We start from the raw sequence: 275,747 nt of genomic DNA on the forward strand, positions 1-275,747 counted from the left end.
GCGACTTTGCCACCAGCAGAAGGTCGTCTAGGTAAGGGAACACCCGAATGCCCTGCTGGTGTAAGATTGAGGCCATTACTGCCATAATCTTGGTAAAGATTCTTGGGGCCGTGGCCAGTCCAAAAGGCAGAGCCCTGAACTGAAAGTGCCTGTGTAGGATGGCGAACCTCAGGTACTTTTGGTGCGCTGGGAGGATGGGGACATGCAGGTACGCATCTCGAATGTCCAGGGACACCATGTAATCCCCAGCCTCCAGCGCCAGGATAATGGACCTCAACGTTTCCATTCTGAACTTGGACACTTTGACTGACTTGTTTAGCGCCTTTAGGTTCAGAATGGGCCTGAATGTCCTGTTTGGTTTTGGGACAAGAAAGAGGGTTGAATAAAACCCTTGTCCTCTCTGGTGTTGAGGTACGGGGACAATGACCTGAGACCTTAATAGGGACTGCAAGATCCTCTGCAGATGGTCTGCTTTTACCGGGTCGTGTGGGAGACCGGTGCAGAAAAATTTTTTGGGGGGAGTTCTTTCGAAAGAAATGGAGTAGCCCCGAGACACCACTTCCCTCACCCAGGCATCCTTTGTGGTGGACAGCCACCGGCTCGAGAAGAGTAGCAGTCTGCCCCCCACCTGGGGCTCTCCCGGTGGGAGGGCTGCTCTGTCATGCGGAAGGCTTGTCAGGCTTGTTTGGGGCCTGTCTGGCAGCCCAGGCCTGCTTAGGTTTAGCCTTTGCGGGCTTACGGGCGGGGGAAGGCTTGGTAAAGGGTTGACCTCTGGCCTTGCCCTGGGGGCGAAAGGACCGAAAGGCAGGCCTAGACTTCTGAGGGAGGGCCGTTGGGAGGCATGCAGTCTTGGCAGCTGCCAGGGAGGCTACTATCTTATTAAGTTCTTCTCCGAAGAGAGTTTCGCCCTTAAAGGGTAGTAACTCCAGGGTCTTTTTGGACTCTAAGTCCACTTTCCAAGGCCGGAGCCAGATGATGCGGCGTGCTAGCACAGAACTAGCTGATGCCTTGGCTGCTAGTGTGCCAGCATCCGACATGGCGTCCATTATAAAGTAAGCAGCTTGCTTGATATGGAGGATACACAGTTTAGCATCTTCAGATGCATCTTGCGCAAGCTCCTCCTCCAAGGTCTGAACCCACGGAAGAATGGCTTTGGCCGCCCAAGTGGCTGCTATTGTGGGCCTTTGAACTGCGCCAGAGTATGAGAAGGTGGCCTTAAGAGCCTGTTCTAGGCGCCTGTCGGTCTGGTCCCCTAAATTGGAACCAGATGAGACGGGTAGAACCGAGGGCTTTACCAGTCTTGCAACATGTGGGTCCACCGAGGGTGGTATTTCCCACGGCTTGCAATCCTCTGGAGGGAGGGGGTATTTGTTTAAAACCCTCCGCGGAATGCTGGTCTTTTTGCCTAGCTCCTGCCACTGATTTGTCCTGATTTCCGTTAGGTAATCGGAATGAGGGAACTGGGCCTTAAGAACCTTTTGCTTTTTAAAAACATCCTTAGACTTGGCGACAGGCTCCGGCTCAGGGTCATACAATAGGACCTCCCTGATAGCATGTATTAAGGCTGCCACATCAGGAGTCTCTGCCTGAGCAGCAGGAGTATCCATGTCATCCTGATCATCCTGTAAATTGAGGAGATCATCTGCATTATCAGCATCCTCATCTCCCCCATCGCCCCCATCATCAGTATCGGTGTCATCCCGTGCATCTGCTAGCAAGGGAGTCAAAAGGGAGCTACTGGGCTGTACTGCCTGGGGCAGCAGCTTTTGCATAGCAGCCGTAGTCTGCTGCAGGGTCTGCACCGTGGTCGATAGGGCATCCACCCAGGGAGGAGGGGGCTGGACTACGGGGGGGGGCAACAGTGGCAGGCAAGCGATCCACCAAAGTACCCAGTAAATGTTGGAACGCTGCCCATGGGGGTTGTTGTACTGTGGCAGTGGACTGCGCAGGGGACATGCAGTTGACACACAGGCCATCCCGAACAACATCCATATCAGACAGGCCTGCAGCACAGCCCTTGCAGGACAAGAGTACAGGAGATTCTGTCTGCTGACGCCCTCTTTTAGACATGGTGTACAAACACACTGACAAGGAGAGCTGACAGTGCACAATAGGATAAATCCCTTAAGGAAACCCTAGAGCAATATCAATGAGAGCTGTGACCAATGAGGTATTCCTCAACAACAGAAGTGAAAGGACAGATCACTGGACAGAAGTAGAGAGAAAAATTTTCTAGCACAAGTCACACTCACTCTAGTCAGAAATAGACTACTTCACCCTGTGTCAACCGCTTGACTCTATGGAGAAAAGTGGGAATAAGGGTGGCTGTGAAAGAGGCTACTGAACCTGTAGGCGGTTTCACAGGGGAGAATGGTGCCCGCTCTCTGGAGGTGCTGAGGAGAAATGGCGCCTGACCGAGAGAGGGGGGCGGGCACCGTATAGGCGGCCAATGGAACGGCAGATCTCTTAGAGAAATGGCGCCAAGGCCGGGGGAGGAGGCTACAGGCCCGACGCCGCCTCCCCTTGCTGGACTTCCTCCACCGGGATGTAAGCCTTGATGGGGACCCCCCCCCCAGCCTGCGCTAGTCCCCGGTGGTCTAGTGGGGTCACGGGCCGCGGCCTGCACCCACGCCAGCTGCCGCGAGCGTCTCCCCCGCCAGCGCGGCATGAAAGCGATTTGTGCTCCAAGTGGAGCCTTACCTGTCCCTCTTGTTCCAGCCACGCTGTCCGGGGGAGAACGCTGGCGGTGCTAGGCGTCGCGTCCTCCCCCCTCGCCGAGGTCCTTCCTTGACGCGCTGTCATCAGAAGGAGCCGGCGCCGGGAGGGTGATGTAGCCGCTCGCTCCGCCGTCAGTGATTGACGGCGGTGAGCAGCCTCAGCCGCAAAGCGGCTTTTTGCCGCTTAGGCGGCAAATTCAAAATAAAAGTAAAAAATAAAAAATAAAAATGAAAAACAAAAGCTTAGTGGGGTTGTCTCAGAAAGGCAACCCCCGCTGATATAAGGTGCGACTGCTTCCTGCAGGCACCAACTAAAAACTGGCTAGATGAGCCTGGAGGCGGGGCTGTAGGGGAGAGGGCCCGGGCATCCTGGGAAATCTTTAAAAGCTGCGCTGATTGGTGCCTCGGACCCCCTGGATCCACCTACAACCCGATGTCCCCTGTGGGACCCATGGACCCTGAAAAGGAAATTATAGTGAATACATATATATTAGAGTGAGATATATAGTGAGATAGAAAGTGGAGAAATAGATAGTGGATTAATACAGTGGCGTAAGTTCGTCACAGTTGCCCGGGGCAAGATATATATCGGTGCCCTCCCTTACACACACACATACACACAACCTTATATAATATGTGTCTGTTCTGAAATATATATGTTTTACACACAGAGAGAGAACACATATATATATTTCAGAACTCTACAGAAGCGATATTGATGGCTTTCAATTGACTGATTTAAATTGGCAGGGGAGGAGAGGTGCCCCCTTGGGAGCAGGAGCCCGGCGGCAGATGACTCCATTGCCTCCCAGAGTTCTGCCCCTGGATTAATAGATAGATAGATAGATAGATAGATAGATAGATAGATAGATAGATAGCGGATAAATAAATAGATAGTGGATGATTAGATAGATAGATAGTGGGAAAATAGATAGTGGATGAATAGATAACTAGATAGATAGATATTATTATTATTATTATTATAATTTTATTTATAAGGCACCACAAGTGTTTCGCAGCGCCGTACAAAGGAACAATACAGGGAGACAAAACTTGGCATAACATTGAATAAATAACAAAAATACAGTACAAATAAAGAGTGCCACAGATCAATACACATTACAGCTTAAAAGTAAGTAGTGAGGACTCAATCAACATACAACTAGAGGCCAATGATGGAGATGAGTATGCAGACGAAGATGGTCACTGAGTGTTGGAGTATAGGAGAGCTGTGAGTGAAATGTGAAGATAAGTGGGCTTTGACAACAGGAGGGAAGAGGGCCCTGCTCAGAGGAGCTTACAATCTAGTAGGAAGGGGAGACAGACAGATTACAAGAGGTGCAAGCGAGTGGGTGGTGGTTAGATAGCAGGATGTAAACAGGAGAGGGGTCGGAGAACCAGCTGGTTTATGCAGTGGAAGGGTACGCTTTGATGAATAGGTGAGTTTTCAGTGCCCGTTTGAAACTTTGCAAGGTCGGGGAGAGTCTAATGGAGCGAGGGAGTGCGTTCCACTGAAGGGGTGCAGCATGGACAAAGTCCTGTACTCTAGCATGGGAAGCAGTGATCAGGGTGGAGGAGAGACGACAGTCGTCAGCCGACCGTAGAGGGCGGGAGGGTGTATGAATGGAGATGAGTTTAGAGATATATGGAGTAATGGAATTTGAGATGGCCCTGTATGTGAGTGTGAGGTGTTTGAAGAGGATTCTGTAGGGGAATGGAAGCCATTGCAGATTTTGTTGAAGGGGAGTGGCAGAATTAGAGCGGCGGGAGAGGAGGATAAGCCTGGCTGCAGCATTGAGGACAGATTGGAGAGGAGCCAGTTGGGATTGAGCGAGGCCGGTGAGGAGAGCATTACAGTAGTCAAGCCGTGAGATGACCAATGCGTGGATGATCAGTTTAGTTGCACTCTGTGAGAGAAAGGGCCTGATGCGAGCAATGTTGCGTAACTGGAACCGGCAAGAATGGGCCAGGGCTTGGATGTGGGGTGCAAAGGAGAGGGAGGAATCAAGAGTGACACCCAGGCAGTGGAGTTGGGGAACGGGGGAGATGATGGTGTTGTTAACAGTGATAGAGATATTAGTAGGGCACATAGCTCTGGGTGGGGGAAAGATAATAAGTTCGGTTTTGTCCATATTCAGCTTCAGAAATCGCTCAGACATCCAGGTGGAGATGGCAGAGAGGCAGTTGGAAACTTGAGAGAAAACAGTGGGGGACAGATCAGGAGAGGAGAGGTAGATTTGGGTGTCATCCGCATAGAGGTGATATTGGAAGCCAAAGGAGTTAATGCGTGCACCCAGAGAGGAGGTGTACAGAGAGAACAGAAGGGGGCCAAGGACGGAACCCTGAGGGACCCCGACAGGAAGGATGGAAGGTGGTGAGGTGGAGCCAGAGGCAGAGACTGAGAAGGAACGGTTGAGAAGGTAAGAGGAAAACCAGTTGAAGACTGTGCCAGAGAGGCCAATGTTTTGGAGTGTGTGGAGGAGGAGAAGGTGATCCACAGTGTCAAAGGCAGCAGATAGGTCCCAAAGGATAAGCAGGGAGAAGTGACCCTTGGATTTGGCTGACAGCAGGTCATTGGTGACTTTCACTAGGGCAGATAGATAGATAGATAGATAGATAGATAGATAGATAGATAGATAGATAGATAGTGGGTAGATAGATAGACAGATAGTAAGTAGATAGATAGACAGGTAGATGATAGATAGAGAACAGGCCGTGGCAGCAGAGAGAAGAGAGGAGGTGATGGGGACAGGAAAGAAGCAGGCGGTGGCAGCAGGTTTAATATTTTTGTGTCAGTTTATTTTTTCATGATACAACAACACAATAAAGGCGTGTGATGGTCTGGCTAGAGGGGGGAACGGATGGAGGCCAGGTTTTTTTTTTATTCATTTCAATATTTTTGTGATGTTGTATTATGAAAAAAAAAAAACACAAAACATGGCTAGAAAGGGGCAGTGGTGGCAGAGAGAGGAGGTGATGGGAAACTGGATGCAGCAAGTAGGGGGCAGCAGCAGAAAGCATAGAGGAAGACATATGGAATAGGATGCAGAAAGCAGATGGTGGCAGCAGAGACAGTAGGTGACAGGGAATGGGACACAGGAAGCAGGCAGTGGCAGCAGAGAGAGGAGAGGAGGTGATGGAATGGAATGAAGAAATCAGGTGATGGCAGCAGAGACACTAGGTGACGGGGAATGGCACGCAGACTACAGGCAGTGGCAGCATTTGAATGAGTGTCATCTACAGTGGCAAAGGCTACACACGGGTCAAGTAGTATAAGACCTTTGTATTTGATGGTGACGCTGGTAAGAGCATTATGGGAAAAGGATGCAGAAGGAGGCAGAATGCAGGCAGTGGCGGAAAATAAAGGAGAGGAGGTGATGGAAAGGGATGAAAAAAGCAGGTGGTGGCAGCAAAAGAGACGAGGGGATGGGGAATAAGACGCAGAATACAGGCGGTGGCAGGATAGAAAAGAGAGATGAGGAAAGGGATGAAGAAAGCAGGAGGTGGCATCAGAGACATTAGATGATGGGGAATGGGATGCAGGAAGCAGGCGGTGGCAGTAAATAGAGGAGAGGAGGTGACAGAATGGGATGAAAAATGCAGGCGGTGGCAGTAGAGTGAAGAGAGGTGGTGATGGGGAAAGAGATGAGGCAGGCGGTGGCAGCAAAGGTGGTGAGGAATGGGATGCAGAATTACAGGCGGTGGCAGCATAGAAAGAAGAGGATAGGAATGGGATGAAGAAAGGTGGCAGCAGAGACAGGAGGTGATGGAGAATTTACAATGTAATATTTGTTTTAATCATAAAAGTTTATTGAAATTATAGTGAAGATATACAAAATTAAATATACAAGTCTAGAAATCAACATACATTTTACTACTTTTATTTTAGTATACTTTTTTATAGGATAGGTGATGTGGAAAGGCATAAAGAAAGCAGGCGGTGGAGGGTGAGAGGATAGAGGAGGTGAGGGGAAAAGGATGAAGAAAGCAGGCAGTGGCAACAGAGACAGTAGGTGCTGGGGAATTAGATGCAGGAAGCAGGCAGTGGCAGTAGAGAGAGGAGAGGAGGTGACTGAATGGGAGGAAGAAAGCAGGCGGTGGCAGCAGAGACAGTAGGTGATGGGGAATGGAATGCAGGAAGCAGGCAGTGGCAGCAGAGAGGGAAGAGGAGGTGATGGAATGGGATCAAGAACGCAGGCGGTGGCAGCAAAGACAGTATGTGACTGTGAATGGGATACAGGGACCAGGTGGTGGCAGCGGGTGTGGTATGATTCACCGACAGTCGGGATCCCGACAGTCATTATCCCGACTGCCTGTTCTCAGACAGCGTGGCCAGTGCAACAAAGCCCCTTGCGGGCTCGCTGCGGGCACGGTGGCGAGCTACGCTCGCTACCTATTCTATTCTCCCTCTATGCGGGTCGTGGATCCCCACGACGGAAAATAGCCGACGGCCGTCGGGAACCCGGCCGTCAGTGTTTTAACAGTCGGGATCCCGACGTCGGGTTAATGACTGTCGGGATCCCGACTGTCGGGACCCCGTCCGGCAGCCGTGGCAGCAAAGAGGAGGCAACAGTGAATGGGACACAGAATACAGGCATTGGCAGCAGAGACAGTAGGGGAAGGGGAATAGGATGTAGGAAGCAGGCGGTGGCAATAGAGAGAGGAGAGGAGGTGACGTGAATGAGACACAGAATACAGGCAGTGGCAGCAGAGACAGTAGGTGAAGGGAAATAGGAAGTAGGAAGCAGGTGGTTTGAAGTAAAGAGTGGAGTGGAGGTGACGAGCAACGAGATGAAGAAAGCAGGCAGATAGAGGAGAGTAGGTGACTCAGGGGGTTATTCTAGTTCATTCTTTCTGACAAAATCCTTCTTAGATGGACAAAACCATGTGCACTGCGGGTGGGGCAGATGCAACTTGTGCAGAGAGAATTAGATTTGGGTGGGGTTTTTTTTCAAAGTGAGATCTATATTGCAGTGTAAAATCATGCAGTCAGTATTTTCCCTGCACAGAAACAAAAAACTCACCCAAATCTAATTTTCTCTGCGCATGTTACATCTGCCCCCCTGAAGTGCACATGAATTTGTCCATCTAAGAAGGATTTTGTCAGAAAGAATGAACTAGAATAAACCCCTCAATGGGATGTAGAGAGAAGGAAGTGGAAGCAGAGAGAAGAAAGGAAGTGCTGGGGAAAGTGATGAAGCAGTCGATGGTAGCAAAGACAAGAGGTCTAATATTTTTGTGTCAGTTTCTTTTTTCATGATACAACAACACAATAAAGGCGAGTGATGGTCTGGCTAGTGGGGACGGTTGGAGGCCAGGTTTATTTTTTTCTTTACATTTTAATATGTTTATGATGTTGTATTATGAAAAAATAAAGTAACCCAAAACATGGCTAGAAATTGGCATTGGTGCAGAGAAAAGTGATGGGAAACTGGATGCAGAAAGTATGCCGTGGCAGCAGAAAGTGTTGAGGAAGAGATAGGAAAAAGGAAGCAGGTGGTCGCAGTATAGAGTGGAGATAATGTGGCAAGCAATGGGATGCAGGAAGCAGGTGGTTGCAGCAGAAGGAGAAGAGGTGACAATGGGGAATGTAGCGCAGAAAGCAGGTGGTGTCAGCAAAGAAGGAGGAGAGAAAGAGTTAGGGAATGAAGTGCAGAAAGCAGGTGGTGTCAGCAGAGAGAGGAGAGATAGTGTTAGGGAATGGAATGCAGAAAACAGGCAGTAGTCGCAGAGAGAAGAGAGGAGGTGACAGGGAATGGGATGCCAAAAGTAAGCAGTGGCAGGAGAGGAGGAGAATGCAATGCAGAAAACAGGCTGTATGGGCAGAGAGAGGAGGTGAAGGGAAATGTGATGCAGACTACAGCCGGTGGCAGCATAGAAGGGAGAGGATGAGGAATGGATTGAAGAAAACAGGCGGTGGCATCAGAGACAGGAGGTGATTGTGAATTGGAGGCAGGAAGCAGGCGGTGGCAGTAAATAGAGGAGGTGACAGAATGGGATGAAAAATGCAGGTGGTGGCAGTAGAGAGAAGAGAGGCAGTGACGGGGAGATGAAGCAGGCGGAGGTAGCAAAGACAGGAGGTGGTGAGGAATGGGATGCAGACTACAGGCGGAGGTAGCAAAGAAAGAAGAGGAGAGGAATGGGATGAAGAAAGCAGGCGGTGGCAGCAGAGACAGGAGGTGACAGAGAATTTAACATTGAATATTTGTTTTAATCATAAAAGTGTATTGAAATTATATTGAAGATATACAAAATCAAATACACAAGTCAAGAAATCAAGATAAATTTTAATTATTTTGTGTTAGTTTACTTTTTTTATAGGATAGGTGATGGAGTAAGGGATAATGATAGCAGGAGGTGGAGGTTGAGAGAAGAGAGGAGGTGAGGGGGAAGGGATAAAAAAAGCAGGCGGTGGCAGCAGAGACAGTAGGTGCCGGGGAATGGGATGCAAGAAAGCAGGCAGTGGCAGCAGAGAGAGGAGGTGATGGAATGGGATGAAGAAAGCAGGAGGTGGCAACAGAGACAGTAGGTGCCTGGGAATGGAACGCAAGAAGCAGGCAGTGGCAGCAGAGAGAGGAGAGGAGGTGACTGAATGGGATGAAGAAACCAGGCTTTGGCAGCAGAGACAGTAGGTGACAGGGAATGGAACGCAGGAAGCAGGCGGTGGCAGCAGCGGGAGGAGAGGAGGTGACGGAATGGGATGAAGAACGCAGGCGGTGGCAGCATAGACAGTAGGTGATGGTGAATAGAACACAGGGACCAGGTGGTGGCAGCAAAGAGAGGAGGTGGCAGTGAATGGGACACAGACAACAGGCAGTGGCAGCAGAGACAGTAGGTGAAGGGGAATAGGGTGTAGGAAGCAGGAGGTGGCAATACAGAGAGGAGAAGTGACAGAATGGGATGAAGAAAGCAGGAGGTGGCAGCAGAGACAGTAAGTGACGCGGAATGGGACACAGAAAGGAGGTGGTGGCAGCAAGGAGAGGAGCTGACGTGTATGGGACACAGAATACAGGCAGTGGCAGCAGAGACAGTAGGTAAATGGGAATAGGAATAGGAAGCAGGTGGTGGAAGTAGAGAGTGGAGAGGATGTGACAAGCAACGGGATGAAGAAAGCAGGCAGTGGCTACAGACAGTAGGTGAAGGGGAGTGGGACGCAGGAAGCAGGCGATGGCAGTAGATAGAGGAGAGTAGGTGACTCAATGGGATGTAGAGAGCAGGAAGTGGAAGCAGAGAGAAGAAAGGAAGTGCTGGGGAAAGTGATGAAGCAGTCGGTGGTAGCAAAGACAGGAGGTCTAATATTTTTGCGTCAGTTTATTTTTTCATGAAATAACAACACAATAAAGGCGAGTGATGGTTTGGCTAGAGGGGACGGTTGGAGGCCAGGTTTTTATTTTCTTTACATTTTAATATTTTGATGAAAAAATAAACCAACCCAAATCATGGCTAGAAAGGGGCATTGGTGCAGAGAAAGGTGATGGGAAACTGAATGCAGAAAGTAGGCGGTGGCAGCAGAAAGCGTAGAGGAAGAGATAGGGAATAGGATGCAGAAAGCAGGTGCTGGCGGCAGAGAGAGGATGGGTGACAGGGAATGTGATGCAGAAAGCAGGCAGTGGTGGCATAGAGGAGGAAAAAGGGATGCAGAAAGCAGGCAGTAGTAGCAGAGAGAGGAAAGAAACTGACAGGGAATGGGACACAGAGAGCAGGTGGTAGCAGTATAGAGGAAAGGAGGGGAGTGGGATGCAGGAAGCAGGCGGTAGTAGCAGATCAAGGAGAATAGGTGACTGAATGGGATGTAGAGAGCAGGCAGTGGCAGCAGACAGTAGGTGAAGGGGAGTGGGATGCAGAAAGCAGGCGGGGTGGCAGATAGAGAAAAGGAGGTTATGGGGAATGGGACGCAACAAGCAAGCAGTGCTGGCAGAAAGAGGAGTTGACATTACTTTCCACAGTCTCCCACTCAACCTGTTATACAGGGTGAAGGATTGTGGTACATCAGCGCTCACCGCTCATTGCCTGCCCATACACACTAGGAGATTTTGAGTTAAAAGTAGCTCAAAACGGAAAAAGTGGCAACTTTGAGCTCAAAAGCGCCTAGTGTGTATGGGCCTTAACTTTCCTCCAACCATCCAACTTTTATGTTCTGTGCTGCTCCACATACCTAACAAACTTTATCATTAGTGTAAATTAGCCAACTTCTGTCGCTCTCCAACTTGTGATGTCACAGAGGCAAGCGGGCAGTGTCTGTATACTTCTGTATGCCTTGAGTAAATAAACATAGAAAAATAAAAAACACTTTTGCATGTGTATTTATATCAATACAACTAGAGAACCACAAGTGCCAGTTTACCCTGGGATCTCTAGTTTATTATCTCCTGCAGCAATTAATAAATTGACATCTTGCTAAATAGGCTTCAGTGTATACAAAATAATGAGTTATGCAGACCCTAGAAACCAGTATATTTGCGCATGCCCTGGTCCCATAGATGTTTGTGGGCAGCTGACGGTACTGCCAGATCCAATGTACTGGAGCCAAGGTCCTCTGTCCCCTGCATACTGCAGCATGGAACGCCCCCTGTCCAGGATGGTAGAAGACATCGCTACTCACAGATCTTTTATTATTGAAATAACATCTGCTGGAAGTTTACATTCTCTCTCAATATTTGTAAATAATATAATTAAATAATAATAAATTCTATCTATTGTACCCATCACCCTTATTTCTCTGGTTTATTTATTGCTCCTACAGTATGTCATCCTGTACATCCTTGCTGGCGGGTCGCCAGAACGTACGCGCTGGCGACCCGCCAGCAGCCTCGCCAGCGAGAAAACTGAGACGCGCGTCGGAAACCCTGTCCGTCTCCACCTCAGGGAGACGGACAGGGTTAGGGGGGGTTAGTGGGGGGTGCGGGCAGTCGGCGGGGACCCGGGTTACCGCCGGCAAGCCGGCGGGGACCCGGGGAAACGTATGGAAGCGCCGTCGGAAGGGGACGCGCGCGCCTCTCGTGCGCGCGCGTCCCCTTCTCACGATCGCCATAGCGCTGGCGGGGGATGGCGGCTGGCGACGCCAGCGCCATCCCCTGCAAAGATGAAAGTGGACGGGGATACGCCTCCTCCATCTTGGGAGCAGCCCCTGCATTCGATGGTCGCCGAACATCGAATGCAGGGCCGCACGCTCCACCAGCGCCCGCCACCCTAGACCACACGGACACTTGTCCGTATGAAATCATGTATGGGGGCGGGCAGCTGACATCCGGCGATGTCAGATGCCCGCCCCCTACACATGCGTCACGGCTTCATTAACATGCATACGCCCTGCGTTTGCATGGGAACGCCCATGAAACGCGGGGCGTATGCATAGGGTAATGAGGCTAAGTAGCCCTTCACGCCCCTCTCCGCCCCCTGTGCGGCGTCTAAAGAATACGTTCGGCGAAACCGCTTGCACATGCGCAGAGTGACCTCTGCACATGCGCAGTCGAAAACCATCGGCGGTACGACTGCATGCGGAAAAATCCGCACCGATCAGAATAAGGGCCCAAGAGAGGAGAAGCAAAACTCCCTAGTGCAGTGGTTCCCAAACTGTGTGCTGTGGCACCCTGGGGGGCCTCAGGACACTTTCAGCGGTGACTTGGGTTTGGGGTCCAGGAAAAACTTCAATTATTTATGGTCAGTGTGTTAGGAAAATCCAGATGTGTGGACAGACAGAAGAGAATCCTGTCCCTCATCACATAAGTGAACCTAAGAATGACATATAAACACAAATTACTTAATATTCTTTGAGAAATTTCTCAATAGGAAACCTTTGGTCTAGGGGTGACGCAAAAAGAATGTGATTATCTAGGGCGCCATGATGTTCGGGAGCCACTGCCCTAGTGTATAACAGCATCATTCTAAGTACAACCCCAAGCAGGTCAGGTGGAGTCTCTTACCAGAGGACATGCGCAATTGTCAGCCATGTTTTATGGCTGACAATTGCGCATCCACAGAGAGGATTACACCCTATTCGGGTGAGGCCAATATTGGGAATCATACCGTCACCATTCAGCAGCAACTCCTATGAAACAAATGGAGAAAACTAGTTTAAACAGAATTTAATAAAGTGCAGAAGAATAAAAACATAAAGTGCAGGAGTGAATTGGACTCTGACTAGTTGTATAGTCTACTATAGAGAAAGGTAACGTAATCACAACAGTAACATGTACAGTACATCAGGTGCCCCCAGGTTACCCGCCAGGCTCAGAGTTGGGATGCAGTTTAAATCCCGACGCCGGAATCCCGACTGCCGAAATCCCGACTGCCGAAATCCCGACCGCCGAAATCCCAACAGTTTCTCCCTCCGTGGGTGTCCACGACACCCCTGGAGGGAGAATAAATTAGCGTGCCGAGCGTAGCAAGGGGGGGCGATCCACGTCCCCCCCTTGTCGGGATTTTGGCGGTCGGGATTCCGGCGTCGGGGTTTCATCTGAATCCTCAGAGTTACCCGGCAGGTTACCCGCCAGGCTCAGAGTCTAATTGGGCGTGCACACGGTTTGATTACAGATGGAGCCCCTGCCATCCTTGGCCGGGGCTCGCCAGACCCTCCCCGCTGGCGAGCGCCGGCGGCAGGGGCTTCACTGAACTGGGACACGCGTGTGTCTCTCAGTCTCCCAGTCCCAGTCTCTCAGCAGGGACGCTGCGTGTCCCTTCCCATCTCCGCTTCAGACGAGCAGGGTTAGGGGGTGCTCGGGGCGGCAAGGGCGACGGCGGGGGAGGCGGTGGAAGGCTCCGTTTCCCAGGGGGCACGCTGTATGTCTATTTTGCTATTCGATTTTGCTTCAAATCAAACAGAAATTTAACGTATTAGATTTTCATTCGATCCCCAATACGCGGCACCGTGGCATCGAAATAGAAAAATAGACTGTGCGACAAGACCATATAGTACAGATCTGTACTTTACAGTCTAAATCGAATGTGTACTCGCAACATTCGATCCGATCCCAATTTATTCGGGATTGAATAGAAAGTATATTGCACCGTGTGTACACCCCATAACAGCGCTCTGGTAATCCCTCCTCACCTACTTGTTTCCATACCAGGTGCATATTCCTCAAGGCATGCCATGGGATCAGGCTGCCATAAAGCACGGCTATTGCTGCTCTGATCTGGCAGGACGGATGCATTCACCGACAATTGAATTCCTCCACTAAATCTGCATCTGAAAAGTAAACCCAATCAATATAACAAATCATTGTCAAATCATCGGATTATTTATATGGACAATTTATATTGACCCCAGATTTTACCAGAATTATGGGACAATTCTCAAGGATTTGCCTTAGTTTGCCTCAGGCCAAAACAAATGTGGAAAATATAGGAGCCCAGGAGATACAGCAGTGCACCACACACTCTGAGCCAGATTAAGGTCTAAATGGGCCTGGAGCTGAATATTATCAAGGGCCTAATAATTTGGGTGGCGTGACCAGTGTTCTCTGTGGGTGGTCTGCTCATGGGTCTCTATTTGTGTAAATACTTTCAACTAATTATATATGCCTGGAAAAGGCAGGGGGCTGGCATAGGCAAAATGCAGGGATATATATTGGCGGGTGCCCTTCAAAGGTGCACCCAATAGACGCCGATGTCCTAAAATACTTGCGGGGTGAGGAGGCACTCCAGTCATAAAAAAAATACTGAAAGCCAAAACATTGGTAGACAACATTTAAGCACCTTTTATGTGGTCACCTACATTTACCACACTATACCCCTTATCATGCAACACAATAGTAACCCCCTTATACTGTACTGCCACATGGATTGAGCCAAAATAAACACTATACCAAACGGATTGACCAATAATGCACAATATGCTTCATAAACAGGGCACTGCGCGCCAAAGGCGCACATTAAAAATTTACACCATAATGCCCATTACATGTTAAGCCTCACACCATAATGTCCACTATGTATTAAGCCAAACACCATAATGCCTATTAAAAATTATGCTACATAAGTGCTGATTACCTACATGCTCATTGCCAGGGGTTCCATGCTCATTGCCAGGGGTTCCATGTTCGTTGCCATTTGGGATTACATGCTCATTGCCAAGGGGAAATACATACTTGCGGTAACTGGGGGACAGTCGCCGCCGGGCAGAAATGACAGCCATTGACAGCCGGGCAGAGAGCAGGGGGCTGCCCGGCTGTATTCAGAGCAATGTAGGTCCCAGCTATTTGAAATAATACCCCTTTCACACCCAGGATCATGCATTTTCTGGTGTGAGGAGGAGAGAAAACCACCCCCTTTTAACCAACCAGCTATATCTTCAGAATCAACCGAACCACTTAAACCAGTATCATATTGAAGAGCTTTTCAGAGGGTTTTGAATCATTTTGATCTCGTGAAACTGGGCCATTTGGTTCCATAGAAATCTGCCCTCAAACAACATGAACAGCCATGAAATTACATTTCAGAAATTAAAAAAATCGGTTTACCCGCAATATCTCTGGAACCAATGAACCCATATGGACCATCAGCCTGGTATCAGATTGAAGGCCCAGCTATTTGGGTTCCACTGAGATCAACCTCCAGCCTCTGTGATGCCGGAGGGGGAACTGGCAACCGTTGGAACTGGGTGGGGGTCAGAATTAGTGGGTCCCATGTTATCCTAGGGGGAAAACGTTCCAGCTTTGCCTGGCAGTATCTCCGGTTCCCAGTGGGCTAGGAACGCAGGGCAGGGCTCTTTGGAAAGCCCCAGTCCTCATCTACAGAATGGGCCTATTTGGAGAGTGGGCCTGGAGCTGTAGCTCCATCAGGCCCATTGTTAATCCGGCCCTGCACACACTGATAGAGATGGTCTTACATCATTTTCTAGGGGACATCATTAGTCTGCGTGCTGCTGCTTTAAGGATGATATTGAAAGTGACAGTCACCTCCTCAGGCCACATACTGTTATGGGGCCTACACATGGAGAGATTTCTTACGTTACTTCAGGGTTGCTGACTTTTACAGTCTCCTCTCCGGGAGAACCCTGGAAAGGAGACTGTCAGCAGCACTTCTGGGGGGCGGGGCTGATGGAGAGATCATTAGTCCCTGCCCCCAGTAATGCAAATCCTGCAATTTGTGGGTCTCTGAGTAAGGGGCAGGGCTAAATAACGGTGATTTGCATATTTAGCCCCGCCCCATCCGCCGACCATTTTAAATGTAAAACTCTGCCACGGGGAAATGCGGGGGTCTGCCGGTATCTGGAAATGTTGCCCACCTGTCCGGGGGGCCCGGGAGGGGGACACGATTTTCGGGACCTCCCCAGCCATTCCGGGAGGGTAGGCAACTCTGCGTTACATATACATGACTGAAAAGTTAGAGAAGAAGCTGCTGGCCCACGGCTACCAAGTATCAGTAACTGGGATAAAATAATATGGGTGTGGTATAAAAACCCGACAGTCGGGATTCCGACAGTCATTAGTCAGACGTCGGAATCCCGACTGCACAGCGGGGGGAGTGCAATGAAGCCCCTTGCGGGCACGGTAGCGAGCTGCGCTCGCCACCTATTTTATTCTCCCTCTATGGGGGCCATGGACCCCCACGAGGGAGCAGTTGGGATTCTGACGTCGGAGTAATGACTGTCGGAATCCCGACTGTCGGGGAGCCATCCGGCTCGCAAAAAATATATATATTTTAGGTTAAATATACTAGGCGGGACCCATAAATGGTACGTCACGTATGGTGTCAATGATGTACAAAGATCATGTAGGAACCACTTCATTAAAAACACATTAGGTACGTACAGTATATACAGCGCAATATTACTACTGTATTAAACAGTTGATTTTAAATTTAACAAAAATCATCTTAAAAAATCTATGGACAACTTGTGGGGGTATGGATCAGTAGGTCTACAAGAGAATGGTCAACAAGCATTGGGTCGCCACCATTAGGTTGACATGCAGAAAGGTCAACATGGGTCTAGGTTGACAGGTCAGTAGGTCGACATGGGCAAGGTCAACAGTCAAAGGTCGACATGGGGTTTTCATTCTTTTTTTTACCCAAATTTCTACACAGAAAACATGGACACTGAACCGTAGCACCAAGTCTACGCTTGGCACACAATACCGCCTGTTGGCGCATGTCGGCTCAAAAAACTGTGAAAAACACCATGTCGACCTTTTCACTGTCGACCCAGACCCATGTGGACCTAGACCTCTTGTCAGCCTTTCTGCATGTTGACCTAATGGTGTCGACCCAATGCTTGTCGACCTAATGACAGTATCCCACCTGTAGCTACACCTGCCTGAGGCAGTGGGGTTTGGGGAAAACACTGCATAGATCTCTGTCTCTCCTTTCATGGGTATGGGTCGTTGGGTTGACCCAATTTGGGTTGACATACATTGGGTCGACACAGTTAGGTTGGCAGGCCATAGGTCAACACCTATGAAAGGTCGACATAGCTTAGGTCAACGGGGACTTTAGGTCGGCATGAAAAAGGTTGACTTGAAAAAAGGTCAACATGATTTTTTTGTGTGTGTGTGTCTATGCTGACTTACGTCAACATGAAAACTGTATAAGTGTAAAACAAAACATGTCGACCATCTTTATATTGACCTTTATCATATCGACCTAAAGTCCCTGCTGACCTAGGCCATGTCGATATTATATAGGTGACGACCTAACAGTGTCGACCCAATGTACAGCATGCCTACCTAATAAAGGCCAACCTAACAACCATATCCAACCTTCATAACCAGCCACACATTCCGGTACTGGGCAGTTAGGGGGAAATCAGCATGGAGTACCAGTAACCAGCACCGCACAATGCCATAGCAGGGGAACACATTACACCTACATCTGCCATACAGGCCCAGATGTAGGGCCTCATGGGCCTGGAGCTGTTCAAGGGCCTATTATGAGAAGTGGAGGCCAATACCATGTAATGGTGTGTACACACGGCAGGATATGCCGTGAGATGCGAGTCCCGATACGATCAGATCTTATCGGGACTCGCATCGCACGGCATGCTGCAGAGGGACAATTTAGACTACATAATGCAGATCTGCAGTATATAGTCTTGGCTGCCCTCTCTATTTCACTGCCGATTTGCGCTCACACGGGAGCACGCATCGGCAGCGCATCGGGCTTGCAAGCCCTAGAAAAGCATGCGATCTGCATGCGATATGGCTTCCGATGTTCACTATATCGGCAACATCGGAAGCCATATCGCCCCGTGTGTACACACTATGAGACCTATACACTATGGACCTTATTCAGGTGCATTCGCAAGGCCGCGTTCGCACAGGGCAGATGTTTGTTGTTTGCGCATGTGCATTTCAATGCATGTGCTGGGTGCATGCACCCACGGCGATCAAACTGTGCACGCACCCAACCTGGCAGCCGGAGGGCAGGGGCGGCTCATTAGCATATGGGAATGCCCAGCCTTCCATGCGTGTTTCCATGAGAACGCTGGGTGTTCTCATGTTAATGCACCGATGAAGCTGGTGCGATGGGCGGGCAGCTGACATCACCGGATGTCAGCTGCCCACCCTCAGATTGGGAACCTTAGATGTGTGTGCATGTTCCACATCATTCAATGGTCGGCGATGTGGGTGTTACCCCGCAGGCTGCGAATGGATGTTTATGTAAAACTTCCATTCGCAGCCAGTGCGTGCGAACACACACTGTGAATGGGTGGCGGACAAGTTGCAATACTTTATGTTCATCCATGTGACTGTGGTGTCTGCCTGGTGATCATCACGCTGCCATGGTGATGGGCCTATTTATGTGGAGGCCTGGAGCTGCAGCCTCCCATTGTTAGTCTGGCCCTGATGCTGTGTTATGTGCAGGAGTGATTAGTAAGCTGCAGCTGGTCCATGGTTACAGCTCCCAGCTCAGATTCTGCAACAATGTAACAATGAGCTGCAGAGATTAACCCTCTCTGTGACAGCTGCACAGGGATCTCACACCCTGTATTCACTGCTATCACATTATCCTGCCCCAAACTGGTGTTCCATACCTCCCAACTGTCACGATTACAGAGGGACAGTCCCGATTTTCGGGTCCTGTCCCGCTGTCCCACCCGCGGCAGGCATTGTCCCGCTGCGGGGGGTGGCAGTTGGGAGACCCCCCAATCTAATAGAATAGACGCTGTGCGCATGCGCACAGCGTCTATTCTCGTATGAAAATGAGGTTGCGGCTAATTAGCATAAGCCGTGCCTTCATTTGCATACGCCCCTCCCCTTTTTCGGGCGCTCGAGTGTCCCTATTTCATCGTCACAGAAGTTGGGAGGTATGGTGTTCTCAGGTTTGCGATTCATCAAGAAGTGTACCCCCCTCCCTCGAAGATAAATGCGGCCCCCACCAGGTATCCCCAAGGCCTGGTGTGAAGCCAAGAGATATTCCTCCCACCTCTCGTGTAAAAGTAGGACTACAGGTCACATCAAAGCAGGCTTAACTAATGCCGTGTTCTCACTGCGAGTGAGAAATACACACGCTGGACCCCCGTTCTCACTGCAAGGCAAATTCCCGGGTGAAGAAGTTCTACCGGGAATTTGCCTTTTAACACGGGTTTTTCGGCAGTGTGAACGGGTCAACCCGTGTCTGAGATCCGGGTATGCGACCCGTTCACACTGCCAAAAATCCCGTGTTAAAAGGAAAATTCCCGGGTCTACATGCTAGACCCGGGAATTTGGCTGCAGTGAGAACGGGGTATAATTTTATAGACTCGTCTCTGGGAGAAGTCTGGAGAGGAGACTATGAGCAGCACTTTCCCCTGGAAAGCTGTGAATCGCAGTATTTAACCTCTTAAGTGGTGGGTTTTGCTGTGGGGCCCTGACAGGTTTGTCCTGCCCCAGCAAAACCCACCACAGATCGTAGGAAGCCGCAGCCCCCCCTCACCTCCGCTCCAGCATTAGTACGCTCGGGGATGTTTTGCGGCGGTTCAGGAGGACTCGGGAGCCTGAACTCTCCCGAGTGCCCCCAAGCCGCGCCGACCATCCCGAGCCTGCTGCCTACGTCACTGATGCATATAGTGAGAGCCGGCTGGCGGCAGGGGAGTTCCGGAGTACGATCGCCGGAGCGGAGGGGGTTGCGACAGAAGCGGCAGGGGGGGGGGGGTGTGACGGAGGGGACTCGTAAAGGTAGTGCTCCAGAGGCACCACTGGCTTGCACCTAATGCAAAGTGGTATGCCCGGAAATTTTCTGGGACAGCCCAGATATGCCTGGAAAATTTCCAGGCATATCTCCCAAGGGGTTAAAGGCCGATGTCAGGGAGGTTAGGGGCAGTGGCATAACAATAACCCCGCAGCCCCCGCGGTAACGGGGAGGCGCTGTGTAAGTGCAGGCGCCGGGGGGCTGTGGGGCTATTGTAATGCCGCTGCCACCACAGACCCGCAGATTTGCTTGTATTCGCTGCGGTCCCGGCTCCCCTCATGGCTTTGTTCTGAGGCTATGGAGACGGACCATCATAAAATGTCTGCCCCCATATAGCAGACTGTTCTCTGAGACACGGACCCGTAGGATGGGGACGGAGATACACGGGGCAGTAGGATGGGGACGGAAAGACACGGGGCCGTAGGAAGGGGACGGAGAGACACGGGGCCGTAGGATGGGGACGGAGAGACACGGGGCCGTAGGATGGGGACGGAGAGACACGGGGCCGTAGGATGGGGACGAAGAGACGCGGAGCGGTAGGATGGGAAAAGATAGATTCAGGGTGAAACTGAGGGGGGTAGAGAAATGCAAAACACAGGGCCTGAGATCCCTACACAAACTACAGTATTGTTTTGTGCCTGATAAAAGACCCCTCATGAATCATGATCCATGAGGAAGCCCTGGAAGAAGAGTACTTAACTGGGGGGATGGGTGGAATCAGCCTGACACAGTGACTCACTCTTACCTTATCTGTGCAGCAGGTCAGCCTCCATCTCCTCCTGTCTGTCCCAAAACCATGAATACTGCAGATTGTGGTGAGGAATCTACACAAGTTGCTGGAGCCTGGGATACGTGCTGCTGGATGTACAGTACTAGGGCGGGGGCGGGGCTTCTGTGTGGACTGCTCATCGCTGCCTCTTCCTGTTGTGCAGGAGCTTCCATCCATGCTGCCCTGCACAGTGTCTGACAGGGGGGAGCACAGTAGGGATGGGACATCAAAAGAAAACATCAGTTGAATGATGTTTTTCAACTTTGGTTACAAAACATCATATATACCTAAACATTGGTACTCTGAAGCCGATGTTAACCGATGTTTCTATATATTTTCTAATAAACTGCCTACTTAAGCATATAATACACTAATAAACTTCTGAAATGATAAATAATCCTTCTATTAAGTTCATCTTATTGGTGGCTTAAGAGTTTACACACACATTGGATAAATCATTCATGTAATGTGGTAAAATCTGCTATTTTTAAATATTTTTAAGGTTCTTCCTTATCTTTGCGGCCACTGCTTACACCAGTTACGTTAGCCGCTACGTGAATCGCGATTGTCCCCTCCACCATGTTTCGGGCTAGGTGGCTCACTGTGCTTCGCTTGCCACAACATTACTAAAGGTAATAGATGGTGGCGTGGACCCCGAAAATAACTCTTGCAGCTTGCTATATGCTATGTATGTTCCGTAGCATAAGCGGTGGCCGCAAAGATGAGGAAGTAACATTTTTAACTTCATTTTTAACAGTAGCAACAGGCTAATAACTTAAGTTGAACATAGAAAATAACAAGAAACTGTCCATACAGTGCAAAATAGAACATACTGTACCTTAATATTTGTTGCAATATTAGGAGTATACTATACAGTAGCTTTAATGTTCTCACTTTCTCTTTAGTTAATCTTTTTCTCTCTCTTATCCTCTCTCAACTGAAGTCTGTATCATAGCTGCCTACCCTCCTGCATTCTGCAGGAGACTCCCTGAAATAACAACAATCTCCCTCTCTCCCTCATTAGCGTATCAATCTCCCTCATTTCTCCTAACCCACATTACACTGTTACATTTTTGGGGAAAAAAGGTATGAGAGACAGATACATGTACATTGAATCATCAGCACCATTTCCTAGCACTTTAGCAAGTATAGTAGCTCTTACTAACTGCTTTGGGGCTCATCTACATTTGGATATAAGTATTTTTTAAAGATTCCTCTTAGATGTAGCAGGACACACCCACGCTTCTAGGTGTCACGTTCACAATCTCTTTTCACAATCTCTCCATATATGGAACTAGACACGCCCTTCAAGTGGAGCATGACACGCCCCCTTAATGGGGCGCTGTGCAAAATTCTCCTACCAGCTATAATCTCCCTGAAACTAGTTTTCAAAAGTAGGCAAGTATGGTCTGTATCATCACCACACAGATGCACTAAGCTTCAAAAGTGATAAAATGGAGAGTGATAAACCACCAGCCAATCAGCTCCTGCCTCACATTTTTTAAACACCGTCTGTGACATGGCAGGTAGGAGCTGATTGGCTGGTGGTTTATCACTCTCCATTTTATAACTTTTGAAGATTAGTACATATGGCCCAGTGTGTGTTACTGTTTTGTATGTTTTTTAAGTTGTCTATGAACATAAAACAAGGAGTGAGCTTGCTGCCGTAAACAGTTACAGCACCACACACGGGTTTATTCTAGTTCATTCTTTCTGACAAAATCCATCTTAGATGGACAAAACCATGTGCACTGCAGGGGGGCAGATGTAACATGTGCAGAGAGAATTAGATTTGGGTGAGTTATTTTGTTTCTGTGCAGAGAAAATACTGACTGCTTTATTTTACACTGCAATATAGATCTAACTTTGAAGAAAAAACCCACCCAAATCTAATTCTCTCTGCTCAAGTTACATCTGCTCCACCCGCAGTGCACATGGTTTTGTCCATCTAAGAAGTATTTTGTCAGAAAGAATGAACTAGAATAACCCCCACAGTGACACACACACAAAAAAACAAAAATGGGAAAATTGAGAAAAACATCGGGGGAGAAATCTAGCGATGTTGAGGAAACATTGGATCCTTAACATTGCAGGATTAAACATCGAACATTGAAAGCATAAATCCGATGTTACCGATGAAACATCATATGATTACCCATCCCTAGAGCGCAGTATAGAAATAATCCTGAGCATGATACAATACTCCCTCATGGCAGCCCTGGGACTACAGGCAGCCAGCCCCTCTATAGGTGTCACTGTGGCTGCTGCAAGGAGATATGATGAAGGACAGACAACGGAGGGATGATCCCAGTATCATGCTGGGATACTTACCAACTATAGAGAGTGCAGTGGGTTGGGTTGGGTTAATAATAATGTCTCTCCACTTTAGCACAGCTTAGTGCATTTGACCCCCCCCCCTCCCCCCCAAATAAAAAAATATTGTGGGGTAAGTAATTCAGAAAGAGGACAGGGCTTTGATCCCAAACACTTGCTCCATCAGAGGTGCGGTGGTGGTGGGAGGGGGGGGGGGGGGGGGGACTGGGAAATAATAACAGCAGGACACCACAGATGGCTACACCTCTATAATAATAATAATAATAATAATAACACTGTAGGCTGCTCCCCCTGTATAATAATTACAGGACACCACAGGCTACTCCCCTGTATAATAATAAAAATAGGATACCACAGGCTGCTCCAACTGTGTAATAATAGGACACCACAGGCTGCTCCCCCTTTGTCCCCAGTGATCTAATGCTGCTAGCTACTGTAGTGATGAGAACACTGGGACAGCATGAGGTGACAGTGACACAGGGAACAGAGCAGGGAACCGAGATGCGGTGCCCCATGCACAGCGCACATGAGGAGGAGTGTTGGCTAATCCTGTTTTGCACCAGAACAAAGCTGCCTGACCCTGGATAGGCTGATCTCCTGCTAGCAGCACTTCCCACATAGCCAAGACTGCCCGCTGCCTGCTGTTCGCCACTGCCCACCTCACCCTGCAGAGAAGGAGCTTTCCTGGCTTCTTCCATCTGTCCCTCTTCATGGGCCAGCAGATCCTGTTGTGGAGTATGCAGGAAACGCTGCAGAGCCGACCAGGAGGCGCCGCTGATGCTGGAGACGGATGTGAGGCGATGAAGCTCCGTCTTTAAGACAGGCTTCCGCCATTACCGGTAGTGCAGCGTGAGGCTGTCCAGGAATTTCCAGTCACCCGAATTCCTTGAGAATCCCGGAATCTGGGTGAATGGAAAAGCCTACTGGAGGGTTGCCACCAAATCCAGGAGAATCCCGGAAATCCGGAAGAGGTGTCAACCCTAAGTACAGTACTTCACAGGAGAATGCTTTGCAGGTCTCAAAATTACAAGTGAAATAATTATCTTCACCTGTGGATCTTTTCAAATGTGTTATGGTGCCCACACACGCACCGATCCCGGCGGTGCGATGCTATGCGATGGGGTGCGCGCTCCCGCGGCACCTCATCGCACAGTACAAAAATTATGTGCTGCACATACTTTTTTGTACTAGCTTTTTATCGCATGGCATTGCAGGCACATCGCATGCACAAGGCATACGATGCGATGCTCTGTGTGCTAGTTAAGCACAGAACGCATGCCGGGATCGATGCGTCTGTGGGCACCTTAAGTTAATAATGTGCACCTGTTAGGTGGTCTGGAAAATGGGATCTGTGTGTGGTCCTGGGGGGGCAACTTTGAGAACCACTGCATTAGGTCGACAAATACAAAATAGTTGACTGATAAAAGGGCCGACAGTGGTTAAGGTTGGAAGGTACATACTGTAATTTGTTTCCATTTTTTGGGGTCACATCTTGTATGATTGGTAATATGTGACCACCATCATTAGAAACATATACCCTGGTGGGTTTGCTTCGCTCGTTACCCTCTGCTCCCCCAGGTTATGATTTCCAATTGTAGTAATTGTGGAAAGCAAAACCTAAATTTGGGGCAACATGGGGAAAAAAAGCAAAAACATTCAGTATATCAACTCATGTGTGACCGTTGTCATGTTGACCATGTGTGCTTGTCCCCTGTAATCTCTGCTTATTTATTTATTATTAACAGTTTCTTATATAGCGCACACATATTCCGCAGCGCTTTACAGAGATTATATGAACATTCACATCAGTTCCTGTCCCAGTGGAGCTTACAATCTATATCCCCTACCACACGTACACGCACACATTGGCACCTCTGCACAATTCTAGGGTTAATTTTGTTAGGAGCCAATTAACCTACCTGTATATTTTGGAATGTGGGAGGAAACCAGAGTACCCGGAGGAAACCCACAATGGGGGAGAATATACAAACTCTGCACAGTTAGAGCCATGGTGGGAATGGAACCCATGACCTCAGCGCTGTGAGGCAGTAATGCTAACCATTACACCATCCGTACTGCCCATGCGACCTGTTATCTATATTGTGTTAGCCTACTGACTATATTGACGTATACACGGTCCATCATTTGGATTACCAGTGAGAGCAGGTGATGATTACTAGCATGTTTTGTTAAACTCATAACAGGAAACTTGCATGTGATTTATATTTTATTATAAATAACTGAATCATATGCAGCAGATTGGGAAAAGTTCTCCAAAAATAAAGTACAATTTTGGACGACCATTCGTCAGGATTGGTTGCGTGTGGTTCGATTGTATGTTTTTTTGTTGTTGTCTGCAGTGATTGGAGGAGAGTTACTGGTTTCCAGAGAGACTTTTCCCTTATCAGACGCGACTTGTGATGCCTGTGAGCTGGAAGATTCTCTGGAAACTTTCTTATAGGTGCTTTGTAAAATGACAGGGATGGAGGTAATGGTCTGTACCGAGCGGCTTGTAACTTTTTTATTGTCCTCTACGGATTTTATATACATGAGGTATGCCTTCTCTAAATCATCTCTCTCTTGCTGGGTCTCCTGCAGAAGCTGGGAGAGCTGGCTGTTCTTGTTTGACAGATCCCAAACCTTGCTTTCCATGCCCCCAAGCTGAGCCTGCAGTTCAGCTTTCTGCTTCTGAGTCTTCACAATGACCGGGACCATCTCTCGGAGCTGCACAGAGAGCATTTGGTTTTCCTCCTTTATTTGGGAACACTGGTCTTCCTTCTCGTGCAGCTCCTTGATGATATCCTTGGTCATCTTGCCTCTGAATTTGGGGTTCCCCTCCAGACCCAAGTCCACTCGGAGTTTCTTCACTGTTCTATGCAGCGCTTTGTTCTCATTGGTCAGCTCTTTCAGCTTGGCTTTCAGTTCCTGGATCTGGCTGCGTGATGAGACTTCAAGAGATTTCAGTTTGTCCCTGGATGACTCCTCCCTGCGGAGGGCATCCTCCCTTTCCTTCTGGCACCTCTGCACAAAGCGACTGACTTCATAAGAGGACATGTAGGACCTTACCGGAGGATATCGGGGAGTGTCGAGGAGTCTCACCTCAGATGAGGTTCTGCAAGAGGAATCAGTCATTGACCAGATGAAATATGAAGACCTACAATGTCAAGCTGTTATAAGTCATTATCATTCATCATTATCATACCAATAAGTCTACCCCAAAAGGTTGACATGCAATAGTTCGGCATGAAAAAAGGTAGACACATGACATGAGTTTTTTGTGTATTGTTTTCAAACCAACTTGTTCACTTACTTACTTCACCACCCATGTCGGCATAAAAGGAAAAAATAATAGTGTGCCAAGTGTAGCAAGGCACCGACCCGAAGCATGGAAAGCAAAGCGAGTCATACGAGGGTACGCCTTAAAATAATTGGGGGTCCGTGTCGACAATTGTCGACATTGACAGCCCAAAAATTTGAAACCTCGGGGGAAATTTACCAATATGAAAAACCTAGTTTTTCGTATTGGTATTTCCCCTACGGCTGCATACGACTGTTTCAGTCGTATGCAAAGTCGTGTTCCGGAGGGGAAATTACAAAGCAGTCAGATACGACTGCTTTGTAACCCTCCGATGGTGTAACCATTCGTATTAGCTGGCCATATATACGGCCGCTAATACAAATTCGTACAGGCAGTCTGCACGGATCAGTCAGATCCGTGCAGGCTGCAAGGTGTAAAGAAAATAGAAAAATAAATAAATAAAAAAAAAATGTAACCAGCACCAGGCTGACAGAGCCGGGGCCGGTAATTAAAAATCAGGGAACCCGACAAATAGGGGTTCCCCGATTTTTAACAACCAGCCCCAGGCTCCAGGTCCGGGGCTGGTTCCCAAAATACGGGGGAAAAAATGACTAGGGGTCCCCTGTATTTCAAGAACCAGCCCCAGGCACAACCAGCCAGCAGGGTAATGCCTCAGCCGGGGGGAGACTTTTTATACAAGTCCCCCCGGCCAAAGCATTAACCCTACCGACCAGTCAGTCTGGCATGGGGCCCTGAGGGAGTGGGGACCCCCCCAATAAAGCCCCCCCCCCCCTCCAGGACTTACCTGACCAGGCTGAAGCCTGGTGCTGTCATCGATGCCCCTGGGCGGTGGGCATCGAGCTGATAAATGGTGTAAAAAAAAAGATTAAACTATTGTCTAATACTGGGGCACTATGAGTCCCAGCAAGCCTCCCCCGCAAGCTGGGACTTGGAGAACCACAAGTCCCAGCCTGCGGGGCATTAAAGGGCCCGCTGGGTCTTGTAGTGCCACAGTATTAAAAATAGTACAATAAAACACACTGACACATACTTAAAATAAAACTTTAATACATACAAAGCCCTTACATACTGATACTTACCTATCTTCTTTCCGTAGGTAGCCCTGGTCCTGTGTCGTCTTCTGGTCCTGTGTCGTCTTCTGGTCCATGTCGACATCGCTGTCCATGTCGGCGATGGCGTCCCCGTCCGGATCCGACGAAATCCATGGAGGAAGCTGTGGAAGGAAACCATACTCACCTGTCCCGGGGCGACGTAGTCCAGGTAAGGGTCTTGGCAAAAAAACAAACCGACACCCGAAACCAGCCGGACAGCAGGGAACCGCACGGTGTTTGTGTACATCGTGCGGCTCCGCCTCCCGAATGCCGCTATTGGCCGCCTTGCGGCCTAGCGGCCAATCAGGAGCCGCTAGGCCGCAAGGTGGCCAATAGCGGCATTCGGGAGGCGGAGCCGCACGATGTACACAAACACCGTGCGGCTCCCTGCTGTCCGGCTGGTTTCGGGTGTCGGTTTGTTTTTTTGCCAAGACCCTTACCTGGACTACGTCGCCCCGGGACAGGTGAGTATGGTTTCCTTCCACAGCTTCCTCCATGGATTTCGTCGGATCCGGACGGGGACGCCATTGCCGACATGGACAGCGTTGTCGACATGGACCAGAAGACGACACAGGACCAGAAGACGACACAGGACCAGGGCTACCTACGGAAAGAAGATAGGTAAGTATTAGTATGTGTGGGCTTTGTATGTATTAAAGTTTTATTTTAAGTATGTGTCAGTGTGTTTTATTGTACTATTTTTAATACTGTGGCACTACAAGACCCAGCGGGCCCTTTAATGCCCAGCAGGCTGGGACTTGTGGTTCTCCAAGTCCCAGCTTGCTGTGGAGGCTTGCTGGCACTTGTAGTGCCACAGTAAAAAAACAATAGTTTTATCTTTTTTTTTACACCATAATCAGCCCGATGCCCACCGACCAGGGGCATCGGGACAGTACCAGGCTTAAGCCTGGTCAGGTAAGTCCTGGAGGGGGGGGACCCCTTTATTGGGTGGGGTCCCCACTCCCCCAGGGCCCCTGGCCAGGCTGACTGGTCGGTAGGGTTAATGCTTTGGCCGGGGGGACTTGCATAAAAAGTCTCCCCCCGGCTGTGGCATTACCCTGCTGGCTGGTTTTGCCTGGGGCTGGTTCTTAAAATACGGGGGACCCCCAGTCATTTTGTCCCCCGTATTTTGGGAACCAGCCCCAGAGCAGGTGCCTGGGGCTGGTTGTTAAAAATCAGGGAACCCCTATTTGTCGGGTTCCCTGATTTTTAATTACCGGCTCCAGGCTCCGTCAGCCTGGTGCTGGTTTCGGCTGTGGGGGGGGCCCCACGCCGTTTTTTTATTTTTGTTTATTTTTACACTGCAGCCTGCACGGATCAGACTGATCCGTGCAGGCTAAAACGCAAATACGACAGGAAAATGGTGTTCTATTTTTCTGCCGTATTTTCGTGGGCAAAAGCAGCCGTATTTTCTATACGGCTGCTTAGTAAATCAGGAACCACCATTCTTTTGAATGGTGATTTCTGTCGTATTCTATCGATGGTGTAGACCAGTGGTTCCCAACCTGGGGTACTAGTACACCTGGGGGTACTCTGCAGACCAGTTCGGGGTACTTGAAAATAATATTGGTAATGGCGGAAGATGAAAAAGTCTTTTTTTTAGCAGAAGAAGAAGAAGAAGAAGACCCATTGCTATGGAGAAGAACCATGTTGTGTCACTTATGGTTCTGTCTTCAGCGTCATCAGCATCTCATTGTGCTTTTGCCTGACCAGCAATCCAATGGGAGCTACCCATGCTGCCCTCAGACATCAGCGATCATCTGCCCTGCACTGACACGGGTGGAAGAAGCAGTGGCATTAATCCTACAGGTGTAAGTGGGAACCCTGGAGACAATACACAACCAACGGCCAGACATGGAAGGGCACGATTCCTGTCTGCTACTCCTTAATATAAGGACACGCATAAGGACCAGGGCCGGTGCAAGGCATCTAGGCGCCCTAGGCAGACCTACAGGATACCGCCCCCCCCCCCCCCCCCGTTACTATTTATTTATTAACAGTTTCTTATATAGCGCAGCATATTCCATTGCGCTTTACAAAGGGGACAGTGATACAACAAAACAGGGTATTTATATACAGTCAAAAAGTAGGAGGGCCCTGCTCGCAAGCTTACAATCTACTACAAATGTAACTTCCATCCTGCAGCAAGACAGCCATTTATGCACTATAAAATTTAGACCCAAAAAAAGCCACTCATTTTGACCAGGACCATGAATTATTTTATGGATCATGGATAGATAGAGATAGATAATATTGCTCTCAATTACATACACAATTATATTACATACACAATCTCAGGGACTTTGCCATATATACATTGGACCTAAATCAACAATGATAGCAGGGATTTTGCTGGTACCAGCTTGTAAACTACACTGGTAACACTGCTCACACTGACAGTTATGGAGTCATGGATGTAGAGGAACAGTGGGCATACTGTAGATTGCCTTCATACTCCCAAACCCATGGGAAGTACCTTTCCTTTGCAAGATATTCTAAAATAAATTTGTTGGAACACACTTTAAAGCATTAGGGGGGTAATCAGCCATTACTAGTACATTTCTTTAGCAGAGCTATCTGTGATAGAATTGTACCTTCATAATGAATGTTGGGGCTTTGCTGGTTTTAGCACAACTAGCTCCAGTAAATCATTTTAGACAATTATGTAACAGTTCAAGAGTTGTTAAAGAAATGAACATGTTCAGTTCAGTACTGTAAGAGCAGACATGTGTGCTACATCAGTCAGCGCATGTTACAGCACACCATCTCATAACTGTTAGGGCAGCCCCCCCCCCTTTTTTTTTATATAAAAGTATTAATGACAGCATACACTAAATACTTGCAGGCATTACCAAACAACTCATCCAGGAATAGCCAGTTTGCACGATGACCTGCCTGTACGCAATATAAGACTAAACACCAGAAAACATTCTCATCCGATGTGCTAGCCTGTCATTTCCTCAAGAAGCAGCTTCAACAATTACTAAAACTTCATACGGTGCCCAGCCCAGTATAGTTTGTTTGGAATTCAAATGGGGGCGGGGGGCAGCGCCGCGCATTGCGGCGGGACTAGCTGGCGGGGGCTGGGGCGGCCACCGACGAAGATTGCCGCAGCCAGGGATGGGGAGGACTGTCTGTTAGGCAGCACCGGCAGGGGGGACTGTCAGGCAGCTCCGGCGGGGGGACTGTCAGGCAGCTCCGGCGGGGGGACTGGGAGGGGGGAAATCACTCACCTGAATAGCTGCCTGTGGCTCTGTCTGTCTGTAAAGTACTTGTTGGCAGATCATCGCTGCAGGCAGCTTCCTTCCAGTTCCTTCTTCCGGCTGGCTCTCCTCTGCGGTAGCTTTCCAGCAGGCTGCTGCTGCTGGACAGCTGCAGCTCACTACCGCCCTCCAGTGGCCGGCGCCCTAGGCAGATGCCTAAACCTGCCTAGTGGTGGCGCCGGCCCTGATAAGGACACGCATACCGCTCACTTCCACTCCACTCATAAGTACTGTCTATATTTTAAATTGAGAGGAGGGGTACTCATCAATGAAAAAGCCTAATCAAGGGGTACGGGAGAGAAAAAAGGTTGGGAACCACTGGTGTAGACATTCGTATTTGTAAATACAAATACGAATGTTCCATCCCTAGGACTACGAATTGTTGTATTTTCGGAATAGTAAATCCCGAAAATACAAATTCGTAAAAAAAAGGTATATTTCTCCCTACGAATACACCTTTTTCTACGAATCCATATTAGTAAATTTCCCCCCTCATGTCTACCTTTTCATGGGTCTACCTTTTTCCATGTCAAACTTTTGACCCTGTCCACCTTTCCCATGTCGACCTTTTGACACTGTTGGCGTATTGAATGTCGACCTTTTGGATAGACCATGTGGGGGGAAATTTACTAAGATGGGAGTTCTATTTCACATGGGATGTTGCTATGGGCAACCAATCAGATACCATCTATTATCTTCTAGAATATGCTAAATAGATTCTGATTGGTTGCCCATAGCAACATCCCATGTGAAATAGAACTCCCATCTTACTAAATTCCCCGCTGCCTATCTAATAATACACACCCGGGCCCACGTGTTACATGTGCTGGGATTTACCTACAATGTACAGTACCTCTGGACCTGCTCAGTGTAGTGTGGTATACAATGGACTGAAGGGCATTATAATGTTACTCAGTGCCATTGCGAGGCACCGGAGCACCCCAGGTGTGTGTGTGTGTGTGGGGGGGCGCTCCGGTGCTCACCCGCCCCCTGGCCGCTGTACATGAGGGGGGGTGCTGGAGTTTGCGGCAGCAGGCTGCCACGGCCCTCCAGTGGCCGGCGCCCTAGGCAAATGCCTAGAGCTGCCTAGTGGTGGCGCCGGCCCTGATGTTACATAATATAAACTGAAGAACTGTAATATGGCACAAAATGAAGTGTAAGCAGTATATCATAATATGAACTGGGGACAATGTATGGCATGATATGAACTGGGGACACTGTATGGCATGATATGAATTGGAAAAAGTGTGGAATAATGTGTACTAGCAGCTGTACAATGTGACTTCATGTGAACGAGGCCATTACAATGGGGCATAACATTAAATAGGGCACTACTATAGTTCAGAAAAGGAACTAGGGCACTATTATGGGGCATAGCATTAACAACGGCACTACTACAGTGCAGAAAAGGAAATAGGGCACTATTAACTAGGGCACTACTATAGTTCAGAAAAGGAACTAGTGCACTATTATGGGGCATAACATTAATTAGGACACTACTATAATTGAGAAAAGGAACTAGTGCACTTCTATGGGGCATAACATTAACTAGGGCACTATTATAGTTCAGAAAAGGAACTAGTGCACTACTATGGGGCATAACATTAACTAGGGCACTATTATAGTTCAGAAAAGGAACTAGTGCACTACTATGGGGCATAACATTAACTAGGGCACTATTATAGTTCAGAAAAGGAACTACAGTAGGGCACTATTATGGAGCATAATATTAACTAGGGCACTAACATGGTTCAGAAAATGAACTAGGGTACTATTATGGGGTGTATACATAACAACTGATGCAGAGTGGTGTCTCTATACAAGCACTGAGACAGGGGCCCCTTCAAAATGTTTCTATGGGGCCCACTAGTTTCTGGCTAAGACTGAGGTTTGATGGATAGCTATACTCTAGCACAGTGTTCTTCAAACTAGTTCAAAACCGCTGACAGCTCAGAGACAGGTAATAATGAATACACCTGTGCATCAGCCAGGAGACTTGACCTGTGTGAACTGTTGTGCTGGGTAAACACTGACCAATATATTGGCTGTTCAATTGAACCACCCGTACACCAACTGCAGAAATTGGAGGTTGACAGCGCAACTGGAAAGACCCTTGTAAATGACCATCAAGTTATGACATCAGCCAAGACTGATCCGGCAGCATGTATGCAGAACACACTGCCCAATGCTACTGCACAGGGGCGGATTGGCCCACCGGGATACCGGGCCATTTCCCGGTGGGCCGGCCCCTAAATGACTTGAAGCGGCCGCCTTGTCCTCTGGCAGAGGCCCTGGACTGCCTGACCGCGATGATTAGCGGCCGCAGCACTTTGCCCATAGCAAACATGGTCGCGGCCGGCCGTATCATTGCCAAATGTCAAAATGGCCGCGGGAGGGCTGCTGCGCATGCGCGGCCGTACGCAGCTCCTCCCGCGGCTCTTTGAGTGTATGTATGACTCGTACTGGAGGTTGCTACTCGCATGATCCCCAGCAGCGACACAGGAGTTTTTCGCGTGCTGGGGATCAACTTCAACTACAGCATGGGCGGCACTGAGGAGTCAGGGTCTGAGGTACTCCAAATAACATGGCTATGTGTGGCTGGCACAAGTGAAAATATATATGTATATATATGTGTGTGTGTGTCTATATATATATATATATATACTAGCTGACCGGCCCGGCGTTGCCCGGGAAAACCTTGGGGTTTCTTTATTTCCAAAATTGCTGAAAAATGTCATGTTACAGTATGCTGTGCCAAAGACCTAAGATTGTAATTTGTTATAGATTCCACCATAATGTTAGAATGTGTTTGCATTGATACTCAATGATGGCAATGAAATCAGATGTGGTGTTGTTGTTTGAAACAAAACGCTCCTGAGTTGATAACTTGTATGTGTTGATGAATTCCACATCCACTCCTGAGATTTAGCACCTACTGTATGACATATCCTCCAACATCTGAGGGTCAGAATTCGGTACAAAATCAGAAAGGGACGTGGCCACACCTCCATTTCTATACTTTCAATGGTAAAGTTTCTAGGGTGTGTAATTACAGGCGCTGAGTGCATGGGGACTGGGGTGGACGTTACTTACCACGCCATATATTATTAAAAATTCACTGCTCCCTGCCACTGCCACTCACCTCACCGAACCTGCCTGCAGCAGTCTCTGAGGTCTGGGGATCTGTAAAGCACATGCACCGGGCATCTCTACCAAACAGTGGGGAAGCCCCTGAGTGTGGGAGCAGGTCCGCGGGCCTGGCCACATGATGTCATGACGCGACGCACGCTACCCGCACAACTGTAATGCCCCACTGGGAATGGGTGCAATGGGCCAAATTCTTCCCTACACCCGCCGGGCCAATCCACTGATCCAGCCATCACAATCATCAATGGGTGCATTGATAAGGTTTGAGTGTAAGAAGTTGAAGAATAAGACTGAGGAAAAGAATTGCCATGTTACAAAGTGTACAATTTACTCAATAAATCGTGAAAAAAAATGAAAGTAGGATTAAAAAATAAGTTCTGATTCAAACTGATAATTGTTTGGATGGGGTGGGTTGTGATACAAATCTTTAGGTGGGGGTATGGATATTGTGGGCATAATTGGTGTTTGTTACACCTACAGGGGGCCCTCAATTGATGGGATTTTCACTACAGTGTCACGGTCACAGTGTCACCATAAGGGGATTCCCAATTTGGGTCCAGGTGGTCTTTTAGGGACCCTTTACAATCCTGTAGGTCTTTTCTCCTTGAGCTTACGGTCTCCCTTAATGATAGTCAATCACTGAGGGAGACCGTAGGCTCCAGGAGAAGAGACCAACGGGATTGTAAAGGGTCCCTAAAAGACCACCTGAACCCCAATTGGAAATCCCCCTACGGTGACACTGTAGTGAAAATTTCTCATCAACTGGGGACCCCCTGTAGGTGTACCAAACACCAATTATGCCCACAATATCCATACCCCCTCCACCTATAGATTTGTTTCGCAACCCACCATCATCCAAACAATTATCAGTTTGAATCAGAATTTATTTTTTAATCCTACTTTCATTTCTTGATTGTACTTCTATGTACACATATTTTTTTCACGATTTATTGAGTAAATTGTACATTATAACGTGATAAATCTTCATCTCAGTCTTAGGGCCAGATTCTCTAAGCTTCAAAAGTGATAAAATGGAGAGTTATAAACAGCCAGCCAATCAGCTCCTGTCTGACATTTTTCAAACATAGTCTGTGACATGGCAGGTCGGAGCTGATTGGCTGGCTGTTTATCACTCTCCATTTTATCACTTTTGAAGCTTAGAGAATCTGGCCCTTATTCTTCAACTTCTTACACTCATAACATTCAAACAAATGCATGCAGCACTCATGCCCATCGACCAAACATTATCTATGAACCAAAAGAGTCTGGGAAACCCTTAAGGCAGAGCAGTGCCTGATATCCAACTGACTAACAGGGTGAGTGCAGTGTACCCACTTTGTATTGATCAATGGGTGCATTGGCCAGGACAAAGATTTCTCAGTGCAACTGGAGGACTGGAGAGACGGATATGGGGAACAAAGTAGAAATGGTACATTAGGTACAGTTTTTATTTGCCGGTACAGACTGTTAAATAAACGGCAAATTATTTTTTATGTGTTCTGTGTGTTTGTGTGTTGTACTGTTTTTGTGTGTTGTAATGTATGTGGTTTTGTGTGTTATATTGTATGTATCTGTCCAATGCGTAAGTGTGTGTGGTGTGCTATGTATATACAGTATGTGTGTGTTGTGTCTTTGTGTATTTGTGCAAAGTTTAAATGTGTGTTTTGTGTGTGTTGTACTGTTTTTTGGGTGTGTGTGGTGAATGTGGGTGTGTGTTGTGCTGTTAGAGGTATGTTATGTGTGTGTATCTGTGCAATGTTTAAGTGGGTGTTCTGTGTATTGTACTGTTTTTGGGTGTGTGTTGTAGTGAATGTTGGTGTGTGTTGTACTGTGAGTTGTGTGTTATGTGTGTGTGTTGTGTTGTGTGTATATCTGCCGAATGTGTAAGTTTGTGAGGTGCGCTACGTATATATGTGTGTGTAGTGTGCTGTGCATATCCTGGCAATGTTTAAGTGTGTGTGTTCTCAGTGGCGTAGCTAGGTTTGGGGCGCCCCCCCCCACCATTAATGGGGGGGGCCTCCCCCCCGCCGGCCTCCCCACCCCCGCCGTTAATGGGGGGCGCCTCCCCCCCTCCCCACCCCGGCCGCCGGTGCCACCCCCCCCATCGCCGCAGGCTTACCTGTCTGCGCATCCCGGCTCCCCTCCTGGCTTCAATTAATAATTCTATGCAGACGGACCACGATAAAATGGTCGCCCCCATACCGCAAACAGTTTCAGAGAACTATCTGCTTTATGGGGCGGCCATTTTATCGTGGTCTGTGTCCATAGAATTGATTGAAGCCAGGAGTTGTGTGTTTGTTGTACTGTTTTGGGGTGTGTGTTGTAGTGTGTATGGATTTGTATTGTACTGCATGCGGTGTGTTTACAGCGATTTCAGCCCCTATCTCCCCGTGTGTACACAGCTTAAGTGTGTGAGGTGCTCTACGTATAAATGTGTGTGTTGTGTGCTATGTGTGCGTATGTGGTGTACTGTGTGTGTGTGCGTGTACAATGTGTACGTGTGTGTGTGTTATGTGTGGTCTATGTATATCCTCAATTATTTCCTAATTGTTTAAATCCTTTACCATAGTGTTAGAATGTGTCTGTCATACTCAATGACAGCAATGAAATCAGGTGTGGAGCTGTTCCGTCGTCCACGGTTTCCCAGATCGTCGATCTTTTCCCCAGATCATCAATGAAGGAAAATTAAAACTTGGTGTTTTTTTAAAATTCTAAGTGAAATTTCCCAAAAACGGCTTCGAGGTGCACACCACCGGGTCCAGAGGCATCTTGTTGCCAAATTTGGTGTCTCTGAGTGCCACGGTGTGTCCGCAATGCGACGGACACGCACACACACACACACACACACACGCACACAGACTCTTCTACTTATTATATAGATATATATATATATATATGTGTGCGTGTATATATATAAATATATGTGTGCGTGTATATATATAAATATACAGATGGGGCAGGCCTTATGCTTGCTGGCGAATCGCCAGCAGCATGCCGCTGGCGATCCGCCAGCAACACGGCGCGCCATCTGACTGAGACGCGCGTGCGTCCCCCACGCACGTGCGTCTCAGTATCCGGGCGGCCGGCGGGCGAGGCGGACGCAATACTGTCCGCCTCCCGCTCGAGGGGGGCTGGGGGGACCCGAGGCGGCTGTGGGGGGGTGCGGGCGCCCGGTGTGGGCACCGGGCGCCCGTCGGACGAGGACGGCAGCACCGTCGGAAGGGGACGCGCGCGCACCTCGTGCGCGCGCGTCCCCTTCCGACACACAGATGGCGCCGGAGCAGGGAATGGCGAATGGCGTCGCCATCGCCATCCCCTGGAAAGATGAGCCCGGCCCCATCTGTATGTGTGTGTGGGGAATGTGTGCGCGGGGGGATGTGTGCGTATACAGTGTGTGCGCGGGGGGATGCGTGCGTATACAGTGTGTGTGCGGGGGGGATGCGTGCGTATACAGTGTGTGTGCGGGGGGGATGTGTGCGTATACAGTGTGTGTGCAGGGGGGATGCATGCGTATACAGTGTGTGTGCGGGGGGATGTGTGCGTATACAGTGTGTGTGCGGGGGGGGGGATGCGAGCATATACAGTGTGTGTGCGGGGGGATGTGTGCGTATACAGTGTGTGTGCGGGGGGGATGCGTGTGTATACAGTGTGTGTGCGGGGGGGATGCGTGCGTATACAGTGTGTGTCCGGGGGGGATGCGTGCGTATACAGTGTGTGTCCGGGGGGATGTGTGCGTATACAGTGTGTGTGCGGGGGGGGATGTGTGCGTATACAGTGTGTGTGCGGGGGGGATGTGTGCGTATACAGTGTGTGTGCGGGGGGGATGTGTGCGTATACAGTGTGTGTGCGGGGGGATGTGTGCGTATACAGTGTGGGTGTTCATCTACAGTATATATGTGTGTGTATATACTTAGTATGTGTGTGTGGGGGATGTGTGCATTTACAGTATGTGTGTGTATACAGTATGTGTGTGGGGGGATGTGTGCATTTACAGTATGTGTGTGGGGGGATGTGTGCATTTACAGTATGTGTGTGGGGGGATGTGTGCGTATACAGTATGTGTGTGTGGGGGATGTGTGCGTATACAGTGTGGTGTTCATATACAGTATATAGTATATGTGTGTGTGGGGGATGTGTGCGTATACAGTGTGGTGTTCATATACAGTATATATGTGTGTATAAAGTATATGTGTGTGTGGGGGATGTGTGCATTTACAGTAAGTGTGTGGAATGGATGTGTGCGTATAAAGTGTGTGTGTGTGGTGTTCATATACAGTATATGTGCGGGAGGGATGTGTGTATATAGTATATGTGTGTGTCGGATGGGGGGGGGGGTTGGTGTATATATATATACATACATACATACACAGTATGTCTGTGTGTGTGGAACGCTAAGCAGAAGTGCCCAGCTCACTATTTTTGCTGTGCTGTGTCTCCAGGCTTCCTTGACTTCCGCCGCCGTGTCCATGTCTGCCGTGCTGTCCGCCACGGATGTTACTGGACATCCGGGACAGATTAGCGCATCTGCTGTAAGTGACTCCCTGCCACATGATGAAACTCAAGCTGGTGCAAAGGGCAAGGTTAGTACACTACACTACACTACATCGCCCCTGACAGCCCAAACCATATACCCCACAGCCTAACCCTAACCATACACCCCGCAGGCAGGCTAACACTAACCATACACCCCACCCAGACAGCCTAATCTTAACCATACCACCCCCCATAGCCTAACCATAACGCCCCCACACAGCCTAACCCTAACCATATACCCCACCCAGGCAGCCTAATCCTAACCATACCACCCCCCATAGCCTAACCATAACGCCTCCATGCAGCCTAACCCTAACCATACACCCCCCCACACACACTCAGCCTTGCTCTACCCATACACGCATACTCCCCTCCCTGCATCCTCTGTCACTCTGCGTTCCCCCCTCACACTCTGCGTCCTGAGCCACCATGTTCCCCTCACAATCTGCGTCCTATGCCACCCTGCATACGTCCTCCCAGCATTCTACGCCACCCTGCGTCCCCCCTCCCATGCGCCAATTCTGCAGCCTGAGGGGCTGGGGACATAGCCAGCAGCTCAGAGAGCCACTAGCCATGCCCCTCACAGCGGGGAAAATGGGGCGTGGCCTCGTTGAAATAGGCCACACCCCCATATCGCTAGGCCACACCCCCGAAAAAATTTGCACGCGTCTACGGCGCGCAACTGGTCCCCCCCCCACCCACATTAGGGCTGCTTCAAGATATTTCCCAGGCTGGTTTCAATTCCCAATCCGCCCCTGCTACTGCAGATACATGACTGGTCTTCAGATAAATCTATAGGTGTGTACTCAGCCTGGGGGGATCCTGAGAACTGAGGGGTAGATGTAGGAAGCAGCGATAAGGGAGAAGAAGCGATAAAGTGCTTGGTACTTTATCTCTGGCCAATCAGATCCTCACTGTTAAGTTGCAGGCTGGGTTTATATAGGAACAGTCAGGAGCTGATTGGCTGGTGATAATGTACCAGGCACTTTATCACTTCTCCTCCCTTATCACTGCTTCATACATCTACCCCACAGTCTGAGAAGCACTACTCTAACATATAGTATATGTGTTGCTATATACATGTATATAAACAGAATACACAGACAAATAAGGCACTGCTTTATTTAATCTATCTATATATTCTAGAAAAGTAGTCATGCCCATAGAGGAGAAGCAGGTGGGAAGTGTTGGGGGTGATGCTGGGCTTATTGTGTCATTAGGGCCCACACCTTGTGGGGAATTTACTTTATTTTAGATTTCCTAGTATACATCTGTTATACAATATATTACATAGAACATTACTTTGTGTCTGGTATTCTAGTATACAATCTGAGCCCATTACTATATGTATGGTAGTCTAGTATATAATACAGAGTCCATTACTTCCTGCCTAGTATTGTAGCATACAATACAAAACAATTACTATATCAGGGTTGCCGACCCTCCCAGAATTACCGGGAGTCTCCCGAAAATCGGGTCCCCCTCCCGGCCCCCCGGAAGGGTGGGCAACCCTCCCGGAATCAGGGGGACCCCCACTGAGCCCCCCGATCGCAGCATTTAAATGTCGCAATTTACGGGTCTCAGAGGAGGGGGCGGAGCTAAAACAACACACTTGTGTCATTTTAGCCCCGCCCCCTCCATGGAGATCAGTGATTTGGACTATTTCCCATAATGGGGGAGGGGCTTAATAATGTCACAGTCAAGCCCCGCCCCCGAACGGGTAATGAAAGTCTCCTCTCCGGGCTTCTCCGGAGAGGAGCATTTGAAAGTCGGCAACCCTGTACTATATGTCTAGGAGGGATGCAGTTAGAATGGTCAAAATCCCGACGCCGGAATCCCGTCCACCAAAATTCCGACACATAAATTAGTGTGCCGAGCATAGCGAACCCGCAAGGGGGGGGGGGTGATCCACGTCCCCCCCATGTCAGGATTTTGGCGGTCGGAATTCTGGCAGCGGGATTTCATACCAATCCCGTCTGGTATTCTTGTATACAGTACAGAACCCCTTACTTCCCGTGTGCTATTCTAGTAAGTAAGTAAGTAAGTAAGTTTTATTTATATAGCGCACTTTCTCCAACAGGACTCAAGGCGCTTTACAGACATTCAAAAAAATGCACATACTGTAATACAAAGGGTTGTCAAAACGGGCAACAATGGCAGTACAGATATACATCACACATACAGATATGCACTAGATGCATTCTAATGAGGGACATGGACAACATTTACTGAGCTGTACAGCACCCAGGCAGCCATTCGTCGGCGCCACATGGTGATTGCACCAGCCAGAAGGGTAGACAGGTAAGACAGTACAGATATAGGACACATACAGATATATACTAGATGTACTCTATTGAGCGACACGGACACGGGAACATATATTTACTGAGCTATGCAGCACCCAGGCAGCCAATCAGCGGCGCCACATGGTGATTGCACCAGCCAGATAGGTAGCCAGTAACAGTACTGATATATATATACTAGATGTATCCTGATGGGGAACACGGGGACAGGGAACATATATTTACTGAGCTATGCAGCACCCAGGCAGCCAATCATCGGCGCCACATGGTGATTGCACCAGCCAGATAGGTAGCCAGTAACAGTACAGATATACAGTTCTGGCCTGGTACATCGTGGTTTACAACGCGCTTTTGAGGGCTCTGACTCGCGAGTTGCAGATCGCGTTATGTCCTGCGTTATGTACCACGCTGTGCAATACATAGTTTAACCACTGGGTGACTAATGCTCCACGTTAAGACTTTACGCTACGGATTTTTGCTAACCAGCCACTTTTCACTAGGGATTTTGTCCTTACTTTACGGACAGAGTATTTTGTATTTATTCGCAGACGCAGCTACGTACGGTCATTTATGTAATTGGTACAGAAGCCATGCTAACCTTTGCTATTGCTAGATGACTACTTAAATTATTGGAGGACCTACAGTATCATACAGTACTTTACACTACGGATTTTGTCCTTACTTTACGGACAGAGTTATTTTCTTTTATTCGCAGCCGCAGTGACATACTGGATGGTCATGAACTGTATTTGATTGGTGCAGAAGCCATGCTAACCATCTGCCAGCAGTAAAATCACAGGCAATAGTGGCCTAGCGGGTAGAGGCACGGCTTCACTATCTCAGTATCAGTAGTTCGATCCTCAGTTGGTTACATTATATTTTTATTTTTGAAACGTTCTTTTTTTTTTTTTTAAACTAATACAGGTACTGTAGTTACAGTAGTTGGTGCTTTTCAAATTCTTTCGGACTTTTCCACAAACAAAAATTCACAATGGCAGGCCTCCATGTACACGATAGTTAATACCCATACTGTACATACAGTACAGTACTGTACGGCGCTACAGAGAACGTTTTTTTTCGCAAAATAGATTTACAGTAGCTTTTCAGGTAAAACTTCTTGCCTTGAGGACCGTGTTTCGGGATAAAATTCGCTAGCCTTTGCTAACGTCACTTTTCACTACGGATCTTGTCCTTAGTTTACGGACAGTTTGTACAGTATTTATTCGCAGAAGCAGCTACGTACGGTCATGTATGTAATTGGTACAGAAGCCATGCTAACCTTTGCTATTGCTGGATGACTACTTAAAACATTATTTGAGGACCTGCAGTATCATACTTTACACTACGGATTTTGTCCTTACTTTACGGACAGAGTTATTTTCTTTTATTCGCAGCCGCAGTGACGTACTGGATGGTCATGAACTGTATGTGATTGGTGCAGAAGCCATGCTAACCATCTGCCAAAAGTAAAATCACAGGCAATAGTGGCCTAGCGGGTAGAGGCACGGCTTCACTATCTCAGTATCAGCAGTTCGATCCTCAGTTGGTTACGTTATATTTTTATTTTTGAAACGTTCTTTTTTTTTTTTTAAACTAATACAGGTAATGTACTGTAGTTACAGTAGTTGGTGCTTATCAAATTCTTTCGGACTTTTCCACAAACAAAAATTCACAATGGCAGGCATCCATGTACACGATAGTTAATACCCATACTGTACTGCGCTACAGAGAACGTTTTTTTTTCGCAACAATAGATTTCTCCAAACTCAGACACAGACCGACACCTCACACAATAAGATGTTGATTGCAGTCATACAGTATGTTAATTGCAGTCTGCCTTTTTGTTATGCTGGTAATTGTACATAATTCAAATGCACCTATCAGCTTCATGAAGGATTTCTTGTCTCTGCCAGCATAAATTCAGCTACAGATATTAAAATTGTCAAACAATCCAGTTTGTTTTTCTGCATCTAAACCGTGTAGAATTGCTACGGATCGTCTCTTCATCTCTTGCCTGTATACAAGCACGAGATTGTACCTGTACACCTGGACTATTCATTCTGCTGAATCCAAAGTCAAGTTGTTGCTGCGTTCCTGTTCTACCAAGCGTTACCATCATACTGCCTTCCTTCCGCAAGAAGAGTACAGTACTGTATCTTCTCGCTGGAGCAGTAAGTACACTATACAGTACAGTATTTATATATAGTCATTTGTACATTTCACTGATTGCTGCATTACAGTATACAGTACAGTAAGCAGCACTACAAAACGGTCCCTGCGCGGAAGCGCTCGGTTCCCACCCTTCCCTGAATGAAGCTGTTTCCCTTCTTTTCCTACTGTTCAAATGCACCCGGTGCAGAATACTGTATACAATCGCCTGCTGTGTACAGTATAGTGTACTGTATTCAGATACTGCAGGCTGCCGCTATGAGTATTGGGGCAGATGTACTGTATTAAGCCTTAACAAGAGATTCAATCCAAGGGTGATAAGGAGAGATAAACGTCCAGCCAATCATCTCCTTTCTGACTTTTTTCAAACACAGCCTGTAACATGGCAGTTAGGAGGTGATTGGCTGGATGTTTATCTCTCCTTATCACCCTTGGATTTACCTCTTGTTAAAACTTAATACTACTGTATACAGTACATCTGCCCCACTGTCCGTAAATACTAGAGTCTGTTTCGCAGACTTACTGTATACAGTATCGAGTGGTGATATCATGATTTTTGATGCCTTACACGTTCAGTGCAGTGCAGTAGAGATACAGTAGCGCCATGTGGAATATTGTACAATGTGTTAAAATTGCCTGGTGTGTATGGGCCGCAGATCCCCGACTAGCGATGACAGTACTCTATTAGGGTGGGCTACTTTAGGCTGCTAAATACTATAGTTCTCTCCGTAATACCATTGGTGTAATACCGTAAATAACGTATTTTTCCCTCAAACGAGGGGACCGGTGTTTTTCTCATATTTACAGACTGTTTCGCAGGCTTAGTCAGTAGTAGGAGCACATGTGATACAGTATCGTGATTTTTTCATCTGAAAATTGCCTGGTGTGTATGGTCCAGAGTTCCCCGACTAGTGATGAGAATACTTTATTAGGCTACTGCAGGCTGCCGCTATGGGTATTGTCCGTATAATGTGTAATAAATCCTGGATTGGGGTATTGTCAGTAATATTGTTGTAATACCGTAAATAACGGATCATTTTGCATTTTTTCCCGCATACTGTACTTGTAATTGAAGTAGTCACAGCAATAGGATCACGTGGTACAGTATCGTGATTTTCCGCCATTTTAGGGATCAACATGGATGCCACATACAGTACAGTGCAGTGCAGTAGAGATACAGTAGCGCCATTTAGAATATTGTACGTGTTAAAATTGCCTGGTGTGTATAGGCCGCAGATCCCCGACTAGCGATGACAATACTCTATTAGGGTGGGCTACTACTGGCAGGCTGCTACTATGGGTATTCTCGTATAATCTGTGCAACTGTAAATACTGTTGGTGTAATACTGTTAATACTGTACAGTAACGTATTTTTTCGCAGGTGGGGGGATTTTTGCGCATATTAATAGACTATTTCGCAGACTCAGTCATACTGTATTTGTGTAAAAAAAAATCCCCTAGCTGTGTACAAAATCCCCTAGCTGTGGGAGTATTGTAAGTACTGTACAGTCATTACATTAAAAGTAATGCCATGACCACAGGCTGCTCCCCCTGTATAATAATTTGTGTCATGGCATTACTATTATTAATAGTAATGCCATGACACAAATTATTATACAGGGGGAGCAGCCTGTGGTGTCATTGCATTATTATTATACAGAGGGAGCAGCCTGTGGTGTCATGGCATTACTTTTACAGTATATTATACAGGGGTAGCAGCCTGTGGTGTCATGGCATTATTATTATGCAGAGGGAGCAGCCTGTGGTGTCATGGCATAATGCCATGACACCACAGGCTGCTCCCCCTGTACAATAATAATGACACCACAGGGTGCTCCACCTGTATAATATAAAAGTAATGCCATGCAATACAGTATACCGTATACTGTAGCGTGGCGTGCGCAGCGAGCCCTGCGAGGGCACGCGCATTACTTCACAAGTATTACGCGTCCCCTCACGGGTCTTGCTGCGCTCGTCACGCTTCAGGTTCGGTGGCTCGCTGCGCTCTATACAGTATACTGTACTGTAAAATCAACTCCAAACTCCACGCCGACGTGTGTAGTGGGGGCTGCCTGCGCTCGCCACGCTTCGGGTTGGTGTTGATAATGGGGTCTCGTTAACAATGGTGGTGCATTTAAAATAGTCATTACCCATCAGGGTACTCATCTGGTTGCCTGTACAATTAAAAATCGTTCCTATCGCTTCATATCACATGCGATGCGATTTTTGGTTGTACAATGCCCTGCGATGGAAATCGGGGGCGCCTTGATAATACACAAGTAACCCATTTTTTTTTAATCATGCTACTTTTTGCCAATTTTCCGATCTACAGTAAATCTCCAAGTGTGTATAGTGTAGGCCACCAATGGGAGACACAACACTAGCAAAGTCTCCCGTCTGCTGATTTGACCAGCATGCCAGCGATGATGGATAATTTTTCATCCATCATCGCTGTGTGTGTGTGTGTGTGTGTACACCGCGCGTGCTTTCAACTTGCGGACCGCCTCTGCGCCTCCCCTTCTCCTGCCCCTGCTCCTTCCCCCTGCTCTGTGTTGTTATGAGCAGGGAGAAGCCACACATTACCGGCCGCTAGGGTTGCCACCTCATCCCTTTAATCCTGGAGACTGTACTGTATTTGGTACTTTATAACAGAAAAAATGGGAAAGGTCACTTATCGGGCGCTTGAAGGAGTTTGTTCTGCGCTGTAATCTCCAAAGTCAAATCTTATGGGAACTGAGTTCTCACCAGTCCCATATGCGTTTAAAGATGTAGTCTCTCCAGGGCACATCAGCTGGGCTTTAGTACTGCCAAAGGTCCTGGTCCAACGATTCCTTTCTCTGTCCCATACACAGTCCACCAACGCGTTTCTTCCTCCGCAGAGGACTTTTTCAAGGTGTCCTGCATTACTGCGTATGAGCCCTTTATACAGTATACAGTACCTGGTCTATTCCCGCTTCCTGGCCGGACTCTAATTAATTGTGTAGAACTACTGTACGTGTCCCATAGTCCTTTGCGAGGAACAGCGGGACTTCCTGTTTGCCGCTGCCGGCTTACAGGGTAGTCTTGGCAACCCTGACGCTCAGACGCAGCAGAGCGCAGGGTGCGTGTTCACGTCACTCCCGATCCGGCACTCTTATACTGTAGATCCTTTATATCGTGGGCTGTTTGTAGACGTTTGTGTAATGTCGTAACGTCACTTCCGGTTTCGTCTGAAGTGACTACAGCTCACAGGATTCCTCTCACAAAGTGCCGTGATTCTGGGCAGTGTATTTGGTACAGTACTTGTCTATTATCACGGCGCCCATCGCATCGCATACCACTAATTAAGGGAAGGCAACCCTACCGGCTGCACGTCCGGCCCCAACTTCACTCCTGCCTGCCCGGCTGCCAGCCAGTCGACTTGTTGCCGAAGTACCAAAATTTCCATTACTGGTCAGTATTTACGGTACATTACTGTATCTTGTCTCCACAGTTCCTGAGATTAAACATGCCGCCAAAAATCACCAAAGAAATGAGCCAGATCATCGTCAAGATGAAGCAAGATAACAAGACAACACGAGAGATCCAGGCTTGGCTGAAAGAAAGTGGTACTGAAGTTCATTTACAGACTGTGCGCAATCATGCTTCTATGAGGATGCGCCCCAGATACAGAACTCCTTCTCACTGCACATTGTAAGTACAGTACTCTATACAGTATTAGCAGATTCTATAATTACTGTACTGTACTGTACATTACTACTGTATACTGTACTGTACCAGGCGGCTTCAAGCTGTGGCCCTCCAGCCGTTGTGAAACTACTGTACAATTGCCATCATGCTGTGCCATCGATTTGCTATTAGAGAAAGATACTGTAAAGTACAATTACAGTGTGGCAAGGCATGCCTGGATGTGTAGTTTCACAACAGCTGGAGGTCCACAGTTTGGACATGCCTGCTGTACTGTACAGTATGCTGTACAATCATTTTTGTCTGTGTTATACTGTACTATAGGAAAGTCCAAAAGATTGTAGAAGAATTAACTTGTGGTGATGATGAGCGTACTGCTGGAAAAATAAAAAACATTCTTCATTCGGACTATGATATGGACGTTTCAGTTTCCAGTGTGAAACGGATGCGAAGAACAATGGGATGGAGATATTGTCGCACAAGGTAATGTAAAATACTGTACTGTACAGTACAGTACATCAACCTTAATTTTACAATACTGTATACTGCAAGTCATAAGCATTTAATGTCTCAATGGTCCTAATTTTTTTTTACTTACTGTACCTGTAGGCTGCATCCCATGATAAGAGATGTCAATAAAGAAAAGAGAGTGATACAAGCTCAACAGTGGATTGACAGTGCCGAAAAATTTAATGATGTACTTTTCACAGATGAAACTTCTGTTTCTATGGAGAGGTTCTCAAGAATGTCCTTCCGCAAACCTACCTTTATCTCATTGAAACCACGAGCAAAGTTTCCATTAAAAGTCCACGTATGGGGAGGTATATCTCGCAGGGGTGCTGGACCTATGTTAGTTTTTGAAGGTACTGTACTGTACATTTCTACTGTACTGTAGTTTTAAACAACTCAGAACCCTGAAATGTGTACATGTTAATGGCATCTTACTGTATCTCTGTAGGGATTATGGATAAGATCTTCTTCCAAGAACAAATAGTCGATCGTGTTTTGGTGCCATTTATCAGAAAATACTATCCATCTGGACACAGAGTATTCCAAGATAATGACCCAAAACATTCTGCTTCTGCAAAATACATGGAAGAGAGAGGAATAATTTGGCAACGCACACCACCAGAGTGAGTATTATTCGAACAGCATTTACTGAACTACAGTACACTACTTATTGTACAGTCGTGATTTTAATACTACTGTACTGTACAGTACAGTATGTTAATACAGTAGTACGTACTTAACTTTTGTATGTACTGTACTACGTATACTTTAGGTCACCGGACATGAACCCAATTGAAATGGTCTGGGCACAAATGAAGAAGTTCATCAGGAATGAAGTGAAACCGAAAAATAAACAAGAACTTTTGGATGGGATCAGGACTTTTTGGGAAAAAAAACTGACACGTGTCCAGTGTATTAAGTACATAAACCATCTGGACACCGTCTTGCCTGTCGTCATTGAGCGAAATGGGCATGCAACTGCTATGTAGATTCTCCAGTACTGTATAATACAGTATAAAGTACTGTACCTGTAAAACTGAACCCCTCGCAGCAGTCTCTTACAGTACAGTATACTGTACTGTACAGTACAGTACCTCTCCTTTTACTCGCTGTCCACCTCACAACTTACTGTATTTCCCTCCCTTCAATGTTTACTTGCCATGTACTACACATTGCAGTTTGCTTGGGTCAGAGAACAAGGAAGAACCACTGGCCTGAAAAAAGTAAGTTTATGATCTTACTGTACAACACTCTTACAGATTGTCATGTGTACTGTATCTCTCCCTCGCTATTATTTTTTCTACTCTACCATGAGCAAAATCAAGCGTGTTTGGGCCAGAGAACAAAGGACAGGCAATGAAATGGAAAAAAAGTAAGTTTATGATCTTACTGTACATTATCTCTCTCCCTCTCTCCCATCCCCTTCCCCTGCCAACATGTCCCCCCCCCCCCCCGAAACCCTTGTGACCATTCAGTACTAACACTATTCTTTTTTCTTCTCCCCTTACTGTATCCACCACATGCCACTCTACCATGAGCAAAATCAAGCGAGTTTGGGACCGAGAACAAAGGACTGGCAATGAAATGGAAAAAAAGTACGTTTATGATCTTACTGTACATTACTGTATCTCTCTCCCTCTCTCCCATCCCCTTCCCCTGCCAACATGTGTCTCCCCCCCCCCCCCCCCGAAACCCTTGTGACCATTCAGTACTAACGCTATTCTTTTTTCTTCTCCCCTTATCCACCACATGCCACTATACTATGAGCAAAATCAAGCGTGTTTGGGACAGAGAGCAAAGGACAGGCAATGAAATGGAAAAAAGTAAGTTTATGGGGCGAGATTTATTGTGTTTACCGTTTTTCCGAAAATGCGATTTTTGCTCAAATCGCCCTTTATCGCCGTTTTTTTAAATCGCTTTTTTTTCCAGAACTAGAATATTTAATGAGGTGTGTATTCCGGCATGAAAAGTGGTACCTGGAGGAGTGGGGACCCCCCCAATAAAGGGGTCCCCCCCCCCAGCCTTCACCCGTCCAGGGCTGAAGCCTGGGGCTGTCACCGGCGTCCCTGGCCATTGGACGCCGGCCTGATAGGGTTAAATTGTCATTCCTACCATTGCTTAATACAGGAGAACTGCAAGTGCCAGCAGACCTCCCCAGCAGGCTGGGACTTGGGGAACCACAAGTCCCAGCATGCGTGGCATTAATGGGCCCGCTGGGACTAGTAGCCCACCTGTAAAAAGAATGTTAAAATAAAGCACACGAATGCGAATTCCGGAGTTACAAATAATCGCACTTTTAGAAAAGTGCGATTTACAGTATGCCGCAAATCGCCACCCATTACAAAAATGGATTTGGGAAAACAATGAAAAAACGGCCGTTTTGGCGATAAAAATCGCCAAAAACCCACCATCGATCTCTAATACTGTAAATGTCACCAATGATCTTACTGTACATTACTGTATCTCTCTCCCTCTATCCCCTCCTCTTCCCCTGCCAACATGTGTCTACCCTCCCCCCCCCCCCCCCTGAAATCCTTGTGACCATTCAGTACTAACGCTATTCTTTTTTTCTTCTCTCCCCATACCACTCTACCATGAGCAAAATCAAGCGTGTTTGGGACAAAAGAGAGACCCACTGCCTTGGAAAAAGCTTTCTTGTCACCTACTGTAAAATACTGTACTGTACTTTACTTAAAATACTGTATTAGGACTGATTGAATTACTGTACTTTTTTATTATTATACTGTATTCTACGTTAAGTCCCCAGACAAACTGCAAACCATCTGTACAGGGTCTTGCCTGACGTCATTGAATGAAATGTAATGTACTGTAATGTACAGTACATGCATACTGTAAATACTGTAACACTTCTCCTGCACTGTATTGTACTGTACTGTATGTTTTAAGAAAAATGAAGTGCTGTAATGTACTGTACAATATTTTTGGTCAATGCTGTGTTTTGTCAATAAAGTACCGGTAGTCCTTGCAGGTGCTGAAGTACTGTAGCAGGCAGCGGCGGAGAGTTGAGTGCAGTGGTGGGTGTCAGGGTAGCGGCACTGCGGAGGTAGTAGGCGGCTTTGCGGCTGTGAGGGGAGTTGTAGCTTGGAGGTCGCGGCTGGAGAGGGTAGCAGGCATTGTGCGCACTCTGCAGAAGTGTGTCAGTGAGTAATGAGTACACCTGTGTGTCTGTGCTGTGACCTGGGAAGTGTGTCAGGGGGTGCGGGTGCATATACTGTACTGTAGTACAGTATTTGGCTTTTGTGTGTGTGTGTGTGTGTGTGTGTGTGTGTAATGCTGGGGGGGGCGGGGTTCATTGGGGAGAGAGTGTGAGAGAGAGAGCAGGGGATATAGAGAGACAGTGGGAGAGAGAGCAGGGGATAGATGCACAAATATTAAGTACTGTAGCACTGAAATGTACAGTATTAAGGTGGACCGCAGCAGGAATCTCCGATCCCTGCTGCGATCCCCCCCTGCAGCACCACCGGCCGCATCCCCCATAGGTTTCTATGGGGGATGCAAAGCTGCCCGATGTATCAGCCCCCCTTTCGGAGCCCTGTCCCTGCGCACAGCAGGTGATACAGTACATCCCGGTGATACTGTATGATCGCATTTTACAATGCGATCCTGGAGGTACTGTAATATTCCGCCCAGATCGCATTGTAAATGCGATCAATGATAAATGGGGGCCATAGAGAGACAGTGGGAGAGAGAGCATGGGATAGGGAGACAGTGGGAGAGAGAACAGGGGATACTGTAGGTGTACAGTGTGAGAGAGAGCAGGGGATAGATGCACAGTGTGAGAGAGAGCATGGTACAGTATACTGTAGATGCACAGTGTGAGAGAGAGCAGGCGAGTGGGAGTACCTGTGTCTGTTGTGGTCCGCAGTTACTGTAGCTGCTAGGTATAGAGCCAGCCTTCTTCTTTGTGCTGCCAATGGAACCCGGGAGGAAGAAGATGACCACGGGAGAGGTGAAGGGGGAGGGTGCTTCCAGTGGAGCGTGAGCTTCAGCAGCCGGGGGGAGAGAGCAGCGTTGCCGCTGCTGCAGGTCGGCAGAGCCCATGCTCTGGGATGTGTGGCTGCGTGGAAGACCAGCGTGGATTAGTGCAGAGGCTGTCCGGCAGTGTGAAGGAGACCAGGGGAGATTATTGTGTTGGCTGTCCGGCTCCTGCTCACCTTGTAATTCACCGCAGTACTGTAATTCCATTAAGGGGGGGTGGGGGGGTGGGTAGAATGGGACTTGTTTTATAACTTCCCTGTCTCCAAATCTCTGCTGCTTTGCATGACCCCCACTGTGCCAGTGCCGGGGAGATGGCAAGTGACATGCTGCGCGCTGTGGTCGGCCTTCTGGCGGGCCAGGGATTGCCCTGGTGGCTCCGTTTCCATGGGCGGGGTGATCAACCCCCCCAAAAAAAGTAGTCTACTACTAAGATGGATAGTAACACAAATAAATAGCACTGCACATTTAAAACAAAATTCATTATTTATATATTTTTTACAATATAATCAAAGAGTTGATTTTCTGCCCCAATGAGTCTCCCGATTTCACTTCGTATGGCATCTGTGAAAATAAAAAAAAATGAACAGTTTTAGAACAATAATACAAGTTGAGTACTTTACAGTAAACATTATTACAGTGTTTATAAGCTCCTGCATTCTGCAAGGCACAAAAAGGCCAAGAGGAATCATGACTGGCAGATGGCCTGACGTCATGATGTTGCCAAGCAGAGGCTAAAGGCCCCCATGCACTATGAGATTTATCTTACTGTACCTGTAAAATTGCATCTGATTTCCCTTGAATTTCCCCGGCTGCTTCCCAGGAGGCCTACATACTGTACAGTACTGTACAATTTGACACTAGATGTGCCATTCTTTACATCCAATTTGCGTCAGATAAATCACATGTGATTTATCTGATGTAAATTTGGATGTGCCACTGAGACAATGCAGGTTAGCACCTAGCACACTGGCTAAAGCGTCTATGGGACATTGCAGGCTGGCACCAAGCACACTGGCTAAAGGCCCCCATACTGTACATTAGACCGACTTGTCCTAAGGACAATTCGGACCCAATTCTCCTGCGAGCTTCCCGGCAGCTCCCCGGGAGGCTCACAAACAATTTGGCCCTTGATGTGCAATTACAAAACCGGGGAGCTGCAGGGCGGTGAGGAGCAGTGGGGCGGGCAGCAGCGGTGCCGGTGAGGAGCAGGCATGGGGCAGCAGCGGTTCCTGTGAGGAGCAGTGGGGGCGGGCTGCGGCGGATCTCAAATGATCATCAGTGTGCACCGCCGCAGCGGCGGCTATTACAACTTTAAAATAATGTGTCGAATGACTGTCCAGCTTTTGATTGGCTGAGATAGAGCACTCTTAGCCAATCAGCGGCCTCCCTCTGGCGGCAGCTTATTGGCTGAGAGTGCTCTATCTCAGCCAATCAGAAGACGGACAGTCAATGGACACATTATTTTAAAGTTATAATTGCCGCTGCTGCCTGCCCCCTGCACACAGCACACTGATGATCACCGCCGTGGCCGCACTGCTTCCCCACCGGCACACACACACCCCCCCGCCCCTTAAAGCGTCCCTGGGACAATGCAGACTGGCACCTAGCACACTGGGTACAGAGGGGCAGATGTATTAAAGATCGATACTGTATGAGGGAGAAGGGGTATCAGCGCACGTTATGTGCACTGATACCACATCTCCCCAATGTATTAAGGAGCCAGCATGCAGTAAATGACAGGGGCACTATGCGCCTCTGTCCATATCGGCGCTGCTATCTAAATGATAGCAGGCCAAATGTATGAACGGTCAGCACTGCTGACCATTCAGCCCGCTGCTGGTTTTGCGCCAGCAGCAGGCTGGCGTAGCCCTATCTCAACAGCAGGGACAGCGCTGTCCCTACTGTTGGCTCTGTGCTACAGTACTGTACAGTATGCTGGGGATCTTGCAATTAAAAAAAAAGGTTTAAAAATACCTGTACTGTACTGTAAGTTACAGTATTAAGAAGTATAAAACTGTACTGTACCTTGTTGGTCTTCATCCTCAGATGGTGCAGGAGTTGCTGTAAAAAAAAAAAAAGCACTGTCAGTTTACTACTAGTTTAAAACTAAACTTCTAATCTTCCATCCCCCGAACATACTACAGTACCCTTTTTCCCACTATCTCCATCAGCATTGGTGAAACCGAGATCACCTCCACCGACCAAACGCGCGGCCTTGGTGTCATCATTGACTCCTCCCTCTCTTTCACCCCCCACATTCGTGCTCTCTCCAAGTCTTGCCGTTTTAACCTACGCAACATCTCACGCATCAGACCATTCCTCTCCACTGACACGACCAAAATTCTCATTCACTCTCTTGTCATCTCCCGCCTTGACTACTGCAACATCCTTCTCTCTGGGTTACCTCGAACACGCCTTGCACCACTCCAATCCATTATTAACGCTGCTGCTAGGCTCATCTTCCTCTCCCGCCACTCTACCTCTGCCTCCAGGAAACAACCTCCCGCCACCTACTGTATCAGGCTTTCTGATTCCCTTACCTCCTTCAAGCGCTCCCTCAAAACCCACTTTTTTCGACTAGCCTATCCCTCCTCCTAACCTCTTTTGATCCTCCTATCATGCCTCCGTTCCCATCTGTTCCTACAGTACTTACAGTACAGTATCCTATTGTTTTTCGTTCGTCCTCCTTTTACTGTAGTCTGTTACTGTAACTCTTATGAGTAGGGCCCTCCTTCCTCACATACTCACCCTACCTCTTTACCTCACCTGTGCTCCTCTCCTGTTGTTCCCTTCATCTACTGTACTGTACTTCATTTCAACACCTACAGTACTTCTGAACTGATGCTGATTTTAGTTCTACCAGCTACAGTATACTGTACCCCTATTTACAGTATGCTGTAATTTTCAACACACCCTGTACAGTACGTTACCTTGTAATTTGTTTTTTTGTTTGCTACAGTACTGTATGTACGGCGCTGTGGACACTTTGTGGCGCCCAGGGGCGCTGGAACGTTTTTAGGTTGGGGGGGGGCAAGATATAGGCCCTTATTCTGTTTTTAGTCTGCACATGCGCAGAGGTCACTCTGCGCATGTGCAGGGGAATTCGCCGAACAAAAAATTTAGACGCCGCAAAGGGGGCGTATAGGGGCGTGAGGGGCTTAATAGCCTCATTACCCTATGTATACGCCCAGCGTTTCATGGGCGTTCCCATGCAAACGCGGGGCGTATGCATGGTAATGAGGCTATGACGCCACTGATGGGGGCGGAAAGCTGACGTCGCCGGATGTCAGCTCTCAGCCCCCATACAAGCTATCACACGGACGATTGTCCGTGTGGTCTCAGCTTGCGGGAGCTGCTGTGGCGTGCGGCCCTGCCTTCGATGGTCGACGACCATCGAATGCAGGGGGCAGCTCCCACCATGGTGGAGGCGTACGCCCCACCATTTTTATGCGGATCGCCGGCCGTCCGTGTACGGACGGCCGTGGCGATCCGTCTCGTGGGCGGGGATTGGTTTGTGCGGCCGGAGCACCGTGTGCGGCTCCAGCCGCACCAACCAGAATAAGGGCCTAATCTCATTTTGGCGCACCCTAAATTGCTATATGTTACCCCCGGGCACTATACACACTGGCAGCGGCATATACACGTGGGCATTATACACCGGGCAGCGGCATACAGTATACAGTACATGTGGCCAGAGACACCAGGACTGACATTAATCCAGGGGTTGTCATTTACTCGTAAAAAGTGGAAAAAGTGGCACTGTCACCTCCAAACAGATTTACTGTATGTGATTATGTCTGATTATGATAATCAGACATAATTACATAAACCTGTTTGGTTGTGAATCCAGGGGTAAATGACAACCCCTGGATCCAGGAGTCACTGGGGAAGGGAGGGTGAGAGGAGCAGCATTTACCTTTAAGTTTTAGTTGTGGCAGCACAGCGTGATGGCTGCTGCTGCGGCTGTTGTAGGATGCTCCCGCGGCTCCCGCCCATGCACTGATCCACGCGACCAGTCTCCCTCCCTACGGCCCGCATCACGCCCGCCAATCACTGTGGACGCATCACATCCACAGCCACTGTGATTGGCGGGCGCTGGTTCTCAACATCTCCCCGCAGAAGTCATCCATGTGGGCGGACGGCTGCGAATAGGAATCGGATTCTTGCTGAGGCGCTAAAGCAGCTGTGCGGGCGGGCGGCTGCGATTAATCAGTAATATAGGCGGACGGGCGGGAGGCTGGATCAAGCTTAATCAGCCCACCGCCCGCCCGCCTACTGTATATTACTGATTAATCAGCCGCCCGCACAGCTGCTTTAGCGCCTCAGTAATTTTGGGGGGGGCAAGCTGCCCCCTCGCCCCCCCCTTCCGGCGCCACTGGTGGCGCCTAATAAATAAACGTACTGCTACTATTACTACTTACATGGTTGGGGAGGAGTTTGTTCATACTGCCAAGGTAGCCAAGGGGAATGCACTGTGGAAAAAGAAATGTTTGATCATTTTCTGTAACAATAGTAATACAGTACAGCATATTGTACAGTACATACGGTACATTACTGTACAGTACAGTACAAATACTTTACTGTACAGTACTGAACAATAGTGTCTCATACTGCAGCACATACAGTACTGTACACTAGTGTACTGTACAGTACTGTATGAACACCAATAAAGTCATAAGAATTGTCATAGTGGAGCACAACTTTCTGTGTACAGTAATGTACAGATGGAGCAGCTCCCATTTCAGCTGCTCCTGGAGACAGAATCTCAGGACAGCTATCCATACTGTAGGCCAGTATTCAATGCAGCAGAAGCAGTTGCAGCAGTGAGTGTTGATGAATGAAGGCATTACACAAGTCAGGGGGCATTGTGCATTAGGTGATGGGGGGGGGGGGGTTGAATGCATACTGTAATTACTGTAGGCACTAAAGGGGGGCATTCTTCATACAGTATGGGTCATTCTGTACAGTATACAGAATGGCAATATTGAGGGAATTTTGTAGTGCACAGGTACAGTACAGTACTGTACAGTATATGGCTTTACAGGTGGACTCCACAACTCCCTCAATGCTCCACACCATTACTCCCACCTTCCCTCCCTGCTCCACACTACTACTCCTACCCTCCCTCCCTCCCTGCTCCGCACTATTACTCCCACCCTCCCTCCTGCTCTGCATTATTACTCCCTCCCTCCCTTCTCCACACTATTACTCCCCCCCTGCTCCACACCACTACTATGCTTGATGGGGAAGGGGCCCCAGAGAGATCAATTTATGGGGCCCCAGGATTGCTGTTGCTGGCCATGAGTACAGTACTTACACCCTGGGGGAGTTCTGCTGGATGCAAGAGGAAGCGCTGCTGCCACCTCGCTTTCTTCCTCCGAGCGGCAGGAACAGTAGCTCCAATTTTCCTGGGGCTCCGGGGATGAACAGCTCCAGGTGTCATAACTGCAGGTGTCCATACTGTCCTCCTTTGGCACCTCTGGGTATTGCAGGTCTGTAAAAAAAATTGCACCAAAATTTGAGCTTGCTGATACAGTACAGTATACTAGGTAACAATAAATACAATAGGTAACAATAAAGTCTTGAGCGTAGAGGATACTGTATGCTGTACAGTAGAGAGGGGTGAAGAGAGACAGAGTGCCTAATTCAGAGGTGAGCACAAGCAGACACACTTGTACAGTATTTCTGCGCATGTGTAAGAGGGCATGGAAGGGAGGTGGGGTATATTAGCAGCACTTGCCTCCATAATATACTGTACTGTACTGTACTGGTAGAGATACAGTACCAGTGTTGCAAGTAAGGGGGTACGGCGTGGTACGGAGAAATATGTTGCAGGTACGCAGTACCACTTATTCCCTGACCCACTGTCAATTCTATTTTTATTGTAAGTCTAAATATACTGTAATGCATCCGCAGCCCGCCCACCCAGTGTTATGATTGGTGCTGTATGCAGCTACTGGCTACTGCTGATTTAGCCTGTCACACGGTGCCGACAGCATGAAGAGCAGGCTCCACAATTGTAAGTACAGTACAAGCTGCCCGGCTCTCCCCAAGCAAGAGCCAACCCACCCCCAGTCATTCCCTGTTTCTCATTCCCTGTCTCCCAATGCCATGCTACTATTGTCATTAATACCCCTTTTACACCAAGTGAGAAACCCAGGTTGGACACAGGTCAGTGTTGGTGTAAAAGGGGCCACCCTGGTCCAGTAACACTGGTTTCCTACCCAGGTCCTGACCGAAGTTAAACACTGGTTGGACCTGGGTCGTGGGTGGTGTAAATGGTCCCACCCCAGGTTCCACAGGGGAGCTCACATGGTTGATGCTGTACTTTTATACCGCTATGTGTCCTTGAGCACTGAATAAAACTTTTTGAACAAATATTTAACAAAATAAACAAACCGACATTTTTCAATGCTAACTTTTCATGTCTTTTTTATTTTATTTTTTTAATCAATGACGGAAGGTTGACTGGAAGTTTATCAGTCCTAAAATGGACATTTTTTAATGTCATCCAAAGGGAAAAGCAGGGCTGACCCAGGTTCAGTATAAATGGCGCAGACCTGGGTCCGACCTGGGACATAGTGCTGTGTAAATGGGGTATAAAGCTGGGTTCAACCCTGGAAACTCCTGTGTACAAAGATCAGGTCTAACCAAGGATTTTGGTTTAAAGTGGGTATAAGTCACTCCCCTAGCTTTGTGTGACCATGCCCCCTCATGACACATGGCCACGCCCATTTTTGGTGGAAGCTATCAGTACCACCAAGAAAAAAATTCTACTTGCACCACTGTACAATACTGTAACATCTGATGCAGCCCCATAGAGAGAAAAACTAACAAATACTGTAAACAAAAACATGTACTGTACTTACTAGGTGGAGGGCTGATACGGCCTCTCCAGAGCTGTCTGGGAGCTCCCACTTGTTGAGGGGGTTGCTGGGCTGTTGGAAGACATGTCACCGCAATTAGCAAACGGCAAACGGCACGCCAGACACAAGCATTAGGTCGACATGGTCTAGGTCGACAGTCAAAAGGTCAACATGGGGTTTTTCACTGTTTTTTTTTATCCGAATGTCGACATACTGTACTGTAGTTTTAAGTGTCCATGCACTCGGCACACTATTTTATTCTCACACAATGCCCCAGTGCAGTGATGGCTAACCTTAACACTCCAGCTGTTGTTGAACTACAGTACACATCCCAGCATGCCCTGCATCAGTTTTAGCATGGCCAAATAGTAAAACTGTAGCAGGGCATGCTGGGATGTGTAGTTCATTAACAGCTGGAGTGTCAAGGTTAGCCATCATCTACAAGCATTAGGTCGACCACTGAAGGTTGACATGCATGAAGGTCGACATGACTGAAGGTCAACATGGGTTAGGGAGACATGGTCATTAGGAAAACTAAATTATTAGGTCGACATGGGTATGGTCAACATTCAAAAAGTTCACCATCGAGTTTTTCATTATTGTTGACTGAATGTCGACACAGTCAACATGGACACTAGAAAAGTGCATTGCGTCCCCTCAGCCTCGGCCAACGGCACGCCAACAAAAGACACAAGTTGGAAAGGAAGAAAAAATACACAAACTCAATAAACAAATGACAGGACTTAACGTCAGACGGAGCGGCTGAGGCGCTGGGGGCTGTAACGGCCCGCAAGGGCAGGGTGCCCTGGTCTTCAAGCGGAGGCACTATGTGAAGATGAGAAAAATGAGAAAGTGTGCTGTTTAAATAAAGTTACTGTACTCATTACTGGGTTTACAAAAATCAGTTTTAGCATGACCAAATAGTAAAACTGTAGCAGGGCATGCTGGGATGTGTAGTTCATTAACAGCTGGAGTGTCAAGGTTAGCCATCACTGCCCTAGTGGATATTAGGGCATGAAATACCGCCTGTCGGCTCTTTAAACAGTGAAAAATCCTATGCCGACCTAATGACTTGTTGACCTTGCAGTATGTCGACCTAGTGGTGAGGCCCTAATGACTGTCGACCATCTTTAAGTCGACCAACTGAATGCTGCTGCAGGGGCAGAGGACTGGGGGGAGCACATGGGTGATGCTGCACTTTTATACCGCTACAGTACAGTATGTGCGCTTCATCACTGAATACTGTATAACTTTTTGACAAAATATTTTGCTAAATAAACCAACCAACATTTTTCAATGCTAACATTTCATGTCTTTTAATTTTTATTTAAATCATCGAGGGAAGGTTGGCTTCAGTTTCTCACAAATACAGTATCCTACAGTATAAACGACAATACATTAGTGGGGGTTGGTGGTGGAGAGCTTTAACACATAGAAATGCTAATGAGTTAGTGTACTTGGAGTGGGGAGGCTAATAGTGTGATTTTTCCTTTCACAGATACAAGATTCAAATGTAAATGTCCTTTTTAGACAATGCAGTCCAGGTTTATAGTGACCCTTAATCAAATTATCGGTCTGCACTTAACACTACAGAAAGGAGGGTGAACTGTCATCTCTAGTACAGTATGCAGCTTTGAAAAGGGGAATCCAGTCATCACATTTGAAGAAAACTTTCAGATTTTCACAAATACAGTATACAGGCCCTTAATCTGATCTAAGCGGTAACGGCCGCATGCGGCCGTTCCGCCGATGTTTTCGATCTGCGCATGTGCAGAGGGCACTCTGCGCATGTGCAGGCGAAATCGCCGCACAATTTTTTTTAACGCCGCAAAGGGGGTGGATAGGGGCGTGAGGGGCTACTTAGCCTCATTTCCCTATGCATACGCCCCGCGTTTCATGGGCGTTCCCATGCAAACGCGGGGCGTACGCATGGTAATGAGGCTGTGACGCATGTGTTGGGGGCGGGCATCTGACATCGCCGGATGTCAGCTGCCCGGCCCCATACATGCTTTTACACGGACAAGTGTCCGTGAGGTCTATGGGTGCGGGAGCTGGTGACGTCACCGGCGCGCGCACACACTCGCGCAATGCATTCCTGGGACCGCTGGAGACCCTGGAGAAGATGCCGGAGGCCTGCTGTGGACGCCCGGGGACTTGGTAAGTATGAAAAGAGGGTTAGGGGTTAAATTATAAAAAATAGAAAAAAAATTCAAATGATTCCAAAAACCACGGTTTTTGGAATCATTCGGATAAGGGATGTCCGGATACCGGATACTCAACCTGTATACTGTACTGTAGTAGCAAACAAAGATGGGTCATAGGAAAGACAGACATTAGGTCTACAAGCATTAGGTCGACCACTGAATGTTGACGTGCATGAAGGTCGACATGACTGAAGGTCAACATGGGTTAGGGAGACATGGTCATTAGGAAAACTAAATTATTAGGTCGACATGGGTATGGTCAACATTCAAAAAGTTCACCATCGAGTTTTTCATTATTGTTGACTGAATGTCGACACAGTCAACATGGACACTAGAAAAGTGCATTGCGTCCCCTCAGCCTCGGCCAACGGCACGCCAAGAAAATACACAAGTTGGAAAGGAAGAAAAAATACACAAACTCAATAAACAAATGACAGGACTTACTGTCAGACGGAGCGGCTGAGGCGCTGGGGGCTGTAACGGCCCGCAAGGGCAGGGTGCCCTGGTCTTCCTCTAGGCTTGGCACTGTGGGGAAATGATAAAATGTGCTGTTAAAATACTGTAAAGTTATTATTCTTACTCTGAATGGGGAGGAGGGGGTGTTAAAAAAAAAAAGCCGTGGACTGTTTTCAATAAAGTGCTGTGCCCACCACACTTGATAAAATAGACTCCACGTCAACGTGGATACTGGGGGTACTGTATGAACAGGTCGGGAGGACACTTACTGGCTGCCAAAGTTTGAGGGGACCTTCTGGGGAGTACCCTTTCCATCCTCCTCTGAAGTCCTGTGTAAAAATAATTACAGTACATTACAGTATACTGTACTGTAGTGTCCTTTGAAACATTAGTTCACACACACTACTGTGATCACTGAGGTTATGGTAGAGTATACAGTATTGCAGTACTGTATACAGTACTGTAGATAAATAATGTCTAGGTCAAAACGTCGTGCATCAGACGTACCGCACGCCTCCACTCCCACCCCCTTTGTGCACGAGACGCAGAGCTACAGTACCTGACGGGGACATTACGGTAATTGTGCAGGGCTCCCGTGGGGACACTACGCTGACTGTGCTAGGCTGCCGTTGGCCGATGCTGACAGCGTCGCCCAACGGCACGGCAAAAAACTACACAAGTTCAAACACACAAACACAAAACACAATAAAGAAATGACAGGACTTACTGCTTAGCATCGTGGCGATGCTTGAGGGGGGGCCTGTAGCATGCCCGCAGGGCAGGGTGCCCTGGTCTTCAATCGGAGTCACTGTGGGAAAATGTCAAAAATGAGAACAAGTGCTGTTTTCAGTTAATAAACTTACCGTACTCTTATTACTGTAAATGGGGCTGGGGTGGCTTTACAAAAAGGCGTGGACTGGATTTTATAAAGTGCTGCGCCCGCCATACTGTACTTTAGAAAATCCACTCTGCTCCACAGTGGATAGGACACATACCGCTGCGCATTCCCTGCTTACGGCTGCCCTGGATAGTGGTTGTTTCAAAAGGAGGCATTTGCCAGTGCAGTACCGGATGTAAACTAGTACTGCCAGTGGCAATTGCCTCCTTTTGTGCATCAGAGGCATTGGCGCAACGCTCCACCCCCACCCCCCTGACATGGACACAACACTGACTACGCAGGGCTGCGCTAGGCTGCCATTGGCCCACGCTACCAGCGTGGGCCAATGGCACGCCAAGAGAAGACACAATTACTGTACAGTAGGAGAGAAAGAAAAAAAAAAACACAAACTCAATAAAGAAATGACAGGACTTACTCTCAGATGGAGCGGCTGAGGCGGTGGGGGCTGGAAGGGTGCCCTGGTCTGCAATCGGAGTCACTGTGGGAAAATGTCAAAAATGAGAACAAGGATGGATTGTACAGTATGGTCGACCGAAAGATTGTCGACAGTCATAAGGTCGACATACTGCAAGGTCGACAGGTGTCTAGGTCGACATGGGATAAGATCGACAGGTCATCAGGTCGACACAAGCATTAGGTCGACATGGTCTAGGTCGACAGTCAAAAAGTTCACCATTGAGTTTTTCATTATTGTTGACTGAATGTCGACACAGTCAACATGGACAATAGAAAAGTGCATTGCGTCCCCTCAGCCTCGGCCAAAGGCACGCCAAGAAAATACACAAGTTGGAAAGGAAGAAAAAATACACAAACTCAATAAAGAAATGACAGGACTTACTTTCAGACGGAGCGGCTGAGGCTGTAACGGCCCGCAAGGGCAGGGTGTCCTCCTCGCCTTCAAGCGGAGGCACTGTGTGAAGATGAGAAAAATGAGAAAGTGTGCTGTTTAAATAAAGTTACTGTACTCATTACTGGGTTTACAAAAAGGCGTGGACTGGATTTTATAAAGTGCTGCGCCCGCCATACTGTACTTTAGAAAATCCACTCTGCTCCAAAGTGGATAGGACACATACCGCTGCGCATTCCCTGCTTACGGCTGCCCTGGATAGTGGTTGTTTCAAAAGGAGGCATTTGCCAGTGCAGTACCGGATGTACACTAGTACTGCCAGTGGCAATTGCCTCCTTTTGTGCATCAGAGGCCTTGGCGCAACGCTCCACCCCCACCCCCCTGAAGAAAAAATACACAAACTCAATAAAGAAATGACAGGACTTACTCTCAGATGGAGCGGCGCCGCTTGTTGAGGCGGTGGGGGCTGTATCGGCCTGCATTTCCCTCCTCCTCCTCCTCTGAAGTCCTGTGTAAAAATAACATTTACAGTATACTGTAGTGTCCTTTCAAACATTAGTGCATTGGGTCAACACCACTAGGTCGACAGAAAGCAAGGTCGACATGGGTTTAGGTCGACTTTGGTCAAGGTCGACATTTCATTTGGTCAACACACCTACTATTACAGCATTCCCGCCAGACAATGGGCCTTATTCTGATCGGTGCAGATTTCTCCGCATGCGGTCATCCCGCCGATGGTCACTCTGCGCATGTGCAGGCGATTTCGCCGCACGTATTCTTTACACGCCGCACAGGGGGCGTAGAGGGGCGTGAGGGGCTACTTACAAAATGTTTTTTTTCCTAGACAGAATTACCCCTCCCTTTTGGCACCTGAATGACACACCTCTGATTGAGCAGCTTACCAACCAAAATGTTGTGCAGTTGAGAGGCATAGATGGGTCAGCATTAGGAGGGATTGCTGACACCTGAGTGCCATTGGAGAAGCCAGGGGTATCTCCAGGTAAGCTGGCTCTCAGACGTTATAAGCCATTATCATGTGGCCTTACACTGGGCTATTAAGCCCAGACATATATGTTATTGCTTATGGGATGGGTTTGGGAGTGTGGTTCCCCCTGTGTTGGTAGGGCTGGTCTGCTCCAGGTCAGCACACCCTAACACTTTATTAACTCTTATTTTTCCTATCACATTGTATATATTTTGTATTTTAATCCCACCTTCACTTCCCTACATAGCACTTATGTGCTTCTTATTAACCCTTACTAATTTTCATTTGTGTGCTGCCCTGGAGTACTCAGCCTGTGTCGGCATATTGGGGGCCCACACCCCAGACCCATACCCAGTATTAGGGACCCCCAGTGACAGAGAGGCCTTGACGCACGGCCTGGGGGCTTAGCCCTATATCTGCAGATATATGCAACCAACATCTCTGTATTATCTGATTAATATGTAGTTATTTTCTCATTCAGTGTGCAATTGGGATACAAAATGTTTTTTTTCCTAGACAGAATTACCCCTCCCTTTTGGCACCTGAATGACACACCTCTGATTGAGCAGCTTACCAACCAAAATGTTGTGCAGTTGAGAGGCATAGATGGGTCAGCATTAGGAGGGATTGCTGACACCTGAGTGCCATTGGAGAAGCCAGGGGTATCTCCAGGTAAGCTGGCTCTCAGACGTTATAAGCCATTATCATGTGGCCTTACACTGGGCTATTAAGCCCAGACATATATGTTATTGCTTATGGGATGGGTTTGGGAGTGTGGTTCCCCCTGTGTTGGTAGGGCTGGTCTGCTCCAGGTCAGCACACCCTAACACTTTATTAACTCTTATTTTTCCTATCACATTGTATATATTTTGTATTTTAATCCCACCTTCACTTCCCTACATAGCACTTATGTGCTTCTTATTAACCCTTACTAATTTTCATTTGTGTGCTGCCCTGGAGTACTCAGCCTGTGTCGGCATATTGGGGGCCCACACCCCATACCCAGTATTAGGGACCCCCAGTGACAGAGAGGCCTTGACGCACGGCCTGGGGGCTTAGCCCTATATCTGCAGATATATGCAACCAACATCTCTGTATTATCTGATTAATATGTAGTTATTTTCTCATTCAGTGTGCAATTGGGATACAAAATGTTTTTTTTCCTAGACAGAATTACCCCTCCCTTTTGGCACCTGAATGACACACCTCTGATTGAGCAGCTTACCAACCAAAATGTTGTGCAGTTGAGAGGCATAGATGGGTCAGCATTAGGAGGGATTGCTGACACCTGAGTGCCATTGGAGAAGCCAGGGGTATCTCCAGGTAAGCTGGCTCTCAGACGTTATAAGCCATTATCATGTGGCCTTACACTGGGCTATTAAGCCCAGACATATATGTTATTGCTTATGGGATGGGTTTGGGAGTGTGGTTCCCCCTGTGTTGGTAGGGCTGGTCTGCTCCAGGTCAGCACACCCTAACACTTTATTAACTCTTATTTTTCCTATCACATTGTATATATTTTGTATTTTAATCCCACCTTCACTTCCCTACATAGCACTTATGTGCTTCTTATTAACCCTTACTAATTTTCATTTGTGTGCTGCCCTGGAGTACTCAGCCTGTGTCGGCATATTGGGGGCCCACACCCCAGACCCATACCCAGTATTAGGGACCCCCAGTGACAGAGAGGCCTTGACGCACGGCCTGGGGGCTTAGCCCTATATCTGCAGATATATGCAACCAACATCTCTGTATTATCTGATTAATATGTAGTTATTTTCTCATTCAGTGTGCAATTGGGATACAAAATGTTTTTTTTCCTAGACAGAATTACCCCTCCCTTTTGGCACCTGAATGACACACCTCTGATTGAGCAGCTTACCAACCAAAATGTTGTGCAGTTGAGAGGCATAGATGGGTCAGCATTAGGAGGGATTGCTGACACCTGAGTGCCATTGGAGAAGCCAGGGGTATCTCCAGGTAAGCTGGCTCTCAGACGTTATAAGCCATTATCATGTGGCCTTACACTGGGCTATTAAGCCCAGACATATATGTTATTGCTTATGGGATGGGTTTGGGAGTGTGGTTCCCCCTGTGTTGGTAGGGCTGGTCTGCTCCAGGTCAGCACACCCTAACACTTTATTAACTCTTATTTTTCCTATCACATTGTATATATTTTGTATTTTAATCCCACCTTCACTTCCCTACATAGCACTTATGTGCTTCTTATTAACCCTTACTAATTTTCATTTGTGTGCTGCCCTGGAGTACTCAGCCTGTGTCGGCATATTGGGGGCCCACACCCCAGACCCATACCCAGTATTAGGGACCCCCAGTGACAGAGAGGCCTTGACGCACGGCCTGGGGGCTTAGCCCTATATCTGCAGATATATGCAACCAACATCTCTGTATTATCTGATTAATATGTAGTTATTTTCTCATTCAGTGTGCAATTGGGATACAAAATGTTTTTTTTCCTAGACAGAATTACCCCTCCCTTTTGGCACCTGAATGATACACCTCTGATTGAGCAGCTTACCAACCAAAATGTTGTGCAGTTGAGAGGCATAGATGGGTCAGCATTAGGAGGGATTGCTGACACCTGAGTGCCATTGGAGAAGCCAGGGGTATCTCCAGGTAAGCTGGCTCTCAGACGTTATAAGCCATTATCATGTGGCCTTACACTGGGCTATTAAGCCCAGACATATATGTTATTGCTTATGGGATGGGTTTGGGAGTGTGGTTCCCCCTGTGTTGGTAGGGCTGGTCTGCTCCAGGTCAGCACACCCTAACACTTTATTAACTCTTATTTTTCCTATCACATTGTATATATTTTGTATTTTAATCCCACCTTCACTTCCCTACATAGCACTTATGTGCTTCTTATTAACCCTTACTAATTTTCATTTGTGTGCTGCCCTGGAGTACTCAGCCTGTGTCGGCATATTGGGGGCCCACACCCCAGACCCATACCCAGTATTAGGGACCCCCAGTGACAGAGAGGCCTTGACGCACGGCCTGGGGGCTTAGCCCTATATCTGCAGATATATGCAACCAACATCTCTGTATTATCTGATTAATATGTAGTTATTTTCTCATTCAGTGTGCAATTGGGATACAAAATGTTTTTTTTCCTAGACAGAATTACCCCTCCCTTTTGGCACCTGAATGACACACCTCTGATTGAGCAGCTTACCAACCAAAATGTTGTGCAGTTGAGAGGCATAGATGGGTCAGCATTAGGAGGGATTGCTGACACCTGAGTGCCATTGGAGAAGCCAGGGGTATCTCCAGGTAAGCTGGCTCTCAGACGTTATAAGCCATTATCATGTGGCCTTACACTGGGCTATTAAGCCCAGACATATATGTTATTGCTTATGGGATGGGTTTGGGAGTGTGGTTCCTCCTGTGTTGGTAGGGCTGGTCTGCTCCAGGTCAGCACACCCTAACACTTTATTAACTCTTATTTTTCCTATCACATTGTATATATTTTGTATTTTAATCCCACCTTCACTTCCCTACATAGCACTTATGTGCTTCTTATTAACCCTTACTAATTTTCATTTGTGTGCTGCCCTGGAGTACTCAGCCTGTGTCGGCATATTGGGGGCCCACACCCCAGACCCATACCCAGTATTAGGGACCCCCAGTGACAGAGAGGCCTTGACGCACGGCCTGGGGGCTTAGCCCTATATCTGCAGATATATGCAACCAACATCTCTGTATTATCTGATTAATATGTAGTTATTTTCTCATTCAGTGTGCAATTGGGATACAAAATGTTTTTTTTCCTAGACAGAATTACCCCTCCCTTTTGGCACCTGAATGACACACCTCTGATTGAGCAGCTTACCAACCAAAATGTTGTGCAGTTGAGAGGCATAGATGGGTCAGCATTAGGAGGGATTGCTGACACCTGAGTGCCATTGGAGAAGCCAGGGGTATCTCCAGGTAAGCTGGCTCTCAGACGTTATAAGCCATTATCATGTGGCCTTACACTGGGCTATTAAGCCCAGACATATATGTTATTGCTTATGGGATGGGTTTGGGAGTGTGGTTCCCCCTGTGTTGGTAGGGCTGGTCTGCTCCAGGTCAGCACACCCTAACACTTTATTAACTCTTATTTTTCCTATCACATTGTATATATTTTGTATTTTAATCCCACCTTCACTTCCCTACATAGCACTTATGTGCTTCTTATTAACCCTTACTAATTTTCATTTGTGTGCTGCCCTGGAGTACTCAGCCTGTGTCGGCATATTGGGGGCCCACACCCCAGACCCATACCCAGTATTAGGGACCCCCAGTGACAGAGAGGCCTTGACGCACGGCCTGGGGGCTTAGCCCTATATCTGCAGATATATGCAACCATGGGGGCTGTATCGGCCTGCATTTACCTCCTCCTCCTCCTCTGAAGTCCTGTGTAAAAATAACATTTACAGTATACTGTAGTGTCCTTTCAAACATTAGTGCATTGGGTCAACACCACTAGGTCGACAGAAAGCAAGGTCGACATGGGTTTAGGTCGACTTTGGTCAAGGTCGACATTTCATTTGGTCAACACACCTACTATTACAGCATTCCCGCCAGACAATGGGCCTTATTCTGATCGGTGCAGATTTCTCCGCATGCGGTCATCCCGCCGATGGTCACTCTGCGCATGTGCAGGCGATTTCGCCGCACGTATTCTTTACACGCCGCACAGGGGGCGTAGAGGGGCGTGAGGGGCTACTTACAAAATGTTTTTTTTCCTAGACAGAATTACCCCTCCCTTTTGGCACCTGAATGACACACCTCTGATTGAGCAGCTTACCAACCAAAATGTTGTGCAGTTGAGAGGCATAGATGGGTCAGCATTAGGAGGGATTGCTGACACCTGAGTGCCATTGGAGAAGCCAGGGGTATCTCCAGGTAAGCTGGCTCTCAGACGTTATAAGCCATTATCATGTGGCCTTACACTGGGCTATTAAGCCCAGACATATATGTTATTGCTTATGGGATGGGTTTGGGAGTGTGGTTCCCCCTGTGTTGGTAGGGCTGGTCTGCTCCAGGTCAGCACACCCTAACACTTTATTAACTCTTATTTTTCCTATCACATTGTATATATTTTGTATTTTAATCCCACCTTCACTTCCCTACATAGCACTTATGTGCTTCTTATTAACCCTTACTAATTTTCATTTGTGTGCTGCCCTGGAGTACTCAGCCTGTGTCGGCATATTGGGGGCCCACACCCCAGACCCATACCCAGTATTAGGGACCCCCAGTGACAGAGAGGCCTTGACGCACGGCCTGGGGGCTTAGCCCTATATCTGCAGATATATGCAACCAACATCTCTGTATTATCTGATTAATATGTAGTTATTTTCTCATTCAGTGTGCAATTGGGATACAAAATGTTTTTTTTCCTAGACAGAATTACCCCTCCCTTTTGGCACCTGAATGACACACCTCTGATTGAGCAGCTTACCAACCAAAATGTTGTGCAGTTGAGAGGCATAGATGGGTCAGCATTAGGAGGGATTGCTGACACCTGAGTGCCATTGGAGAAGCCAGGGGTATCTCCAGGTAAGCTGGCTCTCAGACGTTATAAGCCATTATCATGTGGCCTTACACTGGGCTATTAAGCCCAGACATATATGTTATTGCTTATGGGATGGGTTTGGGAGTGTGGTTCCCCCTGTGTTGGTAGGGCTGGTCTGCTCCAGGTCAGCACACCCTAACACTTTATTAACTCTTATTTTTCCTATCACATTGTATATATTTTGTATTTTAATCCCACCTTCACTTCCCTACATAGCACTTATGTGCTTCTTATTAACCCTTACTAATTTTCATTTGTGTGCTGCCCTGGAGTACTCAGCCTGTGTCGGCATATTGGGGGCCCACACCCCAGACCCATACCCAGTATTAGGGACCCCCAGTGACAGAGAGGCCTTGACGCACGGCCTGGGGGCTTAGCCCTATATCTGCAGATATATGCAACCAACATCTCTGTATTATCTGATTAATATGTAGTTATTTTCTCATTCAGTGTGCAATTGGGATACAAAATGTATTTTTTCCTAGACAGAATTACCCCTCCCTTTTGGCACCTGAATGACACACCTCTGATTGAGCAGCTTACCAACCAAAATGTTGTGCAGTTGAGAGGCATAGATGGGTCAGCATTAGGAGGGATTGCTGACACCTGAGTGCCATTGGAGAAGCCAGGGGTATCTCCAGGTAAGCTGGCTCTCAGACGTTATAAGCCATTATCATGTGGCCTTACACTGGGCTATTAAGCCCAGACATATATGTTATTGCTTATGGGATGGGTTTGGGAGTGTGGTTCCCCCTGTGTTGGTAGGGCTGGTCTGCTCCAGGTCAGCACACCCTAACACTTTATTAACTCTTATTTTTCCTATCACATTGTATATATTTTGTATTTTAATCCCACCTTCACTTCCCTACATAGCACTTATGTGCTTCTTATTAACCCTTACTAATTTTCATTTGTGTGCTGCCCTGGAGTACTCAGCCTGTGTCGGCATATTGGGGGCCCACACCCCAGACCCATACCCAGTATTAGGGACCCCCAGTGACAGAGAGGCCTTGACGCACGGCCTGGGGGCTTAGCCCTATATCTGCAGATATATGCAACCAACATCTCTGTATTATCTGATTAATATGTAGTTATTTTCTCATTCAGTGTGCAATTGGGATACAAAATGTTTTTTTTCCTAGACAGAATTACCCCTCCCTTTTGGCACCTGAATGACACACCTCTGATTGAGCAGCTTACCAACCAAAATGTTGTGCAGTTGAGAGGCATAGATGGGTCAGCATTAGGAGGGATTGCTGACACCTGAGTGCCATTGGAGAAGCCAGGGGTATCTCCAGGTAAGCTGGCTCTCAGACGTTATAAGCCATTATCATGTGGCCTTACACTGGGCTATTAAGCCCAGACATATATGTTATTGCTTATGGGATGGGTTTGGGAGCGTGGTTCCCCCTGTGTTGGTAGGGCTGGTCTGCTCCAGGTCAGCACACCCTAACACTTTATTAACTCTTATTTTTCCTATCACATTGTATATATTTTGTATTTTAATCCCACCTTCACTTCCCTACATAGCACTTATGTGCTTCTTATTAACCCTTACTAATTTTCATTTGTGTGCTGCCCTGGAGTACTCAGCCTGTGTCGGCATATTGGGGGCCCACACCCCAGACCCATACCCAGTATTAGGGACCCCCAGTGACAGAGAGGCCTTGACGCACGGCCTGGGGGCTTAGCCCTATATCTGCAGATATATGCAACCAACATCTCTGTATTATCTGATTAATATGTAGTTATTTTCTCATTCAGTGTGCAATTGGGATACAAAATGTTTTTTTTCCTAGACAGAATTACCCCTCCCTTTTGGCACCTGAATGACACACCTCTGATTGAGCAGCTTACCAACCAAAATGTTGTGCAGTTGAGAGGCATAGATGGGTCAGCATTAGGAGGGATTGCTGACACCTGAGTGCCATTGGAGAAGCCAGGGGTATCTCCAGGTAAGCTGGCTCTCAGACGTTATAAGCCATTATTATGTGGCCTTACACTGGGCTATTAAGCCCAGACATATATGTTATTGCTTATGGGATGGGTTTGGGAGTGTGGTTCCCCCTGTGTTGGTAGGGCTGGTCTGCTCCAGGTCAGCACACCCTAACACTTTATTAACTCTTATTTTTCCTATTTTTCCTATCACATTGTATATATTTTGTATTTTAATCCCACCTTCACTTCCCTACATAGCACTTATGTGCTTCTTATTAACCCTTACTAATTTTCATTTGTGTGCTGCCCTGGAGTACTCAGCCTGTGTCGGCATATTGGGGGCCCACACCCCAGACCCATACCCAGTATTAGGGACCCCCAGTGACAGAGAGGCCTTGACGCACGGCCTGGGGGCTTAGCCCTATATCTGCAGATATATGCAACCAACATCTCTGTATTATCTGATTAATATGTAGTTATTTTCTCATTCAGTGTGCAATTGGGATACAAAATGTTTTTTTTCCTAGACAGAATTACCCCTCCCTTTTGGCACCTGAATGACACACCTCTGATTGAGCAGCTTACCAACCAAAATGTTGTGCAGTTGAGAGGCATAGATGGGTCAGCATTAGGAGGGATTGCTGACACCTGAGTGCCATTGGAGAAGCCAGGGGTATCTCCAGGTAAGCTGGCTCTCAGACGTTATAAGCCATTATCATGTGGCCTTACACTGGGCTATTAAGCCCAGACATATATGTTATTGCTTATGGGATGGGTTTGGGAGTGTGGTTCCCCCTGTGTTGGTAGGGCTGGTCTGCTCCAGGTCAGCACACCCTAACACTTTATTAACTCTTATTTTTCCTATCACATTGTATATATTTTGTATTTTAATCCCACCTTCACTTCCCTACATAGCACTTATGTGCTTCTTATTAACCCTTACTAATTTTCATTTGTGTGCTGCCCTGGAGTACTCAGCCTGTGTCGGCATATTGGGGGCCCACACCCCAGACCCATACCCAGTATTAGGGACCCCCAGTGACAGAGAGGCCTTGACGCACGGCCTGGGGGCTTAGCCCTATATCTGCAGATATATGCAACCAACATCTCTGTATTATCTGATTAATATGTAGTTATTTTCTCATTCAGTGTGCAATTGGGATACAAAATGTTTTTTTTCCTAGACAGAATTACCCCTCCCTTTTGGCACCTGAATGACACACCTCTGATTGAGCAGCTTACCAACCAAAATGTTGTGCAGTTGAGAGGCATAGATGGGTCAGCATTAGGAGGGATTGCTGACACCTGAGTGCCATTGGAGAAGCCAGGGGTATCTCCAGGTAAGCTGGCTCTCAGACGTTATAAGCCATTATCATGTGGCCTTACACTGGGCTATTAAGCCCAGACATATATGTTATTGCTTATGGGATGGGTTTGGGAGTGTGGTTCCCCCTGTGTTGGTAGGGCTGGTCTGCTCCAGGTCAGCACACCCTAACACTTTATTAACTCTTATTTTTCCTATCACATTGTATATATTTTGTATTTTAATCCCACCTTCACTTCCCTACATAGCACTTATGTGCTTCTTATTAACCCTTACTAATTTTCATTTGTGTGCTGCCCTGGAGTACTCAGCCTGTGTCGGCATATTGGGGGCCCACACCCCAGACCCATACCCAGTATTAGGGACCCCCAGTGACAGAGAGGCCTTGACGCACGGCCTGGGGGCTTAGCCCTATATCTGCAGATATATGCAACCAACATCTCTGTATTATCTGATTAATATGTAGTTATTTTCTCATTCAGTGTGCAATTGGGATACAAAATGTTTTTTTTCCTAGACAGAATTACCCCTCCCTTTTGGCACCTGAATGACACACCTCTGATTGAGCAGCTTACCAACCAAAATGTTGTGCAGTTGAGAGGCATAGATGGGTCAGCATTAGGAGGGATTGCTGACACCTGAGTGCCATTGGAGAAGCCAGGGGTATCTCCAGGTAAGCTGGCTCTCAGACGTTATAAGCCATTATCATGTGGCCTTACACTGGGCTATTAAGCCCAGACATATATGTTATTGCTTATGGGATGGGTTTGGGAGTGTGGTTCCCCCTGTGTTGGTAGGGCTGGTCTGCTCCAGGTCAGCACACCCTAACACTTTATTAACTCTTATTTTTCCTATCACATTGTATATATTTTGTATTTTAATCCCACCTTCACTTCCCTACATAGCACTTATGTGCTTCTTATTAACCCTTACTAATTTTCATTTGTGTGCTGCCCTGGAGTACTCAGCCTGTGTCGGCATATTGGGGGCCCACACCCCAGACCCATACCCAGTATTAGGGACCCCCAGTGACAGAGAGGCCTTGACGCACGGCCTGGGGGCTTAGCCCTATATCTGCAGATATATGCAACCAACATCTCTGTATTATCTGATTAATATGTAGTTATTTTCTCATTCAGTGTGCAATTGGGATACAAAATGTTTTTTTTCCTAGACAGAATTACCCCTCCCTTTTGGCACCTGAATGACACACCTCTGATTGAGCAGCTTACCAACCAAAATGTTGTGCAGTTGAGAGGCATAGATGGGTCAGCATTAGGAGGGATTGCTGACACCTGAGTGCCATTGGAGAAGCCAGGGGTATCTCCAGGTAAGCTGGCTCTCAGACGTTATAAGCCATTATCATGTGGCCTTACACTGGGCTATTAAGCCCAGACATATATGTTATTGCTTATGGGATGGGTTTGGGAGTGTGGTTCCCCCTGTGTTGGTAGGGCTGGTCTGCTCCAGGTCAGCACACCCTAACACTTTATTAACTCTTATTTTTCCTATCACATTGTATATATTTTGTATTTTAATCCCACCTTCACTTCCCTACATAGCACTTATGTGCTTCTTATTAACCCTTACTAATTTTCATTTGTGTGCTGCCCTGGAGTACTCAGCCTGTGTCGGCATATTGGGGGCCCACACCCCAGACCCATACCCAGTATTAGGGACCCCCAGTGACAGAGAGGCCTTGACGCACGGCCTGGGGGCTTAGCCCTATATCTGCAGATATATGCAACCAACATCTCTGTATTATCTGATTAATATGTAGTTATTTTCTCATTCAGTGTGCAATTGGGATACAAAATGTTTTTTTTCCTAGACAGAATTACCCCTCCCTTTTGGCACCTGAATGACACACCTCTGATTGAGCAGCTTACCAACCAAAATGTTGTGCAGTTGAGAGGCATAGATGGGTCAGCATTAGGAGGGATTGCTGACACCTGAGTGCCATTGGAGAAGCCAGGGGTATCTCCAGGTAAGCTGGCTCTCAGACGTTATAAGCCATTATCATGTGGCCTTACACTGGGCTATTAAGCCCAGACATATATGTTATTGCTTATGGGATGGGTTTGGGAGTGTGGTTCCCCCTGTGTTGGTAGGGCTGGTCTGCTCCAGGTCAGCACACCCTAACACTTTATTAACTCTTATTTTTCCTATCACATTGTATATATTTTGTATTTTAATCCCACCTTCACTTCCCTACATAGCACTTATGTGCTTCTTATTAACCCTTACTAATTTTCATTTGTGTGCTGCCCTGGAGTACTCAGCCTGTGTCGGCATATTGGGGGCCCACACCCCAGACCCATACCCAGTATTAGGGACCCCCAGTGACAGAGAGGCCTTGACGCACGGCCTGGGGGCTTAGCCCTATATCTGCAGATATATGCAACCAACATCTCTGTATTATCTGATTAATATGTAGTTATTTTCTCATTCAGTGTGCAATTGGGATACAAAATGTTTTTTTTCCTAGACAGAATTACCCCTCCCTTTTGGCACCTGAATGACACACCTCTGATTGAGCAGCTTACCAACCAAAATGTTGTGCAGTTGAGAGGCATAGATGGGTCAGCATTAGGAGGGATTGCTGACACCTGAGTGCCATTGGAGAAGCCAGGGGTATCTCCAGGTAAGCTGGCTCTCAGACGTTATAAGCCATTATCATGTGGCCTTACACTGGGCTATTAAGCCCAGACATATATGTTATTGCTTATGGGATGGGTTTGGGAGTGTGGTTCCCCCTGTGTTGGTAGGGCTGGTCTGCTCCAGGTCAGAACACCCTAACACTTTATTAACTCTTATTTTTCCTATCACATTGTATATATTTTGTATTTTAATCCCACCTTCACTTCCCTACATAGCACTTATGTGCTTCTTATTAACCCTTACTAATTTTCATTTGTGTGCTGCCCTGGAGTACTCAGCCTGTGTCGGCATATTGGGGGCCCACACCCCAGACCCATACCCAGTATTAGGGACCCCCAGTGACAGAGAGGCCTTGACGCACGGCCTGGGGGCTTAGCCCTATATCTGCAGATATATGCAACCAACATCTCTGTATTATCTGATTAATATGTAGTTATTTTCTCATTCAGTGTGCAATTGGGATACAAAATGTTTTTTTTCCTAGACAGAATTACCCCTCCCTTTTGGCACCTGAATGACACACCTCTGATTGAGCAGCTTACCAACCAAAATGTTGTGCAGTTGAGAGGCATAGATGGGTCAGCATTAGGAGGGATTGCTGACACCTGAGTGCCATTGGAGAAGCCAGGGGTATCTCCAGGTAAGCTGGCTCTCAGACGTTATAAGCCATTATCATGTGGCCTTACACTGGGCTATTAAGCCCAGACATATATGTTATTGCTTATGGGATGGGTTTGGGAGTGTGGTTCCCCCTGTGTTGGTAGGGCTGGTCTGCTCCAGGTCAGCACACCCTAACACTTTATTAACTCTTATTTTTCCTATCACATTGTATATATTTTGTATTTTAATCCCACCTTCACTTCCCTACATAGCACTTATGTGCTTCTTATTAACCCTTACTAATTTTCATTTGTGTGCTGCCCTGGAGTACTCAGCCTGTGTCGGCATATTGGGGGCCCACACCCCAGACCCATACCCAGTATTAGGGACCCCCAGTGACAGAGAGGCCTTGACGCACGGCCTGGGGGCTTAGCCCTATATCTGCAGATATATGCAACCAACATCTCTGTATTATCTGATTAATATGTAGTTATTTTCTCATTCAGTGTGCAATTGGGATACAAAATGTTTTTTTTCCTAGACAGAATTACCCCTCCCTTTTGGCACCTGAATGACACACCTCTGATTGAGCAGCTTACCAACCAAAATGTTGTGCAGTTGAGAGGCATAGATGGGTCAGCATTAGGAGGGATTGCTGACACCTGAGTGCCATTGGAGAAGCCAGGGGTATCTCCAGGTAAGCTGGCTCTCAGACGTTATAAGCCATTATCATGTGGCCTTACACTGGGCTATTAAGCCCAGACATATATGTTATTGCTTATGGGATGGGTTTGGGAGTGTGGTTCCCCCTGTGTTGGTAGGGCTGGTCTGCTCCAGGTCAGCACACCCTAACACTTTATTAACTCTTATTTTTCCTATCACATTGTATATATTTTGTATTTTAATCCCACCTTCACTTCCCTACATAGCACTTATGTGCTTCTTATTAACCCTTACTAATTTTCATTTGTGTGCTGCCCTGGAGTACTCAGCCTGTGTCGGCATATTGGGGGCCCACACCCCAGACCCATACCCAGTATTAGGGACCCCCAGTGACAGAGAGGCCTTGACGCACGGCCTGGGGGCTTAGCCCTATATCTGCAGATATATGCAACCAACATCTCTGTATTATCTGATTAATATGTAGTTATTTTCTCATTCAGTGTGCAATTGGGATACAAAATGTTTTTTTTCCTAGACAGAATTACCCCTCCCTTTTGGCACCTGAATGACACACCTCTGATTGAGCAGCTTACCAACCAAAATGTTGTGCAGTTGAGAGGCATAGATGGGTCAGCATTAGGAGGGATTGCTGACACCTGAGTGCCATTGGAGAAGCCAGGGGTATCTCCAGGTAAGCTGGCTCTCAGACGTTATAAGCCATTATCATGTGGCCTTACACTGGGCTATTAAGCCCAGACATATATGTTATTGCTTATGGGATGGGTTTGGGAGTGTGGTTCCCCCTGTGTTGGTAGGGCTGGTCTGCTCCAGGTCAGCACACCCTAACACTTTATTAACTCTTATTTTTCCTATCACATTGTATATATTTTGTATTTTAATCCCACCTTCACTTCCCTACATAGCACTTATGTGCTTCTTATTAACCCTTACTAATTTTCATTTGTGTGCTGCCCTGGAGTACTCAGCCTGTGTCGGCATATTGGGGGCCCACACCCCAGACCCATACCCAGTATTAGGGACCCCCAGTGACAGAGAGGCCTTGACGCACGGCCTGGGGGCTTAGCCCTATATCTGCAGATATATGCAACCAACATCTCTGTATTATCTGATTAATATGTAGTTATTTTCTCATTCAGTGTGCAATTGGGATACAAAATGTTTTTTTTCCTAGACAGAATTACCCCTCCCTTTTGGCACCTGAATGACACACCTCTGATTGAGCAGCTTACCAACCAAAATGTAGTACTGCCAGTGGCAATTGCCTCCTTTTGTGCATCAGAGGCATTGGCGCAACGCTCCACCCCCACCCCCCTGACATGGACACAACACTGACTACGCAGGGCTGCGCTAGGCTGCCATTGGCCCACGCTACCAGCGTGGGCCAATGGCACGCCAAGAGAAGACACAATTACTGTACAGTAGGAGAGAAAGAAAAAAAAAAACACAAACTCAATAAAGAAATGACAGGACTTACTCTCAGATGGAGCGGCTGAGGCGGTGGGGGCTGGAAGGGTGCCCTGGTCTGCAATCGGAGTCACTGTGGGAAAATGTCAAAAATGAGAACAAGGATGGATTGTACAGTATGGTCGACCGAAAGATTGTCGACAGTCATAAGGTCGACATACTGCAAGGTCGACAGGTGTCTAGGTCGACATGGGATAAGATCGACAGGTCATCAGGTCGACACAAGCATTAGGTCGACATGGTCTAGGTCGACAGTCAAAAAGTTCACCATTGAGTTTTTCATTATTGTTGACTGAATGTCGACACAGTCAACATGGACAATAGAAAAGTGCATTGCGTCCCCTCAGCCTCGGCCAAAGGCACGCCAAGAAAATACACAAGTTGGAAAGGAAGAAAAAATACACAAACTCAATAAAGAAATGACAGGACTTACTTTCAGACGGAGCGGCTGAGGCTGTAACGGCCCGCAAGGGCAGGGTGTCCTCCTCGCCTTCAAGCGGAGGCACTGTGTGAAGATGAGAAAAATGAGAAAGTGTGCTGTTTAAATAAAGTTACTGTACTCATTACTGGGTTTACAAAAAGGCGTGGACTGGATTTTATAAAGTGCTGCGCCCGCCATACTGTACTTTAGAAAATCCACTCTGCTCCAAAGTGGATAGGACACATACCGCTGCGCATTCCCTGCTTACGGCTGCCCTGGATAGTGGTTGTTTCAAAAGGAGGCTGTAACGATCAGATCAGGTGATCGATCAAATTAACGTATGCCTCCTGTTATGATTATCTGTGCAATCAATGTATGTCTGATATGTTTGGTAAAATCATGCCGCCTGTGATTATTATGTGGGAGATCAGAACATGTCATGTATTATGTGTGTGGACTATTGGTGACCCAGGGAGTGTAGCCATCTGTGGACTCCTCTGGAGTTAGGATGTAAGATAAGATCTGAGACCCCTCATAAACCAGATTGGGGGGGAGAGCAATAGTGTCCAGCCAACCGGCCAAAGTGGCTCTGGCCCTGCACTAAATGACCTCTTATCACTTGAGGAATGTATAAGATCTACTTCAAAGCAGGGACAAATTCTTTATGGGAAAGATCTAGGGACCTTCACTAGGCTCAGCAAGGGAATGGTTAAAAATCCCAAGGGTGGGAGGGATGAGGGAGGCTGCAGATAAAACCTCTGTACCTTGGGATAGTCAGTGTCACTACCTGGGGGTCGAGCAAGCAGGCTGTAGGCGACGAGAGATTTCTTGTGGAGGACCCCCCCACTTCAGGATTGTAGGATACGGTTCTGTCTTTTTTCCCTTTTTATTTTTGAAATTGCATTTAAAACTTGTGTGTACTTTTAAAAACATTGTAAAATCTTGTAACTATTTTCTAAAGCTCTGTAGTATTTCTAGGAATAAATAATACATATTCCCAGTTCTGGTTCTGTGTTCTTAAGACTCATTAGCCTCAGAAGAGAAAGGCTGGAAAGCGTTACCATTGTTATCTTGTATTGTGTGGTCAGGGGCGAGCCAAGCCGCCCCTTGCGCAGTTTCAGGCGCTAAAATCAGGTTTTGGCTGGTGGCAGTGTACCTCAAGGAAAGGACCCGAGTGTCCTGAGTGAACCCCAGTCACGGCCGGCGCTGCTCAGATTGACGTATCGGAGCAGGCGACCGGTGGGTCCGTGACATTTGGTGGCAGCGGTGGGATGGAGAATTCATTTTTCTCTTTAAGAACTTAAGTGAGTGTGGGTAGAATTTTGTGAGAAATACCCACATCACCAGAATCAGAACTCAGAGCTTTACTATAGTTTTAAAAGTCACACAGTGAGTGCAATTTCTGTTCCCCTTCCTTCTCTTGTTTTTCTTTCCTATCATTTTATTTGACAAGTGTGAGACTCCGGATGGCTGATTACCAGCAGATGAGGAGAGATGACCTGGCGGTCGTGTGTGTGCAGAGGAATATCCCTTGGTCTGGCCAGAGTAGAAAACGTATGATTCAGGCACTAGTGGATGCCGATCGGACTCTAGCTGCTGGAGGAAACCAGTCCATGGACAATCCTACCCCAGGGGCTCAGTCAGCACTGGACAGTACAAACGATGCCGCGCCAGGGTTAAACCGTTCTGCTGGACCCAGCAAGTCTACACTGCCGAGCGACCTTCTAGCTGTTATCAGGCAAATTAAGAATGTGAACCCCGTATTCGCTTTGCAGGTGGTGCAGTTCTGCCAAGGCATTGTCGACAGAGAGGCTGCGGAGCGCAAAGCCATTGTCGACAGAGAGGCTGCTGAGTGCAAAGCCATACGAGAGGCTGAGAAGCGCAAAGCCGTACGAGAGGCTGAGGCTGCAGAGCGTCAGGCCCAGCGTGAGTACCAGTTGGAACTGGTGAGGCTCAGGGGGCTGATCGCTGTTGGTGAACCAGTGGAAGATGATACAGGGCATCAGGATGGCGAACCTTTACGTGAGACTTTATCTGCCGTGGCTACTGAGTTAGCAGGAGATGGGCTTCGTACTGAACTTTTACTGTCTGCGGAAGTAAATAATGTGTTGGATCATGATGTGGACTCTGTTATCAATCATGGGGAGCCTAACAAGGGACAGAGGTCCCAAATGACCGCTGACGCGAATTTCACCGGACCGCGTCATGCACAGTTCCCTGTCTTGGAAGCAGACAGAGGAAGCCAAGCGAGTGTCAGCTTGGTTGTGAGTAATGAGCTGGCCCTGGACACTACAGCCGATGCTCAGAGAGGTGACATCTCTGCTAGTACCAGGGAGACTGTAGGATGTGTGGCAGTCAGGGAGACTGCAGAGTACCAATCCCCTACAGCACCAGAAGAGCCCAGTGAGTATTCTGACCCATATGGTGATGATTATCCGTTTAGGCTTATGAGCCCAGAAGAACTCACTACAGAATGTCAGCTGCAAGGTATCTCCTGCCCCAACAATTCCCGCTGGGAGATGATCAAGCGGCTCACCCGTGCACGAAATGATGAGCGCAATGTTTTCGGCATGTATCGCGGTGAGTTCCTAACCTGGGGTCCCGATGCGACTCCTTGGTTACTGCTGAGAGACCTGACGGACTGTTTTGAAATAGCGCAGCAATATGCTTATGATTGTAAAAAGCTCGATACTCCATGGTGGAAAGAGCAGTGCCGCTGGGCAGAGGCTGAAAGGAATCGCCTGGAACAGCTTCTATCACCAGCCATGGAACCAACGACACAGCCTACCGGGGTTTCCCTCATGGACATGGTACCCGGGCCTGCTACAATCGGTGTGGAACCTGTTCCAGAGACCTCACATCACAAGGCCCAGTTTAAACTGCTGGAAGATGTGAGCAGCATGTTCCCTCCCGTTGCTCCAGATTTGTTGCCGGAAGCGGCTGGCTGCATAGTGAAAGTATGCAGGGGAGAGACTATGTCGGAAATAGGAATGGGACTTTCTGACTGTATGCACACAAGTATGTGTGGGACTACTGATGTGGGACTTTTATTAACTCCACACATATCTGTCACTAACCCTTCTGAACCATATGATGCATCTCAGGTAGTATGCAACCATGCTGAACATTGCAATGTTGTTATTTTGTGTGAAGCCCCTGGGATGATCTGTGATAGTGCCGTACCTTCGGTAGAGGTGGAGGATGAGTTAGAGACAGGTATAGTGGGTAATCCTTGCCAGTTTGTGGGGTTAAACGAATGCCCTAATCTGGTTGGGAATGAGACACCCTCACTCATCAGTGGTAGGAGTGCTGCTGGTGATGTCATTAAGGTTGCTGTGCTAGAAGTTAACCCTGTTCTTCCAGTGATGTCTGGTTGTGACATGGTGCCCGGGGACGCTAACTGCACAAATGGGACAGATCTGAGTTGGTTGCAGGCAGCGCATGTACCTGCCAATAAGCTACTGGTGACAACATGCTCAGATAACGTCATTCCTGCTCAGAGACAATGGGATCCAGATATAGCGGGGTTGCCATGGTGCAATTGTAAGCCAGCAGGATGGGCCCCATGTGTTGTGGAAGATGCACAGGCTAATTTGCAGGTATTGCAGGATGTCTCCCCAGGTTATGATATTGATGTTACTGTTGATAATGTGATGTCTTGCTCTAATGTGGGAAATGTGGTACCAGGTATAATAAGTGACCTGGTGGGTCCTGTGTGCACTGTAGGCATGTCTGATAGGGAGAGAGTGTCCCTTACTGCAGCTTTCCCCCCAAACCCCCCTCCTTACTGTAGCCACACAAACACAGATACAGGAACACAGCAGGGGTTCCCTCCAGATACTGAGAACCCTCCAGAGAGTGCATTTTTCCAGCATCACTGGATAACGGATGCCTCTCCTGAGAACCTCAGTGGCACCACCCCAGCCACAGAACCTGCGGGTCTGGGAGGGAAGGTCAGGCTCAGGAAGGTGTCCTGGACTGCCATGGAAAGCTTGGCTTTCCACGCAGAACTGAGAATCAACCCTGCACAGGCTGCCCCATACCTGGGAAGTGGGAAAGATACCCCTGGGTACAGTGAGAGGGTTGTTTCAGGGATAGAGCCAGTGGCTAGTAGGGAAGCTGCTGTGTGCAACCAGAAGGGTGGGAGGGCCCGAGAAGCACAGGTAAACTCAGCTCCATTAACCTCAGGAAAGCTGAGCTGGGATGTTCCCAAGACAGGGGACAAGGACCTGCTGGTATTCCCCCTTGCAGACACGTGCCCCCCTTCACAATTCACACACACAGACACAGAGGGCGAGTCTCCTCACAAAAGGATGAGGTGTGTGGTGTTGAGTGAGTGGACCTTCCCCCCAGTGAAGGGGAGGGGGGGTCAGTCAGCTCAGGAGAGGTGCTGGGAAGACATTTTTCAGTCTGTATATAGTGCTGGGAGAATGCCCCACACCTGTGGTATAGTTAAACGTGCCGAGTTACGAGTCCCAGGGGGATGGCCATTTGGGGTGTGGCGGAATGGTCTGGTACTGATCTCAGTGAGTAAGGCCAAACTGCCAGCTGCAGGGGAGAATCCGTGTCCAGGAGTCCGACGCACAGCTGTGGTGGGCTGTGTCAATACCAGCCGGGATGGGCACAGCTCCCACTATATCAGTGTGCTCACAGACTATGGGTTCGAGGACACCTGTGTGCTTTTAGTTTGCCATCTCCTGCGAGAGGGACAGGGACTATGCCCATTGCCCACCCTAGCCACGGCTATGGCGTCAGGTGGTGCCATGACAGACGTCAAGTATAGTGAAGTGTTAGTACAGATCCCGCAGAATCAATGGCAGTCTGTCTCAGCACAGAGACCACTGCTACCTGTCCAGGTGATGTAGTTAATAGCGCACTGATGAGACGGTGACGTGGGTCACCGCCTCTGTGCGCCATTTTAAAAGGGGGAGGTGTAACGATCAGATCAGGTGATCGATCAAATTAACGTATGCCTCCTGTTATGATTATCTGTGCAATCAATGTATGTCTGATATGTTTGGTAAAATCATGCCGCCTGTGATTATTATGTGGGAGATCAGAACATGTCATGTATTATGTGTGTGGACTATTGGTGACCCAGGGAGTGTAGCCATCTGTGGACTCCTCTGGAGTTAGGATGTAAGATAAGATCTGAGACCCCTCATAAACCAGATTGGGGGGGAGAGCAATAGTGTCCAGCCAACCGGCCAAAGTGGCTCTGGCCCTGCACTAAATGACCTCTTATCACTTGAGGAATGTATAAGATCTACTTCAAAGCAGGGACAAATTCTTTATGGGAAAGATCTAGGGACCTTCACTAGGCTCAGCAAGGGAATGGTTAAAAATCCCAAGGGTGGGAGGGATGAGGGAGGCTGCAGATAAAACCTCTGTACCTTGGGATAGTCAGTGTCACTACCTGGGGGTCGAGCAAGCAGGCTGTAGGCGACGAGAGATTTCTTGTGGAGGACCCCCCCACTTCAGGATTGTAGGATACGGTTCTGTCTTTTTTCCCTTTTTATTTTTGAAATTGCATTTAAAACTTGTGTGTACTTTTAAAAACATTGTAAAATCTTGTAACTATTTTCTAAAGCTCTGTAGTATTTCTAGGAATAAATAATACATATTCCCAGTTCTGGTTCTGTGTTCTTAAGACTCATTAGCCTCAGAAGAGAAAGGCTGGAAAGCGTTACCATTGTTATCTTGTATTGTGTGGTCAGGGGCGAGCCAAGCCGCCCCTTGCGCAGTTTCAGGCGCTAAAATCAGGTTTTGGCTGGTGGCAGTGTACCTCAAGGAAAGGACCCGAGTGTCCTGAGTGAACCCCAGTCACGGCCGGCGCTGCTCAGATTGACGTATCGGAGCAGGCGACCGGTGGGTCCGTGACAGAGGCATTTGCCAGTGCAGTACCGGATGTACACTAGTACTGCCAGTGGCAATTGCCTCCTTTTGTGCATCAGAGGCCTTGGCGCAACGCTCCACCCCCACCCCCCTGAAGAAAAAATACACAAACTCAATAAAGAAATGACAGGACTTACTCTCAGATGGAGCGGCGCCGCTTGTTGAGGCGGTGGGGGCTGTATCGGCCTGCATTTCCCTCCTCCTCCTCCTCTGAAGTCCTGTGTAAAAATAACATTTACAGTATACTGTAGTGTCCTTTCAAACATTAGTGCATTGGGTCAACACCACTAGGTCGACAGAAAGCAAGGTCGACATGGGTTTAGGTCGACTTTGGTCAAGGTCGACATTTCATTTGGTCAACACACCTACTATTACAGCATTCCCGCCAGACAATGGGCCTTATTCTGATCGGTGCAGATTTCTCCGCATGCGGTCATCCCGCCGATGGTCACTCTGCGCATGTGCAGGCGATTTCGCCGCACGTATTCTTTACACGCCGCACAGGGGGCGTAGAGGGGCGTGAGGGGCTACTTAGCCTCATTACCCTATGCATACGCCCCGCGTTTCATGGGCGTTCCCATGCAAATGCGGGGCGTATGCATGGTAATGAAGCCGTGACGCGTGTGTAGGGGGCGGGCATCTGACATCGCCGGATGTCAGCTGCCCGCCCCCATACATGATTTCACACGGACAAGTGTCCGTGTGGTCTTGGGTGGCGGGACCTGGTGGAGCGTGCGGCCCTGCATTCGATGTTCGGCGACCATCGAATGCAGGGGCTGCTCCCAAGACGGAGGAGGCGTATCCCCGTCCACTTTCATGCGGATCGCCACATATCCGCGTACGGACGGAGGTGGCGATCCGTATGGAAGGCGGGGATTCGCCTGCACGGTCGTGGCCGCATATTCTCATCGGGCCGCACCGATCAGAATAAGGCCCAATGTTTGTACCGTCATGTGATCAGGGACGTCATCACAGCTACTGTACATACTGTACTGTATACAGTAAGTCTGGCCACGCGTGAGAGCGCTACGCCGCTACGACGGTGGCACGGGGAGCTGGAGGGCTTGCACCAATACTAACCCTAATACAATGAGCCATGGGACGAGCCATGGGACGTGCAATCGCAGCTTGGCTCCGACATCTCCGCATCGCCATCTCCTGACGCTGCGACATACCTGTACTGTACTGTACAGTACTTGCGACAGTGTCCTACATGCGCCAAATACTGTATACTGTACAGCCAAATACAGTATACTGTACTGTACAGTACCTGTATACTGTAGTATTTTTTTAAAAATACAGTATATACAGTACCTGTATATACAGTACTGTACTGTGTGCTGCATTACCTAATACAGTACATTATTTGCTGATACAGTATGTCCTTAAAAATTGTGTTTCGGGGTAATTATTATCTGCAAATATTGGGGAAGATGTAGAACCGGCCCTTTGAGGGTGACCAAACTGCTGATGCGGCCCCGGATTAATTTGAGTTTGACACCCCTGCCCTAGTGGATGATAGGGCATGAAATACAGTTTCGCCTGTCAGCACATGGCGGATTCCAAAAACACTGGAATATACTATGTCGACCTTTTGAATGTTGACATACTGTAATGCTTGTGTCAATCTAATCACATGTCCACCTTGGCCCATGTCGACCTTCCTGACAGTCGACCTAATGACTGTAGACCTAAGTTCATTCTGACCGATGTCCCGATTACCTTTTTTCATAGTAAACCACCCCCACTACCAACGCCGACCCGAAGCGTGGCGAGCGCAGCGAGCCCACGAGGGGCGGCGTTACGTGTCCAACGACCTTTTCATAACCCCACTATCCACGTCGCCGTGGAGTTTAGAACAGAAAGTGTGGCGAGCGCAGCGAGCCACCGAGCCCAGCAAGCACCGCGAGGGGACACGGATATGTACCTGTACAGATAAACGCTTACCCACGCGGGCTTCACAGGTGTCCGCGTCCCCTTGCGTTTGTGTCTATCCAATTATCCATACCCGCTATAATAACAGTAAATACTGTACTACAGTACTAATGTACTTTAATTTTGTTAATGTCATGTACTGTACAGTACCTCTGCTCAGCTTGGCCCTCAATTTGGCCAGTTTATCTGGCTGCCTCCGAAGCAGGTCACTCCACCTCTTCTGCAGCGAGAGGATACTCCTATCCCTGTGCAGGACTTCCAAAATCTCCTCCTTTGCGCTCCTGTATGCGCTGTTCTTCTCTGCATTACTGGCCAAGGATTTGTCCACATGCCGCAGCAAAATCAGGAGCTCCGCATCACAGAAGTTTCTGTTTCTGTGCGCCATGTTGTCTACAGTATACTGTAATGGTGGCCGCCTTCCACGCATGTCACATGTCGACACAGGTCACATGTCAAACAAAAAACGGAAGCCCTCCACTAAAAACGGAAAAATTCGCAGTACAAATTCCACTTAACACGGAAAAATTCGCATAACAAACCTGCGCCGCATAAACTTAAACGCCTTACAGCCTTCACAGATTACGGAAACCCTCCACTAAATATGGAAAAATTCGCAGAAGAAACTTGCGCCGCATAAACTGTACATACTGTACAGTATTAATCGCAGGAATAATACTGTAGCAGCTGCAACGCACAGTTTATTAAATTAAATTAATACAGTATGAGGCCTCCCATATACTGTACTGTACGGTATGAAGACACAATTTTATTAAAGTTAAGAAACTCATTCACTGTATAGTACTGTACAGTACTGGATTGATTACTTTAGCCTACTGACTACCATGTGTCCTGCGTTTTGTGTCATGCGCTGGGGAGTGTTCACTTCCAAAATGGATTCTGCTCAGAGACTGAGACAGCGTTACAGCTACGCAGAGCTGATCATTTTGGTTAGCTGCCGGGACAAGCCTCTGAGCAGTAACCGGGAGAAGCGCAATGCTTATAAGGATGCGCGCAGGATAATAATGCGCAAGTACTGCCGGCTGCGCAGGATTAGGTCACTCCAAAGAAAATGGAGTGACCTAGTCACAAGGCAGCCTGCGAAGCTGGAGGCCCTGCGCCGTTCCGTCGCCAGTAAGTACTGTACACTACTCCTGTTAAGGCCCATACACACTTGAAGATTTTCATTTCAAAAGACTTTGCCAAAATCTTTGATAGATATATCTGTCACCAAAGTAGTGCGTACACACTGATCTATTTTCCCAAAAGAGCAAGAGATGTTCAGGAGGTGAAAGACTTTGCTGAAAATCTTTCATGTAAAAGGCTATTTACTGTACATAATGGGCTGGGTTTGATTTCCAAGGGTGGGAGAAGGGGCCATATTATTCTGTGCATTTCAGTTTTTGGGTCCTGATTCAGAATTGATCGCTGGGCGGAGTATATTCGGAGAAATGCGATTTTGCATGCGATATCAAACGCAATTTAATACCTCTTTATTTCCCGACTATCCACTACGGCGTGGAGTCGTAATTATACAGTGTGGCGAGCGCAGCGAGCCACTGAACCCGAAGCGTGGCGAGCGGACACGGATTATGGTACATTACTGATATCGCATTCCGTGTCCCCTTGCGGCGCTCGCCACGTTTCGGGCTCGGTGTCTCGCTGCGCTCGCCACACTATATAAAATCAACTCCACGCCACAGCGGATAGTGGGGATATGAACAGGTATTAAATCGCATGTGATATCGCATGCGATTTAGTGGCGCCGTGAAACTACACAAGTACCCGCCGGTCTATCGGATTATGTGTGTACGCAGCACGGGCTGAAAGATTAGCCACTTTCAGCCCGCATGCCGCCCCGCCGCCTCCCCCTGCTCCCTCCCCCAACATGCACCTAAATTCCGGCTACAGTACCCCTCCGAATGGCCACAATTTCATCAGGCTGCTGGGCACCCCTCCGCCCGCAGGTCCTTCCGGCCACACGCCCACCTGACATGTCTGCCTGGATGCCCCCGCACCCCCGCAGCAGCTTCCAGGGTCCCCAGCCGCTGCCTCCTCATACAGTATGTTAAAAAAAAAAGCAGTTGTTAAAACTTTTATAAAATGAGACCACTGCCATCAATGTGAGATTGCCCACAAGTGTATTTATATTATAGATATATTTATGTATATACAGTATATAGTTAAATATATATATCTATATATCTATATATATATAATATATATATTATATTTATAGATAATATATATATATATATATATATATATATATATACTGTATATATATACTGTATACAGTGTACTGTATATACTGTATATATATCTATTATAATGTGTAAGGGGCATTATGGTTATAAGGACATTAATAACATGTGTCATGTGTAAGGGGCATTACTGTGTGGTATTATCAGGGGTGCCGAGAGAAAGGGGTAGGGGGTACAAATTACCCAGGCCAAAGTCTGATGGATGATGTCCCTGATCACATGACGGTACAAACTGTCTGGCGGGAATGCTGTAATACTGTAAGTGAAGGCTGCGTGGGCCACATGTCGAGGTCTTGCGGGCCAGATTTGGCCCATGGGCCTTGTGTTTGACACAAGTGCACTAGAGCGTGGTGGGATAATAAAATACAGTACTTGTACTTTACTGTACTAATGTTTGAAAGGACACTACAGTATACTGTAAATGTTATTTTTACACAGGACGTCAGAGGAGGAGGAGGGAAAGGGCACTTTTGTCATCAAGTGGAAGCGTGGCAAGCGGTATGTGTCCTATCCACTTTGGTGGGGAGTGGATTTTATAACGTACAGTATGGCATCCGCAGCACTTTATAAAATCCAGTCCACGCCTTTTTGTAAACCCACCCCTTCCCCATTTACAGTAATAAGAGTAGAGTAACTTTATGAAAACAGCACATTTTCTAATTTTTCTAATTTTCCCACAGTGCCTCCGCTTGAAAGTTTGCAGGCCGCTACAGCCGCCCCATCCGGCTCAACAGGCGCAGCCGCTGCCCAGTTTGAGAGTAAGTCCTGCCATTTCTTACCGTGGTTTTTGGGATCATTTGAATTTTTTTTCTATTTTTTAACCCCTAACCCTCTTTTCATACTTACCAAGTCCCCGGGCGTCCACAGCAGGCTTCCGGCATCTTCTCCAGGGTCTCCAGCGGTCCCAGGAATGCATTGCGCGCGCACACTCGCGCAATGCATTCCTGGGACCGCTGGAGACCAGGAGAAGATGTCGGAGGCCTGCTGTGGACGCCCGCGGACTGCGCGGACGCCGAGGGACGCCCGGGGACCATCAGGGGACAGGTAAGTACTGTATGGCTGCAAAAAAAATATTCCAAAAACCGGAAAATTCCCCTATCCAAAATGCTCGCGGTCCTGAGCATTTCGGATAGGGGATACTCAACCTGTACTGTACTGTATTTGGGAAAATCTGAAAGTTTTCTTCAAATGTGATGACTGGATTCCCCTTTTCAAAGCTGCATTGTACTAGAGATGCCAGTTCAACCTCCTTTCTGTAGTGTTAAGTGCAGACAGATACAGTAATTTGATTAAGGGTCGCTATAAACCTGCATTGTCTAAAGACTGCATTGTCTAAAAAGGACATTTACATTTGAATCTTGTATCTGTGAAAGGAAAAATCACACTATTAGCCTCCCCACTCCAAGTACACTAACTCATTAGCATTTCTATCTGGTACCAACCCCCACTAATGTATTGTCGTTTATACTGTAGGATACTGTATTTGTGAGAAACTGAAGCCAACCTTCCCTCGATGATTTACAGTAAATAAAAATTAAAAGACATGAAATGTTAGCATTGAAAAATGTTGGTTGGTTTATTTAGCAAAATATTTTGTCAAAAAGTTATACAGTATTCAGTGATGAAGCGCACATACTGTAGCGGTATAAAAGTGCAGCATCACCCATGTGCCCCCCCCAGTCCTCTGCCCCTGCAGCAGCATTCAGTTGGTCGACCTAAAGATGGTCGACAGTCATTAGGGCCTCACCACTAGGTCGACATACTGCAAGGTCCACATGGGACAAGGTCAACAAGTCATTAGGTCGGCATAGGATTTTTCACTGTTTAAAGAGCCGACAGGCGGTATTTCATGCCCTAATATCCACTAGGGCAGTGATGGCTAACCTTGACACTCCAGCTGTTATTGAACTACACATCCCAGCATGCCCTGCTACAGTTTTACTATTTGGCCATGCTAAAACTGATGCAGGGCATGCTGGGATGTGTAGTTCAACAACAGCTGGAGTGTTAAGGTTAGCCATCACTGCACTGGGGCATTGTGGGAGAATAAAATAGTGTGCCGAGTGCATGGACACTTAAAACTACAGTACTGTATGTCGACATTCGGGTAAAAAAAAACAGTGGAAAAACCCCATGTTGACCTTTTTGACTGTCGACCTAGACCATGTCGACCTAATGCTTGTGTCGACCTGATGACCTGTCGATCTTATCCCATGTCGACCTAGACACCTGTCGACCTTGCAGTATGTCGACCTTATGACTGTCGACAATCTTTCGGTCGACCATACCAAGCGCAGCGGTCCTATCCACTTTGGAGCGGAGTTGATTTTATAAAGTACACTATAGCGGCCGCAGCACTTTATAAAATCCAGTCCACGCCTTTTTGTAAACCCAGTAATGAGTGCAGTAACTTTATTTAAACAGCACACTTTCTCATTTTTCTCATCTTCACACAGTGCCTGCGCTTGAAGGCGAGGAGGACACCCTGCCCTTGCGGGCCGTTACAGCCTCAGCCGCTCCGTCTGAAAGTAAGTCCTGTCATTTCTTTATTGAGTTTGTGTATTTTTTCTTCCTTTCCAACTTGTGTATTTTCTTGGCGTGCCTTTGGCCGAGGCTGAGGGGACGCAATGCACTTTTCTATTGTCCATGTTGACTGTGTCGACATTCAGTCAACAATAATGAAAAACTCAATGGTGAACTTTTTGACTGTCGACCTAGACCATGTCGACCTAATGCTTGTGTCGACCTGATGACCTGTCGATCTTATCCCATGTCGACCTAGACACCTGTCGACCTTGCAGTATGTCGACCTTATGACTGTCGACAATCTTTCGGTCGACCATACCAAGCGCAGCGGTCCTATCCACTTTGGAGCGGAGTTGATTTTATAAAGTACACTATAGCGGCCGCAGCACTTTATAAAATCCAGTCCACGCCTTTTTGTAAACCCAGTAATGAGTACAGTAACTTTATTTAAACAGCACACTTTCTCATTTTTCTCATCTTCACACAGTGCCTGCGCTTGAAGGCGAGGAGGACACCCTGCCCTTGCGGGCCGTTACAGCCTCAGCCGCTCCGTCTGAAAGTAAGTCCTGTCATTTCTTTATTGAGTTTGTGTATTTTTTCTTCCTTTCCAACTTGTGTATTTTCTTGGCGTGCCTTTGGCCGAGGCTGAGGGGAGGCAATGCACTTTTCTATTGTCCATGTTGACTGTGTCGACATTCAGTCAACAATAATGAAAAACTCAATGGTGAACTTTTTGACTGTCGACCTAGACCATGTCGACCTAATGCTTGTGTCGACCTGATGACCTGTCGATCTTATCCCATGTCGACCTAGACACCTGTCGACCTTGCAGTATGTCGACCTTATGACTGTCGACAATCTTTCGGTCGACCATACCAAGCGCAGCGGTCCTATCCACTTTGGAGCGGAGTTGATTTTATAAAGTACACTATAGCGGCCGCAGCACTTTATAAAATCCAGTCCACGCCTTTTTGTAAACCCAGTAATGAGTACAGTAACTTTATTTAAACAGCACACTTTCTCATTTTTCTCATCTTCACACAGTGCCTGCGCTTGAAGGCGAGGAGGACACCCTGCCCTTGCGGGCCGTTACAGCCTCAGCCGCTCCGTCTGAAAGTAAGTCCTGTCATTTCTTTATTGAGTTTGTGTATTTTTTCTTCCTTTCCAACTTGTGTATTTTCTTGGCGTGCCTTTGGCCGAGGCTGAGGGGACGCAATGCACTTTTCTATTGTCCATGTTGACTGTGTCGACATTCAGTCAACAATAATGAAAAACTCAATGGTGAACTTTTTGACTGTCGACCTAGACCATGTCGACCTAATGCTTGTGTCGACCTGATGACCTGTCGATCTTATCCCATGTCGACCTAGACACCTGTCGACCTTGCAGTATGTCGACCTTATGACTGTCGACAATCTTTCGGTCGACCATACCAAGCGCAGCGGTCCTATCCACTTTGGAGCGGAGTTGATTTTATAAAGTACACTATAGCGGCCGCAGCACTTTATAAAATCCAGTCCACGCCTTTTTGTAAACCCAGTAATGAGTACAGTAACTTTATTTAAACAGCACACTTTCTCATTTTTCTCATCTTCACACAGTGCCTGCGCTTGAAGGCGAGGAGGACACCCTGCCCTTGCGGGCCGTTACAGCCTCAGCCGCTCCGTCTGAAAGTAAGTCCTGTCATTTCTTTATTGAGTTTGTGTATTTTTTCTTCCTTTCCAACTTGTGTATTTTCTTGGCGTGCCTTTGGCCGAGGCTGAGGGGACGCAATGCACTTTTCTATTGTCCATGTTGACTGTGTCGACATTCAGTCAACAATAATGAAAAACTCAATGGTGAACTTTTTGACTGTCGACCTAGACCATGTCGACCTAATGCTTGTGTCGACCTGATGACCTGTCGATTTTATCCCATGTCGACCTAGACACCTGTCGACCTTGCAGTATGTCGACCTTATGACTGTCGACAATCTTTCGGTCGACCATACCAAGCGCAGCGGTCCTATCCACTTTGGAGCGGAGTTGATTTTATAAAGTACACTATAGCGGCCGCAGCACTTTATAAAATCCAGTCCACGCCTTTTTGTAAACCCAGTAATGAGTACAGTAACTTTATTTAAACAGCACACTTTCTCATTTTTCTCATCTTCACACAGTGCCTGCGCTTGAAGGCGAGGAGGACACCCTGCCCTTGCGGGCCGTTACAGCCTCAGCCGCTCCGTCTGAAAGTAAGTCCTGTCATTTCTTTATTGAGTTTGTGTATTTTTTCTTCCTTTCCAACTTGTGTATTTTCTTGGCGTGCCTTTGGCCGAGGCTGAGGGGACGCAATGCACTTTTCTATTGTCCATGTTGACTGTGTCGACATTCAGTCAACAATAATGAAAAACTCAATGGTGAACTTTTTGACTGTCGACCTAGACCATGTCGACCTAATGCTTGTGTCGACCTGATGACCTGTCGATCTTATCCCATGTCGACCTAGACACCTGTCGACCTTGCAGTATGTCGACCTTATGACTGTCGACAATCTTTCGGTCGACCATACCAAGCGCAGCGGTCCTATCCACTTTGGAGCGGAGTTGATTTTATAAAGTACACTATAGCGGCCGCAGCACTTTATAAAATCCAGTCCACGCCTTTTTGTAAACCCAGTAATGAGTACAGTAACTTTATTTAAACAGCACACTTTCTCATTTTTCTCATCTTCACACAGTGCCTGCGCTTGAAGGCGAGGAGGACACCCTGCCCTTGCGGGCCGTTACAGCCTCAGCCGCTCCGTCTGAAAGTAAGTCCTGTCATTTCTTTATTGAGTTTGTGTATTTTTTCTTCCTTTCCAACTTGTGTATTTTCTTGGCGTGCCTTTGGCCGAGGCTGAGGGGAGGCAATGCACTTTTCTATTGTCCATGTTGACTGTGTCGACATTCAGTCAACAATAATGAAAAACTCAATGGTGAACTTTTTGACTGTCGACCTAGACCATGTCGACCTAATGCTTGTGTCGACCTGATGACCTGTCGATCTTATCCCATGTCGACCTAGACACCTGTCGACCTTGCAGTATGTCGACCTTATGACTGTCGACAATCCATTTTTGACATTTTCCCACAGTGACTCCGATTGCAGACCAGGGCACCCTGCCCTTGATGTGGCTGGACACCCCTCCTCGTCCTCTTTACCCCTTCCAATATAACAGTCCCTGTGCTTCCATCCGCCATGAAGAAGGTACTGTAAGCATTGCTGCGCATACTGTACAGTATAGTAGGTGTGCGTAGCCCATTTTATTAGGGGGTGCACCATTCAAGGGGCATGTCAATCACTGGACATGTCCATCACCGCCTATTATTACACAAAATGCCACACACTTTAATGCCCATTAGAGATACTGTAATTACACACACAGTAATGCCAATTCCACATACTGTACTGTAATGCCATGCACAGTAATGTCCATTCCACATAATGCCACACACAGTAATGCCCATTCCACATAATGCCACCCAACATACAGTACAGTAATGCCAATTACACATAATGCCACACACCATAATGGCCAACACTCATACTGTAATGCTACACACAGTAATGACCATTTTACATACAGTAATGCTACACACCATACTGCCCATGACACATTATGCCAGGGCTTGACCAATGTTTGTAAAACAGGGATAATAGAAAATGTGCGTTCCAATGGTGCACGTCAAAAATTTACACCGTAATGCCGATTACATGTCACACAGCCAATACATACTGTAGTACTGTATACCACATGCCATAATGCCCATTACACGTTATGCCACACACCGTAATGCCCATTGCACTGCAAACTGTGATGCCCTCACTGTGATGCCCATTACATGGTACACCTCACACTTCGTAATGCCTATTACATGTCACACAGACATTACACATTATGCCTCAGACCGTGATGCCCATTCAACATTAAGCCTCACACCGTGATGCCCATTACACATTATGCCACACACCATGATGCCCATCACACATAATGGTACACACAGTAATGGCCATTACACTGAATGCTATACACTATAATGGCCATTACACATTAGGCCACATACTGTATTGCCCATTACACATTATTTGACACACATTATGCCACACACCGTAATGCCCATTACATACTGTACTGTACAGTATTATGCCACACAACTGCGGCTTACCTACAGTGCATTCTCATTGCTAGATGTTACATGCTTGATGCCAGGGATTTATTGCTCGATGCCAGGGATTACAGTACATCTTATTGCCCTGGTCTACATGCTCCATTCCAGGTGTCTCATGCTCGTTGCCAGAGGGTGTGAAATGCTAATTGCCAGGGGGGTGGGGTGAACTGCTCATTTCCAGGGGTAACATGCATTTTACCAGGGGTTCCATGCTACCTGAGAAGGGGGTGGTTAAATGCTAATTGACAGTGGAAGTTTCATGCTCATTGCTTGGGGGCACACTGCACACACTTTCGGAAAGCATTAAGCACTCTTCGTATCAGATACCTGCCGGAGCCGCATCCTTCTTCCTTTTTAAACTGCATTCCCACATGCCAGAGCCACAGCAGCCTCCTTCCCTTTTGAGCTGCTGCCATATGCTGCACGTCATTTTTGTAAAGCCACCCCCGCCCTATTTACAGTACTAAGAGTACGGTAAGTTTATTAACAGTAAACAGCACTTGTTCTCATTTTTGACATTTTCCCACAGTGACTCCGATTGCAGACCAGGGCACCATAACAGCCCCCACCGCCTCAGCCGCTCCGTCTGAGAGTAAGTCCTGTCATTCCTTTATTGAGTTTGTGTATTTTTTTTTCTTTCTCTCCTACTGTACAGTAATTGTGTCTTCTCTTGGCGTGCCATTGGCCCACGCTGGTACCCTGCGGGCATTCTACAGGCCCCCCCACCAATTGTTAATGTTGATTTATTATGACCAAAGGACAATAAGTGAAAAGCCTAGGTTACGTATTACAGTATGTCCGTAACCAGCGTACCTTTTATACCTACAGTAGGTACGTGCGAACAAATCGTGGCGCAGCGTAGCGTACCTTTATTGTGTATTATACACCAAAGAACCAATACTGTACCTTAATAATAGATCCCTTCGCAGTACTCTGTCTCTAATCTGCGAATACACCTTTAAGGACAGTGTCCGTAATACAGTATACCTTATCGCTATATGCGAATAACAGACGAGACCACAGTATACTGTAGAAGTAAGGAGATAGAAACTCCGTAAATGATGTATTAAAGTCCCTAATGGACAAAAGGGGGTTACAGGAATAGGAAATAACAGGTATAACAAGTAATACAATAGTCTAACAATGAGTATAATAATCAAGCTCTGATAGGGGAAGAAAAACAGACACAGGATACAATCAGCCAACAATACACCGTTACACGTTATGCCACACACCGTAATGCCCATTGCACTGCAAACTGTGATGCCCTCACTGTGATGCCCATTACATGGTACACCTCACACTTCGTAATGCCTATTACAGTACATGTCACACAGACATTACACATTATGCCTCAGACCGTGATGCCCATTCAACATTAAGCCTCACACCGTGATGCCCATTACACATTATGCCACACACCATGCTGCCCATCACACATAATGGTACACACAGTAATGGCCATTACACAGAATGATATACACTATAATGGCCATTACACATTAGGCAACATACTGTACTGTACTGTATTGCCCATTACACATTTTTTGACACACATTATGCCACACACCGTAATGCCCATTACATACTGTACTGTACTGTACATTATTATGCCACACAACTGCGGCTTACCTACAGTGCATTCTCATTGCTAGATGTTACATGCTTGATGCCAGGGATTTATTGCTCGATGCCAGGGATTACATCTTATTGCCCTGGCAGCAGCCTCCTTCCCTTTTGAGCTGCTGCCATATGCTGCACGTCATATCGCACACTTACTGTACTTTACAGTAATAACCATACAGTAACTAGTGTATTACAAGTAATAATAATAATACTACAGTAATAAAAACTTTATTTTTAAAGCATATTTTCTCATTTTTCCACAGTGCTAAGGGTACAAGAGGACGAGGCAGCCTCCACCCCTCATCCAAATCCACCCATGGATAGAGGTAAAGTACAGTACAGTACAGTATACTGTAGTAATAGTAATGCTTACTGTACTGTAAAGTACAGTATTCAACATGTACAGTATTTCTGTTCTAAAACTGTACATTGTTTGTTTGTTTATTTTCACAGAAGAATTAAGAAGAGTGGTGCAAATGCTGCAGGGGATAATAAATCGGATTTTCAATTTATTATTAGAATTAATATAATTTTTTTTTTTTTTTTAATAAAAAATTTATAACAATCATTACTGTCAGTACGTTTCATTAAAGATGGTTTGCAGTTTGTAATTATTACAGTACAGTCTACTGGGCAGGTGTCAGTACAGTACATCTTTCCAAAACTTCTTTACACAGTACCATACAATTTGAATCATGTGTGGGGACTTCAAATACAGTATAATAAAAAATAAAATAAAAAAAACACAGCACATTAATTTAAACAGGACAAAGTCATACAGTATTTTAGGTACAATAATTTAAAGTACTGTTGGTCACAACAAAGCTTTTTGCAAGGCGTGGCTGTCCTTTGTTCTCTATCCAAAACACGCTTGATTTTGCTCATTGTAGAGTGGCATGTGGTGGATAAGGGGAGAAGAAAAAAGAATAGCGTTAGTACTGAATGGTCACAAGGGTTTTGGGGGGGGGGGGACATGTTGGCAGGGGAAGGGGATGGGAGAGAGGGAGAGAGATAATGTACAGTAAGATCATAAACGTACTTTTTTTCCATTTCATTGCCAGTCCTTTGTTCTCGGTCCCAAACACGCTTGATTTTGCTCATGGTAGAGTGTCATGGTGGATAATGGGAGAGAAGAATAAAGAATAACGTTAGTACTGAATGGTCACAAGGGTTTCGGGGGGGGGGGGGGGGGAAGACACATGTTGGCAGGGGAAGGGGATGGGAGAGAGGGAGAGAGATACAGTAATGTACAGTAAGATCATAAACGTACTTTTTTTCCATTTCATTGCCAGTCCTTTGTTCTCGGTCCCAAACTCGCTTGATTTTGCTCATTGTAGAGTGGCATGTGGTGGATAAGGGGAGAAGAATAAAGAATAGCATTAGTACTGAATGGTCACAAGGGTTTCGGGGGGGGGGGGGGGAGACATGTTGGCAGGGGAAGGGGATGGGAGAGAGGGAGAGAGATAATGTACAGTAAGATCATAAACTTACTTTTTTTCCATTTCATTGCCTGTCCTTTGTTCTCTGTCCCAAACACGCTTGATTTTGCTCATGGTAGAGTGTCATGGTGGATAATGGGAGAGAAGAATAAAGAATAACGTTAGTACTGAATGGTCACAAGGGTTTCGGGGGGGGGGGAGACACATGTTGGCAGGGGAAGGGGATGGGAGAGAGGGATAGAGATACAGTAATGTACAGTAAGATCATAAACGTACTTTTTTTCCATTTCATTGCCAGTCCTTTGTTCTCGGTCCCAAACTCGCTTGATTTTGCTCATTGTAGAGTGGCATGTGGTGGATAAGGGGAGAAGAATAAAGAATAGCATTAGTACTGAATGGTCACAAGGGTTTCGGGGGGGGGGGGGGGGAGACATGTTGGCAGGGGAAGGGGATGGGAGAGAGGGAGAGAGATAATGTACAGTAAGATCATAAACTTACTTTTTTTCCATTTCATTGCCTGTCCTTTGTTCTCTGTCCCAAACACGCTTGATTTTGCTCATGGTAGAGTGTCATGGTGGATAATGGGAGAGAAGAATAAAGAATAACGTTAGTACTGAATGGTCACAAGGGTTTCGGGGGGGGGGGGGGAGACATGTTGGCAGGGGAAGGGGATGGGAGAGAGGGAGAGAGATACAGTACAGTACAGTAAGATCATAAACGTACTTTTTTTCCATTTCATTGCCAGTCCTTTGTTCTGTGAGTACAGTAGATGCCAGTTTGAAGAGACGTCTCCAGTTGCTGTGCTACAGTAAGCACGTCCAGCGTGTAACTCTGGGCATCCATAGCAATCCATTTAAAGTGTCCTTTATCTTTGTACAATCAGCCTTTGTAAGCTCAAATTTCCCCATGAGCCGTGTCACTATATCGAGGCGCAGATTTTCTGGGATTGCAAATTTATTACGTTGCCCATCATAATTGACCCGATTGCACCAATTCTTATACAGGTCAAAAGAAACATGCTCTTGGAAAATCTGTTGTGCATAACGGTGCATTTCCATCTTCGCTGCTTTAAAGAGAGTGTTGACACCCTCAGCTGTGATGACTTTGAGTGGCATGTCAGGCAAGGAAATCCCCACAGCGCACAATTCTTTGGGTATGCTTCTAGGTGTTCTTTCATGTAGAGGTGATGTTGTTTGATGTTGAGGTAAGGTTGCGACGATCATATTTCCAGGGGACAATTGGGATGATGCAACCATTGCAGTGTCCATGTTGTTAGAGGCTTGGGATGGTGCATTGTGTCTGTCAGCCAACCAGTGAGATGTCAGTGGGGTACTTGTTAAGTTGGTCTGACGTTGTTGTGTATCTGAAGCATTATGTGTGGCAGGCAACCAGTGAGATGACACTGGTGTTGTGTCCATGTTCACCAATTCATTTGGTAAAACAGTTTCTGTGTCCACGCTAGGGCTGGCCAATCGGTTGGATGAAGCTGGTGTCATCTCCAAATCAGAAAAGTGGAAAGATGTGGTTGGTTGGGTCATTTCCAAGTCAAAATCCTCTGTTTCAAATGCATCAGGGCAGTCAAATTGTGATTGTACTGGATTAGATGTTGTGGGTGTAATGGGTGGCCCTGTAGCAGCTTGCCATTGTTTGGCTTGAGCAAGCATGTCATTCAGACCTCCTGACAGCACTTTAATTTGTCCTGTCAGTACATGAATTTCCGCTTTCAGTTCATCCACATGTACAGACAGTCCATTGTTTTGGGTTTCCAGGCGGGTCATCTTGCCCAAAATGTCTCTCACCAGCCCTGTGCAGCTACATTGTGGTGGGTTGTGATCCAGAAAGTTAAGTTTCCTACGGGACGGTGATTGAGATTTTTGTTCAAGAGGTGTAATGTGAAGCTCCAAAGGGTGCAAGTCATTATCTACGGGAACTGACACATCTGTCACTGTGTTAATGTCTTGCTGTGCATCAGTGTTAATGTCTTGCACCAGACAGTCATCGTGAGATTCTCCTGTAGTCGCGAACAAAGACTTGTTCTTGGCCTTGGCATTTTTACGTAGTTTGACAACAGGAATATTTTCTTTTCCTGCTTTCTTCTTAACGATATTATTTTTAATGTTTGGCACTAATGCAGCCATTCTCTTGGGAGATGCAAGTGTAGGTTCTCCAGAATAGAAATTTTTTGTTTTCACCATCTTCAGTAGGCAGTGCACTCTACAATACACAACAATAAGATTCAAGTTAATACAGTACATACAGTACAGTACAGTACATTAGTTACAGTACAATACAGTAGCATACAGTATTGTATTATGACACCACAGGCTGCTACCCCTGTATAATATACTGTAAAAGTAATGCCGTGACACCACAGGCTGCTCCCTCTGTATAATAATAATGCAATGACACCACAGGCTGCTCCCCCTGTATAATAATTTGTGTCATGGCATTACTATTAATAATAGTAATGCCATGACACAAATTATTATACAGGGGGAGCAGCCTGTGGTCATGGCATTACTTTTATATTATACAGTACAGGTGGAGCACCCTGTGGTGTCATTATTATTGTACAGGGGGAGCAGCCTGTGGTGTCATGGCATTATGCCATGACACCACAGGCTGCTCCCTCTGCATAATAATAATGCCATGACACCACAGGCTGCTACCCCTGTATAATATACTGTAAAAGTAATGCCATGACACCACAGGCTGCTCCCTCTGTATAATAATAATGCAATGACACCACAGGCTGCTCCCCCTGTATAATAATTTGTGTCATGGCATTACTATTAATAATAGTAATGCCATGACACAAATTATTATGCAGGGGGAGCAGCCTGTGGTCATGGCATTACTTTTATATTATACAGGTGGAGCACCCTGTGGTGTCATTATTATTGTACAGGGGGAGCAGCCTGTGGTGTCATGGCATTATGCCATGACACCACAGGCTGCTCCCTCTGCATAATAATAATGCCATGACACCACAGGCTGCTACCCCTGTATAATATACTGTAAAAGTAATGCCATGACACCACAGGCTGCTCCCTCTGTATAATAATAATGCAATGACACCACAGGCTGCTCCCCCTGTATAATAATTTGTGTCATGGCATTACTATTAATAATAGTAATGCCATGACACAAATTATTATGCAGGGGGAGCAGCCTGTGGTCATGGCATTACTTTTATATTATACAGGTGGAGCACCCTGTGGTGTCATTATTATTGTACAGGGGGAGCAGCCTGTGGTGTCATGGCATTATGCCATGACACCACAGGCTGCTCCCTCTGCATAATAATAATGCCATGACACCACAGGCTGCTACCCCTGTATAATATACTGTAAAAGTAATGCCATGACACCACAGGCTGCTCCCTCTGTATAATAATAATGCAATGACACCACAGGCTGCTCCCCCTGTATAATAATTTGTGTCATGGCATTACTATTAATAATAGTAATGCCATGACACAAATTATTATGCAGGGGGAGCAGCCTGTGGTCATGGCATTACTTTTAATGTAATGACTGTACAGTACTTACAATACACCCACAGCTAGGGGATTTTGTACACAGCTAGGGTTTTTTTTTTACACAAATACAGTATGACTGAGTCTGCGAAATAGTCTATTAATATGCGCAAAAATCCCCCCACCTGCGAAAAAATACGTTACTGTACAGTATTTACAGTATTACACCAACAGTATTTACAGTTGCACAGATTATACGAGAATACCCATAGTAGCAGCCTGCCAGTAGTAGCCCACCCTAATAGAGTATTGTCATCGCTAGTCGGGGATCTGCGGCCTATACACACCAGGCAATTTTAACACGTACAATATTCTAAATGGCGCTATCTCTACTGCACTGCACTGTACTGTATGTGGCATCCATGTTGATCCCTAAAATGGCGGAAAATCACGATACCACGTGATCCTATTGCTGTGACTACTTCAATTACTAGTACAGTATGCGGGAAAAAATGCAAAATGATCCGTTATTTACGGTATTACAACAATATTACTGACAATACCCCAATCCAGGATTTATTACACATTATACGGACAATACCCATAGCGGCAGCCTGCAGTAGCCTAATAAAGTATTCTCATCACTAGTCGGGGAACTCTGGACCATACACACCAGGCAATTTTCAAATGAAAAAATCACGATACTGTATCACATGTGCTCCTACTACTGACTAAGCCTGCGAAACAGTCTGTAAACATGAGAAAAACACCGGTCCCCTCGTTTGAGGAAAAAAGACGTGTTTTACGGTATTACACCAATGGTATTACGGAGAGAACTAGTATTTAGCAGCCTACAGTAGCCCACCCTAATAGAGTACTGTCATCGCTAGTCGGGGATTTGCGGCCCATACACACCAGGCAATTTTAACACATTGTACAATATTCTCAATGGCGCTATCTCTACTGCACTGCACTGAACATCAAAAATCACGATATCACTACTCGCTACTGTATACAGTTAGTCTGCGAAACAGACTCTAGTATTTACGGACAATACCCATAGCGGCAGCCTGCAGTATCTGAATACAATATACACAGCAGGCGATTGTATACAGTATTCTGCACCGGGTGCATTTGAACAGTAGGGAAAAAAGGGAAACATCTTCATTCAGGGAAGGGTGGGAAACGAGCGCTTCCGCGCAGGGACCGTTTTGTAGTGCTGCTTACTGTATACTGTAATGCAGCAATCAGTGAAATGTACAAATGACTGTACTACTGTATAGTGTACTTACTGCTCCAGCGAGATGATACTGTACTCTTCTTGCGGAAGGAAGGCAGTATGATGGTAACGCTTGGTAGAACAGGAACGCAGCAACAACTTGACTTTGGATTCAGCAGAATGAATAGTCCAGGTGTACAGGTACAATCTCGTGCTTGTATACAGGCAAGAGATGAAGAGACGATCCGTAGCAATTCTACACGGTTTAGATGCAGAAAAACAAACTGGATTGTTTGACAATTTTAATATCTGTAGCTGAATTTATGTTGGCAGAGACAAAGGAAATCCTTCATGAAGCTGATAGGTGCATTTGAATTATGTACAAACAAAAAGGCAGACTTCAATTAACATATGACTGCAATCAACATCTTATTGTCTGAGGTGTCGGTCTGTGTCTGAGTTTGGAGAAATCTATTGTTGCGGAAAAAAAACGTTCTCTGTAGCGCAGTACAGTATGGGTATTAACTACAGTGTACATGGATGCCTGCCATTGTGAATTTTTGTTTGTGGAAAAGTCCGAAAGAATTTGATAAGCACCAACTACTGTAACTACAGTACCTGTATTAGTTTAAAAAAAAAAAAAGAACGTTTCAAAAATAAAAATATAATGTAACCAACTGAGGATCGAACTACTGATACTGAGATAGTGAAGCCGTGCCTCTACCCGCTAGGCCACTATTGCCTGTGATTCTACTTTTGGCAGATGGTTAGCATGGCTTCTGCACAAATCACATACAGTTCATGACCATACAGTACGTCACTGCGGCTGCGAATAAAAGAAAATAACTCTGTCCGTAAAGTAAGGACAAAATCCGTAGTGTAAAGTATGATACTGTAGGTCCTCAAATAATGTTTTAAGTAGTCATCCAGCAATAGCAAAGGTTAGCATGGCTTCTGTACCAATTACATAAATGACCGTACGTAGCTGCTTCTGCGAATAAATACTGTACAAACTGTCCATAAACTAAGGACAAGATCCGTAGTGAAAAGTGACGTTAGCAAAGGTTAGCGAATTTTATCCCGAAACACGGTCCTCAAGGCAAGGAGTTTTGCCTGAAAAGCTAAATCTATTTTGCGAAAAAAACCGTTCTCTGTAGCGCCGTACAGTATGTACAGTATGGGTATTAACTATCGTGTACATGGATGCCTGCCATTGTGAATTTTTGTTTGTGGAAAAGTCCGAAAGAATTTGATAAGCACCAACTACTGTAACTACAGTACCTGTATTAGTTTAAAAAAAAAAAAAGAACGTTTCAAAAATAAAAATATAATGTAACCAACTGAGGATCGAACTACTGATACTGAGATAGTGAAGCCGTGCCTCTACCCGCTAGGCCACTATTGCCTGTGATTTTACTTTTGGCAGATGGTTAGCATGGCTTCTGCACCAATCACATACAGTTCATGACCATACAGTACGCCACTGCGGCTGCGAATAAAAGAAAATAACTCTGTCCGTAAAGTAAGGACAAAATCCGTAGTGTAAAGTATGATACTGTAGGTCCTCAAATAATGTTTTAAGTAGTCATCCAGCAATAGCAAAGGTTAGCATGGCTTCTGTACCAATTACATACATGACCGTACGTAGCTGCTTCTGCGAATAAATACTGTACAAACTGTCCGTAAACTAAGGACAAGATCCGTAGTGAAGTGACCATAGCAAAGGTTAGCGAATTTTATCCCGAAACACGGTCCTCAAGGCAAGGAGTTTTACCTGAAAAGCTAAATCTATTTTGCGAAAAAAACCGTTCTCTGTAGCGCCGTACAGTGTGTACAGTATGGGTATTAACTACCGTGTACATGGATGCCTGCCATTGTGAATTTTTGTTTGTGGAAAAGTCCGAAAGAATTTGATAAGCACCAACTACTGTAACTACAGTACCTGTATTAGTTTAAAAAAAAAAAAAAGAACGTTTCAAAAATAAAAATATAATGTAACCAACTGAGGATCGAACTACTGATACTGAGATAGTGAAGCCGTGCCTCTACCCGCTAGGCCACTATTGCCTGTGATTTTACTTTTGGCAGATGGTTAGCATGGCTTCTGCACCAATCACATACAGTTCATGACCATACAGTACGTCACTGCGGCTGCGAATAAAAGAAAATAACTCTGTCCGTAAAGTAAGGACAAAATCCGTAGTGTAAAGTATGATACTGTAGGTCCTCAAATAATGTTTTAAGTAGTCATCCAGCAATAGCAAAGGTTAGCATGGCTTCTGTACCAATTACATAAATGACCGTACGTAGCTGCTTCTGCGAATAAATACTGTACAAACTGTCCGTAAAGTAAGGACAAAATCCGTAGTGAAAAGTCGTGGCGGCCACTGTTTTGTAGAAGAGATTTTTACGCATGCGCTGTACTGTTTGGGAAAAGTGACATCTGGTGGTCAATGAGTGTAAGTGCAGGTTACATTTACAAGATTACGTTACGTTATAACGCGATCTATAACGGGACTATAGCGCAAGGAGCAGGCGCGATCCAGGCGCGATTTGCATGGCGCACTCTATGCGCAACGCAGCCACGATGTACTTGGGCAGAACTGTATATACACTAGATGTATCCTGATGGGGAACACGGACATGGGGAACATATATTTACTGAGCTATGCAGCACCCAGGCAGCCATTCAGCGGCGCCACATGGTGATTGCACCAGCCAGATGGGTAGACAGGTAAACAGGTAAAACATTACAGATATAGGACACGTACAGATATATGCTAGATGTATCCTGATGGGGGACACGGACATGGAGCACACAGTGTAGGCCGCTGCTGTCAGGCTATGCACAGCAGAGGCGCAACACGCGGTGCGGGATAACAGGAATAAAATTTAAGAGAATACTACAGTGGCATACAAGGCAGTATTAAGACAGTGGTAAGGTCAATAAAATTATATTTCACATGTTTCAGGGAGCAGCAGATGATCTTTGTAGCAATAATGGAGCAAGGTGGTCCAGACGCGCGAGTGGATGATATAGTCAGAAGGGTATACAGAGCAGTACAATACAATACAGAAATCATTACTATATGCCTGGTAGTGTAGTATACAAGAGTAGTGTACATAAGAGCCCATTGTCTGAAGCCTAACATGCATTATGGTTTGAGAAGTGTACCGTCCCTGTCAAACCCCCAACCTGCCACTGTCCTCAGAGCAGGTTGATTAAATGCAATACAGTTGTATTGCAGTAAAGTCCATTGCCTGGAGGCTTAATCTTATATACAACACAGTGCACGTTGCCTGGAGACTAATATTACAGTACATTGCCAGCAGGATAATATGTAATAGAGTGCCCACTGCCTGGAGGATAATATGCAATACAGTGCCCACTGCCTGGAGGATAATATTAAATACAGTGCTCATTGCCTGTAGGATAATATGCAATACAGTGCCCACTGCCTGGAGGATAATATGCAATACAGTGCCCACTACCTGGAGGATAATATACTGTACAATACAGTACCCGCTGCCTGGAGGATAATATACTGTACAATACAGTGCCCACTGCCTGGAGGATAATATACTGTACAATACAGTGCCCACTGCCTGGAGGATAATATGCAATACAGTGCCCACTGCCTGGAGGATAATATTAAATACAGTGCTCATTGCCTGTAGGATAATATGCAATACAGTGCCCACTGCCTGGAGGATAATATGCAATACAGTGCCCACTGCCTGGAGGATAATATACTGTACAATACAGTGCCCACTGCCTGGAGGATAATATACTGTACAATACAGTGCCCGCTGCCTGGAGGATAATATACTGTACAATACAGTGCCCGCTGCCTGGAGGATAATATGCAATACAGTGCCCACTGCCTGGAGGATAATATACTGTACAATACAGTGCCCACTGCCTGGAGGATAATATACTGTAGAATACAGTGCCCACTGCCTGGAGGATAATACACTGTACAATACAGTGCCCACTGCCTGTAGGATAATATACTGTACAATACAGTGCCCGCTGCCTGGATGATAATATGCAGCACAGAGCTCACTGCTTGGAGTATAATATGGAATACAGAGCCCACTGTCTGGAGGCCAATATACAATACAATGCTTATTGCCTGGACACTAATATTGGTACGTGCCCATTGCCTGGAGGTTGATATGCCATACAGAGCACCTCTGCATGCAGTCTAGCTTACAGTACGTAAACGTGGAATAGAGGTTTATGTTGGTTTCTGCAAGATGCATATGATTTATGTTATCTGCAGCAAGTCCAATCACCAACTCTGTAGGAGCCGGACTGGAGGCAAAGCCTGGGGGTAGGCTCCCCTGACAGGGTTTGTAGGGAGCTGACTAGCAGTTAGTCATAGGAGGAGTGCTTAAGGAGAGGGTCATAGGGGGAGGGGCTTAACGGGGTGTTGGAGGGGTTTATAAGCAGGGTTCAGACAGGAAATAGGGGTCACTGGGAGATTTTCTCAACAGCTAAGCAGCGTGACATCTCCCATGGCTTCCCCAGGCAACGCTGATGCAGAGGTATCCGCTGCTCTTGCTGCCCTCAGGGAGGCAGCTGGCACCAGAGGGACTGAGTGGCTGCAGCAGCAGATGTCAGGTTTGCTGGGGGGACTGGGAGCAGCAACGCAAGAGGCTGCTCCAGCGGGTGCACGGCCTCGGAGGTCCAGGCCTCCGGAGCGCTTTAGCCCATCTGTGTCCCCCAGGGTTCAGCGCCGTTCACGGAGCCCCGTTAGGGACCCTCCAGGCCAGGCTGCGGGCCGGGCACCTTCCGCCCGCAGGACCAGGTCTGGGAGGAATCCAACCAGCAGGCGGAACCCTCCGCGCGGGGGGGATCCCCCCCCACGTGCAAGAAGATCCGGCGTCGCGTGGTACTGGACCTGGTGCGGTGGGGCATGCGGGGCATGCTGCTGCCCAGCGCGGGGTGAGTCGTGCCAGGGAGGCAGAAGTACAGGCTGAGGACCGCAGGCCTGGTACACGGAGCGAGAGGCGCACAGCTGGCTCCGCCTCCAACGAGGTCACGCCGGCTGGTGCTGTACCTGAGGGTCGGGATGACAGGAGAAGAGAGATGGCAGCGTCAGCAAATGATGGAGAAATACCTGGTCCTTCCCCATTGGCTGGAGTTCATCAGGACACTGGACCTGCGGCTGCTGGGTTCACAGCCCCCAGGCAGCCTGGTGAGTCTGTCTCTATGTCTGTTAATGCTTTAGCGCAGAGTCAGGGGGGGGGAGGGTTAGCCCTCCAAGGGGAAATGAGTAGAGGTTTTACTGAATTATTGAGTGGGTTTGCAGATTGGTTGGTGGGTTTGCGGCAGGGGGCGGGGCCGTCCCCGGCGGCAGCATGGGTGCCGCAGAATGCAGGCACACCAGCTAGCATTAATGTGCCAGTCAGTAATAGTGTGTCGGTTAGCAGTGGGGTGCCGGTTAGCAGTGGGGTGCCGGTGAGCAGCGGGGTGCCGGTATCCGGCGGCGAGCAAGGTAGCAGTAGTGCAGGGGCAGAAGGGGGCAGTGTTGGGACGCAGGAGGAGAGTGGGAGGCTCAGTGACACTGCGAAAGGGGAAGTGTATGTATGCTTTGAGGGTCCTTTGGGGGCCCACCTGAAGCAGGAGGTGAGGGAGAAGATTTGGAAAGGGGAGTACGTCGATATGTTTTCATTGCTCCCTTTAGAGCGTTTTAATCTGGATAGGCCCCGTAAGGAGGAGAAGGAGGAGGAGGAACGGCGGCGGTATCGGCTGATACCGCGGTCATTCACGAACTGGTTGCAAGCATTTGCTATTTTGGCTAGTGTGATTGGGGAAAAGGCACCTGACAATTGTTCAGGCTTGTTTTGTTACATGGATGCGATAGGAGAGGCATACCGTGTGTATGGGGGCTTGGCTTGGCTCAGGTACGATGAGCAGTTTAGGCAGAGGAAGGCGGTTCGCCCTAACATACGTTGGGACCATAAGGATATTGCTTTATGGTTAAAGGTGACGGCTCCCACAAAAAGTGGGCAGCCCTTTCGTGGGGACGGGGGGGGGGCCGAGGGAGGCCACAAATGGGACGGCCATGCAGAAGGGACTCTGCTTTGCCTTTAATGACGGGTCATGTCGGTTTGGGGCAAAATGCAAATTTAAACATGAATGTTCCTCGTGTGGAGGGACCCATGGTGCAAATAAATGCTTCAGAGGGAAGTCAGGGGACGGTAATTCAAAAGGGGGAGACACCAGTTTGACTGGGAAGGATGCTGGGCTATCTGCATAGGTATCCTGACCAGCAGACAGCCGTGTTGTTGGAGGAGGGGTTTAGGGAAGGTTTTAGGATACCCTCTGACGTGCAGTTTTCAGGAAGCTTTAGGAGGAATTTGAAGTCTGCGAGGGAGCATCCAGAGGTGGTGCAGGAAAAACTGCTTAAGGAGGTGCAGCTGGGTCGTATGGCCGGACCTTTTGGGTCAGCACCATGGCCAGATTTGATAGTCTCTCCATTGGGGGTGGTACCTAAAAAGGAGGCGAACAAATTTCGCCTTATCCACCATTTATCGTTTCCAAAAGGGGCGTCGGTCAATGATGGCATTGATCCCGACATCTGCTCGGTGGTTTATACATCATTTGACGCGGCTGTTCAGTGGGTGAAGCGGTTTGGGAAAGGGGCCAGGTTGGCAAAGACTGATATTGAATCGGCATTCCGTTTGCTGCCGGTTCACCCAACCAGTTTGCGTTTGTTGGGATGTTGTTGGGACGGGAAGTTTTTTGTTGATCGTTGTTTACCGATGGGCTGTTCTTTGTCATGTGCTTATTTTGAGGCCTTTAGTTCTTTTTTGGAGTGGGTGGTTAAGGATGTCTCTGGGTGTAGTTCAGTTATTCATTACCTAGATGACTTCTTATGTATTGGTCCTGGGGGGACAGTAGTATGTGACTTATTGTTGAGGACTGTTGAAAGGGTGTCGGCAGACTTTGGGGTCCCGCTTGCTCCAGGTAAGTCGGAGGGCCCTGCAACGGTGATCAGTTTTTTGGGTATTGTCATTGATACCGAGAATATGGAGTGCCGCTTGCCCGAGGAGAAATTGCTGGGTTTGAAGGCCGAGGTAGGGAGGGCATTGCTGTTGAAGAAGATTAGATTGAGGGAATTGCAATCCTTGCTGGGCAAATTGAATTTTGCGTGTCGCATTATGCCTATGGGCCGCATTTTCAGCAGGAGGCTGGCAGCAGCGACGGCAGGGGTGGTTCTTCCTCATCATTTCGTCAGATTAGGTAGGGAATTGAAAGGGGACTTGCGGGTGTGGGCAACTTTCTTGGAAGCTTTTAACGGCAGAGCCTTGTGGATGTCAGACACGTGCGCCGCTACTGAGCTAGACCTTTTCACAGACGCGGCCGGGAGTGTTGGGTTCGGGGCATATTGCCAGGGACATTGGTGTGTGGGCCGGTGGCCGGAGTCTTGGGTGCAGAGAGGCATGGTAAAAAACTTGGCATTGTTGGAGTTGTTTCCTATCTTGGTTGCGGTAGTTGTTTGGGGGGAGCTATTCCGGAATAGGAAGATTTGTTTTCACTGCGACAATTTGGGGGTTGTCATGGCTATTAACCAGTTGTCGGCATCTTCACTGCCAGTGGTCACCATTTTGCAGCAGTTAGTGTTGGAATGTCTGGCTTTGAATTTGTGGGTTGTGGCTAGGCACGTTCCTGGTGTCTCTAACGGCATTGCGGATGCTTTATCTCGTTCACAGTGGGAGCGTTTTCGGGAGTTGGCACCAGAGGCGGACAGGGAGGGGACCGGGTTCCCGAGTCGGCTCTGGGCTCTGCTGGACGGGTAGTCGACCAGCTCATCAGGGAATCCTTGGCCCCGAATACGTGGTCGGCATACAATCAGGAATGGCGGAGCTGGTCAGAATGGCGTGAGGTAGTAGGTCTGAAGGAGGATGATGACAAGTTGGCTGTCTTGCTATATATAGGCCATTGTAAGGAGATTGGTTGGTCAGTGGCAAAAATCACGCGCTGCATGGCGGGATTGGCTTTTGGGTTTCGTGCAGGCGGCAGGCCTGACGTCACTAAGAATTTCCTGATTGCGCAGGCTTTGAAAGGTTGGAGGAGAGGCCATGTCGTACAGGATCAGAGAAGGCCGGTGTCTTTCCAGTTGTTACAGAATATGGGCATGAAGTTAGGGGAGGTCTGTAGTTCCAATTTCGAGGTAAGGTTGTTTGGGGTAGCTTTTTCGCTTGCCTTCTTCGGGGCACTGCGGATTGGGGAGCTCGTGAGTCCAAGCGTGTCCAGGCCGGGAGGTTTGTTAGGAGAGGATGTGGATTTATACTCGGATAGGGTGGAGCTAGTGGTGAGGAGGTCTAAGACGGATCAGTTAGGGAGGGGGAAGAAGGTAGTTCTCTTCTCTGTACCAGGGTCGGATATGTGCCCGGTGGCACGGCTGAGGATATTTAAGGAGGTCAGAGTGGGCAGGGAAAGGGATCCTTTGCTGATGCGTGCGAATGGATCCTTTTTATCACGGTTTCAGTTCACAAGTGTGTTTAGAGCAGTCCTGCGGACGTTGGGCCTCAAGGGGGAGGAATACGCGGGTCACTCTTTCCGCATTGGGGCCGCAACTGAGGCTGCTAGAATGGGATTTGGGGATGAGTTGATTAAGCGTATTGGGCGGTGGGAATCGTCTCGCTTTCGGTCTTATGTTCGTTTAGGGGATTGTTGAGGTTGACCGTGTTTTTCTGTTTTAGGGCAGCCTCCGTGCCTGATTTGGATTTTAGGACATTCCTATGTCTTTTGGGGAGCTTTACGGGCGGATGTCAGACCGAACGGCCGCCAGCTGGGTTTGGATAGAGAGGAGGCAGTGGTTCGCTGGCTGGGGAAACGCGGTATGGTATGGAGTGGAGTGCTGCAGGAATTTCACCGTTTTGTTCGGCTCGATAGGGTTCCCGACATATTAGTTCTGCATGTAGGCGGGAATGACCTTGGGAGCAGACCATTTAGGGAGTTGATACGGGATATCAAGTTTGATCTCCTACGTTTATGGGCAATGTTTCCGGAATTGATCACGGTTTGGTCGGATATCGTGCCATGCCATTATTGGAGGGATGCGAGGTCGGCTGACAAGCTCAATAAGGCACGGATTAAAGTTAACAGGGCGATTGGGCGTTTTATGGCCAGGAACGGGGCTGTTGTGGTGAGGCACAGGGAACTTGAGTCTGGTGCCGGGGCATTTTGGAGAGGTGACGGTGTGCACCTGAATGCTGTGGGGATAGATGTTTGGTCTTTGGGACTACAAGAGGGAATAGAAACAGCGTTCTGGATGTGGGGGGGGCGCACGGGGTTAAGGGTTTAACCTCGTGCTTTGTGGCGGAGGGGGGTCCTCGAGGTTGGTGGCATTGAGGCTTAATTATGCGGCGGGGAGGGCCCCATGAGGGGGCTGGACTCCCCTGGGTGAGGTTAATTAATGAGCACTGGGTGTGTACAATTGGTGCCCTCGAGCCAATCGCTATCGGCTGGGGGTAAGAGCTCCTGGAAGTGCTTAGAGGTGTGGATATATATTTATTGAGGGCCTCGGGGACCACCTTCCGTGGGAATGTTTTTGGATTATTGTTTAAAATTGTATTGTTCAATAAAGATGGCTGCTGTGGCCAATTTTATCCAACAGGAGAGTTATGTCATTTGTGGGGGGATAGTTGGGCACAGCGATTAGACAATACCCTGTCATGACCCAATGCACGCGGGACCACACATCGGGTCAGAGAGGGGATGTCAAACACATGCGATTTGGTACAATTTCACATGATTTCCCATCCCAATCCGTTGGAATCATGTAAAATTGAGCCAAAATTGCATCTTTGTATGGGGCCACAGAGCAGGTTCATATACACGCCACATTTGCAGAGGTGTAAGCATCTCAAAATGTGCATGGCTCTGCAGACATGCACAAATACGGTATTTCCCCTGCTATTTTTCTTTTTTTGAGGGGGGGGGGGGGGGGATTATTTACATTATTTCACTCAATTTTAAAGAAAACACCTGGAAAAAAAAGAACAATGTGGTATATTCTCAGTTAATGGCAGAGAAGAATCACTGGGCGAGATTTATTGTGTTGACCGTTTGTGTGAAAATGCGATTTAAACTCAAATCGCCGTGTATCGCCATTTTTTTATATCGCATTTTTTCCCAGAAATCGCGTATTAAATGGCTGGCGCAAAGCCGCCTGAAAAGTGCGATACATGGCGATAGACGGCGATAAGGTGCGAATTGAGTCGACGTAATACGCCATAAAAGTGCGATTTCCGGGTTAGGTCATGTGCGTATTTGCGGCCAACCGGAATGCGATTTACACCAATACACCTGAATAGCCCATACAACATGCTAACCTATTGGCCCACCTTAGTCCCTTGCAATACGCATCACACCCCCTATATAAAGGGGCGCAGACGCCATTTTACCCTTTGAAAGGGAGTAAGGCGTTTGAGATGGAGAGGAGAGGAGGAGGTTTTGTTAGGTGCAGAGGAGGCAGAGGGACAGCCAGCTTGGGCCCAAACACCCCAACCACTGGGAGAGGTAGGGGAGTGAGAGCCAGCACTGCCAGAGGCAGGACAGGGAGAGCCAGCATGCTCCCAGCAAGAGCTGCGCCAGGGAGAGGCCACATGGTGGAAGCTGAGCAGGTGGCTATGGAGGATGAGGAGGAAGCAGGCACAAGCCAGGTGTCCTCACAGGAGGAACAGAGGAAATGCTGAGAGCCGATAGAATGCCACTTAACGTCCTGCCACTCTGACTCACAACGTGGGAATGTGATATATGTGCGCCACAGCTTCTTTAATGCATTTAACACTTGAGATAAATGTTTAGAGAAAGTGGCTTGTGACACCCCCAAGGCCCATGAGCTCACAGACTGAGTGGAGCCTGTGGCAAACAAGTGGAGGGCGCATGTCCATCTCAAACAGCCTCACAGGTGTCCATAATCATGTGGGAGTATATGTAGGGGAGTTAGTAAGTGCTATGTGGGTAACCTGTGAGATATTTAACCGTTTTTACGCTCAAACGCTGGCGATTTTAAGCAAATCGCCACCCTGTACTTGGTCTGTTTTTTGGGGGGCAAAAATCGCATTTTGCTGTCGATTTCCAAATGCGGCAGACATTAAATTAGCGATTTGTATCTTTTTCAATGGGAAAACATCTGGATGCGATGTTGTAACTTCAGAAAGTGCGAATTAGCGGCAAAAAGTGCGATTTATGCCGCAAATCGCCACCCATTAAGTAGTCGATTTGGGAAAAAAACGGCCGTTTTTGTGATATAAATTGCCAAAAACCCAACAGCGATCTGTAATAAATGTCACCCACTGGGTCTGAGGTGTGTCCCACAATTAGCATTTGCAGTCTGTTCTCCTCAGTTATGTGAGACATACAGTAATACACACACAGAGCAATGTGCACTAATACCTGAGGGTCCATGCAGAGCGAACAGCTAAATGGAAGAAAATTATACCTAAAGTCAACACAGCAAAAATGTTGATTCAAGCAATGGGTCAACACAGAAAACATTGACACATAAAAAGGTCAACATGAATTTTTCAGGGTGTCTTGGTGTTAATGTTGACACCTGAGCCAGGTAGTGTACTGGAATGCTTCAGGCCAGGTGCCTCGTCACACTGTGCTCGGTACTTTAACGTTCCCAATCCGAGTCCACGGGGATGGAAAAAAATATTTAAAAAATCATGTGAAACGTGTCATGTGTTCATGTCAATGTCGACCTCTTGCTTGTGTTGACATTTTGACCATGTCCACCATTTTGTATGTTGCCCATAATTGACAACTTATTGACTGTCGATCTAAACATTGCCTGTCAGCCAGGAGCGGATTTATGGGTTAAGCCGCCCCTAGCCACAACTTTTTTGCCCCCCCCCCCTTATTAGACGTGAGGGGGGCTGGGGGAGAGATGGGGGTAGTTAGAGGGAAAGAGAGGAGACAAGAGAAGAGAGAAAGAGGAAGAGAGAGGTCGGGAAGGTGGAGAAAGCACAGAAGAGATGAAAGAAAAATAGAGAAGAGGGCTGGGGAGACAGAAAGAGCGCGCAGGTGTTTGGAACACATATTACATATGTCCACCACTCCCCCCCCCCCTCCCCTTCAGTACAGGCTTCACTGTGCCGCCCCCCTCTTCCCCTTCTGTATTGGTGGTACTACAGTGTACCTGAAAGCCATTGCAGCACAGGGTCGGCCGGGGTCGCACATGGTCACCGGCTCCTTCTCTGGCTCCGGCAGCTCAGCTTTTCTCCCTCTCACCAGTGCTGGCGGGGGAGGATGGAACGGCACGTAAGGTGCTGGAGGGAGGATCGCAGGACTGAAGTGACGACGCTGGAGTACAATGGGACCGTGGCTCACTGGATCTGGTAGGTCCCTCTCACCAGCGCCGGCGGGGGGAGCATGGGACGGTGGTGGCAGGAGCATGACTTCAGCTGTGGTGCTGGAGGTGGGAGAGCGAGACTGAGGAGGTGCCACTGGGCAATGCCCTGCAGCAGGGTGAGCGTGGGACTGGGGCAGTGCTGGAGGGGAGGGGGGTTGCAGAGGACTCAATATCCCTTTCTGCTGGAGGTCTTTCTCTCACCAGCCCCAGTGAGTGGAGCATGGGCTGGTGAGAGGGACTGCATCTGCGATGCTGAAGGAGGGAGCACGGGACTGCACTGCCCGCAGCGCGCATTATATTGGAAAAAAAAACTTTAAAGGGTGCAAGGGAGGGATGGCCAGCTGCTGCTCATAACAGGTGCCGCCCCTTGGCCGTGCCTCATCGGACCGTGCATCGGACTGAGGAGAGACGCAGAGATGTTTCATTGGCTCCTTTCTTGGCTCCTGATTGGCCGCTAGGCGGCCAATAGAACCATTTGGAGGAGAGGCGCGGAAGATGAAACATCTCTGCTTCTCTCCTCAGTCCGATCCGGGGAGCTGCCGGAATCGCCGGCATTTGGCAGAAGACCTGGACTACTTTGGAATGAAGAGGACAGATCTTCGCAGGAGGAGCTTGGTAAGTAGGATTTCCTTCCACAGGTCCCCCATGGATTTCTTCGGATCCAGGATCCCGGACTCTTCAGCCCTGGAGCCATGTACCAGCCCCGGAAACCAAGGCCCCGGACCCCGGACTCTGCAGCCCTGGACCCAGGAACCAAGGCACCAGACCCTGGAGCCCTGGACCACCGGACCCAGGGACCTACCGACGGGCTCAAGATAGGTAAGTATCAGTATGTGTGGGCTTTGGATGCATTAAAGTTTTATTTCTCTTTCAATGGTCCTGGTGACACAGCTCAACATTGGGATGTAGGAAGGTCCGTAGGAGCCAGGCACCTATCCTAAAGCTTTTGGAGGGTAGGCTCCTCCCTTCTGCATCCCAGACTCCTCAGTTCATGTTAGGTGCCCACTGGAGTGGGTGTTATTCTAAAGGGCTGCTGGAGCAGCCGAAGGATTAGAGTTAGTTAGGAGTTTTTATTTTATTAACTTTTACACTAGCTAGGTAGGCACAGTGTGAGGATTTCTCACTGAATCCTCACACTGACAGCGCAGCAGGAGCTGACAGAAGCGCGTCCTATCAGCTCACTGTGCTGTCTGGTCTCCCTGTGCAGCGCTTACAGCTTCTATTAAGAAGCTGCCTGGGCTCCGGAGCGATCTGAAACTGGCTTCACGCTAGGTGGGGATCATGGGGGACAGGCGCTCCGTGATGGCGGCGGCCATTTTCTGCGGAGCTTACACACTGAGCTCCTATATGAGAGGACAGCAGTGTGTTACAGGCATGTTCCAAGTGGTCCCCAGCAGAGGGGGAGACACTGGAACTTGGAGATCCTGCAGTGGGAGCGGCTGTCTGGGGGTGGTTGGCGCCAAAAGCCATGGACCCCGCAGCAGCAGGGACTTGTTCTCTTCCCTCACTCTGTTTTGACGCCATTCGGAACGCTTGCAGCGGAGCTGAGCTGGCTGACAGATCCTGGCAGAGTGATTGGATTTCCTGGGCATCGTTTTCCCCACTGTGAACGCTTCAGACAGATAAGTGACTGAGTACATTGGCTCTGTATAAAACGCCTGTACATTTTGTGCTGTTACGGTGTTAATTTTACATCATGTCTGAGCAACAGTCTGTGGCTTTGGGGGAGGGAGGCCTTAATGCATTGAGCGCCTGCAGTGTTTGTACACTGAATTTTGTCCCTGAGAAGATGGCCAGGGGGGGGGGGGGGGGGCTTGTGTATTACTTGCGCTGCTGTGAGACCCATGGGGAGTGAACCCCAGAGGGTAGAGCAATCGGAACCTGCATGGGCCAGTGCCCTGGGCAGATCTGTGAATGCCTTAGTGCAATTGCTGGACAGGCAGAGTGATGTGTTGGTAGCTTTCCCGAGACCTATGTCATCATCTCAGCAGTCCTCTGGCTCCTTGACTCTGACCCAGGCAGATCCTGGCTTCTTACAGGTCATGCAGGTTTAATGATTTGTTAGACAAATTTGATGGTGATACTGTGGGGACCCCTAAAATGTCTTATTCAGTGCCATTGCTTGTTGCTGAAGAGGAAGGAGAGTACACAGACATCCCCTGGGATCAGGGGTGGAGGATTTGATTACTGCTGTTAAACAGGCTTTGAACTTGTCTGTGGAGGATAAAACTCCTGCAAAAGGTGTTTTTAAAAGGCAGCGTAAGGAAACGGTTACCTTTCCTGCGGATGAAGGTTTACAGGATTTATTGGAAGGGGCTTGGAAAACGCCCGATAGAAGGCTGCAGATGCCTAAGAGATTTTTAAGTCTATACCCCATGCCTGAGGCTCATGCAAACCTCTGGGAAAAAGTTCCAGTGGTAGATGCTTCTGTGGCACGGCTTTCTAAAGCCACGGTGCTACCTGTCCAGGGGGGGGGCAGCCTTTAAGGACCCCGTAGACAAGAAGCTGGAAGGTAACCTCAAGGCAATATTTAAGGGGGTAGGCTACACTTTACGCCCTCTTATAGCATCAGCCTGGGTCTCTAAGGCCATGATTGTGTGGGCCAATGACCTGTGTACAATTTTACATGCTGATCCATGTGTGTTGCTGCTTGCTGAGAAGCTTAAAGCAGCTGCAGAGTATGTGCTTGAGGCTGAGTGTCCGTCAATGACAGGAGAGTGCTTTGGCTTAAAGCCTGGGAGGCGGATAATGAATAAAAAAAGGCCTTAGAGGCATTAGCTTTTAAAGGAAAGCTGTTGTTTGGTTCAGAGCTGGAAGAAATTATTAAGCAGGCCACGGGAGGCAAAAGTACCTTCCTGCCGGCTCCTGCAGCTAAGCAGGCCTCAAGGTTTTCTGCTTTTAGGCCGTCCTTTCGGCCCTCCCCTAGAGGGGGTGCGTCCTTACGAGGACAGTATTTTAGGGGAAAGTTTCAGTCCTCCAGGGGCAAGTCCCCAAAGTCAAAGTTTGGTTCCTTTCATAAGAAACCAAGCACCAAAGGAGAGGACAAGCTCTCCGCATGATTACCTGGGGAATACCCCAGCGGTGGTCAAGGTGGGGGGCGTCTGAGATGGTTCAGGGCTGCGTGGGCATTGTTGGACCGGGATTCCTGGGTGCTAGACATTGTATCCCAGGGTTACAGAATTCCCTTCAAAGGTCTTCCTCCGAGAAGATTCATTCCTACACCACTGCCAAAGGAGTCGCGGCTCCGTGTTGCTCTTTTGGCGGCGGCTCAATCTCTCTTAGAGAAAGGGGTGGTTATCCCGGTCCCTCGAGCGGAGTGGAAGAAAGGCTTTTATTCCACTCTGTTTTTGGTGCCCAAGCCAGACGGGTCTTTCAGACCAATCTTAAATCTAAAGTCCTTGAATCTCCATCTGTGGGTAGACCATTTCAAGATGGAATCTCTACGGTCTGTGCTGCTAAGCCTGGACCAGGGAGAATTTTTGGCGTCCATGGATGTCCAGGACGCATATCTTCATGTGCCAATCCATCCGGAACATCAGGCTCTCTTGAGGTTTGTGATAGGAGATCTGCATTTGCAATTCCAGGCGTTGCCCTTTGGTCTGGCCACAGCACCAAGGGTATTCACCAAAATAATGTCAGTAATGGCGGCGGCCCTCCGACTGAGGGGAATCATTGTGATTCCGTATTTGGACGACCTGCTGTTCAAAGCAGAGTCGGTGGAAAAGTTGCAGAGTCACTTGGCAGAAGCCATCAGGTTTTTGCAGGCTCACGGTTGGCTTTTAAATTTACAAAAGTCTCAGTTGGTGCCGTCACAGAGACTCCAGTTCATGGGAGTTGTCCTGGATACCCATCTACATCGGGTATTCCTACCAGAGACAAAGGCCAGGGACCTGGCCTCCTTGGTGCGGGAGATCCTGGTGTCTCAGAGCCCATCGATTTGGAGGTGTCTCAAACTGTTGGGGAAAATGGTGGCGACTTTCGAGACGCTACAGTTCGCCAGGTTCCACTCTCGAGTGTTCCAGCGGAACATCCTGACATCTTGGTCAGGGAATACTCAGACCATGAACTCAGAGCACATAGCGTTGTCTCCAGAGACACGGTCTTCCCTGCATTGGTGGATGGAGGTGGATTCCCTTCAGTGGGGTTGGTCTCTGCAGTCCTGGGACTGGCTGGTAGTCACTACCGACGCCAGTCTCAGGGACTGGGGGGCAGTGGTTTTGGACCTGCGCCTCCAGGGCTTATGGACCTCGGAGGAGTCTGCCTTGCCGATCAATATCCTGGAACTGCGGGCTGTGTGGAAAGTTATATCCCTGGCAGGAGAAAGATTGCAGTTTCTTTCTTTCAGGATTCAGACCGACAACGCCACGACTGTGGCGTACCTGAATTATCAGGGAGGCACACGCAGAAAGCTGGCCATGTGGGAGGTTTCCAGGATCTTCTTGTGGGCGGAACAGAATGTTCCAGCGTTGTCAACGATATTCATCCCGGGGGTGGAGAATATCGAGGCCGATTTCCTGAGCAGGGAGGAGCTGCTAGAAGGGGAATGGAGCCTAAACCCACAGGTGTTTCATCAGATTACACTGAAGTGGGGAACTCCGGAGGTGGACCTGATGGCATCGAGGTTAAATCATCAGGTGCCCAGGTTCTATGCCAGGACAAGAGATCCACTGGCCGAAGCAGTGGATGCAATGACTATTCCCTGGGAGGGGAATCTGCTTTATGCCTTTCCGCCGTTTCCAATGCTGGCGAGAGTATTGAAAAGAATCCAGTCCCAAGGAATTCCGGTGATTCTAGTAGCCCCGGATTGGCCAAGGAGGTCCTGGTACTCGAGGCTTAAGAGATTGTCTGTGGACTCGTGGCGTCTACCTCTGAGGTCAGATCTGTTAAACCAAGGGCCGTTCTTACACATGGATTCAGCTCGGCTAAATTTGACGGCTTGGCTATTGAAACCGCCATCTTGAAGAACAAGGGTTTCTCGGAGGCTGTGGTTAACACCATGTGTCACACGTAGCCGCGACGGAGCGCGGCGGGTACAGTACTCACCCGTCCGCGCCCGCCGCCGGCTAGTGTGTAGGCTGTTCAGTGTCAGTGCAATGAGTCTTTGGAGTCATTCACAACTCCTAGCTGATTCCCGGATCCTGGCTCTTTCTCTCCTGACTCTGGTGCCTTGCTCCCTGCATCTTGCTACAAGGAAGTTTTCTCCTGACACCAATGCTGCAAGTCCTACCTAGTGCTTGTTCCTGCTTGTGTCCCAGAATTACCCTGCACAGCTTTCCGCTGTCCTCCTTCATACAACTCATTCATTCCATCATCTTTCAGTCATCCGGATCCATTTCTTCTGTCATCAAATCAACCTCCTTCCGGATCCTCATCTATGTACTCTGGCTCACCAAGTATACGTTTCCAGATTTCCCTGCCCGTTATTAGTATTGTGCTGGACTCTATTTAATTTATTCCAACTGTCACTTAAAGAAGTATTTGAGTGAAGTTTATCATTTATGAAATCAGTTATTAAACCTGCACGTTTCAATCCTACTCCTCCTGGTCCGTCTCCGGTTCCTGTGCACCGCACGACTCCATCCAGCCCTTTAGCCGTGACAGTTTGCACTGACCCGATGGAATCGGGTGAAGCACAGGCCTCCATGACGGATGTTCTTCAAGGCATCATGGCTCGATTGGAACAAGTAGAGACTACCCAGCGTCAAGTGGCTCAATTTCTCCAGACCTTGTCATCACCTCAGGTGGCTCCCTCAGTTTCAGCAGCACCAACCTCCGGAGCTTCGGCCTCTGCTGCTCCCCCTGGGCCAGCTGCTCCTCACCATCTACACCTGTCAACCCCCAGTAAATATGACGGGTCCCCGAGGGGGTGTCGAGGATTCCTGAATCAATGTGACGTCCATTTTACCCTCCAGCCTTCCAATTTCCCCTCTCCCAAGACTCGGGTGGCTTACATCGTGTCCCTACTGGCGGGTCCAGCCCTGGAGTGGGTGTCCCCCCTTTGGGAGCGTGCGGATCCCATCCTCAATAACTATGAAGAGTTTGTGGCCTCCTTCCGTCGCATCTTCGACGAGCCTGGCAGAGTGTCCTCCGCAGCCACAGAGATCCTAAGGATTCGTCAGGGCAGTCGCCCAGTGGGACAATATGTCGTACAATTTCAAACCCTGGCTTCCGAACTCAGATGGAACGAAGAGGCTCTCGTTTCTGCCTTCTGGAACGGCCTAGCCGGGCGCATCAAGGACGAGTTAGCAACTCGCGATTCTCCTTCCACCCTGGCTGAACTCATTTCATTATGTAACAAAGTCGATCTGCGACTCCAAGAACGCCAACTTGAGAGGAATCGCTCTGATCGCCTTCGCCCTCGATTTCCTTCCAATGTCGCACCAGCCTCCAAACCAACCCCGCCTCCTGCGGTGTCAACAGATGAGCCCATGCAAATCAACCGCTCCCGTCTCTCTCTCGAAGAGAAGTCCCGAAGACGGCGAGAGAATCTATGCATGTACTGTGGCTCCTCAGCTCACTTATTGGCTTCCTGCCCGCTGCGGCCGGGAAACGACCGCTCCTAATCTCCCCGAGGGAGGTCCGATTAGGAGTCTTGCTTCCATCTCCCTCTTCTTCTGATTCCACCATTCCGGTTACCCTTGTGTGTCCCCAAGGGAGAAAAAGAGTTCAGGCCCTATTGGACTCTGGAGCAGCGGGAAACTTCCTTTCTTCTTCTTTTGTCACCCAACATGCCCTGCCTGTGCAACCCCTGGATCACTCGCTGGTCCTCACTGCAGTGGATGGGAGTCGAATTCGTAGTGGACAAATCACCCATCAGACCACCCCGGTGACACTGCTCATAGGAGCTCTACATCAAGAGACCCTCGAATTCTTCATTCTTCCACAGTCCTCACACCAAATGGTCCTGGGCCTTCCCTGGCTCTCCAAACATAACCCACACATCGATTGGACCAATATGGAGGTCAAGGCCTGGGGAACAGATTGCCAGTCTACTTGCATTCCTCAGATCCTTCCGGTCTACCAGACCCATCCACAACGTGAGGGTAACTATCCTTCATCCTCTTCAGCTCCACCCTTGTCGATACCCGCACCATATCGTTCATTTACAGATGTATTCAGTAAAGGTGGTGCCGACACCCTGCCTCCTCACCGTCCTTGGGACTGCCCGATAGAGCTGGTGGCCGGGAAATTCCCTCCTCGTGGCCGCATCTATCCCCTGTCGCTACCTGAGACTGAGGCCATGTCCTCGTACATTCAAGAGAACTTAAACAAAGGTTTCATTCGACCATCTACTTCTCCGGCCGGGGCCGGGTTTTTCTTTGTGAAAAAGAAGGATGGCGGTCTTCGGCCATGTATCGACTATAGGGGCCTGAACGACATCACCATTAAAAACCGCTATCCCTTACCCCTTATCGCAGAACTATTCGACAAGATCAGAGGGGCAGCAATCTTTACTAAATTGGACCTGCGAGGGGCCTACAATTTGATCCGGATCCGTCCAGGTGACGAGTGGAAGACGGCTTTTAACACGCGCGACGGCCACTATGAATACCTGGTGATGCCCTTCGGCCTTTGTAACGCCCCCGCCGTCTTCCAACAGTTTGTAAATGATATCTTTCGGGACTTGCTGTACCACTCCATCGTAGTCTATCTAGACGATATACTCATCTTCTCTCCAAATCTTCAACTTCACAGACAGACAGTGTCCGAAGTCCTACGACGTCTTCGCCAAAATCAACTGTTCTGCAAGTTGGAGAAGTGCGTTTTTGAGGTCACGTCCATTCCATTCTTGGGTCACATTCTCTCCGCCACTGGGATAGAAATGGACCCAGAGAAGGTGAGAGCCATCCAAGACTGGGCAGCCCCCACAACACTCAAAGGAATTCAGAGATTCCTAGGGTTCTCAAACTATTACCGGCGATTTATCCGGAACTTCTCTACTATCGCTGCTCCCCTCACTGCTCTCACTTGCAAGGGAGCTGATCCAAGCCGATGGTCGCCAGAAGCATCCTCTGCCTTCCAGCAGTTAAAGAGAGCATTCATAACGGCACCAATCCTCCTCCAACCAGACCTCGACAGGCCCTTCATTCTCGAGGTGGACGCATCCTCGGAAGGGATCGGGGCCATCTTGTCACAAAAAGGTGAGGATCAAGAATTACACCCTTGTGCCTTCCTCTCCAAAAAATTCCTCCCGGCAGAGAAGAATTACCCCATCGGGGAACAGGAGTTGCTTGCAGTCAAAACTGCGTTAGAGGAGTGGCGATACCTTCTGGAGGGGGCACGGCATAAGATCACCGTGTATTCAGACCACAAAAATCTGTCCTTTCTTAAACAGGCTCAGTGCCTTACTGCCCGCCAAGCCCGTTGGGCCATGTTTTTTGAACGCTTTGACTTCCAAATTAAATTCCGACCTGGAACCACGAATACTAAGGCAGACGCTCTATCCCGCTCCTTTGAGACGACCTCTGACCTAGAGACACCTCCTCGTCCAATCCTCGATCCGCTGGTCTTCGCCCAAGTAACCGTACAGCCATCTCCTCCTCCAGGTAAAACGTTCGTTCCCCCCGAACTCCGCAAGAAAATATTGTCATGGGCACATTCTTCCCGCTTCGCAGGGCACGCAGGAGCACAAAAGACCTTGATGTTCCTGTCACGTTCTTATTGGTGGCCAACCATCCGCCACGACGTAACCAACTTCGTCGCTTCTTGTGTAAGATGTGCTCAGCATAAGGTGCCCAGAACAACTCCCGCTGGTCCTCTCCGCCCTCTAACCATTCCCACAGAACCATGGACCCATCTGTCAATGGACTTCATTTGCGAACTACCTCCCTCAAAAGGTCATACCGCAATCTGGGTAGTGGTCGACCGATTCTCGAAAATGGTCCATTTTTTCCCACTAAAAGGTCTCCCCTCTGCTCCAGTACTGGCTCAGCTATTTGTCTCAACCATTTTTAAACTTCACGGACTGCCCAAAGAGATTGTATCCGACCGCGGAGTACAGTTCGTTGCAAAGTTCTGGAGAGCTCTCTGTGCCGCGGTACAGGTCAAACTCAAGTTTTCCACTGCCTTTCATCCCCAGACCAATGGCCAGACAGAACGGGTGAATCAAGACTTGGAGGCCTTTATCCGACTGTTTGTCTCGTCGTCCCAAGATGACTGGGTGGATCTTCTCCCGTGGGCAGAATATATGCATAACAACTCCTATCACTCTTCCTCCGGAACCACCCCCTTCTTTACAGTATTCGGCAAACATCCACGATCTCCGGATTTCTCAGAATTATCCTCTTCCGAAGTTCCTGCAGCAACCACTTCATTACAACGCTTTGCTAAAATCTGGTCGGATGTCCACACCGCTCTTCTTAAATCTTCCGCCCGATACAAGAGGATGGCAGACAGGAAAAGAAGGGCAGCGCCCAGATTGAAAGTCGGAGACCGGGTATGGCTGTCTACCCGCCATATACGCCTCCGTCTGCCCTCTATGAAGCTGGCTCCCCGGTTCATTGGGCCATACCCTATCATCCAAGTCATTAATCCTGTCGCTTATAGACTTCAACTTCCTCCTTCCCTAAGGATTTCGAATTCCTTCCATGTGTCCCTCCTCAAGCCTTTAAGGTTGAACTCTTATCAAAAGAAGATTCCCAAACCGCCCAAGATTAACTCCGAAAGTGGGTCTGAATTCGAGGTAAGACGCATTATAGACTCTCGTTGCCGCAATTCTCGTACCCAGTATCTGGTGGAATGGGTTGGGTTTGGTCCCGAAGAGAACTCTTGGGTGGATTCCATTGATTTGCACGCTCCAAAACTGGTAAAGCAATTTCTCCAGAGAAATCCGCACAAGGCCCATAGGCGCCCTGGGGTCACCCTGAAAAGGGGGGGTACTGTCACACGTAGCCGCGACGGAGCGCGGCGGGTACAGTACTCACCCGTCCGCGCCCGCCGCCGGCTAGTGTGTAGGCTGTTCAGTGTCAGTGCAATGAGTCTTTGGAGTCATTCACAACTCCTAGCTGATTCCCGGATCCTGGCTCTTTCTCTCCTGACTCTGGTGCCTTGCTCCCTGCATCTTGCTACAAGGAAGTTTTCTCCTGACACCAATGCTGCAAGTCCTACCTAGTGCTTGTTCCTGCTTGTGTCCCAGAATTACCCTGCACAGCTTTCCGCTGTCCTCCTTCATACAACTCATTCATTCCATCATCTTTCAGTCATCCGGATCCATTTCTTCTGTCATCAAATCAACCTCCTTCCGGATCCTCATCTATGTACTCTGGCTCACCAAGTATACGTTTCCAGATTTCCCTGCCCGTTATTAGTATTGTGCTGGACTCTATTTAATTTATTCCAACTGTCACTTAAAGAAGTATTTGAGTGAAGTTTATCATTTATGAAATCAGTTATTAAACCTGCACGTTTCAATCCTACTCCTCCTGGTCCGTCTCCGGTTCCTGTGCACCGCACGACTCCATCCAGCCCTTTAGCCGTGACACCATGGTAAAAGCTAGGAAGTCAGTGTCTTCAGCAAACTATTATAGGGTCTGGAAGACCTATATTAGGTGGTGTGAAAGGCAGAAGTCGCATACATCGCGGCTTTCAAAATGGTTGGAGTTTTTGCAGGATGGTTTTTCGTCTGATTAAGCCTTCAATCAGTCAAGGTACAGATATCGGCCTTGTCGATTTATTTCCAGAAAAGGATAGCTTTGCTACCAGAGGTGCAAACTTTCCTGCAAGGGGTTTCACGATTGAAACCTCCCTACAAGCAACCAGTGGCTCCATGGGATTTATCGCTGGTACTGGAGTGTCTTCAAAAGGCGCCCTTTGAGCCGCTGACCTTAAGTTCCTTACATGGAAACTTGTATTTTTGTTGGCTGTTGCGTCAGCAAAGAGAGTATCAGAGTTGGGAGTGTTGTCATGCAAGTCTCCTTTTCTTATTTTTCATGATGACAGGGCTGTTCTTTGAACAGTACCCCAATTTTTGCCAAAAGTAGTCTCTGCTTTTCATCTGAATCAGGAGATAGTTCTGCCTGTGTTTAAACCCCCAGAGGGTTCAAGAAAATGGGACAAATTGAGGAATTTGGATGTTGTGTGCGCCTTGCGCATTTTTGTGGACAGGGTGAAGGGTGTCAGGAAGACTGACACTTTGCTAGTCTTGTATGATGTGCACAAGATTGGTTGGCCTGCCTCTAAGCAGACCATTGCTAGGTGGTTGCGTTCTGTCATTGCCTTTGCATATACTAAGGTTGGTAGGCCTGTGCCGGCCAGGATTAATGCGCATACCACCAGGCCGGTCGCCACCTCTTGGGCGGTTCGACATGGGGCCACAGCTGAGCAGGTTTGCAGGGCCGCCACTTGGTCATCTGTTCACACTTTTGCCAAATTCTATAGGTTCTATGAGTCCGCGTCGGAGGACGCATCATTTGGGCGAGCAGTGATGAGAGCTGCAGACCTGAGCGTACCCACCCAAAGGACCGGCTCTGGAACGTCCCAATGTTGAGCTGTGTCACCAGGACCATTGAAAGAGAAAAAGTGATTTTTGTAAGAACTTATCGTTCGAATCCCTTTCTCTGATATGGTCATGGTGACACAGCGATCCCTCCCTTACACTCAGTAAGTATGCCAGTGTTCATGATGTTTCATGTTATATATGGTTGAAAAGTTATTTTTGAAATTGTGCATATAATATGTGCAGGCGTTTGTACTGAGTTAATGTATTCCAGTGGCTTTGAAAGATTGAACTGAGGAGTCTGGGATGCAGAATGGAGGAGCCTACCCTCTAAAAGCTTTAGGATAGGTGCCTGGCTCCTACGGACCCTCCTACATCCCAATGTTGAGCTGTGTCACCAGGACCATATCAGAGAAAGGGATTCAAACAAAAATCCCTTTTTTTATTGTGTCTGTGTGTGTGTTTATTTGACTATTTTTATTACTGTGGAACTACCAGTGCCAGCAGGCCCTTTAATGCCCCGCATGCTGGGACTTGTGGTTCTCCAAGTCTCAGCTTGCGGGGGAGGCTTGCTGGGACTCATAGTTCCACAGTATTAAACAATAGTTTATTTTATTTTTTTACACAGAATCAGCCCCGTGACCACCGCTCCAGGGTCACCGGGGACAGCACCAGGCTTCAGCCTGGTCAGGTAAGTCCTGGAGGGAGAGGGCCTTTATTGGGGGGGGACCCCTGGCCACGCTGACTAGTCGGTAGGGTTAATGCTTTGGCCGGGGTACTTGTATAAAAAGTATCCCCCCGGCTGTGGCATTACCCTGCTGGTTTGGCCTAGAGCTGGTTCTTAAAGTACGGGGGACCCCTACTCATTTGTCCCCTATATTTTGGGAACCAGCCCCGGACCTGGAGCCTGGGGCTGGTTGTAAAAAACCGGGGAACCCCTATTTGCCGGGTTTCCTGATTTTTTATTACCAGCCCCCGCTCTTTCAGCCTGGTGCTGGTTACGGCTGTGGGGGGGACCCCATGCCAAATTTTTTTATTTATTTATTTTTCTATTTTTTTCTACACATTGCAGCCTGCACGGATCTGACTTATCCGTGCAGACTGCCTGCACAAATTCATATTAGCGGTCATATATACAGCCGTTAAAACGAATCAATATGACATCGGGGATTACAAAGCAGTCGTATTTGACTGCTTTGTAAATTCCCCTCCGGAACATGACTTTGCATACGGCTGAAACAGCCGTGTGCAGTCATAGTGATTCATATTAAGAATATGAATACGATTTTTTGTATTCGTATTCTTAGTAAATTTCCCCCTGTCACGAACACCATTGCAGCTACCCGTGCTCCCTGTGCTGTTTCAGCCCTGCAGACCTCTGACGCTATGCCCTCTGCCCTGGCGCTCACCTCCGCTGCTAATACCGACGCCGACCTGCTGCATTCTGTCACTCTGTCACCCAGGCGCCATGTCCATTCGCCGGGTGTCAGTTCTGGTGTGCAGTGTCTTGGCGTGCTGGCTCCGGGTGGCGTGAGGCACGATCCACCATGATGGTGTCCGCGTCCTTCTAGGCCTCAGGCTGGGAAGAGCCGGCCGCAGCGCTTCCGCGTAGTATTCTCCGCCGGCTGGTTTCTGTCGCCACAATGGGCGGCGGCCATCTTGTTGGTGTCCACAACCTATGCTGCGCGGCTCCAGCTGTGATGTCACTCTTGCGCCCAATCCCCATTCAGCTCAGCACTTAAATATTGACTAGCCGGGCCAGACCGGCAGTCAGTACAATGCTGTCCACCAGATAGCATCTCTGTGCATCCCTGACAATTCCTGCAGTATCCGCTGCAGGCTGACCCCTCTAACTTCTGGGTGAAGTCTATCGTGACTATTCCTGCTGGTCGTCCATTGCTCAAGCCATATCCTCCCACGGAACTCATCTGTCGCCTCTTAGGATAAGGACAAGGTTAAACACCCCAAAGGTGTCATCTTCCTCCTGCAATCCTGACAGTCAATATCCGTGGCCAGTATCCCTGGTATCCTGGCAGCCACGACCTCATACAGCAAGAACTACTACTGGACTTCATTTTATTTCCATTTCTTCTTTGTTATCATTCAATCATCTAATCTTCCAACCACCCAATCACCCAACCATCCAATCTTTCAATCATCCAATCTTCCAACCATCCAATCTTCCAATCATCTTCAAGCTTCTTCAATAAGTATTATCCTTATTGTCTTCTGTCATTCAACCAATATCTACAGTTATTTCATTGTGCCATCATCCATATCTTTGTACCGCAGTATCTTCATTAAAAAAGGTTTCATTTTATTCAATTGCTTCACTTAATTCTGTCGTTCATGCAACAGCCCTACATTAAAGCACCCAGCCTCCGTTACACTCCGGCTGGTGCTTCAGCAAGCTCACGAAACGTGACACCCCCATAGTGTCACAGTGCCCCCTTTATTACACAGAGAATGTCGCAGTGCCCACCTTATTACACAGAGTGTTGAAGTGCCCACCTTATGTTGAAGTACCCACCTTATTACATAGAGTGTCGCAGTGCCCGCATTATTACAGAGTGTCGCAGTGCCCGCAATTATTACAGTAAGTGTTGCAGTGCCCGCATACTTAAACAGTGTTACAGTGCCCTCCTTATTACAGTCTCGGAGTGCCCGCATTATTACAGAAAGTGTTGCAGTGTGTTGACAGTGTCAGAGTGCCCTCCTTATTGTGTTGACAGTGTCAGAGTGCCCTCCTTATTTGGCAGAGTGTCGCAGTGCCCTCCTTATTACATAAAGAGTGGTGCATTGCCTACCTTATTACAGAGAGTGTCCCAGTGCCCACCTTATTACAGAGAGTGTCACAGTGCCCACCTTATTACAGACAATTTCACAGTGCATGCCTTATTACACAGTCTTACAGAGTGTTGCAGTGCCCGCCTTATTACAGAGTATCACAGTGCCAAAGCGATGCTCAATATGTATGCGCTATATAAGAAACTGTTTATGAATACATAATTACAGAGTTTCACAGTGCCTGCCTTTTTATGTAGTGTTGCAATGCCTGCCTTTTTACAGAGAGTGTCGCAGTGCCCGCCATCTTAAAGAGAGTGTCGCAGTTCCCACCTTATTACAGAGAGCGTCGCAGTGCCCACCTTATTACAAAGAGCGTCACAGTGCCTGCCTTCTTTCGGAAAGTGTTGCAGTGCCCACCTTCGTACAGAGTGTCGCAGTGCACGCATTATTACAGAAAGTGTTGCAGTGCCCACCTTCTTACAGAGTTTCGCAGTGCCTGCCTTATTACAGAAAGTGTCACAGTGCCTGCCTTCTTTCAGAAAGTGTCGTAGTGCCCGCCTTCATACAGAGAGTGTCGCAGTGCCCGCATTATTCCAGAAAGTGTCACAGTGACCGCCTTATTACAGAGAGTGCCTGCCCTATTACACAGTGTCACAGAGCCTGCCAGAACCGACTCCCCACACTCTACATCGTCATGTAGTCACAGACACATAGGGGGACATTTACCAAAATGGATTCGTAGAAAAAAGGTGTATTCGTAGGGAGAAATACACCTTTTTTTCTTTCTCGGCTCCTGATTGGCCTGCTAGGCGGCCAATAGAATTCAGTCTGAGGAGAGGCGCCGAATATGAAACATCTCAGCATCTCTCCTCAGCGCGATGCAGAGACAGCGCAGACAGCGGGGAGCGCCGACAGCATGAAGATTACCTGGATTACGTCGGATCAAGAGAAGACATCTTCAGCGCAGGAACAGGTGAGTAGGATTTCCTTCCACAGCTCCAACATGGATTTCTTCGGACCCGGACACCGCCATGGACCTGGAGGACGACACGGACCGTCGACATGGACCTGGAGGACGACGCAGACAGCCGACATGGACCTGGAGGACGACACAGGACATCATGGCCAGGGCTACCTACGGGATCAAGAAAGGTAAGTATCAGTATGTATGTAATGTGTGTATTAAACTTTTATTTAAAATGGGTGTCAGTGTGTTTTATTTAACTATTTTTTTTACTGTGGCACTACAAGACCCAGCGGGCCCTTTAATGCCCAGCAGGCTGGGACTTGTGGTTCTCCAAGTCCCAGCTTGCTGGGGAGGCTTGCTGGCACTTGTAGTGCCACAGTAAAAAACAATAGTTTGTTCTATTTTTTACACAACTATCAGCTCGATGCCCACCGCCCAGGGGCATCGAGGACAGCACCAGGCTTCAGCCTGGTCAGGTTAGTCCTGGAGGGGGGGGACCCCTTTATTGGGGGGGTCCCCACTCCCCCAGGGCCCCTGGCCAGGCTGACTGGTCGGTAGGGTTAATGCTTTGGCCGGGCGGACTTGCATAAAAAGTCTCCCCCCGGCTGACGCATTACCCTGCTGGCTGGTTTTGCCTGGGGCTGGTTCTTAAAATACGGGGGACCCCTACTCATTTTGTCCCCCATATTTTGGGAACCAGCCCCAGAGCAGGAGCCTGGGGCTGGTTGTTAAAAATCAGGGAACCCCAATTTGTCGGGTTCCCTGATTTTTAATTACCGGCTCCAGGCTCTGTCAGCCTGGTGCTGGTTTCGGCTGTGGGGGGGACCCCACGCCGTTTTTTATTTATTTATTTTTCTATTTTTTTTTACACCTTGCAGCCTGCACGGATCTGACTGATCCGTGCAGACTGCTAGAAATAATTCGTATTAGCAGCCGTATATACGGCCGCTAATACGAATCATTACACCATCGGAGGGTTACAAAGCAGTCGTATCTGACTGCTTTGTAACTGATCCTCCGGAACACGACTTTGCATACGACTTAAACAGTCGTATGCAGTCGTAGGGAAAATACCAATACGAAAAACTAGGTTTTTCATATTGGTAAATTTCCCCCATAGATTCAGAGTTACAGATACACGTTACCATTACACAGACACCGATACACTAACACATACTGTATACAGATGCCTACACGGTGTAATTACACAGACACAATATAATTGAATGTTCTTCATAACTTACACATGCCTCCCAACTTGTGTCCGGATGAAATAGGGACACTCGAAAAGGGGGTGGGGCGGATGCAAATGAGGGCGCGGCTTATGCTAATTAGTCGCGACCTCATTTTCATACGAGAATAGACGCTGTGCGCATGCGCACAGCGTCTATTCTACTAGATTGGGGGGTCTCCCAACTGCCACCCCCCCGCAGCGGGACAGTGCCTGCCGCGGGTGGGACAGCGGGACAGGACCCGAAAATCGGGACTGTCCCTCTAAAATCGTGACAGTTGGGAGGTATGCTTACATAGTGACAATATTGGCAGCTCCTCGTTCCTGTGTCTCTCCGTGGGACAAATTACACTGCAAGAATCCTTTTTAAGTAGTCAGGGCCAGTGACACACACCCCCAGAGACCCCCTACTGGGATCACCATTCTCTCAGTGAGACTGCCCCTCCTTGTCTGGGAGGCGGAGCCTCTGACTGTCTCAGAGTCTTACCAGGAAGTACAAGAGGCAGGAAGAGGCAGCGCTATTCTGCCTGGTGATCATCATGCTGCCACAATGGTGGGCCTATTTTAAGTGGAGGCCTGGCCCTGATGCTGTGTTATACAGATGGGTCTGTTCCCATCTTTGCAGGGGATGGCGCTGGCGTCGCCAGCCGCCATCCCCCGCCAGCGCCATGGCGATCGTGAGAAGGGGACGCGCGCGCACGAGAGGCGCGCGCGCCCCCTTCCGACGGCGCTTCCAAACGTTTCCCCGGGTCCCCGCCGGCTTGCCGGCGGTAACCCGGGGTCCCCGCCGCCTGCCCGCATCCCCCCTAACCCCCCCCTAACCCCGTCCGTCTCCCTGAGGCGGAGACGGACAGGGTTTCCGCCACGCTAGCGACGGAGACTGAGACGCGCGTGCGCGTGAGACGCACGCGCGTCTCAGTCTCCTCGCTGGCGAGGCTGCTGGCGGGTCGCCAGCGCGTACGTTCTGGCGACCCGCCAGCAAGGATGTGCATAGGCACATACTGTATATAGGAGAAATGAGTGCAGCTGGTCCATGGTTACAGCTCCCAGCTCAGCTTCTGCAACAATGTAACTAAGTGCAACAGCTGCAGAGATTAACCCTCTCTGTGACTTGTGCACACAGATCTCACACTCGCTATTCATAGGACCAGGGACAGTTTCAGGGCCTCATGGGTAGGGATGCCAATCCCGGGGCATTTTTCCAATCCCGGAAACCGTGATTGAAAAATGCTCAATCCCGGGATTGGCATCCCTAAAAGAAGACCACCCCCCTCTCCCCCACGTTGCCCAGTGACGTGCGGTGAGGTCAGCGGTTGGTGAGGCACTGGTGCAGGGGAGCGGTGGGTCCTACAAACATTAAGGGCGCCATAGCAGCCGCATATCCTGCACCTTTGATAGTTATGCCACTGCGCTCAACCTCCACAGTCGTACCCTTATACGTAGTATGCAACAGTAATACACCGTATACACATATTGCCACAGTAAAGCACCTTACACATATGGCACATCTTATTAATCCACTGATTCAAATAATTCCCCCATACACAAACTGCTTCCTACACATTACTTATGCCCTTATACACAAAATGCACCTTACACATATGCCCCACATGATTAATGCCCATATACATATAAGGCCTTTTACACATACTGTATGCCCCACATTATTTATAGAGATGTGCGGCGGCCACTTTTTCGGGTTTTGGTTTTGGTTTTGGATCTCCCTTCGTGTTTTGGATCTGGATTGGTTTTGGCAAAACCACCCTTGTGTGTTTTGGTTTTGGTTTTGGATCTGGATTTTTATGAAAAAATGCTAAAAATTTCTAAAATAACAGAATTTGGGCCTGTTTTTGCCCCTAAAGTATTATTAACCTCAATAACATTAGTTTCCACTCATTTCTAGTCAATTTTGATCACTTCACAGCTTACAAAATTGTTTTCATTTACTGTAGTTGGGCCAAAAGGGTATACCGAGGTAGCTGGATGACTAAGCTAAGCGACAGCAGTCGGCATCACATACATGTGGACCTTACACTTCCAACCTGGCAGAGCGGCACTGCAGGGGCAGACAGGGTGGCAGTTTAATAAACTATCCCAAAAAAAGAGAAATGCTCCAAACAGCAAATACAAAGAGGTATCGGCCTTGTCATGACTGGTGGTAGCAGCTTCAGCACTCCCACTATTTCCTCCTCCATCATCCTCCAAAAATGTGTTTTTATTTTATTTATTACTTTTATTTATTTTTCTTATTTTTTACACTGGACACAGCCTGTGACACTGGACACAGCCCCTTGGACACTGGACACTGCCCCTGGACACAGCCCCTGGACACTGGACACAGCCTGTCACCCTGGACACAGCCCCTGGACAATGGACACAGCCTCTGGACACAGCTCCTGTACACTGGACACAGCCGTCACACTGGACACAGCCCCTGGACAATGGACACAGCCTCTGGACACAGCTCCTGTACACTGGACACAGCCGTCACACTGGACACAGCCCCTTGGACACTGGACACTGCCCCTGGACACAGCCCCTGGACACTGGACACAGCCTGTCACCCTGGACACAGCCCCTGGACAATGGACACAGCCTCTGGACACAGCTCCTGTACACTGGACACAGCCGTCACACTGGACACAGCCCCTGGACAATGGACACAGCCTCTGGACACAGCTCCTGTACACTGGACACAGCCGTCACACTGGACACAGTCCCTGGACAATGGACACAGCCGTCACACTGGACACAGCCTCTGGACACCGCCCCTGGACACAGCTCCTGTACACTGGACAATGGATATATGTCACACTGGACACTGGATATATGCCGTCACCCAATGGTTAGATGTCACACTGGCCACTGGATATATGTCGTCACACTGGACACAGGATATATGTCGTCACACTGGACACAGGATATATGTCGTCACACTGGACACTGGATATATGTCGTCACACTGGACACTGGATATATGTTGTCACACTGGACACTGGATATATGTCACGCTGGACACAGGATATATGCCGGCACACATTACATGTCACACTGGACACAGGATATATGTTGTGACTTGTGACACTGGACACAGGATATATTGTCGTCACACTGGACACTGGATATGTTGTCACACAGGACATAGGATATATGTCGTGAGTGACTCGTGACACTGGACAATGGATAAGATATAGGCCGTCACACTGGACACAGCCCCTTGTATTACTGCAGCCCCTGTACACAGTGTACTACTCAGCAGCACTGCAGCCCCTGTGTGTGAGCACTGCAGCACTGAGTTAGTTAGTTAAATCACAAAAAACACAGGGTTCAGGGCTAAATAAATCACAACACAGGGCTTAGGGCTAAATAAATCACAACAGGGCACGGGCCACAGGACAGCCCCTGGACAGTGGACACTGCAGCCCCTGCGTGTGAGCACTGCAGCACCTAGTTAGTTAAATCACACTACAGGGCTCAGGCCTATAATCAGTCACTGACTCTCAAGTCTACAACACAGGGCAGTGAGGGCACAGGGCAGGTCACGGAGCACAGCACAGGGCAGTGAGGGCACAGGGCAGGTCACGGAGCACAGCACAGCACAGGGCAGTGAGGGCACAGGGCACGTCACGGAGCACAGCACAGGGCAGTGAGGGCACAGGGCAGGTCACGGAGCACAGCACAGGGCAGTGAGGGCACAGGGCAGGTCACGGAGCACAGCGCAGCATGGAGCACATGGCACGGAGCACAACACAGGGCAGTGAGGGCACAGGGCAGGTCACGGAGCACAGCACGGAGCACATGGCACAGAGCACAGCACGGAGCACACGGAGCTTCCCAACCACCCTCTTCCCTCTCCAAGATTGGAGTGAAGATGGCGGGGCGCGCGTGCGTCTTTTATAAGATCCCGCTCCCGCGATAATCCGACAGCGCGATGATGACGTTCGGCCTCGTTATTGGTCCGGAATTCAGGCGGGAACTCCCGAGCCGGCTCGGATCTGGCCCGGATCCCCGATATTCGGATCTGTCGGATCTCGGGGATCCGGACCTGCTCATCTCTAATTATTTATGCCCTTATTCACATAATGCACCTTACACATAGGGGGACATTTACCAAAATGGATTCGTAGAAAAAAGGTGTATTCGTAGGGAGAAATACACCTTTTTTTTACGAATTTGTATTTTCGGGATTTACAATCCCAAAAATACAACAATTCGTAGTCCTAAAGATGGAACATTCGTATTTGTAGTTACAAATACAAATGCCCTACACCATCGATAGGATACGACAGAAATCAACATTCAAAAGAATGGTGGTTTCTGATTTACTAAGCAGCCGTACTGACAATACGGCTGCTTAGTGGTGTGAAACACCCACGCAAATACGACAGGAAAATAGAACACCATTTTCCTGTTCTATTTGCGTTTTAGCCTGCACGGATCAGTCAGATCCGTGCAGGCTACAGTGTAAAAAAATAGAAAAATAAATAAATAAAAAAAAAAACGGCGTGGGGTCCCCCCCACAGCCATAACCAGCACCAGGCTGAAGGAGCCGGGGCCGGTAATTAAAAATCAGGGAGCCCGACAAATAGGGGTTCCCCGATTTTTAACAACCAGCCCCAGGCTCCAGGTCCGGGGCTGGTTCCCAAAATACGGGGGACAAAATGAGTAGGGGTCCCCCGTATTTTAAGAACCAGCCCCAGGCACAACCAGCCGGCAGGGTAATGTCACAGCCGGGGGACACTTATAATATAAGGTCCCGCGGCCAAAACATTCTCCCTACCGACCAGTCAGCCTGGCCAGGGGCCCTGGGGGAGTGGGGACCCCCCCAATGAAGGGGTCCCCCCCCTCCAGGACTTACCTGACCAGGCTGAAGCCTGGTGCTGTCCTCGATGCCCCTGGGCGGTGGGCATCGAGCTGATAAATGTTGTAAAAAAAAGATGAACCTATTGTTTTTTACTGTGGCACTACAAGTGCCAGCAAGCCTCCCCAGCAAGCTGGGACTTGGAGAACCACAAGTCCCAGCCTGCTGGGCATTAAAGGGCCCGCTGGCACTTGTAGTTCTACAGTTAAAAAAATAGTGCACAAAACACACTGACACACTTTTAAAATAAAACTTTATTACACACAAAGCCCACACATACTAATACTTACCTATCTTCTTCCCATAGGTCGCCCTGGTCCTGTGTCGGCGTCTTCTGGTCCTGTGTCGTCTTCTTCCTCCATGTCGACCGTCGCTGTCGCCGTCCGGATCCGACGAAATCCATTTGGGAAGCTGTGGAAGGAAACCATACTCACCTGTCCCAGCGCGACGTAGTCCAGGTAAGGGTCTTTGCAAAAAAACAAAACGAAACACCCGAATCCAGCCGGACAAGCAAGGAGCCGCACGGTGTTTACATCGTGCGGCTCCGCCTCCCGAATGCCGCTATTGGCCGCCTTGCGGCCTAGCGGCCAATCAGGAGCCGCTAGGCCGCAAGGCGGCCAATAGCGGCATTCGGGAGGCGGAGCCGCACGATGTAAACAAACACACGTGCGTCTCCGTCAGTCCGGCTGGATTCGGGTGTTCGTTTTGTTTTTTTGCAAAGACCCTTACCTGGACTACGTCGCGCTGGGACAGGTGAGTATGGTTTCCTTCCACAGCTTCCCAAATGGATTTCGTCGGATCCGGACGGCGACAGCGACGGTCGACATGGAGGAAGAAGACGACACAGGACCAGAAGACGCCGACACAGGACCAGGGCGACCTATGGGAAGAAGATAGGTAAGTATTAGTATGTGTGGGCTTTGTGTGTAATAAAGTTTTATTTTAAAAGTGTGTCAGTGTGTTTTGTGCACTATTTTTTTAACTGTAGAACTACAAGTGCCAGCGGGCCCTTTAATGCCCAGCAGGCTGGGACTTGTGGTTCTCCAAGTCCCAGCTTGCTGGGGAGGCTTGCTGGCACTTGTAGTGCCACAGTAAAAAACAATAGGTTCATCTTTTTTTTACAACATTTATCAGCTCGATGCCCACCGCCCAGGGGCATCGAGGACAGCACCAGGCTTCAGCCTGGTCAGGTAAGTCCTGGAGGGGGGGGACCCCTTCATTGGGGGGGTCCCCACTCCCCCAGGGCCCCTGGCCAGGCTGACTGGTCGGTAGGGAGAATGTTTTGGCCGCGGGACCTTATATTATAAGTGTCCCCCGGCTGTGACATTACCCTGCCGGCTGGTTGTGCCTGGGGCTGGTTCTTAAAATACGGGGGACCCCTACTCATTTTGTCCCCCGTAATTTGGGAACCAGCCCCGGACCTGGAGCCTGGGGCTGGTTGTTAAAAATCGGGGAACCCCTATTTGTCGGGTTCCCTGATTTTTAATTACCGGCCCCGGCTCCTTCAGCCTGGTGCTGGTTTCGGCTGTGGGGGGGACCCCACGCCGTTTTTTTTTTAAATTTATTTATTTTTTCTATTTTTTTTTACACCTTGCAGCCTGCACGGATCTGACTGATCCGTGCAGACTGCTAGAAATAATTCGTATTAGCGGCCGTATATACGGCCGCTAATACGAATCATTACACCATCGGAGGGTTACAAAGCAGTCGTATATGACTGCTTTGTAACTGATCCTCCGGAACACGACTTTGCATACGACTTAAACAGTCGTATGCAGTCGTAGGGAAACTACCAATACGAAAAACTAGGTTTTTCATATTGGTAAATTTCCCCCATAATGTCCTTTACATATGCCCCACATTATTCAATGCTTCTTTATACATAATGCCCCACATAATCTCTTACTTTTGCCCCATATTATTAATTGCCCTTATGCATATAATGCACCTTACACATCCCCACTGTCTGCTCCCCTGCTCTTACTTAGCAGCAGCCGGGATCCAACTTCCAGACAGGTGGCACACGGCACCTGCATTCCCCCTGGCTACTACCCTCCCGCCTCTGGCTTTCTCCCATCTGCCCAGTCCCTGCCCTGGGGCTACTACTTACCCGGCTCCAGGCATAGCTCTTGGGTGTCCCCCTGAAATACATAGCAGAGGCACCCACGGGGTTGGGAGCAGCCTATGCCAGACATGCGGGGAGGAGGGCTGAGATGCGGAGATCCGTGCACCCGGTCCGACAGGGAAGAAAGCCTTGCGAAGTTCTGGCATGCACCCGCCAGGGGAAAGAGAAGGTGTGGGGGTCCGTGCTGCCGCCACCGGGTTGGGAAGGAGGGTTTGCAATGTTCCGTTATGCACACACCAGGAGAGGGAGAAGGTATGCGGTTCCGTGCATCCGCCGGGTGGGGAAGCGGGGGTGGGTGCGGAGGTCCGTGCACCTGCTGAGTGGGGAAAGGGGGGTGCAGAGGGTGCTGCTGCACTGACCGGCATAGGCAGCAGAGAGTCAGTGAAACCAATCATAGCTGTCTGAGTGACAGGGGCGTGCTATAATAAAGGCAGAAAGCACCCCCCCCCCCCCCCGTCACTGAGATCCCGCTATAGGTGCCGCCTATATAGGTTTTTTTAATGTTATTTTGCAGTCTGCTGCTTGGCCCCGCCCCCTGCCCGCCCCTGTTTCTGGAACCTGAACATTATCAGCAGGAGGCACTGTTCCCAGTGCCGCCGAAACCAATAAAAATAATAATAATTATGGCATAAAAATGAATAGAATAATATAAAGCATTTACTTTTATATGTTTATCATTATTGATTATCATTAATGACAGGGGAGGCACTGCCTCCCCTGACGTTGCCTTACATTAAGCGGGACAGGTGGCAGCGGAATGGAGGCAGGCTGCGAGTGTGATGCCGGAGGGAGGTCAGTGTGTCACTAGACTGTGCAGCCGGGAGAAGTCGGGCGGCGAGCGGGTTCGGTGCTGCGGCCTGCGCAGCGTGACCCATAGGTGTGTCCCATAGGTCACGTTTCGCAGGCCACAGCACTGCAGCTCCAGTGTCACAACTCGCTTGCCGTCCAACCTCTCCCGGCCGCACACAGTCATGCCTAACCTGGTCACAGCAGCAGGCGAGTTAAGCGAAGAAAGAAAGGTAGAGAGTAAGTTCTGTGCGCCTGGACAGCCTATGGTGGGTACATCCAACAAGGGTGACCCTGGACCCCCAAGAAACAGTGGAAAAAGTGACAAAAGATGGCATGTTTCCTCCACCGGCGCCCTTGTGAATTTAAAATATGTCCATAGATATATAGGAACGTTCCTCCTGTCCTGATAGCTTCTCCTCTTCTCCCAAATCGACTGCTTATTTGGATAGTGGAACACCAATCCTCACACCCATAGATCATTTATCTCGGTCCGGATGAGACCCCAAAATAAATGTAGAAAAGATACATATGGTGCAATACCACATTTATTGATATACGACAAACATGTGATGTGATAGTACAAGAAAAGAAAATATAAGTACCGGATGGAATGGAGAATCTGAATAGAATCAGTTCTCAAAAGCGCTTGAAATACAAAGGATGATGGTCCGGAATCCGTCATCCAAAGTTCTCTGCGGTCGGTAAAGGAAGTCCAGATCCAATTCAGGGTTACACAAATAAACACCAAAGACCTCCGTTCAGCAAAGAGCCTCCAGTTGTAGAAAGTGGCGGCGGTGCGGGGGATGTGTTCGGTTGGCTGCACAGTGTGACGCCCAGCATGACCTCTGACCACATCACGCTGCGCGTCTGAGCTGCACAGCCGGCACAGGACTCGGAGCAGCCAGGCAGCATCTGAGCAAGTGCTCAGACGCTGCCCAGCATTAGACTAATCCTGAAATATTGGGCAATATTGGGGCCAAATCCCGGGATCCCGCCGATCCCGATCCCGGGATTGGCCACCCTAGTCACGGGCCTGGCTAATAATGTACAAGAGCCTATTATGAGAAGTGGAGGAGGTGAGGCCAATGCCATGTAGAACCCGTACACTATAAGCACCAATGTCTCCCTAAACACATCAAAATACAAACATGATTTTATTATTATTAGTGATGAGCGGGTCCGGATCTCCGAGATCCGGATCCGCACGGACGTCCTGAATCCGAATCCGGATCCAGGACGTCCGCGGACTCCCGCGCAGGCCCGGAGCCGAAATCGAGGCCCGACGTCACATTGGTGACGTCGGATTCTCGCGAGATCCGGATTACATAAAAGCCGGGACCCGCCGCCGCCATCTTCATTCTGTGGGGCGATGCAGAGCAGGCAGCAGTGCTGCCAGAGAGGGGGGTTTTATTTATTGCTCCGTGAGGGGGGTTTGCTGGAGCGTTGTGTGTGTCACTGTGCTGCTTGCTGCTAAAGAGCTGCAAGTACAGAGGGGGTTTAATCATTTTTATTGTGCTGCTGGAGAGTGATTTTTTTTTCTATATTGCTGTAGCCTGCTCATCTGTAATTTGTGTCACTGCTGCTGCTACAGAATACTACAGACAGAGGGGGGTTTATTGTACTGCCGCAGAGGGGGTTTTCTTTCTATATTGCTATAGCCTGCTCATCTCTAATTGTGTCACTGCTGCTGCTAGCCTGCTACAGAATACTACAGACAGAGGGGGGTTTAATAATTTTTATTGTGCTGCCAGAGAGGGTTTTTGTGCTGCCTGGCTACCTGTTATATGGTTGTAAACACCTACCAGGCAGTCACCTCTGTTGTTGCCAGTGCCACTACCTTGTACCTACCTCTCAGAGTATATAAAAAAAAATAAAAAAAAAATTAAAAATATATAAAAATATAAAAAAAAATAATTAAGTTGTTGTTGTTGCTGACACCACTGGCTGCCGTTAGATATCGCAGACTCAGTAATTAAATTTTTAACTGTGGTTTGCTGACGCCACTTGTTGTGTTACCTACCAGTGTATCCACTTTTGTATCTTGCTGCTGTTGTCACTGGCTAGTGACAACAACCAGCTGATATCTGGGTATCCAGTTTGCTGCCACCGCTGCCGTTACATATATCGCAGTAAATAACTCCGGTTTGCTGACGCCACTTGTTGTGTTACCTACCAGTGTATCCACAAAATAAATATTGTATCTTGCTGCTGTTGTCACTGGCTAGTGACAACCAGCTGATATCTGGGTATCCAGTTTGCTGCCACCGCTGCCGTTACATATATCGCAGTAAATAACTCCGGTTTGCTGACGCCACTTGTTGTGTTACCTACCAGTGTAACTATCCACAAAATAAATATTGTATCTTGCTGCTGTTGTCACTGGCTAGTGACAACCAGCTGATATCTGGGTATCCAGTTTGCTGCCACCGCTGCCGTTACATATATCGCAGTAAATAACTCCGGTTTGCTGACGCCACTTGTTGTGTTACCTACCAGTGTAACTATCCACAAAATAAATATTGTATCTTGCTGCTGTTGTCACTGGCTAGTGACAACCAGCTGATATCTGGGTATCCAGTTTGCTGCCACCGCTGCCGTTACATATATCGCAGTAAATAACTCCGGTTTGCTGACGCCACCTGTTGTGTTACCTACCAGTGTAACTATCCACAAAATAAATATTGTATCTTGCTGCTGTTGTCACTGGCTAGTGACAACAACCAGCTGATATCTGGGTATCCAGTTTGCTGCCACTGCTGCCGTTACATATATCGCAGTAAATAACTCCGGTTTGCTGACGCCACTTGTTGTGTTACCTACCAGTGTAACTATCCACAAAATAAATATTGTATCTTGCTGCTGTTGCCACTGGCTAGTGCCTACCAGTACCTATTGCAGTATATAATTCCAGTGTGCTGTTGCCCCTGGCTATCAGTACCTATCACAGTATATAATTCCAGTTTGCTGTTGCCACTGGCAGTGGCTACCAGTATTTTATTTATTGCAGTATATAATTCTAGTCTGCTGTTGCCACTGGCTACCAGTATTTATCGCAGTATATAATTCCAGTCTGCTGTTGCCGCTGGCTACCAGTATTATTTATCACAGTATATAAAAATCCAGTCTGCTGTTTCCACTGGCTACCAGTATTTATCGCAGTATATAATTCCAGTCTGTTGCCACTGGCTACCAGTATTTTATTGCAGTATATAATTCCAATCTGCTGTTTCCACTGGCTACCAGTACTATCAGTCCATTGGTGCCCACATGTGTGCTATATCCATCCAGGGGTGCCCACATGTGTGCTGTATTTGTCCAGGGGTGCCCCCATGTGTCCTGTATCAGTCCTGGGGTGCCCGCATGTGTGCCATATAATTCCAGGGGTGCCCCATGTGTCCCATATCAGACCAGGGGAGCTGCCCTTTTTTTTAATGAAAATAAAATTAAGGTGTTTTTTTTTTTTTACTGCAAGGGCTGTTAAATGCACTGTAGTCCAGGGGTGAGCCAAGAGTTCTGTATAATTTATGGGGTGTTGCTAAGTAAGGTGTGCTGCTCATTTTTATAATTAAAAGAATACACATTTTTATTTTTACTGCAGGAATTTGTCTGCCGTATAATTCCATGCCTGCCGCCATGTGTGCCGTAACAGTCCAGGGGTGCCGCCATCTGTGCCGTATAATTCCATGTGTGCTGTATAAGGTCAGGGGTGCCACCATCTGTGCCGTATAATTCCTGGGGTAAGCCAAGTCTGCCGTATAATTCATGGGGTGCTGCCAAGTGTGCTGTATTAGTCCAGGGGTGATGCTAAGCATGCCATATCAGTCCAGGGGTGATGCTAGGTGTGCCGTATCAGACTAGGGGGGATGCTAAGTGTGCTATATCAGTCCAGGGGTGATGCTAAATGTGCCGTATCAGTCCAGGGGTGATGCTACCTGTGCCATATCAGTCCAGGGGTAATTCTAGGTGTGCAGTATCAGCCTAGAGGGTATGCTAAGTGTGCCATATCAGTCTAGTGTTTGTGCCGCACACTTGTGTGGCTTATCATAGTTATCCAGCTACCTCGGTGCAACCTTTTGCCCTAAAAACAATATTGTAAGGTGTGAGCTGTTCAGAATAGACTGTAAATGAGTGGAAATGAATGTTATTGAGGTTAATATAGCGTAGGAGCAAAAAAAAAAAAAAAATTCTGCGATTTTAGCAGTTTTTATGCTTTTTTAACAAAAAAATCAGAACCCAAAACCCAAGAAATCCAAACACAAAACACTTAGGAGGTGTTTTGGCAAAACCCATTAGAACCCAAAACCTCAAGGTAATCAGAACCCAAAACCCAAAACCCGAAAAGTGGCCGGTGCACATCTCTAATTATTATTATTATAATTTTATTTATAAGGCGCCACAAGTGTTCGCAGCGCCGTACAAAGGAACAATACAGGGAGACAAAGCTTGGCATAACATTGAATAAATAACAAAAATACAGTACAAATAAAGAGCGCCACAGTTCAATACACATTACAGCTTGGATATAAGTAGTGAGGACTCAATCAACATACAACTAGAGGCTAGATGCCAATGATGGAGATGGGTATGCGGACGAAGATGGTTTGATTTATGGCCCACATTGTGCCCAGCTGGTGATCATCATTGTGCCACGATGATGGGCATACTTTATGTGTAGGCCTGGAGCGGCAGCTCCATCTGGCCCTGTATAACCAATATTCTCTGCACTACATCGCTACACTATATACCCCGCACTACATTACTACACTATATACCCCTACACTCCACACTACATCACTGCACTATATACCCCTATACTCCGCACTACATCATTGCACTAAATACCTCCTACATGCCGCAATACACCACTACACTATGTGGATTAAACGGCGCCCCCCCCCCCCTCCTTCGTTCGCTGGTACAGCTGCGAATGGATGTTTTGCATAACATCACTACAATATATACCCCCTATACTCCGCACTACATCACTACACTTTATACCCTCTATACTCCATACTACATCACTACTCTATATAACCCCTTTACTCCGCACCACATCACTACACTATATACCCTCTATACTCCATACTACATCACTACTCTATATAACCCCTATACTCCGCACCACATCACTACACTATATACCCTCTATACTCCGCACTACATCACTACACTTTATACCCTCTATACTCCAAACTACATCACTACTCTATATAACCCCTATACTCCGCACCACATCACTACACTATGGGGGTTATTCAGATTCAGCCTTGCGAGTCCACCAAACCCCGCCCGGTGAACGACCGCCCCCCCCCCCCCCCCCCCCTGCGGCCCCCTCAAAGTGCGGCTTCGCCCGAACAGCTGCGAATGGATGTTTTGCATAAACATCCATTCGCATGGCTCGGGTAACCACCCACATCTTTCAATGGTCACCGACCATCGAATGATGTTTAGCGTGCACGCATATATAAGTGACTTTTCAGTTGCGTAGATATGCGTGCATGCTTGCGTGGATACGGCTGGGCAGCTGACATCCGGTGATGTCAGCTATCCGCCCCCCACACCCGCGTCACTGCCTCATTACCATGACAACGCCCAGCGTTCTCATGGGAACACCCATGGAACGCTGGGCGTCCCATATGGTAATGGGGCATCTCCGCCCCCCCCCCCCCCCCCCTGGGGAAGGTGGCCAAGTCCCTTGCTTTTCCTGGAGGTCCTCTGCACCCTCCCCTTTGCCACCCACAACAGAGTGGAGGAGGGTGCAGCAATGTATGAAGTATGACTCAAGGGAAAGTATAGAGGTGAGGTCTTAGAAGTTCCACAGCCACCACCTAAGTACAGCAAGGATCCGCATAGACAGCCTTGCTTTTTTGATTTGCAGACTTGGTGGCGCCCCCCAGAACCTGGCGCCCTAGGCAGCTGCCTAAAGCTGCCTAGTGGTAGAGCCGGCCCTGCCTGCACATGCGCAGATACCCGCCTGCGCATGCGCAGACGCACAACATCGGTACTGCGTTCGAATGCACGCAGTACCGAACGGATCTGAATCAGGCCCTATATACCCTCTATAATCCATACTACAGCACTACAATACATACCCCCTATACTCTGCAGTACATCACTACACTATATACCCCCTATACTTCATACTACATCACTACACTATATACCATTTATACTCCATACTACATCAGTACAATACATATCCCCTATACTCTGCAGTACATCACTACAATACATATCCCCTATACGCCGCAGTACATCAGTACACTATATACCCCCTATACTTCATACTACATCACTACACTATATACCATTTATACTCCATACTACATCAGTACAATACATACCCCCTATACTCCGCAGTACATCAGTACACTATGGGCCTGATTCTGGTTAACTCAGTAAATTGCAAAGCTCGCAGCTTATCGAGTCCCAGTTTGCCCGCCCCCACAAATTGCTGACCTCCCGCCACTGTATCCTCTTCGAAACGATGCCATGCCTTCACAACCATGGTATGAAAACACATCCCTTACATGCCCCGCTGCTGGAGAAATCATTCGATGGTTGGCGACCATCTAATGATTTCTGCAGGGCTCCCAAATATAAGTCAGTGGAGACTGAGTTATATTTAAGGGCTTCCGGCCGAAGACAGGGCGAGCGGCTGACATCATGTGACGTCAGCCACCTGCTCCCGGCAACGTCCATGAAAAGCTGGGCATTCCGATGGAGCATAGCCGCCACCACTCGCTCCCCCCCCTCCCCCCACGCTGACAGTGCTGATTATGCGTATGTGCAGGGTACCACCATCGGTCCCCCATGTGAACATGCGAGGGACCGAATTAACTAGAATCAGGCCCTATATACCCAGGGCTGCCAAGAGAAATCCTGGGCCCCGGTACAACAGCTTCCCAGGGCCCCGCTGGAGGGGGTGAGACCACATCTTTTTGGGGGCATGTTTAGCACATAGCAGGATGGAAAAGTGAAGGTTGAAGTAAAATGTGCGCTTAAGGCACATGTTACGTTCAAGGGGTGTGGCCACTCAAAGGGGGGCATATCTTTGAGTGTAGTGTACCACACCTTATACCCCTTATTCAATACAATAGTAAACCCCCTTACACATTATGCTACAAGGAATGAGCCAAAATTCACATTATGCCTCACAGAATAACCCCAAAAACACAGCATGAGACATGTGGGAAACACAGCCTTGCAACCAGCAGAAGGGCCCAGCAGCAGCTCCAGCTGTTGTGGGGATTACAGCCTAGTGCATGGGTCTTCAAACTGTGGCCCTCCAGATGTTGTAGAACTACATGTCCCAGCATGCCCTGACAGTTTTGGCATGCTCTTATAGGAAAAAATGTGGCAATGCATGTTGGAACATGTAGTTTCACAACATCTGGAGGGCCACAGTTTGAAGACCCGTGGCCTAGTGCACTGTGAGGGGTCAAGGGCTGACACACCAAGCAAATGTGGCAGAGGCATACATGGGGAGAATGTGTCATAGACACATATGAGGAGGGGAGGTGGAGGCATGCATGGGGAGGTGGTAGAGGCACACATGGGGAGAATGCAGCATAGATTAACATGGGGAGGGGAGGTGGAAGCATGCATGGGGAGGGGAGGTGGAAGAGGCACACATGGGGAGAGGGAGGTGACAGGGGCATACATGGGGAGAATGTGACATAGGGGTTTATTCTGGTTCGGGCGGCTGGGCCGTAAGCGTACATTCCGGGATTTTTTTTGATCTGCGCATGCGTACCTACCGCAATGCGCAGGCGCGACGACTCCACAACGCTCACGGACGGTTCTTTCTGTGCGAAAAAACCTGTCCTCAAGAGTACGTCATTGTGGGCGGCATATGGGCGTGTTGAGGGGAGCGGCCGAAATAATGAGGGAAACTGGGTGTAAACATGGGCGTACACGGAGGTGTTCACAAAAAAATGTACGGTGCTACTACCGCTCGATCGGCGAAAGCACTGTGCATTTCGGACACAAAACAGGCGGCCGCCACCGCCACCTCCAGACCACCCCTACAGATACCGCATGAGAGCGGACACCTGGGTCTGCTAATTAACGCTGATTACTACTCAAACACATACACCTGAATGTAATAAGCAATGCTTCCTAGTGGAGGTCCAGGCCAACAAGTAGAGAATGAAGCTTCTGATTGGTCTTTTACTATAGGCAATACTAGATAATCGGTAATATGTCATTCAAGTGCCCTAGGTGTCTAAAACATCTTGCAATCGCCACTGCTGTAGCTGGTGATCAAGCCAATTGGTGTGGCCAATCTGATATAAATAAAGGTGCACTAAAAACATATATCATGCTATGCCAAATACTAATGCCCGCAGTTACTAGAATACCAAACAGTAATGGCCACAGCTCATATTTGGCCAAACAGTAGTGCCCACATGCTCACATTATGCCACACACTGAATTTCCATGCCCGGTCCACACCGCAGGCCACACTGAGGGGGTTATTCTGGTTGGTACGGTGAAACGTACGTACGGTCCGTCACATCGTACGCTCGCGGTGAGCGTAAGTCCGCCCACAGAACAGCCACACACGGACGGTCACAAACACTGACAATGGGTAGTGGTGTACACTTGAGCGTACGCCACCGTGTATGGATAGATCTCCCTCTTAGCCACCGATACCTGGCGTACATCAGAGCGTACGCCACAGTGCACGGGCGGATCTCATCCATTTTTCCATCGACACTTTCCGTATATCTGAGCATACTGCACAGTGCACGGACGGCTCTCAGCTTTTTACAATGGAAAACTTGCGTGTGTCACCGATCGTGAGAGGAAGCGTACGTCCGTGCACGGTGGTGTACCCTTCACATATATGGGCCTGCAAATATTCCCTTTGAAGTAGAATTAAGACAAATACTTAATTATTCCAAGTGTTATTTAATCATTGTTTTCTATTACCTCAATTATCTACCTTAATAAACACCCTAATAAAACAACTTTTTAATCCTCCTTACATGTATATTCATTATGTTCTAATGTGGCATTTTACTCACTATCTATGTGTCCCTACATTGGATTAACTTTTAAATAAAGTCATGTTGGTGTTTGTGTGTATGTACTAAATTATGTCCATAATTAGCACAATGAGTTCCTCATGGAGTGGATGAGGTAGGCAAACAAGAGGGAAAAGTGACATTTGTGTAGGAATGCATATGTGTCCTCCAAAAACAAACAGTGATGACTCCCCATAGTTCTTGGTACAGGTGTGTTAAAGTTGTCAGTCAACCAAGCATGACAAAATGGTATGTGTGCAAACATGTTCTAATATTGTTCAACATAAGACTTTAGAGTGTGATAGGCAGATGTTGGGATCCTTTGTTAAGTTAGGGGCTGATCTCGCTGGGAATATGGTCACTGGCGACCATATTGCCAGTGATGGGAGTGTGCCCCGGCGATAAATCCCTGTCCTCTTGCGGACAGATTTTTTCGAACGGAGATCCGTCCGTGAGCGGTGTGAGTGAGCCGCACATGCGCATTGCGAAAAATACGCATGCACAGATGAAAAAAAACCCCGATCTGCCCGTATACAGTCCCACCGTACCAAACAGAATAAAGCCCAAAGTCCCAACTAAGTGCCAGCAATGGGTGAATGGATGAGCTTCTGCAGTTGGGCATGTGTAGCAGGTTCCATTTCAGCCATAATAGAATATAGTGACACGCACAGGAGCGCAGCACAATATGGGGAGATGTTGTTGTTCTGCTTGTCCCTCTTAGTATTAGGTGGTATGATGAGCACAATGCTCACTCCGTAGTTTCGCCCATGCCAAGAAGTTAGTTGATGCAGCTTCAGAAGATGAGAAAGGATTTATGTTAGTTCTTGCCCCATATGGCATAATGATTAGACACACACCTGGCCTGGTCCCTGACACTAAGCTTTCTAGTCCTTAGATTCCAGCTTTAGCTGTGATCTTCTTCCCATCAGGAGCATCAGACACTTGGGGCGAAATTTAATAGGGGCCAATTTTTAGGCATGTTTTAAAATCGCACAAAATTGCACTTTTTAAAATCGCATTATTGGGCCGATTTTCGCATATTTAATGAGATGCGAATTTGCGGCAAAATAGCACGATAAAGTGCGATATAGGGCCTTATTCTAGTTCACTCTTAGAGGTAAATTCCTTCTCAAATGGACAAAACCATGTGCACTGTAGGTGGTGCAGATGTAACAGGCGTAGAGAGTTAGATTTGGGTGGGGTTTTTCTTCAAAGTGAGATCTATATTGCAGTGTAAAAATAAAGCAGTCAGTATTTACCCTGCACAGAAACAAAATAACTCACCCAAATTGAATTGGAATGGGATCATTCCTCAGACTGCATTTAGGTCTACAGTCATTAGGTCGACCCCACTAGGTCGACTGGCAGGAAGGTCGACCTGACTTAAGGTCGACATGGGCCAAGGTCGACATGAATTAAGGTCGAATTTGCATAAAGGTCGACATGAGGAAGGTCGACTGGTCATAAGGTCGACATGGGTTTTTCACTGTTTTTTGATCCGAATGTCGACACAGTCGTCATGGACACAGTTGGCAATGAGAATCGGACCCTCGCATCGCTCGCTACGCTCGCAATGCTTCGGGCACGGTGCCTCGCTGCGCTCGGCACACTATTTTATTCTCCCACCACGCCCTAGTGGATGGTAGGGCATGAAATACCGCCTGTCGGCACATGTCGGATCAAAAAACAGTGAAAAACCCATGTCGACCTTATGACCAGTCGACCTTCCTCATGTCGACCTTTATGCAAATTCGACCTTAAGTCATGTCGACCTTGGCCCATGTCGACCTTAAGTCAAGTCGACCTTCCTGCCAGTCGACCTAGTGGGGTCGACCTAATGACTGTAGACCTAAATGCAGTCTGACGAATGACCGCATCCCATTGAATTCTATCTCCACCTGTTACATCTGCCTCCTGCAGTGCACATGGTTTTGTCCATCTGAGAAGGAATTTGCCTCTAAGAGTGAACTAGAATAAAGCCCATAGTGCGATTTTCAGTCATGAAAATCTGCACATTTTATGAAATGTGTGAATTTTGGTGTAAAAAAAACAAAAAAAACCAAACAAACTGCGTGGGGTCCCTCTCCTGAGCATAACCAGCCCCGGGCTCAAAGAGCCGGTCCTGGTTTCATAAAATCACGGGGCAGAACAAATAGAGTTCCCCTGGATTTTACAAAACCAGCACCAGGCTCAAGGGCCGATACTGGTTCCCAAAATACGGGGGACAAAATGAGTAGGCGTCCCCCGTATTTCAAGAACCAGCACCGGGCCCAACCAGCCAGCAGGGTAATGCCACAGCCGGGGGGGGGGGGGAGAGACTTTTTATACAAGTCTACCCGGCCAAAGCATTCATCCCCCTGACCGGTCAGCAGGGGCAGGGGTCCTGGGGAAGTGGGGACCCTCCAAAGAAGGGGTCTCCCCCCCCTCCAGAACTTACCTGCCCATGCTGAAGCCCGGGGCTGTCCTCGATGCCCCTGGGCGGTGGGCATCAAGCTGATATTTGGTGTAAAAAATAGATGAAAAACTATTGTCTTATACCATGGAGCTAGGAGTCCCAGCAAGCCTCCCCCGCATGCTGGGACTTGGAGAACCACAAGTCCCAGCATGCGGGGCATTAAAGGGCCCGCTGGCACTTGTAGTTCCACAGTAAAATAAATAGTTAAATAAACACACTGACACCCAGTAAAAATAAAACTTTAATACATACAAAGCCCACAAATACTGATACTTACCTATCTTGAGCCCGTTGGTAGGTCCCTGGGTCCGGTCCGGGGGCTCGGTTCCGGCGCTGGTCCGGGGCTCCAGGGCTGAAGAGTCCGGGGTCCTGGATCCGAAGAAATCCATGGGGGACCTGTGGAGGGAAATCCTACTCACCCAGGTCCTCTGGAAAACATCCCAACATATTCTCCATCTTCTTCTTCTTCTCTGTCTCCGCTACACGCTTGGAGTGAAAGGTGCAGAGATGTTTCATCTTCAGCGCCTCTCATCCAAATGATTCTATTCGCAGCCTAGCGGCCAATCAGGAGCCGAGAATGTCGGCTCCTGATTGGCCGCTAGGCAGCCAATAGAATCATTCGGATGAGAGGCGCTGAAGATGAAACATCTCTGCGCCTCTCAAAGTCCATCGGGTACCGGCGGCGGAGACGGCGAAGATGGAGAAGATGTCGGGATGTTCTCCAGAGGACCTAGGTGAGTAAAATTCGACCCCTATTAAATTTCGCCCTTGGTTTCTGCTCATCAGCATTGCTGGCAGCAAAACAGAACATGTCTTATGGCCACTACTGACAAGTCTCACCAACTTCAAATGTGCACTTATCCCTCACCTTTTCTTCAAAGATTTCCATCCCTCCTCGTAAAACTCCGCTTTCCTCTACTCCGTTCACCCTCCATAACCCCTATAAACTTTCCGACGGATAAAGTGTGTCATGCAGTTGCGGAACTAGAAATGTTGCGCCCCCCCCCCCCGCCTCAAAAATGTCTGCCCCCGCCCCATACATTTATTATAATTTGATATACCTAAAATATCATTGCAAAGGGTTTTATGATCATTGATGGGATTTAAATGCTTGTTAACAGGGTTTGCACGCCATTGCTAGGGTTATCATACTCATTTCCGGGGGGATATATAGATATATATATAGGTCAGGGTGATGTCCGGCAACTCCTCCCGCTGACAGGTACAGCACAGTATCTTGCCCGGGTGCCCGTGCTGAGGGTGATGAATCACCAACACATACAGTCGAACAAAAACACGTCACTCCGGGACTGGTGAAGTAACACAAAGTTTACTGCGTACTGTCTACGCCGTTTCGGGCTGAGCCCGTCTTCAGGACATTTGCAGTAGTACATACAAAAGTGAAATATATACCTTACCGGCTGTTCAGGTCCATCCCCGCCGCCCGACGCTCACCGTCCTTGTCCCGCTGCTGCTTCCGGTCAGGAGGCCGGAAGTGACATGGTGCCGGCTTTGGGAGCCGTCAGGAGTAGGGGCAGCACTGTGGGCATAAGAATGGCAAATCAAAACGTGCAAGAATGAAGACTCGCTATCAAGCGAGTAAAAGTGACATCAAAAGTGCATATAACAGTGATAAGCGATAACAAATTTGATTAAAATACATACATAGACAAACAATCGACATCCATTACGTCGTTACACTGGTGACTTAATGACATGCTAAAATATTCAATTAAACAACCGCTAGGTGGCAGTGTGCACCACTAGTGTGATGTCCTTCCCTCAGTAATTAATACGAAGGGGGACATATCCTGTGTCCTTAATGTCTTATTAAAGTGCTAGTGCTTGTGACATATTTTAAGAAAAATTTTACTTCCCAAGAATATTTTGTTTTTTATTATTTTTAATAGTGGTGACTATTGGTAGTGTATTCATCCTATAAAACCGTGCTCAATGCTGTCTCTCCTCAATTTTACTAAGGACCCCCCGCTGCTGTATTATTCTACACAAATTTCCATGGTTTAATTTATGTTCAAAGGAAACAGTTAAAATTGATGGCCTCATTTAGTCCCCCTGGGTTGACCGTGTTTAAGGTGTATATCCATCGGCTCTCCAATCGGAGTAGCTGTCTGTCCCTGTCACCTCCCCGTGGGCTTATGGGTACATGGTCTATGATGAGGTAGCGTAACTGTGCCATGCTGTGTTGGGCCTGTGCATAGTGTCTGGCCACCGCCTGATCACTATGTCCCACCAGCAACGCCGCCCTAATGGCCATTCTGTGTTGGGCCATGCGTTTCTTGAACTGTCTTGCTGTCTTGCCCACGTAGTTTAACCCACATGGACAAGACAGCAAGTAGACCACATATTTGGAACTACATGTGAGGGCATGTTTTATTTTGTACTTCTTCCCTGTGAGGGGATGTTTAAAGTTGTTGCCCGTCAACATGTAATTGCAGGTTGCACATCCTGTGCATTTATAGCAGCCAGCCTTCCTGCTTAGAAAGTGCTGAGTGCTGGGTTTAGGAATCCTACTTAAGTCAGTTTTGACCACCAGGTCCCGTATATTGGGGCCTCTCTTGTAACTGGGCATTAACCTGGTTTGGTGCAGACTTTTCAGATCCGGATCCGTGCTAATCATAGGCCACAACGACTTTACTTTAGCTACTATGTCGGTTGTTTGGGTGGAATATTGAGTCACCCATGTAAGCATGTCAGCTTTGTCATCATTGTGTTCTACATTGGAGCTCAGCAGTTCCTCTCGAGTTTTTGCGCACGCCCTGTCTCTGGCTTTGGACAGCTCTCTTAGAGGGTAACCCCTCTGTAAGAATTTATCTGTCATCTCCTTTAATTGCTGGTCCCGCACCTGTGTGTTATTATTGATGCGGCATACTCGTAAGTACTGGGAATATGGGAGGCCAGACTTGGTGTGTATGGGGTGGAAACTGCCATGATGTAACAAATTGTTTCTATCTGTGGCTTTAGTGAACAGTTGGGTGTTAATGATGTTCCCTTCTATTGTAATCTGGACATCCAGAAATTGTATGGTTTTGTTGTCCAGTTTATAGGTAAATTTTACCGGGCTGTTAGACGTATTTTGGGCCTCAAGGCAGTTGATTAATATATCCTGGGGTCCTGTCCAGAACACCAGGATGTCATCGATGTATCGATAATAAAGTGCGATGTGCTGATGCATAGTGGATGTGAAAAAGATCTGTTTTTCCACATTGTGCATACATGCATTTGCGTACACCGGAGCTGCCGCAGAACCCATTGCACAGCACCTGTTCTGATTAAAAAATTTGCCATCATGAATAAAACAATTATGAGTCAAAGTAAACTTTAAAATGTCCAAAAAGAACTCTGTGTCAGGCCCTGTATAATGCACGTTGCCCGTAATTAGAGTTTTGGCAGCCTCTATCCCCTCCTCGTGGGGGATGCACGTATAAAGGTTACATACATCGATACATGCCATGGTTAAATTCTCTGCTATATGTGTGAAACTTGACAACTTTTGTAGCAGCATGGTAGTGTCTTTTAAGTATGTGTCCGTGTTCTGTATACAGGCCTGCATATGATGATCGATGTAGATAGCTAAAGGTTCGCACAGAGACCCCCGGGCAGATATGATGGGTCTGCCAGGGGGTCTCTGGGCGTCCTTGTGTATCTTTGGAATTGTGTAGAACAAAGATGTCTTCGGCTTGAGTCTCAAAAGGCGTTTCTTAAGATCCGCATTAATTTGACCCTTCTCCACCGCTGAAGTCAGTAGGGCGTTCAATTCTGCAATGTATTGAGGAGTTGGATCTTTGCTCAAAGGGGTATAGGTATGTCGGTCCAGGAGTTGACGGTCACATTCTTCACGATATGTGGCAATGTCCTGTACCACTATCGAACCCCCTTTGTCCGCTCCCCTTATTGTAATGTCCCTCCGGTTGGACAATGCTCTCAAAGATATATATATATAAATTCCGGGTAGCGATATACGCTACCCAGTAGGACCTCTAGCATCTATCCATCTGTCCAGTAGGACCTCTATAGCATCTGTCTTCTAAAAGGCAGCGGACATTTTGGGAAGGACATTTTCAGTAGATTCCACACGGATGGCCAGACCCATTGGAATCCGCAGAGACCTGGGGCCTTATTCAGATTTCATTGGTACTGCGCGCATTCGCACGCAGTACCGATGTTGTGTGTCTGCGCATGCGCAGGCGTGTTTCTGCGCATGTGCAGGCGCATGGTGCGTGCACCCGGCGACCCGAAAGCAGCGAGGGGGGGCGCAGAGATGGGCGGGGAGCGCCGGGCTGCCCCATTACCATATGGGAACGCCCAGCGTTCCATGGGCGTTTCCATGGGCAGTTTTCATTGTTTTGGTGTCTATGTTGACATAGGTCGACATGGGCACTGCATCAGTCTACCGCATCCCCTTGTGTGAGCCATGCTGTGCTAATTACACTATTATACCCAGGGCCGGTGTAAGGCTTCTCAGCACCCCAGGCAAAACTTCAACCTAGTGCACCCCATACTGCCACCAATATCCCTTAAGGCATACTTGCCTAACATTCTGGAATGGCAGGGAGGCTCCCAAACAATTGTGTGGTCCTCCCAGCCCCCCTGGAACGTGGGCAAGTCCCCTGCTCTCCCTGGAAGCCCCCCGCACTCTCCCCTTTGCCACCCACAGCAGAGTGCAGGGAAGAGGTGGCAGCAAAGTAGGGAAGTATGCCTCAAGGGAAAGTATGGAGGTGAGGTCTTAGAAGTTCCACAGCAACCACCTGCATTAAGTACAACAAGGATCCTCATAGACATCCTTGAGGTTTTGCTTTGCAGACTTGCTGGCGCCCCCCTAGATTCCGGCGCCCTATGCAGATGCCTAAAGCTGCCTAATGGTAGAACCGGCCCTGATTATACCCTCCCTCTATGCCCACTGGTGTGGTAATGTATGAACAAGTCATAAGGAAAAATCATGAAAAACTCAGGGTCGACCTTTTTCATGTCGACCTTCAGCTTGTGTTGTCCTTATGACCATGTTGACCTTTTGACTGCCGACCTAATGACCACATGCTGTAAGATATATACCTGGAACTAGACAAAGCTGAGCGCTGCATAGCCGCCTGTCCTGCCCACACGCCCGCACTGTACGGTACCTATGTGAGAGCATCCTGTGAGCATACTACATACACCTCTGCATCACTCATACTTGGGTACTGTAAGTGTTGCTGCATTCCCGGTGTGAGAACACACAGGATCTGCTGCATCAGCTCAGAGGCACATACATCACACATGTGCAACACGCCCATGACTTCCATTTATAAGCATCATTACATTTACCAACAAGCCAAATAGCACTAAATGACACTATGGTGCGAGTAACTGAGCGTGTTGTACATAAATTCATGGAAATGTATTTATAATTGGTAGTAATAGAAATAGAGGCCTCAGCACTTGTCTCCTATAGTACTATTGAATGGTTGATATATCGATGCACCATCGGCTGATGTCTACGAGCGATATATATATCTGTGAACTGCATCATTCACAGATATATCGCAACATTATGCACCACAGCCGATGCTTGATATATCAAGGAGCGCCACCGTGATTGACAGCTTAGTGGGTGCGCGCATGTAAATCCCCGCCCATTTGTGATGTTAGTCCCGACGCATCAGGTAGCGGGCATGGAGAACACAATGCCCAATCCGTCTGTAGATATATCTATTAGTGTGTACCCAGCTTTAGATGCTTCTGTGCTCAGCTGTCAGTGCATCTGTGTGTTCTGTATGTATCATTTTAGTGACTATTTGGTATTATTATACACTGCGTGTGCATGTGATAGATAGTAGATTGTGGGCCAGATGCAACAGTCAGTCAATCAGCTCCTAAATTCAATGTCACAGACAAAAAATGTCAGGCAACAGCTGATTGGTTGGTTGTTTATCACTCTCCATTGTATTACTTTAGTGCATCTGGCCCACAAGCTACTACCTATTCCAGGTCACCCAGCAGGTGCTCTGTGTATCAGCAACGGACACATTTCAAAAATCCACAGGTAACCTGGAATATGAAAGCTGATAGGGGGACTGGGGGTTGAGGTTGGGAATCACTGCTCTAAAATGAGCTATATATAGAAGTAACTGGTCATAAATAAAATAGGAATATAAATTAGAGATGAGCGGGTTCGGATCCTAGAGATCCGAACCCCCACGGACTTACCTGATCCGAGGCCGGATCGCGGGAGTTCGATGGTCGCCAGTGCACAGTATAAGTCCAGGGTGGCTGCATGTGTGCTGCATCAGTCCAGGGTGCCCGTATGTGTGCTGCATCAGTTCAGGGTGCCCACATTTGTACTGTATCCATCCAGGGGTGCCCACATGTGTGCTGTATTTGTCCAGGGGTGCCCACATTTGTGCTGTATCAGTCCAGGGGTGCCCGCATGTGTACTGTATCCATCCAGGGGTGCCCACATGTGTGCTGTATTTGTCCAGGGGTGCCCACATTTGTGCTGTATCAGTCCAGGGGTGCCCGCATGTGTACTGTATCCATCCAGGGGTGCCCACGTGTGTGCTGTATTTGTCCAGGGGTGCCCACATGTGTGCTGTATCAGTCCATGTGGTGCCCGCATGTGTGCCATATAATTCCATGGGTGCCCCCATGTGTCCTGTATCAGTCCTGGGGTGCCCGCATATGTGCCGTATAATTCCAGGGGTGCCCCATGTGTCCCATATCAGACCAGGGAAGCTGCCCTTTTTTTAATGAAAATAAAAATAAGGTGTTTTTTTTTTGTTTACTGCAAGGGCTGTTAAATGCGCTGTAGTCCAGGGGTAAGCCAAGAGTGCTGTATAATTCATGGGGTGTTGCTAAGTAAGGTGTGCTGCTCTTTTTTATAATTAAAAGAATACACATTTTTATTTTTACTGCAGGAATTTGTTTGCCATATAATTCCATGCCTGCCGCCATGTGTGCCGTATCAGTCCAGGGGTGCCGCCATCTGTGCCGTATAATTCCATGTGTGCTGTATCAGGTCAGGGGTGCCACCATCTGTGCCGTATAATTCCTGGGGTAAGCAAGTCTGCCGTATAATTCATGGGGTGCTGCCAAGTGTGCCGTATCAGTCCAGGGGTGATGCTAAGTGTGCCATATCAGTCCAGGGGCGAGCCAAGTCTCCCAAATAATTCCTGGGGTGAGCCAAGTCTGCCGTATAATTCATGGGGTGCTGCCAAGTGTGCTGTATTAGTCCAGGGGTGATGCTAAGCGTGCCATATCAGTCCAGGGGTGATGCTAGGTGTGCCGTATCAGACTAGGGGGGATGCTAAGTGTGCCATATCAGTCCAGGGGTGATGCTAAATGTGCCGTATCAGTCCAGGGGTGATGCTACCTGTGCCATATCAGTCCAGGGGTGATGCTACCTGTGCCATATCAGTCCAGGGGTGATGCTAAGCGTACCATATCAGGCCAGGGGTGATGCTAAGCGTGCCATATCAGTCCAGGGGTGATTCTACCTGTGCCATATCAGTCCAGGGGTGATGCTAGGTGTGCAGTATCAGCCTAGAGGGGATGCTAAGTGTGCCATATCAGTCTAGTGTTTGTGCCGCACACTTGTGTGGCTTATCATAGTTATCCAGCTACCTCGGTGCAACCTTTTGCTCTAAAAAAGGCGTGAGCTGTTCAGAATAGACTGGAAATGAGTGGAAATGAATGTTATTGAGGTTAATATAGCGTAGGAGCAAAAAATAAAAACCAAAATTCTGCGATTTTAGCAGTTTTTATGCTTTTTTTTAACAAAAAATCAGAACCCCAAACCCAAAAAATCCAAACACAAAACACTTAGGAGGTGTTTTGCCAAAACCCATTAGAACCCAAAACCTCAAAGTACTCAGAACCCAAAACCCGAAAAGTGGCCGGTGCACATCCCTAATATAAATGAATGTTTCTAAGAATTTTTTTTCTAATAGAAGTGACAAACATAACCAAATATGTACCTCAATATATATAAATTGTAATCTAATCAGTCTGCTTATAAAAATGTCCCCCCACCATAATTTAGGAAATCACTATTAAATCCAATGCTAATATCACACATACCCCCCAATTGATGTAACATATACAACTTGTATGTAGTGCACAGACATAACTGGGTAATGCCACAGCACAGCACTTGCTGCTTTGAATGTTGTCATGGCAACCAAGCTGTTTACTTTCCACCCTCTGCTGCAAGTGGCAGTTGGTAGCCAGATGACAGTTGGTAGCTATAGATGTGGAGGAGAGCTACAGGCAAGATCGCTACGTGGAGGAGGACAGCTTTGCAGAGAGAAAAGATGAAGAAGACGGCAATGAAGACTTCGATGTGGAGCATGGCCATGCAGAGGATGACCAGGTGGAGCATGGCCATGCGGTGGAAGGCCAAGTGGAGTTTTGGCATGCAGAAAAGGACGGCGACGAGGAGGAAGGCGGCCACATGGAGAAAGAAGATCTGCAGGAGGACATCACCCTGCTCAGAGACCAGCACGGTAAGAAAGAAGAGAGAAGACCTACAAGCAGATGCAGACCGAAGAAGTAAGTGATACATACACACACACGGTGGTTATACAGGCACTGAATGTAGTTTGGTAGCTGTAGTATAGGAGCTAGGTGCTGAGGCCTGTGTCTACTACTTATATTACAAAATACATCTCCATGAATTTATGTACAACATGCTCAGTTACTTGTATCCAAATCTAACGCAGTAATATCTACCTTGTTGTTAAATACAATAATGCTTAGATATAGCAGTACAGGTATACCACAATAATCCGGCACTGCACTGGAGATCACCTGCTTTGGCAGATTATCGGTGGTAGAGAATTTCTTGTTGTATCTGCGCACTGAGATTGATGTTATGACTAGCTGCGAACACTTATGGATCTGACTGGGATCCAATCTTTTTGAACGTATATAATTTTTGTGGGTTAGTGTCGCGCTCTGTCTTAATTATTAATCAATATGCAGTGAATATACATATATATGGGTGCATATGGCTGTATACAGTAGAAATTGGTAATAGACTCAGTATGTTCGCAATTGTAATTTACTTCAAACAAGGATTCAATTAAAATGTACACAATTGGCCACAAAAAAGGGTCAATTGGTCATAAGCATAAGTTGGATAGTCTGTATGCTCAGTCCTAACTGTGCGTATCAAAGGTTGGTGATTCCCCCCTAGGATTGCGTAAACTTTAGGAACAGTCTGATAAGTCTCTGGTGAGAGCACTTGGATAATAGTCTCTTAGGGTTATCTGAGTGCGGCGTCCCGCTCTCAGATAAGCTAGTGGATTCTTCGGGTACCCCTTTAACAGCCTGATATCACTCCTAGGTTTTCGGAGGAGTGTGCGGTAGGTACAGTTTAGGGTGACCGGTGTCACTTCTGCTTGGTGCCGAGTTGCTGCGGCGTCGCACACATGTGGGGGATACTGTATACGTCTGCCGATGCCCTCTGCGGCTGAAGCAGGGACTTGTTTCAGTGGACCGGCATCACGGCTGACCTTGTAGCCGTAGGCGCCGTCTCACTTACTTTTGCCGGGATCCCTCCTGCCTCACTGCTCGCTCATAGCCTCCTACTTACCCTGTCCCGGCGCTTGGTTCTGCTTCCGTCTCAGGTGTGGGTGGTATGTTCCTTCCGAATCCTGTGTGTGCAGAAAGTGTCACCAACGCGTTTCAGCTTTACAGCCTTCTTCTTGCAGCGTGATTCCCCCATGCACCGGTCTCATCCCGTGACTCCCTCCTGTAGTCTTTCCCCCCCTGCAGCTTGACTCCCCCCACAGTATGTCTCCCACCCCACAGCGTGACTCCCCCATGCACCAGTCTCACCCCTGTGACTCCCTCCTGCAGTCTGTCTCCCCCGCAGCGTAACTCCATCCCACAGTTTGTGTCCCCCCCACAGCGTAACTCTGTCCTGCAGTCTGTTCCCCCTTGCAGCGTGACTTCCTCCCGCAGTCTGTCCCCCCCCCCCGCCGCAGCATGACTCCCTCCTGCAGTCTGCCCCCCCCTGCAGTGTGACTCCCTCTCTCTGCCAGCAGCAGTGCTTTTCTTGCTGACAGTAAAGGATATATTTCTGCTGTTTTTGACCTATGCTTGTTTGTATTGATTTAACAGACTAGTTATCCCATCGGTTTTATAAATAATTTCTGTAAATCATGTTTAATATTAACTTTAGTGCCAGTTGTATAATAGTCATTATAGGCAGGGCCACCACTAGGCAGGTTTAGGCTTTTTGCCTAGGGCGCCGGGCACTAGAGGGCGGTAGTAGGCTGCAGGAGGAGCAGCAGCAGCAGGAAAGGTCCCGCCGACACCCAGGAGAGCAGGAGGAAAGCCCCTGGGAGCAGGTGAGCGAGCCGCACCGCCACCCCTGGAGGCAAGCCCCCGCAGGCAGCACGGCAGACAGAACGCGGCATCATCACATTCCACATACCCCTCCCCGGGAGCAGCACGGCGGCCAGGCACCCCCTCCCCCGGAGCAGCACGGCAACAGGGCACCCTCCACCCCATGGAGCGGGTGAGCGCCGGGGCGCCCCTCCCCCCCTGGGGCGCTCCGGCCCTGATTATACGTAGTGTAAGTGGATAAGACCCAGCGCTGATCACTGTCTGTGAGAAAAGCAGATAGAGGTGTAGATAAAGGTAGTCAGCACTTAATGAGAGCGGTACATAAGCTCCTCCCCTCCAGCCCCTTCCTCAGACTAAACATAAAAAGAGTGATACCTGTAGGTCAGTTGCATAAACAGCAGCTGGCATCCGTCTCCTACCAACCAATAAGTAGGGACGAAGTGTCCACCAGATGTGGTCTCCATCCAACCATACAATAATTCCTCTGACCATGTAACTTACTCAGCCAGTAATTATTTGTTGCACACTCCCCCCTATCTGAAGATAGCATTACCCAATGGGGACAAGATACAGTTGGTGGAGTTGGATATGTACTTCTCCCGTCAGAGCTGCACACGTGTACATATGACAATGTGCATCGCTCTGTCCTGTTTTCATAAAAGAAAATCTCTAAGCAAAATAGCTTAGCCTCCTGATGCTACTGGACTAACATTTTCCTCAGTAGGATAACTGAATGGAAATCTTCATGTCACTTGGCTGATTTTCTGGTCACTTTACCCTGTTTTTCTGCTGTAATACATTCTTCCAAACTGTCCTGATTTTCGCTAAACCATCCCGTTTGTGATAGTCTGCCATCCCACCCAGGGCCGGCAGCGTTCCGCAGTGGTGATGGTGCGGTAACAGGGAATCCCCCCTGCCTGCCGCTGCTTAGCGGGGAATAAATGCTGTGTGCCTGTGCACAGCATCTATTCAGGCAGTCAGAGGGGCTGGGAGCATGGCCAGTAAGCTCACAAAGTGCTGGACATGCCCCCAGAGCTGCATAGATGGGCCTCGCAGCAGTTCCATGAGCATAGGTCACACCCATGGAGCATGAGGCCACGCCCACAGAAATTTGGGCACACACAAGCATCCCTCTTCCTTCTCTGCCAAAGTTGGGGGGCATGATAATATAAATGTCACCTTAATTCATGTTCTATCATATATGGGCACTGTTTAAATGTTCTCCTCTGGCTTCTCTCTCCATCAGAAACCAGCAGTGCTCCATCATCCTGCCTCAGAGATGCAGTCTCTCGTACCATCCAGGGACTGACGTTTCACCATCAGTTAGGCCAAGGTGGTTTTGGGAAGGTAAGCAATGAGGTTTCAGTTGTCACAGGGGAATTACTATATGTCTCCATATTATTAGAGGTGAACAAGGCTGCAGTGCAATATCATTCAATGTCAGTTGTGATTCACCATTCCATGTAATGATATTGCACACATTATAACTGCATGAGGTGTAACATTCCCCCGCTATAATATAACACTACAGTGTCCGATGGTTCTGGTAGGGCGACCTCTTCTAGTAGTCACTGTAATAAGGTTACAGTATGTGGGGTGATAGAAGCATGGAAGGATAGACGCACTGTGTAATGTGTGACCTCCTACCGCTATAGAGTGGCCCCTTTTCTTACATTATCAGTGCAGCATCAGCTAGAATATCAGGGAATGTTGCCTGTATTACATGTGGCACTTATATACGTGTGAAACGTCTTTACATTGTGTAGAAGATGCTGCTTCACTGAAACGCAACCTGCAAGGTGCAAAATCTCTGGCAGTAAAAGTATTATATAATACTCCAGAGTGGGTACGGCCTGGCTGCTTGGGGCATCACATGGTAGCATTCAATGTAGCACTTTATTATTGTTTACCAGTGTAACACAGTCTAATGCAGGGGTTCCCAAACTGTGTGCCGTGGCTCCCTGGGGTGCCTCGGGACACATGCAGGGGTGCCCTGGGTTGGTAGTCCAGGACCAACTCAAATTATTAATGGTTAATTATTTATAAGCAAAACCAGTGCTGGTGGCTGCCAATCATAAAATGTGTGCAAACAGAAGCAATTCCTGACCTTTTCCCTATAACTGACCCTAAGAATCTAATTAAAATTATTTTGGCCTTGGGGTGCCGCAAAAAAAATTCTTATACTCTAGGGTGCCGTGATTAAAAAAAGATTGGGAACCCCTGGTCTAATGTATGTCCATCACTTATGTATCACTCAGTTTTTCTTATTAACAGTAACACAAAAGCATATTTCTAGGGTGGTGCCCGGTGGTGGCTAGGCTTTACTGGCATGGGGGGATTCCGTGCCCTATCTGGCCATACACTATTGCGATGTATCGCAGAAGTGTATGGCCATACCCCCCCCCCCTAGACGGCAACATCACAAGCAATACATTGCATATGGTCCTTTCACATGTGATATATCGCAAGCAACAACCCCCCCCCCCCCCCCGTGAGGGGGTCAGAGTCAGACCTGCAGGTCTGGCCTCCATTATGATAGGGGACCACGCACCAGACCCAATGGCATGTCATACACATCCAATTTAGGCCAATGTCCATCAGATTTGGATGAAATTGGCCCAAATTGGACTAGTGTATGGGGGCCTTTCAGCTTAGTGTTAGGGACCCACAAGGGATGACGTCACCAGGACACTGTGGTTATGAGGTTAACACTGTAATATTTCCTCTAGGTTCTCCTGGCCTCACACTCAGCTCACAGCCAGTTGTTGGCTGTGAAGGTCATGAGCAAGAGATGGCTCCTAGAGATCGGCGTAGAACATGCATTCATGGAAAGAAAAGTGCTAGACCTTGCATCTGGGTGCCCATTCCTCATCCATGGCTACTTCTCCCATCAGAGCACGGTACGGCTGTGACTGCCTCTGACCTTTTACATGTCGACCTAATGCTTGTGTCAACCTTTTCATCATGTACACCTAATGCAGGTCGACATATTTCATGTGTTGATCTATTGACTATTGACCTATAGTGTTTAGCCTAATGACTGTCCACTTATGTACTGTTGGCCTAGGCACCGCCCCCCTGGTCCCGTCCCCTCCCCATGACTGTCCATTATATTCTCATGAGAAGATGAGAAGTGAATGAATAATGTATAGAATTTCCCCTTACTTAGTTATTTCGGACAAAGGTGACATTCCCCTCGCCCTAGCTCTGTCCCTTCTGCCTGTCCTGCCATGTATAATAACACTATTGTTTCTACCATACACAGAATCACGTGTTCTTTGGGATGGAGTATGCCAGTGGCGGAGACTTCCGTAGTCTCCTGATGAGGAATGGGCCCATGGACATCTCCAGTGCAAGGTGAGGATATAGAGTAATGTGTTGTTACAGCCGCTGTTAGAGGGAGGACTTACTGATAGATTATATATTATAAATATACATTTTGTATTCAGTCAGAAGGGTTCTGATGTATCAATAGATAATACAGTATATAAAAGCACTAGGTGATTCATCTCGCCCTACGGGCGCTCTTCACACCGTTGTAAGGGGCTCCGCCCACTTAACATGTAAATGCCTTTAGTGTGTAAAATCTGCATTGAATTATATATAGGATGACCTGTATTGGTACTATAGTTAGAGGTTTCATTTTTAAGATGAAAAGGGCGTTTGATTGTGAAGAGGGAGTATGTTATTGTGTTGGTATGAACAGGGCTTACAGACAATGGGCGTCTGTGGTGTTGGTGTGGCTAGTTGCAGGGGTAATGCGAAATGGAGAGAGCAGGTGCAGTGTTTTGGCAGGTGGATGTGAGGGTGCTGCGTGTGGTGAAAGGGGGGGCTTGGTGTTGTTGGAGGGGTATTTTTTTTGAGAGTGGTGGAGTTGAAGGTGCATGTGGGTGGTGTGGTTGTGTGAGGTGCGGGGGTGAGGGTGTTGTAGTTGGCTGGGGAGTGGTTGCCGCCAGTGTTGGAGGGGCGGTTGTGGGGTTTTGGGGTGGGTTAGGGAAGGGGTTTGGGCATGTTGTGGATGTGTGAAAGGCCGGTGTAGCGTTGGTGGGGGAGGGGGTGTGTGGCTGTAGTGGCGGTGTATGATGGGCGGATGTCCTGTTTGCGCAAAAGGATGGCGGGGTGCTGTGGGTGGTGGTGGAGGAGCGGGTGCGGTGATGTTGTGTGTGTTGTAGTATGGTGTGTGGCAGAGGTATGCAAGTGGGGGTGCTTATGGGTGGTGTGCGTGGGCTAGTGTGAGGTGTGAGACAGTGTGGGGGGTGGAGTTACACGTGTGGTGGTGGTCCGTGTGGGTGGTGTGTGTAGGTGTGGTGCGTGGGTGCAAAAATTGCAAAACATGCATTTGTGGGGGTGCTGTGGGAAGTGTGTGGTGTGATGTATATAAGATATGCCTTATACTGTATGTGTCACCTTATATTGGGCAAAGTAATACTATTAGTAGTAACAAACCCCAGCTGTGACAGGATTATACAGCTGCTGTCATCACTGTGTGCAGCAACATGAAGGTGGCCATGCACTAAGGGGCAGCTGTGTATGTGGTTTGGGAAATGACACACGTCACATGTGACAGGATTATACAGCTGCTGTCATCACTGTGTGCAGCAACATGAAGGTGGCCATGCACTAAGGGGCAGCTGTGTATGTGGTTTGGGAAATGACACACGTCAGATGTAAAGTTCAGATAAAAACTGTTGCATTTACTATTCTATGGTTTGAGACTCAGGGCCTAATTCAGTAATGCGCTGTAACCCCCCGCCACCATGCGTACAACATTTGGGACAAAAAAATGTGAAAACCCCCATGTCAACTTTTTGACTATCGACCTAACCCGTGTTGACTTTTTTGACGCTGTTGAATTAATGAACATCTCGACCTAGACTCATGTCAACCTAAATGCATGTCGACCTAATGACTGTCAACCAACATGCTGGTGAGCCAATGACCATATCCCCTCTGTGTAACCTATTAGTAGCAGTGAATGACAGCGGCTGGTAGGATAAGTCACTTTTATATGCGTACGCCTTCCCCATAGTTCCATGGCCGGTGACCATGGAATTATATGGGCTGATTGCACAAGGCAGCGAATGGATGTTACTGTGTAACATCCATTCGCAGTCCCTGCCAGCAAATCGCCCTTGTGAATGGTGGGATGACGTACCACCATTCGAACTGCGGGGTTACATGGATTCGCAAGGCTGCAAATTCATAGCCTTGTGAATCAACCAGAATAACCCCCAATATGAAGTGAATTGCACCAATGCACAAAAACAGAATCCTCATATTAACCTCATATGGGAAACCTCATATTAACCTCATATGGGAAACCTCATATTAACCTCATATGGGAAACCTCATATTAACCTCATATGGGAAACCTCATATTAACCTCATATGGGAAACCTCATATTAACCTCATATGGGAAACCTCATATTAACCTTATATGGGAAACCTCATATTAACCTCATATGGGAAACCTCAGCTGGTGAATGTGAAACAAACCAAATGAGGCCTTTGTCAGAGAATGGGGGAGCGTCATCTGGGAATCACTCAGCCATTATTTATGGGTGCCGGACGGGGTCCCGACAGTCATTTACCCGACGAAGGGATCCCGACTGTCAAAACACCGACAGCCGGGTGCCCGACGGCCACCGGCTATTCTCCCTTTTAAAGGTCCACGACCCCCATAGAGGGAGAATACAATAGGTGGCAAGCGTAGCAAGCCTCCGTGCCCGCAGGGTGCCGAGCGCATCGAGCCCGAAAGGGGCTCTGTTGCGCTCACCATGCTGTCTGATTCCGGCCAGTCGGGATTCCGATGTTGGGCTAATGACTGTCGTGACCCCGACTGTCGGGCCCCTATACCACACCCATTATTTATACATCCTACAATATAACATTAACCTGTTTTCTATCCAACAGGTTCTATGCAGCAGAGATAGTATGCGGGATTCAATTCCTCCATTCCAAGGGAATAGTCCATGGGTAATTATATAGTTACAGTATGATAATAGTATAATAAAGCAATGTTACTATGGAGTGTATAATGCAGAATGTAATATGCTGATCATGTCTGCTTCCTACACGCTATACATGTTACCAATTACCACATATTTCCCACTTACATGTTACATGGCCTCCTTTACATAGTAATGTACAATCTTTATCTACAGCTCTCAGTAGCCACAGAGGCTGTCTCTGCACAATTGTTTTATGCTTTTATTTTCAATTATAGCTGAGGACAGTATTGAGTAGGGAGTGAGAAGTGCAGGGGAAGGAGGTGCTGAGAAGTGCAGGGGAAGGAGGTGGGAGGGAGTGAGAGGTGCAGAGGAGGGAGGTGGAGGAAGGGAGGGAGAGATGCAGGGGAGGGAGGTGGAGAAAGGGAGTCAGAGGTGTAGAGGAGGAAAGAGGGAGTGAGAGGTGCAGGGGAAGGAGGTGGAAGGATGGAGTAAGAAGTGCAGCGGAAGGAGGTAGAGGAAGGGAGTGGGAGGTGTACAGGAGGAAAGAGGGAGTGAGAGATGCAGGGCAAGGAGGAGGAAGTGAGAGGTGCAGGGGGCGGAGGTGGAAGGATGGAGTAAGAAGTGCAGGGGAAGGAGGTGGAGGGGGAGGTGCAGAGGAAGGAGGAGGAAGTAGGTAGTGAGAGGTGCAGGAGAAGCAGGTGGAGGGAGGGAGTGGGAGGCGCAGAGGAGCAAGGAGGGAGTAGATGTGCAGGTGAAGCTGGTGGAGGGAGTGCGAGGCGCAGAAGAACAAGGAGGAAAAAGTAGACGTGCAGGGGAAGGAGGTGAAGGAATGGGAGGTACATAAAAAAAGAGGAGGACGGAGGTTATGAGAGGTGTAGTAAGGGAAGTAAGAGGAGCAGGAGTGACAGATGACAAATTAAGGAAAGCTAAAATACATAATTGCGGAAGACGTGGATGGACACAGGTTAGATAACTTCACCTAATTTGGTTCCTTTAATTCCATCTCCAATTGCTATTTATATGAATCTAATGGGGAGAGGGGAAAGTGGACTCTTTTTGTGGGGCACTCTGTTTCTGATTATGATTGAAAACTTAACTTTTAATGTAACCATGTGCACTGCAGGTGGGGCAAATGTAACATGTATAGAGAGTTATTTTGTTTCTGTGCAGGGTAAATACTGGCTGCATTATTTTTACACTGCAATTTAGATTTCAGTTTCAGCACACCCCACTGAAATTTAACTGTCTCTGCACAGGTTTCATCTGCCCCACCTGCTGTGCACATGGTTTTGCCCATTTTCCAAACAAATTAGTACTGAGCTCAGATCTGAATAAGGCCCATTACCCCTAAAAGCTTACAATCCCCAATGATAAATTGCAGCGGCTGCACTCAGGGAATAACAGCACAATAAGCACAATGTGCTGCCTGGCCCACGTGTCAGTGTATTGTTATTATTTATTTTCTGGTTACAAATAAGAATAAACTGACCCCATTTATAAGCTGCTCCCCTTCCCCAACTGGGAACGACCAGCATCAGCCTCCATTTGCCGCTTCCTATGACATCAATATCACTAGTTATTTACAGTATGCTGTAACCACACATATTAGTATCACAGGGGTTATTGGGCTGAGGAAGGTTCCACTATTAAATAACCTAGATGTCTGCAGAACACATACAGATGTACATGACATGGTGGAATCACATGGACACTAACCTAAATATGATTACATTAGTCCTTGCTCCCAAACATATAAAACTACTATTAGTTAGAATGTACACATGTAACGTGCAATATAATCTATGTACCAAATAATTCCTGTTTGTATGAAAACAAAGATTTTATTTTCTTCACAGCGACCTAAAACCAGAGAACATCTTGGTGACTCCAACAGGACATCTCAAGATCGCCGACTTCGGTCTGGCCCTTGAGATCACGCCTAGAGACGAGGGTGTTACTGGCTGTGCTAGAAGGTGTGGAGTCATTATTCCTGAGGTAAATGCAAAGGGTTTCCTACTGTTTCCTCATGTAACTATGTACATGGGGCCTGATTCCAACCCCGTATGTGACGGCATATAGCCAAGTTGGGTAAAAAGGGCATTCACTGTAGCACGCACATGCATCATTGCACATTTCTGGGTAATTCTGATTCTGCCAAGTGTTGGCAATTTCTCTCCATGTGGAAGATGCACTAACATCCCCCCACCACCACCACATCACCAGCATTCCCCGGGTACCGCATTATTACTAATCCCACATGCACTAACATATGCGATTATTAATGCAGAGGACAGCTCTTTCCATAAGAGCTGTCAATTGCGATGCGGCTCTGGCATTGGACTTCTGGGTCTGGTGCCGAATTAACAGTAAACAATACGACTCTTATGTTGGGTTCACACCAGAATGATCTTGATTGAAAAATACAAATCAGACCAAAGTGCGCAGCTGAACCCAAAGTGTTGCAAACATATCATGCACAAAGTAATAATCCCAAGAGTGATAAAGATGGAAATAGTGCATACATACAATAAGCGCTCAAAGGGTAACCATCAGATCGGAATCGGATCTAAAACATGCCAAAACGTGCCCAATTTACATAAAACTGGACGAAATTGCATCGACATTGATGGGACTGAGCAAAATCGTTCTGGTGTGTAACCAGCATTACCTTAAGTGACTACCCTCCACCATAGCGTCCTCCATGGGAACGGGTACATGCGACTTCCGGTCCGACTCTTACCAGGGGAAGATGACGTGAGACTGTTGCCGTGTGTTGGCAGGACAGCTGCTGTAAACAATATATAGTACGTGAACTAGCATATACAAGTGAAAGAGCAATAACTCGGGACAAAATATACCTAAAAACAGCAAAGTAATTATTATTTATAAACAATATATAGTATGTGAACTAGCATATACAAGTGAAAGAGCAATAACTCGGGTCACAATATACCTAAAAACAGCAAAGTAATTATTATTTATAAACAATATAAAATATTGCTGCTGTTACTATAACATGTAGGGGTTATCTTTACCGCTATTTTGTTAATTTAATTTTTTTTTATTTTTTTAAATAAAGTGATTGCTAAAATGTTGGTAACCAATTGCTCTCTTCTGGTAGCTGTATTTCGGCAAGGAGTACATGATTGGCGAAGACTGGTTCTCATTTGGAGTCATCCTGAACGAAATGATAACCGGAGGTCATGCTGCTCACTCAAGATTCTGCGCAACAGAATCTGCCGCCATGGACCTCATTAACATGGTAAATATGATATTACATTTATAAATTATTAATATAAATGATGTAATTGGTTGTATATAACTTTATAAGATGTTGGATGTAAGTAACCATTAGTCACTGTGTTATAGGATCAATCTGTTCAGTCCTCTGATCTCTATTGAAAACCAGAGTATCTGATCTACTCTACTGTCCAATTACTGCTACAAGTAAACTCTGCACTCTAACAGCCGGCCACTATTACTGACTACAGATGTGTCCTGCTACAGCTTTGCTGCGTAGAGCAGCTTGCTGTAGTGGGAGTGCAGGCTCCCATAAAGCAGCAGGGTGCATGTACCCGCACCAGCCAGCTCCTATATAAGTGTATGCATAGCGGGAGTGTACACATACCATATGCCCCGCTATGCCACGCATTGTGCAGCAGTGAATAAAGATTGTGGCTTTATGGAAAATAGCTGAATCTATTCTCTGGCGACGGCTGACGCAGCTGTTAGCTATGCTATAACTATTGACAGATAAGTAAAAGATCTACATGGGTGTTTTTTTATTGAGAGGTGACTTTTCTGCATTTTATAAATAGGATTAATAAATATAAAGAGCATCACAATGGAGTACATAGTCAACTAAAGCCCCGTACATGGGGAGACTTGAGTCCTGTGCTGCTTAGGCACAGATGGCTCAGCACACATAGCTGCACACATGGGAATTACCTGCTATATGTGCTGAGCAATCTGTGCTGAGCAGTGTTTGCCTATGCGGACTGGTAATGTAAGCAGGATAGAACGTGCATGCACTGTCTATATTTGTGGGCGATAGTGATGTGCAGGGCTGCGAACCACAATAGCTGTAGGGTGTACAAAGGGAGCGATCCGAGCTTCATTTCTAAGTGTCCTAGACAGATCGCTTAGAAATAGGGCATAAATCGCCCGTGTGTTTGCCCCTCACCTGCATCATCCCACTGGTTTCTCTGCAGTCATTCCTGTTAGACAGACAATAATCAGATAAGTAACGTTAGACTATTGTATAGTGACAATATAACAATGTACAGATATGTTTCTATCAAACACCAATACATATATTTCTAGTGATAACAGGTATAGAAAGTTCTGGCCGAGTCCACTTAGTGCCCCATGCCTATGTGATATGTTGTATGTATATCTATAAGATGTATGTAAGTAATGCATGTAGTCTTATTTACAAATGTCTATACAATTGCCAAGCAAGACCTGAGCAGCCATTGTTACACAGACACATCAGTATTAAGGCCCATAGACACTGGGCAACTTTAAGCTGAAAGTCGCTCAAAAAAGCAGGTTTGAGCGGCTTTCAGCTCAAAGCCGCCCAGTGTATATGCCCGGCGATGAGCGGTGAGCGGTGAGCGATGCTGCACGCTCCCGCATCATCGCCAGGAAAGCCGTTCATCTGCTGCTATTACAAGCAGATGAGCGGCTTTGAGGACGGCTTTGCATAGCTCTGCACTATGCAAAGCCGTCCTCCCCCGCCGGGCAGGGGGAAAGCCGCCCAGTGTGTATGGACTGAGCGGCTTTCACCCTCAGCAATGATAGCGATCATCGCTGTGCACACCGACTGGGCATAATCGCCCAGTGTGTATGGACCTTTAGGACACATATGACAGGAAATGGCAGCATGGTTACATGTTCTTGGAATGGGGAATGTAATGTGAGACACACAACAGATCCCAGATAGAATGTCAGTAGTAACATACTGTAGCCATGGAGAAATCCCTTTATATTCTTCTGTGCCGGCAGCAGAAATGTTTGTACAATGATTGTATTGAGCAACTGTGCTGAATAATTACATCCAAATACCTTTTTCAGCTTGTCAATAACCATCTGGGCCAAGAACCAGGAGTTACTGACAGCATTCGCCACCACCCCTTCTTCCAGCACATTGACTGGGTCGCCATGGAATCCCTTGGGATGGAGCCCCCATACTTCCCTGTAAGTATAAAACAGAACTTCCATGAGCTACTCATTGCTGGTCAGCAGATAATGTATAAGTGCCAAACACATACTTGGGGTGTGGATTAAGGGATCGGCTCTGTCTATATAGACAGCCATTATGTCAGCATGCAATAGGCTGACAGGGCCACTAATTAGGCAGTGTCTAGGATAGACAGGGTGAAATGTTTAACTGACAAATTGTCAAGTTTTAGTCATTTTAGCCCTACTCCACCCCCTAATGCCTAACCCTAACTATCCACCCCAGTGTCTAAGCCTAACTCTCCCCTTCTGCAGCCTGACCCTGACCTTAATCCTAACTGCCACCTAGTGCCTAACCCTAACTGTCCTCTTCTGCAGACTAACCCTGACCTTAATCCTAACACTACCTGAGAGAGCTCAATAAGATTTGGCACATGATGTGCCTTTTTATACACACGAATTACATGGGATTTATCACACACAATCTCGGAGATCTGCAGGCAGGGGGTGTATGAATTGAAAAATACTATTCAAAAGATCAGGTGGCTGCTGATTGGCTGAAAGAGATCTCTCAGCCAAACAGTGGCCACCCAGTCTTTTGAATAGGATTTTTCAATTCTCCTCGCCACCTGCCGCACCCTGCTCACCGCACCCAGGATGTTCTGCTGACTGCTGCACATAAGATGTATTTTATGTGCAGCCCGTCCGAGCTCTGATCCGATGCGCACGGGACTGCGCATCGGATCCGATAGGATGTCACAGACAATCTGCTGGATCCTCTGGCCCAAATCGCGTAGCGTATGAGGGCCTTAACAGTGTAAAGTTCCCTAAAGTTATTCTTGTGCTCAGGGTTACATAAAGATCACTGACAAAGACACATTTTTAGTTTTCTTTCTAGCAGGGGACACACAAGTAGAAAGGACATAATTACTATGTTACCAATACTTTCTTATTGTCCCAGATGTGAGCTCCGTTACATCTTCTGACATTTTTCTAATATAATTGATAATCCTGCGCCTCATAATAAGCTGACAAGGAGACAAAGTGGACTATAGAGCACAGGTTACACTTTCCATAGTGAGCTTCTGGAATGTCATTTTCCTCTCTGCACTTCTAGAGTATATAGATATCTCTTGATAGCACAGAGTAGATGAACACCTATAATTGCACCGTAGCGACCTCACATCTACTGCAATTCTGTGCTTATATATATATATATATATATCCACAGAATCGGGCGACACTCACGGAAATAATGAGAAGGACACGCAAGGTCCGCTTAACGATTCAATCTTCACAGATTTTCATCAGAAGCGATACAAACATGCAATAAACAAGAATAAATACCTTCACCAGCCCCGTGTTAGCACAGTCCGCGCCTACAGCCCGCGTTTATGCTCACCTGCATGCTGACTCGTCGCACGTCGGATGACGTCACGGGTATCCGGTTGCTAAGGAACAGCCGGCTGCTTGCATACCACAAGTCGCAGCCACTTCCTGCTTCCAGCATCCCGCACTATCCAATCAGAGGCACGGTGTAGCCATAGTGATGGAGGTTAGCTTCCCGCAGTTGCATAGAGGCCGCAGCACTGTGAGAGACAAAAAAACTTATAATTACATGTTTTAGGCAAAGATGGAATAATCTAAACATGAGAAGTGAAAAAACGGCAAAAATGAATAAGACATGTTAAGCAAATAGGCACTGTCAGCAAAGAGAAACTTTTATAAAGGCAAAGTGGAGTTAGAGAAAACAATTCAAATTCAATTGCTCATTCAGCCCAAACGCGCTGATAGTGTTCAACATGTATGTCCATCGGGCCTCCTTTTGAAGAAGTGCCTTGGCTCTATCACCCCCAAGAATGTTGAATGGCACATGGTTGAATGGCACAAACAAGAAGTTTGCTAAATGCCTCTGTCTGTCTTATGTCCTCTACCAGTCCTATGGTAGATGTAATAATCACTGATATACACTTTTACTTCTTATTTCTGTAGGCATTCTTTCCACCCTCTGCCTCCAGTAATAACCATCTAGAACTAATGGAGGCAGAAGAGGCCAATTACCCACCAATTACAGCGGCGGAGCAGGCAAATTTTACGGGTTTCTCGTCAATTACCTCCAGCTGGAGAAGCTTCCCAAATCCACCTGGTCTAAGTTCATCTAGTGAGGCAGAGGCACTGCTGGATGCGACCATGCCAGGTTCTGCATGTAAGTACATTATATCTTCATTTTTCTTATTATTTTTAACCATGTTTGATTGAAGACTTCAACTTTAAATGGGGGCATGATAAAGAAAGTAAAAGGGAGCTAGATATGGGTATAGCAGTATTATAATAACCAATAATACATGTTCAGAATGGAAAGTTGTACACTAAAGGGGGGTACACCCGGGGAGATTTCAGGTCATTCTCTCAGTGATCTCACTAGAAAATGCCCCTACATTTGCTGGTGAATTTGTTCCAGCACTACATTATGTATGCGGCATGTAATATACATAGATGGTATGTACAGCAAAAGGATTAATCCGTGCATTGGAATACATGTATGATAGTAGTAATGCAGAGAACTCAGTGTACATTTATCCCTATGGAGCGAAGGAGAAATAAACTAAGTTCTCTGCATTACTACTATCCTGTAGGGTGGGGGAATTCTGTGATTCTCTTGCCTTGTTTAGCCCCTCCGTTGCCTGAACTAGCCCCTCCCTTGCCTGAACTAGCCCCTCCCTTGCCTGAACTAGCCCCACCCTTGCAAGCACTTGCAATGGACCAATAAGGTCCAAATGGACCAATCATTTGAGCAACTTGGCACTTTTGTGTACCACATATTTATTTCCTACCTGCTATTCATTATGATCACCCTGGGCCTGATTCAGACCTGATCTCTATGCAGTGTACACTCGCTGCCTAGTGAAAGGGTAAGCACCACCCCAACTAACACGCTGGGCATTCCAATGGTACCTCCATCCAGGTGTCTCTGATCTACGAGCGCTGGAGAAATCATTCGATGGTTGCCGACCATCGAGTGATTTCACCCCGGCAGCGAACGGATTATTATGCATATCATCCATTCGCAGCCGTACCGGGGATCGTGGCGTGCAGTGTGTGTGTGTGGGGGGGAGCACGGCAGGCACTGCGGACAAAGTTTGGTCCACACGCAACGCTGTGAAATTCATCTCATGGGACCAGAATAAGGTCTTTACTGAGAACCTGTAAAAGAAAGATCCGTAAGCAGGGAAGAGATTTTGCGACCTCTCTGTAACTAAAGATACTCAGTCTGTACCCCTTCAGTCTCATTTACATATTATGCGGGAGATTCTCTAAGCGAAAAATGCGGTAAAAACCCCGTTATCTGAGTTTTTACCGCATTTTGGGATGCTGTAAGCATCCCCCGCCGGGTTACCGCGGCGGGGGGGCATCGCCAGAAAAATCTGGCGATGCCCCATATAAGCCAATGGACTTCTATCACAACCCTCCGTCGCCCCGCGCCGACCCCCCGCATCGCCCCCTCACCTGTGTCCGGGCAGCACAGCGCAGTGCTGCCCGGACCTGTGACCTCCTCCCTGCACTGATCCTCTTCCGGGTGCAGGGAGGAGGAGAGCCCGGCGCTGCCGGGTGTGGGAGGAAGGGGAGAGCCGCCGGGACCTGCTGGGACCCGGCGACTCTCACTGCAATGGACAGCTCTTAACGCAAGAGCTGTCCTTTGCCTTAATTATCGCATATGTTACAGCATATGCGATAATTAAATATGCAATGGGCGGCAAAGAGGGGCGGAGATTCTTAGAGAATCTCCCCCTATATCCTGTAAATGCAGCCAGCCAACAATTACTTACAAACACTCTGTCCTATCCACCATTTCCCATTAAGATGTGGCCCCTCCCCATAGAACCCCCTGATGTGCAGGTCCAGGTGCTTACTCTACAGATGAGCGCATTACTGCAAACAGAAGCGTCACAAAGCAGCTTATGCTCTGCAGTCCCGTAATGTTACATTCTAGTAACTTATCCAAGTGTCTATAGATTTCATCGTGGAAACAAAGATTTATATTATGCTATATTGTATCTTGTTATAAATGTGACCAGATTGCACATGGTGTAATAGGTACAATGCACTTTTGCTATCATATAGAACATCAGCTGAAATACAGAAGGTAAGAGGATGGATGTCAACAGGTAAGATTTGAAGGAGTGTGATCTACAGTGGCAAAGGCTACACACCGGTCAGGTAGTATGAGACCTTTGTATTTGGTGGTGACGCTGGTAAGAGCAGTTTGGGAATAGGATGCAGGAGGCAGAAAGCAGGTGGTGGTGGCAAAGAAAGGAGAGGAATGGGATGAAGAAAGCAGGCGGTGGCAGCAAAGAGAGGAGGTGACAGGGAATGAGACGCAGAATATAGGCGGTGGCAGCATAGAAAGGAGAGGAGAGGATGGGGAATGAGACGCATTAAGCAGGCGGTGGCAGTAAATAGAGGAGAAGAGGTGACAGAATGGGATGAAAAATGCAGGCGGTGGCAGTAGAGAGAAGAGAGGAAGTGAAGGAAGAGATGAAGCAGGCGGTGGCAGAAAAAAGTTGAAATTTACATTTGAAAAAAATTTTAAGCATATAAATTATAAGAAATTATAGTGAAAAGATATAGTAGAGTGAGATATATGGTGAGATATAGAGTGAATAAATAAATAAATATATAGTGGATGAATAGATAGATAGGGGAATGCAATAAAGAAAGCAGGCGGTGGAGGTTGAGAGAAGAGAGGAGGTGACGGAAGAGATGAAGCAGGCGGTGGCAGCAAAACAATTTTAAGCATATAAATTATAAGAAATTATAGTGAAAAGATATAGTAAAGTGAGATATAGAGTGAATAAATAAATATATAGTGAATGAATAGATAGATAGGGGAATGCAATAAAGAAAGTAGGCGGTGGAGGTTGAGAGAAGAGAGGAGGTGACGGAAGAGATGAAGCAGGCGGTGGCAGCAAAACAATTTTAAGCATATAAATTATAAGAAATTATAGTGAAAAGATATAGTAAAGTGAGATATAGAGTGAATAAATAAATATATAGTGGATGAATAGATAGATAGGGTAATGCGATAAAGAAAGCAGGCGGTTGAGGTTGAGAGAAGAGAGGAGGTGACGGAAGAGATGAAGCAGGCGGTGGCAGTAAAAAATATTTTAAGCATATAAGTTATAAGAAATTATAGTGAAAAGATATAGTAGAGTGAGATATAGAGTGAATAAATAAATATATAGTGAATGAATAGATAGATAGGGGAATGCAATAAAGAAAACAGGCGGTGGAGGTTGAGAGAAGAGAGGAGGTGTCGGAAGAGATGAAGCAGGCGGTGGCAGCAAAACATTTTTAAGCATATAAATTATAAGAAATTATAGTGAAAAGATATAGTAGAGTGAGATATAGAGTGAATAAATAAATATACAGTGGATAAATAGATTGATAGGGGAATTCAATAAAGAAAGCAGGCGGTGGAGGTTGAGAGAAGAGAGGAGGTGTCGGAAGAGATGAAGCAGGCGGTGGCAGCAAAACATTTTTAAGCATATAAATTATAAGAAATTATAGTGAAAAGATATAGTAGAGTGAGATATAGAGTGAATAAATAAATATACAGTGGATAAATAGATTGATAGGGGAATGCAATAAAGAAAGCAGGCAGTGGAGGTTGAGAGAAGAGAGGAGGTGACGGAAAAGATGAAGCAGGCGGTGGCAGCAAAAAAATGTTTTAAGTATATAAGTTATAAGAAATTATAGTGAAAAGATATAGTAGAGTGAGATATATAGTGAGATATAGAGTGAATAAATAAATATACAGTGGATAAATAGATTGATAGGGGAATGCAATAAAGAAAGCAGGTGGTGGAGGTTGAGAGAAGAGAGTAGGTGACGGAAAAGATGAAGCAGGCGGTGGCAGCAAAAAAAATTTAAGCATATAAATTATAAGAAATTATAGTGAAAATATATAATAAAGTGAGATATATAGTGAGATATATGGCCAAATGTAATATGGTGAGAGTTTCAGAAAGTGAGAGATTTTGGGAGAGTTTTCCCCCTTTTTTTTAAAGCAGCAATCAACTACATGGCAAAATCAACCTGGTTTTGCAGTGTAATTGATTGCTGCTTTAAAAAAAAGGGGGAAAACTCTCCCAAAATCTCTCACTTTCTGAAACTCTCACCGTATTACATTTGGCCAAGAGAGTGAATAAATAAATATATAGTGGATAAATAGATAGATAGGGCAATGCGATAAAGAAAGCAGGCGGTGGAGGTTGAGAGAAGAGAGGAGGTGACGGAAGAGATGAAGCAGGCGGTGGCAGCATAACAATTTTTTAAGCATATGTTATAAGAAATTATAGTCAAAAGATATAATAGAGTGAGATATATAGTGAGATATAGAGTGAATAAATAAATATATAGTGGATGAATAGATAGATAGGGGAATGCAATAGAGAAAGAAGGCGGTCGAGGTTGAGAGAAGAGAGGAGGTGACGGAAGAGATGAAGCAGGCGGTGGCAGCAAAAAAATTTGAAGCATATAAATTATAAGAAATTATAGTGAAAAGATATAGTAGAGTGAGATATATATAGTGAGATATAGAATGAATAAATAAATACATAGTGGATGAATAGATAGGGGAATGCAATAAAGCAAGCAGGCGATGGAGGTTGAGCGAAGAGAGGAGGTGACGGAAGAGATGAAGCAGGCGGTGGCAGAAATTTTTTTTTTAAGCATATAAGTTATAAGAAATTATAGTGAAAAGATATAGTAGAGTGAGAGTGAGATATATATATAGTGAGATATAGAGTGAATAAATAAATATATAGTGGATGAATAGATAGATAGGGGAATGCAATAAAGAAAGCAGGCGGTGGAGTTTGAGAGAAGAGAGGAGGTGACGGAAGAGATGAAGCAGGCGGTGGCAGCAAAACATTTTTTTTTTCAAGATTAAAATTTTATTGAAATTTTCAAACATGTCAAAACAGACATTATGATAAGGAATACATAATAAAGAGGGGGGAGGGGGAAGAAAAAAGAAAAGACAAGGGAGGGGGGAGTGGGGGGATGGGGAAGGGGAGGATAACAACACTGTAGATGAAGTAGGACATACAGTTTATAAGTAGGTACAGGCAGTGCTCGAAGTGGAAATTATGAAAGTGGGGGTATGGAAAGGGGGCGTGGCCACTAAAAAAGGGGGCGTGTCTTTAAGTGTAGCATACCATACCCCTTATATACCACACTAGTAGGACCCCTTATACTACAGTATTTAGTACTAGTGCCCCTTGCACATTGTGCCACACTGTATGAGCCAAAATTCAAGGACAGCAAGGACAAATGGACAGAGTGACAGAAGAGAGAGACTGACAGCGGGAACACAGAGAGAAAGTGACAGGGACAGACACATATGTATATTGGGCATCACCGTTTGTGGCAAATGTATAATGAGCATTACTGTGTTTGGCATATGCTCATTATAGATTTGCCACACACCATGATGCCCAATATACATTTGCCACACACCGTGATGCCAAATATACATTTGCCACGCACCGTGATGCCCAATATACATTTGCTACACACAGTGATGCCCAATATACATTTGCTACACACAGTGATGCCCAATATACATTTGCTACACACAGTGATGCCCAATATACATTTGCTACACACCGTGATGCCCAATATACATTTGCTACACACCGTGATGCCCAATATACATTTGCTACACACCGTGATGCCCAATATACATTTGCTACACACAGTGATGCCCAATATACATTTGCTACACGCCGTGATGCCCAATATACATTTGCTACACACAGTGATGCCCAATATACATTTGCTACACACAGTGATGCCCAATATACATTTGCTACACACAGTGATGCCCAATATACATTTGCTACACACAGTGATGCCCAATATACATTTGCTACACACCGTGAGTCCCAATATACATTTGCTACACACAGTGATGCCCAATATACATTTGCTACACACAGTGATGCCCAATATACATTTTCTACACACTGTGATGCCCAATATACATTTGCTACACACCGTGATGCCCAATATACATTTGCTACACACCGTGATGCCCAATATACATTTGCTACACACAGTGATGCCCAATATACATTTGCTACATGCCGTGATGCCCAATATACATTTGCTACACACCGTGATGCCCAATATACATTTGCTACACACAGTGATGCCCAATATACATTTGCTACACACAGTGATGCCCAATATACATTTGCCACACACCGTGATGCCCAATATACATTTGCTACACACATTGATACCCAATATACATTTGCTACACACTGTGATGCCCTATATACATTTGCCACACACCGTGATTCCCAATATACATTTGCTACACACCGTGATGCCCAATATACATTTGCCACACACTGTGATGGGTGAGAAGGAGGTTAAGCAGAGGAGAGGAGTAGTGGAAGTGGAAAATGTGGAGAGGAGGTAGGGGGAAGGGTAGGAGGTATGGAGGAGGAGGAGCGGAGAAGGGAGAGCCGTACAAGTGGGAGCTGTGTACCTCCTGATGCCAGCGGCAGACACCTCTGGCTGACGCTGTTAGGAGGCCGTGCACAGGGAGGGCAGAAAGGGGCTAGTAGGCAGCCAGACCATATAGAGTGGCAGGTGTGCACTGGGTGATGGGAAGGACACAGCAGACCAGGACGCAGCTTCCACTTACCGGTAGCAGCGCAGACTTCCGCACAGGCTCCCGTCACCTGTACCCATCACGCTGCCGGGCATCAGCTGCACTTCATCTTCTATATCCCCAGTAAGGCTCCCATCATCCTCCATGCGCGCTCCCAGCTGGGCTCCCTGTCAGTGCCTCGACCTAGATAACCACCGATAGGTTTGAAAGGTAAAAAGGGAGTCTAGAGGGTGTAGATCCAATTACCACTTCTCAATAAGTCCTGTGAATGTACAGGGGTGCAGAGGGGACTATAGCAAAATCTCAATGCCACTGGTCAGTGTCCCAGATATGCACCCTTTTGTGGGAGGCTGCTGTTCCAGACTGGCTGGGGGAAAGGTAGAAGTGTAAACAGTGCCTACTTCACCCTCTATAAAGAAAGTCAGTCACTGTGGGGTAAGGGCAGAGACCAGTGACAGTTCTCCCCGTGTAGCTCACCTCAGATATTGGTGTTCTTACTCCAGCTGCTTCAGGAGAGGGTAGGGAGCTGCAGAGGAGATGACCGTAGTAGGGTTAAAATCCAGCAAAGCCTCTGCCTCCTGTGGTGTGTCTGGGGTGAAGCAGGCAAGATGTCCGCCGCTGCAGACTGCGGGCCAAAGAGCTCTGCTGGATGGAGCCCCAGGGACTGTGAGGGCACCAGCTGGTGATCCGGAGCCTGTCCCCGCAGCCACCGTGTCCCAGGATCCCATACAGTATGGAAGGGGACCTCCGGCGGCCAAAACGAAGCGTTTCCTGCGGATCCGGCAGGGGGACCGCAGAAATCTAGGCCCCGGCTTCAGGAGCACTGAAGGCCGCAACCTGCAAGAGCGACGGAAGCGCTCCTTGGCTCTGCAGCCCTTCAGTATTAGCATCGGTGAGGCTGGGCCAAGGTGAGGACTCGCTGAGGGTGTAGGGGAGACCAATTCTGAGGTTATAAAATCCGGAGCCTCGGGGAACTTCTCTCCTCCGACGCCAGGCCACGCCCTCATTCAATCTCCGGAGGCTTTTCGAAAAAAAAAAAAAATAGTGCCCGAAGTGAAGTGCCGGTATGCCATACCGTTGTATACCGGCCCACTTCGAGCACTGGGTACCGGTATAAAGATAATGCATTACATACAGCATTGAGAAAGGAGACATGACAATTTCTAGACAGATAAGAGAAGGCTATCATAATATATAAAATCTAGGCTAGAAATCTTAGGTAGGTTTGGACAATTTATATGCCATCCAGGCCATCCACTTTGCCGATGGGGACAGAGAAGATATGGCGCAAGCAGAACCCTCTGTTTCAAACCGGTAATGGTCGTGTACTGCTTCTTTGATAGTTAAGATCGTAGGAACTAAAGGAGTCTGCCAGTGACTAGCCATAAATAGTTTGGTAGAGATTAAGATATGTCCCAACACATAATGAACATCTTTATGGATGTGGTTTGGAAATAGATGAAATAGTGCTATCTTCGGATGTGGAGATATGACAAACCCCGATATGCCCGAGAGTAGCGTAAATACTTTGTCCCACATCCCCTTCAGTTTTGGACATGACCAGAAATATGATACAATGTTCCCACTCCCCTGCACTGTCTCCAGCATGTGCTATCAGTAGATGGCCACATAGAATGTAGGAGGGCCGGGGTAAGGTATAGTCTATGGGTCAATTTGTAATATTGTTCTATGTGCGATTGGCATTTAGATATATGGAAACAATTGTAGTAAACTGTTTTCCATTCAGCTTCGGATAACAAAACCTGCAAATCTCGTTCCCATTTACCTTGAAAATTCAATTTATTAGGCTGTTGTGGGTCTGTAAGTAGGTTATACCACCAGGTTATGGAGCAAATCTATGGGAGATGAATTTGGGCAAAGGTCCTACTTTATGTGGAGTGGGGCTCGTGCTCTGCAGCCAATGTCATACCTGGAGATATTTGTAAAAATGCTTGGTGGGAATGGAGGAGTTTTGGACATCACTAAATGGGATTAAAGTGCCCTCTTTAAGGAGAGAGTCTAATGTCAATATACCCCGAGCTATCCACAGGTCCAGTGACAGGTCTGGAATCATATGGGCCAATCCCGGAAGGGACAGGTCGGGGGAAGGGAGAGTGATTTCGATGTGAGAATGTTCGATACACTTAGGGGCTGCAGATGGGGGAAGCCACAAAATATCAGTGATAGCTAACGGTAAGGCAAGACCCTGTTCTAGCAAGACCCAGGGTTTGACATTCTCTCTAACAAACCACTCGTGGAGTGGGGACAAAATACAGGTCACTTGATAAGAAAGAAGGTTGGGGAACGCCAATCCCCCTTTTGATTTAGGAAGGCACATTATACTTCTGGCTAATCTAGGCTTTTTGCCTCTCCAACTATATTTTGTGAATATCCCATTGAATTTGGTTAGTAGATGTTTTGGGAGGAGGATGGGAATGGTCCTAAAAAGATATAGCAACTTAGGGAGTAAGATCATTTTAAGAGCTGATATGCGGCCTAGCCATGATGTCTCAAGAAGCATCCAATCCTTTGTCATCTGGGAGAGTCTACTTAGTAATGGTAGGTAATTGGCAGAGATTATGTCCGAGATTTTAGGGGTGATTTGAATACCTAAATATTTAATGCTCAATGACTGCCACGCATAGCCGTAGCTCGCCTTAAGTTCTTTCGACTGTTGTTCTGGTATATTATTAATGGGTAAAGCTTCTGTTTTCGAGCTATTTAATTTATAGTATAAACTGAAGAGTAGGTATGCAGTATCCTATGGAGAGAGGTTAGGGATGTGGAAGGATTAGTAATTGTGAGTAGGACGTCGTCCGCAAATAAAGATATCTTATAAGAGCGCCCCAAATAGGACTGGGCCTTCTATGTCGGGGGCCGATCTAATGGCTTCCGCCAGTGGCTCAATTGCAAGTACAAACATGAGCTGAGATAGCGGGCTCCCCTGCCGGGTACCATTAGAAATTGTAAACGTGGACGAGAGCATACCATTTACAAAAACTTTGGCCGATGGATTGGAGTATAGGGCCATAATAGAGGATAAGGCCCTACCTCCAAATCCAAATTTGCGGAGGACAGCTTGTAGGTAGCCCCAATGGAGTCTGTCAAACGCCTTCTCCGTGTCCAACGACAGGACCAAAAGCGGCTCCGCCGTCCTAGAGAAGGCGTCCAACAGATGTATAGTTCTCCTCGTAATATCTGGGGCCTGGCGTCCCATCACAAAACCCACTTGATCTTGGTTAATTAAGTATGGAAGGATCTGATTAAGCCTATTCGCAATCAATTTAGCATAGATTTTCACATCAGTATTTAGAAGGGCTATGGGGCGGTAATTCATTACAATTATAGGATTTTTACCTAGTTTTGGAAAGGTCACAATTCGGGCCTCCAACATCTCAGTTGGGAAAGAGCCCTGCTTCGATGCTTCATTAAAGAGAGGGGCTAGCAACGGAGGTAGTCGGTCTCGGTATATTTTATAAAATTTATTGATATAACCATCCGGCAAGTTATCGATAACTACACGGATTTCCTCTTCCGACCATGGACGCTCAAGGAAATTTAAAGTGGTCTGGTCCACTGAGGGTAGATCAATGTGTATTAAAAAGGAATCTATAGCTTCTGAATTGGGTTGAGGTGTAAGGGGGTCTTGGCGAAGGTTATATAATGATGCATAATATTCTGCGAAAGAATTGGCAATAACTAGAGGATCTGTTACTGTGACTCCCTTCACGTTAGTAATTTGCTTAGTGCGTTCCAACATTTGTTTCCCTTAGTTTTCTCGCTAACAATCTACCTGCACTGTCTCCTTGGGAATAAAATGTCTGCTTCATCCTAAATAAGTTTTTTCGTACCTCAGACATAGAGAGAGTATTCCACACATCTCTTGTCCTGAGAAGCTCCCTGTACAAAGAACGGTTAGTAGGGTCTAGTTTAAGTTTATGCTCTGGGGGGCAATTTGATTAAACATAAATCCCAGGTAAGCAATATAGCTGAATGATCAGACCATGCGATCGGCAGTATATCCGCAGACTCAATCTGCTGGAGGGTCCTCCCATCCGAAAGAGACAAGTCAATCCTAGAAAAGGATCTATGGACTGCAGAATAAAAAGTGTAATCCCTGCCACTAGGATTCCTCTCTCTCCACACATCATAAAGGCCAAACTCACATAAAATGCGCTGGAATGCTTGTGATTTGGTTCTCTTATGGGGCACAGCCGGTCTAGATCGGGGGTTGATTTGTCCATGTTAGGATCAAGAACTAAATTGAAATCCCCCAATATAATCAACGAACCTTTATATGACGAGTGGAGAGTCGAGCAAAATTTTCGTATAAATGGGATTTGTTTAGTGTTTGGGGCGTTATCGTCAATTTTTCCCATAACTATTAGATACCGTCTTCTGGATCTGCAATCTGTTGTGCGAGTGAAAAATTGCACCTCTGTGAAAAAAGAAGGGCCACTCCAGCCTTCTTATTGGGGCCATTGGCTGTGATGCAATGTGGAAATTTATTATTATAAAAGCGAGGTGGGGCAGAGGCGGGGAAATGTGTCTCTTGGACTGCCACAATGTGGGCTTTAATTATAGTGAAATGCGTCAACGCCGTTTTCCGCTTATTGGGGAAATTTAGGCCCTTGACATTCAGAGACAATATTTTAAGCTTATTTGGGGTCATAAGTAAACATATACCATAGCTTTAGGAGTACCATAGGCATAATAAGTATTCCAGACCTCTTGGACCAAAACAGCTCGGGGACTACAAGCAAAATGCGCATCAAAAACTTCGCTAAATATACCTGTTTCAAGAGCATTAAGACTAGGTCCAATATTGTACATCGAAGACTTATAGTGTTAAATCCAGTGTACCTAAATGCTGTATGAGTGTTGCATAGGGGGTGATAATTCAGGAATGAGATTAAAAGGGGTAGACATTGGGCTAACAGCCCGGTAGGGTAGGAAAAATACAGTGTAGGAAAAATACAGTGTGGGAAAGAAACAAAGAAAGAGACACCGTACAGGTGTTTGAAAAGGCCGCCCAGGTTGGCAGCACATAGGGGCGTGGGTATTAGTACAAGGGTGCACCGAAGAGTCTCGACAATAGGTGTAATGTACACGATGATGCAAATATAAATGGCACATCAGTGAGGTAGCAAATTGGGGATGGGTGTGTATGTGCCACTAAATCGTATTATTGCATGGGTCTTCAAACTGCGGCCCTCCAGATGTTGTGAAACTACAAATCCCAGCATGCCTTGCCACAGTTTTAACACTCCCTTATAGCAAAACTGTGGCAAGGCATGCTGGGATTTGTAGTTTCACAACATCTGGAGGGCCGCAGTTTGAAGACCCATGGTATTATTGTAACATGCAAAGTCCGACCTGAGCTTCTAGGACAACCTACTCAAGGACATGAGAAAATATCGCAGTCCATCGTAAGAGGAAATGAAGGATGTAAGTGAGTGAACAAGAGTATAAGACATGCTAACTAAGCTAAACATAACTATATTAATAATAAGCATAGATACACTAATAACCCTCCAGTGGTGAATCCTCCGACCGAGGCAGGCGGGAAGGCCCAGACCATGTCCACTACCGAACATTTAAACGGATGGTGTTCCACACCCCGCCCCAGCCCGAGCCACCAAATGGAGGAGAACTAGGCCCCAAACTGCAACTTTTCAAAACATACCAAAGTAACCATCACAATCAACAGGAAGGGGCAATCTGGGAACTGAGAAAAGCAAATGCTTTACATTCAAGCATTATGTTTAGCTGTAGACCAGTCTTGCGCCACCCTGTTGGTAGAAGGCGCGCAAAGGGTAACGTTCCAATCCGCTAGAATCTTCTCCCCCACTGATGGAGATGTGATAATGGTTGTGGTCTCATTACGTCTCACTATCAGTTTTGTCGGGAAGCCCCAACAATAGGGGATGTCTGCATTATTTAGGGATCTGGTGATTGGTGCGAAAGACCATCTCATAGCCAGGGTAGAAGCGGAGAAATCTGCAAAAAACTGTAAGTCTCCCAAATGATTCAGAGTCATCTGAAGATCTCGCTGCTCACAGAACACGCTCTTTTATGTGGAAGTAATGGAACCTCATCAAAGTGTCTCGGGGGGCTCCCTGCGGAGCGTTTTTAGCCTTAGGGATACGATTAATGCGATCCAAGAGGAAATCAGACACGTGTACCGTGGGAAGGAGTTTTGTGAATGTGTCAGTTACGAATTGCACTAGGTTTTCCCTCTGATCTTGAGATTGTTTCTGCGTGACCTGTCCTCCAGGTCACACAGCTTGCCACGTAGAATGGCATTCTCCTCCTGTAATTCTTCATGTAAGACAATCAGCTCATTGTGGGATTTCACCACCTCCCCCATTTTAGTTTCTAGGTGATCGACCCGTTGCTCCACAGCGTCAATAGATTGAAAAGCTGCTTTGAGTTCCTGCGAGATGTCTGCTTTGAAAGCCTGCAGCAGTTGTTTCATGGCACCAATTGTTAGTGGGTCGTTGTCTCCCATGTTGGGAATAGGAGAAGTGGGTGCCGGAATGGGTTCAGTGGAGGCGTTAGATATTGGAAGCTTTTGTTGAGATGCTGGTACCGGAGACTTGGGTTTAATCCCCTGGATTGGGGACGGGTGTTTGAAGAAAGAAGACTTAGAAGTCCCCGGTACAGCTTTCTGACGCCTAGACGGCATTATGTTAGTAATGATTACAGAAGTGAGATAGGCAAGACAATCTAATGACGCAGGGCGGATAGGAGTATAGAAAAATTGCAGGCCCCTGGCAGAATTACATTAAGTCTGCCTCAAAAGTACAAATCATTGAAGTGTCTAAGAAACGTCCGGTGCCCCCACTTTAGAGAGCCATGGTGGGATTACATATTATCTCTAAGAAAGGAGGTGCCGTTGCCCGGGAAGAAGACACTTTCTGGGGACTTCCTCAGACCCTGTTATTCGTATTGGGTTCCTCTGGATAATAGTAACATGGGCCCAAGCCTTCAACCTTGCTCTCCTGCCTATGGGATCCCACTGCAGGGGGGTGATAGATTGTATGTGGCTGATCCACAACTTACTCCAAGCAGGGTCGGCTATTGTAGGTAGAGACTCACCGGTGGTCCTGCTGGATATTTTTAGGGCAGTTCCCCCTCAGCACTCCCGCCGTAATAGTCAAAATGAAGGCCTCCATCACCCCGGGTCCTAGCTTCTGTGTAGGCCTCAGCCAGCAAGCATCTGCCCGCTGCCGCACCAGACACTCAGCCCTGGAGAGATGCCCCCGGCCGGCCCCGGGTGTCCGGAGCAGGCTCTCCGCCCTCTGTACACCCGGCGTACTCTCCCGCCTGGAGGACGGGTCCCGCCCGTCCCCTGGCTCGCACGCACACCAGGCCGTGGCTCCTGCGGGCGAGTAGTCCGCAATCCGCAAGCGACCGCCCGACACCGCTGCCTCCCACCAACGCGGCCGCCTAATGCACGGGGCACTTACAGCTTTCCCAGTGCCAAGGGCTGAATGGCAAGGTGAGATAGCTGCGGGCACCAACCTGCCAGTAAAAGATATAATCCAGGGGTCTCTCCAAGGGGTCTCTCGGGTCTGGGCAGATGTCCGCTCACCCGGGGAGGCTATGAGGAGTCTTTTGCAGTGGCGTAACTATAAAATTTGCTCCCCCAAGCCAAAAGTTTCCTGCGCCCCCCCCCCCCCCCCCAATTGCATTCTGTGACACAAACAGGGCTGCTTCTAGACAAGATGGCTCCCAGTTTTAAATGTAAAAAAACACCAATAGATATTTTAAAAATAAAGAATGCGCACATTTCAAAAAAGTATGTGCAGCCTCCCTTCAAGGGTTAATGACCTTTACAAAAATCCCACACACTGCAATGGCCATTAACAATATGTCACCCATCGTAATGTCCTTTAAACATTATGCCACACACCGTTATATACCTATATATACTTCCGCACAGTATAAACAAACAGCGGCACTCTGAGGTCTTGTAGAAAAATTCTGTAATTATGGCATTAACAAGTAATGCTGTGCTCCCAACGTTTCGGGAACGAAACATCGGGAGCACAGCATTACTTGTTAATGCCATAAATACAGAATTTTTTGACAAGACCTCAGAGTGCCGCTGTTTGTTTATACTTCGCGAATACCCATTGATTCCGGAAGGCACTGGGGCATACTGTTCCAGCTGGGAGAGTGCCAGGCCGCATACCACAGCCGTCCCAGGCGCTGGTAAATTATGTCACTTACAGACGCTTCTAATTGCTGGGGCATTCAGTGCTGGCCCAGGGGGAGTGGTCAAGGGTGTACAATAACCATGGTGATAAGCAAAACAATATATAAATGACATATATAAATGACATCAAGGCAAATGCATGAGATTGTAAAGTGCAATGGAATAGCGCAGCATAATAAAACTGTAAATAAATTAGACCAAATAAGTGAAAAACACGGAGGGGGTTAATAACACAGGCACAATATACAAGGTTTAAACGGGATGTCTGGAGAGCTCCATATAGTGTCAGCGCATCTGAGCTGAAGCAATAATTTAAACACTTGACCCTTGCACGGTACTAAACAGAATCCTGTGCATAAAGTAGGAGCGCTAAAGACAAAAACAAAGTAAGTCATCAATCAATGTGAAGTCTACATGCTGAAATAATGCTGTATACAATGTTAACCCAGTACTTGCTGTTAGTTAGTTGCTCAGCAAAACGGTCACCATAACGGGGAAACGTGGGATGGCAGTTTTACATACTGTATATATAATATGTAAAACTACTGCCTTACTTTTGTTATGTACATGGGGCAGACTGGGTTGTGCACAAGTGGAGTGAGCCTGCATTTTCCTCTCTCCTAGAGCAGGCAGCCTCATGCCTCCTTCTTCTCCGTGCAGCCTGCGTGCTCAGCCAGTCACTGACCCGCAGGCTGCTATGTCAAACACGATTGGACAGCTGAGCCATCGCTCAGCTGTCCTCTCCTTCTGTATGGCGCCGGCGGCTGTCAATCTCAGCAGGGAACCCCTGAGCAGAGCGCTCACTGTCTGCCTGACTGTCCCTGACACAGGTGATGGCGCCCACCACAGACACCGCTCCTCCAAGCAGCCGCGGGGGCTGCCACACGGTGGCTACGCCACTGGTCTTTTGGGCCGCTTCCCGGCTTCTCTGGAGCCGCCGAGCGGTACTGGAGCTCGCGTGGCGGCCGCGGCAACAAAGTTAGGCCCCCGCTTCTGCCGCGGACTAGGCCGCGATCAGCGAATCACCACCAGAGGGGACCCCGGGTCTGCAGTCGCCGTCTCCCCTCTCCAGAGGTTCTTAGGAGGTCGGGTGGAGGTATCAGGAGCGGAGGGGACCCCCAAACAGGTGATAATTGGAGGCTATATATCAGCAAAAAAATTTTAAGCATATAAATTATAAGAAATGATAGTGAAAAGATATAGTAGTGTGAGATATATAGTGAGATATAGAGTGAATACATAAATAGATAGTGGATGAAGAGATAGATAGGGGAATGCGATAAAGAAAGCATGCGGTGGAGGTTGAGAGAAGAGAGGAGGTGACGGAAGAGATAAAGCAGGCGGTGGCAGCAAAAAAAATTTTAAGCATATATATTATAAGAAATTATAGTGAAAACATATAGTAGAGTGAGATATATGGTAAATAAATATATAGTGCATGAATAGATAGATAGGGGAATGCAATAAAGAAAGCAGGCAGTGGAGGTTGAGAGAAGAGAGGAGGTGACGGAAGAGATGAAGCAGGCGGTGGAAACAAAAAAAATGTTAAGCATATAAATTATAAGAAATTATAGTGAAGACATGTAAGTGTAAAGGAGCCCATACACGCTCCGTTTTCGCCGGCTCCGTTCTGTACTATGCGATGCGCGCTCCCGCGCATCACATAGTACGGTACAAAAAGTATGTGCTGCACATACTTTTTGTACTAGGTACACATCGTATCGGATCGCAGTGCATGCACAAAAGCATGAACAAGGGATGCGATCCGACACAATGTGTGCTGTTTAAGCACACAACGGATCCAATTAATGGACCCTGTATGGGGGGCTTAAGATATATAGTGAGATAGAGAGTTGATAAATAGATAGTGGATGGATGAATATATAGATAGATAGTGAGTAGATAGATAGATAGATAGATAGTGGTTAGGTAAAGAAAGCAGGAGGTGGAGGTTGACAGAAGAGAGGACGTGATGTGGAAATGGATGAAGAAAGCAGGCGGTGGTAGCAGAGACAGTAGGTTACGGGAAATGGGATGCAGGAAGCTGGTGACAGCAGTAGAGAGAGGAGAGGAGGTGAATGAATGGGACAAAGAAAGCAGGCGGTGGCAGCAGGGACAGTAGGTGGCAGGGGATGGGGCACAGGAAGCAGATGGTGGCAGCAAAGAGTGGAGGTGACGGTGAATGGGACACAGGAAACAAACGGTGGCAGCAGAGACAGTAGGTGAAGGGGAATAGGATGTAGGAAACAGGTGGTGGCAGTAGAGAGGGGAGCTGACAGAATGGGATGAAGAAAACAGGCGGTGGCAACAGACAGTAGGTGAAGGGGAGTGGGATGCAGGAAGCAGGCAGTGGCAGTAAAGAGGAGAGTTGGTGACTAAATGGGATGTAGAGAGCAGGCCGTAGCAGCAGAGAGAAGAGAGGAGGTGATGGGGACAGGGATAAAGCAGGCGGTGGCAGCAGGTTTCATATTTTTGTGTCAGTTTATTTTTCATAATACAACAACACAATAAAGGCGTGTGATGGTCTGGCTAGAGGGGGAACGGATGGAGGCCAGGTTTTTTTTTTTCTTCATTTCAAAATTTTTGTGATGTTGTATTATGAAAAAAAACAACAACACAAAACATGGCTAGAAAGAGGCAGAAGTGGCAGAGAGAGAAGGTCATGGGAAACTGGAAGCAGAAAGTAGGGGGCAGCAACGGAATGCATGGAGGAAGACATAGGGAATAGGATGCAGAAAGCAGGTGGTGGCAGCAGAGACAGCAGGTGACAGGGAATGGGACACAGGAAGCAGGCAGTGACAGTAGACAGAGGAGAGGAGGTGATGGAATGGAATGAAGAAAGCAGCCGGTGGCAGCAGAGACACTAGGTGAAGGGGAATGGTACGCAGAAAACAGGCAGTGGCAGCATTTGAATGAGTGTCTTCTACAGTGGCAAAGGCTACACACAGATCAAGTAGTATAAGACCTTTGTATTTGATGGTGATGCTGGTAAGAGCAGTTTGGGAATAGGATGCAGAAGGAGGCAGAAAGCAGGTGGTGGTGGCAAAGAAAGGAGAGGAATGGGATGAAGAAAGCAGGACCTTCCAGCAAAAGAGAGGAGGCGACGGAATGAGACGCAGAATATAGGTGGTGGCAGCATAGAAAGGAGAGGCGAGGATGGGGAATTAGACGCAGGAAGCAGGCGGTGGCAATAAATAGAGGAGGTGACAGAATGGGATGAAAAATGCAGGCGTGGCAGTAGAGAGAAGAGGAGGTGATGGAAGAGATGAAGCAGGCAGTGGCAGAAAAAAATGTAAATTTATTTGAAATTTTTTTAAGCATATAAGTTATAAGAAATTATAGTGAAAAGATATAGTAGAGTGAGATATATAGTGAGATAGAGTGGATAAATAAATAGATAGTGGATGAATAGATAGATAAAGGAATGCGATTAAAAAAACAGTAGGTGGAGGTTGAGAGAAGAGAGGAGGTGACGGAAGAGATGAAGCAGGCGGTGGCAGCAAAAGAAAATTTAAGCATAAAAGTTATAAGAAATTATAGTGAAGACAAATATATATATATATATATATATATATATATATATATATATATTAGAGTGAGATATATAGTGAGATAGAGAGTGGATAAATAAATAGATAGTGGATTAATAGATAGATAGATATCTAGTGGGTAAATAGATAGATAGTGGATGAATAGACAGATAGTGAGTAGATAGACAGGTAGATGATAGATAGATAGTGGGTAGATAGATAGACATCTAGTGGGTAAATAGATAGATAGTGGATGAATAGATAGACAGTGGGTAGATAGATAGACAGATAGTGAGTAGATAGACAGGTAGATGATAGATAGATAGATAGTGGGTAGATAGATAGATAGGGAAATGCAATAAAGAAAGAAGGCGGTGGAGGTTGAGAGAAGAGAGGATGTGATGTGGAAAGGGATGAAGAAAGCAGGCGGTGGTAGCAGAGACAGTAGGTTACGGCAAATGGGATGCAGGAAGCAGGTGACAGCAGTAGAGAGAGGAGAGGAGGTGAATGAATGGGACAAAGAAAGCAGGCGGTGGCAGCAGAGACAGTAGGTGGCAGGGGATGGGACACAGGAAGCAGATGGTGGCAGCAAAGAGTGGAGGTGACGGTGAATGGGACACAGAAAACCAACGGTGGCAGCAGAGACAGTAGGTGAAGGGGAATAGGATATAGGAAACAGGTGGTGGCAGTAGAGAGAGGAGCTGACAGAATGGGATGAAGAAAGCAGGAGGTGGCAACAGACAGTAGGTGAAGGGGAGTGGGACGCAGGAAGCAGGCAGTGGCAGTAAAGAGGAGAGTAGGTGACTAAATGGGATGTAGAGAGCAGGCCGTAGCAGCAGAGAGAAGAGAGGAGGTGATGGGGACAGGGATGAAGCAGGCGGTGGCAGCAGGTTTAATATTTTTGTGTCAGTTTATTTTTTCATGATACAACAACACAATAAAGGCGTGTGATGGTCTGGCTAGAGGGGGAACGGATGGAGGCCAGGTTTTTTTTTCTTAATTTCAATATTTTTGTGATGTTGTATTATGAAAAAAAAAAAAACACAAGACATGGCTAGAAAGGGGCAGAAGTGGCAGAGAGAGAAGGTGATGGGAAACTGGATGCAGAATGTAGGGGGCAGCAGCAGAAAGCATAGAGGAAGACATAGGGAATAGGATACAGAAAGCAGGTGGTGGCAGCAGAGACAGTAGGTGACAGGGAATGGGACACAGGAAGCAGGCAGTGACAGTAGACAGAGGAGAGGAGGTGATGGAATGGAATGAAGAAAGCAGGCGGTGGCAGCAGATACACTAGGTGACGGGGAATGGTATGCAGACTATAGGCAGTGGCAGCATTTGAATGAGTGTAATCTACTCTGGCAAAGGCTACACACAGGTCAAGTAGTATAAGACTACAAGTATTTGATGGTGACGCTGGTAAGAGCAATTTGGGAATAGGATGCAGAAAGCAGGTGGTGGTGGCAAAGAAAGGAGAGGAATGGGATGAAGAAAGCAGGCGGTTGCAGCAAAAGAGAAAAGGCGACGGGGAATGAGACGCAGAATATAGGCGGTGGCAGTAAATAGAGGAGAGGAGGTGACAGAATGGGATGAAAAATGCAGGTGGTGGCAGAAGTGAGAAGAGAGGAGGTGACGGAAGAGATGAAGCAGGCGTGGCACATTTTTTTTTTTTATTTACATTTGAAACATTTTTAAGCATATACAGTATGTTATAAGAAATTATAGTGAAAATATGTAGTAGAGTGAGATATATAGTGAGATAGAGAGTGGATGAATAGATAGATAGATAGATAGATAGATAGATAGATAAAGGAATGCGATAAAGAAAGCAGGCGGTGGAGGTTGAGAGGAGAGTAGAGGTGACGGAAGAGATGAAGCAGGCGGTGGCAGCAAAAAAAAAAATTAAGCATATAAGATATTATAGTGAAGACATATATATTAGAGTGAGATATATAGTGAGATAGAAAGTGGAGAAAAAGATAGTGGATTAATAGATAGATAGATAGATAGATAGATAGCGGATAAATGAATAGATAGTGGATGATTAGATAGATAGATAGATAGATAGATAGATAGATAGATAGTGGGAAAATAGATAGTGGATGAATAGATAACTAGATAGATAGATATTATTATTATTATTATTATTATAATTTTATTTATAAGGCACCACAAGTGTTTCGCAGCACCGTACAAAGGAACAATACAGGGAGACAAAACTTGGCATAACATTGAATAAATAACAAAAATACAGTACAAATAAAGAGCGCCACAGATCAATACACATTACAGCTTAAAAGTAAGTAGTGAGGACTCAATCAACATACAACTAGAGGCCAATGATGGAGATGAGTATGCAGACGAAGATGGTCACTGAGTGTTGGAGTATAGGAGAGCTGTGAGTGAAATGTGAAGATAAGTGGGCTTTGACAACAGGAGGGAAGAGGGCCCTGCTCAGAGGAGCTTACAATCTAGTAGAAAGGGGAGACAGACAGATTACAAGAGGTTCAAGCGAGTGGGTGGTGGTTAGATAGCAGGATGTAAACAGGCAAGGGGTCGGAGAACCAGCTGGTTTATGCAGTGGAAGGGTACGCTTTGATGAATAGGTGAGTTTTCAGTGCCCGTTTGAAACTTTGCAAGGTCGGGGAGAGTCTAATGGAGCGAGGGAGTGAATTCCACTGAAGGGGTGCAGCATGGACAAAGTCCTGTACTCTAGCATGGGAAGAGGTGATCAGGGTGGAGGAGAGACGACAGTCATCAGCCGACCGTAGAGGGCGGGAGGGTGTATGAATGGAGATGAGTTTAGAGATATATGGAGTAATGGAATTTGAGATGGCCCTGTATGTGAGTGTGAGGTGTTTGAAGAGGATTCTGTAGGGGAATGGAAGCCATTGCAGATTTTGTTGAAGGGGAGTGGCAGAATTAGAGCGGCGGGAGAGGAGGATAAGCCTGGCTGCAGCATTGAGGACAGATTGGAGAGGAGCCAGTTGGGATTGAGCGAGGCCGGTGAGGAGAGCATTACAGTAGTCAAGCCGTGAGATGACCAATGCGTGGATGATCAGTTTAGTTGCACTCTGTGAGAGAAAGGGCCTGATGCGAGCAATGTTGCGTAACTGGAACCGGCAAGAATGGGCCAGGGCTTGGATGTGGGGTGCAAAGGAGAGGGAGGAATCAAGAGTGACACCCAGGCAGCGGAGTTGGGGAACGGGGGAGATGATGGTGTTGTTAACAGTGATAGAGATATTAGTAGGGCACATAGCTCTGGGTGGGGGAAAGATAATAAGTTCGGTTTTGTCCATATTCAGCTTCAGAAATCGCTCAGACATCCAGGTGGAGATGGCAGAGAGGCAGTTGGAAACTTGAGAGAAAACAGTGGGGGACAGATCAGGAGAGGAGAGGTAGATTTAGGTGTCATCCGCATAGAGGTGATATTGGAAGCCAAAGGAGTTAATGCGTGCACCCAGAGAGGAGGTGTACAGAGAGAACAGAAGGGGGCCAAGGACGGAACCCTGAGGGACCCCGACAGGAAGGATGGAAGGTGGTGAGGTGGAGCCAGAGGCAGAGACTGAGAAGGAACGGTTGAAGAGGTAAGAGGAAAACCAGTTGAAGACTGTGCCAGAGAGGCCAATGTTTTGGAGTGTGTGGAGGAGGAGAAGGTGATCCACAGTGTCAAAGGCAGCAGATAGGTCCAAAAGGATAAGCAGGGAGAAGTGACCCTTGGATTTGGCTGACAGCAGGTCATTGGTGACTTTTACTAGGGCAGATAGATAGATAGATAGATAGATAGATAGATAGATAGTGGGTAGATAGATAGACAGATAGTAAGTAGATAGATAGACAGGTAGATGATAGATAGAGAACAGGCCGTGGCAGCAGAGAGAAGAGAGGAGGTGATGGGGACAGGGAAGAAGCAGGCGGTGGCAGCAGGTTTAATATTTTTGTGTCAGTTTATTTTTTCATGATACAACACAATAATGGCGTGTGATGGTCTGGCTAGAGGGGGAACGGATGGAGACCAGGTTTTTTTTTTTATTCATTTCAATATTTTTGTGATGTTGTATTATGAAAAAAAAAAATAACACAAAACATGGCTAGAAAGGGGCAGTGGTGGCAGAGAGAGAAGGTGATTGGAAACTGGATGCAGAAAGTAGGGGGCAGCAGCAGAAAGCACAGAGGAAGACATAGGGAATAGGATGCAGAAAGCAGATGGTGGCAGCAGAGACAGTAGGTGACAGGGAATGGGACACAGGAAGCAGGCAGTGGCAGCAGAGAGAGGAGAGGAGGTGATGGAATGGAATGAAGAAATCAGGTGATGGCAGCAGAGACACTAGGTGACGGGGAATGGCACGCAGACTACAGGCAGTGGCAGCATTTGAATGAGTGTCATCTACAGTGGCAAAGGCTACACACGGGTCAAGTAGTATAAGACCTTTGTATTTGATGGTGACGCTGGTAAGAGCATTATGGGAAAAGGATGCAGAAGGAGGCAGAATGCAGGCAGTGGCGGAAAATAAAGGAGAGGAGGTGATGGAAAGGGAAAAAAAAAGCAGGTGGTGGCAGCAAAAGAGACGAGGGGATGGGGAATAAGACCCAGAATACAGGCGGTGGCAGGATAGAAAAGAGAGAAGAGGAAAGGGATGAAGAAAGCAGGAGGTGGCATCAGAGACATTAGGTGATGGGGAATGGGATGCAGGAAGCAGGCAGTGGCAGTAAATAGAGGAGAGGAGGTGACAGAATGGGATGAAAAATGCAGGCGGTGGCAGTAGAGTGAAGAGAGGTGGTGATGGGGAAAGAGATGAAGCAGGCAGTGGCAGCAAAGGTGGTGAGGAATGGGATGCAGAATTACAGGCGGTGGCAGCATAGAAAGAAGAGGATAGGAATGGGATGAAGAAAGGTGGCAGCAGAGACAGGAGGTGATGGAGAATTTACAATGTAATATTTGTTTTAATCATAAACGTTTATTGAAATTATAGTGAAGATATACAAAATTAAATATACAAGTCTAGAAATCAACATACATTTTACTACTTTTATTTTAGTATACTTTTTTATAGGATAGGTGATGTGGAAAGGCATAAAGAAAGCAGGCGGTGGAGGGTGAGAGGATAGAGGAGGTGAGGGGAAAAGGATGAAGAAAGCAGGCAGTGGCAACAGAAACAGTAGGAGCTGGGGAATTAGATGCAGGAAGCAGGCAGTGGCAGTAGAGAGAGGAGAGGAGGTGACTGAATGGGAGGAAGAAAGCAGGCGGTGGCAGCAGAGACAGTAGGTGATGGAGAATGGAATGCAGGAAGCAGGCAGTGGCAGCAGAGAGGGAAGAGGAGGTGATGGAATGGGATGAAGAACGCAGGCAGTGGCAGCAAAGACAGTATGTGACTGTGAATGGGATACAGGGACCAGGTGGTGGCAGCGGGTGTGGTATGATTCACCGACAGTCGGGATCCCGACAGTCATTATCCCGACGTCGGGATCCCGACTGCCTGTTCTCAGACAGCGTGGCCAGTGCAACAAAGCCCCTTGCAGGCTCGCTGCGGGCACGGTGGCGAGCTACCTATTCTATTCTCCCTCTATGGGGGTCGTGGACCCCCACGATGGAAAATAGCCGACGGCCGTCGGGAACCCGGCCGTCAGTGTTTTAACAGTCGGGATCCCGACGTCGGGTTAATGACTGTCGGGATCCCGACTGTCGGGACCCCGTCCGGCAGCCGTGGCAGCAAAGAGGAGGCAACAGTGAATGGGACACAGAATACAGGCATTGGCAGCAGAGACAGTAGGTGAAGGGGAATAGGATGTAGGAAGCAGGCGGTGGCAATAGAGAGAGGAGAGGAGGTGACGTGAATGAGACACAGAATACAGGCAGTGGCAGCAGAGACAGTAGGTGAAGGGCAATAGGAAGTAGGAAGCAGGTGGTTTGAAGTGAAGAGTGGAGTGGATTTGACGAGCAACGGGATGAAGAAAGCAGACAGATAGAGGAGAGTAGGTGACTCAATGGGATGTAGAGAGAAGGAAGTGGAAGCAGAGAGAAGAAAGGAAGTGCTGGGGAAAGTGATGAAGCAGTCGGTGGTAGCAAAGACAAGAGGTCTAATATTTTTGTGTCAGTTTCTTTTTTCATGATACAACAACACAATAAAGGCGAGTGATGGTCTGGCTAGTGGGGACGGTTGGAGGCCAGGTTTATTTTTTTCTTTACATTTTAATATGTTTATGATGTTGTATTATGAAAAAATAAAGTAACCCAAAACATGGCTAGAAATTGGCATTGGTGCAGAGAAAAGTGATGGGAAACTGGATCCAGAAAGTATGCCGTGGCAGCAGAAAGCGTTGAGGAAGAGATAGGAAAAAGGAAAAAGGAAAAAGGTGGTAGCAGTATAGAGTGGAGATAATGTGGCAAGCAATGGGATGCAGGAAGCAGGTGTTTGCAGCAGAAGGAGAAGAGGTGACAATGGGGAATGTAGCGCAGAAAGCAGGTGGTGTCAGCAAAGAAGGAGGAGAGAAAGAGTTAGGGAATGAAGTGCAGAAAGCAGGTAGTGTCAGCAGAGAGAGGAGAGATAGTGTTAGGGAATGGAATGCAGAAAACAAGCAGTAGTCGCAGAGAGAAGAGAGGAGGTGACAGGGAATGGGATGCCAAAAGTAAGCAGTGGCAGGAGAGGAGGAGAATGCAATGCAGAAAACAGGCTGTATGGGCAGAGAGAGGAGGTGAAGGGAAATGTGATGCAGACTACAGCCGGTGGCAGCATAGAAAGGAGAGGATGAGGAATGGATTGAAGAAAGCAGGCGGTGGCATCAGAGACAGGAGGTGATTGTGAATTGGAGGCAGGAAGCAGGCGGTGGCAGTAAATAGAGGAGGTGACAGAATGGGATGAAAAATGCAGGTGGTGGCAGTAGAGAGAAGAGAGGCAGTGACGGGGAGATGAAGCAGGCGGAGGTAGCAAAGACAGGAGGTGGTGAGGATTGGGATGCAGACTACAGGCGGAGGTAGCAAAGAAAGAAGAGGAGAGGATTGGGATGAAGAAAGCAGGCGGTGGCAGCAGAGACAGGAGGTGACAGAGAATTTAACATTGAATAATTGTTTTAATCATAAAAGTGTATTGAAATTATATTGAAGATATACAAAATCAAATACACAAGTCAAGAAATCAAGATAAATTTTAATTATTTTGTGTTAGTTTACTTTTTTTATAGGATAGGTGATGGAGTAAGGGATAAAGATAGCAGGAGGTGGAGGTTGAGAGAAGAGAGGAGGTGAGGGGAAAGGGATAAAAAAAGCAGGTGGTGGCAGCAGAGACAGTAGGTGCCGGGGAATGGGATGCAAGAAAGCAGGCAATGGCAGCAGAGAGAGGAGGTGATGGAATGGGATGAAGAAAGCAGGAGGTGGCAACAGAGACAGTAGGTGCCTGGGAATGGAACGCAAGAAGCAGGCAGTGGCAGCAGAGAGATGAGAGGGGGTGACTGAATGGGATGAAGAAACCAGGCTTTGGCAGCAGAGACAGTAGGTGACAGGGAATGGAACGCAGGAAGCAGGTGGTGGCAGCAGAGGGAGGAGAGGAGGTGACGGAATGGGATGAAGAACGCAGGCGGTGGCAGCATAGACAGTAGGTGATGGTGAATAGAACACAGGGACCAGGTGGTGGCAGCAAAGAGAGGAGGTGGCAGTGAATGGGACACAGACAACAGGCAGTGGCAGCAGAGACAGTAGGTGAAGGGGAATAGGATGTAGGAAGCAGGAGGTGGCAATACAGAGAGAAGTGACAGAATGGGATGAAGAAAGCAGGAGGTGGCACCAGAGACAGTAAGTGATGCGGAATGGGACACAGAAAGGAGGTGGTGGCAGCAAGGAGAGGAGGTGACGTGAATGGGACACAGAATAAAGGCAGTGGCAGCAGAGACAGTAGGTAAAGGGGAATAGGAATAGGAAGCAGGTGGTGGAAGTAGAGAGTGGAGAGGATGTGACAAGCAACGGGATGAAGAAAGCAGGCAGTGGCTACAGACAGTAGGTGAAGGGGAGTGGGACACAGGAAGCAGGCGATGGCAGTAGATAGAGGAGAGTAGGTGACTCAATGGGATGTAGAGAGCAGGAAGTGGAAGCAGAGAGAAGAAAGGAAGTGCTAGGGAAAGTGATGAAGCAGTCGGTGGTAGCAAAGACAGGAGGTCTAATATTTTTGTGTCAGTTTATTTTTTCATGAAATAACAACACAATAAAGGCGAGTGATGGTTTGGCTAGAGGGGACGGTTGGAGGCCAGGTTTTTATTTTCTTTACATTTTAATAGGTACTCTTTACCTAGAAGGGCGCCCGTCGCGGGCATCGCGGGTACATTTATGTATGGCCGCGACGCGACCGACGCGATGCCCGCGATTTCCCATTGAAACCAATGTTAAACATGGAAATCGTGTCGGTCGCGTCGCGGCCGGCCATAAATGTACCCGCGATGCCCGCGATTTCCCATAGGAATCAATGTTAAAAGGCGCGATGGACCCGATTTTACTGTTAAATGGCTCAATCCACCCGATTTGGCCATAGGAATCAATGTTAAATGGGCCACAGAGCCCATTAACCCTTAAATGTGCCCCCAAATTTTTAACGCCACCCCACGATCCACGCCAACCCGAAGCGTGGCGAGCGCAGCGAGCCCGCGAGGGGCGGCGGTACGCGTCCTCCGACCTTTTAATGCCCTACTATCCACTAGGGCGTGGTGTGAGAATATAATAGTGTGGCGAGCGCAGCGAGCCACCGAGCCCGAAGCGTGGCGAGCGCAGCGAGCCCCGCGAGGGGACGCGGATACCTTCACAGTTATGCGCGTCCCCTCGCGGGCTTCACAGGTGTCCGTGGCGACGCGGACACCTGTGAAGCCCGCGAGGGGACGCGTCTACCTGTGAAGGTATCCGCGTCCCCTCGCGGGGCTCGCTGCGCTCGCCACGCTTCGGGCTCGGTGGCTCGCTGCGCTCGCCACACTATTATATTCTCACACCACGCCCTAGTGGATAGTAGGGCATGAAAAGGTCGGAGGACGCGTACCGCCGCCCCTCGCGGGCTCGCTGCGCTCGCCACGCTTCGGGTTGGCGTGGATCGTGGGGTGGCGTTAAAAATTTGGGGGGACATTTAAGGGTTAATTTGGCCTATTTGGCCCCAAATCGGGTCCATTGAGGCATTTAACAGTAAAATCGCGGTCAATCTGCCGTTTTAACATTGTTCCCTATGGGAAAATCGCGGTGATCGCGGTCATCGCGGGCATCCCGATTTATCCGCGATGCCCGCGATCACCGCGATTTTTACCCCCGATCACCGCGATTTCAATCGCTGGCGCCCTTCTAGGTAAAGAGTACCTTTTAATATTTTGATGAAAAAATAAACCAACCCAAATCATGGCTAGAAAGGGGCATTGGTGCAGAGAAAGGTGATGGGAAACTGGATGCAGAAAGTAGGTGGTGGCAGCAGAAAGCGTAGAGGAAGAGATAGGGAATAGGATGCAGAAAGCAGGTGCTGGCAGCAGAGAGAGGATGGGTGACAGGGAATGTGATGCAGAAAGCAGGCAGTGGTGGCATAGAGGAGGAAAAAGGGATGCAGAAAGCAGGCAGTAGTAGCAGAGAGAGGAAAGAAACTGACAGGGAATGGGACACAGGGAGCAGGTGGTAGCAGTATAGAGGAAAGGAGGGGAGTGGGATGCAGGAAGCAGGCGGGAGTAGCAGATCGAGGAGAATAGGTGACTGAATGGGATGTAGAGAGCAGGCAGTGGCAGCAGACAGTAGGTGAAGGGGAGTGGGATGCAGAAAGCAGGCGGGGTGGCAGATAGAGAAAAGGAGGTTATGGGGAATGGGACGCAACAAGCAAGCAGTGCTGGCAGAAAGAGGAGTTGACATGACTTTCCACAGTCTCCCACTTATCCTGTTATACAGGGTGAAGTATTGTGGTACATCAGCGCTCACCGCTCATTGCCTGCCCATACACACTAGGAGATTTTGAGTTAAAAGTAGCTCAAAACGGAAAAAGTGGCAACTTTGAGCTCAAAAGCGCCTAGTGTGTATGGGCCTCAACTTTCCTCCAACCATCCAACTTTTATGTTCTGTGCTGCTCCACATACCTAACAAACTTTATCATTAGTGTAAACCAGCCAACTTCTGTCGCTCTCCAACTTGTGATGTCACAGAGGCAAGCGGGCAGTGTCTGTATACTTCTGTATGCCTTGAGTAAATAAACATTTTGTCAGAAAAATAAAAAACACTTTTGCATGTGTATTTATATCAATAAAACTAGAGAACCACAAGTGCCAGTTTACCCTGGGATCTGTAGTTTATTATCTCCTGCAGGAATTAATAAATTGACATCTTGCTAAATAGGCTTCAGTGTATACAAAATAATGAGTAATGCAGACCCTAGAAACCAGTATATTTGCACATGCCCTGGTCCCATAGATGTTTGTGGGCAGCTGACGGTACTGCCAGATCCAATGTGCTGGAGCCAAGGTCCTCTGTCCCCTGCATACTGCAGCATGGAACGCCCCCTGTCCAGGATGGTAGAAGACATCGCTACTCACAGATCTTTTATTATTGAAATAACATCTGCTAGGAAGTTTACATTCTCTCTCAATATTTGTAAAACTTCTTTTTATAATAAATTCTATCTATTGTACCCATCACCCTTATTTCTCTGGTTTATTTTTTGCTCCTATATTACATATATTATAAAGAGCATGATCTCTCATCCTGTGATGTGAATACATTTCTAATTCCAGGAATACACAATGCCATAACAAATGGAATATGGGGTGTTGGGATACTTGCAGACGTACTATTACACTAGTGATTCTTGCGGTGACCCAAACTTGAACCAATACTCTGAATGAATTAGTCGGGTGGTCAGGATTAGTATCAGGTTCCCACAGACCTCAGTGTCCGCACAATGAAGCAGATCGGCTTTCTGGACATTGGAGTCTGGCAATCTGTCCACAGGGATTACAAGTTGCCTATAAACCCCGTATTCAATGTACATGTCACCCTTGTTCTGTCCTAATGTTTTATTACTATTCTTGGTCTAGATCTACAATAAAACTCAAAAGGTCGATATGGGGTTTTCAAAAGGTCGACACAGTGGACATGGACACCGTATCGGTGCATCGCGTCCCCTCGCATGGCTGGCTGTGCTCACCATACTTCGGGCACGGTGCCTCGTTACGCTTGGCACACTATTTTATTCTCCCTCCACGCCCTAGTGTATGGTAGGGCATGAAAATCCGCATGTCGGCACATGTCAGCTAAAAATATAACAAATAAACATTGGCCTTTTGGCTGTCGACCTTCCCCATGTTGACCTAATTCTTGTGTCGACCTAAACCCATGTCAACCTTTTGAGGTTGTTGACCTTCAATGGTTGACCCAGTATATGTCGTCCTTATTGTGGTCGACCTAGTGACCGTTCCTTATCTGGATAACCTTCAGAATACACAAATTGGCCACCGCGGCTCTGTAAAATGGTCCTGAAAATCTGTGTCGGAAGATTATCCTGTCCCCGCCCCGCTATACAATGCTGAAATTACTGAGGATTCACTATGAAATCCCGACAGGGACAAAATCCCGACATTTAAAATCCCGACAAGGACAAAATCCCGACATTTAAAATCCCGACATATAGAATGCACAGGTGAAAAAGTCAACATGACTTTGAGTCGACAGGTCGCAAGGTTTCACCTGTACATTCTATATGTCGGTATTTTGACCTTGTCGGGATATTAATGTCGGGATTTTGTCCTTGTCGGGATTTTGACCCATTCAAGATTTTGATCATGTCGGGATTTTGACTGCATCCAATTACTGACCAACATTTGGTAAAGCTGCGTACACAGCCCTGGGCACACTATGGGAACAATTACACCAAAGCATCTGTCAGCACTAGCTTGATAAAATGTCCTGCAATTTAATTCTGCAAAATGTAATCTTCAGTGATATCATTCCCCCGATCTTAGACGCTCCCAGAGAGGAGAAGCAAAATTCCCTAGTGCAGTGTTTCCCAAACTGTGTGCCATGGCACCCTGGGGGGCCTCAGGACACTTTCAGGGGTGACTTGGGTTGGGGGTCCAGGAAAAACTTCAATTATGTATGGTCATTGTGTTAGGAAAACCAGATGTGTGGACAGACAGAAGAGAATCCTGTCCCTCATCACATAAGTGAACCTAAGAATGACATATAAACACAAATTACTTAATATTCTTTGAGAAATTTCTCAATAGGAAACCTTTGGTCTAGGGGTGACGCAAAAAGAATGTGATTATCTAGGGCGCCATGATGTTCGGGAGCCACTGCCCTAGTGTATAACAGCATCATTCTAAGTACAACCCCAAGCAGGTCAGGTGGAGTCTCCTACCAGAGGACATGGGCTATGTTTTATGGCTGACAATTGTGCATCCACAGAGAGGATTACACCCTATTCGGATGAGGTCAATATTGGGAATCACACCGTCACCATTCAGCAGCAACTCCTATGAAACAAATGGAGAAATCTAGTTTAAACAGTATTTAATAAAGTGCAGAAGAATAAAAACATAAAGTGCAGGAGTGAATTGGACTCTGACTAGTTGTATAGTCTACTATAGAAAAAGGTAACGTAATCACAACAGTAACATGTACAGTACATCAGGTGCCCCCAGGTTACCCGCCAGGCTCAGAGTTGGGATGCACTGAACTGGGACACGCGTGTGTCTCCCAGTCCCAGTCTCTCGGCAGGGACGCTGCGTGTCCCTTCCCATCTCCGCTTCAGACGGGCAGGGTTAGGGGGCGCTCGGGGCGGCAAGGGCGACGGCGGGGGAGGCGGTGGAAGGCTCCGTTTCCCAGGGGGCGCGCTGTATGTCTATTTTGCTATTCGATTTTGCTTCAAATCAAACAGAAATTTAACATATTCGATTTTCATTCGATCCCCAATACGCGGCACCGTGGCATCGAAATCAAATAGAAAAATAGACTGTGCGGCAAGACCATATAGTACAGATCTGTACTTTACAGTCTAAATCGAATGTGTACTCGCAACATTCGATCCGATCCCAATTTATTCGGGATTGAATAGAAAGTATATTGCACCGTGTGTACACCCCAGAACAGCGCTCTGGTAATCCCTCCTCACCAACTTGTTTCCATACCAGGTGCATATTCCTCAAGGCATGCCATGGGATCAGGCTGCCATAAAGCACGGCTATTGCTGCCCTGATCTGGCAGGACGGATGCATTCACCGACAATTGAATTCCTCCACTAAATCTGCATCTGAAAACTATAAACCAAATCAATATAACAAATCATTGTCAAATCATTGGATTATTTATATGGGCAAATTATATTGACCCCAAATTTTACCAGAATTATGGGACAATTCTCAAGGATTTGCCTTAGTTTGCCTCAGGCCAAAACAAATGTGGGTACTATAGGAGCCCAGGAGATACTGCAGTGCACCACACACTGATAGAGATGGTCTTACATCATTTTCTAGGGGACATCACTAGTCTGCGTGCTGCTGCTTTAAGGATGATATTGAAAGTGACAGTCACCTCCTCAGGCCACATACTGTTATGGGGCCTACACATGGAGAGATTTCTTACGTTACTTCAGGGTTGCTGACTTTTACAGTCTCCTCTCCGGGAGAACCCTGGAAAGGAGACTGTCAGCAGCACTTCTGGGGGGCGGGGCTGATGGAGAGATCATTAGTCCATGCCCCCAGTAATGCAAATCCTGCAATTTGTGGGTCTCTGAGTAAGGGGCAGAGCTAAATAACGGTGATTTGCATATTTAGCCCCGTCCCCTCCGCCGACCATTTTAAATGTAAAACTCTGCCACCAGGGAAATGCGGGGGTCTGCCGGTATCTGGGAGTGTTGCCCACCTGTCCAGGGGGCCCTGGAGGGGGACACGATTTTCAGGACCTTCCCAGCCATTCCGGGAGGGTAGGCAACTCTGCGTTACATATACATGACTGAACAGTTACAGAAGAAGCTATCAGTAACTGGGATAAAAAAATATGGGTGTGGTATAAAAACCCGACAGTCGGGGTTCCGACAGTCATTAGTCAGACGTCGGAATCCCGACTGCACAGCGTGGGGAGTGCAATGAAGCCCCTTGCGGGCTCGTTGTGCTCGCCACGCTGTGGGCACGGCAGCGATCTGCGCTCGCCACCTATTTTATTCTCCCTCTATGGGGGCCATGGACCCCCACGAGGGAGCAGTCGGGATTCTGACGTCAGAGTAATGACTGTCGGAATTCCGACTGTCGGGGAGCCATCCGGATCGCAAAAAATATATATATTTTAGGTTAAATATACTAGGCGGGACCCATAAATGGTACATCACGTATGGTGTCAATGCTGTACAAAGATCATGTAGGAACCACTTCATTAAAAACACATTAGGTACGTACAGTATATACAGCGCAGTATTACTACTGCATTAAACAGTTGATTTTAAATTTAACAAAAATCATCTTAAAAAATCTATGGACAACTTGTGGGGGTATGGATCAGTAGGTCTACAAGAGAATGGTCAACAAGCATTGGGTCGCCACCATTAGGTTGACATGCAGAAAGGTCAACATGGGCAAGGTCAACAGTCAAAGGTCGACATGGGGTTTTCATTCTTTTTTTACCCAAATTTCTACACAAAAAACATGGACACTGAACCGTAGCACCGCGTCTCCTCGCTTCGGGCTACGCTCGGCACACAATACCGCCTGTTGGCGCATGTCGGCTCAAAAAACTGTGAAAAACACCATGTCGACCTTTTCACTGTCGACCTTGCCCATTGTTTGTGTTGACCTAATGACCTGTTGCCCTAGACCCATGTCGACCCAGACCCATGTGGACCTAGACCCATGTCGGCCTTTCTGCATGTTGACCTAATGGTGTCGACCCAATGCTTGTCGACCTAATGACAGTATCCCACCTGTAGCTACACCTGCCTGAGGCAGTGGGGTTTGGGGAAAACACTGCATAGATCTCTGTCTCTCCTTTCATGGGTATGGGTCGTTGGGTTGACCCAATTTGGGTTGACATACATTGGGTCGACACAGTTAGGTTGGCAGGCCATAGGTCAACACCTATGAAAGGTCGACATAGCTTTGGTCAACGGGGACTTTAGGTCGGCATGAAAAAGGTCGACTTGAAAAAAGGTCAACATTTTTTTGTGTGTGTGTCTATGCTGACTTACGTCAACATGAAAACTGTATAAGTGTAAAACAAAACATGTCGACCATCTTTATATTGACCTTTATCATATTGACCTAAAGTCCCTGCTGACCTAGCCCATGACGATATTATATAGCTGACGACCTAACAGTGTCGACCCAATGTACAGTATGCCTACCTAATAAAGGCCAACCTAACAACCATATCCAACCTTCATAACCAGCCACACATTCCGGTACTGGGCAGTTAGGGGGAAATCAGCATGGAGTACCAGTAACCAGCACCGCACAATGCCATAGCAGGGAAACACATTACACCTACCTCCGCCATACAGGCCCAGATGTAGGGCCTCATGGGCCTGGAGCTGTTCAAGGGCCTATTATGAGAAGTGGAGGCCAATACCATGTAATGGTGTGTACACACGGCAGGATGTGCCGTGAGATGCGACTCCCGATACGATCAGATCTTATCGGGACTCGCATCGCACGGCATGCTGCAGAGGGACAATTTAGACTACATAGTGCAGATCTGCAGTATATAGTCTTGGCTGCCCTCTCTATTTCACTGCCGATTTGCGCTCACACGGGAGCACGCATCGGCAGCGCATCGGGCTCGCAAGCCCTAGAAAAACATGCAATCTGCATGCGATATGGCTTCCGATGTTCACTATATCGGCAACATCGGAAGCCATATCGCCCCGTGTGTACACACTATGAGACCTATACACTATGGACCTTATTCAGGTGCATTCGCAAGGCCGCGTTCGCACAGGGCAGATGTTTGTTGTTTGCGCATGTGCATTTCAATGCATGTGCATGCGCTGGGTGCATGCACCCACGGCGATCAAACTGTGCAGGCACCCAACCTTGCAGCCGGAGGGCAGGGGCGGCTCATTAGCATATGGGAATGCCCAGCCTTCCATACGTGTCTCCATGAGAACGCTGGGTGTTCTCATGTTAATGCACCGATGGCGCGGGTGCGAGGGGCGGGCAGCTGACATCACCGGATGTCAGCTGCCCGCCCTCTTCCCTCAGATTGGGAACCTTAGATGTGTGTGCACGTTCCACATCATTCAATGGTCGGCGATGTGGGTGTTACCCCGCAGGCTGCGAATGGATGTTTATGTAAAACTTCCATTCGCAGCCAGTGCGTGCGAACACACACTGTGAATGGGTGGCGGACAAGTTGCAATACTTTATGTTCATCCATGTGACTGTGGTGTCTGCCTGGTGATCATCACGCTGCCATGGTGATGGGCCTATTTATGTGGAGGCCTGGAGCTGCAGCCTCCCATTGTTAGTCTGGCCCTGATGCTGTGTTATTTGCAGGAGTGATTAGTAAGCTGCAGCTGGTCCATGGTTACAGCTCCCAGCTCAGATTCTGCAACAATGAGCTGCAGAGATTAACCCTCTCTGTGACAGTATCACATTATCCTGCCCCAAACTGGTGTTCTCAGGTTTGGGATTCATCAAGAAGTGTACCCCCCCCTCCCTCGAAAATAAATGCGGCCCCCACCAGGTATCCCCAAGGCCTGGTGTGAAGCCAAGAGATATTCCTCCCACCTCTCGTGTAAAAGTAGGACTACAGGTCACATCAAAGCAGGCTTAACTAATGCCGTGTTCTCACTGCGAGTGAGAAATACACGCGCTGGACCCCCGTTCTCACTGCAAGGCAAATTCCCGGGTGAAGAAGTTCTACCGGGAATTTGCCTTTTAACACGGGTTTTTTGGCAGTGTGAACGGGTCAACCCGTGTCTGCATACCCGGATCTCAGACACGGGTAAAAAGAAGGGTTTTAGCCGTGTCTGAGATCCGGGTATGCGACCCGTTCACACTGCCAAAAATCCTGTGTTAAAAGGAAAATTCCCGGGTCTACATGCTAGACCCGGGAATTTGGCTGCAGTGAGAACGGGGTATAATTTTATAGACTCGTCTCTGGGAGAAGTCTGGAGAGGAGACTATGAGCAGCACTTTCCCCTGGAAAGCAGTATTTAACCTCTTAAGTGGTGGGTTTTGCTGTGGGGCCCTGACAGGTTTGTCCTGCCCCAGCAAAACCCACCACAGATCGTAGGAAGCCGCAGCCCCCCCTCACCTCCGCTCCAGCATTAGTACGCTCTGGGATGTTTTGCGGCGGTTCAGGAGGACTCGGGAGCCTGAACTCTCCCGAGTCCCCCCAAGCCACGCCGACCATCCCCGAGCTTGCTGCCTACGTCACTGATGCATATAGTGAGAGCCGGCTGGCGGCAGGGGAGTTCCGGAGTACGATCGCCGGAGCGGAGGGGGTTGCGACAGAAGCGGCAGGGGGGGGGGGGGGTGTGACGGAGGAACCTCGTAAAGGTAGTGCTCCAGTGGTGCTCCACTGGAGGCACCACTGGCTTGCACCTAATGCAAAGTGGTATGCCCGGAAATTTTCTGGGACAGCCCAGATATGCCTGGAAAATTTCCAGGCATATCTCCCAAGGGGTTAAAGGCCGATGTCAGGGAGGTTAGGGGCAGTGGCATAACAATAACCCCGCAGCCCCCGCGGTAACGGGGAGGCGCTGTGTAAGTGCAGGCGCCGGGGGGCTGTGGGGCTATTGTAATGCCGCTGCCACCACAGACCCGCAGATTTGCTTGTATTCGCTGCGGTCCCGGCTCCCCTCATGGCTTTGTTCTGAGGCTATGGAGACGGACCATCATAAAATGTCTGCCCCCATATAGCAGACTGTTCTCTTAGACACGGACCCGTAGGATGGGGACGGAGATACACGGGGCAGTAGGATGGGGACGGAAAGACACGGGGCCGTAGGATGGGGACGGAGAGACGCGGGCCGTAGGATGGGGACGGAAAGACACGGGGCCGTAGGATGGGGACGGAGAGACACGGGGCCGTAGGATGGGGACGGAGAGACACGGGGCCGTAGGATGGGGACGGAGAGACACGGGGCCGTAGGATGGGGACGGAGAGACACGGGGCCGTAGGATGGGGACGAAGAGACGCGGAGCGGTAGGATGGGAAAAGATAGATTCAGGGTGAAACTGAGGGGGGTAGAGAAATGCAAAACACAGGGCCTGAGATCCCTACACAAACTACAGTATTGTTTTGTGCCTGATAAAAGACCCCTCATGAATCATGATCCATGAGGAAGCCCTGGAAGAAGAGTACTTAACTGGGGGGATGGGTGGAATCAGCCTGACACAGTGACTCACTCTTACCTTATCTGTGCAGCAGGTCAGCCTCCATCTCCTCCTGTCTGTCCCAAAACCATGAATACTGCAGATTGTGGTGAGGAATCTACACACTTGCTGGAGCCTGGGATACGTGCTGCTGGATGTACAGTACTAGGGCGGGGGCGGGGCTTCTGTGTGGACTGCTCATCGCTGCCTCTTCCTGTTGTGCAGGAACTTCCATCCATGCTGCCCTGCACAGTGTCTGACAGGGGGGAGGGCAGTAGGGATGGGACATCAAAAGAAAACATCAGTTGAATGATGTTTTTCAACTTTGGTTACAAAACATCATATATACCTAAACATTGGTACTCTGAAGCCGATGTTAACCGATGTTTCTATATATTTTCTAATAAACTGCCTACTTAAGCATATAATACACTAATAAACTTCTGAAATGATAAATAATCCTTCTATTAAGTTCATCTTATTGGTGGCTTAGAATTTACACACACATTGGATAAATCATTTATGTTATGTGGTAAAATCTGCTATTTTTAAATATTTTTAAGGTACTTCCTTATTTTTGCGGCCACTGCTTACACCAGTTACGTTAGCCGCTATGTGAATCGCTATTGTCCCCTCCACCATGTTTCGGGCTAGGTGGCTCACTGTGCTTCGCTTGCCACAACATTACTAAAGGTAATAGATGGTGGCGTGGACCCCGAAAATAACTCTTGCAGCTTGCTATATGCTATGTATGTTCCGTAGCATAAGCGGTGGCCGCAAAGATGAGGAAGTAACATTTTTAACTTCATTTTTAACAGTAGCAACAGGCTAATAACTTAAGTTAAACATAGAAAATAACAAGAAACTGTCCATACAGTGCAAAATAGAACATACTGTACCTTAATATTTGTTGCAATATTAGGAGTATACTATACAGTAGCTTTAATGTTCTCACTTCCTCTTTAGTTAATCTTTTTCTCTCTCTTATCCTCTCTCAACTGAAGTCTGTATCATCACCACTCAGATGCACTAAGCTTCAAAAGTGATAAAATGGAGAGTGATAAACCACCAGCCAATCAGCTCCTGCCTCACATTTTTTAAACACCGTCTGTGACATGGCAGGTAGGAGCTGATTGGCTGGTGGTTTATCACTCTCCATTTTATAACTTTTGAAGATTAGTACATATGGCCCAGTGTGTGTTACTGTTTTGTATGTTTTTTAAGTTGTCTATGAACATAAAACAAGGAGTGAGCTTGCTGCCGTAAACAGTTACAGCACCACACACGGGTTTATTCTAGTTCATTCTTTCTGACAAAATCCATCTTAGATGGACAAAACCATGTGCACTGCAGGGGGGCAGATGTAACATGTGCAGAGAGAATTAGATTTGGGTGAGTTATTTTGTTTCTGTGCAGAGAAAATACTGACTGCTTTATTTTACACTGCAATATAGATCTAACTTTGAAGAAAAAACCCACCCAAATCTAATTCTCTCTGCTCAAGTTACATCTGCTCCACCCGCAGTGCACATGGTTTTGTCCATCTAAGAAGTATTTTGTCAGAAAGAATGAACTAGAATAACCCCCACAGTGACACACACACAAAAAAACAAAAATGGGAAAATTGAGAAAAACATCGGGGGAGAAATCTAGCGATGTTGAGGAAACATTGGATCCTTAACATTGCAGGATTAAACATCGAACATTGAAAGCATAAATCCGATGTTACCGATGAAACATCATATGATTACCCATCCCTAGAGCGCAGTATAGAAATAATCCTGAGCATGATACAATACTCCCTCATGGCAGCCCTGGGACTACAGACAGTCAGCCCCTCTATAGGTGTCACTGTGGCTGCTGCAAGGAGATATGATGAAGGACAGACAACGGAGGGATGATCCCAGTATCATGCTGGGATACTTACCAACTATAGAGAGTGCAGTGGGTTGGGTTGGGTTAATAATAATGTCTCTCCACTTTAGCACAGCTTAGTGCATTTGACCCCCCCCCCTCCCCCCCAAATAAAAAAATATTGTGGGGTAAGTAATTCAGAAAGAGGACAGGGCTTTGATCCCAAACACTTGCTCCATCAGAGGTGCGGTGGTGGTGGGAGGGGGGGGGGGGGGGGGGACTGGGAAATAATAACAGCAGGACACCACAGATGGCTACACCTCTATAATAATAATAATAATAATAATAATAACACTGTAGAATGCTCCCCCTGTATAATAATTACAGGACACCACAGGCTACTCCCCTGTATAATAATAAAAATAGGATACCACAGGCTGCTCCAACTGTGTAATAATAGGACACCACAGGCTGCTCCCCCTTTGTCCCCAGTGATCTAATGCTGCTAGCTACTGTAGTGATGAGAACACTTGGACAGCATGAGGTGACAGTGACACAGGGAACAGAGCAGGGAACCGAGATGCGGTGCCCCATGCACAGCGCACATGAGGAGGAGTGTTGGCTAATCCTGTTTTGCACCAGAACAAAGCTGCCTGACCCTGGATAGGCTGATCTCCTGCTAGCAGCACTTCCCACATAGCCAAGACTGCCCGCTGCCTGCTGTTCGCCACTGCCCACCTCACCCTGCAGAGAAGGAGCTTTCCTGGCTTCTTCCATCTGTCCCTCTTCATGGGCCAGCAGATCCTGTTGTGGAGTATGCAGGAAACGCTGCAGAGCCGACCAGGAGGCGCCGCTGATGCTGGAGACGGATGTGAGGCGATGAAGCTCCGTCTTTAAGACAGGCTTCCGCCATTACCGGTAGTGCAGCGCGAGGCTGTCCAGGAATTTCCAGTCACCCGAATTCCTTGAGAATCCCGGAATCTGGGTGAATGGAAAAGCCTACTGGAGGGTTGCCACCAAATCCAGGAGAATCCCGGAAATCCGGAAGAGGTGTCAACCCTAAGTACAGTACTTCACAGGAGAATGCTTTGCAGGTCTCAAAATTACAAGTGAAATAATTATCTTCACCTGTGGATCTTTTCAAATGTGTTATGGTGCCCACACACGCACCGATCCCGGCGGTGCGATGCTATGCGATGGGGTGCGCGCTCCCGTCATCGCACAGTACAAAAATTATGTGCTGCACATACTTTTTTGTACTAGCTTTTTATCGCATGGCATTGCAGGCACATCGCATGCACAAGGCATACGATGCGATGCTCTGTGTGCTAGTTAAGCACAGAACGCATGCCGGGATCGATGCGTCTGTGGGCACCTTAAGTTAATAATGTGCACCTGTTAGGTGGTCTGGAAAATGGGATCTGTGTGTGGTCCTGGGGGGCAACTTTGAGAACCACTGCATTAGGTCGACAAATACAAAATAGTTGACTGATAAAAGGGCCGACAGTGGTTAAGGTTGGAAGGTACATACTGTAATTTGTTTCCATTTTTTGGGGTCACATCTTGTATGATTGGTAATATGTGACCACCATCATTAGAAACATATACCCTGGTGGGTTTGCTTCGCTCGTTACCCTCTGCTCCCCCAGGTTATGATTTCCAATTGTAGTAATTGTGGAAAGCAAAACCTAAATTTGGGGCAACATGGGGAAAAAAAGCAAAAACATTCAGTATATCAACTCATGTGTGACCGTTGTCATGTTGACCATGTGTGCTTGTCCCCTGTAATCTCTGCTTATTAATTTATTATTACCAGTTTCTTATATAGCGCACACATATTCCGCAGCGCTTTACAGAGATTATATGAACATTCACATCAGTTCCTGTCCCAGTGGAGCTTACAATCTATATCCCCTACCACACGTACATGCACACATTGGCACCTCTGCACAATTCTAAGGTTAATTTTGTTAGGAGCCAATTAACCTACCTGTATATTTTGGAATGTGGGAGGAAACCAGAGTACCCGGAGGAAACCCACAATGGGGGAGAATATACAAACTCTGCACAGTTAGAGCCATGGTGGGAATGGAGGCAGTAATGCCAACCATTACACCATCCGTACTGCCCATGCGACCTGTTATCTATATTGTGTTAGCCTATTGACTATATTGACGTATACACGGTCCATCATTTGGATTACCAGTGAGAGCAGGTGATGATTACTAGCATGTTTTGTTAAACTCATAACTGGAAACTTGCATGTGATTTATATTTTATTATAAATAACTGAATCATATGCAGCAGATTGGGAAAAGTTCTCCAAAAATAAAGTACAATTTTGGACGACCATTCGTCAGGATTGGTTGCGTGTGGTTCGATTGTATGTTTTTTTTTTGTTGTCTGCAGTGATTGGAGGAGAGTTACTGGTTTCCAGAGAGACTTTTCCCTTATCCGACGTGACTTGTGATGCCTGTGAGCTGGAAGATTCTCTGGAAACTTTCTTATAGGTGCTTTGTAAAATGACAGGGATGGAGGTAATGGTCTGTACCGAGCGGCTTGTAACTTTTTTATTGTCCTCTACAGATTTTATATACATGAGGTATGCCTTCTCTAAATCATCTCTCTCTTGCTGGGTCTCCTGCAGAAGCTGGGAGAGCTGGCTGTTCTTGTTTGACAGATCCCAAACCTTGCTTTCCATGCCCCCAAGCTGAGCCTGCAGTTCAGCTTTCTGCTTCTGAGTCTTCACAATGACCGGGACCATCTCTCGGAGCTGCACAGAGAGCATTTGGTTTTCCTCCTTTATTTGGGAACACTGGTCTTCCTTCTCGTGCAGCTCCTTGATGATATCCTTGGTCATCTTGCCTCTGAATTTGGGGTTCCCCTCCAGACCCAAGTCCACTCGGAGTTTCTTCACTGTTCTATGCAGCGCTTTGTTCTCATTGGTCAGCTCTTTCAGCTTGGCTTTCAGTTCCTGGATCTGGCTGCGTGATGAGACTTCAAGAGATTTCAGTTTGTCCCTGGATGACTCCTCCCTGCGGAGGGCATCCTCCCTTTCCTTCTGGCACCTCTGCACAAAGCGACTGACTTCATAAGAGGACATGTAGGACCTTACCGGAGGATATCGGAGAGTGTCGAGGAGTCTCACCTCAGATGAGGTTCTGCAAGAGGAATCAGTCATTGACCAGATGAAATATGAAGACCTACAGGGGGAAATTTACTAAAGGAAATTTGTAAAAAATAGGTGTATTTGTATCCAGAAATACACTTATTTTTGACATTTACAATCCCGAAAATACGGCAATTCATATTTGTATTGATGTGCTATCAATACGAATATGAATTGCTGTATTTTCGGGATAGTAAGGGGGAAATTTACTAATATGGATTCGTATTTTAAAGTAGAAAAAAGTCGTATTCGTAGGGAAATAATCGTGAATTTCTGTCGTATTCGTGAAATGTTCATTTATCAAGTGCAAAATTCGTAGATTCGTGAAATTTGTATTGTCGTAAACATGTCATATTGAGATCGTATTCGTATTTTTAAATACGATTACGCATGTTTACGAAAAGTCTACACCATCGATAGAATACGCCTGATTTTTGCATTGGCTAGGCGTATTTTCACCATTTACTAAAAATTCGTATTCGTGAATTCGTAAAATCGGATTCGTAAACACCTACGATTCGTAAACAAACTCGTGAAAAAAAATACACCTTCCTTTGCAAGGTGTATTTTGAAGTGTCTTTCGCTTGCTTCAATGGGACACATGTGTTATCATTTTAACAATACATCACAGACCATTGTAATCCCAAATGTGTGCCTTATAAAAGCCAAATAACTACCTACAAACACTTCCTGACTTCTAGCATGGCAGACTATATGCTATATCAGGGTGCTTCAGTGTGGGCTTTGAGAGACCTGATGTCTTGGCAGTGCCAAGGAAGAAGACGACTCATGCGCTGTCACAGGCCTGCACAAACTGCTGGCTGTGTTGTACTTTCTGGCATCTGGCAGTTTTCAACATGTCACTGGCCAAGGCATTGGCATATCTCAGCCCACACTGACCAGGTACCTGACCCAGGTGCTTGAAGCCCTTCAGCCACATATAGATGCCTCAATCTGCTTCCCAAGCCAGGAGACAGAGTGGCATGATGTTAGGGTAGCATTCCATCGCATTGCATGCACGCCAAATGTGCTTGGTGCTATTGACTGCACACACATTCCGCTGAGACCACCTCGGGATACTGCCCGTTCCTATTATAACCGACATGGAAGCACAAGTACCAACGTGCAGGTGGTCTGTGATGCCAATCTTAAGATCATGAGTGTGTTTGCAGGCTACCCTGGCTCATGTCATGACTCCTATATCCTCGGCCAGTCAGTCCTCTTTGATGAGTTTGAAGCCGGATCAATGGCAGAGGGCTGGCTACTGGGTAAGTCTCTAATACTGTATAAACTGCTGTATGCGATACATAGGGAATTGATTACACATGTGTGTTTATCTCTCTGGCTTTTTGTGTGATTATGAATACATTATAATCTGTCTCTGTCTCCCTCTATAGGAGCAGATTTATTAAGCTTGGAGAAGAGATAAACTGGAGATAAAGCGGAGAAAAGGTAAAAGGAGATAAAGCACCAGCCAATCAGCTCCCAACTGTCTTTTTTCAAACACAGCTGATTGGCTGGTGCTTTATCTCCAGTTTATCTCTTCTCCAAGCTTAATAAATCTTCCCCATATCTCTCTCTCTATCTCTCTAAGGACCAGATGCACTAAGCTTCAAAAGTGATAGAATGGATAGTGATAAACAACCTGCCAATCAGCTCCTACCTTCCATGTCACAGGCTGTGTTTGAAAATTGTCAGACAAGAGCTGATTGGCTGGTTGTTTATCACTCTCCATTTTATCACTTTTCAAGCTTAGTACATCTGGCCCTAAGACAGATGTCAGCGAGGCACCACTACACACAGCTGATCAAATACACCTGTTACTGTTGTAAAGTCAGCTGTAACCAGCAGTTATGGTGACTCATACATCAGCTAAGTTGATCAAAGACATGGCCAGCAACTGACATCCTGGTACCAGCCAGCCCAGGAGAACAAGCCCCATACACATGTGTGAGAAGAACCCACACTCATGCAGGAAAACATGCTGTGCTGTGGCCTGAGTTCATGTAACATTTGTAGTGTACAAATTGACTTTGTGTTAGCGTTGCACTATGCCTATTATTCTGTTATGATGGTAGTTCAATGTTTTCAACAACGTGGGTCAGAGCATGTGCAGTGCAGGTGGGCCAGATGTAACATGTGCAGAGTCAGATACAATTGGCTTGGGCAGTGCCGGTGCAAGGCGCCGGAGCGCCCCAGGCGGGGGGGCGCCCCGGCACTCACCCGCTCTACGGGGGGGGGGGGGGAGGAATACGGCCGCCATGCTGCTCCTGGGGGGGGGGGACACCACTCACCCTTAAGGAGGACCTCGGGTGACGGTCCAGCGAGCGAGCGGGCGGGCGGGAGGGAGAGCTCAGTCCCGATGCATGTTAATTGACATTTTCCTCCACCCGCACCGCGTACAGCCACTCAGCCGGGCAGCGCTGAGCACTTGGCTCACCCTCAGATGCTGAACGGCTGTATGCGTGGAGAAAAATGTCGTTAACATGCATCGGGACTGAACTGCGCACAGCGCAGTGAGACCTCCCTCCTGCCCTGCTTCCAACCATTGCCTAGTGGTGGCGCCAGCCCTGGGCTTGGGTGTGTGGAAGCAGAAATGTAAAGTGCTGTGTTTTTACAAATAAGTACATTATTTAGGCTGCACAGGAATTAAAAATCATAGAAATATATAAAACTGTTTATATCCATGTTACATCTGCCCCACCTGCACTGCACAAGAGTTTGAAAATGTGGATTGTGAAATTTTGGTGTGCTAAAAGCAGAATAAATGTATGTCCACTAATAACCCTTGAGCAGCTAAAGCCCACCTGAAGCACTCACACAGTAAAACATACATGTATGTGATTGAACCTGTGATTTCCTAAACAAGATCAGTGACGCACAGCATTAATACACATTCAATTAGCAGGTCACATGATCAATAAAAACTGCAGTTAGTGGGTATAATGTTTACAACACTGTAATATTGCAAATGGCTAAAACCAGGATGAAAAGCAGTAACCTTCTGGACTTTCAGAGTAATGAAGAAATGATGTCAGCTGCTGCACTGATGAGCTGTGCAAACAAGGGTGTGTCAAATTAGGTGAGGAGAATCATTAATTCGTATTGAAGGTTATGAGCAGATATTATGCTATTGTCTGCATATATATATATATATATAGGTACAGGGCAATGCCGGCACTCCAGTCCTCTTGCGTCTTAGGTGCCTGGTGCCTTCGCTGAGCGGGCAGCTGCGCTGGACGCTGGATGCAGGCGGGGGGTATAGCGCGGCACTCAGGGCGGAATGAAATCAAACAACAGGAGCCATACCTTGCGGTTGACGTTTCAGCCTTTCGGCTTTTATATATATATATATAGTTCTGTACACACTTACAGATGTTATGTCTGATGTAAGTGTTGGGAACAAAAATCTGGAAAAGTAAGGTTGGGAATTACAAGGGCAGAAATGGTGGCAAACGCTTGTAAAGAGTGATGAGTATTGTGGTTTGCAGTGTTTCTGCAGAAATAACCTGTGCTATTGTGTTGTAATGCAAACAGTGTGTGCTATACATTAAACTGAAGTTTTGGCGCCTCCACGACTTATATATGGCTGTGAGAGACCTCCCAAGTGTAAAACAAATACACCAATCAGGATTCTGGTTTCATTTTCATAGTGATGCATGTGGAATTAAATACAATTTTTTGTATTTCATTTCACGAAAATTCGTAAAATATCCTGTTTTTTAAACAAACTTCCCTAGGACATTTGTATTTCAATTTACGATTCTACAAAAATACGAAACATTTGTAAAACAAAATACGAATGGCTACGACATCGAAAAATACGAATTTTTCAATTACGACTACATAGTAAATTAAAGCCCGGAACACGACTTTTTCTACAACAATACCATTCGTACACATTCGTAATCGGTCGTAGGTAAAATACGAATACGAATTTTTAGGTTTTCCATATTAGTAAATTTCCCCCTAAATGTCAAAAATAAGTGTATTTCTGGATACAAATACACCTATTTTTTTTACAAATTTCCTTTAGTAAATTTCCCCCACAATGTCAAGCTGTTATAAGTCATTATCATTCATCATTATCATACCAATAGGTCTACCCCAAAAGGTTGACATGCAATAGTTCGGCATGAAAAAAGGTAGACACATGACATGAGTTTTTTGTGTATTGTTTTCAAACCAACTTGTTCACTTACTTACTTCACCACCCATGTCGGCATAAAAGGAAAAAATAATAGTGTGCCAAGTGTAGCAAGGCACCGACCCGAAGCATGGAAAGCAAAGCGAGTCATACGAGGGTACGCCTTAAAATAATTGGGGGTCCGTGTCGACAATTGTCGACATTGACAGCCCAAAAATTTGAAACCTCGGGGGAAATTTACCAATATGAAAAACCTAGTTTTTCGTATTGGTATTTCCCCTACGGCTGCATACGACTGTTTCAGTCGTATGCAAAGTCGTGTTCCGGAGGGGAAATTACAAAGCAGTCAGATACGACTGCTTTGTAACCCTCCGATGGTGTAACCATTCGTATTAGCTGGCCATATATACGGCCGCTAATACAAATTCATACAGGCAGTCTGCACGGATCAGTCAGATCCGTGCAGGCTGCAAGGTGTAAAGAAAATAGAAAAATAAATAAATAAAAAAAAAATGTAACCAGCACCAGGCTGACAGAGCCTGGGCCGGTAATTAAAAATCAGGGAACCCGACAAATAGGGGTTCCCCGATTTTTAACAACCAGCCCCAGGCTCCAGGTCCGGGGCTGGTTCCCAAAATACGGGGGAAAAAATGACTAGGGGTCCCCTGTATTTCAAGAACCAGCCCCAGGCACAACCAGCCAGCAGGGTAATGCCTCAGCCGGGGGGAGACTTTTTATACAAGTCCCCCCGGCCAAAGCATTAACCCTACCGACCAGTCAGTCTGGCATGGGGCCCTGAGGGAGTGGGGACCCCCCCAATAAAGGCCCCCCCCCTCCAGGACTTACCTGACCAGGCTGAAGCCTGGTGCTGTCCTCGATGCCCCTGGGCGGTGGGCATCGAGCTGATAAATGGTGTAAAAAAAAGATTAAACTATTGTCTAATACTGGGGCACTATGAGTCCCAGCAAGCCTCCCCCGCAAGCTGGGACTTGGAGAACCACAAGTCCCAGCCTGCGGGGCATTAAAGGGCCCGCTGGGTCTTGTAGTGCCACAGTATTAAAAATAGTACAATAAAACACACTGACACATACTTAAAATAAAACTTTAATACATACAAAGCCCTTACATACTGATACTTACCTATCTTCTTTCCGTAGGTAGCCCTGGTCCTGTGTCGTCTTCTGGTCCTGTGTCGTCTTCTGGTCCATGTCGACATCGCTGTCCATGTCGGCGATGGCGTCCCCGTCCGGATCCGACGAAATCCATGGAGGAAGCTGTGGAAGGAAACCATACTCACCTGTCCCGGGGCGACGTAGTCCAGGTAAGGGTCTTGGCAAAAAAACAAACCAACACCCGAAACCAGCCGGACAGCAGGGAACCGCACGGTGTTTGTGTACATCGTGCGGCTCCGCCTCCCGAATGCCGCTATTGGCCGCCTTGCGGCCTAGCGGCCAATCAGGAGCCGCTAGGCCGCAAGGTGGCCAATAGCGGCATTCGGGAGGCGGAGCCGCACGATGTACACAAACACCGTGCGGCTCCCTGCTGTCCGGCTGGTTTCGGGTGTCGGTTTTTTTTTTTGCCAAGACCCTTACCTGGACTACGTCGCCCCGGGACAGGTGAGTATGGTTTCCTTCCACAGCTTCCTCCATGGATTTCGTCGGATCCGGACGGGGACGCCATTGCCGACATGGACAGCGACGTCGACATGGACCAGAAGACGACACAGGACCAGAAGACGACACAGGACCAAGGCTACCTACGGAAAGAAGATAGGTAAGTATTAGTATGTGTGGGCTTTGTATGTATTAAAGTTTTATTTTAAGTATGTGTCAGTGTGTTTTATTGTACTATTTTTAATACTGTGGCACTACAAGACCCAGCGGGCCCTTTAATGCCCAGCAGGCTGGGACTTGTGGTTCTCCAAGTCCCAGCTTGCTGGGGAGGCTTGCTGACACTTGTAGTGCCACAGTAAAAAAACAATAGTTTTATCTTTTTTTTTACACCATAATCAGCCCGATGCCCACCGCCCAGGGGCATCGGGACAGTACCAGGCTTAAGCCTGGTCAGGTAAGTCCTGGAGGGGGGGGACCCCTTTATTGGGTGGGGTCCCCACTCCCCCAGGGCCCCTGGCCAGGCTGACTGGTCGGTAGGGTTAATGCTTTGGCCGGGGGGACTTGCATAAAAAGTCTCCCCCCGGCTGTGGCATTACCCTGCTGGCTGGTTTTGCCTGGGGCTGGTTCTTAAAATACGGGGGACCCCCAGTCATTTTGTCCCCCGTATTTTGGGAACCAGCCCCAGAGCAGGTGCCTGGGGCTGGTTGTTAAAAATCAGGGAACCCCTATTTGTCGGGTTCCCTGATTTTTAATTACCGGCTCCAGGCTCCGTCAGCCTGGTGCTGGTTTCGGCTGTGGGGGGGACCCCACGCCGTTTTTTTATTTTTGTTTATTTTTACACTGCAGCCTGCACGGATCAGACTGATCCGTGCAGGCTAAAATGCAAATACGACAGGAAAATGGTGTTCTATTTTTCTGCCGTATTTTCGTGGGCAAAAGCAGCCGTATTTTCTATACGGCTGCTTAGTAAATCAGGAACCACCATTCTTTTGAATGGTGATTTCTGTCGTATTCTATCGATGGTGTAGACCAGTGGTTCCCAACCTGGGGTACTAGTACACCTGGGGGTACTCTGCAGACCAGTTGGGGGTACTTGAAAATAATATTGGTAATGGCGGAAGATGAAAAAGTCTTTTTTTTAGCAGAAGAAGAAGACACATTGCTATGGAGAAGAACCATGTTGTGTCACTTATGGTTCTGTCTTCAGCGTCATCAGCATCTCATTGTGCTTTTGCCTGACCAGCAATCCAATGGGAGCTACCCATGCTGCCCTCAGACATCAGCGATCATCTGCCCTGCACTGACACGGGTGGAAGAAGCAGTGGCAATAATCCTACAGGTGTAAGTGGGAACCCTGGAGACAATACACAACCAACGGCCAGACATGGAAGGGCACGATTCCTGTCTGCTACTCCTTAATATAAGGACATGCATAAGGACCAGGGCCGGTGCAAGGCATCTAGGCGCCCTAGGCAGACCTACAGGATACCGCCCCCCCCCCCCCCCCGTTACTATTTATTTATTAACAGTTTCTTATATAGCGCAGCATATTCCATTGCGCTTTACAAAGGGGACAGTGATACAACAAAACAGGGTATTTATATACAGTCAAAAAGTAGGAGGGCCCTGCTCGCAAGCTTACAATCTACTACAAATGTAACTTCCATCCTGCAGCAAGACAGCCATTTATGCACTATAAAATTTAGACCCAAAAAAAGCCACTCATTTTGACCAGGACCATGAATTATTTTATGGATCATGGATAGATAGAGATAGATAATATTGCTCTCAATTACATACACAATTATATTACATACACAATCTCAGGGACTTTGCCATATATACATTGGACCTAAATCAACAATGATAGCAGGGATTTTGCTGGTACCAGCTTGTAAACTACACTGGTAACACTGCTCACACTGACAGTTATGGAGTCATGGATGTAGAGGAACAGTGGGCATAGATTGCCTTCATACTCCCAAACCCATGGGAAGTACCTTTCCTTTGCAAGATATTCTAAAATAAATTTGTTGGAACACACTTTAAAGCATTAGGGGGGTAATCAGCCATTACTAGTACATTTCTTTAGCAGAGCTATCTGTGATAGAATTGTACCTTCATAATGAATGTTGGGGCTTTGCTGGTTTTAGCACAACTAGCTCCAGTAAATCATTTTAGACAATTATGTAACAGTTCAAGAGTTGTTAAAGAAATGAACATGTTCAGTTCAGTACTGTAAGAGCAGACATGTGTGCTACATCAGTCAGCGCATGTTACAGCACACCATCTCATAACTGTTAGGGCAGCCCCCCCCCCTTTTTTTTTATATAAAAGTATTAATGACAGCATACACTAAATACTTGCAGGCATTACCAAACAACTCATCCAGGAATAGCCAGTTTGCACGATGACCTGCCTGTACGCAATATAAGACTAAACACCAGAAAACATTCTCATCCGATGTGCTAGCCTGTCATTTCCTCAAGAAGCAGCTTCAACAATTACTAAAACTTCATACGGTGCCCAGCCCAGTATAGTTTGTTTGGAATTCAAATGGGGGCGGGGGGCAGCGCCGGGCATTGCGGCGGGACTAGCTGGCGGGGGCTGGGGTGGCCGCCGACGAAGATTGCCGCAGCCAGGGATGGGGAGGACTGTCTGTTAGGCAGCACCGGCAGGGGGGACTGTCAGGCAGCTCCGGCGGGGGGACTGTCAGGCAGCTCCGGCGGGGGGACTGGGAGGGGGGAAATCACTCACCTGAATAGCTGCCTGTGGCTCTGTCTGTCTGTAAAGTACTTGTTGGCAGATCATCGCTGCAGGCAGCTTCCTTCCAGTTCCTTCTTCCGGCTGGCTCTCCTCTGCGGTAGCTTTCCAGCAGGCTGCTGCTGCTGGACAGCTGCAGCTCACTACCGCCCTCCAGTGGCCGGCGCCCTAGGCAGATGCCTAAACCTGCCTAGTGGTGGCGCCGGCCCTGATAAGGACACGCATACCGCTCACTTCCACTCCACTCATAAGTACTGTCTATATTTTAAATTGAGAGGAGGGGTACTCATCAATGAAAAAGCCTAATCAAGGGGTACGGGAGAGAAAAAAGGTTGGGAACCACTGGTGTAGACATTCGTATTTGTAAATACAAATACGAATGTTCCATCCCTAGGACTACGAATTGTTGTATTTTCGGAATAGTAAATCCCGAAAATACAAATTCGTAAAAAAAAGGTATATTTCTCCCTACGAATACACCTTTTTCTACGAATCCATATTAGTAAATTTCCCCCCTCATGTCTACCTTTTCATGGGTCTACCTTTTTCCATGTCAAACTTTTGACCCTGTCCACCTTTCCCATGTCGACCTTTTGACACTGTTGGCGTATTGAATGTCGACCTTTTGGATAGACCATGTGGGGGGAAATTTACTAAGATGGGAGTTCTATTTCACATGGGATGTTGCTATGGGCAACCAATCAGATACCATCTATTATCTTCTAGAATATGCTAAATAGATTCTGATTGGTTGCCCATAGCAACATCCCATGTGAAATAGAACTCCCATCTTACTAAATTCCCCGCTGCCTATCTAATAATACACACCCGGGCCCACGTGTTACATGTGCTGGGATTTACCTACAATGTACAGTACCTCTGGACCTGCTCAGTGTAGTGTGGTATACAATAGACTGAAGGGCATTATAATGTTACTCAGTGCCGTTGCGAGGCACCGGAGCACCCCAGGTGTGTGTGTGGGGGGGAGGGGCGCTCCGGTGCTCACCCGCCCCCTGGCCGCTGTACATGAGGGGGGTGCTGGAGTTTGCGGCAGCAGGCTGCCGCCGGCCCTGATGTTACATAATATAAACTGAAGAACTGTAATATGGCACAAAATGAAGTGTAAGCAGTATATCATAATAGGAACTGGGGACACTGTATGGCATGATATGAATTGGAAAAAGTGTGGAATAATGTGTACTGGCAGCTGTACAATGTGACTTCATGTGAACGAGGCCATTACAATGGGGCATAACATTAAATAGGGCACTACTATAGTTCAGAAAAGGAACTAGGGCACTATTATGGGGCATAGCATTAACAACGGCACTACTATAGTGCAGAAAAGGAAATAGGGCACTATTAACTAGGGCACTACTATAGTTCAGAAAAGGAACTAGTGCACTATTATGGGGCATAACATTAATTAGGACACTACTATAATTGAGAAAAGGAACTAGTGCACTTCTATGGGGCATAACATTAACTAGGGCACTATTATAGTTCAGAAAAGGAACTAGTGCACTAATATGGGGCATAACATTAACTAGGGCACTATTATAGTTCAGAAAAGGAACTACAGTAGGGCACTATTATGGAGCATAATATTAACTAGGGCACTAACATGGTTCAGAAAATGAACTAGGGTACTATTATGGGGTGTATACATAACAACTGATGCAGAGTGGTGTCTCTATACAAGCACTGGGACAGGGGCCCCTTCAAAATGTTTCTATGGGGCCCACTAGTTTCTGGCTACGACTGAGGTTTGATGGATAGCTATACTCTAGCACAGTGTTCTTCAAACTAGTTCAAAACCGCTGACAGCTCAGAGACAGGTAATAATGAATACACCTGTGCATCAGCCAGGAGACTTGACCTGTGTGAACTGTTGTGCTGGGTAAACACTGACCAATATATTGGCTGTTCAATTGAACCACCCGTACACCAACTGCAGAAATTGGAGGTTGACAGCGCAACTGGAAAGACCCTTGTAAATGACCATCAAGTTATGACATCAGCCAAGACTGATCCGGCAGCATGTATGCAGAACACACTGCCCAATGCTACTGCAGATACATGACTGGTCTTCAGATAAATCTATAGGTGTGTACTCAGCCTGGGGGGATCCTGAGAACTGAGGGGTAGATGTATGAAGCAGCGATAAGGGAGGAGAAGCGATAAAGTGCTTGGTACTTTATCTCTGGCCAATCAGATCCTCACTGTTAAGTTACAGGCTGGGTTTATATAGGAACAGTCAGGAGCTGATTGGTGATAATGTACCAGGCACTTTATCACTTCTCCTCCCTTATCACTGCTTCATACATCTACCCCACAGTCTGAGAAGCACTACTCTAACATATATTATATGTGTTGCTATATACATGTATATAAACAGAATACACAGACAAATAAGGCACTGCTTTATTAAATCTATCTATATATTCTAGGAAAGTAGTCATGCCCATAGAGGAGAAGCAGGTGGGAAGTGTTGGGTGATGCTGGGCTTATTGTGTTATTAGGGCCCACACCTTGTGGGGAATTTACTTTATTTTAGATTTCCTAGTATGCATCTGTTATACAATATATTACATAGAACATTACTTTGTGTTTGGTATTCTAGTATACAATCTGAGACCATTAGTATATGTATGGTAGTCTAGTATATAATACAGAGTCCATTACTTCCTGCCTAGTATTGTAGCATAAAATACAAAACAATTACTATATCAGGGTTGCCGACCCTCCCAGAATTACTGGGAGTCTCCCGAAAATCGGGTCCCCCTCCCGGCCCCCCGGAAGGGTGGGCAACCCTCCCGGAATCAGGGGGACCCCACTGAGACCCCCGATCGCAGCATTTAAATGTCGCAATCCGCGGGTCTCAGAGGAGGGGCGGAGCTAAAACAACACACTTGTGTCATTTTAGCCCCGCCCCCTCCATGGAGATCAGTGATTTGGACTATTTCCCATAATGGGGGAGGGGCTTAATGATGTCACAGTCAAGCCCCGCCCCCGGACGGGTAATGAAAGTCTCCTCTCCGGGCTTCTCCCGGAGAGGAGCATTTGAAAGTCGGCAACCCTGTACTATATGTCTAGGAGGGATGCAGTTAGAATGCCGGCGGTCAAAATCCCGACGCCGGAATCTCGTCCACCAAAATTCAGACACATAAATTAGTGTGCCGAGCATAGCGAACCCACAAGGGGGGGTGATCCACGTCCCCCCATGTCAGGATTTTGGCGGTCGGGATTCTGGCAGCGGGATTTCATACCAATCCCGTCTGGTATTCTTGTATACAGTACAGAACCCCTTACTTCCCGTGTGCTCTTCTAGTATACAATACAGAAATCATTACTATATGCCTGGTAGTGTAGTATACAAGAGTAGTGTACATAAGAGCACATTGTCTGAAGTCTAACATGCATTATGATTTGAGAAGTGTACCGTCCCTGTCAAACCCCCAACCTGCCACTGTCCTCAGAGCAGGTTGATTAGTAGTAGTAGTACGTTTATTTATAAGGCGCCGCAAAGTGTCCGCAGCGCCGTACATAGCAAACAACAAAAAAAACAAATTACAAGGTAACTTACAGGGTGTGTTGAAAGATACAGTATAAATAGGGGTATAGCTGGTAGAACTAAAATCAGCATCAGTTCAGAAGTAGGTGTCAAAATTGTCAAGGAGACTGAAGATGAAGTAGAGGAAGGGAAGAACAGGACAGGAGCACAGGTGAGGTAATGAGGTAGGGTGAGTACGTGAGGAAGGAGGGCCCTGCTCATAAGAGTTAACATACTAAAAATAGGTGGGTGGACGAACGAACAAAATACAATAGGATAAGTAGGAACGGAGGGGAACGGAGGCAGGATAGGAGGATCAAAAGAGGTTAGGAGGAGGGATAGGCTAGTCGAAAAAAGTGGGTTTTGAGGGAGCGCTTGAAGGAGGTAAGGGAATCAGATAGCCTGATTAAATGCAATACAGTTGTATTGCAGTAAAGTCCATTGCCTGGAGGCTTAATCTTATATACAATACAGTGCACGTTGCCTGGAGACTAATATTATAGTACATTGCCTGCAGGATAATATGTAATAGAGTGCCCACTGCCTGGAGGATAATATGCAATACAGTGCCCAATGCCTTGAGGATAATATTAAATACAGTGCTCATTGCCTGTAGGATAATATACTGTACAATACAGTGCCCACTGCCTGCAGGATAATATACTGTACAATACAGTGCCCGCTGCCTGGAGGATAATATGCAATACAGTGCCCACTACCTGAAGGATAATATACTGTACAATACAGTGCCCACTGCCTGGAGGATAATATACTGTAGAATACAGTGCCCACTGCCTGGAGGATAATACACTGTACAATACAGTGCCCACTGCCTGTAGGATAATATACTGTACAATACAGTGCCCGCTGCCTGGATGATAATATGCAACACAGAGCTCACTGCTTGGAGTATAATATGGAATACAGAGCCCACTGTCTGGAGGCCAATATACAATACAATGCTTATTGCCTGGACACTAATATTGGTACGTGCCCATTGCCTGGAGGTTGATATGCCATACAGAGCACCCTGCATGCAGTCTAGCTTACAGTACGTAAACGTGGAATAGAGGTTTATGTTGGTTTCTGCAAGATGCATATGATTTATGTTATCTGCAGCAAGTCCAATCACCAACTCTGACCCAATGCACGCGGGACCACACATCGGGTCAGAGAGGGGATGTCAAACACAATGCGATTTGGTACAATTTCACATGATTTCCCATCCCAATCCGTTGGAATCATGTAAAATTGAGCCAAAATTGCATCTTTGTATGGGGCCACAGAGCAGGTTCATATACACGCCACATTTGCAGAGGTGTAAGCATCTCAAAATGTGCATGACTCTGCAGACATGCACAAATACGGTATTTCCCCTGCTATTTTTCTTTTTTTGAGGGGGGGGGGGGGGATTATTTACATTATTTCATTCAACTTTAAAGAAAACACCTGGAAAAAAAAGAACAATGTGGTATATTCTCAGTTAATGGCAGAGAAGAATCACTGGGCGAGATTTATTGTGTTGACCGTTTGTGTGAAAATGCGATTTAAACTCAAATCGCCGTGTATCGCCATTTTTTTATATCGCATTTTTTCCCAGAAATCGCGTATTAAATGGCTGGCGCAAAGCCGCCTGAAAAGTGCGATACATGGCGATAGACGGCGATAAGGTGCGAATTGAGTCGATGTAATACGCCATAAAAGTGCGATTTCCGGGTTAGGTCATGTGCGTATTTGCGGCCAACCGGAATGCGATTTACACCAATACACCTGAACAGCCCATACAACATGCTAACCTATTGGCCCACCTTAGTCCCTTGCAATACGCATCACACCCCCTATATAAAGGGGCGCAGACGCCATTTTACCCTTTGAAAGGGAGTAAGGCGTTTGAGGAAGCTGGAAGCTGAGCAGGTGGCTATGGAGGATGAGGAGGAAGCAGGCACAAGCCAGGTGTCCTCACAGGAGGAACAGAGGAAATGCTGAGAGCCGATAGAATGCCACTTCAGGTCCTGCCACTCTGACTCACAACGTGGGAATGTGATATATGTGCGCCACAGCTTCTTTAATGCATTTAACACTTGAGATAAATGTTTAGAGAAAGTGGCTTGTGACACCCCCAAGGCCCATGAGCTCACAGACTGAGTGGAGCCTGTGGCAAACAAGTGGAGGGCGCATGTCCATCTCAAACAGCCTCACAGGTGTCCATAATCATGTGGGAGTATATGTAGGGGAGTTAGTAAGTGCTATGTGGGTCACCTGTGAGATATTTAACCGTTTTTACGCTCAAACGCTGGCGATTTTAAGCAAATCGCCACCCTGTACTTGGTCTGTTTTTTTGGGGGGCAAAAATCGCATTTTGCTGTCGATTTCCAAATGCGGCAGACATTAAATTAGCGATTTGTATCTTTTTCAATGGGAAAACATCTGGATGCGATGTTGTAACTTCAGAAAGTGCGAATTAGCGGCAAAAAGTGCGATTTATGCCGCAAATCGCCACCCATTAAGTAGTCGATTTGGGAAAAAAACGGCCGTTTTTGTGATATAAATTGCCAAAAACCCAACAGCGATCTGTAATAAATGTCACCCACTGGGTCTGAGGTGTGTCCCACAATGAGCATTTGCAGTCTGTTCTCCTCAGTTATGTGAGACATACAGTAATACACACACAGAGCAATGTGCACTAATACCTGAGGGTCCATGCAGAGCGAACAGCTAAATGGAAGAAAATTATACCTAAAGTCAACACAGCAAAAATGTTGATTCAAGCAATGGGTCAACACAGAAAACATTGACACATAAAAAGTGTTAATATCGATACCTGAGCCAGGTAGTGTACTGGCATGCTTCAGGCCAGGTGCCTCGTCTCACTGTGCTCGGTACTTTAACGTTCCCAATCTGAGTCCACGTGGATGGAAAAAAATATTTAAAAAATCATGTGAAACGTGTCATGTGTTCATGTCAATGTCGACCTCTTGCTTGTGTTGACATTTTGACCATGTCCACCATTTTGTATGATGCCCATAATTGACAACTTATTGACTGTCGATCTAAACATTGCCTGTCAGCCAGGAGCGGATTTATGGGTTAAGCCGCCCCTAGCCACAACTTTTTTGCCCCCCCCCCCTTATTAGGCGTGAGGGGGGCTGGGGGAGAGATGGGGGTAGTTAGAGGGAAAGAGAGGAGACAAGAGAAGAGAGAAAGAGGAAGAGAGAGGTCGGGAAAGTGGAGAAAGCACAGAAGAGATGAAAGAAAAATAGAGAAGAGGGCTGGGGAGACAGAAAGAGCACGCAGGTGTTTGGAACACATATTACATATGTCCACCACTCCCCCCCCCCCCCCCTTCAGTACAGGCTTCACTGTGCCGCCCCACTCTTCCCCTTCTGTAGTGGTGGTACTACAGTGGTGTACCTGAAAGCCATGGCAGCACAGGGTCGGCCGGGGTCGCACATGGTCACCGGCTCCTTCTCTGGCTCCGGCAGCTCAGCTTTTCTCCCTCTCACCAGTGCTGGCGGGGGAGGATGGAACGGCACGTAAGGTGCTGGAGGGAGGATCGCAGGACTGAAGTGACGACGCTGGAGTACAATGGGACCGTGGCTCACTGGATCTGGTAGGTCCCTCTCACCAGCGCCGGCGGGGGGAGCATGGGACGGTGGTGGCAGGAGCATGACTTCAGCTGTGGTGCTGGAGGGGGGAGAGCGAGACTGAGGAGGTGCCGCTGGGCAATGCCCTGCAGCAGGGTGAGCGTGGGACTGGGGCAGTGCTGGAGGGGAGGGGGGTTGCAGGGGACTCAATATCCCTTTCTGCTGGAGGTCTTTCTCTCACCAGCCCCAGTGAGTGGAGCATGGGCTGGTGAGAGGGACTGCATCTGCGATGCTGAAGGAGGGAGCACGGGACTGCACTGCCCGCAGCGCGCATTATATTGGAAAAAAAAACTTTAAAGGGTGCAAGGGAGGGATGGCCAGCTGCTGCTCATAACAGGTGCCGCCCCTTGGCCGTGCCTCATCGGACCGTGCATCGGACTGAGGAGAGACGCAGAGATGTTTCATTGGCTCCTTTCTTGGCTCCTGATTGGCCGCTAGGCGGCCAATAGAACCATTTGGAGGAGAGGCGCGGAAGATGAAACATCTCTGCTTCTCTCCTCAGTCCGATCCGGGGAGCTGCCGGAATCGCCGGCATTTGGCAAAGACCTGGACTACTTTGGAATGAAGAGGACAGATCTTCGCAGGAGGAGCTTGGTAAGTAGGATTTCCTTCCACAGGTCCCCCATGGATTTCTTCGGATCCAGGACCCCGGACTCTTCAGCCCTGGAGCCATGGACCAGCCCCGGAAACCAAGGCCCCGGACCCCGGACTCTGCAGCCCTGGACCCAGGAACCAAGGCACCAGACCCTGGAGCCCTGGACCACCGGACCCAGGGACCTACCGACGGGCTCAAGATAGGTAAGTATCAGTATGTGTGGGCTTTGGATGCATTAAAGTTTTATTTCTCTTTCAATGGTCCTGGTGACACAGCTCAACATTGGGATGTAGGAAGGTCCGTAGGAGCCAGGCACCTATCCTAAAGCTTTTGGAGGGTAGGCTCCTCCCTTCTGCATCCCAGACTCCTCAGTTCATGTTAGGTGCCCACTGGAGTGGGTGCTATTCTAAAGGGCTGCTGGAGCAGCCGAAGGATTAGAGTTAGTTAGGAGTTTTTATTTTATTAACTTTTACACTAGCATTTGCAGTCTGTTCTCCTCAGTTATGTGAGACATACAGTAATACACACACAGAGCAATGTGCACTAATACCTGAGGGTCCATGCAGAGCGAACAGCTAAATGGAAGAAAATTATACCTAAAGTCAACACAGCAAAAATGTTGATTCAAGCAATGGGTCAACACAGAAAACATTGACACATAAAAAGTGTTAATATCGATACCTGAGCCAGGTAGTGTACTGGCATGCTTCAGGCCAGGTGCCTCGTCACACTGTGCTCGGTACTTTAACGTTCCCAATCTGAGTCCACGTGGATGGAAAAAAATATTTAAAAAATCATGTGAAACGTGTCATGTGTTCATGTCAATGTCGACCTCTTGCTTGTGTTGACATTTTGACCATGTCCACCATTTTGTATGATGCCCATAATTGACAACTTATTGACTGTCGATCTAAACATTGCCTGTCAGCCAGGAGCGGATTTATGGGTTAAGCCGCCCCTAGCCACAACTTTTTTGCCCCCCCCCCCTTATTAGGCGTGAGGGGGGCTGGGGGAGAGATGGGGGTAGTTAGAGGGAAAGAGAGGAGACAAGAGAAGAGAGAAAGAGGAAGAGAGAGGTCGGGAAGGTGGAGAAAGCACAGAAGAGATGAAAGAAAAATAGAGAAGAGGGCTGGGGAGACAGAAAGAGCGCGCAGGTGTTTGGAACACATATTACATATGTCCACCACTCCCCCCCCCTCCCCTTCAGTACAGGCTTCACTGTGCCGCCCCACTCTTCCCCTTCTGTATTGGTGGTACTACAGTGTACCTGAAAGCCATTGCAGCACAGGGTCGGCCGGGGTCGCACATGGTCACCGGCTCCTTCTCTGGCTCCGGCAGCTCAGCTTTTCTCCCTCTCACCAGTGCTGGCGGGGGAGGATGGAACGGCACGTAAGGTGCTGGAGGGAGGATCGCAGGACTGAAGTGACGACGCTGGAGTACAATGGGACCGTGGCTCACTGGATCTGGTAGGTCCCTCTCACCAGCGCCGGCGGGGGGAGCATGGGACGGTGGTGGCAGGAGCATGACTTCAGCTGTGGTGCTGGAGGGGGGAGAGCGAGACTGAGGAGGTGCCGCTGGGCAATGCCCTGCAGCAGGGTGAGCGTGGGACTGGGGCAGTGCTGGAGGGGAGGGGGGTTGCAGGGGACTCAATATCCCTTGGCTTGGTAAGTAGGATTTCCTTCCACAGGTCCCCCATGGATTTCTTCGGATCCAGGACCCCGGACTCTTCAGCCCTGGAGCCATGGACCAGCCCCGGAAACCAAGGCCCCGGACCCCGGACTCTGCAGCCCTGGACCCAGGAACCAAGGCACCAGACCCTGGAGCCCTGGACCACCGGACCCAGGGACCTACCGACGGGCTCAAGATAGGTAAGTATCAGTATGTGTGGGCTTTGGATGCATTAAAGTTTTATTTCTCTTTCAATGGTCCTGGTGACACAGCTCAACATTGGGATGTAGGAAGGTCCGTAGGAGCCAGGCACCTATCCTAAAGCTTTTGGAGGGTAGGCTCCTCCCTTCTGCATCCCAGACTCCTCAGTTCATGTTAGGTGCCCACTGGAGTGGGTGCTATTCTAAAGGGCTGCTGGAGCAGCCGAAGGATTAGAGTTAGTTAGGAGTTTTTATTTTATTAACTTTTACACTAGCTAGGTAGGCACAGTGTGAGGATTTCTCACTGAATCCTCACACTGACAGCGCAGCAGGAGCTGACAGAAGCGCGTCCTATCAGCTCACTGTGCTGTCTGGTCTCCCTGTGCAGCGCTTACAGCTTCTATTAAGAAGCTGCCTGGGCTCCGGAGCGATCTGAAACCGGCTTCACGCTAGGTGGGGATCATGGGGGACAGGCGCTCCGTGATGGCGGCGGCCATTTTCTGCGGAGCTTACACACTGAGCTCCTATATGAGAGGACAGCAGTGTGTTACAGGCATGTTCCAAGTGGTCCCCAGCAGAGGGGGAGACACTGGAACTTGGAGATCCTGCAGTGGGAGCGGCTGTCTGGGGGTGGTTGGCGCCAAAAGCCATGGACCCCGCAGCAGCAGGGACTTGTTCTCTTCCCTCACTCTGTTTTGACGCCATTCGGAACGCTTGCAGCGGAGCTGAGCTGGCTGACAGATCCTGGCAGAGTGATTGGATTTCCTGGGCATCGTTTTCCCCACTGTGAACGCTTCAGACAGGTAAGTGACTGAGTACATTGGCTCTGTATAAAACGCCTGTACATTTTGTGCTGTTACGGTGTTAATTTTACATCATGTCTGAGCAACAGTCTGTGGCTTTGGGGGAGGGAGGCCTTAATGCATTGAGCGCCTGCAGTGTTTGTACACTGAATTTTGTCCCTGAGAAGATGGCCAGGGGGGGGGGGGGGGGGGGGCTTGTGTATTACTTGCGCTGCTGTGAGACCCATGGGGAGTTAACCCCAGAGGGCAGAGCAATCGGAACCTGCATGGGCCAGTGCCCTGGGCAGATCTGTGAATGCCTTAGTGCAATTGCTGGACAGGCAGAGTGATGTGTTGGTAGCTTTCCCGAGACCTATGTCATCATCTCAGCAGTCCTCTGGCTCCTTGACTCTGACCCAGGCAGATCCTGGCTTCTTACAGGTCATGCAGGATACTGCTAAGGGGATCAGCAGGTTTAATGATTTGTTAGACAAATTTGATGGTGATACTGTGGGGACCCCTAAAATGTCTTATTCAGTGCCATTGCTTGTTGCTGAAGAGGAAGGAGAGTACACAGACATCCCCTGGGATCAGGGGTGGAGGATTTGATTACTGCTGTTAAACAGGCTTTGAACTTGTCTGTGGAGGATAAAACTCCTGCAAAAGGTGTTTTTAAAAGGCAGCGTAAGGAAACGGTTACCTTTCCTGCGGATGAAGGTTTACAGGATTTATTGGAAGGGGCTTGGAAAACGCCCGATAAAAGGCTGCAGATGCCTAAGAGATTTTTAAGTCTATACCCCATGCCTGAGGCTCATGCAAACCTCTGGGAAAAAGTTCCGGTGGTAGATGCTTCTGTGGCACGGCTTTCTAAAGCCACGGTGCTACCTGTCCAGGGGGGGGGGGCAGCCTTTAAGGACCCCGTAGACAGGAAGCTGGAAGGTAACCTCAAGGCAATATTTGAGGGGGTAGGCTACACTTTACGCCCTCTTATAGCATCAGCCTGGGTCTCTAAGGCCATGATTGTGTGGGCCAATGACCTGTGTACAATTTTACATGCTGATCCATGTGTGTTGCTGCTTGCTGAGAAGCTTAAAGCAGCTGCAGAGTATGTGCTTGAGGCTGAGTGTCCGTCAATGACAGGAGAGTGCTATGGCTTAAAGCCTGGGAGGCGGATAATGAATCAAAAAAGGCCTTAGAGGCATTAGCTTTTAAAGGAAAGCTGTTGTTTGGTTCAGAGCTGGAAGAAATTATTAAGCAGGCCACGGGAGGCAAAAGTACCTTCCTGCCGGCTCCTGCAGCTAAGCAGGCCTCAAGGTTTTCTGCTTTTAGGCCGTCCTTTCGGCCCTCCCCTAGAGGGGGTGCGTCCTTTCGAGGACAGTCTTTTAGGGGAAAGTTTCAGTCCTCCAGGGGCAAGGCCCCAAAGTCAAAGTTTGGTTCCTTTCATAAGAAACCAAGCACCAAAGGAGAGGACAAGCTCTCCGCATGATTACCTGGGGAATACCCCAGCGGTGGTCAAGGTGGGGGGCGTCTGAGATGGTTCAGGGCTGCGTGGGCATTGTTGGACCGGGATTCCTGGGTGCTAGACATTGTATCCCAGGGTTACAGAATTCCCTTCAAAGGTCTTCCTCCGAGAAGATTCATTCCTACACCACTGCCAAAGGAGTCGCGGCTCCGTGTTGCTCTTTTGGCGGCGGCTCAATCTCTCTTAGAGAAAGGGGTGGTTATCCCGGTCCCTCGAGCGGAGTGGAAGAAAGGCTTTTATTCCACTCTGTTTTTGGTGCCCAAGCCAGATGGGTCTTTCAGACCAATCTTAAATCTAAAGTCCTTGAATCTCCATCTGTGGGTAGACCATTTCAAGATGGAATCTCTACGGTCTGTGCTGCTAAGCCTGGACCAGGGAGAATTTTTGGCGTCCATGGATGTCCAGGACGCATATCTTCATGTGCCAATCCATCCGGAACATCAGGCTCTCTTGAGGTTTGTGATAGGAGATCTGCATTTGCAATTCCAGGCGTTGCCCTTTGGTCTGGCCACAGCACCAAGGGTATTCACCAAAATAATGTCAGTAATGGCGGCGGCCCTCCGACTGAGGGGAATCATTGTGATTCCGTATTTGGACGACCTGCTGTTCAAAGCAGAGTCGGTGGAAAAGTTGCAGAGTCACTTGGCAGAAGCCATCAGGTTTGGTTGGCTTTTAAATTTACAAAAGTCTCAGTTGGTGCCGTCACAGAGACTCCAGTTCATGGGAGTTGTCCTGGATACCCATCTACATCGGGTATTCCTACCAGAGACAAAGGCCAGGGACCTGGCCTCCTTGGTGCGGGAGATCCTGGTGTCTCAGAGCCCATCGATTTGGAGGTGTCTCAAACTGTTGGGGAAAATGGTGGCGACTTTCGAGACGCTACAGTTCGCCAGGTTCCACTCTCGAGTGTTCCAGTGGAACATCCTGACATCTTGGTCAGGGAATACTCAGACCATGAAGTCAGAGCACATAGCGTTGTCTCCAGAGACACGGTCTTCCCTGCATTGGTGGATGGAGGTGGATTCCCTTCAGTGGGGTTGGTCTCTGCAGTCCTGGGACTGGCTGGTAGTCACTACCGACGCCAGTCTCAGGGACTGGGGGGCAGTGGTTTTGGACCTGCGCCTCCAGGGCTTATGGACCTCGGAGGAGTCTGCCTTGCCGATCAATATCCTGGAACTGCGGGCTGTGTGGAAAGTTATATCCCTGGCAGGAGAAAGATTGCAGTTTCTTTCTTTCAGGATTCAGACCGACAACGCCACGACTGTGGCGTACCTGAATTATCAGGGAGGCACACGCAGAAAGCTGGCCATGTGGGAGGTTTCCAGGATCTTCTTGTGGGCGGAACAGAATGTTCCAGCGTTGTCAACGATATTCATCCCGGGGGTGGAGAATATCGAGGCCGATTTCCTGAGCAGGGAGGAGCTGCTAGAAGGGGAATGGAGCCTGAACCCACAGGTGTTTCATCAGATTACACTGAAGTGGGGAACTCCGGAGGTGGACCTGATGGCATTGAGGTTAAATCATCAGGTGCCCAGGTTCTATGCCAGGACAAGAGATCCACTGGCCGAAGCAGTGGATGCAATGACTATTCCCTGGGAGGGGAATCTGCTTTATGCCTTTCCGCCGTTTCCAATGCTGGCGAGAGTATTGAAAAGAATCCAGTCCCAAGGAATTCCGGTGATTCTAGTAGCCCCGGATTGGCCAAGGAGGTCCTGGTACTCGAGGCTTCAGAGATTGTCTGTGGACTCGTGGCGTCTACCTCTGAGGTCAGATCTGTTAAACCAAGGGCCGTACTTACACATGGATTCAGCTCGGCTAAATTTGACGGCTTGGCTATTGAAACCGCCATCTTGAAGAACAAGGGTTTCTCGGAGGCTGTGGTTAACACCATGGTAAAAGCTATGAAGTCAGTGTCTTCAGCAAACTATTATAGGGACTGGAAGACCTATATTAGGTGGTGTGAAAGGCAGAAGTCGCATACATCGCGGCTATCAAAATGGTTGGAGTTTTTGCAGGATGGTTTTTCGTCTGATTAAGCCTTCAATCAGTCAAGGTACAGATATCGGCCTTGTCGATTTATTTCCAGAAAAGGATAGCTTTGCTACCAGAGGTGCAAACTTTCCTGCAAGGGGTTTCACGATTGAAACCTCCCTACAAGCAACCAGTGGCTCCATGGGATTTATCGCTGGTACTGGAGTGTCTTCAAAAGGCGCCCTTTGAGCCGCTGACCTTAAGTTCCTTACATGGAAACTTATTTTTGTTGGCTGTTGCGTCAGCAAAGAGAGTATCAGAGTTGGGAGTGTTGTCATGCAAGTCTCCTTTTCTTATTTTTCATGATGACAGGGCTGTTCTTTGAACAGTACCCCAATTTTTGCCAAAAGTAGTCTCTGCTTTTCATCTGAATCAGGAGATAGTTCTGCCTGTGTTTAAACCCCCAGAGGGTTCAAGAAAATGGGACAAATTGAGGAATTTGGATGTTGTGTGCGCCTTGCGCATTTTTGTGGACAGGGTGAAGGGTGTCAGGAAGACTGACACTTTGCTAGTCTTGTATGATGTGCACAAGATTGGTTGGCCTGCCTCTAAGCAGACCATTGCTAGGTGGTTGCGTTCTGTCATTGCCTTTGCATATACTAAGGTTGGTAGGCCTGTGCCGGCCAGGATTAATGCGCATACCACCAGGCCGGTCGCCACCTCTTGGGCGGTTCGACATGGGGCCACAGCTGAGCAGGTTTGCAGGGCCGCCACTTGGTCATCTGTTCACACTTTTGCCAAATTCTATAGGTTCCATGAGTCTGCGTCGGAGGACGCATCATTCGGGCGAGCAGTGATGAGAGCTGCAGACCTGAGCGTACCCACCCAAAGGACCGGCTCTGGAACGTCCCAATGTTGAGCTGTGTCACCAGGACCATTGAAAGAGAAAAAGTGATTTTTGTAAGAACTTATCGTTCGAATCCCTTTCTCTGATATGGTCATGGTGACACAGCGATCCCTCCCTTACACTCAGTAAGTATGCCAGTGTTCATGATGTTTCATGTTATATATGGTTGAAAAGTTATTTTTGAAATTGTGCATATAATATGTGCAGGCGTTTGTACTGAGTTAATGTATTCCAGTGGCTTTAAAAGATTGAACAGAGGAGTCTGGGATGCAGAAGGGAGGAGCCTACCCTCCAAAAGCTTTAGGATAGGTGCCTGGCTCCTACGGACCCTCCTACATCCCAATGTTGAGCTGTGTCACCAGGACCATATCAGAGAAAGGGATTCAAACAAAAATCCCTTTTTTTATTGTGTCTGTGTGTGTTTATTTGACTATTTTTATTACTGTGGAACTACAAGTGCCAGCAGGCCCTTTAATGCCCCGCATGATGGGACTTGTGGTTCTCCAAGTCTCAGCTTGCGGGGGAGGCTTGCTGGGACTCATAGTTCCACAGTATTAAACAATAGTTTATTTTATTTTTTTACACAGAATCAGCCGCTCCAGGGTCACCGGGGACAGCACCAGGCTTCAGCCTGGTCAGGTAAGTCCTGGAGGGAGGGGGCCTTTATTGGGGGGGGGGGACCCCTGGCCAGGCTGACTAGTCGGTAGGGTTAATGCTTTGGCCGGGGTACTTGTATAAAAAGTATCCCCCCGGCTGTGGCATTACCCTGCTGGTTTGGCCTAGAGCTGGTTCTTAAAGTACGGGGGACCCCTACTCATTTATCCCCTGTATTTTGGGAACTAGCCCCGGACCTGGAGCCTGGGGCTGGTTGTAAAAAACCGGGGAACCCCTATTTGCCGGGTTTCCTGATTTTTTATTACCAGCCCCCGCTCTTTCAGCCTTATGCTGGTTACGGCTGTGGGGGGGACCCCATGCCGAATTTTTTTATTTATTTATTTTTCTATTTTTTTCTACACATTGCAGCCTGCACGGATCTGACTTATCCGTGCAGACTTCACAAACAAGAGAAAAAAGGGGGGGGGGTGACTAGCACTAACACTCATTCAATTATATCACAATTATGTTGACCAACATATTCCTAAAAGCTGGACCATTTGGTCCTATCCATGCCTCTCGTTGGTGGTGCTCCCATGAGTCATAGATAGTTATACTATTACACAAAAAGAAAAAGGATGACTCTTTTTTTGGGGCACAACTTACAATGATCTATTATGATCTTTCTATTCTACATGAAAAAAGCCCTTACTTTTATCGCAACAAAGTCACCACTACCAAATGAAAGGAATATTACAAAAGTTACATTTTTTTATACAATTTTTAAATGCATATAGGTGAGGGGGTGGAAACACCAAATAATGAATAAGAATAAAAATAAAAATAATACAAAAAAGTATAATCCGTGCCAAAATGCATAAATCAAAGCAAAAAAAGGGGGAGAAAAACTGATTGAAAAAATGATTAAGTGTTACAGCCTTGGTTTAGGATGTTCTCAGTATTGGGATAATATCCCTTGAGGCATTTAATATGACCAGGCTGTGGTTTTATATGAAATGCCGAATTTTTTTATTTATTTATTTTTCTATTTTTTTCTACACATTGCAGCCTGCACGGATCTGACTTATCCGTGCAGACTGCCTGCACAAATTCATATTAGCGGTCATATATACAGCCGTTAAAACGAATCAATATGACATCGGGGATTACAAAGCAGTCGTATTTGACTGCTTTGTAAATTCCCCTCCGGAACATGACTTTGCATACGGCTGAAACAGCCGTGTGCAGTCATAGTGATTCATATTAAGAATATGAATACGATTTTTTGTATTCGTATTCTTAGTAAATTTCCCCCTGTCACGACCACCATTGCAGCTACCCGTGCTCCCTGTGCTGTTCCAGCCCTGCAGACCTCTGACGCTATGCCCTCTGCCCTGGCGCTCACCTCCGCTGCTAATACCGACGCCGACCTGCTGCATTCTGTCACTCTGTCACCCAGGCGCCATGTCCATTCGCCGGGTGTCAGTTCTGGTGTGCAGTGTCTTGGCGTGCTGGCTCCGGGTGGCGTGAGGCACGATCCACCATGATGGTGTCCGCGTCCTTCTAGGCCTCAGGCTGGGAAGAGCCGGCCGCAGCGCCTCCGCGTAGTATTCTCCGCCGGCTGGTTTCTGTCGCCACAATGGGCGGCGGCCATCTTGTTGGTGTACACAACCTATGCTGCGCGGCTCCAGCTGTGATGTCACTCTTGCGTCCAATCCCCATTCAGCTCAGCACTTAAATATTGACTAGCCGGGCCAGACCGGCAGTCAGTACAATGCTGTCCACCAGATAGCATCTCTGTGCATCCCTGACAATTCCTGCAGTATCCGCTGCAGGCTGACCCCTCTAACTTCTGGGTGAAGTCTATCGTGACTATTCCTGCTGGTCGTCCATTGCTCAAGCCATATCCTCCCACGGAACTCATCGGCCGCCTCTTAGGATAAGGACAAGGTTAAACACCCCAAAGGTGTCATCTTCCTCCTGCAATCCTGACAGTCAATATCCGTGGCCAGTATCCCTGGTATCCTGGCAGCCACGACCTCATACAGCAAGAACTACTACTGGACTTCATCTTATTTCCATTTCTTCTTTGTTATCATTCAATCATCTAATCTTCCAACCACCCAATCACCCAACCATCCAATCTTTCAATCATCCAATCTTCCAACCATCCAATCTTCCAATCATCTTCAAGCTTCTTCAATAAGTATTATCCTTATTGTCTTCTGTCATTCAACCAATATCTACAGTTATTTCATTGTGCCATCATCAGTATCTTCATTAAAAAAGGTTTCATTTTATTCAATTGCTTCACTTAATTCTGTCGTTCATGCAACAGCCCTACATTAAAGCACCCAGCCTCCGTTACACTCCGGCTGGTGCTTCAGCAAGCTCACGAAACGTGACACCCCCATAGTGTCACAGTGCCCCCTTTATTACACAGAGAATGTCGCAGTGCCCACCTTATTACACAGAGTGTTGAAGTGCCCACCTTATGTTGAAGTACCCACCTTATTACATAGAGTGTCGCAGTGCCCGCATTATTACAGAGTGTCGCAGTGCCCGCAATTATTACAGTAAGTGTTGCAGTGCCCGCATACTTAAACAGTGTTACAGTGCCCTCCTTATTACAGTCTCGGAGTGCCCGCATTATTACAGAAAGTGTTGCAGTGTGTTGACAGTGTCAGAGTGCCCTCCTTATTGTGTTGACAGTGTCAGAGTGCCCTCCTTATTACGCAGAGTGTCGCAGTGCCCTCCTTATTACATAGAGAGTGGTGCATTGCCTACCTTATTACAGAGAGTGTCCCAGTGCCCACCTTATTACAGAGAGTGTCACAGTGCCCACCTTATTACAGACAATTTCACAGTGCATGCCTTATTACACAGTCTTACAGAGTGTTGCAGTGCCCGCCTTATTACAGAGTATCACAGTGCCAAAGCGATGCTCAATATGTATGCGCTATATAAGAAACTGTTTATGAATAAATAATTACAGAGTTTCACAGTGCCTGCCTTTTTATGTAGTGTTGCAATGCCTGCCTTTTTACAGAGAGTGTCGCAGTGCCCGCCATCTTAAAGAGAGTGTCGCAGTTCCCACCTTATTACAGAGAGCGTCGCAGTGCCCACCTTATTACAGAGAGCGTCACAGTGCCCGCATTATTACAGAAAGTGTTGCAGTGCCCACCTTCTTACAGAGTTTCGCAGTGCCTGCCTTATTACAGAAAGTGTCACAGTGCCTGCCTTCTTTCAGAAAGTGTCGTAGTGCCCGCCTTCATACAGAGAGTGTCGCAGTGCCCGCATTATTCCAGAAAGTGTCACAGTGACCGCCTTATTACAGAGAGTGCCTGCCCTATTACACAGTGTCACAGTGCCTGCCAGAACCGACTCCCCACACTCTACATCGTCATGTAGTCACAGACACATAGGGGGACATTTACCAAAATGGATTCGTAGAAAAAAGGTGTATTCGTAGGGAGAAATACACCTTTTTTTCTTTCTCGGCTCCTGATTGGCCTGCTAGGCGGCCAATAGAATTCAGTCTGAGGAGAGGCGCCGAATATGAAACATCTCAGCATCTCTCCTCAGCGCGATGCAGAGACAGCGCAGACAGCGGGGAGCGCCGACAGCATGAAGATTACCTGGATTACGTCGGATCAAGAGAAGACATCTTCAGCGCAGGAACAGGTGAGTAGGATTTCCTTCCACAGCTCCAACATGGATTTCTTCGGACCCGGACACCGCCATGGACCTGGAGGACGACACAGACCGTCGACATGGACCTGGAGGATGACGCAAACAGCCGACATGGACCTGGAGGACGACACAGGACATCATGGCCAGGGCTACCTACGGGATCAAGAAAGGTAAGTATCAGTATGTATGTAATGTGTGTATTAAACTTTTATTTAAAATGGGTGTCAGTGTGTTTTATTTAACTATTTTTTTTACTGTGGCACTACAAGACCCAGCGGGCCCTTTAATGCCCAGCAGGCTGGGACTTGTGGTTCTCCAAGTCCCAGCTTGCTGGGGAGGCTTGCTGGCACTTGTAGTGCCACAGTAAAAAACAATAGTTTGTTCTATTTTTTACACAACTATCAGCTCGATGCCCACCGCCCAGGGGCATCGAGGACAGCACCAGGCTTCAGCCTGGTCAGGTAAGTCCTGGAGGGGGGGGACCCCTTTATTGGGGGGGTCCCCACTCCCCCAGGGCCCCTGGCCAGGCTGACTGGTCGGTAGGGTTAATGCTTTGGCCGGGCGGACTTGCATAAAAAGTCTCCCCCCGGCTGACGCATTACCCTGCTGGCTGGTTTTGCCTGGGGCTGGTTCTTAAAATACGGGGGACCCCTAGTCATTTTGTCCCCCGTATTTTGGGAACCAGCCCCAGAGCAGGAGCCTGGGGCTGGTTGTTAAAAATCAGGGAACCCCAATTTGTCGGGTTCCCTGATTTTTAATTACCGGCTCCAGGCTCTGTCAGCCTGGTGCTGGTTTCGGCTGTGGGGGGGACCCCACGCCGTTTTTTATTTATTTATTTATTTTTCTATTTTTTTTTACACCTTGCAGCCTGCACGGATCTGACTGATCCGTGCAGACTGCTAGAAATAATTCGTATTAGCAGCCGTATATACGGCCGCTAATACGAATCATTACACCATCGGAGGGTTACAAAGCAGTCGTATCTGACTGCTTTGTAACTGATCCTCCGGAACACGACTTTGCATACGACTTAAACAGTCGTATGCAGTCGTAGGGAAAATACCAATACGAAAAACTAGGTTTTTCATATTGGTAAATTTCCCGCATAGATTCAGAGTTACAGATACACGTTACCATTACACAGACACCGATACACTAACACATACTGTATACAGATGCCTACACGGTGTAATTACAGACACAATATAATTGAATGTTCTTCATAACTTACACATACCTCCCAACTTGTGTCCGGATGAAATAGGGACACTCGCGCGGCGAAGCGCCCGAAAAGGGGGCGTGGCGTATGCAAATGAGGGCGCGGCTTATGCTAATTAGTCGCGACCTCATTTTCATACGAGAATAGACGCTGTGCGCATGCGCACAGCGTCTATTCTACTAGATTGGGGGGTCTCCCAACTGCCACCCCCCCGCAGCGGGACAGTGCCTGCCGCGGGTGGGACAGCGGGACAGGACCCGAAAATCGGGACTGTCCCTCTAAAATCGTGACAGTTGGGAGGTATGCTTACATAGTGACAATATTGGCAGCTCCTCGTTCCTGTGTCTCTCCGTGGGACAAATTACACTGCAAGAATCCTTTTTAAGTAGTCAGGGCCAGTGACACACACCCCCAGAGACCCCCTACTGGGATCACCATTCTCTCAGTGAGACTGCCCCTCCTCGTCTGGGAGGCGGAGCCTCTGACTGTCTCAGAGTCTTACCAGGAAGTACAAGAGGCAGGAAGAGGCAGCGCTATTCTGCCTGGTGATCATCATGCTGCCACAATGGTGGGCCTATTTTAAGTGGAGGCCTGGCCCTGATGCTGTGTTATATATAGGAGAAATGAGTGCAGCTGGTCCATGGTTACAGCTCCCAGCTCAGCTTCTGCAACAATGTAACTAAGTGCAACAGCTGCAGAGATTAACCCTCTCTGTGACTTGTGCACACAGATCTCACACCCGCTATTCATAGGACCAGGGACAGTTTCAGGGCCTCATGGGTAGGGATGCCAATCCCGGGGCATTTTTCCAATCCCGGAAACCGTGATTGAAAAATGCTCAATCCCGGGATTGGCATCCCTAAAAGAAGACCACCCCCCTCTCCCCCACGTTGCCCAGTGACGTGCGGTGAGGTCAGCGGTTGGTGAGGCACTGGTGCAGGGGAGCGGTGGGTCCTACAAACATTAAGGGCGCCATAGCAGCCGCATATCCTGCACCTTTGATAGTTATGCCACTGCGCTCAACCTCCACAGTCGTACCCTTATACGTAGTATGCAACAGTAATACACCGTATACACATATTGCCACAGTAAAGCACCTTACACATATGGCACATCTTATTAATCCACTGATTCAAATAATTCCCCCATACACAAACTGCTTCCTACACATTACTTATGCCCTTATACACAAAATGCACCTTACACATATGCCCCACATGATTAATGCCCATATACATATAAGGCCTTTTACACATACTGTATGCCCCACATTATTTATAGAGTTTCGGGTTTTGGTTTTGGATCTGGATCTCCCTTCGTGTTTTGGATCTGGATTGGTTTTGGCAAAACCACCCTTGTGTGTTTTGGTTTTGGTTTTGGATCTGGATTTTTATGAAAAAATGCTAAAAATTTCTAAAATAACAGAATTTGGGCCTGTTTTTGCCCCTAAAATATTATTAACCTCAATAACATTAGTTTCCACTAATTTCTAGTCAATTTTGATCACTTCACAGCTTACAAAATTGTTTTCATTTACTGTAGTTGGGCCAAAAGGGTATACCGAGGTAGCTGGATGACTAAGCTAAGCGACAGCAGTCGGCATCACATACATGTGGACCTTACACTTCCAACCTGGCAGAGCGGCACTGCAGGGGCAGACAGGGTGGCAGTTTAATAAACTATCCCAAAAAAAGAGAAATGCTCCAAACAGCAAATACAAAGAGGTATCGGCCTTGTCATGACTGGTGGTAGCAGCTTCAGCACTCCCACTATTTCCTCCTCCATCATCCTCCAAAAATGTGTTTTTATTTTATTTATTACTTTTATTTATTTTTCTTATTTTTTACACTGGACACAGCCTGTGACACTGGACACAGCCCCTTGGACACTGGACACTGCCCCTGGACACAGCCCCTGGACACTGGACACAGCCTGTCACCCTGGACACAGCCCCTGGACAATGGACACAGCCTCTGGACACAGCTCCTGTACACTGGACACAGCCGTCACACTGGACACAGCCCCTGGACAATGGACACAGCCTCTGGACACAGCTCCTGTACACTGGACACAGCCGTCACACTGGACACAGTCCCTGGACAATGGACACAGCCGTCACACTGGACACAGCCTCTGGACACCGCCCCTGGACACAGCTCCTGTACACTGGACAATGGATATATGTCACACTGGACACTGGATATATGCCGTCACACAATGGTTAGATGTCACACTGGCCACTGGATATATGTCGTCACACTGGACACAGGATATATGTCGTCACACTGGACACAGGATATATGTCGTCACACTGGACACTGGATATATGTTGTCACACTGGACACTGGATATATGTCGTCACACTGGACACTGGATATATGTCACGCTGGACACAGAATATATGCCGGCACACATTACATGTCACACTGGACACAGGATATATGTTGTGACTTGTGACACTGGACACAGGATATATTGTCGTCACACTGGACACTGGATATATGTCGTCACACTGGACACAGGATATATGTCGTCACACTGGACACAGGATATGTTGTCACACAGGACATAGGATATATGTCGTGAGTGACTCGTGACACTGGACAATGGATAAGATATAGGCCGTCACACTGGACACAGCCCCTTGTATTACTGCAGCCCCTGTACACAGTGTACTACTCAGCAGCACTGCAGCCCCTGCGTGTGAGCACTGCAGCACTGAGTTAGTTAGTTAGTTAAATCACAAAAAACACAGGGTTCAGGGCTAAATAAATCACAACACAGGGCTTAGGGCTAAATAAATCACAACAGGGCACGGGCCACAGGACAGCCCCTGGACAGTGGACACTGCAGCCCCTGCGTGTGAGCACTGCAGCACCTAGTTAGTTAAATCACACTACAGGGCTCAGGCCTATAATCAGTCACTGACTCTCAAGTCTACAACACAGGGCAGTGAGGGCACAGGGCAGGTCACGAAGCACAGCACAGGGCAGTGAGGGCACAGGGCAGGTCACGGAGCACAGCACAGCACAGGGCAGTGAGGGCACAGGGCACGTCACGGAGCACAGCACAGGGCAGTGAGGGCACAGGGCAGGTCACGGAGCACAGCACAGGGCAGTGAGGGCACAGGGCAGGTCACGGAGCACAGCGCAGCATGGAGCACATGGCACGGAGCACAACACAGGGCAGTGAGGGCACAGGGCAGGTCACGGAGCACAGCACGGAGCACATGGCACAGAGCACAGCACGGAGCACACGGAGCTTCCCAACCACCCTCTTTCCTCTCCAAGATTGGAGTGAAGATGGCGGGGCGCGCGTGCGTCTTTTATAAGATCCCGCTCCCGCGATAATCCGACAACGCGATGATGACGTTCGGCCTCGTTATTGGTCCGGAATTCAGGCAGGAACTCCCGAGCCGGCTTGGATCTGGCCCGGATCCCCGATATTCGGATCTGTCGGATCTCGGGGATCCGGACCTGCTCATCTCTAATTATTTATGCCCTTATTCACATAATGCACCTTACACATAATGTCCTTTACATATGCCCCACATTATTCAATGCTCCTTTATACATAATGCCCCACATAATCTCTTACTTTTGCCCCATATTATTAATTGCCCTTATGCATATAATGCACCTTACACATCCCCACTGTCTGCTCCCTTGCTCTTACTTAGCAGCAGCCGGGATCCAACTTCCAGACAGGTGGCACACGGCACCTGCATTCCCCCTGGCTACTACCCTCCCGCCTCTGGCTTTCTCCCATCTGCCCAGTCCCTGCCCTGGGGCTACTACTTACCCGGCTCCAGGCATAGCTCTTGGGTGTCCCCCTGAAATACATAGCAGAGGCACCCACGGGGTTGGGAGCAGCCTATGCCAGACATGCGGGGAGGAGGGCTGAGATGCGGAGATCCGTGCACCCGGTCCGACAGGGAAGAAAGCCTTGCGAAGTTCTGGCATGCACCCGCCAGGGGAAAGAGAAGGTGTGGGGGTCCGTGCTGCCGCCACCGGGTTGGGAAGGAGGGTTTGCAATGTTCCGTTATGCACACACCAGGAGAGGGAGAAGGTATGCGGTTCCGTGCATCCGCCGGGTGGGGAAGCGGGGGTGGGTGCGGAGGTCCGTGCACCTGCTGAGTGGGGAAAGGGGGGTGCAGAGGGTGCTGCTGCACTGACCGGCATAGGCAGCAGAGAGTCAGTGAAACCAATCATAGCTGTCTGAGTGACAGGGGCGTGCTATAATAAAGGCAGAAAGCACCCCCCCCCCCCCCCGTCACTGAGATCCCGCTATAGGTGCCGCCTATATAGGTTTTTTTAATGTTATTTTGCAGTCTGCTGCTTGGCCCCGCCCCCTGCCCGCCCCTGTTTCTGGAACCTGAACATTATCAGCAGGAGGCACTGTTCCCAGTGCCGCCGAAACCAATAAAAATAATAATAATTATGGCATAAAAATGAATAGAATAATATAAAGCATTTACTTTTATATGTTTATCATTATTGATTATCATTAATGACAGGGGAGGCACTGCCTCCCCTGACGTTGCCTTACTTTAAGAGGGACAGGTGGCAGCGGAATGGAGGCAGGCTGCGAGTGTGATGCCGGAGGGAGGTCAGTGTGTCACTAGACTGTGCAGCCGGGAGAAGTCGGGCGGCGAGCGGGTTCGGTGCTGCGGCCTGCGCAGCGTGACCCATAGGTGTGTCCCATAGGTCACGCTTCGCAGGCCACATCGCTGCAGCTCCAGTGTCACAACTCGCTTGCCGTCCAACCTCTCCCGGCCGCACACAGTCATGCCTAACCTGGTCACAGCAGCAGGCGAGTTAAGCGAAGAAAGAAAGGTAGAGAGTAAGTTCTGTGCGCCTGGACAGCCTATGGTGGGTACATCCAACGAGGGTGACCCTGGACCCCCAAGAAACAGTGGAAAAAGTGACAAAAGATGGCATGTTTCCTCCACCGGCGCCCTTGTGAATTTAAAATATGTCCATAGATATATAGGAACGTTCCTCCTGTCCTGATAGCTTCTCCTCTTCTCCCAAATCGACTGCTTATTTGGATAGTGGAACACCAATCCTCACACCCATAGATCATTTATCTCGGTCCGGATGAGACCCCAAAATAAATGTAGAAAAGATACATATGGTGCAATACCACATTTATTGATATACGACAAACATGTGATGTGATAGTACAAGAAAAGAAAATATAAGTACCGGATGGAATGGAGAATCTGAATAGAATCAGTTCTCAAAAGCGCTTGAAATACAAAGGATGATGGTCCGGAATCCGTCATCCAAAGTTCTCTGCGGTCGGTAAAGGAAGTCCAGATCCAATTCAGGGTTACACAAATAAACACCAAAGACCTCCGTTCAGCAAAGAGCCTCCAGTTGTAGAAAGTGGCGGCGGTGCGGGGGATGTGTTCGGTTGGCTGCACAGTGTGACGCCCTGCATGACCTCTGACCACATCACGCTGCGCGTCTGAGCTGCACAGCCGGCACAGGACTCGGAGCAGCCAGGCAGCATCTGAGCAAGTGCTCAGACGCTGCCCAGCATTAGACTAATCCTGAAATATTGGGCAATATTGGGGCCAAATCCCGGGATCCCGCCGATCCCGATCCCGGGATTGGCCACCCTAGTCACGGGCCTGGCTAATAATGTACAAGAGCCTATTATGAGAAGTGGAGGAGGTGAGGCCAATGCCATGTAGAACCCGTACACTATAAGCACCAATGTCTTCCTAAACACATCAAAATACAAACATGATTTTATTATTATTATTATAATTTTATTTATAAGGCGCCACAAGTGTTCGCAGCGCCGTACAAAGGAACAATACAGGGAGACAAAGCTTGGCATAACATTGAATAAATAACAAAAATACAGTACAAATAAAGAGCGCCACAGTTCAATACACATTACAGCTTGGATATAAGTAGTGAGGACTCAATCAACATACAACTAGAGGCTAGATGCCAATGATGGAGATGGGTATGCGGACGAAGATGGTTTGATTTATGGCCCACATTGTGCCCAGCTGGTGATCATCATTGTGCCACGATGATGGGCACACTTTATGTGTAGACCTGGAGCGGCAGCTCCATCTGGCCCTGTATAACCAATATTCTCTGCACTACATCGCTACACTATATACCCCGCACTACATTACTACACTATATACCCCTACACTCCACACTACATCACTGCACTATATACCCCTATACTCCGCACTACATCATTGCACTAAATACCTCCTACATGCCGCAATACACCACTACACTATGTGGATTAAACGGCGCCCCCCCCCTCCTTCGTTCGCTGGTACAGCTGCGAATGGATGTTTTGCATAACATCACTACAATATATACCCCCTATACTCCGCACTACATCACTACACTTTATACCCTCTATACTCCATACTACATCACTACTCTATATAACCCCTTTACTCCGCACCACATCACTACACTATATACCCTCTATACTCCATACTACATCACTACTCTATATAACCCCTATACTCCGCACCACATCACTACACTTTATACCCTCTATACTCCTCACTACATCACTACTCTATATAACCCCTATACTCCGCACCACATCACTACACTATATACCCTCTATACTCCGCACTACATCACTACACTTTATACCCTCTATACTCCATACTACATCACTACTCTATATAACCCCTATACTCCGCACCACATCACTACACTATGGGGGTTATTCAGATTCAGCCTTGCGAGTCCACCAAACCCCGCCCGGTGAACGACCGCCCCCCCCCCCCCCCCCCTGCGGCCCCCTCAAAGTGCGGCTTCGCCCGAACAGCTGCGAATGGATGTTTTGCATAAACATCCATTCGCATGGCTCGGGTAACCACCCACATCTTTCGATGGTCACCGACCATCGAATGATGTTTAGCGTGCACGCATATATAAGTGACTTTTCAGTTGCGTAGATATGCGTGCATGCTGGCGTGGATACGGCTGGGCAGCTGACATCCGGTGATGTCAGCTATCCGCCCCCCACACCCGCGTCACTGCCTCATTACCATGACAACGCCCAGCGTTCTCATGGGAACGCCCATGGAACGCTGGGCGTCCCATATGGTAATGGGGCATCTCCGCCCCCCCCCCCCCCCCTGGGGAAGGTGGCCAAGTCCCTTGCTTTTCCTGGAGGTCCTCTGCACCCTCCCCTTTGCCACCCACAACAGAGTGGAGGAGGGTGCAGCAATGTAGGAAGTATGACTCAAGGGAAAGTATAGAGGTGAGGTCTTAGAAGTTCCACAGCCACCACCTGCATTAAGTACAGCAAGGATCCTCATAGACAGCCTTGCTTTTTTGATTTGCAGACTTGGTGGCGCCCCCCAGAACCTGGCGCCCTAGGCAGCTGCCTAAAGCTGCCTAGTGGTAGAGCCGGCCCTGCCTGCACATGCGCAGATACCCGCCTGCGCATGCGCAGACGCACAACATCGGTACTGCGTTCGAATGCACGCAGTACCGAACGGATCTGAATCAGGCCCTATATACCCTCTATAATCCATACTACAGCACTACAATACATACCCCCTATACTCTGCAGTACATCACTACACTATATACCCCCTATACTTCATACTACATCACTACACTATATACCATTTATACTCCATACTACATCAGTACAATACATATCCCCTATACTCTGCAGTACATCACTACACTATATACTCCATACTACATCACTACACTATATACCATTTATACTCCATACTACATCACTACACTATATACCATTTATACTCCATACTACATCAGTACAATACATATCCCCTATACTCTGCAGTACATCACTACACTATATACTCCATACTACATCACTACACTATATACCATTTATACTCCATACTACATCACTACACTATATACCCTCTATAATCCATACTACATCAGTACAATACATATCCCCTATACTCTGCAGTACATCACTACACTATATACTCCATACTACATCACTACACTATATACCATTTATACTCCATACTACATCAGTACAATACATATCCCCTATACTCCGCAGTACATCACTACACTATATACTCCATACTACATCACTACACTATATACCATTTATACTCCATACTACATCAGTACAATACATATCCCCTATACTCCGCAGTACATCACTACACTATATACTCCATACTACATCACTACACTATATACCATTTATACTCCATACTACATCAGTACAATACAAATCCCCTATACTCTGCAGTACATCACTACACTATATACCCCCTATACTCCATACTACATCACTACACTATATACCATTTATACTCCATACTACATCAGTACAATACATACCCCCTATACTCCGCAGTACATCACTACACTATATACCCCCTATACTTCATACTACATCACTACACTATATACCATTTATACTCCATACTACATCAGTACAATACATATCCCCTATACTCCGCAGTACATCAGTACACTATGGGCCTGATTCTGGTTAACTCAGTAAATTGCAAAGCTCGCAGCTTATCGAGTCCCAGTTTGCCCGCCCCCACAAATTGCTGACCTCCCGCCGCTGTATCCTCTTCGAAACAATGCCATGCCTTCACAACCATGGTATGAAAACACATCCCCTTACATGCCCCGCTGCTGGAGAAATCATTCGATGGTTGGCGACCATCTAATGATTTCTGCAGGGCTCCCAAATATAAGTCAGTGGAGACTGAGTTATATTTAAGGGCTTCCGGCCGAAGACAGGGCGAGCGGCTGACATCATGTGACGTCAGCCACCTGCTCCCGGCAACGTCCATGAAACGCTGGACGTTCCGATGGAGCATAGCCGCCGCCACTCGCTCCCCCTCCCCCCACGACAGTGCGGATTATGCGTATGTGCAGGGTACCACCATCGGTCCCCCATGTGAACATGCGAGGGACCGAATTAACTAGAAACAGACCCTATATACCCAGGGCTGCCAAGAGAAATCCTGGGCCCCGGTACAACAGCTTCCCAGGGCCCCGCTGGAGGGGGTGAGACCACATATTTTGGGGGCATGTTTAGCACATAGCAGGATGGAAAAGTGAAGGTTGAAGTAAAATGTGCGCTTAAGGCACATGTTACGTTCAAGGGGTGTGGCCACTCAAAGGGGGGCATATCTTTGAGTGTAGTGTACCACACCTTATACCCCTTATTCAATACAATAGTAAACCCCCTTACACATTATGCTACAAGGAATGAGCCAAAATTCACATTATGCCTCACAGAATAACCCAAAAAACACAGCATGAGACAAAATTCCCGTTACGTCACATAAATTGAGCCCAAATTCACATTATTCCACATGGTGATACGGCGGGGATGCAGAGACAGAGACAGAGACGCCATGGACATAGAGACAGACATGGCTGGGACGCAGGGACAGAGATGGCGACGACGCAGGGACAGAGATGGCGACGACGCAGGGACAGAGATGGCGGGGACGCAGGGACAGAGATGGCGGGGACGCAGGGACAGTAATGGCGGGGATGCAGGGACAGAGATGGCGGGGATGCAGGGACAGAGATGGCGGGGATGCAGGGACAGAGATGGTGGGGATGCAGGGACAGAGATGGCGGGGATGCAGGGACAGAGATGGCGATGACGCAGGGACAGAGATGGCGGGGATGCAGGGACAGAGATGGTGGGGATGTAGGGACAGAGATGGCGGGGATGCAGGGACAGAGATGGCGGGGATGCAGGGACAGAGATGGCGGGGATGCAGGGACAGAGATGGCGGGGATGCAGGGACAGAGATGGCGGGGATGCAGGGACAGAGATGGCGGGGATGCAGGGACAGAGATGGCGGGGATGCAGAGACAGAGATGGCGGGGATGCAGGGACAGAGATGGCGGGGATGCAGGGACAGAGATGGTGGGGATGTAGGGACAGAGATGCATTATAGTGGGCTATTTAATTTGCAAGCCTACCTACCAGGGGTCCAGTGATGGAGTTCGGCGGTACGACAGCAGCAGTGGGGATGGGGTGGGCTCCAGCGGGGTTTGTAAGGGGATCAGTGGTGGGAAACACAGCCTTGCAACCAGCAGAAGGGCCCAGCAGCAGCTCCAGCTGTTGTGGGGATGACAGCCTAGTGCATGGGTCTTCAAACTGTGGCCCTCCAGATGTTGTAGAACTACATGTCCCAGCATGCCCTGATAGTTTTGGCATGCTCTTATAGGAAAAAATGTGGCAATGCATGTTGGAACATGTAGTTTCCCAACATCTGGAGGGCCACAGTTTGAAGACCCGTGGCCTAGTGCACTGTGAGGGGTCCAGGGCTGACACACCAAGCAAATGTGGCAGAGGCATACATGGGGAGAATGTGTCATAGACACATATGAGGAGGGGAGGTGGAGGCATGCATGGGGAGGTGGTAGAGGCACACATGGGGAGAATGCAGCATAGATTAACATGGGGAGGGGAGGTGGAGGCATGCATGGGGAGGGGAGGTGGAAGAGGCACACATGGGGAGAGGGAGGTGACAGAGGCATACATGGGGAGAATGCAGCATAGATAAACATGGGGAGGGGAGGTGGAAGAGGCACACATGGGGAGAGGGAGGTGACAGGGGCATACATGGGGAGAATGTGACATAGGGGTTTATTCTGGTTCGGGCGGCTGGGCCGTAAGCGTACATTCCGGGATTTTTTTTGATCTGCGCATGCGTACCTACCGCAATGCGCAGGCGCGACGACTCCACAACGCTCACGGACGGTTCTTTCTGTGCGAAAAAACCTGTCCGCAAGAGTACGTCATTGTGGGCGGCATATGGGCGTGTTGAGGGGAGCGGCCGAAATAATGAGGGAAACTGGGTGTAAACATGGGCATACACGGAGGTGTTCACAAAAAAATGTACGGTGCTACTACCGCTCGATCGGCGAAAGCACCGTGCATTTCGGACACAAAACAGGCGGCCGCCACCACCACCTCCAGACCACCCCTACAGATACACAACACATACACCTGAATGTAATAAGCAATGCTTCCTAGTGGAAGTCCAGGCCAACAAGTAGAGAATGAAGCTTCTGATTGGTCTTTTACTATAGGCAAAACTAGATAATCGGTAATATGTCATTCAAGTGCCCTAGGTGTCTAAAACATCTTGCAATCGCCACTGCTGTAGCTGGTGATCAAGCCAATTGGTGTGGCCAATCTAATATAAATAAAGGTGCACTAAAAACATATATCATGCTATGCCAAATACTAATGCCCGCAGTTACTAGATTACCAAACAGTAATGGCCACAGCTCATATTTGGCCAAACAGTAGTGCCCACATGCTCACATTATGCCACACACTGAATTTCCATGCCTGGTCCACACGGCAGGCCACACTGAGGGGGTTATTCTGGTTGGTACGGTGAAACGTACGTACGGTCCGTCACACCGTACGCTCGCGGTGAGAGTAAGTCCGCCCACAGAACAGCCACACACGGACGGTCACAAACACTGACAATGGGTAGTGGTGTACACTTGAGCGTACGCCACAGTGTATGGATAGATCTCCCTCTTAGCCACCGATACCTGGCGTACATCAGAGCGTACGCCACAGTGCACGGGCGGATCTCATCCATTTTTCCATCGACACTTTCCGTATATCTGAGCGTACTGCACAGTGCACGGACGGCTCTCAGCTTTTTACAATGGAAAACTTGCGTGTGTCACCGATCGTGAGAGGAAGCGTACGTCCGTGCACGGTGGTGTCCCCTTCACATATATGGGCCTGCAAATATTCCCTTTGAAGTAGAATTAAGACAAATACTTAATTATTCCAAGTGTTATTTAATCATTGTTTTCTATTACCTCAATTGTCTACCTTAATAAACACCCTAATAAAACAACTTTTTAATCCTCCTTACATGTATATTCATTATGTTCTAATGTGGCATTTTACTCACTATCTATGTGTCCCCACATTGGATTAACTTTTAAATAAAGTCATGTTGGTGTTTGTGTGTATGTACTAAATTATGTCCATAATTAGAACAATGAGTTCCTCATGGAGTGGATGAGGTAGGCAAACAAGAGGGAAAAGTGACATTTGTGTAGGAATGCATATGTGTCCTCCAAAAACAAACAGTGATGACTCCCCATAGTTCTTGGTACAGGTGTGTTAAAGTTGTCAGTCAACCAAGCATGACAAAATGGTATGTGTGCAAACATATTCTAATATTGTTCAACATAAGACTTTAGAGTGTGATAGGCAGATGTTGGGATCCTTTGTTAAGTTGTGTACACAGGGGGGCGATAGGGGCTGATCTCGCTGGGAATATGGTCACTGGCGACCATATTGCCAGTGATGGGAGTGTGCCCCGGCGATAAATACCTGTCCTCTTGCGGACAGGTTTTTTCGAACGGAGAGACCCGTCCGTGAGCGGTGTGAGGGCGCCGCACATGTGCATTGCGAAAAATACGCATGCACAGATGAAAAAAAAACCCGATCCGCCCGTATACAGTCCCACCGTACCAAACAGAATAAGGCCCAGAGTCCCAACTAAGTGCCAGCAATGGGTGAATGGATGAGCTTCTGCAGTTGGACATGTGTAGCAGGTTCCATTTCAGCCATAATAGAATATAGTGACACGCACAGGAGTGCAGCACAATATGGGCAGATGTTGTTGTCCTGCTTGTCCCTCTTAGTATTAGGTGGTATGATGAGCACAATGCTCACTCCGTAGTTTCGCCCATGCCAAGAAGTTAGTTGAAGCAGCTTCAGAAGATGAGAAAGGATTTATGTTAGTTCTTGCCCCATATGGCATAATGATTAGACACACACCTGGCCTGGTCCCTGACACTAAGCTTTCTAGTCCTTAGATTCCATCTTCAGCTGTGATCTTCTTCCCATCAGGAGCATCAGACACTTGGGGCGAAATTTAATAGGGGTAAATTTTTAGGCATGTTTTAAAATCGCACAAAATTGCACTTTTTAAAATCGCATTATTGGGCCGATTTTCGCATATTTAATGAGATGCGAATTTGCGGCAAAATAGCACGATAAAGTGCGATATAGGGCCTTATTCTAGTTCACTCTTAGAGGTAAATTCCTTCTCAAATGGACAAAACCATGTGCACTGTAGGTGGTGCAGATGTAACAGGCGTAGAGAGAGTTAGATTTGGGTGGGGTTTTTCTTCAAAGTGAGATCTATATTGCAGTGTAAAAATAAAGCAGTCAGTATTTACCCTGCACAGAAACAAAATAACTCACCCAAATTGAATTCTATCTCCACCTGTTACATCTGCCTCCTGCAGTGCACATGGTTTTGTCCATCTGAGAAGGAATTTGCCTCTAAGAGTGAACTAGAATAAAGCCCATAGTGCGATTTTTAGTCATGAAAATGTGCGATTTTCAGTCATGAAAATCGGCACATTTTATGAAATGTGTGAATTTTGGTGTAAAAAAAACTAAAAAAAAAAAAAACTGCGTGGGGTCCCCCTCCTGAGCATAACCAGCCCCGGGCTCAAAGAGCCGGTCCTGGTTTCATAAAATCACGGGGCAGAACAAATAGAGTTCCCCTGGATTTTACAAAACCAGCACCAGGCTCAAGGGCCGATACTGGTTCCCAAAATACGGGGGACAAAATGAGTAGGCGTCCCCCGTATTTCAAGAACCAGCACCGGGCCCAACCAGCCAGCAGGGTAATGCCACAGCCTGGGGGGGGGGGAGACTTTTTATACAAGTCTACCCGGCCAAAGCATTTATCCCCCTGACCGGTCAGCAGGGGCAGGGGTCCTGGGGAAGTGGGGACCCTCCAAAGAAGGGGTCTCCCCCCCCCTCCAGAACTTACCTGCCCATGCTGAAGCCAAGGGCTGTCCTCGATGCCCCTGGGCGGTGGGCATCGAGCTGATATTTGGTGTAAAAAATAGATGAAAAACTATTGTCTTATACCATGGAGCTAGGAGTCCCAGCAAGCCTCCCCCGCATGCTGGGACTTGGAGAACCACAAGTCCCAGCATGCGGGGCATTAAAGGGCCCGCTGGCACTTGTAGTTCCACAGTAAAATAAATAGTTAAATAAACACACTGACACCCAGTAAAAATAAAACTTTAATACATACAGAGCCCACAAATACTGATAATTACCTATCTTGAGCCCGTTGGTAGGTCCCTGGGTCCGGTCCGGGGGCTCGGTTCCGGCGCTGGTCCGGGGCTCCAGGGCTGAAGAGTCCGGGGTCCTGGATCCGAAGAAATCCATGGGGGACCTGTGGAGGGAAATCCTACTCACCCAGGTCCTCTGGAAAACATCCCAACATATTCTCCATCTTCTTCTTCTTCTCCGTCTCCGCTACACGCTTGGAGTGAAAGGTGCAGAGATGTTTCATCTTCAGCGCCTCTCATCCAAATGATTCTATTCGCAGCCTAGCGGCCAATCAAGAGCCGAGAATGTCGGCTCCTGATTGGCCGCTAGGCAGCCAATAGAATCATTCGGATGAGAGGCGCTGAAGATGAAACATCTCTGCGCCTCTCAAAGTCCATCAGGTACCGGCGGCGGAGACGGCGAAGATGGAGAAGATGTCGGGATGTTCTCCAGAGGACCTGGGTGAGTAAAATTCGACCCCTATTAAATTTCGCCCTTGGTTTCTGCTCATCAGCATTGCTGGCAGCAAAACAGAACATGTCTTATGGCCACTACTGACAAGTCTCACCAACTTCAAATGTGCACTTATCCCTCACCTTGTCTTCAAAGATTTCCATCCCTCCTCGTAAAACTCTGCTTTCCTCTACTCCGTTCACCCTCCATAACCCATATAAACTTTCCGACGGATAAAGTGTGTCATGCAGTTGCGGAACTAGAAATGTTGCGCCCCCCCCCCCCCCGCCTCAAAAATGTCTGCCCCCCGCCCCATACATTTATTATAATTTGATATACCTAAAATACCATTGCAAAGGGTTTTATGATCATTGATGGGATTTAAATGCTTGTTAACAGGGTTTACACGCCATTGCTAGGGTTATCATACTCATTTCCGGGGGGATATATATATAAATTCCGGGTAGCGATATACGCTACCCAGTAGGTTCTCTAGCATCTATCCATCTGTCCAGTAGGACCTCTATAGCATCTGTCTTCTAAAAGGCAGCGGACATTTTGGGAAGGACATTTTCAGTAGATTCCAAACGGATGGCCAGACCCATTGGAATCCGCAGAGACCTGGGGCCTTATTCAGATTTCATTGGTACTGCGCGCATTCGCACGCAGTACCGATGTTGTGTGTCTGCGCATGCGCAGGCGTGTTTCTGCGCATGTGCAGGCGCATGGTGCGTGCACCCTGCGACCCGAAAGCAGGGAGGGGGGGGGGGTGGGTGGGCGGAGATGGGCGGGGAGCGCCGGGCTGCCCCATTACCATATGGGAACGCCCAGCGTTCCATGGGCGTTTCCATGGGCAGTTTTCATTGTTTTGGTGTCTATGTTGACATAGGTCGACATGGGCACTGCATCAGTCTACCGCATCCCCTTGTGTGAGCCATGCTGCGCTAATTACACTATTATACCCAGGGCCGGTGTAAGGCTTCTCAGCACCCCAGGCAAAACTTCAACCTAGTGCACCCCATACTGCCACCAATATCCCTTAAGGCATACCTGCCTAACATTCTGGAATGGCAGGGAGGCTCCCAAACAATTGTGTGGTCCTCCCAGCCCCCCTGGAACGTGGGCAAGTCCCCTGCTCTCCCTGGAAGCCCCCCGCACTCTCCCCTTTGCCACCCACAGCAGAGTGCAGGGAAGAGGTGGCAGCAAAGTAGGGAAGTATGCCTCAAGGGAAAGTATGGAGGTGAGGTCTTAGAAGTTCCACAGCAACCACCTGCATTAGGTACAACAAGGATCCTCATAGACAGCCTTGAGGTTTTGCTTTGCAGACTTGCTGGCGCCCCCCTAGATTCTGGCGCCCTATGCAGATGCCTAAAGCTGCCTAATGGTAGAACCGGCCCTGATTATACCCTCCCTCTATGCCCACTGGTGTGGTAATGTATGAACAAGTCATAAAGAAAAATCATGAAAAACTCAGGGTCGACCTTTTTCATGTCGACCTTCAGCTTGTGTTGTCCTTATGACCATGTTGACCTTTTGACTGCCGACCTAATGACCACATGCATTAAGATATATACCTGGAACTAGACAAAGCTGAGCGCTGCATAGCCGCCTGTCCTGCCCACACGCCCGCACTGTACGGTACCTATGTGACAGCATCCTGTGATCATACTACATACACCTCTGCATCACTCATACTTGGGTACTGTAAGTGTTGCTGCATTCCCGATGTGAGAACACACAAGATCTGCTGCATCAGCTCAGAGGTACATACATCACACATGTGCAACACGCCCATGACTTCCATTTATAAGCATTATTACATTTACCAACAAGGCCAATAGCACTAAATGACACTATGGTGCGAGTAACTGAGCGGGTTGTACATAAATTCATGGAAATGTATTTATAAATGGTAGTAGTAGAAATAGAGGCCTCAGCACTTGCCTCCTATAGTACTATTGAATGGTTGATATATCGATGCACCATCGGCTGATGTGTACGAGCGATATATATCTGTGAACTGTGTCATTCACAGATATATCGCATCATTATGCACCACAGCCGATGCTTGATATATCAAGGAGCGCCACCGTGATTGACAGCTTAGTGGGTGCGCGCATGTAAATCCCCGCCCATTTGTGATGTTAGTCCCGACGGATCAGGTAGCGGGCATGGAGAACACAATGCCCAATCCGTCTGTAGATATATCTATTAGTGTGTACCCAGCTTTAGATGCTTCTGTGCTCAGCTGTCAGTGCATCTGTGTGTTCTGTATGTATCATTTTAGTGACTATTTGGTATTATTATACACTGCGTGTGCATGTGATAGATAGTAGATTGTGGGCCAGATGCAACAGTCAGTCAATCAGCTCCTAAATTCAATGTCACAGACAAAAAATGTCAGGCACCAGCTGATTGGTTGGTTGTTTATCACTCTCCATTGTATTACTTTTGAAGCTTAGTGCATCTGGCCCACAATCTACTACCTATTCCAGGTCACCCAGCAGGTGCTCTGTGTATCAGCAACGGTCACATTTCAAAAATCCACAGGTAACCTGGAATATGAAAGCTGATAGGGGGACTGGGGGCTGAGGTTGGGAATCACTGCTCTAAAATGAGCTATATATAGAAGTAACTGGTCATAAATAAAATAGGAATATAAATTAGAGATGAGAGGGTTCGGATCCTAGAGATCCAAACCCCCACGGACTTACCTGATCCGAGGCCGGATCCCGGGAGTTCGATGGTCGCCGCCATTTTTCTGAGTTCAAAACGAGGCCAGACGTCATCTTCCCGCTGTCGGATTCTCGCGAGACCTGGGGATATTTAGTTCCCGGCGGTCGGCGCCATTTTCAAACAGGCTGGTGATTTCAGACAGCACGGATGTGTCCGTGGTGTCTGCTGAGCTGAGCTGCTGGGGAAACATGCTGGGGGGATGAAATGTTGGGGGGGGGGTGGATAATTTATGCATAGGGGGCTGCTGCTAGTGCTAAAGAGGGGGCTACATTATTTTAATTAAGCAAAAAAATATATATTTTTTAAATGACTGCTGCCAGTGCACAGTATAAGTCCAGGGTGGCTGCATGTGTGCTGCATCAGTTCAGGGTGCCCACATTTGTGCTGTATCAGTCCAGGGGTGCCCACATTTGTGCTGTATCAGTCCAGGGGTGCCCGCATGTGTACTGTATCCATCCAGGGGTGCCCACATGTGTGCTGTATTTGTCCAGGGGTGCCCACATTTGTGCTGTATCAGTCCAGGGGTGCCCACATGTGTACTGTATCCATCCAGGGGTGCCCACATGTGTGCTGTATTTGTCCAGGGGTGCCCACATGTGTGCTGTATCAGTCCAGGGGTGCCCGCATATGTACTGTATCCATCCAGGGGTGCCCACATGTGTGCTGTATTTGTCCAGGGGTGCCCACATGTGTGCTGTATCAGTCCAGGGGTGCCCGCATGTGTGCCGTATAATTCTATGGGTGCCCCCTTGTGTCCTGTATCAGTCCAGGGGTGCCCGCATGTGTGCCATATAATTCCATGGGTGCCCCCATGTGTCCTGTATCAGTCCTGGGGTGCCCGCATATGTGCCATATAATTCCAGGGGTGCCCCATGTGTCCCATATCAGACCAGGGAAGCTGCCCTTTTTTTAATGAAAATAAAAATAAGGTGTTTTTTTTTTGTTTACTGCAAGGGCTGTTAAATGCGCTGTAGTCCAGGGGTAAGCCAAGAGTGCTGTATAATTCATGGGGTGTTGCTAAGTAAGGTGTGCTGCTCTTTTTTATAATTAAAAGAATACAAATTTTTATTTTTACTGCAGGAATTTGTTTGCCGTATAATTCCATGCCTGCCGCCATGTGTGCCGTATCAGTCCAGGGGTGTCGCCATCTGTGCCGTATAATTCCATGTGTGCTGTATCAGGTCAGGGGTGCCACCATCTGTGCCGTATAATTCCTGGGGTAAGCAAGTCTGCCGTATAATTCATGGGGTGCTGCCAAGTGTGCCGTATCAGTCCAGGGGTGATGCTAAGTGTGCCATATCAGTCCAGGGGCGAGCCAAGTCTCCCAAATAATTCCTGGGGTGAGCCAAGTCTGCCGTATAATTCATGGGGTGCTGCCAAGTGTGCTGTATTAGTCCAGGGGTGATGCTAAGCGTGCCATATCAGTCCAGGGGTGATGCTAGGTGTGCCGTATCAGACTAGGGGGGATGCTAAGTGTGCCATATCAGTCCAGGGGTGATGCTAAATGTGCCGTATCAGTCCAGGGGTGATGCTACCTGTGCCATATCAGTCCAGGGGTGATGCTACCTGTGCCATATCAGTCCAGGGGTGATGCTAAGCGTACCATATCAGTCCAGGGGTGATGCTAAGCGTGCCATATCAGTCCAGGGGTGATGCTACCTGTGCCATATCAGTCCAGGGGTGATGCTAGGTGTGCAGTATCAGCCTAGAGGGGATGCTAAGTGTGCCATATCAGTCTAGTGTTTGTGCCGCACACTTGTGTGGCTTATCATAGTTATCCAGCTACCTCGGTGCAACCTTTTGCTCTAAAAAAGGCGTGAGCTGTTCAGAATAGACTGGAAATGAGTGGAAATGAATGTTTTTGAGGTTAATATAGCGTAGGAGCAAAAAATAAAAACCAAAATTCTGCGATTTTAGCAGTTTTTATGCTTTTTTTTAACAAAAAATCAGAACCCCAAACCCAAAACACTTAGGAGGTGTTTTGCCAAAACCCATTAGAACCCAAAACCTCAAAGTACTCAGAACCCAAAACCCGAAAAGTGGCCGGTGCACATCCCTAATATAAATGAATGTTTCTAAGAATTTTTTTTCTAATAGAAGTGACAAACATAACCAAATATGTACCTCAATATATATAAATTGTAATCTAATCAGTCTGCTTATAAAAATGTCCCCCCACCATAATTTAGGAAATCACTATTAAATCCAATGCTAATATCACACATACCCCCCAATTGATATAACATATACAACTTGTATGTAGTGCACAGATATAACTGGGTAATGCCACAGCACAGCACTTGCTGCTTTGAATGTTGTCATGGCAACCAAGCTGTTTACTTTCCACCCTCTGCTGCAAGTGGCAGTTGGTAGCCAGATGACAGTTGGTAGCTATAGATGTGGAGGAGAGCTACAGGCAAGATCGCTACGTGGAGGAGGACAGCTTTGCAGAGAGAAAAGATGAAGAAGACGGCAATGAAGACTTCGATGTGGAGCATGGCCATGCAGAGGATGACCAGGTGGAGCATGGCCATGCGGTGGAAGGCCAAGTGGAGTTTTGGCATGCAGAAAAGGACGGCGACGAGGAGGAAGGCGGCCACATGGAGAAAGAAGATCTGCAGGAGGACATCACCCTGCTCAGAGACCAGCGCGGTAAGAAAGAAGAGAGAAGACCTACAAGCAGATGCAGACCGAAGAAGTAAGTGATACATACACACACACGGTGGTTATACAGGCACTGAATGTAGTTTGGTAGCTGTAGTATAGGAGCTAGGTGCTGAGGCCTCTGTGTCTACTACTTATATTACAAAATACATCTCCATGAATTTATGTACAACATGCTCAGTTACTTGTATCCAAATCTAACGCAGTGATATCTACCTTGTTGTTAAATACAATAATGCTTAGATATAGCAGTACAGGTATACCACAATAATCCGGCACTGCACTGGAGATCACCTGCTTTGGCAGATTATCAGTGGTAGAGAATTTCTTGTTGTATCTGCGCACTGAGATTGATGTTATGACTAGCTGCGAACACTTATGGATCTGACTGGGATCCAATCTTTTTGAACGTATATAATTTTTGTGGGTTAGTGTCGCGCTCTGTCTTAATTATTAATCAATATGCAGTGAATATACATATATATGGGTGCATATGGCTGTATACAGTAGAAATTGGTAATAGACTCAGTATGTTCGCAATTGTAATTTACTTCAAACAAGGATTCAATTAAAATGTACACAATTGGCCACAAAAAAGGGTCAATTGGTCATAAGCATAAGTTGGATAGTCTGTATGCTCAGTCCTAACTGTGCGTATCAAAGGTTGGTGATTCCCCCCTAGGATTGCGTAAACTTTAGGAACCGTCTGATAAGTCTCTGGTGAGATCACTTGGATAATAGTCTCTTAGGGTTATCTGAGTGCGGCGTCCCGCTGTCAGATAAGCTAGTGGCTTCTTCGGGTACCCCTTTAACAGCCTGATGTCACTCCTAGGTTTTCGGAGGAGTGTGCGGTAGGTACAGTTTAGGGTGACCGGTGTCACTTCTGCTTGGTGCCGAGTTGCTGCGGCGTCGCACACATGTGGGGGATACTGTATACGTCTGCCGATGCCCTCTGCGGCTGAAGCAGGGACTTGTTTCAGTGGACCGGCATCACGGCTGACCTTGTAGCCGTAGGCGCCGTCTCACTTACTTTTGCCGGGATCCCTCCTGCCTCACTGCTCGCTCATAGCCTCCTACTTACCCTGTCCCGGCGCTTGGTTCTGCTTCCGTCTCAGGTGTGGGTGGTATGTTCCTTCCGAATCCTGTGTGTGCACAAAGTGTCACCAACGCGTTTCAGCTTTACAGCCTTCTTCTTGCAGCGTGATTCCCCCATGCACCGGTCTCATCCCGTGACTCCCTCCTGTAGTCTTTCCCCCCCCTGCAGCTTGACTCCCCCCACAGTATGTCTCCCACCCCACAGCGTGACTCCCCCATGCACCAGTCTCACCCCTGTGACTCCCTCCTGCAGTCTGTCTCCCCCGCAGCGTAACTCCATCCCACAGTTTGTGTCCCCCCCACAGCGTGACTCTGTCCTGCAGTCTGTTCCCCCTTGCAGTGTGACTTCCTCCCGCAGTCTGTCCCCCCCCCCCCCCCGCCGCAGCATGACTCCCTCCTGCAGTCTGCCCCCCCCTGCAGTGTGACTCCCTCTCTCTGCCAGCAGCAGTGCTTTTCTTGCTGACAGTAAAGGAGATATTTCTGCTGTTTTTGACCTATGCTTGTTTGTATTGATTTAACAGACTAGTTATCCCATCGGTTTTATAAATAATTTCTGTAAATTATGTTTATTATTAACTTTAGTGCCAGTTGTATAATAGTCATTATAGGCAGGGCCACCACTAGGCAGGTTTAGGCTTTTGCCTAGGGCGCCGGGCACTAGAGGGCGGTAGTGAGCTGCAGGAGGAGCAGCAGCAGCAGCAGGAAAGGTCCCGCCGACACCCAGGAGAGCAGGAGGAAAGCCCCCGGGAGCAGGTGAGCGAGCCGCACCGCCACCCCTGGAGGCAACCCCCCGCAGGCAGCACGGCAGACAGAACGCGGCATCATCACATTCCACATACCCCTCCCCGGGAGCAGCACGGCGGCATGGCACCCCCTCCCCCGGAGCAGCACGGCAACAGGGCACCCTCCCCCCCTGGGGCGCGCCGGCCCTGATTATACGTAGTGTAAGTAGATAAGACCCAGCGCTGATCACTGTCTGTGAGAAAAGCAGATAGAGGTGTAGATAAAGGTAGTCAGCACTTAATGAGAGCGGTACATAAGCTCCTCCCCTCCAGCCCCTTCCTCAGACTAAACATAAAAAGAGTGATACCTGTAGGTCAGTTGCATAAACAGCAGCTGGCATCCGTCTCCTACCAACCAATAAGTAGGGACGAAGTGTCCACCAGATGTGGTCTCCATCCAACCATACAATAATTCCTCTGACCGTGGTTCTTAATCAGCCAGTAATTATTTGTTGCACACTGCCCCCTATCTGAAGATAGCATTACCCAATGGGGACAAGATACAGTTGGTGGAGTTGGATATGTACTTCTCCCGTCAGAGCTGCACACGTGTACATATGACAATGTGCATCGCTCTGTCCTGTTTTCATAAAAGAAAATCTCTAAGCAAAATAGCTTAGCCTCTTGATGCTACTGGACTAACATTTTCCTCAGTAGGATAACTGAATGGAAATCTTCATGTCACTTGGCTGATTTTCTGGTCACTTTACCCTGTTTTTCTGCTGTAATACATTCTTCCAAACTGTCCTGATTTTCGCTGAACCATCCCGTTTTTTGTGATAGTCTGCCATCCCACCCGGGGCCGGCAGCGTTCCGCAGTGGTGATGGTGCGGCAACACGGAATCCCCCCTGCCTGCCGCTGCTCAGCGGGGAATAAATGCTGTGTGCCTGTGCACAGCATCTATTCAGGCAGTCAGAGGGGCTGGGAGCATGGCCAGTAGCTCACAAAGTGCTGGACATGCCCCCAGAGCTGCATAGATGGGGCGTGCCTCGCAGCAGTTCCATGAGCATAGGTCACACCCATGGAGCCTGAGGCCACACCCACAGAAATTTGGGCGCACACATGCGTACTTCTTCCTCATCTGCCAAAGTTGGGGGGCATTGTAATATAAATGTCACCTTAATTCATGTTCTATCATATATGGGCACTGTTGAAATGTTCTCCTCTGGCTTCTCTCTCCATTAGAAACCAGCAGTGCTCCATCATCCTGCCTCAGAGATGCAGTCTCTCGTACCATCCAGGGATTCACCATCAGTTAGGCCAAGGTGGTTTTGGGAAGGTAAGCAATGAGGTTTCAAATGTCACAGGGGAATTACTATATGTCTCCATATTATTAGAGGTGAACAAGGCTGCAGTGCAATATCATTCAATGTCAGTTGTTACTCACCATTCCATGTAATGATATTGCACACAGTATAACTGCATGATGTGTAACATTCCCAGGGGCGCTGGAACGTTTTTAGGTTGGGGGGGGCAAGAAATAATCTCATTTTGGCGCCCCCTAAATTGCTATATGTTACCCCCGGGCACTATACACACTGGCAGCGGCATATACACGTGGGCATTATACACCGGGCAGCGGCATATATGCATGGGCATTATACACAGGGCAGCGGCATATACACGTGGGCATTATACACAAGGCAGCGGCATATATGCGTGGGCATTATACACAAGGCAGCCTAGCCTAGCCGCCTCTCAGTGCGTGGCCGGCGGTGCTAATACTCGGGGAGGTCAGCGGGGGTCACAGACCTCTCCGCGCTCCCTCTGTCACCTGGCTGCGGCAGTCCCCGGCGCCGCCTCTCCTCACGCTGCTGGAGGTCGGCGGGGGTCACAGACCTCTCCGCGCTCCCTCTGTCACCTGGCTGCGGCAGTCCCCAGCGCCGCGTCTCCTCACGCTGCTGGAGGTCGGCGGGGGTCACAGACCTCTCCGCGCTCCCTCTGTCACCTGGCTGCGGCAGTCCCCGGCGCCGCGTCTCCTCACGCTGCTGGAGGTCGGCGGGGATCACGCTGACGTCCCCGCTCTGCCGCTCAGCCTCCCTCTCTCCGTCCCCGCTCTGCCATTAACCCCTTCTCTCCTGGGGCTTACATAGGCGGACGGGCGGGGGCTGGATCAAGATTAATCAGCCGCCCGCCCGCACAGCTGGTTTAGCGCCTCAGTAATTTTGGGGGGGGCAAGCTGCCCCCTCGCCCCCCCCCGTTCCGGCGCCACTGAACATTCCCCCGCTATAATATAACACTACAGTGTCCGATGGTTCTGGTAGGGCGACCTCTTCTAGTAGTCACTGAAATAAGGTTACAGTATGTGGGGTGATAGAAGCATGGAAGGATAGACGCACTGTGTAATGTGTGACCTCCTACCGCTATAGAGTGACCCCTTTTCTTACATTATCAGTGCAGCATCAGCTAGAACATCAGGGAATGTTGCCTGTATTACATGTGGCACTTATATACGTGTGGAACGTCTTTACATTGTGTAGAAGATGCTGCTTCACTGAAACGCAACCTGCAAAGTGCAAAATCTCTGGCAGTAAAAGTATTATATAATACACCAGAGTGGGCACGGCCTGGCTGCTTGGGGCATCACATGGTAGCATTCAATGTAGCACTTTATTATTGTTTACCAGTGTAACACAGTCTAATGTATGTCCATCACTTATGTATCACTCAACACATAGTTTTTCTTATTAACAGTAACACAAAAGCATACTTCTAGGGTGGTGCCCGGTGGTGGCTGGGCTTTACCGGCGTGGGGGGATTCCGTGCCCCAGATGTAAAGCTGGTCATACACTATTGCGATGTATCGCAGAAGTGTATGGCCACCCCCCCCCCCACCCCCCCCCCCACCCCCCGGAGCTGCCCCGGATCTTCCTAGACTGCAACATCACAAGCAATACATTGCATATGGTCCTTTCACATGTGATATATCGCAAGCAACAACACCCCCCCCCCCCCCCCGTGAGGGGGTCAGAGTCAGACCTGCAGGTCTGGCCTCCATTATGATAGGGGACCAAGCACCGGACCCAATGGCATGTCATACACATCCAATTTAGGCCAATGTCCATCAGATTTGGATGAAATTGGCCCAAATTGGACTAGTGTATGGGGGCCTTTCAGCTTAGTGTTAGGGACCCACAAGGGATGACGTCACCAGGACACTGTGGTTATGAGGTTAACACTGTAATATTTCCTCTAGGTTCTCCTGGCCTCACACTCAGCTCACAGCCAGTTGTTGGCTGTGAAGGTCATGAGCAAGAGATGGCTCCTTGAGATCGGCGTAGAACATGCATTCATGGAAAGGAAAGTGCTAGACCTTGCATCTGGGTGCCCATTCCTCATCCATGGCTACTTCTCCCATCAGAGCACGGTACGGCTGTGACTGCCTCTGACCTTTTACATGTCGACCTAATGCTTGTGTCAACCTTTTTATCATGTCCACCTAATGCAGGTCGACATATTTCATGTGTTGACCTATTGACTATTGACCTATAGTGGTCAGCCTAATGACTGTCCACTTATGTACTGTTGGCCTAGGCACCGCCCCCCTGGTCCCGTCCCCTCCCCATGACTGTCCATTATATTCCCATGAGAGGATGAGAAGTGAATGAATAATGTATAGAATTTCCACTTACTAGTTATTTCGGACAAAGGTGACATTCCCCTCGCCCAAGCTCTGTCCCTTCTGCCTGTCCTGCCATGTATATAATAACACTATTGCTTCTACCATACACAGGATCACGTGTTCTTTGGGATGGAGTATGCCAGTGGCGGAGACTTCCGTAGTCTCCTGATGAGGAATGGGCCCATGGACATCTCCAGTGCAAGGTGAGGATATAGAGTAATGTGTTGTTACAGCCGCTGATAGAGGGAGGACTTACTGATAGATTATATATTATACATATACATTTTGTATTCAGTCAGAAGGGTTCTGATGTATCAATATATAATACAGTATATAAAAGCACTAGGTGATTCATCTCGCCCTACGGGCGCTCTTCACACCGTTGTAAGGGGCTCCGCCTACTTAACATGTGTATGCCTTTAGTGTGTGAAATCTGCATTGAATTATATAGAGGATGACCTGTATTGGTTATAGCTAGAGGTTTCATTTTTAAGATGAAAAGGGCATTTGATTGTGAAGAGGGAGTATGTTATTTTGTTGGTATGAACAGGGCTTACAGACGATGGGCGTCTGTGGTGTTGGTGTGGCTGGTTGCAGGGGTAATGCGAAATGGAGAGGGGCAGGTGCAGTGTTTTGGCAGGTGGATGTAAGGGTGCTGCGTGTGGTGAAAGGGGGGGCTTGGTGTCGTTGGAGGGGTAGTTTTTTTGAGAGTGGTGGAGTTGGAGGTGCATGTGGGTGGTGTGGTTGTGTGAGGTGCAGGGGTGAGAGTGTTGTAGTTGGGTGGGGGGTGGTTGACGCCAGTGTTGGAGGGGCAGTTGTGGGGTTTTGGGGTGGGTTAGGGAATGGGTTTGGGCATGTTGTGGATGTGTGAAAGGCCGGTGTAGCGTTGATGGGGGAGGGGGGGTGTGGGTGTAGTGGCGGTGTATGATGGGCGGTTGTCCTGTTTGCACAAGTGGATGGCGGGGTGCTGTGGGTGGTGGTGGAGGAGCGGGTGCGGTGATGTTGTGTGTGTTGTAGTATGGTGTGTGGCAGAGGTATGCAAGTGGGGGTGCTTATGGGTGGTGTGGGTGGGCTAGTGTGAGGTGCGAGATGTGGTTTGGGAAATGACACACGTCAGATGTGACAGGATTATACAGCTGCTGTCATCACTGTGTGCAGCAACATGAAGGTGGCCGTGTACTAAGGTGCAGCTGTGTATGTGGTTTGGGAAATGACACACGTCACATGTGACAGGATTATACAGCTGCTGTCATCACTGTGTGCAGCAACATGAAGGTGGCCGTGTACTAAGGGGCAGCTGTGTATGTGGTTTGGGAGATGACACACGTCAGATGTGACAGGATTATACAGCTGCTGTCATCTCTGTGTGCAGCAACATGAAGGTGGCCGTGTACTAAGGGGCAGCTGTGTATGTGGTTTGGGAAATGACACACGTCAGATGTGACAGGATTATACAGCTGCTGTCATCTCTGTGTGCAGCAACATGAAGGTGGCCGTGTACTAAGGGGCAGCTGTGTATGTGGTTTGGGAAATGACACACGTCACATGTGACAGGATTATACAGCTGCTGTCATCACTGTGTGCAGCAACATGAAGGTGGCCGTGTACTAAGGGGCAGCTGTGTATGTGGTTTGGGAAATGACACACGTCACATGTGACAGGATTATACAGCGGCTGACATCACTGTGTGCAGCAACATAAAGGTGGCCCTGTACAAAGGGGCAGCTGTGTATGTGGGAAATGACACACGTCAGATGTGACAGGATTATACAGCTGCTGTCATCACTGTGTGCAGCAACATGAAGGTGGCCGTGTACTAAGGGGCAGCTGTGTATGTGGTTTGGGAAATGACATGTCAAATGTGGCAGGATTATACAGCTGCTGGCATCACTGTGTGCAGCAACATGAAGGTGGCCGTGTACTAAGGGGCAGCTGTGTATGTGGTTTGGGAAATGACATGTCAGCTGTGGCAGGATTATACAGCTGCTGTCGGTGACCATGGAATTATATGGGCTGATTGCACAAGGCAGCGAATGGATGTTACTGTGTAACATCCATTCGCAGTCCCTGCCAGCAAATCGCCCTTGTGAATGGTGGGATGATGTACCACCAATCGAACTGTGGGGTTACATGGATTCGCAAGGCTGCAAATTCATAGTCTTGGGAATCAACCAGAATAACCCCCAATATGAAGTGAATTGCACCAATGCACAAAAACAGAATCCTCATATTAACCTCATATGCCCGACGGCCACCACCTATTCTCCCTTGTGGGGGTCCACAACCCCCATAGAGGAAGAATACAATAGGTGGCAAGCGTAGAGAGCCTCCGTGCCCCCAGCGTGGCGAGCGCAGCGAATCCGCAAGGGGCTCTGTTGCGCTCACCATGCTGTCTGAGTCCGGCCAGTCGGGATTCCGATGTCGGGCTAATGACTGTCGGGATCCCGACTGTCGGACCCCTATACCACACCCATTATTTATACATCCTACAATATAACATTAACCTGTTTTCTATCCAACAGGTTCTATGCAGCAGAGATAGTATGCGGGATTCAATTCCTCCATTCCAAGGGAATAGTCCATGGGTAATTATATAGTTACAGTATGATAATAGTATAATAAAGCAATATTACTATGGAGTGTATAATGCAGAATGTAATATGCTTATCATGTCTGCTTCCTACACGCTATACATGTAACCAATTATCACATATTTCCCACTTACATGTTACATGGCCTCCTTTACATAGTAATGTACAATCGTTATCTACAGCTCTCAGTAGCCACAGAGGCTCTCTCTGCACAATTGTTTTATGCTTTTATTGTCAATTATGGCTGAGGAGAGTATTGAGTAGGGAGTGAGAAGTGCAGGGGAAGGAGGTGCTGAGAAGTGCAGGGGAAGGAGGTGGGAGGGAGTGAGAGGTGCAGAGGAGGGAGGTGGAGGAAGGGAGTCGGAGGGAAGTGCAGGGGAAGGAGGTGCTGAGAAGTGCAGGGGAAGGAGGAAAGAGGGATTGAGAGGTGCAGAGGAAGGAGGTGGAAGGATGGAGTAAGAAGTGCAGGGGAAGGAGGTAGATGAAGGGAGTGGGAGGTGTAGAGGAGGAAAGAGGGAGTGAGAGATGCAGGGGAAGGAGGTGGAAGGATGGAGTAAGAAGTGCAGGGGAAGGAAGTGGAGGGGGAGGTGCAGAGGAAGGAGGAGGAAGTAGGTAGTGAGAGGTGCAGGAGAAGCATGTGGAGGGAGGGAGTGGGAGGCGCAAAGGAGCAAGGAGGAAGTAGACATGCAGGAGGAGGTGGAGGGATGGAGTGGGAGGTGCAGAGGAGAAAGAAGTGGAAGGTGGAGGGGAAGGAGGTGGAGGGGGAGTGTGGGAGGTGCAGGGTAATGAGTTGGAAGGAGTGGGAGGTACATAAAAAAGAGGAGGACGGAGGTTATGAGAGGTGTAGTAAGGGAAGTAAGAGGAGCAGGAGTGACAGGTGACAAATTAAGGAAAGCTAAAATAAATAATATGCGGAAGAGGTGGATGGACACAGGTTGGATAACTTCACCTAATATGGTTCCTTTAATTCCATCTCCAATTGCTATTTATATGAATCTAAAGGTACAGTATATGGCACTCACTACACAGGTAAATAACTCACCCATTGGGCCTTATTCAGATCTGAGCTCAGTACAAATATGTTTGGAAAATGGGCAAAACCATGTGCACTGCAGGTGGTGCAAATGTAACATGTATAGAGAGTTAGATTTGTGTGAGTTATTTTGTTTATGTGCAGGGTAAATACTGGCTTTATTTTTACACTGCAATTTAGATTTCAGTTTCAGCACACCCCACCCAAATTTAACTGTCTCTGCACAGGTTACATCTGCCCCACCTGCAGTGCACATGGTTTTGCCCATTTTCCAAACAAATTAGTACTGAGCTCAGATCTGAATAAGGCCCATTACCCCTAAAAGCTTACAATCCCCAATGATAAATTGCAGCGGCTGCACTCAGGGAATAACAGCACAATAAGCACAATGGCCCTTATTCTGATCGGATCGGTACGGCCCGCGTGCGGCCGTACCGCCGATGTTTTTACTCTGCACATGCGCAGAGGTCATTCTGCGCATGTGCAGCCCCCTTCGCCGCAGACGTATTTCGTCCGCCGCAAAGGGGGCGGATAGGGGCGTGAGGGGCTTCATCCCCTCATTTCCCTATGTGTACGCCCCGCGTTTCATGGGCGTTCCCATGCAAACGCGGGGCGTATGCATGGAAATGAGGGCATGACGCAGCTCATGGGGGCGGAAAGCTGACGTCGCCGGATGTCAGCTTTCAGCCCCCATACAAGCTACCACACGGACGATTGTCCGTGTGGTCTCAGCTTGCGGGAGCTGCCGCGGCGTGCGGACCTGCCTTCGATGGTCGACGACCATCGAATGCAGGGGGCAGCTCCCACCATGGTGGAGGCGTAGCCTCCACCATTTTTATGCGGATCACCGGCCGTCCGTACACGGACGGCCGTGGCGATCCGTAGGGTGGGCGGGGATTGGTTTGTGCGGCCGGAGCCCCGTGTGCGGCTCTGGCCGCACCAACCAGAATAAGGGCCAATGTGCTGCCTGGCCCACGTGTCAGTGTATTGTTATTATTTATTTTCTGGTTACAAATAAGAATAAACTGACCCCATTTATAAGCTGCTCCCCTTCCCCAGCTGGGAACGACCAGCATCAGCCTCCATTTGCCGCTTCCTATGACATCAATATCACTAGTTATTTACAGTATGCTGTAACCACACATATTAGTATCACAGGGGTTATTGGGCTGAGGAAGGTTCCACTATTAAATACCCTAGATGTCTGCAGCACACATACAGATGTACATGACATGGTGGAATCACATGGACACTAACCTAAATATGATTACATTAGTCCTTGCTCCCAAACATATAAAACTACTATTAGTTAGAATGTACACATGTAACGTGCAATATAATTTATGTACCAAATAATTCCTGTTTGTATGAAAACAAAGATTTTATTTTCTTCACAGCGACCTAAAACCAGAGAACATCTTGGTGACTCCAACAGGACATCTCAAGATCGCCGACTTCGGTCTGGCCCTTGAGATCACGCCTAGAGACGAGGGTGTTACTGGCTGTGCTAGAAGGTGTGGAGTCATTATTCCTGAGGTAAATGCAAAGGGTTACCTACTGTTTCCTCATGTAACTATGTACATGGGGCCTGATTCCAACCCCGTATGTGACGGCATATAGCCAAGTTGGGTAAAAAGGGCATTCACTGTAGCACGCACATGCATCATTGCACATTTCTGGGTAATTCTGATTCTACCAAGTGTTGGCAATTTCTCTCCATGTGGAAGATGCACTAACATTCCCCCACCACCACCACATCACCAGCATTCCCCGGGTACCGCATTATTACTAATCCCACATGCACTAACATATGCGATTATTAATGCAGAGGACAGCTCTTTCCATAAGAGCTGTCAATAGCGATGCAGCTCTGGTATTGGACTTCTGGGTCTGGTGCAGAATTAACAGTAAACAATACGACTCTTATGTTGGGTACACACCAGAATGATCTTGATTGAAAAATACAAATCAGACCAAAGTGCGCAGCTGAACCCAAAGTGCTGCAAACATATCATGCACAAAGTAATAATCCCAAGAGTGATAAAGATGGACATAGTGCATAC

At 47.8% G+C, this 275,747-nt stretch overlaps 2 protein-coding genes and 4 long non-coding RNA genes across 6 annotated transcripts; 3 read left to right on the forward strand and 3 right to left on the reverse strand.

Moving 5' to 3' along the window:
* The first annotated feature begins 45,418 nt into the window (after nucleotides 1–45,418).
* Nucleotides 45,419–48,501, forward strand: LOC146027109 (uncharacterized). The gene is made up of 3 exons (XR_014454674.1): nucleotides 45,419–46,426; nucleotides 46,745–46,903; nucleotides 47,030–48,501. It is a non-coding gene; the product is annotated as an uncharacterized LOC146027109 (long non-coding RNA).
* A 2,657-nt stretch (nucleotides 48,502–51,158) lies between these two features.
* LOC146026510 (uncharacterized) lies at nucleotides 51,159–169,559 on the reverse strand. The gene is made up of 17 exons (XM_083157249.1): nucleotides 169,455–169,559; nucleotides 151,901–152,027; nucleotides 129,955–130,162; nucleotides 83,894–83,974; nucleotides 77,874–77,945; nucleotides 77,451–77,513; nucleotides 62,628–62,708; nucleotides 62,192–62,263; nucleotides 61,769–61,831; nucleotides 61,183–61,263; nucleotides 60,725–60,784; nucleotides 60,444–60,524; nucleotides 57,799–57,867; nucleotides 56,247–56,423; nucleotides 55,351–55,401; nucleotides 52,955–52,990; nucleotides 51,159–51,490 (listed from the first exon to the last, which is right to left on the reverse strand). Exons 4-17 carry the CDS (start codon nucleotides 83,946–83,948, stop codon nucleotides 51,414–51,416), a joined length of 1,038 nt encoding a protein of 345 aa, XP_083013375.1. The 5' UTR covers nucleotides 83,949–83,974; nucleotides 129,955–130,162; nucleotides 151,901–152,027; nucleotides 169,455–169,559; the 3' UTR covers nucleotides 51,159–51,413.
* LOC146027110 (uncharacterized) lies at nucleotides 88,038–88,709 on the forward strand. Its single transcript, XR_014454675.1, has 3 exons — nucleotides 88,038–88,177; nucleotides 88,391–88,450; nucleotides 88,633–88,709. It is a non-coding gene; the product is annotated as an uncharacterized LOC146027110 (long non-coding RNA).
* Nucleotides 93,219–95,264, forward strand: LOC146026508 (uncharacterized). The gene is made up of 3 exons (XR_014454473.1): nucleotides 93,219–93,265; nucleotides 93,589–93,702; nucleotides 95,194–95,264. It is a non-coding gene; the product is annotated as an uncharacterized LOC146026508 (long non-coding RNA).
* LOC146026509 (uncharacterized) lies at nucleotides 98,463–102,738 on the reverse strand. The gene is made up of 2 exons (XM_083157248.1): nucleotides 102,500–102,738; nucleotides 98,463–99,943 (listed from the first exon to the last, which is right to left on the reverse strand). The coding sequence occupies exon 2, from the start codon at nucleotides 99,922–99,924 to the stop codon at nucleotides 98,533–98,535; it is 1,392 nt and encodes a 463-aa protein (XP_083013374.1). The 5' UTR covers nucleotides 99,925–99,943; nucleotides 102,500–102,738; the 3' UTR covers nucleotides 98,463–98,532.
* A 2,293-nt stretch (nucleotides 169,560–171,852) lies between the features above and the next one.
* Nucleotides 171,853–210,947, reverse strand: LOC146027111 (uncharacterized). The gene is made up of 5 exons (XR_014454676.1): nucleotides 210,744–210,947; nucleotides 204,755–204,869; nucleotides 202,479–202,579; nucleotides 173,370–173,556; nucleotides 171,853–171,983 (listed from the first exon to the last, which is right to left on the reverse strand). It is a non-coding gene; the product is annotated as an uncharacterized LOC146027111 (long non-coding RNA).
* Between the last annotated feature and the right edge of the window lie 64,800 nt (nucleotides 210,948–275,747).

The sequence above is a fragment of the Crinia signifera genome, chromosome 8, assembly GCF_055691185.1.
Source record: "Crinia signifera chromosome 8, ASM5569118v1, whole genome shotgun sequence".
Classification (NCBI taxonomy): domain Eukaryota; kingdom Metazoa; phylum Chordata; class Amphibia; order Anura; family Myobatrachidae; genus Crinia; species Crinia signifera.

What these genes read in the sequence shown, in the direction of transcription:
- LOC146026510 (XM_083157249.1), bottom strand. Translation starts at nt 83,948, where the DNA reads ATGCAGGCCGATACAGCCCCCACCGCCTCAACAAGCGGCGCCGCTCCA. An exon ending in CTCAGCCGCTCCGTCTGAAA is followed by an intron (nt 61,832 to 62,191) that starts GTAAGTCCTGTC and finishes ATTTTCCCACAG; the next exon opens with TGACTCCGATTGCAGACCAG. An exon ending in CAGCAGAACTCCCCCAGGGT is followed by an intron (nt 55,402 to 56,246) that starts GTAAGTACTGTA and finishes CTTTTTCCACAG; the next exon opens with TGCATTCCCCTTGGCTACCT.
- LOC146026509 (XM_083157248.1), bottom strand. Translation starts at nt 99,924, where the DNA reads ATGGTGAAAACAAAAAATTTCTATTCTGGAGAACCTACACTTGCATCT.